Source organism: Patagioenas fasciata, chromosome 9 (genome assembly GCF_037038585.1).
Source record: "Patagioenas fasciata isolate bPatFas1 chromosome 9, bPatFas1.hap1, whole genome shotgun sequence".
Taxonomy (NCBI): domain Eukaryota; kingdom Metazoa; phylum Chordata; class Aves; order Columbiformes; family Columbidae; genus Patagioenas; species Patagioenas fasciata.
The window spans coordinates 16267628-16555985 of NC_092528.1; the positions used below are offsets into that span (position 1 = coordinate 16267628).

Sequence of the window (288358 nt, forward strand, 5' to 3'; positions counted from 1 at the left end):
AGGCAGAATGGTGTGGAGAGTATTCACTAGACTGTTGTTGATAAACAGAATTTCAGACCCTAGAGCTCTCCATTTATCACATTGTACAAGCGTGAGAAAGTTGAACATAGACATAATAAATCAGTAAAAACCCCATAGAGTATGCTGCAGGATGCATTTCAGAGTACAATCTAAGAGCAGAACTGTTGAAGAGCTTGTCATTTCCAGTTCATGTAGCAGTTATGAAAAACAGCTTTGCATCTTCATAATACTGCAGCAGTTTATTGATTTGCACTATAATCTAAGGACTGGGATCTGGAAGCCTGGTGAAATACACGCTGTCTGAAGACTGATATCAAAACTCTGGCTACTGCAATCAGGCCTGTGTTAGCGCCCATCCATGACAAAACCTTTTCACTGTGGTGCCACATTCACCTCACTGCAGTGTTTCTACCATCTTACCCTGCCTCTGCTGCCTCCCACTGTGTGCTGTAGGGTGCACAGTACTGAGCCAGAAAACCTGACCCCATCTATTCTCCATCCCTTCTTGCAACCTACTGCACATCTTTAACCACCTCATGCAGCTAAACAAGGCAAAGCGGGGAGCTGGAAATTCATTAGTTCTTCTCAGAAATTATTGTATCCAAATATTGTTTGTTTTAAACCATGTGAGGATTAAGATCACTTGAAGTTCTTTGATTGGCATTCAGAGGAAAATGAAATGCTAGTTTAAGTTTCTGATCTTTTGTAACAGTATATAGAACTCCAGTGTTCAATTTTATGCTTATAACAGCTGTTCTAGTCACATTTAACCAGAAATCAATTATCCTGGAAAAGAATAACAAAAACTTGATTATATTTAAGTTTGTATTTCAGCTTCCATCTGTGGTGAAATCAAGACCTATTCAGCTTTAGATTATTCATGGAGATGGCTTGATTTTTTTTTTTTTTTTTAATTCTTGTAGATTTCAAATTTCTTGCTTGCTCGTTGTCTTTGTATATTAAGAACGACCTTATTTAAAAATCCTTATGGTTTAACTTTCTTAGTAGGAACATTATCATGCAGTTAGTTTAAACATCTGTGATGAGAAAAGGCATGTGCTGTTAACAAAAAGCCTAACAATGAAATTCCTCTGTTTGCACTACTTAGCTGATATATGCGAAAGCTTGATAATAGTATATGTCAGGGAGCTGTAAATATGGTTGACCAGTTGTTTATCCAGTTACTAGATTTATGCAGACACAATAGATACTACTCTTCTCTGTTTTTTTGTGTGTGTTGTGTGTTTTCTTAAAACATCTAACCACCACTGTCCTCAGAACTAGAATGCTATTGAGTGCCCAGCATAAATAGCAATGGACAAATTTTTTCCTTGGAGCAGCAGTCTTAAGATATAGCTGTTTTGCAGAAATATTTGATTAGAAACAGCTCGCTTCCCTTGAAGGATAAAAAAATGAAACAGTTGACTTCTTAAATCAAGGTGTACATGTAGATGATCTTGTAAAACAACAAAACTTTCCCTGGCATGTAAGCTCTGTGTGCCATGAAACTGTGATGACAAATGCCTTGTGGAATAACTGCTGTGTAAATAGTGGTCATGCCCACTCAGTGCAGCAATAACGGGAGCTGTTGTTGTTTTCATAAACTTCAAAGTCTCCTACTATCCATGGTCAGTTTGGCAGCCTGGTGCAGCCCTATATGGACTAGGTTATAAGGTGCATTTAGAAAGTAAATGCTGGGCTGCTTGTTAGCAAGAGTCTATACTGTAAGCATGAAGGAGGCTGATCTACCAAAACTGAAGTGCTGCAATGCATGTTTTAAGTATTTTTAGATCACACTGGTTGGACAAAGTCTTCTGCTTCATCCTTATAAATCTGGTTGCTACTGGAGTAGCAGATACCTGTGGATCTGCTCAGGACCAGCTGTATAAAAAGTGCTGTTATCATGTGAGCACAACTGTGTTAGGAGCTGTTTCTCTCCACTCCAGCTGACTAAAGGCTACCAGCAACATTCAAAGGCCTGTGTCTGTGTGTGGGGCACAGTACAGTTAGGTGCTGTGAGACAACACATGACTGTCAGGGACTTACAGTGGGCTGGTAGTGCCCTATGCCTTTTTATTAAAAATGGAAAACCTGCATATTGTTGAAGGTGTATGGATGATGGTAAGCTCTTTTATGGGGGGTGCAGGCATTTAGTTGGTAAAATCTAAGTTTTCTTTGATTTCTAGCCTCTTGTTCACATACTAGTATATTTTATTTCTTTGTTTAAATCTTATTTCTTGTGATTAACATTACACTGTTCATGCCAAAGAATTAATCTGGGGTTGACCTGCAGGCTGTTCAAGCTGCAGTTTGTAGCCTCCTAATCCCAGATCTCCTTCATGAATATCTTCCTTGCCTGTAGCCTGGATGGAGCCTGTTCTGTCCGGTGCTGGCACTGGTATGTGAGCAGACAAGTCATAGTTTTCAGTCAATTCGTCGTTATTTATGATATGATCTGTGTCATCACCCTTCAGTTTATCCTGTATTCAAACAAATAAAAAGTTCAGTGACAGGAAGAAACTTAAGGAGAATTTTCATTAAAGCTTTGAGGAACAAGTCTGATGCAATTCCACTTTCATTTTCATTTAATTCTTCGTTTATTTTCTCAGGTCTTAATTTAGTATCTCGATGTTGATTAAAGCAAATAGCTTCCTACCACATTCTGCTCTTGAGCAGTGTTGAGAAACATAACCTACCCTTCAGATCTTTAAGATAATTTCAATGCTCAAGTATCACTGATGGAGAGCCAATACTTTCAGCATGTGGCTGAACTATTTAGCATATGTCAGTCATTTGAAGCTCGCAGTACTGGTGGCCGTTCTCAGAAATGTAGCACTGCAACTTCTAAGATCTTTTATCCACAACTGTGGATAAATTGTATAACCTTTACCCTTAAAAGTAATAATCTTTGGGAAAGTGACTTTCCCAAAGCGCTTCATTGAGTATGTCAGGTTTTGGATTATACCTTAAATACAATTAACCAAGATAGATACTTACGCCATATGCACAGGGGCTGGTCAGGAGCCTGGCAACGGGATTGCACCATTCAGGTAATGTTGTTGTGAGAGGTGGACCAGCATGTGTTAAGATAGGTTTTAGGTATCTGTGAAGTTTGTTAAAGAATATTTCCCATACAGTTATTGATACTAACATGCTTCTCTATTACACAAAGAAATTTCATTGTAAAGCATAAGGGAGTCATCTAACTGAATGGAAATATAGAAAATACCATCTCTTTACCCACCCATTGCTGCATACATTCACCTGTCATCAGTTTTGTCTAATGATTTTCAGTAGCAAAAAATCCCCTTCAAACTAAAACCCAACCCTTCATTCCTCCCCCCCTCCCCACCCCCTGCGTCAAACCCAAACACCACCAACCAAACAAAAAACTCCAAGTCACTTGATGCCCCAAATATGTCTTGCAGGGTACCAGAATGGCTGAAGGGATGTGTTGTAGGATACATAAATGCAGTAGGAGCTGGAAGAGAGGAAATGTGAGCTAGATTATCCTCTTTACTGCTCCAATCTACAGTTTGCTGTGTGATCTCTTATGTCATTTTAACAGGAAACAATTTAAGATGCAACTGTACCACCTACTTTCTGTAAGAACAGTAGTAAACATTGGCTTAAAAACATATTCAGCTTTTTGTGAAATCAGTGCATTTCTTCAGCAGGCAAAATATGCTTCATCAAATATGAAGTTTCTTTATCACTAGGAGTGCACGAGTTGTTCTCTGTAATACTTTATTTTCAGCATCCAATGCATTTGTTTTATACTTCATATGTCAATGATCCTTTGTATAAAATTATGTAAGTTAGGAACAAGTTTTGTGCTAGTGTCTTGCACCTGTCTTTCCAGTCTTTTCATCCAAAAGTGCTTTATTGAGATAAAAACCTATTCATCTTGAGCAATTATATCATCCTCAAATCTGTCAATAACAGTTTTCCCGTGAGTCCCTCAAGCTGACTTCTCTGCTACTTTTACTTGCAAAGTAATTTTCAGTGTTCTTTGGGAAGCAGGTCTGTCAGCTATTTTTACTGCTAGGGAAAACTTGATTTATTGATTGCCATTCCTCTTTCTCCCCCCTGCTCATTTCTATTGCTGCCTTGCTCATGTTCTCACACCTTCTCTCTGCCTCCCTAAAAAAAAGAAATGAACAAATGTAAAACTGAGTAGCGATTTGAGCTCTGCAACAATATTGTAGAAAATACTGAGTAAGTAACAGTGGGTCTTAAGCCTAACGGCTACAGATTGGAAGGCTGCGTAACTTGCTTTGTCCTCTACATTACAGCCGTGGAAGTTGTTCTAGAGTATCTGGGGTTTGTATGTGTGTTCATGTTTTTTAAAAATTAAATTGCATCTGTTTGAAGATTGTGTGATTCCTTAATCCATGGTCATATACTGAGTTAGTGTGGAAAAATTGAATCTACTTCAAAAAATATTAAGATTTTAATATAACTTCATATCAGAACTATGATCAAGGTGGGAATCTCATGAGATCAAATTGTTTAGGGAAAACTTAGATCCACTTGCCTCTGTAAAAGTCAAATAACACCAAACAGTCCTTTACTCATCTACTCCCGATCTTATGTGTAACCTCTAAAGCACCAAAGAGTTAAGAGCTATTGCTTATTAAAAAGCAATGTATGAAAGCCATCAATTAGAGTTGTTTTGTTCTCAGCACTTCAGGAAAACCTAATTAAAAGGCCAAAAATGGGAGTAGGAGCCTAACTCTAGGTTTTTAGTCTTCGGAAATATTGGCTTTGTTAGTAAAAACAACTTGAATTGTTTGAACTGAGCTGTCAGACGTAGCATGAAAAATACAGGCTTTTAATGGAAGTTGCAGTTGATTAAACTGAGCTTTGTCTGCTCTGTTCTTTTCTTTCAGAATAAGTAACTGAAGACTAGTATTACTCTATTTCCTCCCTAATCTGATGATCTCTGCGCTAGGCTTTACTTCTAAGCAACCTTATAATTTCTGAGCTTTTATACCTCACATGAAAAATGGTTCCTGTTTTCCTCCCATGCTTGCATGAAGCCCACAGCACATCAGGGATAGGGCATACATGCTGAAACAGGCTACCACTACCACTTTTATAATGAAACTTTTGTGTCTGGTGTGTTTAGCTGGTTGCTATGTACATACAGTGATATTTTCGAGTGATAGCTTCTCTTTGGGCTGCAACAGGTCCTCTAGGTCCCTTTCCTATTACATTTGCTCCAGTGTGTTCATTGTGCGTTGGCAATGTTTCTGCTTTGAAGCCTCTTGAGATACAATTTAAAGTGAAGACAATTTTCTTATGCTTGTTGTATTGTTTGATTCTGTAATAAATTATTTATATCTTCTTTCTTTAACTAGTTGTTATTCGGCACCTTAAAGGAACTGAAATTGCACTGGCCTACTTTTCATTGTTTTAATAACCTATGCCATAAATGTTTCCTCTTTACTGACACAGTTGCTTTATAGTATTACAGACATAATCACATGGTTCAGTGCAGCATGAAAGAGCAATTCTGATCCATGTGCAGTGCTGGCATTTCAGAAGTATATCAGAAGTTGGTCTACAGCCTTTTAAGGCTGGCAAGAAATCTTCTCACACTCCAGCTGCTCTGGTTGCATCCGCAGGGAAAAATGATTTAAATAGTGTAATAAAAAAAGGTACTTTTTGCACTAAGGTTGCTTTAAAAATTGGAAGAAACTAAGTGTAAACCTCTTAACATAACTCAGAAATTACTGCCAAACCAAATTCATGCCTTCCTAATTCAGAAATAGGAAAAAGATAGTAGGAAAACATTGTATCCATAAGTCTGCTTCTAGATTTGCACTTCAGCCCCCCATGGGCAGAACAGCCCATCTGCATGTCTCAGGTTCTACACCATACAGCGTACTGTGTTAAAGGACATGATTAATTTTGTAAAGGTGGTAACATCTAAGCTGGGAAACTGAATTCAGCATGCCTGTATATGCACTTGTATAGAATTTTAATCTGTGTACAATGCTGGCACATTAGCATGCCTTAATTTGACATTCAAATACCAATTTTTCTATCAATTCCTTACATCTCCAGGCTTCCATTCTCTGTTCATCTGTCCAGGAATGTTTACCCTGGGACCCTTCATTGCTGTTGGACCATCCTTTCTCCCAGTCAGTCCCAGACTCTCCTCACCACTCAGCAGGCACAGCTACCCTCCCTTCCTGTCTCACTGACACCAAACTCAGTGTCTAAGTCTGTTTACCCCTTCCTTGTTCAGCTTCTGTCTCTTCTGAGTTTGACTAGTATGATGTCTTTTGTACTGCCCAGCAATAAGCAGCGAAGGCAAGGCCGCTGCAGACAAGATAGTTGGCAAATGTCTGAACAAGGCAACCTAGAGCTGAACCATGGGAGGGGTTGTTTGCTGGGGCTGGTGAGGCTGAGCAGCTCAAACACAGCCTATGCACAGGGTACAGCATAGCAATAGCAACAGACCTTCAGAATTTAGCTCTTGAAGTTGAAGAGGGGTGGTGTTTTCTTTTTATTTATTTTTTCCCTAAAAAAAGTATTAGCTATGTGATAGCCTAAAGAGCAAACATTTCCATTGTGTTTGAGTAGGAGCAGGCAAACCATGAAACTTTGATTATCTGAATAAGTTCTGCACGTGGCTGGCTACTGCTAACAGCTGACTGAGATTATTTGGTTATTTTACACAATAGCTTGTGTGCATGGCTGAGCTGGTGAAGCACAGAGACATCTCCAGGTCTTAAGTGCATGCACTACAGATTAGAACCACCCAAGGGAGAGGTTTTTTAGAGGGGTCTCTCCTCCTGATTCTTGCAAGAGAGGATGATGTTTTCTCATGTACAACAGAATATTCTTCAGAGGATAGGGAGTTACCAGTGTAGACTAGTTGCAAAGTGCAGGGCATGCTTATGTTAGATCTAATTGTTATTCTAACAGGTCGTGAGATCTACAGTAATTTAACATGTAAGGACAACCTCATCTGCACGGTGTGAGAAAGCTGAGAAGGATCCACTAAATCTCGTATAAATTATACTTTCACTTAGTTGTTACTAGCGAATGCTGCTCTAGTTATTTGTTACTTTTAAATCTTTTAATGGAATGGTTAAAAAAGGAAAAAACTCAAACAAAACATTCCCTCCCCCCCACCCCCAAACAAAAAACTGCTAGTGTATTAATTCAAAATACTAAACAACTGAGAATAAATGAAATCATACAATAGTCCTACAAAGTCAAATCATGAGGTCTCTATTTTTTAAAGATTCATTCTCTGTCTTTGTCATTCTCATGTCTGAGAGCAGGGAGAGTGGATGAAAATTGGTGGTAATAAAAACTAAATGTTCCAAGAATGTCCTGGTTTGGGAGGGACCCACTAGTGCATTGTTACAGTAAGAATCTCTGTCAGATTCTAGAGCAAAATGTAGTGTCAGACCCAAGGAACCACCTCTGGCTTTTATGCAGAATATGGCTAAGAATTTGCTGCTTTCAACCTTGAAACTGGAAGCATTGCAGAGATGTGAGCAAAACAGAGGGAGTTAATAGATTTGATCTTAATCAAGTCTTTTTGTACATAAGTAGGTGCAGACTGAGAAGTGGCTTGTTCTCTAGTATGCACTGTGTGACATGTCTGGGGTTTTTGCAGACTATAGCTTCTAGTTTGAGCTCACTGAAGCAGGAAGGAAAATTGAGACATCTTAAGTTATTTGAAGCCGATTATACCCCAAATATAACACCTCTGTGCAAAGAAAAAATCTGAGACATGGCGACTTGCTTATATAACTGATGCATGGGTAATGCAGCTACTCTTGAAAATAGAAGGAAGGGGCAGGTGAAAGGATAGAAGACCACTCGCATTCAAAAAGAATATATGCATAGACACTAATGTCAAACAAATTAACATTAGAAAAATCTTTGGAAGATGCAGACTATATGAGGCAGTAAAAGAGAAGAAGAAAAAACCTCCCTGATATTAGCTTTATAATAATAAAGAAACAACCCTCCATCTAACAAAAAACCCAACCAAAATACAACCAGCTAAAAAAAAAGTGCACTGTCAGAGATAGGAGTCAGCTACACACAGTGAAAAGACTGCACTAGTGAAATCAGCATTGACATGCATGTGACTCTTCAGAGAAATGTGTGTGGTTCAAAGTTGCTATCATTGGTAGGATTCATCTCTCCTATCTTCAGTCACCTTATAGTAGCGTAACTGAAAGAAATGTAATCTACCAGTCTTACTCTTTCATCAATGAAGAGAAGTGGCCAAATCCCGAGGCAGTTAGTCTCATCCTGTGGTGCTGGAGTTAATTGGAATGAATTGAAACTAGGATGAGTTTCTTCTTCTCTATTGACTATAAGAATCTGAACAATTAGATTAGGCTTAGATTGATAATAAGTAAGTATCTAAAGTTTGGTGAAATTCATCTCATATAAGGGCATAAGAAAATAGAACACCTGAGGCAAAAATATAAGAAACCAAACACACTAGCATCATCCATACCAAGGAAACCAGCAGGTTATGAAAGGCATCCATTTTCATAATTAGGAAATACTATGATAAATGTATTTAGGAGAAAAAAAAGAGAGAAAAATAAACTTTTGTGTAACAAATGTGGTATCAAAGTCAGCAGCAGAAACAAATTTTAAAACCATGAAGCTTGTGAAAACCTGAATGACCATGGAATTAATCTAAAAACTTCACCTTGATAAAATTCAAAAAGGTTTTCTGACATGTTCGAAGGCACAGAAAACTTTTCAGGACATTGCAAAACTGGTATTCTTGCAACTTGGCAATAGGGTTGCTTTTCCTGCAGAAAATGAACTTCTGCATATGGTATGTCCTCAGCATGATTACAAAACTGGAGATAGTATTGGCCATGAGTAAGTGAAATGATCGCATTAGAAAGGATGAACACTGGTGTGACCTGCTTCTGCGTAGACCCTTAAGGCCTTAAAAAGCATCTGATGCCAGCTGCCTCCGATGAGATCACTTCCAAGCTCTTAATATGAAATGCATTCATTGTATGAAATGCTTCATCTCTGGTACCGGCAGAGGGAATGAACGTGGAGGAGTGAGCAAGTTAGCAGGGATTTCTGTGTTCTGTGTGAAAGATGAGGTTCTATGAGAATGTTCTTGGCATCACTGTCTGTCTGAGAAGTATTCCAGAAAACAGATGTGTGAAGAATGGGGACTGGCAGCAGTTACACACCTTCCTAATGCCAATCTAGCACCAGCGGCACCACAAATCTAATCATTTGTGAGCTGCAGGGAGAATAAACTTTAAAGATTAAATGCAGTAAAGTACAAGTAGAAATTGCTTTTGATCAAATGAATTACTTCAGTTGCATCATAGAGGAAGAGAGAAAAAGTCTGATCCAAATAAAGTAAAAGCTATAAAGCTTTTAAAAGCCTCAAAACCTCTAATCAATTATATTTGGTACAATTAACTTGCATCTACGAAGACAGATGCTGAGGACAGGAATGGTTGTAGTGCCTCTGCGCTGGGAGAACTGAGGACCAGGATGGTGGTGGAAGAAGCAGGTAGCAAGGGAGTGATGTGAACAACACTTCCCAAACAAGATGGGCATCATCCTGCTTGAACTAAAATATTATCATGAAAGCAAGGCAAAAAAAAAAAAAAGGCTGCTAGAAGTTTGTAAACATGGGCTGGATTAATATTCTTGCTATGACCCTCTGGTGACATGGGTTGAGGGCTGAAGCCAGTGCACCAAAACCGTATTCAAATAGGAAAACAATTATTTGGCATTTTTCTCAGGAAGTCAGGTCAGATATTTCATCATTACATAGATACAGCTGCACAATAACTGTTAAAATACTTCACAGATCTGTGGAGACTGAATCTTGGCAACGCAGAAGCTGGAGATTTGTCAAAAACCAGAGGATGCTCTCACAGTTATAAAGTGAGAACTCGAAAGGGAAATATGATCCCCTATGAGAAAATCCTGTAAAGAACTTCTTGCATAATTTTGTTGAAGGATGAATGAGCTATGAACACAGAGGAAGGCTTAGAGGAATAACATGTCATATTGTGGTGTTTGTAAAGATGCTAACAACAACAGACACAAAAGTTATAATTCACTGTATCTTTTAGAAGAAAAAAATAGTATGTTTTTAATAAAATAATAGAATATCTCTTCCTTTATCAGAAGACTGTGGAATAAAGAGTAAATAAGGAGATGGGTGCCATGTCAGTAGGGAAGAGACAAGTAGCTCCAAAGAAAATGAGAAGTCTTAAAGTTTCTTGAGGACTGGTTGGTACAGCAGTGAAGACAGACCAGAGAGCTATTCTTTCAGCCCAGCACTATGAGTGTGGAGCCAAAACTGTGATCAGGGATGTGTGGATCCCCTGCAGAACATGAAACCAGTGCACCAAGGTGACCTGTGTTGGGTGAAGCCCATGGCAAAGCTGACAGCAACAGGATAATGTGCCATGTGTTATTGAAATTATATTATTGTTTATTTGTGCAGGTGTGAGAAACCATGCTCATTCCAGAGATGGAAGTAGATTCAAAACATGTCTGACAAGATCAGGACATGGTTTAGCGCTTTTGTGGAAGAGTATTTTACTCAGTAATGTGTTGTGCTTCTGTCCAGTTAGATGATGAGTAAGAGGTGCTGGCAGTGACCTAAAATAATCCCATTTTTTAGATCTCTCTATGCTGAACTGGTGAGAGCAGGACAGCCTTTGTAAAGTCCTGTTAATAGAAAGCTGGTTTAGTATAATATATCCTCTGAGAACCTCTAGTTCTGTGAACAGACTGGTCTAAAGGTTGACTTCAGATTCTCCAACAGCTTTTCCCAATGTATAACCCGTGTTACACACACACAGCTAGATAGCTGGGTGAGGTTGGAAGTCTCTAGCAGGTTTGTGAAGAACATTAAGAAGTGGAGGGCTCAGTGTTGAGGATGGGAAGACACATTGCACAGGAATAGGTTCTGTTGCAATCCAAGGAAAGCACCCTGCTGGCAAGCTAGATCTTTGTTTTGTATAGGTATTTTAAAATGGAGGAAGGGAACATTATACCACGAGAGGTTTTTTAACTGGTCTAAGAGGTATGCAAAGAACAATTGAGGATAATCAACTATGGTAGATATCTTAGCAAAAAAACCCCAAAATACCCAAAGTAACCAACCAACAAACAAACAAAATGAACAAAAATAACATCAGGTTTTATACTACTAGGAATGAAAGAAATGTGAGGTATTCTAATACTATAATTTAAGATTTTAAATGTGTAAACCAGGGTATTTTGTTTGGGAATAGTGGCAGATTAAAATAACAGTATAGAGGATACATAGTAAAAGAGATCAAAACTATCTTTTGATCAGTAGAGAAGTTTACCAAAAATAAAACAGAAATAGGAAAAAAACTAGTAATAGATTTCCGGTTGGATAGTTCATCTTACTGCTCATATCATCACACAAGTCTGGAGCAGGATAACCAAACTCTTTGCATCTCTGTGCAAAAGGTTTCCTGTGAGTGCTGGAGAAAAGTATGTTGGGTGAGGACAGTGTGCTGTGGTGGAGAGAGCTTGAGAGAGATGGGGCAATGGGTGGGTGGGGGTGACAAGTGACTTTTGTTGTTTGGTTAGAAATAGAGTTGGGGAAAGGTGGAAAAATAAGATTATTTTTGGTAAAGTGAAGATTTGAAGGGGATATAGTTTTTCCAAGCTATGATGCTCCAGATGAGAAGCTGTAATGAGACTTTCTAAGCCTTTTTTCTCTTTCACTGTCTTTCTGAAGGAATGTGGGAACTTAATGAAAATGTAGAGCACTCACTTCCAGGCACACAGAAAGATGTATGATTTTAAAACAGGTATTCAAGGTGCAGGAGTCATTGCCTGAAGAACTCATGGAGCCTGTGATAAAGGAAAGTGTGATCTGATAGTGTAATGCAATTCCAGCCGCTCAAGCCATGGTGCTTGAGGGTGCCAGGCCTCTGGGAGGGAATTCCCCCACTTTTTTCTGTATGACCCACAAGATGCATTTAGAGGGTTTTATTTCTTCTATCAGCATGATAGTAAATAATGGATCTGCCACAGCATGAGGAAATCTGCACCCTTGTATTGTTGTTATTGCCACGTTTGGCTGAAGTATGAAATGCTTTTGTAATTCTTTTTAATGGATTATTTTCACGTGTTATTAGACGTGTTGCAGGTACTACTCAGGCATCAATTTCAGAGAGATTAAGCCAGTCTCTTAAAACTTGCCTGCCGGTTCTTTGTTTCCAGTGAAAGATTCTGGAAACAGATTATGAAAGATATTTTTGTTTCAATTTGGCATAGTTTCCTTCTGTTTATTGGCACAATACACTGCCTACATGTACCAGTGCTGGCACTGACCCAAATACAGACAATAATAGAGGTGAGGAACAGTACAGTGCAGCGTGAATGAGCATGAGGTTTTCTCATTCTCAGTGTTTCATTACAGATGGAGAGGTCACCTATTGGGGTTTCAGTCAGGAGTTGCTCATAATACAAAACCAGCTGTACAGTGCACAAGCAAGTGTAGCTGTTCCATGAATGTGATTTGGTTGAGAAACACATTCATTGAGATCGCTGCTTTTCGTTTCCTTTCCATCTCTGACAACTCCTGCATTCAACTCCTAATCTAGATCTGATTTCAAAACAGTTTGCTACTCAGATTTCACTTTAATGGCTTGTTTCCAAATACCTTCACACTTTGATTTAGACCTAGATTTGTATTCAAAAGGCTAGCTCTGTGTGAATTTATGCTCAGTTTATTTCTTTTTTTCACAGCTATTTTTTCCCCATATAAAACTGATGTAGTCACTTGTTTTGTGTGGTCTGTTCTCTAATAGATTTTGATTTAAAATTCATGATGGTACCTTAAACCCAAACCAAACAAAAAGCCTCCCAAAAACTTGTAAGTGTGGAAACCTAAAATATTTAAAACATATTGCTAAGCTCACTGGATATCTTAGCAGTAGCATTCATGTTTTTGAGTATTTCATGAATTTTATGTAACACTGCAGTACAGAAATGGCTGGCATCAGTGTACTCTCTTAAAAGGTACAGAGCTTGCAGAGCTGTCGGAGGAAATGAGCTGCCCAAAAGAATCAAGTCAAATTCTTCGAGAAAAAAAAAAAAAAAAAGAAAAAGAAATAGGGAGGAGAAAAACATCAAAGAAATGTTTTGGGTTTGCCAAAATTTGAAATAATTACTATCTTGCACTAGACATTATTTAAATTTTCAATTAATTATTTTAAGCTAGACTACATTTAGCTTCACCCTACTCATTGTGGAATCTGGGGACTATCAAAAAGGCTTAATATTGTGAATTGTCAAAAATTATTAAAAAAAACCCCCACAGCCCAGCACTAGTGAATCAGTTTAAAATCACATAACATAAATTTTAAAAATAAACTTTTATGTTCTGGTGTTTGGTATTGGAAAGCTTTTCCAGCCTCTGCAATGTAGTCCTTGGAGATGGACCATTTTAGGCTCTATGTGGAACTTTTGTCCTGTGGCTTTCAAGGGAGAACAGAACTATCACACAGTGGCAATAACATCTATTTATCCTACATATAGGGCTGTTGAAAATGTTTCTGTACAAATTGGATCTTGTCAGACATATCTGATTTTACCCATTAGATGTGATTACAAGTGTGATAAAAAAGACCTGCATTTAATGTGCTTTAAGGCATTTTTGAATGTTGTTATGATAAAAAATTTGTTTGCTATATTATTGACAAGACATGCATTAAATTGATTAAGAATTGGCTAGTTGATAGACCTGAAATAGTGATTGCCAGTGGAGAACTGCCGTGAATTGGTGAATATTTCAATGGAGGTTTGAGAGGGGTCAACAGAAAACTTGATATTCAATAGTTTTACCACTATGAAGTCACTAATGATAAAACATGTGGATGATGCAGACTAAATCATGGGAAGGACAGAGCAGTCATATAGACATATTTTGGTTGCCTTGTGAGCTCATCTCATTCAAATATATCTCCTCTAATTGCATTCCTGAAAACAAATAAGCAAGAAGGGCCAAACTTCCTTGCAGTGCCTGTGGGGTGTAATGCCAAGGCTTTTCTTGAGCTTTGAGGAGAGCTTTGTGCAAACAGTGAGTAGAGAATAGAGCGTGTGTGCCAGGGCTTCTGTATTAGACACTAGTGAGCCTGCGGCTGCAATACCATGTCCAGTGTGGTGGTCCATCTTTTAAAGTGGTTTTCAAAAAGTTGAGAAAGGTATAAGAAAGACCACTCTCCCTCCCCCCCGCCCCAAGCTGTCCCCCAAAATACCAAAAAAAAAAAAAAAAAAAAAGAGGTAAAATAGTGACTCAATGAACTCCTTAAGTACTTTTTCATGAAAAAATGATACTGGAGTGTGGTGTGTCTTTTTTTTTTTTTTTTTTTTAAATTAATGCAGGCAATAATCTAATTCTGTGCTAAAAGACACAAACCAGATGTTCTAGCAGTGACTAACCAGTGCAAAATATTCCTAAGGGAAGTAATGAACTTTCCATTGCTGATATTTTCTGATGAGGAACAGATACCTTTCTAATACCTGGTGTCCTTTAGCTGCCACAAGTTTCTGAAATCAATACAGGATGAAATTTAAGAGTCTGCAATGTCCGGGAGTTCAGACTTGATAATGTGGAAGGCCCTGTGTACGCCAAAAGCTCTAAGAATTTAATTAGTTAACGCCTTAGAAGCCCTTTGACACTAGAAAAGTCATAGAAGTGCTCACTCAAGTTAATTCCCCTGGAAAGATAGTTGGCTTAGTATCTGAGAAATATTTCATCTTTAAGCTTTTTTTTTTAAAAAACTTCTTATGTGCCCAGTTGTTCCAGGTTATGTCTGATGTGACTACATTTGCTAAACCCTCTCTTTCTAGTTACTTGCCTCTGCTTCATTTAGCTTGCTAACATTCTGTGGAAGCACATAAACTAAGCTCTTATCTGTTCTCTACCACTGGAATAAGTATTTCATTTTCTTTGTGCCAACCTGTAGTTCTTGAATGAGTTTTACAGTACTGTATTGGCTTTGTACTCAATTATAATAATTAGCTTCAAGTTTGTCAACAACAGACTGCAGAGGATACTTAACTAATTTAGCATTCTTAGAAAATTGCTGTGTGCAAGTTATTTAAAGTATTTTTTTTTAAACTCCTGTCTCCAACATAGATGAATACAATTACAGAGATTGACCATTTTCTCTTACTCTGGAAAAAACATCCCCAAATCACACTGAGGATCTCATGGAAATCGATACTGGTTCGAAGATTTTTTTCTGTCTCTGCAGAAGTGTTGTTGTAAGCTGTAGCAAGAGATCTGATGGTGCATGGGGAAAGCACTATCCCAGCCAGGATATGATTGGTGATGGACGGCTTTCAGAGGGTTAAATGCTTATTTTGCTGCAGGTGTCACACACAATACATGTCCCAGGCAATAAAATATGTTCAGTGCTGTCACAGAAGCTGACTTAAAGGTGTGTTAACTAGACTGTCTTCACAAACATCATGATGATATGTCAATGACTGGTGAGCAGTAGTAAAATTACAAGGCTGTGGTGCTATCTATAATGCAAGTTTAATGCATGGCCCTATATCACCTCAGATAGCTGGGATCATCACCTCTCCATGCTGTGTCTTCCCCTCCCCCCACTCCTGTGCTACCCAGTTCCCATGCTAGCACTTCACACAGCTGCTGCTTCTCCCAGAGAAGGGCTGCTTGTCCCTGCATGGTCCTGCTTGTTCAGCTCTCCAAAGAGCCAGAGGAAGCTTTTGTGTGTCGGGGGATCAGTGGGGGATTTCTGGACCACAAAAACAGCAGTAGAGGAGGGAACTGTGGTGGGGCAGGGTGTTCCCATTGCCTCCGTGATAATTTCTCTCCCAGGGACAGATGCTCATCTGCTGGGGAGTTAGTAAGATGCAAGAGTGATACTAGGTACGGTCTCCAGAAACCCAATTAGCTCCTGATCCACAAGGCTCAGTAGTGTGGCAGTAGTTGGTCGCTAGTGTGTGGTGAGTTGTGGGTATCAGTCTCATGCAAGACTTAAATAAGGTTGCCTCTCCTTAGCTTCATTTCAGCAGCCCAAAGGAACCCTCTGGACAATTTCCTTTCACCCATTTGTATCATTGACATTGCCATTACCTGGATGAGGGATTATGACAACTTTACTAAAAATATATTTTTTTTGCCTCTAATATTTTTTTTCCAGACCACAATTGGAGCAGGTCCCTCTGCTATTTTTTGGCATATATGTTTCTAGACTGCACACAACAGCTCTGTCTGCCCCTTCCTAAATTAATTTTCTGTATCTGAGCATGATTGTGTGTGTTATTCTGGATTCTGTCACGGTAATTCTTGACTATTGCATACCCAGGAAAGCTTTTTTTTTTTTTAAATCAGAGTGAGGGACTCAAACTGCAATTCCTGTGACATGCCAAATTAACATTTATAATAGAAATATCTTTGATTTCTCAGATGAAAATGCTTCTAGGTTTAGATGCCTGACATTTCAATGAAAAGTCAGAATTTTCCAAGGGCATTTTCATTTTCTTGAAAATGGTTTTGAGCGAAAATATTTGACCAGCCCAGCTAAGGCAAACTACATATACAAATACAGCTTTGTCTGACCTACGGTAGCAGTCAAGGACAGAGGATTATAAGTATTTTGTGCTGAGGATCATTATGTAAGTCTGACCTCAGTACTAAGTGAAATCTTTGAACACCTTTTGAAGGAAAAGGGTAATCCAAGGACATGAAGTTACATGGAAAATCAGATAAAATGCAGTATGTTTTTAGCAAAAGCTGATTGTATAAGACTACACCAGTATTTTTGATAAGATAACTGATTTGCTAGACAAGGTTGGAGTAACAGATCAAATACACTGTATGTTTAAGTAAAGCATATGAGGTACATTACCTCATGTGAAAATATTAGAGAGACAAAGGGAATAGTATGCTTTAGAAGATAAATAAGAAATTTACATCCAATTTAACCAGCTTGATTCATCTTACAAAGGGTGTTTAAGAAGGGCCAGAGGCCATATGAGCTGTGCCTCAGGCCCCAGTCTCGGGAACATGCCTGTTATACAAGTGAGGGTGATGTATGAGACAGTGTCCAGAGGCACATTTCAGAAACGGGTGCAAAACAAAACCAGGATGGTGTCAGCAATACTGAGGAGGATTTGGCTACTCTACTTGAGCAGAGAGATAATCTTGAGGACAGTAATAACAGAAAAGGAAGAAATTTAATAGTATAAAATCCAGTCAAGCACCTTGTGGCTAATAAAATGAGAACACAGTGCAAAACATTCTTGTCCAATACATTTTCCTCCTTAACTGGCAAGTCCTTGTTTTTACATAACCAATAACATCATCTTATTAGGCAAGAGGAACTTAGTAGTTGCAGTGCAAAAGTAGCATGGCTTTGAGTGTCAGTAAACAGATGCAATTTGCTCAAGAATTGCTTAGATAAATTATTTAGGCACAAGGAGATTTGTCATATCAAGAACAGCTTTTCAGGATGTTTCTTGTGACTTATAGATTCGGTTATGTGAAGATGATGCTTGAATAACATGGACTGGCAATGCTGTGGATGTGTGTGCAAACATATTCACAAAGTATCTTTAGAAGGGGCCATCAAACCCTAGAGTGGAGAAATAGAATTAACTAATCCATTAAGCCTGGGACACATTTTTAAAAGCAAAAGCATGTAAAAAATCTTTGTTATCAAATGCTTTTAAACAAACTGTTTTTCTATGTTTCAAGTTTGATTTTAAATGTTTGGTTTTAATCTTACTTTATTCTGACAAATTTGCTAAGTGTTTTACTTATCACTGCTGTCTGCACACTCTTCACTAGAAACTATACTTGTAAGGTATAATACTTTCCATGTCTGTCAGACACCATATTTCAGTGCTTCACAAATACTACTTGAAATTTACAAAATCACATCCTCTTCTGAGCTCGGGAGATGGGAATCCTTGCTCAGCCAGTGACTTGCCTTGTAAATACACTTTTCAGTTTGTCGTTCCATAAAATGCGATTACTAATCTGATATTTGACCTACTTGACAGGTATGTTGTAATCTGTTATTTTTGAGAATTTATTAACTCAGCTCTTGGTTTCTGAGTTAAAGTATCTTTAAAATATCTTGAAAAAGATGCACCATTTGTAAAGTAGAGGCTTTTGTATCCATAGTTCAAACTATACTTAATTAGACAACAGTTCTGAGTACTGTGGTCTGTAATGTTACTATTTTTAATCCACTCTGTGATTGTCCAAGAAATGAGATAATTTAAGTGGCTTTGTTTTAAAACCTTGGTATTAGTTATTTTTGAGACTGAAAGACTTGAAACCGGGAGAAATTAAGATCAAAAGGAATTAAAATAGGGTGAATTTTTTTTTTTTTAAAAAAAAACAAATCCAAAATATTCTATTGTTGGAGTGACTTATTTCCAGTTCAAATGCCAGGCTTTTAATATCACCATCAGTTACGCTGATTTACAAAGTAGACAGAGGTAAAATAAAGCAGGTAGTATAACATTTTGGCAGTCTTAATCCGAGACAGCATTTGAAAGGAAAATGTGTCTAGATGACAGATTCATATGTGGAGTAAAATGATTTGTCTTTATCTGCAGTAATGCCATCAACCTAAATAAATTTGAAATTTACTCTTACTCATCTCACTTCACTCATCTCTTTAAATTCACTTTACTCATCTGACTTTTTGTAATCATGGTCTCAAACAGCTTAATCCTAAACCAATCTATTGAGAAGATAAGAGGCACACCTCTAAAAAATGTTATTGGCATAAGTGTTATCAGATTAGATCCTTTTCATGAAGTTGACTCTGGCTGCATGTCATAAGATTGTTGTCTTTTAAGAAAGAAAATCACCCCTCCTTTTGAACTGTGTGGTCTTGTGTATTTGTGTGATGGTATGAAAGAAATGGAACAATACCTGAGGTTGGAAAGTAGCAGTGGTAGATAGGTATCTCATGGTAAAGGAATCATACTGCAATTTGAACTTCAGTTTGTCATAATTTACTTCAGCCTCTTTATTGTAAGAGTTCATCCATCATAGTGTTTGAGCCTGTTTGTTCTTAAGTGATATAAGTGGTACTTGAACACCTACACTGCTATTTTAATACTTTCTCTATTGTTGGTAACAGGTTGTGTGTACACACTGAAGAATGGTATTTGATATATAATCTGTTTTGGAATTAAGAAACAATCTGAGCCTTCAGTAAAAGGTTGACCTGTTTAGCTTTAAATCCTTTGGCCTGTTTGCGAATGTATGTATTGTATTTCGTTTCCTAGTATTTGTGTTCATGTGCTTCTGCCGTGGACAGAAAGTAGTATCTTTCATGCGCTTCACAGCAAGAAAAATTAGAGCAGCTAGCCAGACATCCAACAGCCAACATAGCATTAAGGATACTCTGGAAGTTATCTTTCTGAGCTCTTTTGCTGGGTTGGATTGCTGTTCTCTTCTGTAAGAAAGTGGATCCATTTTTTATGGATCACAGAAAAGATTCATTGATCTTAGTTCATGTGGCTTTATGTACGTATCACCTAGGCTTTATGCACCAATTTTCTTCTAAATGTCTGAACTTTTCTAATCAATACTCTTTGTTTGGGTTGTGCATGAGATACTTCTTTTGACCTACAAGAAATTCTGAGACTTTTCACCTTTTGTTTCTTTGTCCGCTAAGGAACAAACTCCTGAGTTGCTATAAAATACTTGATTTGATTCTTCATCTTCTTTAGTTGCTGACTCCTGAATTAATACATGCAAGTTTGTTTAGATTAATGGTATTATTGTGGATGAGTAGACACAAATCATTAAACACAGCATATGAATCTGTCATCTAAACACTTTTCTTTCAAATGCTGTCTCAGATTAAGACTGCTAAAGTGCTATACTATCTGCCTTATTTTACCTTCCTCTACTTTGCAAATATTTTTACAGAGTGCTCAAACAGAGATTTACCAGCTATGTGTTATATATTTTATGTATTGCAAATGATTTCTCTTTTCCTACCAGGACAAAGACGAAAAAGGGAGAATGAATCATTGATCAGCAATTGTACATGACAAATTCCAGGAAAGTGTGTTTTAAAAGGAACTGAAAATGAAAGGGCTGACCCTTAAAATTCAAACTTCCTCCAGCCAAGTAACTGTTCCGTGATGCTGTCTATCAAGAGGAAAAACAGATTTTCTGAAAATCTGTAGACTATGCTCAGTAATAGATTGGGTGGTTTTCACCATTTTTGTAAGGCAATAAAAAGAATGATGGAATGATACTAGAAACTATGGTATGTGTTAAACTGTTGGAGGCAATTATTTGAGTCATGTGTCTCTGTGCTAATTCTATGAAAGATGATATTTTGGTGTCCTGTGGTAAGCAGTTTGGTGACCTTGCATGATTTCCAAGATGTCAGGTCTGCCACAATAAAAAGAGAACTCAATCTGAATTTATATGGTTCATAAGGCAGTGAAGCATGTGGGAAACGGTATGACGCAAAGTAAAAAGTCTATGTTCTTCCTCATCGTCTTCTGACATGGTTTCTGATATTTGATATGCCATTTAATTTCACATATCTTTCTGTCTTTTGTCTCCGGTATTCGTGGTAAAGACATTAATCGAACACTTTGAGATCTACAGCTTAAAAATTTGCCACATGATCCATAGATATCCTTTTTTGCAAGGTATTTGTGGAGGAGCTCAAGGGCTGAACAGGTGGTCGAGGGAATTGAGCCACTCTTGCTGCCAAACACTCTTATTCTAAGTCAGAGCTAAGTGTAGGAAGGTGAAGGTGGTGTCTGTGGTGATGTAGGGCTAACCTTTCCTGTGTTAGTGAAGAGCAGTTACACAGATTGTTGTCTATTATTTGTATAGTATGATTCCCTCCTTATTTTTATTTCTAGTTATTTTTCTCATAGTATCAGGCTGATTGCCACCTATAGTAAAGCACTCTGACTATGTGAGAAAGGTGCCTGAGAAGTGCAGGTTTCCACTCCTGTCACTCTGGGACGCTGGGGGATGCTCCTGTGAACCTTGTCAGGTGAGCAAACTGAAAGGAGCCTGTGACACGTGAAGTGGAAGGAATTTAATGCACAGAAAGGTTTAATAGCAGAGCATTCCTTTGACCTCACAGTTTTGACAAAGAAACTCCTTACAACATGATCTTCAGAGGCAAGCACGCCTTTTTTTTTTTTTCTTTTGTTTTCTTGTGTAAGAAAAGGCATCAGCAGATTTTGTCTGCAGCAACATTGTCTGAATGGGTTTATTTGGCTCCTGTGTTTATTTAAGCATGAGACAGAACTTTGAACAGACCTAGCATCGTTTTGGAGATGCTGTGTGTCAGGTAGTCTTATTTGCCTGCATCGCAGTTCCATCACTGAGGAACTGAGACATCTCAGTCTTTAGTCATACCCTGCTGAGCTGCATCAAGTTCTGTCTCCAGAATCAGCAATGGACAGAAAACACTCTTCAATTTCCTTGAGGAATTGAGACTGACAGGTCCCAACTCCTGGGTAGTATTTGTGGCCCTGCTGCATGAAGTCATTCTGTTTTACTTTGTATTGCATGGTCTTTACCTGCGGAGTTGGACTTTCTGTTAAGGTCTAGCAGTATGTCCCCGCACGTGTGTATGTGGGATAGCGTTATGGGATGGCTTAAGAAAAGGCAGAAAATGCAAATACACAATCTTAGTACTAATATTATTTTGATTTTCTTATTGAAAGGGTAGTACTGTCTAAAGCACCTCACTCAGACTGGACAGTGTGCAGTAATCTAAATAGTATGTGTTATAAAACACTTCATGATCAAACAACATTATTTCAAGGAAAAATGAGCTCTGTAGCACTCATCGCAAGTGTTAGTAAGTTTTACTTCATGATCCTGCCTCTGATAACAGGAAAGTAGTTATTTGAACTCATATAAACGTTTGCCTTTTGAACATTTTTTAATAACCAAGGAATGCTTGTTTTAGGAAAGATTTGTGATTTACTTTCCTTTCTCCTCCAGTTCTGGACCTGCCTTAATGATATTTGTCTCTTGGATGTCAAGATAAAACTATTGTACATGTGCATTTAGGCTTGCGCTATAAAAATGTCAATTTGGGGGGACTGGGAGTTAGTAATAAGGGATGATGAATAGTGTAATTGGATGAATTTTGCATTTGGGTGTCTGTCAGGCAGGCTGGATGGAGGGGGTTGGGGAGGAGGCTCACCAGCTTAGTTGTCATCTTATACTCACTCTTGATGTTTGGATGGAGAATCAGGAGTTGAGCAAAGTCCTGCGACGGGAAGGTGGATGGCGAAAGGACCAGTGTGTGCATGGGTCACTGAAACATGAACAAAAGAGGTTTGAGAAAAAAAGAGTTTGTGGAAAAACATTAGTTTGTATCATAGTGCACACTGCATACACAAAGGGCTGCATGACAATAATAGAGATATTTTATAACATTGGAGACTGTAAGACTGCAGCTTTGAAAGAAGAGCAAAGTGTTTTGCTATGCTCCTGTTATTAAGAGTGAGATCCTGCTTGTAAGGGTTTGACTTATGCACTAGATTTCAGACTTGGTGCTGATTAGTCATGCTAAATCCCAGGGGTGTTTATGTACATTGTCCTCCTTTTCTCTGTTCTTTTTGGACTCCTTCCATTTTCCCAGATTTCCTGATTGAGAATGTCCATGGACTTGCCCCATCCCATCATCCATCTCTCACTCAGGATGAAGAGTTTTCTGCCTCAATTTGTCAGCATCCTAGCTTGCATTATCCACCTATTAATTTTTCCCGAAAGCATGATCTTTATTTTGTGTTGTCCCTCACACTTCCATTGAGTTATCTTAGAAAAATATTGAAGAACAACTCTAACTGTTTAAAGTTCCTTAAAATATTTTCTTAAAACTATGCTGCTGTTATGTCACAGATACCTATCTCTACCACACTCTGCCCTAAATCAAACAAATCCTACCCCTAAATGCCCAAATAACACTCAATGATTGTTAATTATCAGTGTTTCAATACCTAAATCTATTCTCCTGTCATATACTGTCTGATAATTTTCTTTTATCTCTTTTCCTGTCTGTACCTCCACATGCTATAATATCTTGCAGGTTGTTGTCCTGTAGGGTGGGGGGAGCTTTCTCTTTGGTTTCTGTGTGGTGTTGAGCACAGTGCAGCCTCCAGTTTGTTTCTGAAGGTTCTGAGAGCAAATAATTTAGAAATAACAATGAAAATATACATATGTGATTTTGCATTTATATTGTGCAGGAGTTTTCTATCACAATTTTTATACATGCACTTCTTCACACCCCACCCCCAAATTTTAGGCATAGAATGAGGTTTAAATTTAAAATGCTGCTCACTCGTGATTTTTTAATTGTTCAGTTAAAACTAGAAAATATATTAAAAAAACAAACCCTAAGAAATAATAAAGAAACAATGTGTGTTTATTGTTTTTCATTTGGTCATCTTTCAGCTTGCTCATATTCAGTACCACTTTTGCCAATGCAGGACTGATTTCTTCAAAATGAGATTCCCTTTGGCTTTTAGGCACTAATGCACTGATTTTTCTTTCTACTGCCAAGTATTATCCAATTCTGAAACAGGCTACAATGAATTACAGAACGTTTCTGTCAATCACTGCTGCTCATCTGAGTTTTACTGGGGCTAAAATTGGAAATTCCTTAACAGCGTTGTGTTGGAGCTTGGGTATTTTCTCACAAGGGCCAAGTCCTGTTGCTTTCTTCCTTGTTCCCTGCCTGCGTTGCACCTGTGACCAGCTGCAGTGGTTATAACCTTAGGTGAAGTCAATCTGTTTCACCTTGTGTGATGTGAGGGCTGCAGTGGTAGGGAGGAGGTGTTAGCTGAGACTGAGTGTTCATATCAGCTGTTGGTAAGTACTGCACCAACACTCCTGGTGCAGCAGTTGTTGAACAGTGAAGCTGTTGCTGCTGAGTAACTCATGAAGGAAGACTGACCCAATGCACACAGCCACTTTTCTGAGGTTGTGCAGAATACTGCTTGCTTTCTTTTTACCTGCCCAGCTTGCAGAAAATGTCAGAATAACATTATGTTCACATATCTGCCCCTGTACTAACAACTGCTATTAATAATTCATAACTTTGTTAGCAAAGGTTAAGTTTACAAGGGCACTATAACTGTAAATAATGAGCAAGATTAAATGAAAACTGTACTGGGAAAGAACTACAGAAAGCATAAAGGTTTTATGAAGTTATGGCAAGAAATTAATTTGTAGAAAATAAACTAAAACAAAATACAATTGTGAAGTATGGAGAGAGAACACAATACACTATACCTGCCATTTTCCTTATAATCTGTATGACTGAGCTGAGTAAAGGCAGTATTCATTTTTAGTTAATCTCTGTGCTTGCGCATAGCATAATATTAAGTGTAATTTTTGTCCAACTAAAGTACTGATCTCTGCTTCTTCAAAGAACTCATAAAACAAAGATAAAACATCCTTTTTGCAAGTTGTTTCATGCACTTTCTGTTGCGTGTTTGATATAAATAGGTTGTGTCATACGCTTTGTGGGAAATTCGGTTTAAATTAATGAAATGTAGCATAAGCCAAGGCAGTTATGCGAGTTCTAGTGCTGCACAGTCTTGGTATTCAGGAAATCTTGGCGTTAGCAAGAAGGCAGGATTCGAAAAATCGTAACTGGGGGAAATAGTCTGCCTTGGGTGGATTTTCTGACTACCCTGTTTGTGTTTCTGAGAAAATAAGTAAGCAAAGAACTTGTGTTAATGAAAGTGTGATAACACATTAGCACAGCTGAGTGTGGTAGCTTCTTGTGAGACTTTAGGTGGGTGCTGGGTGCACTCAAGAGATTTTGGCAATGGTGTGTCATGGTCCGAAGACAGAAGATATTGATAAACACCTCTCTAACAGCCTCTGCACAGGGAGAATACTTTAGTGTTACAGGCAGAGTTCACTCAATCCTTTGGAGCACTGACACTTATGGTTTTTAAATATATATATATTTTTTTAAGTGGAGTAAACTCCTGCCTTATTTGCAACCAACATGACCAAATGTCACCTAGTCTCAAAAGCCTTTAAAAACATTCTCCATATGGGTAATTAAACTTCATTGATATGATTAAGGGATTAATGAAGTAGCTTTGCTTACAGACATGGAAAGATTGCAAAAATGTTACTGCAAACACAGTAATATTCTCAGATTTTTATTCTAAGGACATAATCACTACGGCTATTCATATGGAACAGTTTGCAAAACAGGTGTAAGTTGTCCAGCTTGTTTCAGAAAGGAACTTTTGGACTCCTGTTCACATTAGAGTTTTTGATGAAGGCATAGCATGCTGATGGGTATTTGAATACACAGAATCTCCATTAGCATACTCGCATGTGTGTGCAGATCAATCTAATCACACCAGGAGTCAGTGCAACACAGATGTTACCTTTGAAAAACTGATTTGTTTGTAAAAAATGTATTTGGTTGGTCTTATTAATTTTTGGCATCTCTTCAAAGAACTACTAGAATGCTCAGATTTTTTGCTGTGTTTTGCTGCTTAATTTGTTAGCTTAGGGCACATTTATATTCAGAGCTGTACCACTGAAACTTAAATCAGGTAATTCAATCATAAATTAGGTATCTTGTGCGTCTGGTGCACGAAAAGTGTATACTCAAGGTTTTCCATGACTTTAAGTCAGTTTTAAAATATCACCATTGAGCCAGCATGACTTTGAATAAAGGTCAGGGGATATAAGTTTAACTGGGTAATACTGAGAACAGAGGAAAGAGTTGGTTTTGGTTTTTTTTCGTAGTAACACTAGCAGACCAGCAGTCACATAAAACAAACTGCCAGCTGAAAATAGTTAGTAAGCTTACGCAACACAGTCCTCCAAAGATGGATTGCTTCCCTCTTCTCTCATCCTGTCTAGCCAGTGTGACTGGGCAAGATTTTCTGTGCTGAAGCAGGAATACCCTGTGCCACTGCCTGGGCTGGAAACAACTCTTTTGAGAACAGAAAAGGAAGTAACTCATTTTTGTAATCAGCTGTAAACCAAGTGTGGTGGTAATTAATAATAATTGTTAAAATGTTAATGAAGATTTACATATAGTTATATCATCTTGTTATAATTATAGGTCAAGAGATTCAGTTCTATAGCCCTTGCTGATAATCCATTTTCTCACCAAATTCTGTGACACTGGTCATTTGTGTAGGTGCACAGGAGTTACAGAACTGCATCGGCTGAGGTACTATACAGTCCTTATCAAAACTGACTCTGAAACTGGTTCTTTGGGGTACCAGGGTGTTCTAACACTCATCACTGCACCACCTAACACCAGGGTACTGAAGTGCCTGCTGGAATCAAAAGCTTTAGGCTCGGTTTTAACAAGATTTAGGCATAAAGAGGCTTTAGAAACCAGATGAGTGAGAGTCCACTGAAGATGCGGAGGAATGAGATGCTGAGGGAGGGTGGGAAGCACAAGTACCTCTCCCTGTTCTGCTCTCTGATCTGGCAGACACTCCCATCAGGAGATCTGTCTCCTCTTGGGATCTTGAACTGGAATCTGGGGTTAGACATCCTCTGTGAAAATAAAGCCTCTTTCCCATAACTGCAGACACCTGATAGGCTGGGGGCTGGAGCACATTCAGAAGGCTTGGTTCAGATTTACTGTGTTTGATCCAGGGCTGCAAGTTGAACCACAGCCAGGAGTTCATGGCATTGTGTCTGTGTGTCCCACCTAGGATTTATTAGTATTAGTCCATTAGACATGGTCTTGAGACTCAGTTTTCCTTACAGGAGACACAGATATGCTTTAGAGACCATTTTTCACATTTGGTTAGTTAGACAAGATAAAGTGGTTGTAATGGGAGAAACTGAGAGTGATCTGCACCTGAAGGGATTTCTAGAATTTTTTCAAAAATGAGATTCAGTCTCTGATGCAAACATGTGGCGCTCTGCACCTTACATAGCTGGTGAGTTCTGCTGGGCTGGGGAAAAGCTGTACTTAGGCGGCCTTGTCATCTTCTGGGTATGCCTGAACAATAGGAACAGGCTGGGAACACAAGCAGAGGATGCCGGTTTGCGAGTCACGCTCTAGGATGGCAGCAGCAGTTATGGTTGTGTCCCATGCTTTGCTCACTGCTGGATTTCTGCCCAATCTGGGGCAGAAATTTAGCTACCACAAAACATAGATGCTTCTGGGGATACCTCACAAGGGAAGAGTATCATTTCTGCCATTTAGGTTGATAAACAACAGCATATGTGAAAAGCTCAGGATCTTCTAACCTGTTTTGGGCAATTTTCTGGGAATTATAGGACTCTCTATGTTGCTTCTCATGCCCTTGTACATTTAGTTGAGTATACTGAAAGTGTGTCCTTGAACTCAATGTTTTGGTTTTTTTTCCTTTGGGTTTATCCTATAAATTATGCTACACCTATAAAAAACAAGATTAGAGCCCTAAATATACCAGAAGCCTAATACATTTTATTTCAGCTCAGCACTGCAACCATTTGAGAAAATTATTTACACAGCGAAACACAATAATAGAAGTTGTAACTCACATGAAAAATCTATGCAAATGAAGTCAATATACTAAAAAGCAACAAGTAATTGATATCCTTGGGTGACAGACTAAAGAGGAAATAGAAAAGTGAGAAATATTTTTTAAAATCTAAAAATTATGTTAGAATTAGTCTGTTTGGGGCATCTTCCTGCAAAGTGGAAGAAAAATTTATGGATTTTCATTTACACTAGTTAGTCAAGAAGACTATTTACTGTGGAAAATACCACTTTGGGCTGGTCCTTTCTGCTTCCAAATGCAGCACAGTCCAGTGCTGCGAGAGGCAGTACTTTCTGCAGGCTTAGGGTTATCCAGAAGATGATTGTCTAGTCACACTAAGGATTTCCTGTACTGAAAAAGCCAGATGTGTGTGACATAGTATTTTCTAATAAAGTTAGGCATTTTCAAGGTTATAACTGATTTTATTTTAGTATCCAGATAGACACAACCTCTGTGTGTTTGAAGCTGGACACTAAAAAAAAGAGACCGGTGGTCAGTAAAAAAGGTGTTTATAGCGAATAGATAATCATTTAGCGATGTTTTTTTTCTGTATTTTGGAAAAAAAAATAGCCTAACAACTAGGCTTTACCCATATTAGGCACTTCTGCTGTTAGAACTATTTTTGTTCAGTCTTAATGTAACTTTAAAACATTAGGCAAAATAATCATGCCTTACTTGGTATCTCATTAAAGAGGTGGAATAGTGCTTTGCCACTTAATACAAAAAATATCAGATACCTGTCCTCCCAAAATGTTTGTTCTTAAGTTTTCTTGCACCATTCCTTTGCTACTAAATGTTGTGTGCTTCCTCTGCTCGGGACCCTGCTCCCCGGTAGCCAGAGCCGTGGAAAGACAATCACCCAAAGTGGATGGAGCCACAAAGAAGAGCAGGAAAGGACACAGCTGGTGGTGTGGGAGACTTCAGTGGTCTCCACTAGTGTTTTGCCTTTTATAGCTTCTGTTCCAGGTTTCTTTCTCCTCCCCATGACTCCATTTTTAATAGACAAGTAATATCTGATTTCTTTTTTTCTTTCACATTGAGAATTAAAATGGAAACGTCTGCATTTAATATTCTACGTTGTAACTTGGCATCAGTAACAGCCATCTTAAATTTTTTTCTTTGTATCTAAATCTGTAAATACTTTAAAAATAACTACAACATTTGGCCTTTATGATTACTAACCCTGAACTTCGATTTTTGATGTTTTTGCTGTATGCTTTTTTACGTCAACTGAACACTATGATTGAATTAGGTTTGTGGATTACAATGCAAATTTCTTGTATACTACTGAATATAGGTTGGTTTTGTGGATTAGTTATAATTTACTCTAGCTTTTAGAAAAGAACTGATGGCCTTACTTTGATATCTGTCCAAAGAACATTCCAGTTTCTGCTCTTGAAACTAAACATACTCTTTAGTTGTGACATGAGACATGTTTAGTAATCTACTGCTCTGTGGAAAGCACACTCTCGATGAAGGAAAAAATTTCAGTGTTGTTTGACAGTTACTACAGTGATTAAAGTATGAGGATCTATTTTATCATTCATTCTAGCTTGTATTAAGCATTAGATTTAATATTAGGGACTATATAATTTATGCATTAGCCAGTATAAAATTTTGATCTAGTATTATGCATTTATCATGGAATTCGATGGTATTTGAGACAAATTCTGGTTCTCCTATGAGGAACATTTAAATCTACTCGGTAGAGACATTAAATTACTACAGTGCTTTATCTACATCTTCATAAAAAATTGAGTTTTTAAGTTGAAAAATGATTGCTTGATTCTACATGTGGAATGATACTGCTTCATCATCCTCTGTTCTGAAGTTCATGACATGGGTGTCTCTCACATCTGTCAAAGTAACAGAAGCTCATTTCTCTGTATATGAGAGATATTACTGCAGCTACGGACGTGGCCTCACGGTGTGGCATAAGGACACTGTGTCCTTAAGAAACTTAAAAGAAATACAACTTGTCTTCAAGAAAGTCTTCTTGATCTGCTTGGTAAATGTTACTACATGAACATTGCTGATGGTAGTTTGTTTTAGATTGGCAGACAGTATTATCTGCTTCACAGAAATATGACAAATAAAAGGGCAGATGAGGACGACATCACTCAATCTGAGATTCTCATTATGATCTTTGTTGAAAATCAGAGCTACACCAGAAACTTCAAGATAAGAGAACTAAATTTAGCCTGTGATAAAGATACCTGAATGTCACCCTTTATAGATATATCACCCTACTGGTAAACATACAGTTTTTGTGACAAGACTGAGAGATAACAAAACACAAAGCAGAGAAAATTTTATAAAATGCAGATTAAAAGAAGCAAAATATAGGGCTGTGCCACACTCTTTAGAACTTCTTCGAACTCTAGGGATGCCAGTTAAGAACAGGGCTTAGATCTAGCCAGCTAATCTATGAAGCCTCTCTGTGGTAGCCCGATATGTGGGATAAACAGATTCTCAAGAGCAGTATTCTATTCTGCACAATCTTTAATTTGTTAAAAAAGTTGTCAGCTGGTAAAGACAAAACATAGTTAATATTTTTAGTCACTTCAACAATGCAAGAAGGTGCATTTTAGTCTCATTTTTATCACCTCAAGGTACTTTAGAACTATGTTCTCCAAATCAGATTACTGCAAAGGTAAAGAATACCACCTGATAAGAGCTGAAGTGAAAGAAATGCACAGAGCCTCTCAAGTAACCATATGTGCTCCTCTGGGTTTTCCAAGAATAGCCAAGGCTGGTACTCCAGCTGCAGAAACCAGTGAATCATTCCCCTCAGAAAACATATACATCTGTGTTGTGTTTTATTTTTTTTTCCTCCATTACAGGGAAAGAAGGCCGAGAGGAAAAATGTAATAATCTATGGAAAGGAAAAAAGTCCACGATGAGTTTTTAAACAGTAAATCAGCTGGTTATGTCAATTTTGGAGAATCTATAGATTTTTAGTCATAGTAAGGTGTTTCTCTGCATAACATTAAAATGTATTTTGTATTTGCGGTGGATAGGAAAATAAGAATATAGATCTTTGTGTGTTCTGGAAAGGACAGATGCTATTAGCTTTCTTCCTAGTAGGAAATCTTCTGAAACCATCAGGCTTCTGCATATAAGTAGGTCAAGGAAGACCTCTTCCCAAACTTATACTTTTTAGCTGCAAATAGGAAACTATTCCTCATTTTCATGTCCAAAAGGCTACATTAAACCTGACCTTGAGCTTATGTACAGTTTCACTTGACCTTTATTTAGAATCCCCTTTGCTAGAGAATTGCCTTTTATTGTCACTTAAAATATATTTCACTGCCAATGTTAGTCAGTGTTCAAAGAGAAGACCTTTCAATCCAGTACAGATGTACAGCAGAATCCTGATTTTACTGATGTTGGTGGAAAGATTTCCACTTATTCTGATGGCACGAAGATCATCTTCTACCTGCTTCACTATACTGATTGCTTTCTTTATTTTTTCCTCTCTATTTTTCCTTTGGATTACAAAAAAAAGCTTGCTTTTGACTGAGCAGAACCTGTGTTTGTATATATATAAGTATGCAGTTCTGCATTTATGCAATGACAGTTACATTTGTGTAACTGTGGCATTTTTATGTTTTCATCATTTTCATCTTTATGAAATAAATGTGTGGGGTTTTTTTGCTCGTCTTCGATTGCATAACATCTACACAAAAGCAGGATTCTCAAGCATGCTTCTTGTTCTGTTATTGCTTCTAAATATCAACCTACTTTTTTGATAGCAAGAACAGCTACCCTGCCTGCAGACAGCACACTGAATAGCGTAAGAAATGCTCAGTAGCCGCTTTTGTGGCTTGCTTCTCTCATGACACCAAATCTGATAAAGTTTTGATAAGAGCTGGAACAACAGCAGAATAGGGATCTATCAAGTTACTGGTTTCTTTCTTTCCACCACTTTTACACAATCTAGTCTTTTCTCTCCAGGCTGTCTACCATAACACAAGCATTTTTCCATCTCTTGGCAAGTACTGTTGTATCCACAACATCTGAAAAGAAAAAGATCCTCATCCTCATAAAAAGGGTGAATCATCTTTAAAGGCAAAGTTACAGGTGCAATTTATTGTTACTGCATCTGTGGAAAATGGTCGTCGGGGTCAACAACTGGTACCTTAACTACTGTGTGCTGTGGTTTATTCAGCTGCAAAAAGGGAACAATCTTTATATCACAGGACATTTTGAAAGAATAAATATTGTAAGGTGCTTTGAGACCTGTGCTGACAGACTCTACTGATACACGCATTACAGACCTTCGGTTTGAAAATTGGGTCAAAAAAGTAGGCAAATCTGCATGTATTACATTAAAATGGATGGAGAAGCTTCCCTTGACTTCAGTGGGGCTGATCATGGCCCATGCAACTTCTGTGAAGTTACACAGTGAAAAGTGTTGTGAACCTGGGAACAGGAGCATAAGATCTTTTAACTTGCACATGTGTATTGTATGCTTAAATAGGTGGTAAAGTAGTGGCTTCCTTAATATTCTTCTTAAAACTTCAAGGTATTTGTAATTCAGCAGTTCTTGAGTATTTTACATGTTTTGTGAAATTTATCTCTTAAAATTAGAGACATTTTTAAGAGGGAAAAAAGTTGTGTGATATCCTTGGTTTTCATGTCTGTGCAGTATTAACAAGATTAAGACATGCAGCAGCAGCATGAAAACAAACTTGCATACTGTTTTGACATGTGCATCTCATGGAAGGATTGTTAATTGGTGAAAATGCCAATCATTACAGAAATGATTCATTCTCAGGAGTGGATGATATCTACCAATACCACATGGCATAGGATGGGTAGTGTGGGAACCAGTCATGACCAATATTTAGGAGAGATTTCAGTCTTCCAAATAGGTCTCCCACAGAAAGAGCGGCACTTTTACCCTGTTGTAAGCAGGGCAAAAGAAAGACAGAAAGAGTTGCTTTTAGAGGGACATTAGAGCAAGAAAACAACAAATAAGGAATTGCTAAAGGATCTATATTATTAATTTTGGTGAAAAGGAAAAATGGTGCCTTTCATCCACTAGATCCTCCCATTAGGGGCAGTGGAGAACAAACAGTGACCGTTATCACAGGAGTGATCTGGTCTGAGCCCTGTAAGTGCTCAGCTGTTTCCTGACAGCTGCAGGAGGTGGGTTTTCCTACAGCCCTGCACTGGGGACCAGGTGGTGCTGCCTCTGGAACGCGCAGCCCCAGGGCAGAGCTGCTGGAGTTCACTGGCGGTGTGTGCTGGGCTGAGAGAGGGTGAGCACTGCCTCTGTTCTGCCCCTTTTCTCCTAGATACTGCCCCAAATGTCCCTCTGTGCCCTCAGCACTGAAAGATCTTCCTACATGTTTTACAAAAATCACTTAAGTCTTCTGTCTGTTCTTGCCTTCCAAGACTGGAGCCATACTTCAGTATCTGAAAAACCGTCAGCTCTGAGCAAGGACATTGTTTCTGAAATGCCGAAGTTCATGCTGTGTTGTTGTGTGTGGTGGTTTGTTTTTGGTTTTTGTGGGTTTTTTGTCACTTATCCTCCAGATTCAATGACACGCTTAGTCTTGCTGTCAGAGGTGTGACTGCAGCTTCTGCAGGCTGCTCCTGCAGCTGTGATGCTCTTGAGCTGGGGCTCTGGTGCCAATGAAACAGCAGGAGCAGCACAGCCTGATGGGGGCCAATTGCCAGGGAATTTACTCTGTTTTCAGGGCAGGCGTCGCACTGCTAGAAGCAAACAGACAAGAGTTGTCCTAGTCATTAAATCAGATTTAATGAGATACAGAACATGCTCTCGTCTGTCACGAATAAAGAGCAAGTTAAGTTGCATTAACAGGACATTACCAAATGCTTGTGACAAGCAGAAAACAGGCTTCCATTGACACAAGGCTATCAATATTGCCTTCTCCAGCATTAGTCACAGCTTGTTGGTATTATGATTTACAACATTCTAAGCAGTGGCTGTGCTGGTAGTATAGATGAGTGAAGAATGAGTAGCCTGGAGATTCTTGCACTTGAATTGTGAAGAACAACATCTTTTAAAAGTCTAAACAAAATATAAGCTATTAAATGTGTGCAGCAATGAGTTGCTGATTTGTAAATGGAGGTCAACTCAGTGCTTTTGCCAGAGTTTAAAAAAAAAAAAAAAAAGCAAGGATTTCAGCTACTTTGGGGTTTCACAGAAGACCAAGAAGCAATTTTGTTAATGGAGCAGTGGGCAGCGCTTCTCCTTTTCTTGCCATATCAGAACTACCACTGCAGACAAAGGCACTTCATTCTGTGCCACAGATTCCTCCAGGTACTGGAGAAAATGCCACAGCAGGCTTCTCTGAATCACAAATTTGCTGGCTTGCAATTTTCATGCTCAAGGTGGACAGCTACATTTAAATATGTGATCCTGTATTTCTCCCCTTATGGATCAGTTTAAAACACAGTAATTGGTCCTTGTGGGGAAAAACAGGGCTAATTACAGTGGTGCTAGAGTCTGTGTGTAATTATGGAAGTCACCTTAGCACAGTAAGTAGAGGTTTTAAATCTCAGTTTGGAGTTTTATTATATTGTATATGGCTTGACTAATATTTATGAAAATGGCTGTGCTTGATTTTGCATTTATCTAATGTCATTTAGGACACAAAAATATATGAAGCTTAAAAATTAAGGCTGCACTGTGTGCATGTATGGTAAAACCTGCATATAGCGCTTGAAACCAGTCTTGAGGCATCTTTAAAGTCTGAAAATGCCATACTTGTGGTTTGACTGAGCAAATACATGATTTCAATTAAAAAAGTTAATCTACTGAAATAATACTTGATGATTCATAAAGATTTTCTAACTTAAAATGGGAGGTAATAAAAAAACTGTTTCTTCCATGCAGGTGGTGTTATTAAATAATGGTTGACATGCAACAATTTAGACCAATCAAAAAAACTCTGTAAGGTGGTGAAAAGGAAAAGATCTCACAAATATTTTATAACCATTATACTAAAGAAGCATGACTTATGATGTTTATGAAGGTTTCAACTCTTCAGGTTTTATTAGATTCCTTTCAGACTTTTCAGAGAAAAAAATATTGCACATAGACAATGGCTGAAAGAGTTTTATGGAGACTGAGAACATTAGGTATTATACCAAGGAGTTGTATTGCAATCTCAGTCAGTCTTAGCAGCAATTTATTAATTAACCTATGGCCAGATACTCTAGGCCTGAAGGATTCTGAAAAGATGATGGGTTTTGTAAGTATGCTCCTAGAGGATTAGTATTTATTGGAAGCCTACTACAACTATAGAATATTAGATAAGTGCTTGTGCATGGTAGAATGACGGCTCAAACCCACCGACTTACAAAGCAGCTTTTTTTTTTTTTTTTGGTTGTCTATAGATATAGGGGGATATAAAGGACCCAGAAGTTTGTGCCCTCTTGACTTTTCTGATTTTTGGTATGTGCCATGATTATTTTTTCATTTTCTCATCTCTTCCCAATGAAGCCTCATTTCAGTTTCCAAATTCTGTTACAGTTATCATGATTGACCAGAGTTTCATGATACGGAGAGCATGTACCTTCTTTCACAGATTTACTGCAGCTTCCCCTTGTTCTGTTGTGTATGTCAAAAGTACATCTTGTCAAATAATGAGATGTATTCTGATTTTTCAGCCTCTATACTACTTCTTATGATACCACTAATAAAAGTTATTTCAGGATGCCACTGGCATTCTGTAAAATAGAGGGTGTGCTCATTCTCACTACGGTGTGCACAAAACCCTAGGTCTTACGAGATAGCAAAACAAATTATCAACTTTTTGTTTATGCTACTATTTTTTTTTTTTTTTTGCTGCATTTAGCTAAACAGGTGACCTGTCCCAAATGCAATAGTATATTTAGCAGAATGTCTTACCAGTAATGATAGTCTTTGTTTTGAAAAAAACCCAACCAACCAATCCAAACCAACCCACCCAACACCTAAAAATAAGATTTAGTGGGGATGGAAAAATCAAAAAGGAATAAGGAAAACTAATAGTTGTAACATGAAAACATCAGGATCTATTGGAAATTCCAGCTTGAGCTGAGCTACAGATTTAAGGGCCTTTCAGAATCAGATGAAAGACAGAAAAACATAGGGAAACTAATCACAACTGAACTGACATAAGTGGAGCAAGAACTGGAGAAGTGAAGGGATACAATGCTTTACTGAGGATGAAAGAGCTTGAAAGGAAAACCTAAATACTAACTCTCACAACTCCTGTGCAGAGTAACACTAAAGAATTTCAACAAAAATATAGTGCTGGTAGTAACATATGGTGATAAGAGTTGAAGATTTATTTAAATATATTCCTTAGCAGGAGAGCAAACCAGTCCCCTCAGCACCGGAGAGAACTGGAAGAGGTTAACTTCCATTCTGTAAATGCCAGCATGGGAAGGATAAAAAAGTGAAATGATGGTTAATGATTTTGCAGAGCTTGATCCGTGATTCATAGCTTTTATGCAGATCTACAAATCACAATCAGCTGTTTACTTCCAAATGACAAATGTCCTCTTCATTTGGAAGCAGCAATAGGAAGGCTCTAGAATTAACTTCCTGCTGAAAGGTGGGTGTTCTTATTTCACTTTTAATGTATCACCTTGTCTTTGTATTGCTGCATTGGTTGGTCTTGGCTTGTAATTTGCAGGTTAAGTTTGAAGCCATACATGTCCTCAGCTTTCCAATTGCTGTAAATTAGCATGGTCTGGCATTTCAGAAAGAGAGAGTTGGGTCATTATTTTAAAATGCCATCATATCTGTGACTAGAGCAAATATAAATGAACAAATACAGCTTTAATTGTAGGCTGCATATTTTTTTCCCTAATATATCAGTAATAATTTGCCTTAGATTTTATTGTGATATATTATTAATAATGTAGTGGTCTTAATGGAATACTGAAGCTGGGTGTAGTTTTTACTTGCATTCTTATTGATTACATATGTTTTATATACTATTTGATGAAATGCCTCTCTCCTTAATATCTGCTTAGTCCCCTTGTCTTGCCTGCTCTCTATTCTGCTTGTCTCTACAGCTCATCAAGAGTGTATATATTAGGTTAAAAACTTGACATATACTTAAGAGACCATCTTACATTATGTAGCCGTTTACTTGGGTTACAGATCTTGAAGATGGTCCTTGCACTGTGAAAAGACACACATGAAGATTGTGCCCCTACTCTGGCTCTGTAGGGAAGGACAGCAGTGCACAATGGCTGTGCTGGTCCTTTCAGGTTCCCTGTGCTCAGCTTGGGTTTTACTCCGGCTTTCACAGCAGACAGCTGAAAAGCATCTCAGCCTTCAGCAGGAATGGACTGCAAACACCATTCGCAGTTATTTTAGTTCCAGAAGAGCTCATTTAAACTTAATTTCTCTGATTTCTATTGTGTCCTGGGGCAAAAGGGATTTGGAGTGTATTTTTCAACATCTGCATGTGAAGAAGGAGCAAGATCTTGCACACTGGCCAGCTCAGGTACCCATCCCGCAATTGTCAGTGCACAGGGTACATGGAACCTTGGCTAGTGTTCGCACTTAGAGGTGGTTACTGAGAAACACTGAAGGGTATGCTGCCCAAGCACCCTTCAAGACTGGCTCTTCTTGCCTGGTACCACCATTACAGCAGTTTGCACAATGCAGTGAAACAACAGGAAAGAGTCATCAAGGAAAGTTCTTCCTTCAGTTACAGGGGTGTTAATGCTGAAGAACTTATTCCACCTGTGCTGGATTTAGTACTTGGAGCAAGAGCTAAGTTATGTCAGGAGTCATATCAATTCCATTTATTCCAAGGGGCTTATTTTGGATTTACTTTTTCATTGGGTTTGTTGTTTCATTGACACTAATACAAGGCAGCAGTGAATGTGTGCGCTATTTTTGCATGTAATACATCTATATACTTTTCCTGTATGCTGTTTTCACAACAATTTGTATAACTGTAGTTTTAAAATAAAACATAAAAGAGACGGCATAACCACAAAATATAAGTCACCTGTATGCTCAAATAACACAGCTTGATGCACAGTCTAAGGGACCAGCTGAAATTCTGCACAGAATCATTATACCCCTGATATTCCAAGTTCTTTTATTTACTGTGGAATTTGTTGCTAGATGATTTTTCTCTCCTCCTTTGCTTTCATTTCCCTGAAAAGTGTGTATTCTAGCAGCAGTCATCAAAAATGCAGGTATTAAGATACAGAGTACAGAAACATAAGAATCCAATAATCTCCTGACTGTATGTGATAACTCTTTAGAATTAGTCTTGAGCATTGTTTGATAGTTGCAGTTTTGCATACAGTAGCTCTAACAAATGTTCATTGCTGAGGAGCCCACACCCACCTCTGTAAGCAACTAGAATCCAAATTAATGGTGATGAGAATGGTTCATACATCAGAAGGAGAAAATAATGCAAGAAAAGTCATTTGTCTCCTGAAGCAGGCTGTCTCCTTGACTCTGTCAGAGGAAGGAAGGCATATCTTAGGAAATCAGTCTTGTCTTGTTAATTCCAGCTGAAATGTCTCAAAAATGTTTCTTGCAAGTGTTTTGACAGAAAGTACAGAGAAGGATAAGAGGCCTATTCCTCTGGTACTTCAGCTGGAACTGACATAGGAAGGCTTTTAAAACAGAATATAGCGAGGGGGCTCCATGGTCAAAAAGCGAGCTTATGCATTAATATTCAAGTTAAGCTGCTATATGTGAAAAACTGAAAGCAAAGCAATAAAAAGCAGGAAAACCTTGCTGAAAAACAGAAGCCTCTTAATAGATCAAAAATCTTTAACAAATGGAAATAAGGACTTAGTCTGCTTCTTCAGTGTCCAAAAGTAAAAGGGCTTACAAAGGCTGCTGCTGACTGCATGTAATCTAATGAGAGGAAGTCAGGAACAGCCCCATGCACATCAAATGCAAAGCAAATAAGCATTTTAATTCAATCTGTCAAAATTAATTAGAAACAAGATTAAAACCCCCCTCACAATCAGATGAAGCATTAGCTTGTTAATGTTAATTCTTGTTCTGTTATTGTTTGTGATAAACTGAGTCATAGCTATTTGCTTTGCAGTTGATGAACTGCTCTGTAGAGTCTGAATTTTCTTTTTATTTACCTCAGATATTTTCCACTCACATTTTCAGTCTGTAGTGAAAGCTCACAGCACATTCCCTAGCTGTAGGGAGGGAGGGTTTTTGGGCAAGGTCTTGCTGAGGCTTCTACTGCAGGAACTCCCCTCCCCACCCTGGGGAAGGAGCTCCACACCTTTCAGGGACAGGCTATGGGAGCAGGTCCCAGATGCATCTTATGAGGAACTCCCAAGAAAGTGTTTGTGATGCATTTGCCCTGAGCCTCCAGCCTGATCTGATCCACAGCTATCTGCTACAGCTTCCTAGCTGTATTTCGTAGCACACCTACTTGGCCTTTTCCTACCACGTGCACCCAGGAGATAGCAGCTCCAGCTTGGCACTGTTCTCAGAGGTAGCGCAGCTTTTGGATTGCAATTACCTTGCACATGGAGGCAAAGCAAGCATATGACTGCTTGCCAGCACATGTATAACAATTTTTGCTCATTTGCTTTGACTGGACCTACCACTCCGTGCACGAAATCACACCCCAAACTTTCTTTCTGCCTTGTGTCAGGTTTGGTCTGATCAAATCAGTAGGTACTCCTATTGTTAATCTCACTGTGTGAAGTGGTATTGTGCACTCTCAGAAGAACTGCTGTGTGTCTGGACTAGAGGGACAAAGGCTTTGCCCAGGAGGTCTTTATTTGTATCAGACATACTAATGTTAGGACAACACTGTGTATCATTATTGGAGTAGGTAATAGGTTATTGTTCTGTTCTCTGCAAGGGGTGGGTATGTAGACAGAAGACTGAGAAAGCAGTCCAAGACCATAATGCTAATTTTATAGTTGTACTCATAATGTAAGAATCCATGTATTTAAGCTTAACAAAATAGGATCTAGCTCTTCTATGTGCAAAAGTAAAAACACCAAGATAAATGGCTGTCTTGTTGAATGGGTAGCAACAGACCCTAAAGCCAAAACATAGAGATGTAGATGTATCTATTACTATATAGGAAGTTAAAATAAAAATGTAATTTTTAGCTATCCTTTATGTTGTTGGAAATATTGCTGAAGATGCATAGTCCGATAAAATGAACAGAGTTGGCATTCCAAACTATTAAGAATAAACCACAACTCACCTGCAATATTATCCACAAATCTCCTTAGGTTTATAATCATATCCCTATGTATGCTAAGAAACAACCTGAGCTGGGAAGGGAGGCTTCAAAGAGGTAGATACTGTAATTTGGAGAGGGCTGTGGAAATATTTCATTTCTGCCTTATTTCTTAGAGTGACATGATAAGTTAGGTGTCCTTGTACCATCCCTGACTCATTGAGACAGTAGTGAACTCAACCAGAAAATTTCAGCTACCAGGTGAGTTACTGGCCATTTTTTACATAATAGCCTAGGTGTTAAACCACTGATCTGGGAAGTGAAATACCAGGATTTTTGGTTCCTGTCAGCCCAAGAGGGTTTGAATCAACTGCATATGTTTGCTGAATGAGTATCCTTGCAGGCAAGACTCAGAGCAGCCTGTGCTGAGGCAATGCTTTCCCTAGAGAATCCCGCTGCTGGGGCTGCACTGCTGTGTAAGTGAGAATGAAAGTGAGGGAAATGACAGCTGAAAAATATTATTACATTCTGTATGGACTACATATGTATGTATACATGTATTTTTTCATATTTTTGTTCTTAATTTTTAGATTCAAGGTATCATTGAATTGAGTATCACAGATAATGAAACATAAATGTATCTTTATGTTGTCTCTTTAAATTTGTGTAGCAACCTGTGGAACAATCAGATCCACAGTTGCTTTATCTGCATTTTCATGGATCATTAACAAATAGCATTTTCTGCATAGCACAAAGTATACATCTCTGGTTTAGCTAGAAGCACCAAGCCCTAAAGACCAATCTTGATTCACTCCAGTTCCCACTGATACTGGCCATGATATGGAGTATCATCAGCAGTTTAACTATGTATTAACAGACTACATATGTATTTTTACATCTGAGTTTTAAATAAATGTTCATGAACCTGGCATGCAGTCTTTTGTGCAGCAAGGGTAATCGTGTTTTATGCATTTGAAACTTTTGGATGCCTGCAGTACATGAAAAGCACTTTATGGGTACTTGCATTATTGCATATTTCATTATAATGTAATTCTATATTAGATATTCCATTTATGCAGAATCCAAAAATAGTTTGTGCTGTGTAGCAATGCAAATTTCAGTGAATAATCCACAAAGAATTTCAAAGCCTTAACCATTTGTGACATGCACTATTCTGTATCTTTAATGAGGACTCAACCTTTGAATAAATCATACTGGATTTTTTATGAGTAAAAACAGATTCTGTGCTTCCCTGTTAGAGAAGGGTCTATCATTTCTTATCTTAATCACACTGAAAATATTAGGGTTTATCCTAATATTTATCCTTTACTCAAAATTTCTCAAACTGGTTTTAGGTGTTCTGCCAACAGTTAAAGTGTAAATCAGGTTTCTGTGCTTCCCCTTCCCAGCTGACGCTGATCACTGGAGAATGAGGAAGCAGAAGCGGTTTCATGACTGAGGCTGTGCAGGGTAGTGCAATGGCTGAGGAAAAATCCACTTTCTCCATATTTTCTTCTCAAGGAATCCAAATTAAATCGCTGTAGAATAGAGGGAATTTCTTTCCCAGTACTTTGGGGAAACAGTGGACATGAAAAGGGATGCTTTGTTTTACTTAGTGCAACTGAGGCTCTAAAGACACTGAAGGCAAAGATGTGTAGTGGAAAGCCTGAAGGCTGGATGCAGTGACAGCCTCTCTTGTACTGGTGTAAACTAAGACTAATGGACTACACTTAAATTAATGGTATTACACTGATGTAACAATTGCAGTTCAAGTCATCTCTGAATTTAGACCCCAGGTCCTTAACAGCGCACTGAACACAAAATGAAACAAGGAAGGAACTTCTTGAACTATTTATAGATGTTGTGAAGCTGGAGCTGTCTGTTCTTTAAAATAGACAGTACTCAGCAGGTTTGGCTAACAAGGATATAATGAATAACAATTTGCTGCTTAAAATGTAAAGATTATGGTTGATGCCAGTGGGTTATTTTAAGAAATTCCATATTGCAAAAGGTGTAGATAAATGTTTCATTTTTCAATTGGCTTTCCCTACTTCTGCATCCAAAATTAAATGCTTAAAGTATCATAACACGGTAAAGAATCAGTTCAGAAAAACACCGGGTTGCTTTTAGCAGATTGTATAAAACAACCCCTATAAATTTCTAATGAACAGACAGCAAAACACTCAAAGTCCATCAGCGCTGGCTAGGAACTTTATAGAATCTCAGTGAGGTTTTACCATTCATAGCACGAAAGTATGTTCTTAGTATGTATGTACATGGAAGGTAAAAACAAAAAAAAAGTCTGCATGAATAATACAACTTTTGCAATGATTTTTAAATAAACACTTAACAATTTTTTTCATCAGGAGTAATAGGACAAGCTAAAAAAAAAAAAAAAAAGACCATGATCCCATGATCATAAGACCAAAATAGTTATCCCATCTATTAATGTAATTAAGTATGCATTTCCTAACCTTTCATGACAGTATTTCTTGCTTTTTGGAATAGCAGCTCCACAACACTGAACCCACAAAATTTTGATGTTACTTTCATGATTTTTTAGGTAAACTATATACACTTTGTTGAAATTATTATTTTACAGTCTATTACTCTCCATCTGTGCACCCATATGACCAGTTGTGAACAAGCCACAGAGGAAGTGCCCAACAATGTTTGTGTTGCCACCTGTTCCTCTGCTATTCTAAATTAAGAAGCTTTGTTTCTGTAGGCACTATGAACTGACTTCCATTGGAGCTTGTAGTAGAGTTTAAGATGAAAGGCAGCATTTGTCTCTCCTGCTCAGGACTTTTGGATCCTCTAACAATTATTAAAGTGAGTTCATAAGATGTGATGATGTGCTCTAATACTTCATGCAGATGTGAATTCAGCCCTAAATCAGTATTTTCATCCTTCTGATTTATCCTCTCCCCTTTCACTTAGCATCCCCTTCAGAAAAAGCACTGCATTTAGAACTGATACTGAGACTGGTTGATTCACAACGTATTTGTGTGTGATGATGCATACATTCTAGTGAAGCAGACACCTATTTCAATGTCAGAAAACAAAAACCAGTTCTTGAGTTTCTCTTCTGCCAAGAATTGCATTATATAGAATCACTGATTGCCAAAGTGTTCTTAAAATTAGAGACAGACAATTTTTTCCTTTGCACATTTCCTTCAGGCTTATTGGTGGTTCTGTGTTAGTGTGTTGAAGTAGTTGAACTCAACTCAAAACTATCACAGCCAGCACAAACTAAGGATACCAACAGTGCTTTTTCCAGAGCAACCACCTAAAATGGGAAGAATGCCAAAATACAGACTAAGCTTCTAAATAGGACCTCTATTGAGAGCCTCATCCACACCCACTGAAAGTACTGGAACATGTCAATGACTTTAAGGGTTTTGCATCCAGATATTAGCTTTCTGTAAAAGAGTTCAATTCAAGAATACTTTCTAATAGAAAATCATTAATGTGCCCTTTGGCGTTTCTGGTAATAACCTTAATCATCCTGAATTCCTTTAGTCTCACAGCTTTTACAGGAATACCACTGTAATTTAGCATTAATAATAGACCCTTACTAGGAAGTATTACCATTTTCTTGCTTAGCTGATGTTATAATTGGAAATATCTTGCTGTGACAATTGCTGCTGTAAAAGTGCCATTTATAGATGCTATTATATATGCAGCATGTGCTGCATGCACGTCTAAGCATTCTAATATGTGCTAAATGACTGGAAAGGTAACAATGAAAGATATACATGCAGAAGAACATTTAAAACCACTTTAGATGTAATTCAAAGTAACTTTTTGCACATACAGGGACATAAGTGACTTGAAAGAAGGTTTTAAGTTATGCTTGATTAAATCTGCCTTATAAGCTTCCTGTACTCTTATATCATAGTTGGGTCTCCTGGGTGCTGTTAAATATTGTGAGCCAACAAACTGTAATTTCATGCTTGAGTGGACTAAAACAAGCCTTGGCTTCTGCTTCTTTGTACATTTAGACTACAATACACTATAATAATAAAGTGAGAAGGGGAGGAAAAAAATAAAAGAAAATAAAAAATTGTCACATGGAATAATGATTAATACTTATCAGTAAAATCAGATACTACAGCGGCTTGGCCTATAATTTGTTGAAATCAATAAACTGTGAGTCCATTTACTTCACTAGGCTTTAGATCAACCCCTTCAAGTTCTGTATTTTGATTTGACAGGTACTGTAACAGCCAGCCATACAGGTAGAAGAAAGCTGCAGAACTGGATGGTGTCTTTTTAAAAGTAGCAGTTTTTTTGAGTTGTCCGTGCTGGAATATTTGGTTCTTGGTCAACAGCTATTAATATAGCAACTCTGTATAAAATATGCCTATGAGAGGAATCTTCTGTACTTGGTTCTGACTGGTGTATGCGCTGAATTTCTCCTATGCCAAAGTGTAAATCTTGATGCTGTCCAATATGCTAGTGCTGTATATGGTGGCTTCCTACAGCTGGAAAGCAACTTGGAGAAAAACCAAAACCAGTTCTGTAAACTGGATTGTCTGACCGAGGCCTTGTTTGTACGAAGTGCTACGTGCATTGGGTGGGACTTGTGAGCATCTGCTGGTTTGCTCAGTAGTGTGAGAAGCCACCCTTGGTGATCTGGGAGGAATGGCTCAGGTACTTCAGCTCTGGGGTGTCATGCCAAGGGTCCCCAGGCCAGGGGGATTGGCTGCTCACCCTCAGGCAGGGATGGAGCATGGAGTGGTGCTGTGCACAGAACTGAGATTCTTTAATGCCAGCCACTTACGCATACTGAAGGAATGAATCATAGGCAGTGTGTTGTCTCTGTGTCTAAAGTGCAGGTTTGCTGAATCTAAAAAAAAGGCAGCTTCAGCAGCGTTATAGATGGAAGCTTTACCTGTTCCCTGCCCCTTTTCCCTTATTTCCCCTAGCTCTGGCAAACCATGTGGAAGGCACAATAACAGCCTCTGCTGAGAGCCCTGCAAAAGTCAGATTTATTAGGGCTCCAGTTCCACTTCTCTACTCTTCTGTCAGCTTTCTGACCTACTTAGTGGGCTGCCAGGCTCCTATGCAGTTGATGAGCATCAGAAACATTTATGAAAGTTTTCATTTTTAAAATAAGCTTTGGAGTTGTTTTGCACTGGAAAGATTAAAATGTTATATTTGTTATGAGCAATTTTACTTCTAGATTTTAGAACTCCTTTTGGGATAAGGATTGATGTTTCTATCTGTTGCAGATTTTAACACATTTTAATATATTTTTGCATGAAAGAAAATGACATAGTTGCATAAAGCCCCATGCATTTACACTGGGGCCACTGTAGTCTGCGAAACAGTCTTTATACTCAGTTGTGGTCCTTGTTGTCAGAAATTGAGAGAACCCCTTGAACAGCACAAGCAAAAGGTATGCTGCATCAAATGAGCCATGTTGTTAAATGGTGATTCTACACTGAGCCAGGTTCTGCCTTAGATACCATGCCAAACTCTTAAAAAAAATAAAAATCAATGACCATTCAATGCAAAGAATGGAAAATAGAACCTGGCCCAGCATGTCTTTGGTGGATGAGAACAAAGATTTGACAATAGCTTACATATTGCTTTAAAAAAATCACATAGGTTTCCCCTATGTATTTCTTTCTTTAAAGGTAAAAGCATTGCATACTTCTGGGAAGGTTTTAAAGAAATCAAGGAATTTGATAGAATGGCTTTGCTACCAGCGAAGTAAAACCTTGGCAAAAAAAAGTCATTTTCCAGAATGACTTAATTTGTGACATAAGATATAAAATTAGACAATGAGAAAGAACCTTATCTTTCTCTTATCTTCCCCTCCCCTTGTCAGTGTGTGTTTTTTTTTTTTTTGGGGGGCAAAGTACTCAATTAGTGTCAGGATATAAAACCTGAATAGTAAAAATTTCACGCTATATTTCCTTTTGATTATATTTTGTGCAATCAAAATTGCTGCAGCTCCCTGCTTTCTTCAGGATGATGATGGGGAAAGGGTGGGTTCAAATGTTTATATTTTGCAATAAAAATATCAAGAAACTATCACAATTAATCTCTATATATGTCTCTATGTAATGGAAGGGTGAAAAGGATCATATGTCATATTGTAAAAGAACTAGAGATGATTTTTTTTTTCATGTGAAACTTTTATATTTATTTTCACATTCACACTTGGTTTTTTAACTCATGTTTAGTAATTGTTTTTCTTGTAAAAAATACCTGGACATGAATGAGATTTTTCAAAGAATTGACATGAGAGAAATTTATAGATGAGAATGATTTACATATTTAGTGTGGAATTGTGTAAGAATTATTTACCCAGGTTTCTTTCTGTGGATGGAGGACAAACTGAGGTCACTTGTTATCCTGGTTAATCGTTAGCCATGTTCCTTCATCAGGTTAATTTGCAGAGTTTCAACAATCTTGTGTCCTTGGAAAGGGTTGGGAAATAGCACCAAATCAGACATACTGATTATCTGTGCTGTAAAAAGAACAATGAGTTTACTAGATCATGTGCTTGAAAATGTGTTGTTGAGTTGAATGAGTTTTGAGCCAAGTTCAGGCAATTGTTTCCATAATAAAATACCTTCTGGGGACCTTCTACTGTTCAAGGTTTGCGGTGTTTGAGGAAGCCTTATGATATAGTCAGCTGCTCTTGTGTCATGTTCATGTTCATCTACTATAATTCATTTACTAAGATTTGTGTTTCCTCTCAGCTTTTATTATGATCTATTTGTAACAGCTGCAAAACTGACCCTTGTGCTCTATTGGCATGTCCGTGCTATGACATCTACCTTTCTTGCTGGCCAGTTCTACTGTTTGTGGCACCTGAATTTGCTCACATTGCATTATCTGATGCTTCTTTGATTCATGGTTAGACTGAAGTCTCTCTGAGATAAGATTGTCTTTTTTTTTCTGTTTGAAAACTTCCTGGCAAAATGAGGTTCTGGTCCAAAACTAGGACACTAGGTGCTATTTTGCTGTTGGCACTGAAGTGGTGAAGAATACCAAATCAGAATATTAGTAATTAAGAAAACTTTCATTCTCCAGCAGGTAAAAAAACCAAACCAACCCCAAAAACCAGTGGTGCGCACACACATGCTTCTAGCCTTTTGCCTTTTCTTTCCAAAGATGTCTGTCTCTGAGTAGCAAGTCATTCCATAAGAAAAATTCACCTGAAGACCACAAAATGCTGAATTTTCCCTTGATTGTCCGTTCACTCTGCAGCACTCTTCTGCTTTTAGTAGCTTTTCCACTTTCTCACAGGCACAGAATAGTACTTACTTTACTCAATAGGCAGCCATTATGTCTGTTTTATCCGCATACAAAGAACAGGAGAAATGAAATGATAGTTACCCTGATAAGTTAAGGAGGATAAACTTTTGGAGTCTGCAAATAGTGCAATTCTTTTTGGCTGATTGACTTCAGGTAAGTGCAAGGCACAAAAACAACCTTTTTTTTTTTTTTTTTTTTAAACTGAAAGGAATGCATCTGAATGATGGATAACTGCAGTTCAAGTAGAAACACTTTCAGAAGTTGCTTTATGGAGAATTGGCTCACTCTGTCCCAGCCTCCTGCTTCTGTTCAGTGCACCTGAATATTAGTTCCTCAGATTGAAAAAGAAATCTGTAAAGAAGGATAAAGCTCTTTTTCTACTCTATTCATGGCAGTGTGCAAGTGAGCCACTTGAAAAGCAAAGCTCTGTGCAGGTTAGTAAGCTTCGTTGCTATTTGGTAGCTTGGAGCAGCACCAAGGTGCGGAAGCCCTGTCATTGCAATACTCGTGATACCCACGCTGGCCAGCTAAGAACAATTGCTGTATCTCTTGTGCTTCCTCTCACCCCTCACCCTGCCAGAGATGGGCAGCATTAGTACTCCTGGAGGACCACATCACACTCTCATCCTCACCCCGTTGCCAGGGAAAAGAAATGATTAGACTTGGCTGCAGGTGGGCCCAAGGCCTCTGTCTTGCAATTTAATACTTATCAAGTACTTAAGAAACTTACCATGCATTTGAAGCCTTGGACCCTCTTCCTTCCCTTCTTGCTCTCTTCTGTTGTCATCTTGCACACGTCCTCCTCTTATGCAGTAACTATTTCTTCTCAATGCAAGTTTGTGTGTGCTATTATAGTACATATCCTGCAACATAATGTAGGCTTCTCTTTATGAACACGGTGAACATTTATGGATGGAAATATCTTAGCATGTACATCATGGTCTTTTTATCTTCATTTTCAGTTATTTTTGCACTTTTGTGTTTTAGTGAAGCAATCCCAAATCCTTCCTTCTCCTCTCGGTGTATGGTGTGAGAAGCTGGGAGAACAGCGTAGTCATCTTCCTGATGGATGCTACAGAGCAGCCAGTGAGGGGAAAAATACCCCCGCAGGAGAAAGAATTATATGGATACAGAGAGAAAAGCCTTAGTGTAAGAGTAAAGCCTTGTATAAAATCAAGTTAAACCAGAAATGATTGCAGGAACTTTGTCTAAAGTAGCTGGAAAAACAGGTGAAGATTGTTTGAAAGACACTTTTATCATCCTAATTTTATCTTCATTTTATTGCGGCAGACCGTAACTGGGAATACAAGCCTATGTCGAGGAGGAATTCTAACTCTAGTTAGACATTGTGTAAATGTCTTGGGACTAGGCAGGGAAAACCCAGTGATATTTGCTGGAGTAAGCAATTAAAGAGGTTTGGGACTGAGAAGAGTTAAAAGCAAATTGCTGGTAGCCCACAAAGTTATAATTTTGTTGTCAGATGTTCTGGAATGGGACAACTTTGAGATGAAAAGCCAAGAGGACACCTCTAAAAACTTAAATGATCTGTTCTTAATTTTTATTATTCCTCTATTAACATTTCTTAGTCTAGATTTTGAAGTATGGAATGTTCTTCTTAGGTGTCAATACCTGATGCAAAGACACTTGCTTAAACAAGCATTCTCAAACCCAGTGGGCTCTGGATCAGCCTCCTACTGTTTCTTTCAGAATAAAAATCAAGTTTGATTCTCAAATAGAATTTCAAGCTCTTTTTTGTTTAGTTCTACCCTAGCGTGGCACGTTGCCATTGCCTATGACTGCTGAACTAAGTGGAAATCATTCATAAGGTCAGCAAGGAACAGTATAACTTTTTCATTTCCTCAGTGATATTTCCTCCCTCTTTCTTTTCCCTTGTGAAATAAATAGGCAAAGAGATGGTATTGCCAGAAGAGTGGGTAGATTTGTGGTAATGTCGAAGAGAAAATGTCAAACTATAGATTTGTCGCAGTTTTTTATGCTTTCAAAATATATAACCGGGTTATTTTGCTGTATTTTTTCTTTGATAGCTTTATAATAATCTTGTATGCAATCTTTTATTGGGCATAAATACTGTGCTGCATGACAATTTCTTTCAAAGTTTAGCAGTGCAGATTTGTAACATTAGGCAGGGGAAAGCAAAAGAAAGTTTGGGTGGATAATTTCTCTCCCTGAAAAGAATGTATTTCAGAAATAGTCACACCAAAGAAATGCTCAGAGCTGTGAGTCACAGCATTACTGGGTTGAACCATTGTTCTGTGCAGGTATATGGGTATATATTTCCAGGATTAGTAAAATGTAGAAGCATTATTTGTAATAAAAATGTATTTTAGGATAATGGCAGGGACATAATCTCTGAAAATCTAAATTCTAAAGGAAGATTATGATTTGGCTGAAAGAGAGATTGACACTTAACTTTTTTTTCTTTTTAAGAATGTTTTAAAAAAAATCACTTAATATTTTATTGAAATGCAGAAGGCACAGAAAACAGGCTTTCTAGCATAAAGCATCAGACACTCATATTTCAAGATTTCTACCATAAAGAATAACCTGAGAGGTGGCACTTCTGGTGCATTCTACAGTCCTTTCATTTTGCATGTACTCTTGTCTGTCTTCTCCATATTGACTTCTCTCTCTCTCCCTTCTGCCTCTGTCCCTTGTTTTCTTGCTTGACTCTTGTTGTCTCTTTCATGTATCTTTTCTCTTTTTTTTTTTTTTTCAACTTGTGTTTGTCCTGTTCTTTCCTTCCACATTTCTTTTTCCTGTTCTTTTCAGAGTGAAACTTTTTCCTTGTTAATCTGTTTCTTCTGACTCAGAGTTTCTAAGATACCACAAGCACAGGCTATTCCTTTTGAAAAAGAAGTGGGGCTGAGTGGTAGTTAAAGCCAGTTATGGTGGTACTCAGCATTAACATGTAAACACATTACCTATTTATATATAGTATTCACCTACTATTTCAAAGCATTCTTGAGGAATCGTCATAGGGAAATATTTTAATACTAAGTGCTTTTTGGCCCTTAAAACTGGTCTGATAGATAATTAGGGCAATACATCCATTCTTAACCAAAAAAAAATGTGTTTTCTATCAAAAGTCTCTGAAGGATAACTTCACTTGAATTCTCTAAGGAAGCTGTGTTCCCAAAGAGTTATGACTTTATCAGCCAGAATATTTCATCCTAGTTTGCTGCAGGTGGTATCAGAAAAACATACATGTAGCCTGAGCATTAATCTCTACTCAGTAGTGCAGGGTAATGGCCCAAGAGATGTGCTATTGAATAATGGAGCCTACTGGTAGAGCTTTGTCTGTTTAGCTCCTGAGCCACTATGCATGGAAATCAGCAGATGGGCTTCTCTTATGTTTATTGTATATCTTTGTTAAAGCCTTAGGGCATGATTGTTATTGTGGGATCTCACTGAGGGCTAAGCAAAGCCTTTGCAGAGTCAGTTTAAAATGGCAATAAATTAGAATGGTAGTTTTACCATCTTTGCACAGGCATTAGTGACAGCATGGATGTCAAAGGGTGCATGTACTACCTTGGTTTTGGGAGGATGCTCTTTTTAAGGATATTAAAAAAAAAAATTTAAAATACTTTATTGAAATGGAAAAGATGTGTAAACCAGACTTTCTAGAATAAAGCATTAGACACCCATGTTCAAGATCTCTACCACATGTGCCTCAGTAAGAATGAGAATAAAAGCACAAAGGCTCAAGAATCTGTGGAAGAGGAAGTATGAGCTCCAGGGGAGTCCTGGGAGCTACATCTTCACAATGGGTGCATCTTTCTCTGTTGTAAGAAGCGCGGGGAAACCAGGGCTGACTTATTTTTACTTTCTCTTGGGTAGTTACCAATTTCTGAACATGCGGGCAGGCAGCAGCCATTGGGCTGCTTCCGCGTCCAAGTTCCTGGTTTCCCAAACTCTTGATTAATAATGGATTAGTTTTATCCTGGAATTTAAAAAGGTTACTTTATTGAAAGCTATTGTCTATATACTACTGTAGGGTGGAGCTGCTTAGCTTGCTCTTATTCCCCATAGCCTCAATCAGGAATGTACATATCACTGCATGGCCAAGCTTCTCTAGACTTTCTGTTTCTTTGAACTTCCAATATTTCTTCTCCTTACTAAACACATTGAATGATGCTTTTGTTTTTAAAAGTATAATATTTATTCTTTTCTGGTTCTTAACTATTTTAAAGGTTCTAGTTGTAATACAACTATCATCTATGGTAGGAGTGTCAAACTCCTGAATAAATATAACTATCCCTACATTTATACAGTCCTAAAATTACCTTTGGCCCTTTGAAGGCAACTGCGAGGCTGATGTAGTCCCTGGTGAAAATGAGTTGGACAGCCCTGATCTATGGCTTAACAGAAAAGGATACTTGTGGTCAAAACCGTACCATATTCTGAACAGCCATGCACTCTCATCTTTGGTTGTATTTTTATCCAAGTTAGATGCACTCTGCAAAATAAACAAATGAATAAAGTGAAAAGCATTTTTATAACATAAAACATAGAGTTCCAATATTAAAAATACATGTCAAGCCAAGTGAAAATTAACTGCACTTTAAATTTTTTTTTTGAATTTAAAAAGCTGCTTTGGCACACAAATGTCATCTCTGAATCAGTTTTGGAGCAAATTGGCTCATATAGCACATTTCTCATTGCTATAATACTCATTTGAAGAGCACAGCATTTACTTTTATTAATGATTCCAATTTTATTAAGCAGCTGAGAAGCACTATATTCTGAGATCAATAAAATGATATTTTGATTTAATTGCCATTGTGGGATTACTTCAGTTTACTCCTACAAGATCAGATGCTATTTGTGTACATCTAACAAAATGTCATTCCCAAAGGGATCATGATATTCTAATAATTATGACGCTACTTTTCTTTCTGTGCTTCTTTCCAGGGGGGAGGAACATGATTTGAGTAAGCAAGACTCAAAGTGCTGCTTTCCATTCTGCAAGCTAATTCAGGGGTGTGCTGCAAAGGTAGATAGATGGACTGTCCTTTTACTTAGGGTCATAGTTTGAAACCATAGAATCATAGACTAGTTTGGGTTGGCATGGGACTTTTAAAGATTGTCCATTCTAACTCCTGTGCAATGAGCAGGGACATCTTCCACCACACCAGGTTGCTCAGAGCCCTGTCCTGTTTGACCTTGAACATTTCCAGGGATGGGGCATCTACTACCTCTCTGGGCAATCTGTTGCAATGCCTCACCACCCACATGTTGAAGAATTTCTTCTTTATATCTAGTCTAAATCTACCCTCTTTTAGTTTATAACCATTACCCTTTGTTCTATCACAACATTTTATGTCTGCAGTCTTTGAGATACTCTCTGCATGCTACTTGGCTGTGGCCCCTTGCTACTTCAGGTGTTTTGAACAATAAGAGCATCCAAAGCCATTACTGGGTTTACTACTAGTGATCTGGAAAAGTGTCCTGAATAGCCAGAGTGGGCACCACCACAGGTGGTGCAGAATTCTGAGGTCCAGGGAGCAGTAATGATAATTAGCTACTAGGGGTTTCTATAGGCCAGCAGTGATTGTCACTCAGGTCTGCAGCTCTTCTGATGGGTATTAATACCACCTGTGGAAGGACAAGCCCTGTTTACTCAAGGCTGTGACTGTGTTCTTGAAGTTTATGGTTAGTGCAATTTTTGCCTTGGCTAAAATGGAGTCTCACGTATCCCAGAGTTTCCTCAGTGACAGTGAACTTCCTGGGCACAGCGTAGTGGTCTATGCCAGCGGTGTCTGTTTGCGGTGAGTTATCTTTTACTGCTCCTCTTTTTGGAAGCACTGGTTGCCACCTGAGGCCTGCGGAGAACTATTTGTATTGCTGTTCCTTAAGAAGGCAAACTCTGCTTCTCACTGTATTGGTTTCTTTGGTGCTTGGAGGGCTTATGATTAGTATGATCTGGGATTTTGATTACTCTCTGATGCCCAAAAGCACTAGTACTCTGCTGCGCATATCTGCTATAAGGATTTTAAGCTATTTATGGTGCAGTACTCCAAATGTCTATGTGAGAATTCTGAAAGACTGTGTCTCTTGTGAGAGTTAATTTATGTAATACATGTGGTGTCCATGATTAATGCTGTTCCTGATTCCTAGCTTGTATTGAGCTCTTGAGCATTTTGGTCCTTTGGAGGACTGAATAGTAAGCTGGATTCAAAGGCGCAGCTGGATTCTTGGCGTAGCTACATTGTCTCTGAATGTCTGCTACTCTGTCTTTTTAGAATAAACTCTGTAAGAACCACTGTGGGCACTGCTTGTGCCACCTTGCATGCAGGTACTCACAGAAAGGAGTTTGATCTTAGGGACTCTACAAGCTTGGGGAAGAGTGGCTGGAAAGTTTCCTGGTGGAAAAGGTGTTGGTCAACAGCTGGCTGAACATGAGCCAGCAGTGTGCCCAGGCGGCCAACAGCACTTGTATCAGCACTAGTGTGGCCAGCAGGACTAGGGCACTGATTGTCCCCCTGTACTTGGTGCTGGTGATGCCCCACCTTGGACACTGTTCAATTTTCCGCTGGCCTAGAGCAAAGGAGGCTGAGGGGAGATCTTATCGCTGTCTACAACTATCTGAAAGGAGGTTGTAGCATGGAGGGTGTTGGTCTCTTTTCTCAAGTAACAAGAAATAGGATGAGAGGAAACAGCCTCAAGATGCACCAGGAGTTTAGATTGGAAATTAGGGAAAACATCCAATGTGAATGCTTTTGGGCTACTGTAGATTTTTGGATCCTATGATCTTAAAAAGTAACTTTCAACTCTCTCTGCACTTCAGAGATGCAGAAGTAGGGAAGGCAGCCCACCACATCTTCTGGATGATTTTTCTCTCTAGGAAGAGAGAGAATGCCAACGTTTCTCATTTCTTACTTGGGAATTACCCATATGGGGATGACTCTCATTAGTCACTTGCAATAAATTCACCAACCAGCTGGTAGATGAAACTGATGGGGAAAGTATAGATTTCCTTATTATACTAATAAATATATACGGATGGTTAAATAAACTGTGAATATTAGTTTGGCAGAGATGATAATGCTACATGTTTTGCAGGCTATTTAGTTTTCTCCCAAGATCAATACTATATCCAGAAATTCTTGTAGAGAATATATTCTTTCACTGTCTCAATAGAGATTAATGCAGCAGAATTTCTAAGATAACATTAACCACCTGAATAAAATATGCTATTGACTAACTTTGCTTATAGGAAATGTGTTAAAAAGCTCACTGCTTTAAAAGCTTTTGCCTTTTTTTAACAGATCATCTTTGTAGTTCTACTTAGCAATTATGTATCCTGCATTCTGCTTGAGTTAGCTTTTGGTGTTTAAACTCTGAATTTATGTGATAGGCAGCAAACTGGGCCAAACAGGGCCATGCAACCGTAGAGTTGCTATTGCCTCTGACATAGTACTCATGAGGTGGAAGGTGTTTAAGGCTTTTTCTGCCCCTAAAAAATCCAGGTGTGGTTACAGATATGGATTGAGAGGTTCCTGCAGCATGATACCCCATGTCCTGGTAGTTAGAGTGGTCACAGAGGAGACAGATGCAAATCTCCACAGCTGACCTTGCAGCTTCCCCGTTCTGGCTGAGTACTCTGGCTGGGAAGGGAATAGCCTGGAGGCTTTTTTCTCGCTAATTTTGCTGTCTTATAAACATCTTATTCTTGAAGATACTCAATTCTCATTTCTGGTACAATCCCCCTGAAGCTCCAATTAACAGCACTAAGAGTTGGGATGTGGTTTAGAGCTTATCTGAGCACGAGCTTTAACTGGTAGTGGGAGATGGTGGCACTTGACATGTTATTTGTCCAGGGATATATGCAAGAAAAACAGCTGCTTTCACTGTGAAGACACACTAACACAGGAAGAAAATGAAAGGTGGGTAAACTAAATAAAAACATTGTATTAGAAATAAAGAAAAAAGACAACAAAGGGGAAGAAGGGGAATGAGAGATCAGAGAAAATTATAAGAGAGAACCTGACATAAATTGAATAACTGTGATAGGTACTGAGTTAAAACAAAGAGGGCTATAGAGAATGCAAGAGAGTTCTCAAATAGTAAAAGATTGAGATGTCAAAAACAAAAGTTCAGACAAATGAAAATAGAATATGATGGGGTGAAAGAATAATCAGAACATCAAAATTATCTTCCAAGGTAAAGTTTACTGCTATAAGGAATGCTGACTTGGACATGATAGGGCGTGAAAGTTGTTACATTTATTTACACCTCCTGTGTTGTAATCCTGAGTTTTGTCAACAGTGAAAGGTGTTAAATCACAGGGCACAGTCAGGACACTGGATGTGTTATTGTTATTTATGAATATTATTATTCTTGTTTTTAATAAAATGAGAAAATGAGATAGTTATTGACTTCTGAAGAAAACAGGTTTGGGCAAAACACACGTTCAGTCAATTTTATACTGCAATCAATGTTCTCTGATCTTTGATAATTCATGAGTACTGCAAAGTAGAAAATTTCTGAAATGATATATCCTTAAATTCCGGTCAAGGGTAGATGAAGGCTCTGTGTTCTGGCCTTGCTCAGAATTTGGGCAGAAGCATTGCAAGAGTTCCTACCAAGATGCTCAGGAGGGTCATATTAGTGATTAGTCCCCTCAGACTCAGAATAAATCAGCATCTTGGCAAGGTACAGTGGAATGTTATGCTCAACCTTTTAATAGAGACTGAGTTGTAAAACTAAGATATGAATAATATTATTTTTCCTTTTTTTCAAAGAAACATTAGGACAGTTAGGCACCTGAATACCATTCAGTTTCAATGAAAGCTGAGATCCTAAATGCCTTTGGATATGTGCAAATATGTAAACGTTAAGAATACTCAGTATGTAAGATACATTAAAATTCTGCCTAACGATATCTTTAATATATTTTCAAGTGAATGGAGTATCTTATTCATGTCTTTTCCTAACTCATTTTCTACATTGATATCACTGTTGTGTGATTTCTAGCTCAGTCCCAGTTGTGCAGTCTGACAGTGCCTAGGCTGGTGCTACCTGGAAACAGAAATGTGCAGATTTCTTGTGTTGCTGCAGGCAATGCTGCAACTGAAACAATGCTGTACATGCATGACAAGAAAGGGAGGGTGACAGATGAACTGCTGCAGCTTGTTAAATAGCCTCCTTTAGTTTAAAGTTTTCATGTTTGCAATGTACTTAAGTTTCCATGTGAAAAATAACTAAGAAATATTTTTAGAACCCTGACCTACTAGAATTAAATGTTACACATTCTCCTTTTTTATTGCAGTGTATTAAACACTGTTCTGAGATGTCTCATTTCCATAAATGAAGCATTTGGAAGGTCATAAATATTTGGATTTATCAAGGTGATATTTCTATTATTTTGTTTATTAGACCTGTAATGATATCTTCACATTTATTTATAATTTTCTTCTCTAACATTTTAGTTACAAAATTTTCATGAGTGCATGCACATTGAAAAATATATAGCCTTTCTTTGTACCTTTTACAATAAAGATACTCTGCAGCTACTTTTTATTTTGAATGTGCCTGTTTTAAACATTTTCAGCTATAACACTATTTTGACAAATGTGATCTGCCAACAACTGAACAATTTTTAATTATGTATGTCTAAAATCCTGACATACCTGGGTTTCAGCTACTGCTTTCAGATCTTCATCTGGATCTACGCCAACGCTGTTAAAAAAAAAAAAAACACACAATCCAACAAACAAACAAAACAGACAGATGATAATGGTCTGATGTATATGAGAAAGCCTTGAGGGTAGCAGTGTTTCTCTTGTGCCACTCATTTCCTGCTAGGTGAAAAATGCAAAGAAGAGCTGGCAAAACATTAAGATCACTTCTTTAATCAAGGGAGTTCTTAATAAGTTTTAGGGAAACTTGAAATTCTTTTCAACTGCCACTCATAACACCTGAGATTAGATCTTTATCTTGGCTCTGATCCACATCTGGGGAGAGACAATCAAGTCATTAACCCGTGCTATGAAATCCTTAATTACTGGCAGAAGTGAGGTGTTGAGGAGGAACTGGAGGTAGAGAGGTGGTGTGGAGGGCAGGACTGCAGGACTCTGGTGTTTCTTGACTGTACTGCGTTATGGATTGACTGTAGCATTTGGAAAGGGCTTTACTTGGCGCGCAAGGTTTGGGGAAGCAAATCAGAGGGGAGAGGAGCTTGCAGTGGGTGATGTGCAAGATGAGGAGAACCTGTGTGGCTTTTTCCTAATACGGACAGGAAAAAAGTAAAATTGGCTGTTCAAAGTGACGTGGTGGGAGGACTGACATATTTTGAATGTGACTGATACTCAAAACTGAGGAGAAATGCAACTGAGAAATGAGTTGAATGACAGAGGCTTGTGCTGATGTTCACAACAAGGAAGGAAGGAGAGCAGTGAAGGATGATGAATAGCAAATGTTCTTATCACTGGAGGCTGAAGTCCATGGCTGGAGTGACCAACAGCCCCCACATGCCTCACGAAGTCCCACATAGTATCAGGTCCACCAAGCTGGTACAGAATTTACTGATGCAAATAAAATGTACTCTTTCACTAGGCATTAATATAAGGCCACTTTACTGTTTTTCTGACATTCATCCTTCTTGAGTGTACTTTTGCTTTTGGTAATAACACATCAAAATAGATTTTAAGATAATGTTTTATATTAACAATTGCATCCCTCAGCATTCTTTCCTGTAAATACTATGCATATGCTCTTATTCAGTTAGAGACAATGACAGGAACTATATGCAAAGTAGATGCTTTTTATATGTAAATACTGAATGGAAGAGGAAAAAAAAGGCGTTTATTTCTGTCATAGCTCTTGAGCTTCAACAGATCTTAGTCCTTCAGGCATAAATGTATCTATCTTCTTATTAAAAATAAGGATCCTGATGCTGACTCAACAAGGAGACAGAATGAATAACTGTTTCTTTCTCTTGTTTAGTCCTGTTCTTTAAATGTCTAGAAAAAACTTCTGATGGCACTAACCTAGTCATTAGTTTGGAGTACAGCAAGTTAGGTATTTTCCATTTCATTAAAATTGAAATAGTACATAGATTTAACTGCCTGACTTATATTGGATTTGCTGTTGTCATGTACAGGACAGGGGGGTCCAGGGCCTTACCTGTTGTGCTCGGCATTGCGCGACCAAGCGTTGTATGACAGCCCAGCACCACAGGGTGTGCAGTGGGACATGGGGGCTGAAACCATGGCAGGAATGGAACTGCCATGGGCCCAAACTCACAGAACAGGTCAGAATCACAAAGAGACTCCTGTTCTCCTAAAGGCAGTTAAATGTTTTTCAAACTATGCTTATTTGCTAGATGTGTTCACCAACAGCACTACTTGGCCAATTCACCAGCAGTACAATAGTTAAGGATTTGCACATTTTTGGAAATAAAAATATTCAAAGCATTTATGCATGGTAGGTGCAGCTGAAAGGCTACAGCACTACTTCCGCGCACTCTTCTCCTTAATGAGCTTGACTTGACCTCAAAGAATCAGTCTTCTGGGACAAAAGTAATTTCGCCTTCATGCAGTTCTGAACTTACTGGAGTTGAGAAACTGCCAGTTCTGACTGATTGTGTGTCTTGGAGTTGTGATCCATTTATTACAGAATGAGCTAAGGCAACAGAAAACATTTCACCCAGGACTAAAAGGGCTGTAATAGCAAATGGGAAAAGGGTAGGCAATGAACAGATCCAATAGGAACCAGAGTTTTTGGCTGTGATATCGTTTCAGTAATGGCGATATAACTACTAACTAATAATTGACAACAGGAGTCCCCTGGCATAGAAAAAAAATCTGGATTTTGAGTTCTTGCAGCATTTGTGGTATGCTTAAGCTTTTCTACATGTATAATTTTTAATCCTTATAGTGTAAGAGATAGCTAGCTGGTTTGCCTTGTTTGTTCTGTAGACAATAGATTATTATAAAATGGCACATATGAAGATACGTGAGATCTGAACAGGAATACTACATTTAAAGTCAGAAAGAATTGGCAATAAATATCTAATGAAATGACACTTCTTTTTACACATGAAAAAGAAAAGGAGGCTTCTGTGCCACATGAAAGCCATGGAGCCACAGCTGATGTTTTCCTTTGATCTGGTCTCTACTATCATTTAAAACACAGGACCAGATGCTATTGCTGTTTTTCCCATGGAATGGTATCTCACTGCTGGAAATTAGTGTGGTAATACAATCTTACCTATTGATTTAAAGTCCTTTGGGAAAAGGACCAGAGCATTCTTTGCATTCTATGGGAGAGTTTTTTATGCATTAAAATAGCAATATATATTTTTGTAATAATTTGAAGCTTAGCAATTTTATTAAGTTTGCACTGGGCAGACTCAGTTCAGTCAATTCTGAAATTGAGGCTATAATTATTTAATATGCAAACATAGGCTTGGGAGCCTAACATCAGGCACCCAGCATTGACAATCATGGTCTGCTATAATTAACTCTTATACACTTGACATGAACCAGAATGCTATTTTTAGACTGCAAATGCTGAAAAAACAAAGCATAACAAATTATATGAGACAGTCAAGACAACTGAAATTACAAACAGATAGGCACTTCAAATTTACATCCTTGACTTCCTCAAAAGACCTGCTATATCTAATGCTGTTGTCACTAGAATTTGCAAACTTAAAATTCATATAAATTATTATGAAGACCTTTAAGAAATACTTTTGGTAATAGTTGTGTAAGCACCTTTCCCCCTTTAACCTTTCTTGTTTTCCATTTCTCTGAGAAGATTTAATAGATGGTCAGAAAAGTATTTCCTTAGTATTTTTTCTCCTTTCTCGCTGTCAATTTTGTCTCTTTTCTCCTGCTATTTTGTTTTACTTCTTGCAGTCTCCCTTTTCCATCCTCCTGTCCCACTTTCCTGGTTGCTTTCTATTCCTTGTTAATTTCTTCTTGGCTCTTCTAAATATTGTGAGCTTCTATTGCTGTCTATTTTTGCATCTTTTTATACGTTAAACACTTAGGATGACTTCTCTACTATAAAAACAAATACAATGATGTGTTAATCAGCTCTATATTGCAGTGGAGTTTAACTACTCTGTGTATTTAAGTAGGTTTTAGTAATGTCTTGGATTCAAATGCCTTAGATATGGAGGAATTCAAAATCCTAAAAGCTACTCTGTGTTCTTTTTTTCTCTGGGTATTTTTTTTGGGGGGGGGGGGGGGGTGGGGGGGTGGGGCAGGGCAAGGGGGGGTGGGGAGGGAGGTGTTGTGGGGTTTGTGTGGTTTTTTGTTTTTAAGTAATGGAGAGATTGTTCAGAATTGCTATATTCAAAATCTGGAAGTGAAGCTTGTGGCTTCAGCCAGACACAAGCAATTAGGCCTAAGCATCACTAGGAACTGTGCATTAGTCTGCAGAAGCGCCCTTTACAGTTGGCGGTATTTAAATCCCCATGTGTTATCAAGTGCATCACTTTTTTTTTAGTCACAGTCAGAATGCATTCGGTAATAAGAGGAGGAATTTGTCTCTGAATACAAAGCAGTCAATAACATCTTTTCTTATGTGGTTTGAAATGAAAATGGATGGAAAGATAAATCCCAAATTGTCAGGGGAACTAGTAGTAAAAAATACAAAACCAATCCATAGGAATACTGAGTAGTAAATCACTATTCAGGCATTGCAAACTTTTAATTTCTTCACTTCAAATCATCACAAAGTCAACACAGTTGGATACAAATCTTTGCTTTCTACGTTGAAGCTGGAGAAATATGTATAGACCACTGTTTTCATGAGGATCTAGGCATGTAGAGCAGAAGTCTGGGTGTCTATACTTACAAGTGTGATTCACAGCCCTCCCTCACTTTAGGTGCCAGGGAATCTGTAAATTGAGACATTTCTCTGAAATCTGAATTCTAATTACTGAAATTCTGCTTCTGGGTCTATATAGGCTTTCTGTATTTGCAGAAGGAGCTTGGTTCATGCAAGCTGAATCTTTCTTGCAGTCCCACCTAGTCTGCTTTACTGTCAGATTTAGCCATGGCTCCTCTGCTCCCTTTCCAAACCAGTGGGGAACTAAGGGCAATTCAAGAAGTGAAAAGTCTGGCATCTCTTTGTTTGAGGCCTCATACTAGACAATGGGGATAATAATACTTTCTCCACTCCATTGCTCATCTGTTTTGTGTATTCAGCTTGCAAATAGACATCCTTCAATATGTTTGTATAAAATCTAGCTTAAAGCTATGATTTTGTTTAGAGCCCTAGGAGTGCTGCTGCGTAAAATAATTAATAACAATATTGGCTTCTTTGCTTGTCAAAGGTTTTACTGGAAGAACTCTCCTCTGTGCAATTGCCTCAGCCTTCCACCGGTCATCTCATTGTAACTAAAAGAATCTTTAAGCCTCAGCTTATATCTCAAAAAACTGCACATACCAGGAAGGGTTTTTTGAATGAGTGATTTATAATCCAATTTTCAAAGATGGCCATTAAACAGCATTTGTAACAGGAGTCTTGAATATTTTTGCATGAATAAATCTGAAGCTTTTGGCTATCTATCATCAGTATATTACATTCAGCACAGAATTATTAACTGTGAAGGCTAGAAACATGAGCAAAATCCAAAAAAGATTGTTTCACCATCTCTAATAAATCATTAAAATTGAAATTAAAAAACCCTTCAGGATGAATAATGCTTGCTCAGACCATTTTTCTTGTCTGTGTGGCAGTAAGTGTGATGTGTATTCCTAACAGACTGACACCTAAAATCTGCTTTTGCTTCTAGATTGCTATATTGCTACTACATATTGCTATTGCTATGGACTGGTGCTGTCAAAAACATCTGCTTTTATAGTACAATATTTTGATTGACATGAACCCTATAGAGGCTTGTGGCATGAGTATAGATCTTTAAAGTTCATCTCAAGCTGATTTTGTTAATAAATGAAAACACTTTAGGTTTTAGGCAAGAATAATCAATTGTGTCTCAGCAGAAACAACAAATCAGTTTTATTTCATGCTGGGAAGGATTAAAATAAATTATCAGGTAAATGATGCTTCCTAAATGGTTATGACAGCTGTTTGTCATATGGCTAATGCTTTCTATCTTATTAATGCAGCATACTGAAATAAAACACAGAGTATGATTTTAAACCTGCAGAATCATGTGAGAAAAGGGAGGCGTAGTTTGGCTTTTGAACTTGTAATTTCATAAAACTGGTGAGATTTTTTTGGAAATGCTTCTGCAAGACATTAGTCCTATGGTCAAGGTCTGTGGACTATTTTTGGTGGACATATGGAGAACTACTTAGTTGTAGAGTGTGCAATCACATTAATACAATAACTGTATAAATGCTTTCCAAGTAAAGAAGGGTTGTGATGCATGAAGATAATGTGTGAATGTAAACAGATGAAGTTGAAGAAGGAACTGTAGTACTCTACAAGAGATCCACAAGTTATAGTCTCTAGATGTGACCTTAAGTATCAAAAAGATTGTAAAATTGTGGATAATGTCATCGCATAAAATTTTACCAGTTGCTTCCCTACAGCTGTGCAGCTGTGTGAAGTATAAAGCTAAAATTTAAAAATAGATGATGGCTTTCATTTACATTTACATCATGCACTTATGCAGATAGCAACTAGAACAAAGAAATGGATCTTTAGTTTTCTGGTATCTGATTATCTATCCTGTTAATCTTATCATGACATAGGGGGGACGGGATAAAATAGTTTGGTCACTTTGAAGTCTGTATAGCAGAATGTAATATCAGACAGCTTTCAACCATGACAGCATGGCAGTCCAGCTCGGGAGTCTGGAGCAGCAGTGATTTATGTCTCTATAGTGCTTCTGACACACGCAGTAGAATGTCATTGTGCTATGGGAATATACCTGTAGTGAGGAATCAGGCCTCTTGCTTAAAAATGTAACCCGAAGTTGACTAAAATGAGCATCACTTAAATTCTGTGAAATTTTTGGAAATGATAATTTGTCATACTATGAGTGCATACAAATAGAATTGGAATAAAATCAGCATGAAGGTTGGCAGCAACCAAAATAATGTGAACTTTGTGTGGTGACAATGTAAGGACTGGGACTTGTTTCAGATTTATGGAAAGATCATTGTAGTAGATTCTCAGTTGATTCTGAAAAATGTCAGGTGAGGCTATTTTATATTCTTGTGCATATATGTACACATGGTGCAGTCTTTTGGTTTTCAAACTCACATTTGCTTCCTGACTCTGTGCTTTCTCTAGAACTGTTTTCTTGGACTTCACAAGAGTTGTCCTACTAAATATGTTCAACATGTGGCTCAGAGGCAGGCAGAGAAACCCACGGACCCTTGGCAGCCGTGTGAGCCAGCCAGTCAGGACATCAACTGATCAGCACTATTTTGCTTCTTTTCTGTACTGATGTCTCTTCTGTGAAACTCTCCCTTGCTTTATGACTTTTTTTTTTCTCTTTCTTTTTGTTTTTCCCTCTATTTTTTTTTCCTACTTATATACAATTATAGTCTGAGATTTATAAAACTGCTTGCTTTTCAAGCATTCCATAAGCAAGTCCTACAAGCTCCTTCTTACTTTGAAGAGCAAGAAGAGCAAAGAGAAAGTCCAGAACCGTGTCAAAAGGCTACACGGCCATAGTCAGTTAATAGTCACAGCCCTTCTCAGTTACACTCTCCAATTATTGAACAGTTATGTGATTGCTTGTAAGCAACCAGACATAGATTTATGAGAAAAGGATGAGAAAGCTTGAAAGGACAGTAATCCTCCTAAGTTTTTTTTTTAACACCAAATCCTCAGCAAATCTAAAATTTGGGGTGACTGCATTGCTACCGGCAGCCTTCTAAAATGAAACACACTAATAGTAGAATCTTTAATATTAAAATGTTATGAAATTATTAAAAGCTGCATTTGTTCTAAATCAAAAAAAAACCTTTTCAGACTCAGTTGAGGTGCAAACATGTCTGGAGAAAAATGTGGTTACAAGGTCACATCACTTGGGAATTCTACATTGTGATTAGAGGCACTGAAAAATAACATATGGTAAAGAATGTAACTTGAATACTTTTCTAAAACTGCAAGGGAAGTTTAAACGTGAGGAATATGCATGATAGTAGCTGCGATATACAGTGCTTTTATTATTTAGTTTTCACCTGAGTTTTATGTCTCGGATGAGAGGTAGGACCCCTAGAATAAGAGGATCCCTTGATATCATATAATAGCATTGCTGCAGCATTGACTTAGAAAAGGGATGGGATTTGGGACCTATTTTGGTAGTGATGAGGTTATTTCTTTTGAGTGCCAACCCAGTAAATCCCAAGAAAGCTGAGCTTTTGAAATAGTACTGGATCACTGCAGAGTGGCAAGTCTGTCATGGGGTGACACTGATCCCTTCCATCCAAACTCTTTACCCTGTAACTGTTGGGGGTAAGGGGATTTAAAAAAAAAGTAATATGTTTTGCTTTCCCTTACTTTAAGCCAAATGATCTTGATCAGCACCTATTAGGACTGCTACCAGCCTACATGTTTTAAGGACAAGTGACTCACGCAGAGAGGAGGAGATACTGGTGATGGCAGGTGCTTTTTTGCTGCAATGTAGATGTTGCAAAATGGAGAGGTATAGGCACACAAATGCCTCTGTTTGATCCTTTCAATATGAGGCAGTACACAAAACACAATATTGATCAGCCTCCACATGCTTTAAGAAATTCAGTATTATTACCATATCTCTTCCCATGCTGTGAGGAAGTCTATGCATCAAATGCTCTGAATGCAGTTCTGAAACTGTATTAATAAAAAAAGCTCTGGAACATTATTAAAAATGTATTTTCAGTTAACACAAAAATACAAAAACACCACTACATTACATGAAGTACCATTTCTGTACGTAGCAAATGTTCTAATTGCTACTTTTATGAACACTATGGAGATGAATACAGCTTTCAAAAAAAAAAAAAGTAGTCAGGAATTAGGCCATTTTGTTGGCATCTTACTTAGACTACTAATGAGCTTTGCCAGCCAGGAAAAATAAGAACTGATTTTACAAAAGATCTGTATGAGGAAAAGGAACTGTGTTCAGATGTATTCTGACAATTTCCTACAGATGAGGCTAGTTAATTCTTGGCTCAGAAATAACAGTGCCCTCCAGTGAATTATGCCAGTGATTTTTAGAGCAGTAAAGTGTTTGTTTCTGAATCACTTTAGGTGTCTGTTCCTTTATTTTCCTTGAACTTAAACAGTACAGCTTTGGAAAGAAGCCCAGGCCATTGCAGATGCATTACATTATTGTTAATGTTATTAACCCAAAGGAAACCATTAAATGCTCCTGAGGCATTAGACTAACTAATGAGATGACCAACTCCAAGTTCCCTGGGCTCACAGCATGGGGGGGAAACATCATCACACTTCATCTTTCACATTAACATCTGAAATCTATCATGTAAAGCTGGTACTGGGAACAGGTCTGTGCGTAGCCATTGGAAGTGATGAGTAACACTGGTCAAGCCAAATTTGTGCTGCAACCAAAACACACTGAATAAAGGCGACTGGTGTGGCTGCTGAGGACTGTGAGAAGGTACCTTGCATGAAAGCTGTCACTCATCTTTCCATTTAGGCTGTTCTATTCACAAGCGGTTTGTAAAACAGCTGAAATATGTTCACTGAATTTCTATCTGAAATGTTCAGAATAGCAGGAAATGATACTAAGGACTTGTATGGATTGATTGACCCAAGGCTGTATAAAAGAGATGCATGGTATATTGGAGAATATACCTTTAAAGATACCCTTTGATAAAACAATTGTACAGGATATGTCAAACTGGCATTTCTGAATTCTTGAAATTGTCTTAACCATGCAGCACAATGGTCTTTAGAGCTGAGGTCACTATGTTTGCTAGCAGATACATTGCAACTGGTAATCTAAGTATTGATAGGATTTTCTCATGTTTTCTCACCCAGAAGTAAATACTGTAGAACAGAGAGTGCTCAGTTAACTGCAACATAGTCATATAAACATAGAAAAAATACTATGAAATTTAAAACGTTATTGTTTTTATTCTAGTTATCTATTTCCAGATCAGATGCGTAATTGTTAAATTTTGCCAACTCCTGGCATTCACCTTCTTTTTACATTTGAAATTACAAATCAAGCTTTATAAAGAAACAGCCTAGGGGAAAGTCTCAGGCCGAGTAAAATATTATAGAAGAATTTGCCTAAATTTTAATTGTTTGTATGCAGTGTCAACAATTATTACCCTTTGAGCTTTAATGGCCAAGAAGCACCTCCCCACATCCATACCTAAACACTCTTTAAAGCCATTTTACATACAGTGGGATAAACAGTAGTGTCATTTGTGAAGACAATGTTCTAAAACACTACTTAATGGAAAATTTAACTTTCTATTTCTTTTGCAATGCTTTGCTTCTCAACAACAAAGAGTTAAAAAATTACTCAGACAGCTATTTTATTCAATTTTGTTATTCTACCATTTAAAAAAAATCTACATACATTATATGTGCCTGATATAATAAGTATCAGTCAAAGTGTAATAGTCTTTTTGATAGAGAGCGGCTAAATGGAAGTGCTGGAAAAGTATGCTTCCCTTCATCATCTAGTGTTTCTCATTCTCTATTGTTTTTTAATTAATGAGTTGTTTTATTTCACTGTAATCTTGGTCTGCTAATTGTACTGTTTAGTTTAGACAGTGTGGGTTTCATTTGACTTTTAAATTTACTTTTGCAATATAATCCTTCCTTCAGAATCTTGACCATCTTTATCAGTTTCAGACAATACCTTTAGATTTCACATGGCTGTTTCAAATAATGTTTAGGCTGTTAATATAAAAACTTATTGTCTCCAAAATAGATACTGATCTATAGTCACACTGTTTGTAATGGTAGGCAATACAAAAACTATTATTAATGTATAAGTGTATGTGTGCATTCTCATAGACAGACTTTCCAGCTCTGTACTACAGAGGTTCCAGAAGGAAAGAAAGCTTCTAGTACGGTTGGCAAACCTGGAGCAGATACCATCCCTGATAGTGTAAGTTGGGCTAGTCACGCTGCTTATGGAGCACTACATAGCTTTGGTAGAATGCTGTTGATGTTTTGTGTATGTTTGCTTTTCCATTTTGCAGCAAGGTTCACTTGTACAGCAGTAACAAAGATATACACTTTTACCTTAGTGCTGTATTTATCCAGAACTACAGGAGCTGTCCCTTATAGCATAGTATATTAAGTCCCTATTTGGAGTTCAGAAAGTACACTAAAGACAAATGTTGAGGTTGTTTTTTTTTTACTCTTGAATACAGTAGTCTCCCATTTTAAAATATGCATGATTTGGTAATAAACTAATTTTTTTTGGCGGGGTAATGAACTCAATTGGCATTCTTGGCTGGTTTATTGGGGGCCTTCTCCTAAACATGTACTCTTTTGAGATTTTTTTTTTGGTGCTGCCTCTGCCTGTCCTTGCAAGCCTTTCACAAGCAGCCAGAAGCAGAGTTAGTTGCTCCCTTGTTGAGTAGCGCTAACTGTGACGCTGTAGTTAAGGTTGATAACACACTTTCATTTTAATTAATTAAAGCATTTATCTTTCTTACAAAAGCTTTTGGAGACACTCTTCAAAGCTTCTGGAGTAGTGCTTTGGTTTGTCCCCCTCTCCCCCTCACTTATAACCCTATACACAGCTTGAGCATAAAGCCTGAAGTTCCAGTTGAGGCTGCCTGCCATTTGAAATGGGTGCAGTGGAAAAGGAGCCCTGGGAGGATGAGATAGGGAGTGTGCTAGAAAGATTCATAGTTTTACTTTTGCTTCTTGTGCTGCTTTGCAGTTTGTTGAATGTGTTTGCTGCACGATGATTAAGAAAGTGACTCCACTTCATTCCTGTTGTGATTTTGCCTTCTTGTAAAAATAAGAATAAGCTAATGCATGTAGCAACTATGAGCCAACATCTGAATTCAAACAATGATGACAATGGAAGCTATAGCTCACATGAGATAATGAAAAGGCAAAGTGAAGAAAGTAAAGAGTGAGAAATTGCCTCAATCAGGGATCCCCAGTGCATGTTATGCTTCTGCCTTCAGGTCAAGAAAATAAATGGCTGTTATTATGACAGCCTGCACCAGCTGAGGATCTGTCCCAACTTAGCCACTGCCACTCAGCTTCCCCGGGGCTTCAAGTAAGTCCCTGTGGGTAGTGACTGCAGGCATGTGTGATAGTTCTGTTTCTGTATTCATAAATATGCGATACTTGGACATTGGCCTCAGGTTTCCTACCTTACTGAACAGAGTGAGAAAACTTGATATCTGAAAAGCAAGTCTAATGATCAAAATTCCACATACCCTGCACAATAATGAATCAGTAAATACTGTGAGACAGGACTTCTAGAATGTAAAGGAATTTCCTTCTGTTCATGGTTTAACATTGGGATCCAGAGAGAGCGTGTATATATACAAGAGTTGATTTGTAAACCACAAAAGCCGTTTTAATTTTTTAAAAGCCCTATAAAATATAACCTTTCCTCTTGTTGAGAGACAACACTTATTGATAAAATCATCAATAAATAAGGCATTTTAAAAAGGATTTTGTTTAGTTCTTTGTTAGTATGGTGTTTGACAGTTTGTTTAGCTTGGTACAACTCAGTGTGGCACCCCAGGGAGCTTTTTATCTAAAATACAAAACTGCGAAGGCAGGAGACACTGAAACTCGGAAAAGATAAATTAATTATACATTAGAGAAAGAAGATGCATATCCCAGAAAGGAGCAATACATTTAAAATGTAAGAGTAGTGTAAATTGAGGCATATGTAATAAATGGGATTGAAAGCTGTGACACTTGCTTAATCTAAGTTGAAGCACTTGTCCCTTGTTTATAATTCAGATTTTCAATGTAAGAGATAGCAAAATAGCTCACAGTCATTATGAATTAGATTTCATAGTGATAGGGCAATGTAAATAAATTATCTGAAGTCCAATGCAATGTTTGTTTTTCCAGTACTGCATTGAGCATAAACAAGAAAGGCTGTGGGCTGTCTTTTGGAATTAGGTTGGGTGAATGGATAATTGTTTTACTTATCAACGTTGGAAGTATTAAAATAGTATTTTTGAAGATGTGGAAGAAGGAAATGCTGCTTAATTGGTAAACTAAGACATGGCCGTTCAACCAGCTTTGGCAACTCATTTTACGGGCTGAGAAGTTTTCTTAGTACTTTCAGAGTCAGCGAAATGTAAAACCATGTTCAGTTACTAGTTTAGAAAGGAAGATAAGTACTGAGGACCCCAAATGGCGCCCACATAAAATGGGAGTTGGTTGCCCACAGCCTGAGACATTCAGATCAATAAAGGACAGTGAGATTGATGGGAGATAATGTAGTCCCACTGATCTCAAGGGAAAAAAAAAATGATCTTTGGTATTTTTTTTAAAACTTGATCTTCAGTAAATTCAAAGATGTGTATATGTAAGGGTTATTAGGTCAGAAAGCATGTGAGAAATCATTCTGTATACTTCTGAATAGGGTTCTGATCTTTACTATACAGAAGATTACTGTATTTTAGTTGATGACTCATTTTACATAAAACAGAAACACTCATTTGGACAGGAATTAAAAACCTCTCCAGTGAACACATTAACCAGTGGTCTACAAAATAATTTTATCTCATTTTCTGGTTCAGTAAATACAAATAATTTTCTGTCCTTTCTGCTTGGCTCATCTCATGGATATACATCCATACATGTGCAGAACTGGTGATGTTTGGGCTAGAATTCCTCCAGAAAGGTGGAAGAAATAAGTGCGAATCCAAGGAAGCAGAGAAGCCCAGAGCTGCTGAGATGCAGCAGGCAAGGCAGAGCTGGGCCACTGCTGCTGGGGCTGAAATGGACACAGAGCTGCCACAGCATCTGTAGGAATCCCTTTGGGTGGATTAGAAAAACTCAGGGAGACTCAGGCAGATGGCCCCAACCTTCCCTAGATGCCTGACCAGCCTTAGTGTCCATGGGTGAGGGAATAGCAAAGGACACTGGGAAGTTTCAAGGTCACAACACCTTGTCTGCTTGCAAGATGGGTTCAGCAAAGCATGGGTTTTTAGGATATTTTATAGGGTATATTTATATTTTCTTTTTAGGGTATTTCACATAAACAGCTCTTTATATATAAGCCTTTATATAAACAGCTGTTATATACATTTATTTACATAGAAAATATCTTGGCTTTATAAAAACAGAATTTTATGTACAGTTTTAAAATTCCCTTATATATTATTTGTTATCTAGAAACTGATAATATGCTGTAAGTGCATTGAAATCAATTACTTCTTGCTGAGATAAGAGGTAATTTTCTCATTTAAATCTCATAGATGTACTGACTAGCAGATCACCGTTGGGCTGTTTCTGCACTGATAATTCACTACAAAAAGCCTGTGTTATAGTGTAATTTGCTGTTTACTAAATGCTAGAAAGCCCACACTGCTATATGGAGCCTGGGTTATTTAATATCTGCTTTAATTAACCTTTCATATTCAACTAATTCTGGAACAATTTGATAGGTTTGTTATCAAGGGTGCCAGAGCTTTTATTCCACTCTACATTTTTAAACAGAACAGAAAGTTTAGAATTTCCAGAGAGAAGTTTCAGGAGACATGAAAGCTGATGTCACACAGGTCTCTTCTGTCACTAAGGTCCTCTGCAAACCCAGATACACCCACTTATACCAAAGTCTGCTTCCTGTTTGTTTAGATTTACAAGATTTCTATCACCCTATATGCTGTATAAGCGCATTAAGGCCTAATTCTCTTCCCAGTTAGCATCTTTCTTCTTGGTAGAAGACAAAAGATTTTACTTATTTTTCTCCTATACTTTATGTGTAGTTTAAAAATGGAATTAAATATTCTTGCACTCCATAAAATACTTGATAACAGAAAGAGGAAAAACACAGGAAAGCTTAAAAACCTGAGAAAGACTGAGATTTTTTTTTTTTTCAGACTGAAACAATATTTCAAGTTGAAATGAAAACTTTCATCCCTTTAAAATGAAACACTCATTTCATATTTTCTTAGTGAAGGAGTTCTAATATTCTTTGTCAAGTAAAATGAGTGAAGCATTACTATACACACTTTGGAAGTTAAGCAAACTAACAACTGTGAAGAACACATTAATTTCATACCCTCCTATTTTTGAGGCCAGCTGACAGTGTTACACAGTTCTTAAAATGTGAAAGCTCAGTGGGTTTTCACAGCAATTACTTTGCAAAAAGCAACAATATCTGATCAATAATAGTGTTAAGAGGTATCTTGATCAACACCTGCAAAGCAGGAATGTAAGATTCATCTCAGCAAATGTGGTGATTGTTTTTTCTACAGCCAGGATTTTGTACCACATATTTATCTTAAACTTTTAAGGGCTCAAATTATTTTTCTTTACCTTCTGCTTACTCTCAAGCAACACCGTTTTGGTACATGCTTGAAGTCAACTGGGTTTATGATTGCACCAATTTAATTTTGGTGGACTAGTTAGAGATAAGGGTCCAAAGTAATTGGGCATGTCTTGGTAGAAAGTAATAAATCATCAGTTTTGTTCTGAAGTCCCAGGTAATTAAGACGTTCTCTAGCAGTATTTCCAGATAAGTTTGTTTGATTACTTATTTGTAGCTTTAACAAATTCATCATGTTGACTGTTGCATAGCAGCTACCTTTTATATGAGAGACATTTTAATGGAAGAAATAAAAGATTGCATGAAATGGAAGAAAACTCTATTTTTGAGTACTCAGACATCTCAAAGCAATGGTATTTTAAAAGATAACAAAAGAAATATTTTAATTGACACCCACGCTGCTGGAAGCTATGGGTTTATTTATAGTTTTCTAGAAATATCTGAACTATCCTGGGTTTTTGGCATGTGGAAAATTCATCTTATAATTTATTTCTGGTAAACTGAAAGGCATGAATCTTTTGTTTTACTCTGCAGTTTTCAATTTCTTCTGTGCTGAATATTCTAGCAATAAAAGTGTATCTTTCACTGTGTCCTTCCTTTCCTGTTTTCAATTGTTATGTAGAGCTAGAAATACAAGGTACGTGAGGTGGGATTTGTTTGCCATGTTAATAGACTGTGCCCAAAATTAGACCCCTCTGGCCAACAAGGACCAACAGAGTTGGCAGCAGGAGTCGGGTGTGTGTCATGCACAAGTCACAGTTGCCATCCCAAATCTCCCATTCAGCCACTGCCCAGGGCTGCCTTTCACAGTTGGAGTGAGAAAACCCAAGTCCTCTACATTTTGGTCTTTTTATTTTGTTTTCAAGGACTATTGCAACACAAATGTTTATAAACCTCATTGAGTATCATCCAGGCAACATGCTATGGTAAATAACTCTGGAAGATCAAATGCACACCTTATCTTAGCAGAAAAGTAACTTGCAAATAAATGATAGGCATTTCAGAAGATTACTGAGATTCATTACCTGGATGATTTCTCATTTTCAGATAGAAATGAAAGGAATTATCCAATTTCTCTTTTTATAATAACATCCAATACATCTAATGTCCAATTTTATACTGCTTCTTGATTTATAGCATTTCTCAGGCTAATTGTGTTCTAGCTACTATTATAAAGCAGATATTACATTAACCCTTTCAGCGTGGGTGTACCCCAAGAAGAGTTTTCTCTGCTCACAGATAATTGTGTGAAGCAGAATATATTTCCCTAATACATCTTTAGTCAGGAACACCAGATTTTTCCTATTTCCTATAGATACTACATACACGCTAGGGGTCTACATTCCCATAAATCCAGGACTGGTGGCAAAGACCACCAGGCAAAGGGAAAGTATTACATCTAGCAATATGTTTGTATAACAAAGATCTTTAACTAGTATCTAAACCAATGTTTTAGTCTGTGCTACCACAGCAGATCAAAGGGAATGAAGTGATAAGCCAGAATCTGATCTTATGCTCTCTGTGCCCTGTGTCACAAGTAATCAATAGATTACTGTGCAAATTACCTAAATGATTAATCACAATGATCTCTAATGGACTTGACCAAACTTGAAGCTGCTGATACAGTGGCTAAAAGTCTTACAGCTGAAACTTTGCCTTTTCCTCTTTCTCCTTGGATCTCTTGTCACTGATCTACTGCTGGATAGAGGGACTGACTGCCAGTTCCCTAGCTAAGTCAGCCCTAAATGACTATTTTTCAGGCACACCTGGAGTACTGTGTGGGAGCAAGGAGAGGGCTCAGCAGCAAAGATGGGTGTTGTGACATAACTCTCCTTTGGTAACCATGGAACACTGTCTGTTTTAGTTTTATTTTTAAATGATTTTCATAGTGTTCTTTGTGATTGTGAGACTTAACTTTTAAATAGTAATGTAGATTTTGTGCCCTAAGAGTCTGCATGTAAATCAGTAGTATCCTGATGCTGAGGAGAGCCTAGGGAGTCAGCAACAGGGTTTCTCATGTGTATGCAATTAGTGTTTGTTGGTGAAGGGAAAGTCAAAGTATCATCAGTGTAAAAGATGCTTGGCAAAATGCTGTCCTTGAGATGTTCACAGGTGCAGAAAGTTGTGCAATTAAGTACAGTAGTAATTTAAAAATTGCAGCATTAGTGGTTAGACTTGCTACATAAAGGTGTTTCTGGATTTGAGAGGGTTTTGTTGGGATTTAAAAGAATTTCCAGGCAAAGACAGTGTGATCTCTGTTGAAAAAGTGTCTGCATTAAAAGGAACTCAGTGGGCTGAAGTGGCTTGGCTGAAATTGGACTCTCAACAGGAATATTTATTGCAGCCTGATTTAAAATAGTTACTGTACTATGGCTAAGGAGGAATATGACTCTGGAAACAAAGAAAGGACTTTGTTTATTGGAGCTATTTCTGTCACAGAGAGGGAATACCAGCTAGACTGATCGTGAGTATTCTAAAAACAAAACAATAAACAGTACAAAGTGCACAGAAATATAATAGCACTTGAAAATGTACTGCCTTTAATTGAACTGTTCATCTCTGTGTTGTGGTGACTTGCAAATTACAGTTAAAGATAGGCTGACATTCCGTTTTCAATACTAAGTCAACGGATCCTTCGCTTTCACTAAATTGTTTTCAAGAACTCTAGAGGAAATATGACCCAAAGGAATACAGTTATAGAACATGCCGAGGCCAGGAAAAAAAACCGTTTAATTAAACCTCTTTTTCTAAACTGACCTTCCTTTCTCTTGGCAAACGATAATAGGAAAATGCCTTCAAATGAATACAAGCAAAACAATTAAGAAAGTTCACAAATGCCCAAGAGACAGGTGCTGTCTGTTCTTTAGCCATGCACAGGCTACTGCGGGTTGTGTCCATCCTCAGTATCTGAAAGGCTCTTCTGCATTATCAGGTAAAGATGAAGAACCCCAACTCAGGGATGGAAGAAGCCTTACATGAGAGGAATTTTCTGTCAAGTTAAAGGTGAAAATGAGCAGATGCTGGTAAGAGTTTGATCATTCAGTACGATCTTGAGTAATACACAGTTCTACACGTGTTCCCACAGCAGATGTTGCAAATAGAAGCTGACATGAAAATAATGAATTTTAATATTGCTTACATCCTGTTTAGATAACTTTTAAGACAGTTTGTTGCTGTCCAAAGACTTCCATTTAGCATACATTATGGGTTTAAGCTAGGTGATATAGGAGTTGAGTTAAATCACCACCTTTCCCATAGATCCCATTCATACACATTTCTACAGATGTGCTCTTGAAAAAGCTATTTTTCTGTTATAACTGACAAAGGAGAGTGAATAAAGCTGTGGTACAGATGCTACAACCCTATGATGGCAAAATGGAACTTAATTCTGGCAGAACTCAGATTTTTTTTTTTTTTTTTAATAAGAAAGACTCTATATCATTATAAAAAAAAAAAGGAAGAAAGTACAAATATTTCTGTATAACTGGTAAATACAGTAATGCAGGCAGCACCATCTACCTTGTCTAAAACAATCTGTTAATCCTTTGATCTCAAGTGCATCCTTCCTTGGTTCCTGCTCAGAACCTCCCTTCTGGAGCCCTGAGGCTCAGTCACATTTTTACCACCACTTTGACCCTTGAGATTTCTTATTACAGCTGTTGCCTTGCTAGGTAACTAGGTAAGGCAGGACTCTTGCCCAAGTCCACAATATTGTCTTTTTTTTTTTTTTTTTAATTTGAAGGGACTCTTCTGGGAAGCAGAAAGAACAACTTTGGAAGCTTAAAGTACAGACCAAATCTGATCAAAGCTTCCCACTTGGCAGCGACAAGTGCTACCACTGTGGCATTGTAAGCTGTCTTTCTGCAGCATCTCTTTGAACACAGCCGAACACAGAGTTTGGGAATAATGAAAAGAATATTTTTGTTACTGAAACTGTAGTGCTGCAATACTGGTCAAGGTCATGTTGTAACTCCAGTTGCTCTATCATAAAGTTCTGTGTTTCAGCAGTCTATAATCAGTCAATAAAGACATGGGATAAGTACATAATCTTACTTTACCAACCAATTTTTTTGGTAGACAGCCATGGTCACAAGCAGTCAAGTCACAGCATTTAGCCAGCCTGCCCACTTGCATCCCTAATAGGACATTCTGGTGAACATACACACAACCTCAGCCTCTGGCACTGGAGTGATGGATTAAAGTGTTGGATACTGAAAAAGACCCACAAAATCTTGACTTCTTGAAAGATTAGCTTATCCCTGAGACATTGTCATTGTAAAGGGATATATTAACATTCCCAATGGGATTAAACTCTGCTGGCTCATGACTTCTGGGTGCTTATGTCTGCTGAATGCTGATTTCCTACTGTAGTCAATAGGTTTGCAATATGATAATGGGTGGGAGTTTAGAAGGTAGCAGTGTTTTGATCTTCCAACTTACACACAATAATACTGAATAATGTTATCATTTTATGTTTCAGATGTGACAGAGTCAGTTAGGTGACATTATTTCAAAAGCATAAATAGCTAAGCCAGATTCTCAAAATGTTTTGGAGACAGTCCTATAATGTTTGTTCATTTTTCATTCAGAGAACTGTGCTGTAGCCATACCACAAGGAAACCTCCACAAAAGAATCTGGTCTGTTAATGTCTTACAGCAGAACTTTCTAAAAGTGGAACAACAAGAACTCAGAATAAAACTTGAAAAACTTTATTTTAAAAAATGTACTTTACTAAAATAGCAATATATTAGTTGGTAAGAAGTCCTCCAATTAGGTCTTTCTGTAACTTTTCATCTGAATTCTTATGTTCTGTCAGTGTTATTCAGTGCAGGTTTGCTATCAAAATATGCATGGGTAAACAGCAGGAGGAGTATGTATTTGGGCTGGTTGAATGATTTGTTCTATGAAGGATAAATAGACCCTCAAGACAATTCTTTTGACTTTGGTGGCTTCATATCAGTGATAGAGAAATATGTCTATATGTAATCTGTAAATTATTTTTGCTTTCCTCTGTGGTTGTAGATCTGGTTGGGGGGTTACCGCATGCTTGACCCTTGCAAATGGCAGATTTCCTTTTCGTGCTGATAACAGTATTGCTCCCAGTTTACCTGTGCTTGATTCTCAGCCTGTCAGCATTGTGTTCCATACAAAACAGAAACAAGTCCCTACAGCAATGATATTCCCTTGGCTTATGTACTAATTTCAAACAGTTTTGAGCACTCTTAATTTATAGAGTGTGAGTCACCTCATCTTATTCTTGTTATATGCATTAGGTTGTTTTTTCAGTTTTACTTTTTACACTTGACGTGTTTCTATGTTTTGTGTTCTCAGCGACCACTGACTCTGTTAAAGTATGTGCTGTATTTATGGCAGTGCAGTGTGAATGAATGACCAGCTGCTGTTCACCATCAGAGACCTTCTGGCTCCAGTATTGCAAAGAAAGCTTTGGAGGTGCATAACCTCGACAGTTTTGGGTTTAGTTTTGCCTAGATGGGCAAAGAGAAACAGCTATTGGTAGTTATACAGCTGTAATCTGAATAGTGCATAGAATAAGCATAGCTCTAGGAAACTTCTGGAAGTGAATCTGAAAGTTTGGGTCAGTTAGGGAAGCCTATAGCTGAAGATTAGAACAGTTTGTTTAGATCAATTTCATTTTCCGGGTTGGTGCTTTCTCACAGAATAGTGCAATGAAGAGTTGCTCCTGCTGAGAATGTGAGTTTGGACAGCCTCGGTCATCCCCCTAAAATGTGCTATGCCAGGATTCTAGCACTAGTATTTGGAGAAAGTTGGAGGTTTAGAACTGCAGCTTTAGGTGAACTAGAGAGGGCATATTTTAAGGGCAGCCAGGCACATGGACACTGCCAGATTCTAAAATACACACCAAAGGTGATGGCCAGATAGGCACAGCATTAAAAGTTACCGTTCAATGCTGCTGAGCATTTCTTTAGGATATGGAATAAAAATCTCTTTATTCACTGAAGAACTGCTGCAAAGAGATATACAAAGAGTCTGGAAATCCCTTGACAAACATTTATACAGGAGGTGATGATAAACAAACAGGACCTAATACCTACCACAATGCTTTTATAGGACATGTTTTATTAACAGCTTTGTATTTTTGCTCTGCTGTCAGGAGAATCCTTTATCCCCAAACCTCTCATTGCAGGCTTACTGTAAAATGTAGCTCTCTATTTTTAATCAGAGTACAGGGAATGAAGTGAGACATATATCCAAAAGCTTTAGCAGGTAATACTCAGCATCTCCAAAGGCACATTTATTGAATACTTCAATTTGACTGTGAGCTCATGCTTAAATGACTGTCTTTGTTTTGCTGTTGATGTATCATGATATTATTCTCATACACTGATGCAGGTTTATTCATTGTCTGCCAAGAGCAGTATTTTGTAGCCCTTTCACACAGGGAGGAAAGGCTTTTTTTTTTCTAGTTATACCTTTCAGATAAGCCAAAAGATAATGTATTATTTAGGAACATGGTGCAACCGATTCTGCTCTCAGAATACCAGCTGATAACACTGTTACTGACGGTGCATATGCCTCTGTGCTCACAAATGTCTTGTTACCGCACCAGACAACTGGGAATGTTTAAATAGGGTCTGATTTTCAGATAGGGAACACTCAATGCTTTCTGAAACTCAGGGTTTAATGTATCTGAAAAAGGAGACAGCTAAAATAAGAGACATTTCTGAAAGCACATCTCATTCTTTTAAAAAATATTCAGACTTCGCCAAAAATTTTAAGACTCATTTTGAAGGCTGCTCTGCCTGGGTAAATATGCTAGTAAGATAATGAGAATGATTGGTATGCATTTCTTTTCAAACTATAGTTTGGCTTATGGAGACATGTAGACATAAAACTTATCACAAGCAGGTCAGGTTTCCGAGGCTTTAAGAACCTTTCTTAGGTTAAAGCTATAGTTTAAATAGGAGCATATGCTTCAATATCATTTGTTTGTTAAATGAAGAAACCTAGAAATGTGAACCTTAAACTTGGGTTAACTCCTCGGATCCATTTAAGCTTATTTTTGCAAAAAACTGTCAACACAGCTGGCCTCTGCAACCTTGTGAGATAGTTGAGTGATATTGACGCCTTAAATGGGAGACGGAAATGGAGCCTTTTTCAGGAGCACATGGTTAGTTTTGATAATATCTTACTATATGTTTTGGCAACAGTTTCCAAGTGTTGCATAAGCCACACATATTCCTGGAATAGATCAGCTGGTAGTTATCTCTGAGGACACGTCTTCATCTTTTCTCAAAAAGCGTGACAGATTACATTTACATGAAGTTGAATTTTAACTTGAAAAAAGAAAAGCAGAGCAGATGCTATTGCTGCGAGGAGAGGTGGAAGCTTATGGAAATTCCAGTTATTATGGAAACAAAGATTGATTTTTCAGAAGACTATTGCTACTACTGTTTAAAAAATGCCATAGTTCTATTCCCTGATACTCTGTTGATACACGAGGAGTCTTGGTCACCATTATAAGAACTTCACAATGCAAATTACAGAGTGTCCGATAAAACATTGAAACATAGTATACTATGTAGAGAACAATTTAAAATAAGAGGGCTGTTACAGATCTTGAATACTGTCTTTCACCTTGACTAATGCTGTAATGCATTATGGTAGAGTAAATGGTAAATATATTAGTGTCAGTTATTTGTAATTTATGTTATTTTTACATATTTTCAACTTAATGGATGAAAGGTTTATTCATGTTTTAAGATAAAAACCTGGATCAGTTTTTCCGTAACATATAAACTTAATCACTTCTATGTAGGATAAGCCTACTGATAGGAATTGTAGCCTATTCTATACAGCTAGATTGCACACAAATTGAAATGTACATGAATAAGATTCAATTCATCCAAATAGTTTCAGAAATTGTGTTCCTTTTTATTACCCTCTGAATGCCTTCTGTTCAGTGAAATACATTACCTGCTGGATAATAATTTTATGATTAAGTGGTTGATTGGCAAAAAAAGAGCAGCACACTCAGATTTTGAGTGTTATTCACTTGAACTCAGGAGACAGGAATAATCAAGAATACTGTGGAGATTTACTTTTACAGGAACTCATAAGATATGTAGGGAAATCCAGTGTGGTCACTGACCTTAAAACAGCCATTCATGTATTTTTCATTTCCTGTAAGTACTTAATTTTGATAATGTGAATGACTAGGGTTGTTTAGATTAAGTGACTGAGTGTTATGCTTTGGATTTGAACAACAGTGGTAAAGCTGGTTCCCTAAAGCATTGGGAAGTCATACAGAAGTGGTTTACACTGTAAATCTGCATCAACTGAACACTTAAGGGCTAGCGTGGTACCTCTCTGCCTCTTCCTACATGGTTGCAGCATTTCACTGGCTTCATCCCTCTTCTTCTGTAACTGATGACATAGCAACCTGTTCCAATGAGTTTCTTTACAGACAATCATGTAATCTCTGTACTCATAATACAGTTTCCCCAGGCTTTTTGAACCCTCCAAACTAGCATGAAAAATACAATCTCTCTCTCCTAATGTTATATAAAAAAATGTGGAGGTAGATGCAGTGCAGAATTGCTGATCAGGCACCATTGCAAGCATATTGGGGGACTGTGCCCCAAGCAAGGGGGTGGAATTTAGAGTAGCCCCATAGCTCTCTCAGCAAACCTAGGTCTGCTAGAATCCATACAGGTATCAACTGGCATGAATTACCACCACCTTTAAACACAATTACTTAGTAAATTTACTTAAGGCTAAAATGACAAATGCTGATAGCTAAGCAGAAATTCCACACTGAGGTGCATTGAATTATAAAGACAGTTAAATATACTTGCTGGAAAGAGAAATCAGAGCCTCAAGATACATTTGTAATTACAGATGTTGATTTAAAGTTTTATCTCATTTTGACCACACACTCGTAATTTATGAAGCTGTGTGTTCTGATGTCAGGAAAGCGAGTGAATTGTGAACCTAATAGCTTTATATTAATAGTAAGAAAATCTATATACCTGTTACAAAACCAAATTATTTGATTAGTAAATCTGCCTGGCAGATCTGCTGGGATTCAGAGGAGATTCCTGAAGAGAGAAACATTTCAGACCAATAGTGACTGTCTACTTTCAGTATCTTTGGTAAAGCCAGCTTTGCATGTGGGTAATGAAAGAAGCACACGCTTGCGTTTAAGGGTATAAATAGTTAATATGAGTCACCTCCTCACCTGTGGTCTCGTAGGCCTTCCTGCCTCTGAGTAGTACTAAGTAGCAGAAGTGCCACTGTATCCGATTAAATTGCTTGCGTTAGTGAAAGCACTTGTCAACGTTCATTGTAAAAATCACCTAGAAAGCTATACCAGGACAGGCATCCAGTGACAGAAGTCCTTAGACTGGACACACAACTACTGGCCCACCTCCTTTTTCCCACACAATATTATTGAAATTATTCCTTAATGTCCTGTGACAATAATTCAAAGCGATTTAGTCCACAAGATCCGGTGATGCAGCAAATCTCAGAGAGATGACTGATAGTGGCAGAATATATCCAAACTGTAATGAACTTGGTTGACATTATGGGGCATAAGAGAGATGTCATGAAAAAGAACCAATATGTCACAGAAATGGGAATATGCCCCATTGCAGACAGCTGGTTGCATTTTACGTTTACACAGTACACTTGTGTGCTAGTCCTTACTTTGTCTGCAAGCTTTTATCTATGCTGTTCGTTAAACTCCACTTTAGTTATCTTCAGCTGATATTTTATAGCAACCATCTGACACTAAGGGTTCTTAATCAGACATCATTCTGTAAACAAAGCAAGCATATGCTATGCATAGAAAAGATAAAGAATTCTGATAATCTTTATTCTAGCTTCCTATTTACCCTCCTTTTTTTTTTTCTTTTAAAAATCTCCCATATGATTCATTGCTGCCTGTGAATACAAGTGACTATGACATAATTTAAAAAATAATGTAGTGAAGGAGCATATATAAAACATGAGTAATAAATCAATGGCTGAATGACGCACCAATGCAGCTAGATTTTCTAGTATATTCACATTATAATCAGAAATACATTATTTATGATACGTTTGTGTAATGAATACACATTTTGGATGAGGGCAATATCTGCCTTTATAGGTCCTTCTTCAACAGTGAGGAGGACACTACTAACATTTATTCAGAGTCTTTAAAAGGAACAGTAGTGAAAAACTTTGAGGAAATAAGGATGGATCTACCTATAGGTCCAAACCCACAACAATATTTGGAAGAACCTGGTCCTTGTAGTTTGGAACCGCTACCTCTCTTTGGTAGCCAAATACTTCCTTTGTGGTTGCACAACTCTATTAAGAAGCATATAAGTAAGCCTTAGAAAGCTGTAGGAACTCAGTGTTAGATCCATAGTGATTGCATTCTATTTTGATGGTTGATATTGTAAAGAGAGTACTAACCTGATCTGAAGCCAAGTGAGCATTGGTGTTGTGCCTCCACCAAACACCCAGACTGTGAAAAACACAACAAGCAGCGCTGTGGTAAACATCATTTGTTTGGGTTGCGATTCTGTGTCTCGAATAGCCAATGCAAATGCTATTGCACCACGTAAACCTGAAAAAACAGACAAGAATGATGAACTTAGTGTGATGGAGAAACAGAATTTTACTCTTTTCAGCCCAAAGCCAATTTCAAGGGCAATGGAAATCTTCAGACCACGATCATACTTATAAAATGCTGAATCGGGCTAATTGAAAGGATGGTTTTTAATAGAAGTATAAGCAACCTTGCAAAAGGGGACAATGAAACTACTCTCATATCCACACATTTGTTTTGCATCCACTGAATCCTTTGTCCTGAATAATTGTGAATTAATTAGTAATCTGGACTTTATGCATGTTAAGAAAGAAATCTATTCCCTGTGGTGTTTTACTGACTTCAGTGGGACTACTCCTGAAATTAGGTGCATGGGAGAAAGAGGGTTAGCATTAAAATCTGTACCCAAGTATGCTATCTGTATCTTGCTTGAAACAATAGAAAAATTATTTTAAAAGTATTTAAAATCTTTCAATGTGCTAAAAGCAGTCATAACAATTATGACTTAAAACAATGAATAGTTTTTAGAAGATAACTTGAAGTATCTAAAAAGGCGATGCAGAATGAATGTACATTTTTAGCATTATAATAGTTGTAAAATTATACACCTACAGAGACTGAGTAAACAAAAACTTTAAAATGTGGAGAAGACAGCTAAAAGTGAGTTTGAAAAAAAAGCCCCAGGGTAGTAATACGCTAACTAAATAGGTCCTCACACAGTGACACATATTAAAAAAGAGGGAGGGAAAAAGCCAGCCCTCCAGCCCTCAGGATGTATAATACAAGTAATACTCTATATTTTCAAATGTTTTTTATCTGTTTTAATTTACTTTATTGTTTTCTTCAAAAAAATCCCCAAAATATCTGTAGAGAGTAAGGCCATTACATGTATACAGTGCACACTGAATCCAAAAAGTACTTTGCAAGCATTGAGAGATAAAATCTAATAATTAAACCTCTTGTAAGGCATTGATGGTATATGCAGAATCATTTAATCAACTGCTAAAAACCAGCTATTTTTGGAGTAGAACTCTAAAGCTCTCTAACACTACATAGCTAGACTGTGAATTGTTTGGTATAGAAGACAGTTTATCCAGAGAACAAGACAAAGCTATTTCTGCCAGACTATAGTTACAGGTCAAGGGGCAGCAGGTTTAAAATCTCCACTTTTATGAAAATAACACTGCAGTCAACAAGTGGGCTTGTCCTTGACTTTGCTTTTATGTAGAAGACATCTCTAAGGATGCGCATGCTTTCCTGTTTTCTTACGGGAAAAAATACCTGCTAATTTTGAACATATATCTGAGGAGGGAATGAACTACTATTGAAAATGTCTTTTTCCAGTGGTTATAGTGGTAATTCTAGATGACTAACCCAGATTAAATGCTTAAATTATTGGTGACTACATTTTGGCGGAAAACAATGCTGCTTTCCGCAGCTGGATCACAGTGGTATGTGCAATATTAAATCTCAAACATCTCTTTAAGCAAGAAGGAATGCTAAACAAAAAGTTGTTAATTAATACATCATTAAGACTCTACTTCTTGAGTACTGGACTGTGCATTTTTCCTGTTCAGAGAAATAGTGAGTACCTTCACTGCATTTTTCACTCATAAAAGGCTCAGTGTTGGTCTATAAGAGCTAATTCAGTTTCAACTAAAAGCTTGTCGAAAGTAAAATAAATAAAGAATTTACTTCCAACTAAAGCAATGGGAAGCAGATGAATATAACCTAAAATGTAAAGACTTGATGAGAGCAAGGAACTTTATGTACTTTCCAGGAACACATTCCAGATAACAACACAAATGAAGAAAGGAATTTTTAACAATCTCAGAAGATGGTAAGATACTGAACTAAACTGAAGATAAGGAAGGTCAGGGTTTCTGTCACACCTCAGGGAAAAATACCAACAAAGCACAATGGAACAGCTGGGTCCAGTGAACATTGGTATCTCAACTACACCTGCAAAAAGTGGAAGAAAAAGGCTCTGATGAACCATTAGCAGAGATTGTCTCCCCTCATCTTTCAGAGGTGCAGCACTGACAGCAGCTTCACATCTGTGCTGTGATCCATCGATCCTTTGGGCTCTGTCACAGATTTCCTACTAGATTTTCCTGCTAGCTGTGCCTGCCTTTAGGGATCATCTTTTCAAGAGATATTCTTTCATGTGTCAGGGCCTTCAAAGAAAAGGATTCCAAGGGTTACGCTTAAGTGACCCACAGGATGGAAAAAGTGTTTCCTATCCTCTGCTTACACTCCACAAACACACCACTCTGAACCCATCCTTCTGAAGAGCCTTGGAGGGCAGTGTTTGTGGGTAGTGTGGAGAGAATCTGCCAGGAAAGGAGACTTTCTGTATGCAGACCTGGTGGTTTGGTTTCAACCATAGTTCTCTGATCTTTTCTTCCTTGCTTTCTTTCCTGTTTAGCTGTTCTCATATGTATCTTTTGGGAAAGTTCACTTTGACATTTCCCTCCACTGTGTATATATGACTGTGCAGATGTAAATGCCTGTACACAGGCATTCTTTTTTTGTTGTTCTTCTGCATTTGTGTTCCACCCTTTCAGACTCCACTGCTGCTGTAATGTCTTATATTAAGAGCAGCCACCCCTGTAGCACCATGTCCCACAAGCCTCTCGCTGGTTTATATGCTGTAGAGAAGAGGAAAACACAGTAAAAAGGAAACAGAGATGCTGGAAGAAGTGTGGAAGGTGCAGCACTGTACCTGTTAAAAAGTACCCTCCTGGTTATGTAGCAGTGGTGCCCAAATATCAGACATGTTATTCCCATTAATAAGACCACCTGGATCTATTTAGTTTCCTTCCCTTTTAATTTTATTTCCAGCTAAAGGCATCGTAGTGGAGTCTGAACTGACATGAGCCATTTTTCATGCAGCATAGACAGCTAGTGTGTAGTGATAGCTTCCTTTCAATCTGAGACATCAGAATATTTCTTTTTCACATGATCAGAGACTGCTGGCCTACCCATTTTGGCTGATGTTGAATTTAATTTGAGAAGCTTGGACTTCTACAAAGACTAATCCAGTTCTAATTTACAATGGAATATTATCAAGAATCATGATTAAACATAGTTGTAAAAGTGAATCCACCCTCTGTAATGTGTTGTTAGAGGAGTGGCAGAAGCAGATGAATGTAATAAATCAAAATGCTACATAATCCACTTAAAAACCTAACTCTTCCATGTTTTCTCAAATGTATTAATACTCCTCAAAAAGCAGAATTTAATTACTTTGGTAGAATTCTTTGCAGAGTAAGGTATACTCAAATGCTAATTGACAATGTACTTGCCCGGCCTTAATTGCCTTTTTCAGATTTCGATGTTCATGGTGATTAAGGCAGCAAAACTCAGCAAATAAAGCAGTAAATATTCAGTGTATATGGCAGTGATAAAATGGAAAACAAAAGTAATCCCAAATTTGTTGTTTTCTGCATCTTAGCGTGTGGTGCTGTGGAGAGGAAATCCCAGTTTTCCCCGTGTTTGATTAGAACCGTATGTTGTACCAGAATATTGCTGCAGATCTCGTGTAGGCAATAAGTGTTTTCCTCCAAACTCAAAATTTAATGACTTGTTTACTCATATCAGAAATGTCTTTCTTCTGGCAGTCGCTGTCTTCTCTGTTTATCACTATACACAGGATGATCAGTTTATAGTAAATAAGAGTGTTATTGGTAACTGAGCACAAATCTTAGTGCAAATTAAAAAGTACAATTCCACAGAAGATTCACAAATCCAATGTGTTCTGGGAAGCATGAAGCTGCGGGCAGCGTGAGGTGCAGTCAGTCTTTATTGCTCTACTTGCAGATGATGCTGTTGACTTTCTTATGTTGCAAAGACATTTTTCTCTGCAAAAGACAGTGTTCCTTTGAAAAGAGTTAAACACTATTTTTCTGAGTATCTTAACATTCACATTTTAGAAACTTTCAATACTACTACTTTCAATTCTCAGCTACCAGATTGTACTGGAAAGCTAATGTGTGAGGGTGAGTTCTCAAGTTCACTTGTTGGCTGCAGGCTACTTTCTGCTCCTAGTTCTCTGGAGAATAAAAATTGACTGGAGAAAATAAAGACAGAGAAGTTGAAGAATAAGGTATAGTTTTAGAAAAATTTTAACTGTATACTTCATCTGATGAAAAATAAAAACAAAATTGAGGCCCAGAAATTAGGTAACTAATGATATGAAGCTATTTTTCGTGCTGTTTTCTAGTTGGCCACCTACTAACTCTACTGGTCATCTATGTATATGTCTTACCCAGGTAACAATTGTAGGTGAGCAGGCAGTCTGAAAGCCAGTTCCTAATGCATGTATGTCATCATCTCCCACTATGGTCCAGCTGGTATTAACTGACAATTTCAGTGGCTGCTTTCACCAGACGGATTTGAATGGATATAGAAATGAACAACTGTGTTCTCTAGAGAGATGGAATTATATAGGCATAAATGAGGCACCCTGATGTGGAGAACTCCTGATGAGAAAGCCTGAAATGTGGCGCATTGTATTTCACTTGTTATCTGTCTAAATAGATCAGTGTACACCATGGCTGTCAATCTAACTTTCATCTATAAAGAATTGTAATAGGTTTTTGTATAAAAAGCAAGAAAAGGAAGAAAAAAGTGCTGACTTTCTGATTTTAGAAAATCATTTTATCAATGGCTCTTGGGGGATCTGAGTTTCTGTCTTTTACTGAACAAATATTCTTAGCATATGGGTGAGTTTTTCAAAACTAGCATTAGAAAGACAAGTGGAGGTATTTCTAGCTTGTGGAAGTCCAAAAATATAGAATCTAGCCAAGGGATGATGTACAAATCAGAATAGAACTTGGCTCCCTCTTCAGGCTGGAGTACATACGAAAAGGTCTGTGGAATTAGTCTCCTGGTCTCAGATTTCAAGGTAAAACTGTTCCTGAAGTTAGAACAATTGCCAAAGACTGTGTCTGATTTGAGTATCAAGACTAATATCTTCAAGCTGGTATGTAAGCATCCTGTCAGGTGTACTACAGGTGCCCCTAAAACAACACAACATAAAACCATAGCATTCCCAAACTGTTCTGGATGTTGGACAATGAGTTGAAAGACTGGCTTCCTGGGTGGTAGGTTTCCAAAACAAGTTAATTAAAATAGGTCCAGAGCACAATAAAATTGTTGAGGATACACGCATTTGCTTCAGTAGCTTTGAAAATACTATCTTGAGTTTTAAGATGACTCCATGATAGATGACTTTATCAGTTGTCAAATGTGGAGAGCAAAAACACTAAAATAGCACTCACCTGAAAACATCATCATATGCTGAAAGTTCCTGGGAATCTTTTGTTTTCGACCCAAATTCAAAACGAAAGAAAGTGGATATATGTTGCAAGCTCTTGCTGCAAAAACTGCCACCTAAAATGTAAGTAGTTGAGGAAAATGGTGGAGGAAATACTGAAAAAAGAGAGAGTTAACTTAAACCCAATATTTCTCCAAAGTTTTAAAAGTGTAATTGAAATGAATATGAGATTATCTTCCTTCATATTTTGCATGTCAGATTCTTCTTGTTCCAATTTCATTATGCAATGCAGTGGCAGAGATTGTCTTCCCCAGACATCCTGGTTTTATATTCATCATCATATATCCCACTTCAATCACTCTGCTTTTACTCATCACATTTGTATCACATGTGCCTTCATCTTCAGTCCTTCAGTAAAATGCCTGTCATCAGTTGCAGAGATGTTATAATCTTGAGCAGCAATTTGCAAAGAATAAGTGTGCTTTTGGACTTGATTACTTTCTTATTTCCTGACAATTCATATTGTCTATATCCAACATTCTTTGCTTTTTTCCTCCCTTTTTCTTTGGAGATTTTGCAAAAGGAGTTCTTCGTTACTTCTCTGTGAAACGATCACAAAAGTTACCTGAATTAGAAACATGGGGCTATTTCAGATTTAAAAGGACAATCAGAGCTCCTTCTACATGCATTTAGCAGGTTCCGTCCTCCCCTTGTCTTTGTGGCCCTTGGGGCTCAGTTGTGGCACTCTGAGTCTGAGCCACACTGTGGCCTGTAGAACACAATGATGTACTCGAGTGGCAATGCCTGGATGTATTGTATCTGCTGGCCCAAGAGATGCTCGAAGCTCCTGTGTGCTTGGGAGAACACACCTGAGCTGTGGTTGCCCTGTGCTCAGGCACCATGCAGCCCTGTGGCCTTCTGCCAGCTTGTAGAGAGAGCTGGGGCAGAGCTGAGACCCCTGGGAGCCAGGGCTGCTCTGCCCTGCACCACCCTTCCCAGGGTGGGGATGCAGGGGACACTGCTGCACTCGCCTTGTGGTGAGGGGTGCAATGGGCTTTTGGGGCTTCTCTGTCACCTAACCCAACCTTGTAGCCAGGGGATATGTGATGCAGTTCTTCTTATTCATTTGGAAATAACAAATAAAAATTACTACAAGTAAACAGTATGATCCCAACTTTCAAAGCTATTACAGATCATCAAAAAGTGATAAGCAAAGGGCTGCTGCTCTGAGCCGAAAAAGTCATTGTGTGAATTGTCGGCATGAAAAGAATCAATATCACTGTACAAGTAAGCAACAGATTTGTTGAGAAACCACGGTAGAATTAAAGATACAGACTTTCTTACCAGTGTCTTAGGCACATGATGATGTAAATAATTCCATGTACACTAGAGATATCAAATACAAAAAAGGAAAGATTTGAGCAATGCAGAACTATGTGCTTTTTAAGGACTTTATATCATTTAAGTAGCTTTGGGGAAGTTCTGGTTATGGCACATATTTTTCTGGAGGCAGATTCACAGTTGGTAGACCTGCCCGGGTTTTGGACAGGCAAAAAGATTTTTTTTTTTTTTGTGCCTCCAGCTGCCCCCACAGGTATGTCCCAACGCACCCCCCCATTTCCCACCCCACTTGTGAACCAGTGGCCAAAGGTCCCCAGTAGGTTTAAACCTATTTGCCTTGTGGCAGATCTGCAAAACAGCAACTGTCACAAGACCATGTGCTCACCTGCATTGAGCCAGTTTTTGGGATATACATAATAAACATGATTGGCTTTGGACTTGACAAAAACTTAAGTTTTAGTATTTAAAGAACTGATTTGTTTGTTTGTTGTCTTTTTTCAAGTAGAGCACACACTATTTTTATATACATAAAATATGTATATGCATGTACATAGAGATATACTTCTTTAAAGGAAAGGATACAAATGCACCAAATATAAAAAGAGGATTGAAGATATGATTTTGAAACGTGAATAGCGCCAGTCCCATGTAACAGAAGATGACATTCTCAGCCAAAAAATTCATGAACTCGAACAACTTCAATGAGAGAGAAACAACATAATTATGACTCGTGTCTATAATTGACTGCTGTTTGTCAAAAGATTCCCTTGGAATACAGAACTGTTTAGAGGGAAGAAACAGAAATCACACCTATTTTAAGGGCGGATTTTAAAACCATTCAATTTGCTATATGGTACGCGTGGTGTCTTTTAGCTTTAAAGAAATCATAGTTGCGTGTTTGTGTGATTTGTGTATGGAAACTTGACATTGACAACTGATAAAATATATAAACAGCAAGTAAGTTAAAGAAGCTTCAATGCAAACTGTAAGGAAGCTGAGGGAATTTAACTTCCCTCGTGTTTACACAGGTGAACCTGGGAAGTGGCTCAGATCCTGATTACACACGTGGTTATGCATAACACAGAGCTGGGTATGGGCACACTAATTCCGAGAGAGAAAAAAAAACCTAAATGGACTTCTGAGAATCTGTGCCTTCAAAATATAACATGATCTTTTTTATTACCGTGAATATTATCCTGCAGATTAAAACTTATTGCACTGTATGGACATCACTATCAATTACTCATTTCAAACTAAACTATTTAAGATATCATTTAAACATATTATAAAATAACCCTAATATATATGATTATGGTAGGATTTCTTCTGTGAAAAAAAGCGAAGCCAAAATACTCGTTTGCCTTGAGGGGATGGTCTTGATTGCATTTGCAGCTGATTATATAAAAACTAATAAAATAAATTTTCATATTTATCCACATCTGGAAAAAATTAATCATTGCTGCTGAGTAACTACAGAGGAGACAAAAAGAGGTCTTTTTACTTCTGAAATCACTTCTGAGCTCAGGAGACTACACTAACAAACCCTGATACAGAATTAGGGCTGAAGTTTGTCAGTCTGTCTACAACCAGTCATACGTCACTATCTGGAATGTTACTATGGAGACATTTTATTCATCCTCAATGGGCTTATGTATTTTTTTAATATGTTTGTGCTTCTAAAAATAAATATCCAGTAACAGTCACTAGCATCTAACAAAGGAAAAATGAGAGCTGTCAGAACCATTATTTAAAACAAATTTCAGAGGCAAGATAGCATAAACCCCAGTAGTATTTGGGAAGATATTTCAGATCTCATGTCAGCCCTGTCAGTTATCCCAAGCACACATTCCATAGCCCCCATTTCATGCTGCAATGCTGAACAATGTGAAAATAAAACACAAGAAATATTTGCAAGTTAGTAGGCTTAAATTATTTAAATTAATTTTAAATGAGAGAAACTAGTGGCCAGAAAACCTCAAAGTATTGGAATCTTGTGACCCATACAAATTATTATGGTAAATCTTCACAATTCTATTTTGGGACTTACATTTATACGAAAAAAATACATATATATATATATACGTATTTGTGTGTATGTAAAAAAACTTTTGGGGAAGGGTACTGCTATGAGGAGCCATAACTGCAGGCTTCTGTTGTTGGGATAAGATAGAGATGCTCCAAAGGTTTTAAACCTGAATGATATTTCACTCTTCATTTACAAAATCTTATTCAAGGCTTAAAGAAATGTAAAGTAGATCTACTACTGATGTGCTTTGGAAATACAGTTTCCAAAACTAAAGTTTCTGTCTTGTATTTTCCAAACTTTTTGTTGACATACATTTTTTCAATGAAAACATGTTTTGCTATATTGTTGCTTTAACTGTATACTGTTTCTCAATAACATCCAATAGTACATTTAAGCTTTTACTCTTGCCTGAAGTGCTTTCCTGAAATTACTGCTCACTCCTTGTCTCCCAGCAATCTGGTCAAGATGCAGTCTTTATGGATTTCTTGTAAATTCAGTTTAGTGCATCTTTTACATTTCCCTGTAACTTTACCTCATTTTCTGGCTACATGCACCCTGTTGCTTCCTACTTTACTGCAGCTTCAAACCTCCAGAATAATTTCAGTAAGTGATTCTTACAAAGAAAAATCTGTAATTTTGACTGTGTGCTTCCAAACAACAGAAATAATATATCTTTCCTTTGCTCACTGGGCCAATGTTTCCTGTGCCACCAACACAGGCCTATTAGTTGTTTTAGTCTATATTTACAGTGACTTTAACGCTTTTTAGCCAGATACATGCAACACTCTAATCTATTGCAGTTCATGAATCATATTGCTGGACATGAACTGGTTTGTTTGTAGGAGCAGAGCACTGCTTACTTGATAGGAGATTAAATCCAGACTAGTTTCCTTTCTTTGTATAGTAAAAATCCAGGTGCTATTTCAATAGCTAATTTAGAGCAGGTTCATTTCTATTGCAGGCATTGCCATGATAGGGGCTCTTATGAAAGATTCAGTTCCTTGGAGTGGTAAAAGTAGCTTGTTAGCTTCATTCAGAGACTTCTCTATTCACTATATAGTTTGTTCCCTCTTTTTAAAAATATATCCCACATATGACGCATTCGTTAATGGAATGCAATTGATCCAATTACTCACCTTGAGTTAACAACAACTTTAAAAATATTGACTGCTTCAGAACTAGTTATTGTCACAAATAAAGTGATATCTGAATGCCTTTTCCTGGAACACAATGCTTGTAGATATAATGTGAAACTTATCCACCATCCTCCAGACTTCACTTTTATTCCTGTGTTTAGCAGAGTGTTTCATTTAGTGTTTCTTCAGCTTCTGTATTTTGTTGAACATCAATACAGAGCCCGTGGAGATGCTCCATTAAGCACTTCACTGTCAGTACCATGCAGTATAAATCCCATCAGAACACCACAATTTATTCTAAAGAGAACTTTTGAAAACCATGTTAAGAAACATCTTCCATAGAAGCATTTTCCCAAGCTGTCATGACTTACACACAAATGCTTCTCAATATTTCAAAGATGAGATATCCAGACCTTTTGATAAGAAGCAGAAGAACACGAGGAATAGGTTTTCATCTGGAATTTAGAATTTCCTGAGAGAGCCATGGAGTTGCTAGAAGAGTAGCACCATGCACATTAGCCTCTGATAAAACATTCTGTTTTGTCTGAGTGGCCATAAGCCAGGTTCATGGTCTGCTTAAATGCCACTCAAAAATTTCTCTTGTTTTGAATATGTGTGGTTGCAAGTGGGATTACTTGTATTAAAAAAAAAAAAAAAAAAAAAAAAAGTTAGGATTAGAATTTTATGTATTGAGTACTTGGAAGTATTTTGTCAATAACCATACATTTCCTTTCCTTACCTCCCACACAGACAATTCACCTCTTTCTATTCTAAATGAAATTGGCACTAAACTGCTCATCTGCTGCCATTAGTTTCCCCAAGGCTACCAGAAAATTATACTAGAAACCATTTTAATATACTCATAGTAATAAGACATTTTTTCTATATAAAAACCTCATTTGTAATGTGCTGTTTCTGTCTCTCCATGAAGTCTATAAATCTGCTTGTAGGTTTAAAGTACGAGTTGTAATAAATCACCAGTGTCAACACATTGCAGAGTAGAATATTAATTACAAAAAACACCAGTTCAGAATGAATCCAGGTACTTGGTTTAGGTGTTTAGATCAGTTAGCTACTGAAACTGGTATTTGCTTTGCTTTGGTTATTTTCTCTGTAAAAAAGGATAGTACAAAAGTTTTATCTTAAAAAAATGCCTACTAAAATTGACATAATTTGGGACACTCTTCTGCAAAGTACTGTTTGCAGTTCAGTTCTCACTGGCAGAGGAAGGAATTAGCCCAGCTTTATCTACACCTTAAGTCTTGCTGTAACCACTAAGTTTATCTTATACTGATGTTTTAACTCAAGTCAAAAATTGTATATAATATAAAAACTGTACTAGTTTATCTTTTGAATGAGATAAAGGAAGTACCTTCTCTTTTCTTCTTCTTCCTCCCCTCCATCCTCATAGTTAAGTTCAAGCCAATTAGAGAAAGAAGCTAGGCCAAAATGAGTTTTGCAACTTGACCCATTTTATAGATCTATTTAAATTTTCACTGAATATTAAAGAGATTATCTAGGTAGGTGATTAGTGCACCTGGAAGATGGGACATGCTAAGTTCCAATTTCAACTGCAATAAAAATAGAGTTCTTTAAAGGAGCCTCAAAAGGAGAAAATGAACGTGTTCTGTGACACTATCCCCTTGTGGTTAGGGAGATGGAAAATAAGATCTCACAAATCCTACTGTTTTAAACAGTATTTCTCATCTCAAGGGAATAAAGATAGTATGAAGGTATTGGGTAGGGGCTGAAGTACACCCACAACTGATTTCCAGGAAAATCTGGTTAATTCTATTCACTGATGGCAATAGTACATTCTGTCACTTGATTTAAGGCCTGTGATGGAATGTCACCTGCCTCTTGCAGGTACCTGGAAGCCTTCTCTAGTTACTTTGATTTTACTGGTAACATGGAGGAATGCCATCTGTCTAGGGGTGACATCTTACAGTGATATATACTTGCATGACATCAAAAGAGAGGGAGATTTTCAATAGTCTAACAGCAGCTAGGATGTAAAATTGATTATACTTTTTAAGAGAGATTTGAAGGTGACAGAGAGCTATTAAAATCCCAAGCAGTCAATTTTAAGTGATGGTTATAAAATTTATTATGTTTGAATAATGCTATTTAATGAGAATACAACTATCAAAAATGTTCCGTGAAGTCAAGATATTGATAAATCAATTGATTTGATTTGATTGAAATTGCTTTTCCTAACTATTTTGAATTAAAATGCAGTGAAAATTCAGACTACCATAATTTTTTTTCTGAGATTATAGAAGCCTTTATTATAGCCTAATTACTTTATTTAGTCTTCCTATTTTGATTAGAGGTTTCAAAATCAGAAAAAGGTTTGAATTTCAATCCCTTGCCTGAAATACTTTATACAGCTACAATGAATCTTCACAGCATAGTGATCACAATGCTCATTTCTCGAATAACATACTTAGAGGAAAGAATCAAATTAATGATAGAACATAAACCTGTTTATGGTGCTAATTTTGATATTCAAACATATTTCACTGTGAACTTACAAACACACTAGCAGAGAGAGATTCTTACAAGACCTTTGAGGTCCTGGGGCAAAATCCTGACCTTTTTTTGTCAGTAGGCTTTGCTACTGAATTCAATGAGTCTCACCCAAATGGATTTCTGGAAGGCAAACAATAACTTTCTATTTCCCTGTAGAACTGGGAGGTTTAAAACATTTGTAAGGCCTGAGGAAGAACGGGGAAAGTAAAAGAAATGAAGAAAACTACATCACCAAGGGAGAGGCCAGAAATATTTTGCATTTACACAGAATGGATTATTCTTTCTGGTGTAATCTATGCACCACCACCAAAGTTCAGCTTGGAAGAGCTGGATAAATTACTGGCACAGAACACGCTTCTGACCAGCAACAGTAAAGAAAAAGCGTTGGCCTCGGACATCAAGGCAACTTGTAGAAACCTTGGAGTGAACTTGTGGCAGCACAGCTGGACTCAGAGCTCCATGAGAATTTACATGTCGCCTTCAATAGACTTTGGATCTAGCTGTCGAAAAATTAATTATTCTATCATTAGTCCTGCTAAGTTGCCTAGGAAAGGGGGTTTCTGCAGACTTTGTTGTTCTTTTCAAACATGGATTGGTTCGTAAGAGAGGGAACCTTTTTAGACAAGTATCTCCCTTTCCTGCAGCGCAAACAACTTTTGCTATTTCGCATCAGGGATTAAGTTGTACCTAAAAATAACCCAAGAATGACACCTTAATGGAAAGTATCACCAAAACAGAGAGGATAGTGTTGTTGCTCCTACAGCTTGTCATTTAACTTATTTGGCTCATAACTAGAAACAACCGTTTTCAAAGTGCTTATTTATCTTAAATTCCTGAACAGAGATGCCGCAGGCACAGAGGAAGGAGGAACCACCTGTGCTCGGTTGTATCAACACCAAGTGCTCGGGAAACAGCTCTCTACGTTCAGTGGTGCTCTATTGTTTGTGAGTAGGAAGGAAGGGTCCTGTTCAAGATGGGGCATAACAGATTAGAGCTGGAAAATTGTTCGGAAGTATATAAGTACTTTTGACTGGTCAGTAATTAATGGTGGTACTAGAATCATTGTGTTTAGGGATGAATTTAGAAATTTTTGGAAACGCCGATGGCTGTTCTATTTGATGATAGAGGGATAATTACAGTAATGGAAAATAAGGAGGCTGTGAACTGCCTGTGCTGTCAAGGATTAGGTCAGTATTCTTACAAAGCTGGAATCAGAGAATAAACTATGTGTAGAAAAAAAGAATAAAAATGCTGCAAAATATTAATAACATCAATAAAAATGAAGCTGAAGTGTATGACCTATAAGTTGAAAGATACTTTCTTGGAAGGCACCTTTCTGGGGCAGTATATCACCGATCAGGTGGAAGCAGGGACATTATGCACTCACAGTGAAGAGCTATAGGGAACAGTGGTTAAAACATAAGTGAAGCAAAGGAACAACTTACAGCTTTGCCAAAGCCAATTCTAGCTAAGAAAGGAGACTTAGATGCTTTATAACATGATTGTTCTCCTTCTGGTCAAAGAAAAATAGTAAAGTTATCAATGTAATCTGGTTGTTTCTGCATTTATGTTCGAATTAGAGGAACTGCTGCTGATTTTTCAAAAGTTAAAACACAAAATCACAAAATAAGTCTTATCTTCCTCTTTTTTTTTTTCTTTCTGTGACTTGCCATCACAGTCCTAACCTCAAGGGATCAATTCAATTTCTAAGGAGGACAAATGCAATTTATTCCATTTCAATTTGCTGTGAGGAAAGATTCTCTAATATTAATTCTTGAAGTGAGTTCATAAAAACAATTTCCTTCCTTGCCAAGTTTTGTGTGTTGGAAAGAAATGCAGTTAACCTTTGACATATTAGGAACTAGTAACCACTATGAGTGAGGGTCTTTAACCTATTAGGAATTTAAAAAAAAAAAAAAAAAGAATTCTTCTGCAGATTGTGGTGCCTTCATGTTTTCCAGAAAGAATCAAGAGTGCAAAAAAATGATCTGGTGCTCATAAGATTTCCATTTCACTGCAAATCCAACATTCTACAGAACAAATACTTGCTCTCTTTGCATCTGTTCTATAGAAATTATATTGCAGCTTCTATCTATCCACGTTGATGCTTCCCTTTATAATCTGTAAAATACTTCTTTGAAAAATCCTGTAGAACTGTAAATTAAGAAAGATTCTATCTTAATCCAGAAAACATTAGCAACAGTTGCATGTGTTTTTCTGACGACATGCAGTTTTGTTTTTATTCAGTGCCTAATCTAAGATAAAAGAATGTTTATTAAATAAGTTCTCTACTTCCTGTGCCACAGTTATTTGTTCAGGATTTTTCATATGTATAGACTGTATTTGTTGTAAGTCTGTTGAGACAGGCTGGAGGGGAGTGGACCCCAGACCTTACCTCTTTCTAACCCAGGGAGAGGGCCCTCCCTCTAAGAACTGTTCTTGCTCTAACTGGTGTTGAATAGCATCAGGTCCTGATGATATTAAGCTCTATTTATTATTTTAAAAGACCTATTACTGATTAGCCAACTTTTAACTACATTACCTTGGCAGAATGCTACTCTATAGTTCTATTCAGCAGTATTATTTGCAATCACTCTGCAGTTTTTAGTACCAGTTTCTGAAGCAGCCTACTGGATTAGTAGGTACACTGATCTGCTCCTGTAGGGGAGGAATTTGGGGAATACTTTTTTTTTCTTACAATCATCTTTAGACATCTTCCCTGCCTCTTGATGTAGGCTACTATTCAAGAATTTATGATTCATTTGGACAAAAAAACAAGAAATGTGAATAGCAACTATGATTTTTGTATGTCACTTTTTTCTTTACTATTAGAGTACGTTACTTTTCTTATCTAACAGTACTCTACACTTAAAGATATAATCTACAGTGCAGACTGTACTTAGATGAGACAAATGAGACAGAACGTGAGAGGGATTTGCTTGAACATTAGATGTTTTTTAAATACAGAAAATGTCAGATGCTGGCTGGTGTGCTTTTTGCAAACAGTACAAAAGACCATCTTGTGAATAAAGCACAAGCAAGCTGTCATCAAATACAGTCAGCTTCCAAGTGCCTGCAGCTTCTAGTGTGAGTAAATAACTCTCTGTGGTGAAGGGCAGTAACACCCTGCACTTATGTCTCTGAAATACACCGAAAATTGCAGACAAATGATAATTGCAGAAAATGAACTTAGAGGTAATTATCAGGGCTGTTTATATGTGACTTTTACATAGCATGGAGTGTATGTGTGTGCATGTGTCTGCATACACTAATAGAGTGTATAAAGGCCAATGGTGATGAATATGTAGTATTATATAACGCACAAACAGGACAAAGATTAATCATGTCAAAAATACAAAAGGTACAGCAGTTGGATGAAGTTAGGGTGCAAAACCTGAAAAGTGAAAACTTGCTTTCAAAGTAAGTGTACACGAGCCCAAAGTGAGCCCATGGCTCTTTGAATTTATTTGAATTTAAATGATAGTTTCATAATTAATTTCAATGGGGCAGGTTTGCATCTGGCTGTAATGCAACTCAGCTAAAACCAACAGAAGTTGTTGGGGAAAATATTGTACAGATTTCCAGTGTTTTCAGGTCTACTAAATTACTAGTGTTCTCCTCGGTGATGTTTTAGTAATCCCACAACTGATATCAGCCCTGACCCCCCTGTTTCCCCCCCAAAAAAAAGGCACCCAGTAAAACAATCAGAAATCAAAAATCCTAAAATAAGACACACCTTCAACTGTACTTAAATCTGAGAGCTCACGACCTACTCCATTTTACATAAAATTAAGTATTTGTAGTGAAAAGATACAACCAGTCATTCTTTAATTCACCTTAAAAATAACTCCTGATAAGAATCTGTAGGAAAGCAGAAGGTGGGTGGATTAGGGAAATATCATCTGGCACCTCATACAGAGAAACATTTTTTCCAGAGAAGTATTAGTCACTACACGAATGTGTGCTGCTGAGGATGCTCAGTGTCCAGTAGGAATTCTCACTCAGAACTCTCAAGCTTACTGGCAGCAAAGCGTGGTCAACACCCCCTAACTTAGTATGACTGAAGCAGAATTAAAAGTCAAAAGCTTGAAACAAATGCGCAAACTTGCATGCCATCTTCATTGTTTTAGGTAGGTACCAAACCATGTGGAAGGACAGGGCACTTATTAGCATCCTAGTAATGATTTAGATGTTTCATCTGAAGGATTTTGACAAAGGGCACTTTAGCCCTTACTCATTTCCACAGACGGCACCAGGAGAAAGAGAAGAGCTATAGTCAGCTGTTCAGTATTTCTTGCACTATTCTACCATGTTGTACGAATATCACCTTTGAAGGGAGAAAAAACATTAATTGTGTAATGGAAACACATCTGTGTGGTCACTAAAATGATGGGATGCTGGCAAGTGCTGTAGACTATTATAGTACCTTATTTACATATATATATATTTTTCTTGCAAGCTATTGTGTGTGAATTTTAGTATTAGCTACATATTTTGAGGTGTTTTGACCAAAGATTTGTGCAGTTTTTTAGCTAATATGGAATTTTGCAGATGGTATCCCTAGAAAAAGAACCATAAGGGATCAGCACTGATCCAGGAATCATGTAAGTTAAAAAGGAGAGAGGTATAGAAAACATATTCCACATTGCAAGAATGGATCTTTGTCAGTGGCAGTTTGGTAATGTCAGAAATCCCACAACAGCTCAGATTCCTTAAGGCTTCCCATTGCTCCAGGGTTCTCTGGGCTGTGCAAAAGTGTCGCGGTTTGCAGGGGAACCAGAGGCCTCACAATATCGGCAGAGCTGCCAGCTCCCAAACCACGCGGGCTTCCATCTGTGACGAAAAGCTTGATGTTCTGTAAAGATCACAATGTCACCTATCTACCCATGCTAGGAATTGCTATCTTAATTTCTTTATCAAATTCAATGACCCCACAGTGAGAAAATTATGACCACGTTGACACAGGCTTATGTAAGTGTGAGGCAACACAGAGTTATAACAAAGGAGCCTATTAATAATACCCTCAACATTAAAACTATGTAAACCTGTGTGCTTAATAATTTTACTGCATTCCAGTTTAGCAGTGTAATGTACCTATGTATAGAAATAAAAAACCAGATGTTTTTTGCAGGTTGGTTGCATAAGAAGATAATTTGTTGATAAATTCTATATTAAAATCAGTTAAGACAATAAAGTCAAGTGTTAGTGTTTCAGACAAAGGTTAGAGAAAACTATTACCATTATGACGTAACTATATTTTAAGAAAGAATCTGAGTGGTTTTACTTAGATTATCATTTTAATTTGAACCTCTTCATTTACAGTGTAAGTAAAATCTCACTAAAGACAAAGGGCTTTGGTTCATGACATAAACCTCTATTAAATTAGTTTACCTGTATGAAAAATGAAGAAAGGCTTAAATAAAGAATCCTACCACAAATTCTTAGATGAGAGAGTTGTGACCAACTACATTTAAGGGCACGTTGTAATTGTCAACTTCTAGAAAACATGAAATTGAATAAGATATAATTTAAGCTAGAGGTAACCTTATGTACTGTAAGTATGTGATGTTGAACTGAACTCTGCTCTGTTTCAGCCCTACATGCTGATGATACAACAATACATTCTTAGCCCAGGATTAGATTGATTTTGGATTGTTTTTTCTGCCTCTGTATTCCACAGCTACAGTGATGAGGAGGGTGGCAATAATTAGGAAGGGACCTGATTTGACAGCCCATACACTTAGAGGAAATTCTCTTCACAAAACTAGATGTGCTCGATGGAGGTGCGGTACAGGGCTGCATGTTTGCATGGATGCAGACTCGAAAACCAGGGATAAGTGCTGGCTACCCACAGTAAGGAGAAACGTTTCAGAGGTCACTCTTCAAATCTCTCATGAGAAGATCGAGAGAGAGACAATAACAGACGTGAGCAAAGTAAAATTACATGATCTGCACGGTTACATAAACCAGTTTTTGATTTGGCAGTAGCTTACATAGCGCCATGCAGTTTGACTCCACAGATGAAGTCATATGAAAGTCTCATTTGTGATTCAGGGCACCTTTCGAAGAAACTACAGCATGTGTCTCAGTTTGGAATTCCATTATATATTTCTCCATATGCCAAGGAGATTTTGGCCTATAGGTTTTAATTCCATGTGGTATATGTTCGCTAACTGCTGGCATCTGCTACTGTGCTCTAAAGAGTAAACTATAGCCTTAACAATCAAATAACTTTATTAATATTTAAAGAAAATGTTTAATGTTTAAACAGATTACAAAAACTTTAATGAAGTAATTTGGAAACTAGTTTGCATATGGTATTATGTTCCTTAGCCTACCAACATCAAAAATGACATCATTTTTCAACAAGATCCGCTTCTCTGTAGAACTACTGATTTCACTACAGCTCTGGGTTTCTTCAGGCTATGAAGTACATTTGGGCATGTCTATTTTCCAGTTCCTGTGCTTAACCAAAATGAAGGAAAGTTGTTTTCTTTGTTTTACAGAAGACAATCTCTTCTCCATAGATGCAAAATACTATTTTTATTCAGCAGGATGTGTGCATGTAAGATACAAGACTATGTGTTCTTTACAAAATGCTGATGACAAAGGGACATGTCTGATGGGAAGCAATGAGGCCAGAGTAAATCTGGACATTCTCAGTTAAGGAATAACTAAAGCATGTATGCAAAAACAGAGCAAAAATGGAGATTAAGGAATTAAGTACAGAACTGAATATTCTATATGAGATTTCTGTATGTGGATGCCCAATATTTTCAGTATTATGGATAAGATAGTAGCTATTTTATGATGTAAATCATAAATTCTGCAGCTACTTACAGGTATACCATAGTTATAAGATAATAAGTATATTATCAGTTTACTTGTAGCGATGTTTCCCAGCTGTTTACCAAGAAAGAAACAACTACAGCATTTCCACATAAACTTAAGAGAAGCCACATGTAAAGAGACCGCAGATTAACATTCTTTTAGCCTGGTTAAGTAATCAGGAACATCAGTAAGATGATGAGGGATTTTGTTAAGAAATTCAGATTGAAATACATGATAGTATAATTCCTTTTGCAAAAATCAAGATTTTGTTGTGTTTTTATGATTCCTCTTGTTAAACCCATACAGTAAGCAGCTTTAGCTTTCTTTATAGCATTATACTATTCTACGGGGTTCCATAAGATCTCATGGTACATCTGGTCAAACAATGCATCTGGCGCATTTCCAGTCTTCAGCTTTTTTCTGCTAAACATAGAAAATAGCTGTGTAGAGAACTGGAATTCATTGTACACTTCCTGTCAATTGCAATCCATTCTAAAGGTAATAATTATTACAAGCACTATGCATGTGGTGCATATCCAATTAGAGATAAGAAGGCAATTTATAAACGAGGGTAGCCTGTTTGTAAGAGCCCCAATGGCTCTGCAGGGATGCAGGAGTCAGCAGGCCGTGCGGTCCAGCTCGGGAGCACGGGGCTCAGCCAGCGCTGCAGCTGGAGCCGCTGCTGCCTCGGGGGGAAGTTGGATGGGAAAGTGCTGGACAAGAATGAAGGGATGCTTCTCTTCAGGGTCCTTAGGCTAGACCTGTAATGATAGCTGGTATCCAGAGCTTTCGGATTTCTAGAAGGGTCTACACTGTGACTCAGGTGGTTTTCAATAAGTTAGATGCCTCAAGGTTAGCAGAAATGTCTACCTACAATTTCTACTTACCAACAACTCTTAGCAGCCATGTGCTAAATGCAACACAAGTCATTCTTCTTCTTTTGACTCCATGATTATAACTTTTTAATGTCTGTATCGGTTTATTCTCTCAGAAAGAAAAAGAATGTGGGAATTTCTATGTCCTCCCTGCTTGTTTTGAACAGCTGCAAAATGAAGGCTTTGCTATAGGCCTTCTCTAAAAAAAATCTGGTTAAAATATAGGATACTATGAGCAAGGCTTTTCCCTAATGTAACTAATTTCCAGAGTGTTTACTTTAAGCAAATCTGGCTAAAACAAGAGCAAAACTATACTGATACTATTCCAATACAAGTAAATCTTCCCAAATGTTATATCATTTTCTTGTTATCAAAAGTACTAACAGCTACTTCTTCAGGCCTTTCTACTGACCACCTGGACTCTTTCGTGAGCAGCGCTGCCTGAAGCCCCAGTCTCTCACTTTTGAGTCTGAACTTGCAGGGGTTCCAGGAGGTTGGAAATTAGGTTTTTTTGTTGAGCTACAGAAAGGGAACTATGAGAAAGAGGCAGTGCCCATCAGGGATAACGTTTATGCTTAGGTTCCGCTTAAATGGAAGAAAGTACCTCATGCATGCAGCCTGTTTAATTCTAACTAGGAATTTGGACTCTATTGGATCCTTTAGGCAAGAACCTCTTGTATACTTTTTGAAGAGTGCCAGACCTCAGTGCCATGTATTAGTTAAAACGGATTTCCAGTTTACCCTCAGACAGAGTATTAGCCACCACATATGTTATCTTACATCAGTCAGCCAATGGTGCTGTATACCTTGGAAGATAATGAAAAAATATTCTAGCATGAAATTTTCCTGCAGGCACCATGATTGTAACGTGCTGGGAGAACAGATTCCTCCTGCACAGCACATATGTGAGACTGATTAGATTCTGGTACTGGTTGGCATCTTGTTTGAAAGATAACTTTCTTTTCTCTCAGTCTTTTTCTCTGCCAACCATTCCTGTGGAAACACCTGACCTCTCGTAGTGCCTTAAAGGTCATTTTTTCCTAGGTAGACTTCCTGAGGGAATCACAACAACAGCTGCTAATTAGGCTGCTCATTTCAAAAGGATGAGAATTGTATTTTGTGGTGGTTGCTGTGTTGCTAATTATCAAGGATATTTTGCTGTAAGTAGGGTTTTGTTCAGTCTAGAAATACTTTTGAATTTTTTAGCGGTCAAGACACTGAATTGTGAGAGCCATTATAACCTGCTGTTTTGTGTCCTTTTCTTCCTAAAAGTGTAAACTAATTATCTATAAACAATCCAATGTCTGATGACAGAAAATAGTAGGCATTAACCATAAATAAATCATATAGGCTGTGTGCTTTAGATTAAGCACAGCTCTAATTGTTTGATCTGTTAAACACTCATACAAATAGCAGGACCAAAGCCACAGGGCACACACATGTCCTGTGTGACCGTGGAGGGTTTAAGATAGAGGCACTAAGCCCATTTCTGTTTGTGCTCTTGCTGTCTCTGATTTCAGAGGGCTGCTTCTCCCAAACACAATCTGGATGCTATGTATCTGGAGCGGGACCCCTGGCGAGCAGCAGATGGATGCAGTTTGGGCAGCAGTCGCACACAGCCATCTACTGAGCTGCTCCCCTTCTCTCACAGAAAGATACAAACAGTAGCTGCGGTTCCTGGAACCTGTTCAGGAAAGACTCCTTTGAGTGAAGTGTGGTGTTGTGTGGTGGTTTTGTGTGGTTTTTTTTTTTCTCCTTTTTCTTTCCTTTCTTTCAGTAGATTTGGACATCTCCATTGCCATACTTTACTTTTGAAGTTATACTTTCCTGCTCCGATTTCCTTCAGCAGTGAGTCTATAATTAAGGATGAAAGAACATCAAGTCTAAAGTCCATATTGAGACTGTATGATGACATATCAGGATGAAGATACTACAATGATTTGATTTACAGTTCTTGAGGACTTAAAAAAATAGTATTTCATTACTTTTGTCAGCAGGTTTCAATTAATATGATTAATTAGCATTAAATTAATATGCTTATTAACATGATCTTTTTACACAACTCAGTTTATGATCCAGCAGTCAGCTGATCAATCCCTAGCCTGTTACCTTGTTGGAAAATGTATATCATAAATAAGCTAAGCAAGTTTAGAAAACTTAATGTATTTTTGAGGGATTTCTAAGAGATATTAGCTACTCCTCTGCAAAGTGATGACTTTTAATGATCATGCTTTATAGCGTGGAGATGAAAATTTGAAGCAATCTGTCCTGTGTCAATTAATGAGCAAAACCCAAAGATCAGTCTGAACTTTGAGTCCTTCACTGTAAATTAATTTGCTCAAGCAGTATTAGTAACACTACATGCTTTTGTAAAGTTACTCAGAACTTACGCAGCACTGAGTTCTCTTGTTTTACCTTTACCCCATTCTCAAGCTTGCGTAAAACCTTGCAGGTGAAGTGCCGCTGAAATCTTAATGCGGCATCTTGTGCTCACTGCATGCCCTGTGCAGCTGAACTGTCAGGCCAGAAGCTTTTTCCTGTAAGGCAGATGTTCCCTCATGAGTTTGCCATCAGGATCAGCGAAAAATGTAACTGTTTGACTGGTAATGTGGTTAGAAACGCTCTTACACCTAATTTGAGAAAGCAACATTCAGGAATTAGACACTACTATTTCAGAGAAGACTATATAAACAAGGGTTAGACAGGTGGAATGAATGGGAACAGGCAGGGCAGTATGTGACATACTGACTTGCTGGCTGGACAGGCTTCCCTGTGCCTTTCAATAATTCCCTGGCTCTGCTTCCATAGGAGGTACATTTCAGAATTCCCCTTCTGGAATGTATAACTTGCTGGTACTGTGTTTTGTCTGAAAGCAGAATTCTCTATACCCTTACACACTTAACCTATGAGACTTATTGCCCTGTTTCCTGGTCTCTTTGTTGTGGCTGTTCCCTGGAGTTAAAGGAACTTAATCAGAAAAGGATTTAACTTGTAAATATGATGTATAACATTTACAGCCATTAGAGAAAGCGAGAAGCTTCTTTTAATACCCCACCACTAGGAAACTGTGCCTGTCTCAGCTTGGTGTTTGAGTGAAACTGATAGAGGACAGAGAAAAAAAACAGCAAAGACTGTCTTCCCTTCCTGTAGAAAACACAGTATTGTCCCTTCTCCCCTTCCCAGAGCTGGCCTGTAGGGATTTACAGTCTGCTATCAACTAACCAGAACTTCCCATTTATCTAGCAAAACCCTGCCCAGCCACCAAATTACTTGTAGATGAGCAAATCAACCCAGCCCAACTGTACATCTGAAGAACCCAATGTAAAATCTGAACTATAATGTCTCAAGATATAGAAGCAACTATTGTTTGCCTGCAGCATAATGTGAGGTTATACTGGCAGCTGTAAATAATTCTAGAGAAAGCTGCACAGAATCAAAGAGCTTTCGACTGGGTCCTAGCGGTTTCATCTTCTCCTTCACTGGAGATATATTGGATAAATTAAACATTAACTGTGTGAAATGCAGGAGTGCTCTGTTTGACCTTACCTTGTTGCCACAATGTCAATTTTAAAGTTAAAATCACCACGACCATAGTCAGATCAATGATGATGACTTAAAAATACTGCCAAAACCCATCTTTCATGTTAAAAACAAACAATAAAAACACAAATAGAGAAGGTTTCTAAATACTTTGTGAGAATTGGAATAATTGAATTGAATGAAAACTCTCTAAAGCCTGCATTTTCCCTAAATCTTTGTTATCTTACTTTTCTTATGGCAGTGTGAAAACAATCCATTGTTTGTGACAAGATTTGAGTTACTTTATACTTTCAGATCCTGTAAGTTTCAGGTGCTTGAAATCTAATTCTTCTCTTTCATGGGATGTTAAACAGTGATTGACTGGATAATAAAGGATACGTGGGAACTAATAATTACATGGCATCTTTTAACAGGCATTCTTAATAGAGATTCTTCAATTCTCATTTAAAAACTGTAGATAAGTTTTCTTTTTATATCCGTATCTGAAGAAAATCATACCAGTCTTTTCATTTTCATTTTTTTTCTTATGTATTCTTTTAGAGCAAATGATGAAGTATTATGAGAAATGCAGAACTCAGCATCATGGCCAGACATACCACCTCTATCATTATATACTAAATTTTACCATTCCGCTATGAAATTTTAACAGCTAGTAAAAAATGTAGAGAAAAGCATTTGTTTAAAAACAGCTAACACAATTTCACAATCCGATTTACAGTTTCAATCTAATTTCCATGGTTTTTGTCAGCCTTAGCTTCAGCCTTAGCTCCCTATTTTGTCAGTGTACATTACAGTTCACCAGTCCTTACTGAACGATCTGTCATACTGTAACAAAAGAGAGAGACCGCCTTTGAATAATTCTATAAATGAACAGAAATCTCCTTGATTTTGGCCAGTAATGATTAATAAAAATGGCTTAGATTGGGAGCGAAGCCATCTGTCTGAGCAACAATATTCATTTAAAATGCACTGAAGTCATACTTGATTATGAGAATGCCAAGTGTGTGGCTTAGTAAATTTGCTTGAAGAGAATTCTTGGGGGGAGAGAAAGAGGCAGTGCAGGTCTCGCTGAAACAGCTGCATATGAAAGGGTAATATTTGGTTTGGAAAATAAATTAGAAGAATTCAAAGGAATTTAACAACAATTTTTGAACCATATCGTAAGGGAGGCTGAGGATTAAAAGCTTATAGGGGAAGAGAACAACAGAATAGAAGGGGTGCATAAAACTCGTAGCTCCATAGAAAAACACATAATCTCTTTCCTGTCTGTCCAAGAGTAGACTCAGTTTATTTTCAATATTTTCTTTTGCATTGTTGAATGGGAGGGAATGAAAGCATAAAAATGAACCAAACCAGTAAGCATTTAAACCAAATGTTAGTTAATTCTGTAGTGGAAAAGGTTCATATGTAATTAAAAATGCTATGGCCTTTCTTTTTTCTCTTTCTCTGACACTCAGCATCATTAAATTGTGCAGATGAATCCCTGAAAAAGCTTGTATTAAAATTGTGAAAGTTATACACCAGGGTAGTAATGACATATGCACAGTATTTCTGCAAAATAGAAATAATTCTATAGTAGATATAAATGTTATTCCCTTAGGATACAGCGATCAGAGAAGGGTTCTCTGCTGGAATACCTTTTGAAAGCATTCAGCCGTATTCCAGTACCTCTGACCTCTGTCTATTCCTTACACCCACTGAAGACACAAAGTTGGTTATTTCCATGCCCTACCTGTTTAGTTCTCATTTTGGAATCTGGTGATAGATTGTTGAAGGTATAATGGGCCTGTGTGACTCCGCAGAAAAGGACTGCAACAATACCTGAAATTCAAAGAAAAAACGGAGTTAACAGGTGTTATTTTCTTACTCAGTTTCGTCAAAGGGCTACATTAAAAAAGCTAATTAGACCATTAACAGCATTTTATAACAAGAGAACTTTATAAGAGCATCTTGCAATCAAACTAGGATTTTTTCCTTTGCTAAAAATTATGAAATTTTCTACTTGGTCCATCAGGCATTCACAGCATTTCCACTGTTGTGTATTTGGCCCAGCAAATTTGTTTGAATTAATGCATGGTTAATATCTGACCATAATTTGACCGACAGGCAAGACTAACATAATTGTAATATGAAGGACTTCAGACTATTTGAAAATTTTGGTATAGACTGGGTAGGAAAGTAAAAGCTAATTTTATTACATTTAAATGCTTTGAAAGCACTTGGTACGGAATGACTGCAACAGGGGAACGTCGTTTCTATTGGTGCCTGACTGTGACCCTTATGGTAAGCAGTGAGTAACAATGTGCAGGGTAGACGACAACATATCGCTTAAAAATTATGCTCTGGCAGGTGCAAGCCGCACTGCCCACGATGACTACGCGAATGACTGTGGCCATGTGGCAGTAATTATACTCCCCAGCTTGTGGAAGGTCTTCAGGAGCAGGGCAGCAGTTTTGTCAGGAATAATAATAAATTTGAATTATATTTCTTAGTTGTGAATACTTCCTCCCTGCCCCTGGTTCTACCTCACTAGAAATATTGAATAACTTTACTGTAGTGTGGTACAATAATTAAAGTAGCTGAAAAGATTGTAACTGTGATTTCTTGTCAGCTCTGGACACAGATAAGGCAGAAGGAACCCACATAGGGAGAAAATGGAACAGCAAAAATAAGTGTCCACCAGTAACCATATGCAAATGCCCATGGAGGAAGAAAGCTCTGTGCTTTTTTTTTTCAAACTTGGGGCATGTCTACATAGATAATTATGTACACAACATCTCAGGGCTTGCTCATGTCCATTCCAATCATTGTTCCCTGACAACGTCCACACACATTTCCTGAAGCACGAGGAGCATGCGAGTCCCGCTGTATTTCCAGGAGCAGCATTGGTGTGCACAGAGCCAGCCCGCACAGCACCACATGCCTACGCTCGCTGGGGCTCACACACACGGGCAGTTTCCACCATCCCCCCACAGCGCTTTAGTTCTTGTGCCTTTCAGCCCTAATACTCACAGTCTCCTAAGATCTAAATTGTGCCCTAATTAGCATTTTAGTTCTGCTTTCTCATGGGTTGCTCTCCAAATTTTTAGGTAATTTTTAGCTCATAGGCTGCTGACATGTACTGAAATAAGACTGATGAATCCAAGGAAACACATTGAGGCAACAAAGCAACCAAAAGTTACCTGTGCAGGTTTAGGTAATACTCATTCTTGCAACGTGACTGTGCAGCAGATTTCTAGGCATTTATTGAGTTAAACTAGCACTGAAACATAGAAACAGTTCAACTGGAAGCAAAGAGGATGCAGTAGAGTTGTGAAAATAATCCCAGTCTGTTCTCCATCCTGGACTTGAAACTGGATAAGGGTTCCTCCAGCTTCTCCAGGATGGTGACATCCTGAATTTACAAAGGCCAGCAAGAGGAGGCTCAGTAAGGGGGTTAGAATCTACAGTGCTGCAGTCTTTGACATGGGAAACCCAGTATAAACAATCTGCTACTTCAAAAGGATTAGTACGAGCAGGCCAGGCTTCAGGCAGTCACAGGAAAAACGGATGGTAATGTACTGAGCAAGTGTCAGGTGAAAGTTCTGGTGCCTTGATAGGTTCTTTACTAGGCTTATCCAAGCCTCTAAAGGCTTGAATTTCAGCAGCAAGAGGACCCTGGAGGTAGGTGAAATCTCCTCCTCCCCTAAAGCATGGTATAGTTAAGGAAACATGGCAGATAAAAATTTAGACAATGTTAAAACTGTTTCATGTGGGGGAGTGTGTGCATGTGGGAACAGCACATTGCCACATACCAGTTAAACTAATTATTACTTTACCAAACTTTCTCAAATTTCTGACTCTCTTTGGATTGCTAACCATGAAAATATTGCTCAACAAAATCCAACCTACTTTACTTGCAAGGCTTTCTTGTTTCTGGGAAGAAGTGAGGCCTGGAATTAATATGCCTTTGATAGAAGAAAAAAGTATGGAATAAAAATTTCTGAGATGAATTTGGCACAAGGGATAACTGCCATCAGAAAGAAAATGAGAAAGCAAATATATATATATATATATATATATATATTTTTTTTTTTTTTTTTTCCCCCCCACAAACCACTGTGGACATTTCCTTTGCTTCTGGGTTGTCTTGATGTTGTAAATTTACCTGTATCACTTCTGCAGAACACAATACCTGCATCCAAGAGAAATTCCACTGAGCTTTAACTGCTGTGTCTCTGTTTTTTAGTGTTTATTTTCTTATGTCTGGTTTTCTTTTTTTCTAACTACACTGAGACTTTCTAGTAAATAATGTGGGGAGTAGTGAGATTGTTACTGCTAAATATGTTTCAGGAAGTTCATGTTTTTGTGAGGTTTGATTGTTCTCTTAAATGTGTCTAAGTATTTTTTCTCAGTAAGTGTATTTGACTGTGAAAAACTGATCTGGGGAGTTTAAAAATTCTCAAGGCATTAATAATATGCAATGGGATGCTCAAACAGTGAAATTCCAGTTAAAAAATAGAGCTAATCAGTAACGTTGCTAAGTATCATTAGCTCCAGGCTCAGTAACAGAAATGGAGATAAGAGTTTCTGATTCACTTTCTTCAACATGAATCATCATCATGCCAAGCCTTGCATTTTTAAAATTGACTATTAAATTCAGCTATGATTATAAAATGGTTTTTTTGACTGCTAAGAAACTGCTAATTATGGGTAGTGAGAGAACTGAGAGAGTGACATGAGGAATAAAATCGCCTAAATCTGATTTTACAATAGGAATAAATGATCTGAACCATGCAATTATGCAAGTGTAGAAACCAGATACCCTGTTTCCAGGGAAGACTGGGGGAATGCAATGGAATATTTCAATTGCTACAATTGAAGGCTTAATATGTACCAGCCATCCGTCTTGCAATGAATGCTTCATTAAAAGGCTTGGAGAAAATTGTTTGTAATGCATTTCCATGAAAATGATTACTTAAGAGTAATGACCAATTACATGTTAATGTAACTACAAGGGAAAGACAAGTACCTAAAGAAAGAGGCAAACACAGAACTTTTCAGCTAGAAGGAAAAAGCAATCTGGATCTCTTTGTAAAAACTATTAAAGCTGGTTTTTGAAGTTAGCTGGGTAGCAACATACAGTATGAACTGTGTCTGGCACATAAATTAGGTTGTTACATTTTTGCAAGCTTTCTTTCACAGATAAACAGATAAGACCAAATATGACAATCCTGGAATTCTAAACAGAAAGTATCTATTAGATGCAGGGAGGCAGCTAAAGTGAGATGGTCCTTTTACCACCTTTAGTGCTCTGAGCTTTAATTTCAGGGTGTTGGACTCTCAGCTCACCTTTTCAGTGCTGTCATATTGTTTCATTTTTAAGTGGCAAATTTAGCAATTACAGAGATATGTAGTACTACAACTGCTGAACAAAATGCTAACCTAAAGTAAACAGGGAATGTTTTGAGTTGAAATGCGTATTTGAGTCATGAAGTGCAATACAGCCACTTGTGTCTATAAAATTACTGAAATTTTTCACTCAATATAAGATTGAGAAACCTCACAGTAAAATATTGAAAGTCACTAGTAAAGATTCAGCTACAGCTCAACCTCTTTGAAGAGGTCTTATTAGAAATAAAAGCCTACACTTTTATTTGATGTATTTGCTCCTTATATAATAGAGAAATAGTGCTGGCTTGTTACCTGCTTATACAATTAGAGAACTTATTCTTACATTAGTTTTGCCAAATACTTGTAGTTGAAATCTATGCTAGGACAAAAGCTGGTAATATTAAAATATAGTATAGGATAAAGCAGTAACTTATATCTTTAAAAGTATTTTTCTGACAGTGTGAACTTTAACATGATCATGTGAGCATTAGTTTATAAGTGTTAATCTAAAAGTAATTCCTATATTTTTTTGATCCTTTAATAAATGGGCAAAAGGAAGTGTACCCTTGCTTTTGAATATCTAGTGCTAAGAAAAAAACTGGCAAAAAGTCTGTCTTTTGTCAGAGAAGGGCAGCATGCACAGTGTGCTTTTAGTGCATACGTGCAAGGGACTCGCCACAATCTAAGCCTCAGAACTTGCTAATTTAAGACAATAACACTGAGATTATGTCTGCAGGTGTCAGGTCTTTTAGTGGTTGAAAAAAAGGAATTTGGAAAAATAAAAAGCCAAAGCCAAACCTCTACCTCCTGGGGAAACAAGGGAATGGGTAAAATGTATAATTTCATTTGAAAAGATCTGAAGGTAAACTGACCAGTTTTCATCCCAAATTGGAAGCACTCCAGGGCTTCAGGGATGTCTTTCTGATGATGCACAAGCAACAGGAACTGGTTTTTCATCAAATGTAGTGAAATGTGGGGAAAAGAGAACAATGAGGACTGGGTAATAGAGAAATCATTTAAATCAGATAACATTTGCCTTGGAGTCATACTTATGTCAGAATATCTCCACAGCACCTACTGGGCACATCCCAGTGCAGCCTGAATGCGTGAGTGGCAGGAAACGAGGCACCGTATTCTGCATCAAATTGTTGCAGTAATGAGGCTATGAAACCAGTAGCGGCAATATCCTTATTCAGTCTGTTTTCACTGAGTCTATGAAGTGTGACTAATATTTTTTTTATACTGAAGCAAAGATTCAAGGCTTCTTTCACCACACCTGCACTAATGCGGAACTGAAGCTGGTGCTTTTTTCATGAAGCTTTCATCTCTGGATTTGTCTGAAGTTGATTTTATGTTGAAGTGACAGAAAGAAACAAAAAACTGAGCTGAGGGAATTTTTAAACCCTCTTCTGAGGAATGATCATTGGTTTTGACCTGGCTGCTTCAAGTGAGACCTGCACTTCAGTGTTGTACTTTTGTAACTCCAAATGAATTGTTGCATTTGATTTAGATTGGAACTCCTACAGTAAGACACACCAGGTTTTATTCTAGACATGCTGAGAGTGCTTACCTGTTTGTCTCGAACCTGTTCACTAGCAATATGACTCCACTATCCTCATTTTATGCAACTGATCATTGATCTCAGCCTAATGCCATGCTAGAATATGTACTTTTCTCTAAAAACAACCACCTTTCTTTTCTTCCCTTACTGTCTTAAAACGCTGTACCTCCAACAGGACCTAAGTTAGCCAGACCCAACCATTGACTCAAGTGTGTTCATGGTCTGGTCAAGTGATGCTGTTGAAAGGGCAAATGGGATAAGTGAAACTGCACAGAGTATTGTATATAGCTTATATGTCAGCAAAATATGTCTAGAACTTCCCCTAAAGTAGAGGATCCACCTGATATTCCCATTTTACAATAGCACATACCATCCAGAGCCATCTCTGAAGTCCTACAGGCAAGCAGTGGGTTAGTAACTTGTGGCACACTTGCCCAGTTGTCACCTGTGTCTGCAGAGCACTGCAAATGCCGTCTTATTAGCTGTGAAGAGCCTGCTTTCCTAATTAGACCCAAATTTAATCCTTTCTTCCTGGGAGTGACAGAACTACAGCTTGAGAGTTGAGATCTGTCTCCTTTTTGACCTAGAAGCCAATCTGTCCCTTCTCCCTTCTTCCTGGGAGGAGTCTGCCTTCCTCTCTGTGTGACACAACATGGCACAGTACTTATGAATAAAGGAAAGAAAACCATAAAGTTGAGAATTTAAAGCTCAGAATAACTTTCTTTTTTTTGGAGTAATGCCAGCACAATGAACTAAAGCCAATGAGGTACCAACCTGCATTGTGCTCGCAGCGTTCAGAACTGCAGGCAGAAATGTTTTGATAGAACCCTTCTGAGAGTGATACAAGAAGAGTTGGTCACAACATTTAAAGAAAACAAGGAGATAGATGGTGGATCCAAGACAAATTACAGCAAACAGATCAGAACAGCAAACAGCCACGAGAATAAATGCACTTTGTCAGCAGCAGTAAAGGAAATGGAAGTTGGTGACATTTGTACTTGCTATGTCCTAAATACAAATGTAGCACAAAACTATCCCAGTGAGAAACCAGATCATAATAAGCTGCTTATTTATTTTTAGAGGAAAAGTGTTCTCACTAAGTGGACTGTGCTCTCCTGCGGGCTCCTGAACAAGAAGGCAGGTGTCAGATATATCATGAAACGTTCAGACGAGAATTGCTGTGGGTGAGGAAGCAGCAGTAATTTATTATCACAAGCTATTTCCTTTATAATGATCAGAAAATAATAATTTTGGACTGGGTTTTGAAAATCAGTAAAGGAACGAAGATGATCCCCCCCCAACAATTTTTCCTTCATGATCCACTCTCTTTCTTAGCTTCATAACACAGGTCTTTGGTGCGTAGAAATCAGAGGTGTTTGGGCCATAATTTTGATGCTTTTACACTAATAAATTCTATATGACTTTGAAGTATGCATTAATTGAATGCATAACTGCAAATAAATTCACATACATATATTTGAGTGCATTTTTGCAGGTATATTAATCTGTTTTTATTTGAATATTTACCTAGTTCAAACAGCTGTATATAGAGGTGAACATTAAATACCCATGTACACCGTGGAATCTTTCACAGCCTAATGACTGAGTGATCAGTTAAAAAAATAACAAATTTTGTTAATTATAAAACAAGAAAACAAGCAGTTAATAGGCATAAGATGTACTTCCTTCATTTATTTTGACAAGTGTTTAATTTAAATTACTTACGATTTTTTTTTTGGTAGCCTACTAGTAAATACTCTGTAATGAAGTTTGAAAATGAAAGCAACTATATTAACACTGACCTTACTATAGTGCGCTGTTACTACAGCTTTGCTCAGCAGTCAGGAATGATATACTTTGGAGCAAATGAGAAAGTGCACAAATTAGATTCTACTGTATAAAAATAAATTTCTAATACATATGTCACAGCTTGATGATACAGCTATAAGATTAATAACCATAACATTAATTTATAATTTACAGTTATCAGTATAACAATAATTGTGTAGTCATCTCAGATTTTTACTTTGAATTGCTGGTTTGATCACATCCGTTTTTCAACCAGGGTCAGGCCCATGTATTGTAAGTTATATATCACAGAGCATCTTGAGGTAGAAGAATGAAATATTTAATAAAATATTGACCTTTATTACTCTTTATTCACATTTATTTAAAAAATCTGCAAGCTAAACAAGGGAGCTCTACCACTTACTATACCTACCCAAAAACCAGTTTAGCCTGTTATTTATAAATTTTGACATACTTCAATATTAAGACATCGAAAGGCTCATAGTCATTGAAGAACTAGTGTGGAAAGCATTATAAGAATAAAATTATTTTGCAATTACATTACTTACTAGCTACAGGGAAATACTGATGCTTAGTGTTAATCCTTTGAAGTTCGTTTAGAAGGAATGAACAGAGGAAATGTGATATCCAAGGAAAATGAAGATGAATATAGGCATAAATGTAGAATGGATCAAGTTAATTTTTGAAGCAAGCCTACTGAAGTCAAAGACTTCAAACTAGGACTTTAGCTGATGGAATGGAGTGGTCCCGCAGGGTCATTGCACAGTTATGATGCTCTCTTAATTGTAATAATTGCTCTTGAGGATAGACACACTTGACTGTAAAACAGATGATGTATGTATTAAGTAAGACAAGGGGCAAAGCAAGTAAGCTAAAAAAGACTAGAAATGGTAGAATCCGAATTAAAAGCTGAGTGTGTTCTGAAGGATGAGTGGCTTTCCCTGGGCTCCCTGCATCTTCTGCAACAGGTGCTTTGTGGAGCGCATTCCCGTGTGGGAGACTGCACTGCACATATAACCACATCTTACATGGATTGCCTGAGCACGGGTGTGAGAAATCAGCCACCTCTGAAATCTATGCTCCCAGCAGAACCTAAGTCAGTTGAAAATTTCTTAACCAATACAGTGATTCTCCTTCTGAAGTGGAAGTTTAAAATCATATTATGAAAGATGCAGTTACTTCAGACCAGACTGAGAGAAGATGAAAGCAACATCAAAACTGGTTAAACCAGACAACTATAAATTTCCACTCTAAGGTGTAACGTTAGTGCAGTACTAATGAAGTCAAAGCATTTACAAAATACAGCTTTGAATTTCTGAAGCTGTCCTCCTTTACTTTCATTTTCAGGTAGTGATCACGCACATCTCTGGGAGCTGTTAAACATCAAGACACAAAATGGACACAGTGCAGCTGGTATCTGATTTTCTCTGTATGTTGGAATACCAACCTTTTGTTCTATTCATGTGCTCCTCTTTTTACTCATTGTCCTGGAGATTCTGGCAGTAAGTAGCATGAAAATTTGTGTATTTAATAAGGCAAAGATGCCAGAAGATGTAGATGTTAATACCCTTCTGGAAACAGTTTCATTGTGTGGCTAATATTAAAAAAGTAACACACTGGCTCCATAGAAATCAGTAAAAGTATAACTGTTGACTTCAAAAGGCTTTGAACTATTTTGCAAACAAACCAGCATGGGCTGCATTAACACTCTATTAAGCAGTTTTCTTTCCCTGACAGTAACTGGAGCACTAGATTTCAGAGGTGACAGCATCAAAAACATCAAAATGATCAAGCTCTAACAAACTGTTCTTTCAAATCCCACTATATCACAGCTTTCTCTCGAGGTAAACTATATTCATTACAATTTTTGCCTAAACTTCTGTGGACTCTTTATGTTGTAAAAAGCAGTCCCTGAGTATGCACTTGGCTGCCATTGCACGATTTCTTTGTCAGTATTGACAAAAATCAAATCATACTTCTTTCTGTCACTGGGATATGACTGTACCTCTCCTGTTGCAAAAGGTGTTTTAGACATGCACTGAACAAGATGAACATTTATTTTGAAATTCCAGAGGTGGGTACAACTCCCGGGCAATGCTGAGGATGACTCTGTTCAGTTGCTGATGGTTGGGAAAAAGGCGGAGGGAGTGGGACATGTGGCATGCGCAGAGGGGCACAGTCTCCGGCAGCCACAGTGCTCTGTATATTTACTTCCTCAGACTTACCCTCAGCTCTGGTCCTATAGCTGGGCAGAACAGACCGGGATTAATGGTGGAACTCATAGGGACAGGACAATGTAAGAAAGGAGAGGAAGAAAACCTAGGGCTTTAGCCTGATCTAATAAGTCTTTGTCTGGAAAAACTACTCAATGTCTCTACAGATTTATTCTTGAAGGTGAAACCATATCCAATATAGCAACTGGCTTTGGGAAGCTTTATGCATGATGTCATGCCTAAAATAAACAGGACATTTTCCCACACTACAGGCATATTTTTAAACTGCCTTTACTCAATAAAATGAATTGCTTACCTGTAAGACCAGCAGCTTCTGCTGATAAGAAGGCACTCCAGGACAGGAGGAAAAACAGTCCTGTCTCCAACATTGGGAACTCACACAGTTTGGTAAATTTTGTCAGGTGCTGAAAGGTTATTGAGGAAAAATAAAAAAAGCAGCTGTTTTGTGAGCTAAAATTGCCCCCAACCTGATAAAGGGTGAAAGCAAGCAAGCTCCCCCACCATACTCCTCTATGCAAGTTGAGTGCAGGAAAAACCGTACAGCTCCTGAATTCTCTCAAACAAAGAGGAAAATCCAGCACAGGTATTAAACAGGTGAATTCTACAAGTTGGCTATTTGAAGTGCTTTTGTGGTTTTTGAACTAATGCCTAATTGGTTGCATTTTGCGTATTCTTTTCCCAGAAAAAGGGGAAAGAAAGTAATTTTGTCCAGTTTTGTTAACAAAATGGCTTTTGTTTACATTTGTGTCAATGCAAGGCAGACAAAACTTGTGTAGTGGTTTTGTTAAAAAACAAGTTTCTCTTTTAGTGAATTTTGCCTGTCAGCTAAAGCCTTCATATTAGCTGCATTTTCCTGGAGAACCAGACACATGTTTTGGTAAACCTAGAAATGGAATGCAAACTTATTGATAGCACAGATGGACATCTCGCGAGAGGGGCAATGAGAAACTGGTGACCGAGAGACTGACCAACGGTGTATAACATTCCATTCACGTGAATTTATACTTCATATAAAAGTGGGAGATCACGAGGATCTCGTCCCTTTTTTCCGTTTGCCTTCCCTTTTTCCCCATGGCTGACATTAGGAGAGGACCTTGCTGGTTGGCCCTGCGAACCTAGTGAGAGACTGAATCCAGCTCCGGTTGGCTACAGAGTCTAATCCAGGACTTTGGGTGCTGACTCTGCAGTTGCTGAGACTTTCAAGACTGGTTTTGTATATTTTGTATTATTTTCTCTATTCTTATTAGTAGCATTAGTAAAACATCTTTAACTTTTCCAACTCTCTTCTCTCTGTCCTTCTTTCCCTCCCGATCACCTGTCCTGAGTGGGAAGGGGGGAGAGGGAGGGGCAAAAGGGGGAAGTGGAGGGGAGAGGAGGTTAACAATACATCTGCCAGGGTTTGATTGTCATCCCGCAATCTTAACCCTCGACAACTTGCTGTCCTTTTGATGATAGTATTTTACAGGAAGAACTGTAAAACACAAGAAAAAATGCAGGACAACAGATATGCCTTTTATTTCTAGTTTAGGTAAACTGACTGACCTGATTCATAGTCTAGTGTTTGCCTTTTTTTGTATAATTGCTGCTGGTTTGTAGCTCATAAATAAGTTGCTGTAGTTCATAAATTCATGTTTTAACCTCAGAATATCTCAAAACACTTTTGTAAAAATGTAATTACTTACAAATAGTAAATTAAAGACTGGAGTCTTGCATAATGTCAGAAAGAAACTTTTATAGTTCTTTGTGGATTCTGACAAGTCAAGTTTCCTGTCAATTATGATTTGACTGTTTGCTTGCAAGGTCTTGAATCATGGTTTGGGCTCAAACTAAAGATGATCAGTCTCAGATATCACACGATTTTTCCAACATACATTGATACTTTCATTTGAAAACAAACTGTAAAGGATATTAAAGCTGTGACAACAGCATAAGAGGATCCCATGGCAAATGATCCAGCGAAGATCCCCAGGAAATTTCCCACAGACTGGAAGAAAGCAGCAGCATCAAATGCATTAGGATTCTCCTTAGGACTGTAAATGGATATAGAGCTGAAAAGAAACAAAGGGATGGGGAAGAGAAACAGAAAAAGGAATAATGAATTCAATCACATTGTTACTGGAATCAGTAATTGAAAATGGATATTTTTAGGGACTCAAAATGCAAAATGAGGCTTTTCTGGGCTGATAGCAAATAGAAGAACAAAGCAGATGGAGGCTGAGGGGCAGAATGGTTTATTTTCAAGGTATCACACTGGAAATCAATAGTCTGCTGCCAGTCAGTAAACATTTTTATACTAGAAGTGCCATAAAGAATATTGTTTCCAGGCCAACTAAACATTAAAAGGTGGTAGGTGTATAACAAAACTGCAGAGAAGATAGATAACTTTGAATTATTTATTGGCCATATGTCTTCGGAGCAGTTATATATTCAGAAATATTGTTGATAAAAAGCGCAGCTTTATGGCTGAGGCTCAAATGGGCGACACAAATCACAGCAGGCACCAAATCTGCAGCAGCAATCTTGTCATAAACCAGCCAGTAGCTCCCTTCTTGGTGTAACCCTTCATAAATAGAGCTGAAAGCACATCAAGAGCTCAACATGGAAAACCTTGTGGGTAGAATGAATGTTGCCCCCCAGAAAGAAATTGCTGCAGTTGTCAAAGGTCATGTCCTGTATCCCACCCCTGGGTACCGTCACCAGGAGGACTTTTGAACGGAAAATGGTGCCATCCAAGGGAAGACCACGCACTAAAGTGTTTTGGAGTTTCAGGGTTATTTGCCACTAGTCAGTTACTGCACAGGACACTAGTAACACCAACTATGCATGCCTTTTTTCTTGTTGAAATGTTAATTTTAACAGCTACGAAATAGCTCTAAGGCTACCAAACTAATTAAGCAACCTTTTAGATCTTGTGGTTCCATTGATTTCAGTACTGTAGGTCTTTTATGTTCATTGTCAAAGAAAATGTACTGAGCTTGGCATTGGATTCCAGAAAGCAGCTTGGATTGCTGGAAAATTACTGGTGTTTTAAGCATTAAAAATGCAGATTTTTTTAAAATGTCTTGAATATTTTAAGCTTTTGTATATTAAGAACGTGATCCCTACAGTCTGATGTCTTCCATCTGGAAATGAGGCTTCGAGATAAAACTCCATGTGGAGGATTTTCTAAACAGTTGCATTCATTTAGGAATCTCCAACTAACATGAAGACATGAAAACAGACCTCATGCTTTTAGTCTGTAAAAAAGGCACAAGGATTCTAAAGGCACATGGTGGAGCACCACTAAATATGAGGGGCGAATACTTACCGAATCCAACAGAAGTTACTAGGCACCAAAATCTGGTATCTTCAGTTACGCTGATTAGCACCACCACAAAACTAGTGAGATGATTTGTAGTGGAAAGTGCTATTAATAGAGGAAATGCTAATCAACAACATGTTGCTATCTACATTTTTAGTCCACTTTCAACTGTGACTCTCTTAGACCAGGGGTCAGTCTTTGCTTCTCTTGCCTTCAGATGATTCTTGCAATGTTCCTTGTCTCTGGCCTACTCAAAATGTTTTGTTTTAGATCCCACATGAAATAAAAACTATATTAAGCCATAGAAACATTCTCTAAACTGATGGAAGAGCTCTATGAAAGGAAATCCCATCAGCTGTGATACTGTATATTTATAGTCTAATTTGCTAAGTTTGTTTTGCATACTTAGGTAGGGTTCGGTTAGTTATTTAATGTTGAAACTATTTGGTTGTGTAACCAGAACTGTTAGATCTAAAACTTTTAGGCATGTTTTGACACAAAGCAGCCACTTGGTTCTCTGATATTTGCCCCAAATAAGTATAAAGAGACTGCAGCTGCTGTTCTGTATTGCTTAGTGAACTATGGATCAAGAATTGATCTTTTGTGCCACTGATGCTGTCGCAAGCATAGAGTGGTGAATTCAGAGAGGTCATTTTATTACACTATAAAATCAAGGAAAATTGTTCTATTATGGGCTCTGCCCATGGAAGGTATGCTCAGTAATCAAAAGTAGAACCAAAAAATCTTGACATGGAGTGAAAATTTAGTAGTCAAAAGTAAACTATTGCTATTAACTGACTTTTTATTAAGTATGTTAACCTTAAGGCAAGGAAAGGTGACTTTGTCAAGACCTGTTAGAGCTCCAGTTTGCCCTCCAATTTACCATTAGCTTTCAGGTATGGAGAAAACTAGAAGAAAACATCCTATTCTTAAGGCAATTATTTAGGAACAAATATAGAGTGAGTCATTCTCACTGGGCATTTTTTCTACTCAATATGTCCCCAAACTCCATGATTTTTTAAAAGCACCATAAGACAACATATGCTCATTATGCTAACCATGGTTTCTGAACTAAATCTTTCCACAACTCAGGTTTCCCTGCAGCTCAGAGAGTATTTAGTTCTGTTTTTCATTTTGTATTATTCTGTACTAGAGGTATTATTATTTTTTTTCTGAATATTTTTCTTCTTTAACACTAACTTTTAACCCTTTCAAGCATCTAAAATACATGCTAATCGAGCTGATAATTTTTCTATATAAACTATATTTCAACAGAACATAATTTTATCCTGTTTATTCTAGTGCTTCCTGAGAAGCCAGTTATTTGACCTAAAAACAAAATTGCAATGTTTAACACTGGAGAGAACCGTAATTAAACTCACAGTGCCTCTACTCTTCTTCCTTTTCCTCAGAACAATTCAAGAAACACACTGGCATGACTTGCTACTTCTGCTCTCTGGTCTCTCTGACTGATACAAAAGGGGTTGATAGCAGTTCACTAACAAGCAGTGTGAGAGTTTGACACTAAATTTGAAACTGTTTAGTTTTTAAATATTAGAGGTTTTCTAACTGTCGAACTAGTATGATAAAAAATGGGTTTATTTCTGTAAATTTGTATTAGAGGTGGATTAAGCAAGTTCTGAAAATAAATGCAGTAGAAAACTTTTCAGAGATTGATAAACGAACAGGACTAATGGTAAAGATATGCTTTACCTACCACCTGTAATGAGATAGAGTGGAGGGACAGGAATAACAGATTTTTGTTGAGTCCTCAGTGAATGCTTGATAGACGTATCTTATGAACACCTGCCTCACTCTCTACTGCCTATCTATATGCAAGTTTGGTTATCTCTGCATCTCCTTCAGGTTGGAGTAAAGAATAATAATTAGCTTCTTCACTGGTTCTTGCAGGGATTAGCTGATACTTTCTCTATTAGAAAGCTATTTAACAGATCTCATTTTCTTTCCAGTTGTTATGTGCTTCTTTGACCAAATAACAATGGACAGGTTCAAGTGCTTTCAGAGCTTTCAAAAAGGAAATACAGGCAATATTTATTTATACAATAAATTGCAAGTTAGGATGGTAGCTTTTGCTTGAAACAGAAAGAAGAATTAACCAGTTGAACCATGCTGATCATTCCGCTTCTTTCCTCCTCTCATCTGCTAAATCATCTTAGGATGAAAGCTCAGCATGATGAAGAATGTTTTTTTCTATGGACTTCTAAGGGGATATAATACTAAAGGTCTCCATTGCCAAGCAAGAAGTGCTTTTGCAACAGAAAGCGTACACTCACATTTCCAGTCACATCTTAATCAATTACTTTTACATCTTCAGTTAGTCTCAAGGAAAATCTCTTTTATTCATAAGATCCTTTTCTTCCTGTAAGTTTTCCCAGCCTGTGAACATAGCAGATCGTGTTTCCCTTTTTAAAAAAAAAAAAAAAATTGAAAGAATTTAGGATTAGAGCAAAGATTTTTCAGTAAGTCATGGAAGTTTTTTGAGGAAAAATTGCTAGGTGAGACTAAATCTCGTGTCCTACCTTTTGTTCCTGTCAAGGTGTGACATGCCTGGGGCTAGTGTGGCAGCATCAAATAGAAATGTAACTAGCAGAATAGCACTAAGATCCTTGGTGATGCAACGCACGGATCAGACAAATTTTAGGAAAAGGCAATAGGCTGAAGAAAATATACCACAGCACCAGAAGGAAAATGTGTATAAACAGCAGAAAATTTCTAATTGTATAATGTGGAATCAATTATTAGAAATAACCAGTAAACAAACTGGTTTATTCCTTTTTTCTTTCTTCTGTCTGTTTGATCAACATGAGAACAAACAGCTTATTATCTTTGTATTATCTTTGGAGAAGATTTCTTTCTACTTGCTAAATCAAAAGGCTTCCTCTTGCCCAGTGGCCTCCTTCCCATTTGCTGCACTATCATGTGCCACATTAATACTGCACAGAAGAGAATCAGGAACAGCCTTAAAAATAAAAAAACTCCATACCTGAAAATACAGAAAGGTCAGATATTCCTTAAAATACCTTCACTGAATGAAGTGGGATCTCCCTCAGGTGATAAATAATTATAGAATTACATTGTGATTTCATCAGCTACTAATTAAGAAAAATAAAAGAGGCCAGGAAAAAAAAAAAAGAGTTCAAGGTTGTTTTAAGAGGGAAAGAAGGTTTTTTCCTGACATTACACAGGAAAAGGTAGGTCACTATACTGTGTTAGAAAAGTCAGAGCTTTCAGAGAAGTGGATTGAACTGAACAGTTTGTTCCCACACAACATTTTAACTATAAAATTTTCCTAAAAGTGTTGGAAGAAAGCTGAAAAGACAGAACTGTCATTTCCCCACAATGTAACTGTTGAACTAGAAGCTGGATGGGAAAGTACATGGACAGCACCAGATACCTACACCTTCTCTTGGCAAGGTTTGTGTTGGTAAAGTCTTCCAGGCCTCCTCATAAAATAACCCCTCACACAGTAATAGTAAGTAGACGAACTATAAAAATGAAAACATTTGAGGTAAGATTGCAATGTGAGTATGCAAAGCCATTAAAAGCACATGTGAAGTAGAGAAGGTTCGCAGACCATTGAAGCGGGGCAAAGGAGAGACACACCAGTGCAGGAAGGTGTTGGGAGTAGCAAAAGCAGCTTGAGGCAAATATCTAGAGATCTTCTAGATGAAAATTTCCAACAACAAACAAGCTTACTGTATTTTTCAGATGTGTTTAAAACAGTGATCAGTAAGCAAGAGAATGCACTGAAGTTTCATTAAAAGAACATAGATGAGTATTCAGTACATCCTTCTGTATAAAAAAATCTGTCTCCCTGGAATTTATTCCTCACAATATTTGCAAATGTTTAGAGCATTAAGGCTCCAGAAACATGGATTTCACAGAAATACACATATTAAGCTTTCTATTTATACAGGTATAAGAACCGAAAAAAACCCAAAACAACAACAACAACAAACCTGCTGGCTGAGTTACTGCTCAAGTGGCTGGCTTTTGAGAGCATTAGAGCCTTCGTTTTCCTGGATATCCAAAACTTTATGCTCCTTGGCATCACATCACGGTTTATTTTCCACTCACAACCTGGTTTCAGCACATTCCTAGTAGTGCTATTGGTTTTAGCTCTAGAAAAAATGTCTAGCAGTTATTTTATAAACTATCTTCTAGCTGGGATTACACTGTTCCCTTTTCTCTGTCTCACGGCATATTTGCTTCCTCTCTTTTCTTGTCCTAACTTTTGTTCCTTTCTAGGCTTTTCCAAACTTTATGAACTATTACAGAACATTTTGTTTTGATTATTTTAAATCAAACTAACACTTAGCTGTTGTCATACATAAGGCTTTTAGTATTTATGGAAACCTTTCTCAAATTGGATTTGTTATCGGTTCCAAAGTGGACAGCTGATGGCAGACGTCAAAGCACCAGCAGTACTGGAAAACTAAAGCTGTTACAGACTTTACAGAAAATGTGTGTTCCTATTTATAAAGTGAAGCAACATCTGCATGAAAATATAATACAAATCCACACGCTCTGCTAGATTTTTGCTTAGCATAAAATATCATAGGCTAGTTCTACTGATAAGCTTCTTTTTAAGTGTCACAAAGCACCCTCAGACCTGATGTACCTGGAGGGTTTACTACGTTTTTCAGTGGTATCACAAAGCAGCTGCAGCTGTCTCTTAACCTGGGCAGTCAAAAATCAGCTTAGCTCATCAGGAGTCATTTTTGGAAGCTAATAATGAATATTTTCTACACTGGTATCTACTTCAGTTTTCTTCTGTGTTCAGGCCTGAGGTGACACAAGGCAGCAGCCTGTACTACAGCCAGAGAAGATAATGAGTTGTTTGTGTTGTTCCAGGTAGACTTCCCCTAATGCAGATCTTAGTTCTCATCTATCCTCAGGGATAGCAGAAAATCTGTCATTCTCCCTCCTTCTCCTCTGCCTCCCCAGCCGTTGCCCTTAGGATGCCCGCTCTACCTCTTCAGGGAGCCTTGGAAACCATCTTTTAATCACAGTGATCCCATTCTTGCCCTGAAAATTTCACCACCTTTGCCTTAAAAGGTTCTGGTAGCTCACCCACCTCGATGGGGTTGAGCCCAATATTCTGGTGCCCAGGAAAAACCTCTGCAAGCCCATCCTGACAGAAGTGCTGGCAAGAGCCCCTCCCTCTGATCCCAATCAGAACTCAGTCACTACAGACATGTCAAAAGGAGATGTGACATGACAATTTTGACAATGAGTAATGACCTAAAGGGGCCTGCAGGCTGAACTATTTCAAGTCTAAAGTCACATCTGATCTGGTGAGGAGCTTCTCTATCCCTTTGCATCTGAGAAATGGTATGTGCTGTCGTAACGTATCTGTACAAGTATCTTAACTTTTCATTATCTTGTTCTAGGAAAATACTACCCTGTTTTTATCTTTGACAGAAAGAAATTCTGATAATCAGCAACCTGAACTTAAAAGTCTTTGTAAAAGAAAACTAAGGCTTATCAAGGAAAATATGCTAGCATTTATCTGAGGCTTGGTATAAGAAAGTTTCATTCTTAAATGGCTGCTATTGCTTCTAAATGCCTAATTTTCAAAAATCTATTTGAAAATATCACAGTCATTTTCCAGTGAAAACTCTTTTCTGAGAAGCCTGTCCCATATCTTTGAGAGGAATGATGCCCATCAGCAGAAGACAGATGGCTGATGGTGGGTCGGCTGTGGCAGCACGTGCTGCATTCTGTGTTACGCTGTTACCAGTGTCTGATTGTCCTTCCTCATGAGCTGGTTGTATCAAAAGGCACATAACTTATAGATTTCTGTGCCTGCAACTATGATCCTTTCTCATTTGGATGTCATTTGGATATCAAAACTGTAATCCAACTCAGTGTTTAATTTCCATTCTTTTTAAACATCACATAAAGAGAAATGCCCTGTGTATCTAGAGCAGCTTGAAGTCTGTTCTCCCTGTGAGGGAGATCTTCGGGGCTTCATCAACTGTGAAGGTGCATATAGTGTGAAGAAAGTAGAGACAAAGAATCAAACACCAAGGAACAGACATATATGAGTAAATTATTATTGTATTAATATGAAGAGCTGGATTTTTCCCCTGCCTTGCACCTTTCTGTAAACACTTATGCCTACACAAAATAGAACCTATAAATTAGAACAGTACTGTAAAAAGTATGTAGTTTTTCTGCATAGAAAACGTGACTGTAGAAGTTACAAAGCAGTGATATTTCAAACCACCAGTTCTCTGAGTTAACAAGAAACAATGAACAAGGAAAAAAATTATCCAGTCAGTATCTGGAGGAAAAAAATAAATAAATTCCTATATGTTATTTGAAGTAAATCTGCTGCTCCTGCTAATTACACTACCTAGGGAGAGCATATCCATTGAATAATAGTACCTCATGCTTTGTGAAGGCATCTTCAGGGACCCCAGAAGTGCAACAGTCCCCAAGATGCACATCAGCTAAAGCTGTTCCTGAACAGGAAGAAAATGGCAAAAACCAAAAAGAAAACCTAACATTTAAATTTTTATATTGTGCCATTAAGGGAATTAGATGTGTTGCATGTGTTAACGCTATTACTAACATGCATCTGTGAGCCTGAACTACCTTTTTTCCTCCCTACTCCTGCTCCTGAGTGAAGGAAACTACCACCCACTCCCAGCTCTCTCAATACTAGACCCAACCATCTGAGCTTGTAAAATTATCCTAATGATTTGTATCTCTCTAATAATAAAATAGTGTGTAGTACTTACTTTCTTCATATATGGCTAGACCTTTATCTCCTATCACCTTTACATTATTGTTCTTCATTACACCATTCTTCACCTTTGTATTATCCTTCAATTTCTTGTCAATAGCCTTCAAAGTTACTCAGAACAAAGCTGATAAATATTTATCAAAAACATTTGTACAACCTTCCATTTATAAGAGAGTTCTCACCACCAATCCAGGTGATGAGACCCCGAAATAAGGATTTTCAGTGAAAATTATCTCTCTTGAAAGACAAAAATTGAATGAATGTGTAATTGCGAGTGTTCAATGAGCACTTGGAAAAAGAGTTTAATGTGCTTTTGGAGGCCTAATTCCATCTGCAGGTCAGGTTTATTTGTACAGAAGTGGCAAACCATGATAGTATGGGACTTAATTTGCTCTACACACAGAGAGTGCAAAGAATAAAACATCAGGGCAAACAAATAAGATGCTGGCTGGTGTGGCTGTAAAGAGGAGGGAAGGTGATTACTGGGAGGATAGGTGGTCTTAATTAAACCCTCCTTTTGTACTTTTTTGTTGGGATAACTCCAAGATGAGATAATGAAGCCTTTCAACTACCCTCATCTTTTACAGTTACTGCAGTCTTGCAAATAGATGTGACATTTATCCATGTCAATTGAATTCTACCCCCTGTTGATAAAATGATGTAGCCTGATGGCTGCCTGCACTGAGAGGCGCAGGTGAGAAGGCTGCAGCAGGTACCAACAAATGACTGTGATTTACTGTCATTCTGCTTGAGAGCTCTAGATGAGAAACTGCCTAAAACTACTGCTACAATGATGAGTATCTGAAGTAACTCCACTGATTCAGTGCAGTGGTTCCAGATTTACACTGATGTCACAAAAAAAAAAAAAAAAAAAAAAAAAAAAAAAAAAAGTAGAATATGACCCAAACACTTTAAGAAACCTCTCAAGGAGCTTGGATAGCCATGAAAAATCCTTTGCTCTTATGGGCAACTAGTAAAGATTAAGCGGAAACAGTCCGCACTGAACCTTTACTAAATTGTTATTTTCTTAGAATCACACAGCCAGGGATTTGGTCAGGAGAAGCTTAAGACTGAAATAACAGAAAATTATGTATATTTTATGCCAGACAGTGCTCCATTTATGTTTTGACTCATCTTGTAACATTGTAGCAGAACTCACTACACTGGTCTGCAGAGTGAGGTGTTGAGGGGTGAATAGCAGCCTTCCCTTTGTAATAGTAGCTACTCCTTATCCTTTGCAAATACGTAGTTTTGCTTGCATCAACTTCCTTTGGGGTTTGAATCAACTTCTCCCTGAGAGTTAGATGGTTAACCAGAACTACAGCACACTGTAATCTTCTCTGAAATCCCCTTAAACGAATCTGAATGAAGGGGTGGAGGGGCAATATCCAATTGCTTAGCTGATCAATGAAAGAACATATACAGCAGGTTCTTATTTAATATTCCAAGACCTTTTCCCTCCTGTGGCCTCTGCTTATGATGATCATGGGACTGATACGTTCAAGGGTGATGTGTCCAATTTCTGTGCACAGACAGCACTCCAAACTGACAGGAGACAGAAACAGTGTGAGGAATCTCCAAGTGCTCAGTCCCCCTCATCTGAGAAAAACAAACAGCCTGTTCTTTTGTGATTCTCTCCTCTTTGTCAGCGAAACAGGACAGAGCCCCACTCTCACCACTGGTCTGCCAAGCCCAACTATTCCATGTAACTACTCTGTTTTAACAGAGATGTAAGGCTTACTCATGAATGCTGAAGGACGGAATTGGTAACATGCTACTGGTGTTGCGCTACAAAGAATACAAAGAATTTAGTGAGGGAGTAGAATAAACTGAAAGGGAACTGCATCTTTGTGATTTCTACCAGATCTCTGTCTCTTAAAAATATAATGTATGAACAATGTGCTTTCGTAGATTTTTCTGAGGCATGACAGTAGTAGTTTTGGGATTTATTTTGTTTTTCCTCTGTTACCTCTATGAAATAAACTGTCCATGACACAAAAGTAAATTAATGAAGCTGGACTAAACAATAACATTTTTTCAGAAGAAACCCAGAGTTTAATAGGTAGTCAATTAAGTATGGGTACTCTTAGTCTGTTAAGAGATCTATAAACTCCTGGTTGTGTTTAAATGATTATATCCCAGGCAGAGCTGAGGTTGCTGTTGGCACTGCCAAACGTCCAGTCTCCCAACAGCCTCGGGCTTCTTCACTTCCAGAATGTTTGCTGTAGCAGATTAAGAATGGAGCCCCAGTCTCCCTTCCCACAACTTCAGCATCCTTATGAACTTGTGAACGGAGTAGTACACTGAGGGGCCTGATGCTGAATGCAATTGATGAAGATAAACTACATTATGTCCCATAGAAATTAGAGTGAAAGGAGTCTGAACGTTTCTCCAAAGTTGTTTTTTTTCTGTTCAGTGTTCTCCCTCACTCCTGCCTAATATGTAACAAATAGGAAGAAATGTGATCCTTGGCATGTGTCCACAGCATGGTATGTAGTCTCTGTACAGTTTGTACTTGCAAAACACATTTTATCATTGTCAGAAGAGGCTTAAATAGGAAAACAGTTTTACATTTCATGTATATTTTCAACATCTGGAGTACAGTTTGTCAATCTACACAGATTCTTGTGGAGATTTTTTTTTTTTTTTTAAGTTTAATGCTCTGAGAAACATTGGAAACATATGCAAACAAAATAGGCCATGTGATTTCTGACATACGTGGACCATACACTGGGTGAGACTACCTCAACTCTGACTTGAACCAACGTAACCTCGAGCTCAGTGCAAGACTTCCCTCTTCAGTCATGTTTTAATAGGGAAAATACTTCACTATTATCTCGGGTACCATAGTATGTTGCAAGCAATATGAAGCAAAATCTTAAGGGAAGGATAGTTCATTTTCCACTATTTTGTGTTAGCATTGCAAAGTGCCTTACAAATTTTTCCTTTGCATTAGACATCAGCACTTTTTAAGGATGGGTCACATCTTTGCTCCCGCCAGGGAAGACACACCCAGTGTACTCAGTTTGCGGTCTCTGTGCTGCAGTTGAGAACATCGCTAGCATGGGAATGAGATTTTCAGATCTCAGTACCCCTAACAATTTTTTCATGTGCCTACCAAACAGATGATCATTTTTGCCTCTTGCTAATCTAGATTTGAGATGAGGCAGTAGTCTAAAGAAGAAAATCTTTTTAATCTCCTGAGCAGTTCAATCCCACCTACATTTCTTTATTCAAAATATTTTCTATATTTTTCCTTTAAAAAATAGAATGGCTAGGAAAAAATGATTCTGGCATTGTCTGAATGAAATACTATCCTGATAACAGAGCTTCTCTCACAAATATTAGTTCCACTTCTGTTGCTTTATAATAAATGGTTGCAGCTGTTGCTATGGCAATTTTCATTTTTAAAAAAGTACCCAAGTGAAGACAAGAAATGCAGCTGTTATCATGAGAAAGTCTAAAATAAATCCAGATGTGAATTGTATGCTCTAGTGTTGGCAGTATTAATGTCAGAAACAAAACATCTTACATGTTTTGTCTTCTTGATATGCTGAAGCTGAGGATGGGGACTTAAGGATATTCTGATCCTGATCCAAATATAGCAAATGAACAGACTGAAGTTTCACCTTAGGGAAAGGCACTTGCTAGAAAAGCTGGTCAGTCTTGCATAGAGAATAGCAGAAATATTCCTGTAGCAACAAGGTAGGCCTGGAGCTCTCCTCATTTACTTTTCTGATAATATGTTAGCATTTTGGTTTTTACAGCTTATAAAAAGAAAAATCTAAGCCATGCTTGTTGACTTACCTCTTTGTAGCCTGAAGCTCTTTAAAAGTACTGCTATACCTTTAATATTAGAGAACATTAAAACAAAATTACTGGGCAGTGCTCTTCAAGGAAAGTGTAATTCAACTAGTCCCAACACATGTACCAATAGTTATCTGCTGGAAAAATGCACTGTGTTGGGAAGGTATAATCCATTTAAGACACTCTAAAGAAAAAACTATTTAAAGAGAGAATTTCTGAGAAGGTGGTAGCTCTGGACTTTTTTTCAAAGCCAAAACCAAGAGTTTGAAGTTATAGCTCTAGCAAATGCTGTCTGAAAAGCAGTTGCCCAAAGCATGAACAAGAGAGGTGCTTAGAGACAGACTGTGTAGTCTGACAGTGTGGGACTTTGGCAGGATGGCAGATGGGTTGAAAGGTGTCTTTGCATCTGGTTTGTACCTTTTCTCCTTGCCCGGGAGCTGCAGAAGATGCTCTGGCTGAAGCCATCCTGAACTGCAGCTGGCTCAGTGGTTCATTCCAGCAGCTCAGGGCTGCTGAGAACAACAGACAAGTAGCTGCTGAACCTTGTGGAAATTATCTTGCTCAAGCATGAAGTCAGTTGTGATTATGACACCTGCAAATACCCTTTGGAGGATTACTCAACTTCACTCATGGTAAAATAAAACAAAGAGGAGGAATCACTGCTTAGGCAGTGAAACTGACATGGATAGAATTTGAGTCCCAAACTCTAAAGCAATCAGAATGGCAAAAATACTTTTTATCCTTAAAAATTATAGCACGAAGAGAAATACTAGAACACACACATTTCATATTTCTGAGTTCTGTCTTCAGGGATGTTTTTCTCAAAACTCTTGGTACAGTCTTTATTTCTCTATCCTTGCTACAGGAGTTTCAAATGATAAACTAACTTAAAGCAGTGCTACATAAACACATACTGCTCTTGAAGAACAATCTGAAAGCTAATTGAAATCTTGAAAATAATCTGGATAACAAAATCCTAAGAAAACTCCACAGTTTCCTAAATATACTGCTTAATCAAAGAGATCTTTACCAAATATATTGGATGGGAGTTCTTGCTTTGATGAGAATATGTTATTCATAAGTACATATGCTAAGGTTTTTGGACATATAACTGGCAACTGGTCATGAACTATTTCTCAATAGTAAGATTAAAGGAGTTAAGTAAGATCTCCCTTTCTTTAAAATTAAGGTATCTGCTGTTACCTGTGGCCTCGATCCAATGCACTGTGGAAAATCTCATAGAAATGAGAGGCAGATAGACAATTTTTGCTTATGTAGGACTCTGTTGATTTATGGATAAACATTTAGTATAACTCAGTAATTTCTACCACTTAGTTTTAAAATAGATACTTTCCCCAGACAGGCAGTTCCATGAGGTTTAAACACAGCTATTAATAAAATTAAAATAATTCTGACTAGCTTCATTGCACTCATAATTACTCGAATGAAGGAGTCTTGCCTCACAAACTTGTGCATTCACCTCACTCTAACGTTAAACATGCAATGAAAACACTCTTCTAATTATGGGATAAGTCCTGCTAATTCTAGAAATAGAATGCAAAACTGCGAAGAACCTAAAATGATGCTTTAGAAACACCTTTACATTACTCTGTAGGAATAAAAATACTGTGTAGTAAAGAAGATGTACATTGTTAAATGGTCGAGGAGGCTGAAATATTTTCTTGAGGGATACTTTAATTTACTATAACCCTTTCTAGTGTGTCTGAGGCACAGAACAGCAGTCTGCTAGGCACTCTATTGTTCTCATTTCTCTCGCTATCATTTCTGGCTGTGCTTGCGACAGATCAGTACAACAATGTAGAAAGGAAGAACTGTTTGATTTCTTTTAAGTCAATATAAATGTGCAAGGAGTGTGGATACAAAATTAAAAGGCTTTATATCTAAAAATGATTTCACTTTTGTGAGATTTTGTAATGGAGAAATTACTAAGGGAAAATTGCGAATATCAGTTTATTCAGTGTATTGTTGGGATGCTATTTTGTTCAAAGTTTTAATCATATCTGAACATTCATTTTCAAAATGTAAATTCTAATGTCACTATGTCTCCCCAGAAATGTACTGAAATTTCATGGTGAATTCAAATAACATAAACGTATGCATATACATTCGGAATATGGAGATCATTATAACTGGCAATTAGGTTTGGCAACATCAAAGTACCAGACACATTAGGAGCTAACTGGTAACAAAGCTAGATTTTTTCTTTGATACATGGTCTTAAGAGCAAATGTTCCCGAGCCCTATTTTCCTAAACACTGTAGAAATGAACAGGCTTTGTCGCCCCATCCACTTTCAGGGCCACTCGCACAACTGAGTGTCCCCAGTCTCTCAGTTTAGCTCATACCTGTTTCATGCCAGGTAATGCCCTCCTTTTATTTAGGTGTTATTTTTTCATCATTTGTGACTTTACCAAAATGGCACCATTTTAGACTACGTTTCCCTACTGTATTTGCCCTTTTCCTGAAGACTTTTTTCTGTTTGCAGGACCTGTACAGAGAGAATACACGTGTACTTATCTTGGACAGAAACTGTACAACCATATAATTACAAAGCTTTTTCACTGTACCACTTTGAAATTCAAACTTGTCACTTCTAAAGGGAGGAAAGAGGAAATTACTCATCTGTTACTCATGTTACTTTTGCCTGTGAAAATGTGCCAAAACTAAGCAATTTTTTAAGGTTTCTGAAATGTTTAGTTGACAAATCTCAGCAGAGATCTGATAAACTTCATCAGCTAAAAATCTTCTAACATCTCATTTGTATTAGGTATGTGCCATCTAAAATGTAAATATTTTTTTTTCTTGCAATTGCTGCTCCCCAGACTCTGCCATCTATTGTTTCACCAGCCTGTAGAACTGACCAGCAGCATCCCTCTCCCTTGTCCTCCTTAGCTTCTCTGTTTGTCACAACTTAATAAGGAGGATAACAGAGGTGCAAGTATCAGAAACAAAGACAGGGTATCTCTTGGCTTTAGAGAATGAAGGAGATTGGGTTGAGAGTTTACAGTCTTAGCTTATATTTAGAAATAATTTCTTTCCATCTCAGATGGGCGGCAAAAGGACTGGTGACTGCAGCAGAAATGGTGGAGTAGATCATGCAATTCAGGGGAATGGGCAGAGCGAAAGTGAGATGGTGATACTTGTCTGTTGAAAATACAAAGGAGAGAGAAAGAATAAGATGGAGACCAAAACAAAAGAAGGAGGAAAAAAGAGAGTGGGGACTTATAACCATTGGAATAAATTCTAAGAATATAAATTTGCTGAGTCTCAGAGTTTAAGTGGCTCTGAAATGCAGTAGCTTGAGGTATACAGTCTCTCCTCCTGCTGTGCCTGGCACTCAAGGAAGGCAGCAGCACGCTACTGTCATCAATTATTCTCTTTGCTCAAGAGACTAAAGTATATTCTGAAAACATTAAAGTTCTGAATCTAAAAGGTGAAACATGCACAATGAAATAATGTCTTGGGTATGGAGAGAGGGAGGTTTCTGCGTATGAAAAAATAAACCTAAAAATTACATTTGATTGAAATGTTTACAGAAGGTGCCTCTCAACTCCCCTTCTGTAAGACAAGAAAATATATTTAGGACATTATGTAACTTTAAAGCACTTGATAAGCTTTGCACTAGTTAGATGTGCTTTGTGGATGCTTCAGTGTGCACACATAAGTATACATGTGCTCATGTGCACATACAAAAGAATTTCATGTAGAGCTATGGCAATTCACTTTAACAAACTCAGTAGCTTAAGGATTTGAGTCTTAAAAGATCAAGGCTTGTAGCTGGAACCAGTTTACCTGATGTTGCTGTTAGTAAAAAATTTTTTAAAATAAAGAAATAAAAGGCCTTAGAACAGGTTAGAATGACGAAGTCCAAATTAAACTGTATAAAACTGTGTATTGAGCACATAGGTTCTGGAGGGGTTCCCAGAGGGATCAGCAGAGACCTTAGCGTTTCTCAGTGCTCCTGGGTAGCCACTGGAAATATGCAGTCCATTCTCCCACAGTGTGAATGGGTTTTTCTTTCATGTCATCATAACCTGATCTCCAAAGAATAAAATAATTTTTATAGGAGTTTATCCTGTTGTAACAAAACCTCTCTTTGAGACAGCTGTACTCTTCAATAGTGTATTTCTGGAAAGCATTTGAACAATGAAGAAGTATTGGTGGGTACCCAGTAAATGAAATGTCAAGCTCTCCCTCACCTTTCCCATACATAATCCTCTTCTGTCTTCCCTGCCAAGAAGACTTGAAAAATATGCTCATCTACTGCAAGTACCAAACAGACTCTTATGTACAGTATCTCATCCAGAGAGGATGAAATGAGTTTTCTTCTGGAAAACTTCAAGGGAAATAGTATCAATACATTCATTTGAAACTAAAAGGGAGTTGTCTCTGTAAGTAGAATTAGACTCTGTGTGTAATTATCTTGCTCTCAGAAAATCTGTCTTATTCACTAGAGAAAGGTTATTTGGATAAGAAAAAACATCTGGAAGAGCTCAAAAAACAAGCTGACTCGTACCAGGGTGTACTTCACTTCTGAAGAGTTCCCAATAGGAATCTTTGAAATGAAGAAGCTTTGATGCCAGTTTGGTCATTTGTACAGAAAATGTAGCTAAATAATTGCCTCTTAGATGTGATTTGCAAGCACTGCAAGCAGCATTCTTAATTCTGAGCTTGCATCTCATATTTTTAAATGTTATTAGTTTGTTTGTGTGTAAGTGAACAGAAATACCTGCAGCTACTCTGATCTGATTGGATATGACAAGTACAGATGTTCCCAGCTGATTTGAGCTAAGCTACATTTTCATACATCCCTGTGGGCAACCTCCATAACAGAACTCTGAAATCTATTATAGCTTAGCAGACTGCAACTGAAGGCTGTCTATTCAAATAAATTGCATAAACAAAACAAAGCCAATCAGATAACTTGTAGCTAGAAAGACCTTTAGCATGTATTAACGAGGAGCTGATATTGGAAAAAGGAAGATGAAATATTAAAAAGTGAAAAACCCCCATAGTGATGGAGACTGCCTCCTGAAAACATTCTGTTCCAAGTCTCCATTTTCATACCAAAATTCTAGCTATAATAAACATTACAGAAATTCCAGAGCATTTTCCCCCTTGACTATAAGCACAACACTGGCCTGTACAGTAAGGCTCATGGAGAAAAAAGAAAGCAAGTTTTACTAAGCCAGGATGCTATCCGTTTATGTGGGATTTCATCTATTCTGGGAAAGAAGCTCTTTCAAAGTTCCTGCTAATAGCAAGTTTGGTTAGTGTCCCAGCGCCCACGTCTCCTGTTCCAGATGGTCAGTGACGTGAAACTCTAATTATCATCAACAAAATAAGCTGGGACTTAAACCCTTCCTCAAAGGTAAAAAGAGCAGATGGACAACCATAATTTCATTATTATAGAAATAATAGATGGAAAGGATTCCTCATCCACTTTTATAAATCACTCACATTTTGCACAATTAACTCCTTGTTGTATGAATTCATAAGTTACTCTGTTATTTGACTGGTTGAATGCTGCTTGGTACGTAAGCCTTTCTAACAATACTGAGAATAGTGGCCAAATCCATCTCGTCTGTGGGTAACCAGTAAGTGTTTGAGCTGAGCTTCAGTCCAGTATTTTGCTTTCCTACAGGTTTTCAGGTAATTCTATTTTATTCCCCTCCACGGTGTTACTGTCATCCCTTCTCAGGAATTTTCATTGGAATAACATCACAAGCAGTATTTATCTGGAATGAGGCTATGGCTGACTCCAGAGGTCCAGTTAGTCGTTTGTCCAGAACTGTAGCTCACAGACATTGAAATCCCTGAATCTTCGTCGAGGATTCAAGGTCATGCAAGTCAGTACCATTGACTCTTCCTCTTGCTGCTGTGCTCCAGTGCTGGTCTCACTTTGATCTGTGAGTTCTAGGCCAGGTTTTGCAAAGGCAACCACCCATCTAAGCCTGCCACTGCTCAAGTTGAGCGCATAGAAGCCTCAGTTCGTTCAGTTCCACCAAATTACTTTACATAAAGGTGGCTACAAAGAACGGGTCGGGGAAAACTCCCTTTGTTTCTGGCAGAATCTCATTCTTTTTCTGAATTCAGATTGATACCTGATTGCAGCGCACCACTCTTCAGAATGGCTGACAATTCCTGTACTTTTCAGAGTTTCTTCACAGTTCAGGAGCACATTTTGATGTACTACTTAAGGACTTCAGACAGATGTTCCTAACAAAACAACATAAAACTGAAAAATTGTACTAGAGAAAAACAATCAGATTTTCCTCTGCATCCCTATGACTAAACAAGTTTTCCTTCCCTTTGGAGAGTCCTAGCTACGGGTGTGTGTAACACTGTGAGGATCTCTATTTACACAGTATGCCATATCTTGGTTTTCCACCACCTTTTCTCACTCTTGCTTCTTTTTTCCTTGCCATGACTTCATAATCTCAATTTATTGCTTTCCTCAGTTCGACATTTTACTTCATCTTTCACCTTCTCTTCCCACCCTTTGAAATCTATATGCCACCTGTTTTCTTTCAGTAAGAAAATGTTGCGCGTGTTAATCCTTTTTACCTTTTTGTCATGCCTGATGGCCCAAGTGTTTGTATTTCCCTCTTTCTTCCTTGGCTGGAAGCCTGTCTCTGTGAAAACTTTCTGCAATAGTTGGCAAGGAATGAGGCTTATATACTTTTCAAAAATAAGTAACCTGGCTGAACAGTTTTCAGTGTAGGTACACTAAAGCTATTAAATGTGTGTGCATAAGGGCCCACTTATGAATACAAGTTTTTATTTACACTGTTAACTTACATACTGATGAGTCTAGGATGTATGAATAACATTTTGTTTGCACTCAGACACATGTTGGAAATATAAATAAATTTCAATTAATTTCCTTTTCACTCTGGTGGCTGAAATAGTATAGTAAAAGACACTAAGAAATTGCATGAATACGTGGTTAAAAATGCCTAAAAATACAAAGGCAACAGAGAAACAAACATTCTTTTTTCATGTGATGATTCAGTACTGAAACAATAATATTTTTTATTTTTTGCTAAGAGTGCCTAATAAATCCCAGCAGGAGGTGTGGGATACAAGCTGACACATCCTTAGACTGAATGAACTCCCAGTTACCTGCAGATAAGGAGGAAACTGAAACAAAGAGGAAGTACTGACTGATAGAAAAATCTTTGTTTCTTAATTAACAACACATGATACAAAAGATTTTGAGACAGTAGATATGGAAGCCCATGATGTCACTTTTAAAGGCCACTTTCTGACTATAAATGCAGTTTAAGGGAAAAATACGATATGAGAACATTCCGCTGTCTTTCCTTTGCAAAATTTATTATTCAGTGGGTTCAGGGATCAAAGTGTGGCAAAATCTATACAGAATAATTTTTCAAAAATTGAATGGCAAAGGATCCAAATTAGAGACAGTTCATGACAAAAGAAGAAAGCTTAAATAATTGTAAAGGGAGTCTCACATCTACTGAGATATGTGTGAAGGAGACACCCATCACCGTTTTCAAAGCCGATACTATTTCCCACAAATCCCAGCTCTCAACCTCGTTATTCAGCAGCATAGTTACAATATCTTTTTGTGTCCTTTGTAGAACTGCTGATTTTAATATATAATAAACAAGGAATCACAATTAGAAGTTGTGAAAAGTAGGAAGGCAACACTTGCAGACAATGGATAGCTACCTCACCAAGCCAATAACCGACTTAACTGAAGCATAAACTGAATATTTGTACCTATATTTGGTGTTTGTCAAACGTCTGTTTCTTTAGTCTCTGATTACATTTTACTCCCATGTAAACTACCTTCAAGTTCAATGACCTAATAAGAGAATTAAAACCATGGAAGAAATAAAAATACAGGTAAACATCTAAAACCAGAAATGTTTAAAGGTTCTTATTGGTTTTCTATTTGAGACCCATTTGATCAAAAGAGTTTCTTGTATTTTGAAGAGATCTGAATTGAACTAAAATTAGTAACATCACGAGTGTACCTATCACTAAGAATCACCAGTGTGACAGGAGGAATTCTCTCGACTTTCTAAGGCAATTCTAGGGATCAGTGTCTGAGAAATGTCAACCTTTGAGGGTGCTCAGCACAAAATGAATTGAACTCTGGCTTCTGAGTTATTTCCCCTGGAAATGGATACTGTTTTTTGATAAATTTGTCTCAGTTAACATTGCTGTATTATTTTAGAAAGCCCCATACAAGATTTCAGGAGAAATTCTGCCAAGAAATTATTAACTTGTATAAGGTATTTCTAGACTAGAAGGAGACTATTTTTGAGCAGAGAGCTAAGCCATGACATGTATTGATTCAAGTCCATCCTGGAAATGTGTAAGAGGATCCAGGAAACTACTTTTACTAGGGGTTTCCTCACTGGCGATGGCTAAGCTGATCATCACCTTTATCGATTTGCTCTGCCCCTTTTCCCCTCAATACTACACCCTGGTATCACGAACACATTGAATAATTAGAGTTCCTCCTTTATCCTGCTGTAGCAGATAAGCTCTGTTTATACCAAAGAGGGAAAGACAAAAGCAAGATGAAATGGGTAATCTACAAACTATTTTTAATAAATTTCAAACCTTTAAAACTATTAAAAAGTGGTCTGGATTCTATAGACAGTTAATTTATCAAGCACAGATATGGTGTCATATGTTGTAGCTAGATCACGAAAAATGGACTTAAAATACATCTATTGTTAGAGAAAAATTATATTCAAAGAACTCTGGAAAAAGAAATTTCTTCATCATGGTAAACTGCTTGGTAAGTCTTTGAACCAATCCACAGAAGCTTATTTATGTAGAAGAGGGTTGCAGTACCTTTCTACAAGCACAGTGGGTTTTTTGGGGGGGAAGATAGGGAGGGAGAGGTAACAATAAGGGGTGGGGAAGGAGAAAAAAAAAAAAAAGGAAAAAAGAAAGAAAAAAATAATGTTACCAATTTATTCCAGACCATCTTATTTTGCCAATAGAGCCTCACTGAATTCCTGGAACAATATTGCATCTATGAGCATCAGTAGAAATATGAATCTCACCAACCTACAGTTTTATCAGCAAGGGGTCACACAATAACAGGATCCATTCCATTTCCAGTTCTTACCTCATTCTAAGAATTTAGGCTTTTGGAGCTGGTCCTAGACTTTTGTGAAGGGAGCCTTACAGCCTGACTGTGTCAAAATCTGGGCCTTCTATTGCCTAATTTTTGCTAATAGGAATAAATGAACTTTGTGGAATCTGTATAACCAATAGTTTACAAAAGAGGCAGGATATCCACTTGAAAACAATCCAGCCTTTTTTGTTTACTTTGTTCTTCACCTTCTGAACCGTCAAGGTTATTGTCTCTTCCTTTACATACCATTTGAGGTACTTTACTTAAAAATGGCAAGCCAACCTTCACAAGAAAACTATGCTCACAGTATTACTTTCCTTGCTGCCCAGAAGTATCTATACTTCTAAGCCTTCTAGGGCAATTAGTATTTTGATGTGGGAGGTCTTAATTACATTTGTAACCCAGTGTCTGTGTTCTCTGGCTTCATTGCAGAGTTTTTATCTCTAGGATTTCCACTTGATGCATGTATCAAACTGCTCTTGGTTGCTTATAACAGAGCTAGTAAATCCATTCCTTGCCACCTGTCACAATGTCACATGTTCCCTGGCGGCCATTCACTTGTTTGGATTACTTGTGAAAGACACTGCTATCTGCTGATGTCCCTGCTGCCCGTGCGGCCGCCGCACCATCGCCTCTCCTAGGAAGGGCATGAAATTCCTCAGGCCCACTGAGCAATGGTCGGAAGCCAGCAGAGAAACGAAGTCATGTCTTTTGCATAACGATGATACAAATGCTTCTGACATTAACTACAATGGAAACATCTCTCATGTAATGTTCTCTTAGATAATTTGTTAGCAGGGAACATGTATCAGTATTCATTACTGCCTTTCACATCCTGCACTTACTGAGCAATCAGCTTGAGAAAGATTAAATAGCTCTGCTAAATATACTGTCTCAATGCAAATGACCTGTTCAGCTACTTTTCAGTCATATCTCAAGCTATTCAATGCTTTTTGTACAACTCCTTCCACACTTTCTTCATCACATTTCTCTGTAAAAGTGTGAAAACTATGCCAAGTCCAAACCTACAGCATGTTCACTCAAAATATATGTGGATGTTTTCTTCAATAAGTGGTACACAGTATGTAGACAGAACAACAAAAAAGGAAAGAGGTTATTCTTTATGATTTGGTCAAAAATATCTGTAAATTTTTAATTTTCAGCCAGATTCTACAGTCTTCAGTGCACACAACTCCAACTGAAGTTACTGGGATGTTTCTCAATTTTGATCTTTAAATTGTGGTCCACAGCTAACAAGTGACCAAGCACACAGACAGTTCATTGGGTTTGTCTGTAAAGTACTATCTACAAAGCTAAGCAATGATAAACATTCCTGGGTCTGAAATCTGCAGATGAAATAGGTCACCTTGACTGTTGCATCCTATAATATGAATGCTTCTGCAGATCCAAAGCTGAACAAACTGCTGCTTTGTGATGTTCAGGGAACTGGATGGCAGAAGGTTAAATGGATAGCCAAGAGAACAGCTTTATGTGTGCTGGAACATTTGCAAGTTAAATTTTGTTGTTAATATTTTTGAAAAAAAGCTGAAGAAGTTAAAAACCCAAGGGTTAGAAGATAAACAGCGGTAAAAAAAAGCTATTTGGAATCTTTGTGAAAATGTGCACTACATCATAGACCAACCCCCAAGAAAGCAAAAGAAGTCACTCCATACAATAGATATTATGATCCAGTGGTACAAGAAACAACCTTAAACTATATTCTTTCTGGAAGTTATAGTATAAACTCAGGTAAACTATTCGTGATGAAATACAATGTATCTGAAGAACTGAGAATGATTCTTAAATCTTGTAATAGAATATGACTGAAAGTTATTTTCATAAAAGGTTGCTATAATCTTTTGTCTAAAACTAAATTCCCGATAGTGAAAAATTCTCTAACCATAAAGACTATAAGCATATTTAAACACACTCATGAGCAGCTCAAATGTCTTTTCCTACATATGTTTTATTTGTTTGTTTTAATGTTAGCATATATAAAATGCTTCTACAGATAAAGCTTAAGCTGTAAATAGACATAGGAAGTGGACACAAGTGCTGGGTCCATTTCCTGGAAAACGAAGTGTGCAGGAAACATTTGTTGCATAATTAGTCATATAGGTTTTTCTGGGTAAAAGTAGACACATTTAGTCATCTAATAGGTATTGTCTTGTAGGGCTCTGTTATTATTTTTCTTAAATATCTGGAATCCTTATTTAAAACAGCCTCAAAAATTGCTCATTTTGAATATTTAAATCCTCATTTTGTTCCAAAATGTTTATTTTCTGCGAGAATTCTCACAGACTTTTTATTAAAAGGAGACCTTTGTCCTAGTAATGAAAAGTTGTAAGCAGCTCTGCAAGTTATTTCTATAGAAGAAAATCCTTGTTACATGTCCAGTCCCCTTGCCTGCAGAGGCCCTTGTGTGCATGAGCTCTCCCAGATGCACAACAGCTTGTCAGCCTTTCTGCAGCCGCTGCTGTCAGCTTGAGTCACAGTGATCCCTCCTGCATGGATTAGCTTAAAATAGCACAATAGAAATGAAATCTTGCAATTATCACAAACACCCAGGTGTTAGGGATAGCAAGATGGCCTGTAGGAGAGCTGCTAATTTGGCCTGGAGGACTTGTGTGCTTGGTCAGTGTGTTCAGAGGACGGTTGGCCGCAGTGTCTGTACATACTGTCGCAGCAACACCCAGCTAAGGTGACTCACTAAATCCATAGGCAAAATGTGGGGAAGCTTCTCCTGCTGTGTCCTTAAACTAAATGATTAAGAGCAGACGAAAAATCGACATTGGAGGGAAAAGCTGAAGGAAAAGAGGGAGATCAACAGAAAGCCTTGTTGGCAGACAGCCCCATGGCCTTCACCTTGCCAGCCTGCCACAGCCACCCGCAGGGGCCTTCCCGCTTGTCTCTGCCTCCCTTCCCTGCAGGGACTCACTCCTGCAGACATTAACTTGGTTGTTCTCTTAGCTGATGAAAGACACTGTGTATTCTCTCATTCTCTTTTCTGTTTACCGTTATGTAACACAGAAAATTGCATATTATTGCTTTTCCAGATTTGTAAACATTATTCTCACACCTTTTTAAATAGTCCCTTATTGCTGTAATTATGAACACGTTGTGTTTGCAGCATCCTGAAAAGTGGTATCTGTTACAGAGAAAAAAAAATAGCTGTTCTTTTGTAGTGACAGAAAAATAATGTTCTTAATTTAAACTCAGCTTGGTTCAGTGGGGTGTTACTGCACTGAAGCTGACATTAACAGCATAACTTTACTTAAAAGGCTACAGGAATGAAGATCAGGTTAGGTTGCAGAAACATTGTATTTGTGTAGAAGCTGATCACTTAAGCTAGATGAAATACGAAATTGATGATGCTGTATATTTTCTTCAGCCATTACAAATGCCTAAATATGTTAGAGAAATTAAGGTATCAGTCACCCCAAATATAGAGAAAAATACTCTAGTTTTCCAGTGACAAGATATTCTGTAGTAGAAAAGAGTTGTAATCTTCCATGTACAAAAAAGAAAACATGAGAAAGAGACACCCAGCATTTACATCAGGCATCTTTCCTATAGATTTCTGTATCCATTGCAGGCCAGGTCATAGCCCAGACTTGAGTACTGGGCAGAGTAGAGGTTAGAAACCCAGGAATCGGGTACTGCCAGACAGTATTTTTCTGTGTAGATTTGCTTTGCAGTTGAGTTGCACCTTTAAAGAGATCCGTGTGCTTTGACATCACAGTGACTGAAAACTACAGACACTCAAAATATTCTGGGTTTCCTAGAGCTGCTTGTAGCTTGGCTGTTCCACCATCTATAGGAACCTTGCACCAACAGATGAAGTGTAAATGAGCTAAAAACGTCTAGGCCTTATTAAACAAAGCCAGTGAGAGAAAAAAAATCTCAGATTTTCTGTCACCTACATGCTTCTTTCCCATTCTGACAGCTGCTTTAATGCTTTTCTGTTTTCTCTACCAAGGTTTCTGTTCTTTGCTTAGGTTCCCTTTTGTGCATTTTATTCGCTGATATACAAGATGCTCTGCTAAGTGACACGTTCCAGCCACAGTCACTGCATGCGACAGCCATGCTGTGTCTCATCATGAAATGCCCTGCTCAGACACTTGACAGCATTTGAAAATACTACTCTTGCTCTAAAAACAATTAAGAGTTTAATGTAAGTGAATGTAACTAGACTGGTAGTTCTCTGAGAATGATAAATTAAATAGGAAAACCATATTTCTTTTATTTTGAAACAATTTTGGGGCTTCTTTGCAATCCAACTTTTATAAGTTTCTCCACGCGGTTTCAGACAAAATATGAAGCTCATTTTTAACTACTATAAACTCCGTAAAAGTCTGGTTTTCTGAAGGATAGGATTAATCCTAGTTCAAGGAACTGTATTTTAAGGAGAAAAGTGGCACTGAACTGGAGCTTACTGTGAAGCATCTTCAGGCATCCTGAAAAACTGGATTTGATTTGGCAGAGGGTTGTTGCTTTTAAGATTATCTGAGAGGATTATTTGTATTTCTAGCAAAGCTCCAGGAAGCATATAATACATGCAGAGCGGAGTTAACTTGAGATCTGTTAATCATGTACTTAGCATCTATGTTTTTAGGACAGCACATACTTGTGTGATTTTGGCCCATCATTTGTGATCTGTTTGAGCCTTCCTGAGAATAAAAAGGCTAGATATAAATTTAAGATAATGAGACCAGCTGAAGCTGTCTTAGATTCAGTAGGCAGAAGTAGATAAACTGAGCTACTGTGCACCACTTTGTGGTTTTAATCTTGGAAAGTAATAGATTGCAAAAAAAAAAAAAGAGAACCCGTCTCCAATTTTATAGTTGCCCTATGTCCTAGGTGCTCATTCAACATAATTTTTTCAAGGTATCTTGTTTATATGAGAAACAAAATTAAATTTACACATTTTACAGAATATACTGCTTTCTAAGCTGAAGAAAATGAACTAAAATCACATTCTGGATACATTAACAATATTTGAATTTTGGTGTTTAACACATGAACAACTCCAGAACTACATCTCTGTAATGAAACCTTTGAATGTTATATCTATACTTGTACAAAAGGTATCAGTGAGAATTATCAGCAATTAAAACTTGTAATTATCTCACCAAGTAAAGAATGGAGGTGGGTGTACTTACTATGTTAGCACGATAGCCACAGCATCATTTAGGACACTCTCTCCAAACAGGAGTGTGTACAGATCTGTATCCACATGCAGCTCGTGGAAAATAGCAAGCACTGTCACTGCATGGAGACAAAGCAAAGCAAATTTGTTATTTTCACATTTCCTCTGGCAGTTCAAGAGATGAAGAAATGTTAGAATACGGGTTTTGAGAAGTCCCATCCTATTTATTACCTAAGTGGATAGCAATAAGTTAAAACGGATCAACTGAAGTATATAAATTCCTGAAATCCAGCAAGTCTATGAGTCTTGGTGCTTCAGCCAAGTTAGGAAGAAACTTTCCTTCTCACACAGAGAGTCATGCATAAATGAAAATGTCACAGCATATTTTACTGTGCATAAAATACTTTGATCTTGTGACCAAGGAGAAATAAGGGTGTTGAAAAGATTTGGGTTTTGCCATAGACTTTGTGTGTGGTGAGTGTAGCACTTTACCTATTTTAAGAAGAATCTAATAACACTCTTCTGTCTGTTCTGTATGTTTGCTGAGGAACATGCGAAATAACCTTATACCCTGTCCCACCAGCAGCAGAATTACTTTTACCTCAAGTGTAGCATATTGGTAGTCATGAGGCCCTTTCATCCAAATACAGATATCTGATACTTGTAACCCATTTTAAGGTTCTTTTAGCATATCGTTAATTTAAATCGCTTCTCCCTGAGTTATCTGCTGTATTTGATTTTTAGTTTACCAGTGCAATAGAAAAAAGTAGAGTATGTTGAAATTAAATTGAAGTTCAGCAAATCGTTTCAACACACATCCTCAAGGGCATTTAGACACCTGGCTTATATTCAGGTAATTAAGTCCTATAGTTATTAAAAACCACCTTAGATGGTTTATGCCTCATTTTCCTTACCTGTAAAGAGAGAATCACAGTCCTTCTCAAGATCTACCCAGCACTTAATAATCTCCAAATTAAGAAGGCTATCTACATTCTGTGTTGATATTATTTTCTCTTTGCGTGGATGAAGCAGATCTTTCTCTTTTCAAACAGAACTTAACGTAAAAGCCTCCGATTATTGGTGTGGTAGCTCACTGTTTCACTGGTGCTCATTCTAGTACATAACTGTGCAACTGACTCTGTCCTCATAGCCCAGGAATCCCAAAGATCAGGAGTGACTCTGGGATGCCATATTAACATCTAACATTTCAAAAATGAAAACTATTTATTTTTACATTGAGATGACTGCTGATAATTCACACAAAAACATGAACAGGTGATTATGGGTTGTGTTAACATTTCTCAGAACCTTGAAATCATTACTGATAATATTTTCTAAATGGCACTTAAATATCTGTGTAATCTAAAAATTAGTTTATCAACCCCAAACAGATTCTCAGTTGTTCTGTGAGATTTTTTTTGTCAAAGTGATTGCTGTTCATGTGTTATGTTTGAAGAACTTTGGAAGTGTTATTCTACAGAAGACTATTTAGGAGATGTGTGTAGCTGAACATTTGCTGCTATAGCTATATTTAAATTAGCTAGTTATATTTAACCATCCTGGTAACCTCATCCATCTATTCCCAGTGCAGTTATAATTTAAACTAGTAAAAGAGTTCTTTCCCCAGAACAGCTCAAAGGTGTAGGAAGGAGTTTTTTGGCAAAAGATATTTTCTTGGTTCTCCAATATCTATATTCAGGTTTTTGCTTGAATAGCAATGCTGCCGTAATGTGCTACGTGTGGACCCAATTTAGTCTCCCATTCTTTGATGTCATTGGCACAACAACAGACTTGTTTTCTAAAACTGTTTGCCACTTCCAGCTTTTGCTTATTAACTAATTAGTTTGGGCTCATATTAATAGTCCCTGTGAAAATGATAGATGGAAAATAGCAATCAGTCCAACACACTGGTGATGTGTCTGTGCAGCAGGCCAAGCCAATTAGGCAGATGCTTTCACATTCCTCCCTCTTGCCTCTTCAGAAATCAACAGCTTTCTCGCCTTCTCTCCCCCCTCTACTCCAGAAATCTGACTTAAAGTCTCTTTGCATGAAAGCGAAATGATAAAGAAAGCAACACAGTAATGCATCAGTTGCTTCTCTTGGGAGAGACTCCCTAGTTCTCGCAAAACATCTTTCATTGCAAATGTTTCTCCCATTCCAAATGGAGGTTAATGGATCTTCCCTACAGCATTGCTGGCTCCTGACTGAAGAATTCTGGTCTCTGCTCTGTCCCTGTGTTTGTCTGGCCCAGGACACAACATGTTTCAGCCACGCCACTGCTGACAGATATTTATCTGACCTGTTTTTAAAGAACTGAAGTGATGCTTGTTCCACAAATCCCAAGGGTGATTAACTCGCTCTTCAGTATCCACACCATTTATAAATGCAGTTATTCCTGAACGTCTAGCCTAAATCTCCCCTCCTGCTCTCCAGGTCTCTAATTTCCATTCCTAGCCTAATGAGACATGAATAATTTGTCACGTTTATTCCCCTTTTCTTTCCAGCAATATTTTGCCTATGCAAAGACTTATTTCAGACATCTCCTCCCTAAACTGATTCACTTTTTTCAATCTCCTCCTTTCAGTAATGTTTTCCAGCCCTCTAATCACTTCTAATCAGTCCATCTCTTTCCTGAAATACAGTGCCCCAAATCAGATCTAAGTACTGTAGTTGATGCTGTCAAGAAACTGAGTGAAAAGATACTGTAGAACATGTGTTAATAAATCCTGTTTTCCTTTTTTTGCTATGTATTGGTACTGATGACTCATTTTCAGGTTGTAAACTTGAAACCCTTTTCAGCAGTGGATGCTCATTTCTTATCTTATATGAACCTCATTATCTCTAAACGTAGCATTTATCGTTCTTGATTTTAAATCATTGCAAGAATCATATTGAGTTCTAATCATGTCCTTCAAAGCGTTTACAGTCTCCTCTCAGCATAGTATCACATGTTAAAGAAGCATCCTCTATTGCACTAGCTAACTCATTAAGGAAACTGTTTAATAGTATCTGCATAAGAACAGAGTACTGTATAGTCTTTAGCACACCCACCCCATTTAAGAGTTCAATAAGACATTTTGCCACCCATCCTCTAGTCATTTCCTCAAGATCACATTTGCCTTCATTAATTATGGGAATCTGTGGATATAGTTCAGAATGGGCATATTAAAAGGGACATGATACTCTGCTACAGAAGGAAGTTCATTTAAATTAGACTCTGGATAGAATAATACTCTGTGAATAGTCATCATTGTCCAAAGTAGTCACATCATGTTTTGTCTGATGGATGATTAATTTAAAAATTCAGTATTTGCCCTCCTATACCACAGTAACATATCTAATCTGGGAGAACTTTCATATCTAAGCAAAGATCGTGGATACTACATTGCAGTAAGTCTGGCCTCTCTGCCTTTCTGAAGGCATTTTTGAGGAACAGTAAGTAGGGCTTGTTTTTGTGTGGTAACTACTCAAAGACTTGCATAATTCATTAGATACAATATGTATTATAAAAATACCGAACACTTTTCATTAATGTACACAGCGTATCTTCATCTCTTATTTCAATCTAATCATATGAGGGCAGAGATAGAGATCGGTAAAGAAATATTATATATGGCTAGAAGGCCAGGAAATTGGGGCCCAGCAAACAAACATCTTTTGTGGCAGTAGAAAACTGACACAAATAGAAAAGACATGTATGTATCAGCTCCTGACTTAGAAAGGGTTGTGAACTTCATTAAAAAATGAGTGACGGGAAGCCTGAAAAACGAAGCATCTAAGGTTTTCTCAGTAGTTGTGCCAAGAGAAATCCGATTCACTTCTTCCTTGACTTTATGGACTGAGATAACACCTGTTAGGTGCTAAGCCCAGCAAGACTCTGGTTGTACCCAATTCAGAGCAACATCTGTGGGGCTGGTTTGTGGTAGGTATCTTTTGACATGCGTAGAAACAAATTGGCTTCTTATTAATTCCTGGAAAAGGTACGTGTAACTGAAATATCAGCAAACTACAACAATCCCGAAGCTAACTGTGTCCAATATTTATTTGCTGTTACATTTGAAAAAAATGAGGAAGCTCAGAAAACAAATGAGACCATTATATAAAGTACTGGTACTATAGTATCTCAACCTTCTGACTAGCAGTACTAATATATTTCATAGCTCATCAGCCTAAATTATTTTAGGAGGACAATATCAAATAAGAAGAAAATGAGAGAAATCTCACTTATATTTCTTAACCATTTTTCTCTAAAAATAACAATTTCAATTTTAATTATAGTCTCCTTTCCCTACTAATCAGTCACGCCCCTCACAGATTAGTTCAGTGGGGAATAAGAAGAATGCATAAACATATTTTAATCAAAACCAGATTTATAAACACTCTTATATAACCACTGTATAACGTGTATAACCTTGCTATATTTATAAATTATGCTTCTTAATGCAAAATGCTTTGATTTTATAAGAAACAGAAACGGGTCTTTCTGATAAATATCCAATTTTATCAATAACAACAGCAGTGGAACTCACATCTTCAGTTCAGCTGTAACCATAGTAACTTCAAATAGAGAAAAGCCTTGTGATTATCAATAGGACCAAAGGTAAGAGAGTTCATGTAGCTCAGAAATAGCTGTGCTTCAGCAAACCCTCTGAAGGTAAATCTGTTTTCTATGCTTGAAATGTCAAAAGATTTTTTAAAAAATACCAGAGATACATTAAATATCTTTGGACTAGAAGGTCATTGCACAGAATGTGTTAATAGCAATAGCTGAGACAAACTGTCAAAGTTGTACTTTCCAGTTATTTTTGGTGGCTAAGGCAGAGGTGAAAACCCTCACCCACGCTCACTTGTGAGGCAGTTTGGTTTTGCAGGTCTCCGGTGCTCAGGGACGAAGTACTGATACTTAATAATAATAATAACAACAATAATAATAAAAATAAAAGCCCCACTGGTCCGATGCTTTAAATCAAACACTAATGAAGGGAGAATTTGAGAAACTTAAAATTCTATTTCTTAGAAATTACACTTCTCACCTGAAGTCTTGAAATGAGAAACTTTTTCTGCTGAAAATGGTAAATTATTGGAAGGAGGAATTTCATGTAAAATGAAGGATTCACTTGAAAGCAACCTTGCTTAGTCCCTAAAGTTTCAACCTTTACTTTCTAGAGACACGAGAGATTGTTTAGGCACTCCTAAACATCACAGATATTTAGAGATCACAGTCTATGAGGCAAAACACAGCCCCAAGTATATCCAGTCATAAATTCATGTCTTAATCTTGGTTCAAGTGCTAGTTTTCTGTTTAAGGGAACTCACAGCATATAAGAGCAATTCTTCTGAACAAATTTTATGCAAAAATCTCTATAGTAAAGATTTTCAAATACCCTTAAAACCAAAACCTACAAAGTGCTATATGACATTATTTCTTTCTTCCTAACAATATTGACAACCTTTAGCTGGCATACATTTGTTTACTTCCCTGGTAGCAAAATTATTCATTTAACAGGTAAATATCTACCAGTTGTCTTTACTATTACAAATAAGGAACTCAATCAAAACAACTTCTGCCAAGTCAACAGATCAGTTTTTAACATCTTTTGAGACTTAATTGCTTTACACAGCCAAGGGAAATTAAATCTCTTTTTGAAAGAAGCTTATAATCCTACACAGTGAAGAATTAAATGAAAAATCAGGTAGTAAATCTGACAGGAATTTATTATTTCATTTTAGGGCCATAATTTATTACTTTTTTAAGCTAGATATCACATATAGAATCATGAGACTGATTATTTTGTGCCCTAGCATGTATCAGTCCTCCAGGGGACCATATTTTGACCGACTATGGAATTCAAATGATCTCTTTACATGGCTTGAGATTATAACTCATCAGCAAATCCTACAACACAACGAAATATTTTCAGCAATGGCTACCATTTAATTAAGCAAAAATTTCACTGAAAATTCTCTAAGTCCTTGAGGAACTAAAATTTATGGATAAGGTTAGCAAAGCCACGAAACATCTTAGACTTTTTTTAATAGACAACAGAGGGAACAACATTAAAAAAACTCTTGTACATGCACAGACATTCTGTATAAGCAGAATAATAATTACAAACAGTATTAATCAATGATTGTCGCACTAAAAGTAGTTATCTCAACTGCAGTGTTAGCTCATCAAGCCTATGTAAAAATCTGGGGAAAGTAATCCTTATTACTTCTCACTCCTTCCAGTGCAAGACAAGCTTCTGTCTCTTCCCATCACCCCCATGATTATTCCAGATTACTCAGTGGTGATTTAATGCTATTCTAATAAAAATCAGTGAGTTTGTCTTATATATTTCTCTTTGTAAGTCAACACGTTCATTTGTGAAACTAAATAGTATAGTATGGGAAAATGGGAAAAGAAACTAAGCCAACTACAAAGCTCTATTCATAGCACAATGTACTTGGAAACTGCAAGCAACCCTATATTCCACAAGCAATTTATTTTCCTAGATTTTCTATGTGCTTTCAGTTTCTGTGTTTTTTCTATTGCTCTGAAGACAGTTTTCAATCGTGCTGAATCTTATTAATGTAGCTGGGGAATTTTACAAGTGGCAGCATAGTGAATGCTTGGATTAATTTAAGAATAACAATTCGATGCAGCTTTTACAGCAATCTTGGCAACAACCAGTTTTGTGGAAATAAATTGGTTTACACCATATTTTTAAGCCATCAGAATGGTACATCGCAAGCTCAAAGTATTTTGTTAAATATTGAGTGTCTGTTTAAAGAACGGAACGAATCTGTAGAACAATGTTACTTTTTGTAATTTCTTTTAATAGCCATGAATTTGGAAGATTTATTCATAAGTTTCTCAGAAAAGCTTCTCAAGGGTAGTCAACACTAATGCAGCGTGTCATGTGCATCACAAAATGCTTTCTGTTCTACTTTCTGTAACAGCTCAACTGAAAATCAAGCAAAAATCCAATGTAGCCTTGTCTCTTTGTAGATAACTTATCAAAAATTCCTTTTTTATTGCCTTTTAATATCACAGTACTCTTATTAATGTGTTCAACATAACAAAATCTAGAAAAATCTATCAAACCTAGGCTAACATTGAGGTTACCCCTGTTTTGATTAGGAAGTTGGACTCAAAGACCTCCAGACATCCTTTCAAATCTAAATGATTTTGTAATTCCGTGTTTCCAAAATTCACATTTGTTTCCCAGGCTTGGCTGTTTACTGTAACTTCAGGCTTTAAATCCCACATCTGCAAATTCAAGTCAACCTGTTGGTGTGTGTCTTTTTAGATTCGTATTTATCATGAAACACTGCATTTAAATTGTAAACTGATACCTTATAAACAGTATTTATGTGGCTAAATCTGAAAGCTAGGTTCCCCGTATCTTTAAACTCAAACAAAAGGTCTAAATTATTAACCATGAGGCTCCAGCATTACAGCAGTTCTCACATCAGCAATGAATAGATACATGTCCTGAAGATTGGAGAACATCATTTTTCTAATCTCCTCAGCAACTTCATTGATAAAGTTTGTGAGCTAAACATAGGTAAACCGGTTACCAAAACAAACACAAGGGATCTCTGGAGCCAATTTGACTTATGATTATCAGAATATCAGACATTGAACAGCTATGGAAATTAAAAAAAAAAAATCAAAACAGAGACTTTGAACATTTCTATGGCATGTAGAGTTGTTACGTTCTTATTTACTCTTCTGACTTTTGAAAAAGTAATGTATTTTAAGTGGTTACCTGGATCTGTTGCAGACATCAGTGATCCAAAAAATAAACAGTCAGTGAAGTGGAATTCCCATCCTTTTAACTGGCCAATGTGTACCATGGCCTTCACAAAACCATACATTATCAACCTGTCAGGGGAAAGATAAGACAGGCATTCAGACAGAGTATATAACACGCTTAATTTACAGTATGAAGCAGGTTCTTATTCTCTCCAGCTTCTTTTAAATAAATGCATCGTGTGAATAATGAACATAAACTACTATCATATAAAAATTCTATTTCTTATTCAACTGTTCAAGTAGTGCATTGAAACGTCTGAGATAACTCCAAAGCAAAGACTTTTCTGAATAATTGTCATCTGCTGGTAGCAGAGGACAATGCTTTTAGCTGTTTATTTTTCAAAAGGAAAGATAAGGTAAGCTTACGAAGGCATTATTAAGACTAATTTGTAGAACATTTAAACAAAGGCAGTTCTACTATCAGCTCTGTGGCCTGCTCTAATGTTTCTAAATGAATTGTTTTATTCTATCAGCTTTTAAATGTTAGCCGTATTCAAAGTTCCAGATAAGGTCTCCAAATGAGACAGATATTTAACAACTCAGAATGAAAGTAAGGCAGCAAAGTCACACTTGAAAACGCACTGCTAAATCCTCCCTAGTTTCACAGGAAATATTATCATTGGTTTATATAACTAGATAAATCTGTCTGAGGTGTGTAATAAGAATCTCAAAACACCTTGAAAAAAGGAATTCATTTGTTGTTAGAACTGGTAGTAGAATTTTAAATTTTTGTACATTTTCAACCTAGTTAATAAAAAGCCCCATTGCATTCAATAGCTTTTCCAAAAACACAACACATCAATTGACAGCTGTGCTTTTCTAATGACAAACTTTTAAAAAAAATAATTTAAACAGAGCTACATGCATTCATACAATTAGCCACATTTTGACCTCAGCTTTGTTCCTAAGATACTCCTGAAGTCGCATACGTATGGAAGATCCGAGTGACAGATGAAGTGCTACTAAACAAACAGACTGAGAGTTAATTACAACTTGTTTTCAGGTACTTTACCAAGCCGTACATTTTCTGACATACAGTAACCTTGTTAAACTGAGAGGGAAGCAGACAGGTCGGTGCAGGATTCCCCAGTGGCCCCAGGTATGCGTGTTGTGTTTACATGAGCTGCCTGGCAAACTGTTGGCCACCAGTTCTCAAAGAATTTCTCCAGCTGTGGGTCTCCTTGACTGATGAGCTCACTTTCCCTCCATTCCCAAAAGATAACTATTCAAGACCCTGCAGTGACATTTTTATCCCCAGCACAAATAGGTTTGCTTTAAGGAATTTTTTCTTCAAAAAGTGATTGTAGTGCTGCTATCCTGATTTGCAATTGTCTCAAAAGTCAACAGGAATGGAGCATATGCGTGCCTTTTAGAAATAACTGCCCAAACCTGCTTGCAGTTTTAACCAGACACTCTTCTGACTTAGCTAAAAATATTCTTAAATCATAAATAAAAAATAAGTTTTGGCTATCTGGCAAATTTAGTCATGATAACTCTTTCAATACCCAGTGTAGACATCATCCTGTTCTTTAGTATAGTTTCTTATATATCACTATATCAGTATGTCTCTGCTTGCTGTCTGTACAAAGTTGCAGATGAACTGGACAAAATTGGATTTGTGAGTCTTTCATTGATGTGGGAGGTCTAAGTTTCCCATAAAGTTTAGTACAGTAGGTTTACAGAACTTGGTCTTAGTTCACATACCATTCAAATCTTGGCTGTACTGAAAAGGGAAATAAAACTGTAGATTGGACTAAACAATGGTGCTGATTTAATCACTGAGATGTTAACTCTCATCCAGCAGAGAAAAGAGAACAGCAAAGTCAGAATATTATTCCTCTTTAAAAAAATAAATTCATGAACTACTTAATACACTTCGGCAATGCTGAGATGGTACAGGTCCAATTTTTCAAACACAAACCCAACTAAGTATGTTTGGATTATGTGAGAAACTGCCAGTTTAAATAAACCACAAGAATATGTGCTTCTACCTCGCCCTCTAAAATGTATGAAAACATGCACAGAAATAATTTCCTTTTGAAAATACACTAGTTTATCTTCTCTTTAAAAGCTGTATCATTCTAATGAAAATAATACATGAAAGTGATAATAATAATTTATTGGTGACTTCTTACTAAACAGCCATACCAAATGCAACCCCCCTTCACTCTAAATAACTTCACAATAACTTTAAATAATGTTAAACCAGAAATGATTTATTTAATTTTCAATTATAATTTTCTAATCACCCCCAAAATTGGTTCCTTGTTATCTTCTTCAAACTACAGAAAAATTTCATCTAAAGGTTATTTTGAAAACTAGAAATCAAGGGGATGTTCTGAACTGGAACAAGTTATCTGACATTTGTAAGATTAACAGAATTATGGCTGTTCATAACAGCAGAGAATTTGCTCTCTGGAAAACAATAAATTCATTGTAATACAGAATATACTTACACATCCACTGAAAAAGTGGGAATTTACCTTATTGTATCTCTCCAGACATATCACAATCTGAGTATGTCATGTATTTAGTATTTTTTAAACTTATACTTTAAATACGATTGCTTCTGTTATCCCACACATGACATCAGATCCTGTTCTCAGTTTTACAGATTAGAACTAAGAGAATTTCCAATTTTAAATCAAAGGAGCTACTCTGCATTTTAGACTGGTAAAACTCAGATCGGACTCTAACCCTGTGTATTCCAGCTTGCAATTTTCTATTATGCAAAAATGTTACTCTGGCTCTACCATTGTCTTCAGTGACAGAGATTATTCAGGTGACACAGTCTAATATATATGCAAATTTAAACCATAAAGCAATTTATCTATGAGAAATGTTAATACCAACTCTTTTTAGAGTACTAGTTGATGATGTAGTGCAACTTTTCCACTACATACTGAAAAGTTTGGTCTCAGCTGGATACTTGAGCTCCCAATGATAGTGACATTAAATGTCATCCAGTATCATACAACGTAACTAACTGGTCTTAATGGAAATCCAGTGACGAAAGGCATAGCCCAGTGACAGCAGGGCATTAATCCCACAGAAACATCCTGCACTGGTGTCTCTATTGCTATTATAAACTAGAATTGAAATTATTCTTGATTTTGAAGGCTGCTGTCATTTCATTTGATACATCTAGGCTATTTTTAGCAAATTTACACCTATCAAGTTTCAGCAAATCTGTTTGCTCTATTTATCTTCAATAATTCGCTTAATATAAATGTTCAAAAAATAATTAAAATATCTGTTAAATAGTTGTAAGTAAGTCAGCATCAGTGACTCTGAATTTCCTTCAGAATGGTCCTGTCTCTACAACACATTCCCAACCCAGCGTTTGCTGTTGACAGACTAGGTTATTGACACAAATCAAGTTAGCAATATTAGAAGCTCTGAATCTGTTTAGTAGGATGGTACTTCCATATTTCTGATTCCTGTCTGTGAAACAATCTTTATTTTTAAACTTCTTACTAATCTAGAATGCTAAATTTTTTTTTTTAATTCTTTTAGAATATCAGAACTGAGATCTTCAAAGCTACATAAAGAACATAGAAGTTGAGTTGCAAATCAATATAATCCTAATTTCTAATGTGACCTTGAAAACCTTAACTTTGAAATACACTTGCAAAGTAGTTTTATTTCATACACTTTAAAAAATCTTGCTTTTAATCTATATTGTAAATTCTTTGGGGAGGTGGTTGCCCCTTAAACTGTGGGACCTTTATCTCTGTGTTCTACAGGATAGTTCTCTGATAATAAACAGCATAAAGTAAGTGCTATTTACTGTATGTGTCTGGATTTTGCATTTACACTGCAAAGTGTGCATCATTGAGAATACTGTATTAGCTCCTTGAGATAGTGTTTTTTTTTCCCAAAATGAAGGTCGATTAGTGTCCTGTGGAATAAAGAAAATGAGGTACAAATCTATGAAAGGACGTAGATAGGAGACTTCTACTTATATTGAAAACCTGAATCCTCCGAGCTGCTGCCTTAGTGCCCTGCTACACTTAATTTTCATCCATAAAGACTGTTAACTCACGACAGGCCTTTTCTGGGGGGCTTGTCCAGCACTATGTAATGCATGTACTGGTGGTCCAAAGATCCTTTGGGATTCACAAACCAGCAACTGACCTGTCTTGTCATTGAGGTCTGTTAGAGCGATGCTGAGACCTGGCCATTCTAATACCCAAAGTGGAATGAAAAAGAGGTGGTTCCACTTCACAATCCCTTTTCACTCAGATCTAATAGAGCAAGGCCTGTGAGCTTCAGGTTCAAAATCCTGCTTCACTTCATTCATCTTCATTTTTCCTACATACTAAGAACATGCCTAAGAGAGACTACAGGTTCCCCGTGCCTGGAAGCTGGTCTTCCCTGCCTGTCATTAGTCATTAAACTAAACAGCTAGAAAGTGCATGAATGTGAAAGTGTGATATGTGGTGCCAGGTGATTTGGGTCCTCATCCTGGCTGATGGGAATCTGAGCTTGAGCCTACACTTTGAAGTCTATTTTTTTTTTTTCCTACTGTGTCTCTCCAGTTTTGCACAGGGAACTTGAATCTGTTAATTCTGCTAGGTGACAAAATGTCTCAGACCATGTCTTTTCTGCATCTAGGAATATATGAGTGTTCAGGGAGCTACATACAATCAATACAGAGCAGGGAGTTGATTTGGCGTTGCCCCACATCCTTATCAACTTGTAGTCATGAATAAATATGCAAAATCAGCAATTGATTTGTGTGATCGGAAACTAGATGATTACAAACATTATACTTTAGAAAGAAACGGCAAGTAGATTGATCAGTAATACACAGTCGCTTAATATTTCGCAGCTGGACTCAGTGATGGTTTAGCACTGCAAGTAATATTTGTGAATAACTGGTTTGGTCATGGCCTAGGGCAGTGATCATCCCCCTGCACTCACTCACTGGTGAGGCCCCACCTTGAATCCTGTGTTCAGTTTTGGGCCCCTCACTGCAGGAAAAACCTTGAGGTGCTGGAGAGAGTGCAGAGAAGGGCAACGGAGCTGGTGAAGGGTCTGGAGCACAAGTCTGATGAGGAGCGGCTGAGGGAACTGCGACTGTTTAGCCTGGAGAAAAGGAGGCTGAGGGGAGACCTCATCTCTGTGTACAACTCCCTGAAAGGAGGCTGTAGCATGGAGGGTGTTGGTCTCTTCTCCCAAGTAGCAAGTTATAGGATGAGAGGAAATGGCTTCAAGTTGTACCAGGGAAGGTTTAGATTGGAGATTAGGAAAAACTTCTTCATGGAAAGGGCTGTCAGGCATTGGAACAGGCTGCCCAAGGGAGTGGTGGAGTCACCATCCCTGGAGGGGTTTAGATGACGGGTAGATGACATTCTCTGGGGACATGGTTAGTGGTGGACTTGGCAGTTTTAGGTTAACAGTTGGACTCAACTTTTTTTTTTCCCAACCTAAATGATTCTATGATTTAGAGTATTAATAAAGTAACAAAATAGAAGAATAAAACTTAGATTAGCTTTGCTGCAGGACAACTGACATTTTCTACACCCAAACATTTCTTTTTTTTTTTTTTTTTTAAATCTGGGGAGGAGCCCATCAAGCTAGAGCAAGTATTTTGCTACTTTGACAGGAAAAGAATAAAACAGTAATATAATGAAACACAGGAGAATTCAGAATTTTCCAGATTATGCAAGTCTGGCCCTTACAAAGTGCGTCCTCTCTAAAAAATGCTACATACAATGCTGTCATTACAGAGTAGAGGAGATGCCATTTAAATATTTGAATTGCTGAAGTAAGAGTCATCTTCTGGGAAACTGAGCTTTAACTACCATAATTTCCAGTATGAATTGACAAGTAGACCACAACGCAAAATAAACTTTAGACTGACAAAGATATCAAAGTAAATGACAAGAACAAAAATTCTGCAAGGCTTTAATGATTCTGAGCACTGGGCTGTCCTTCTATTTTTGAAGCTGGACTAAATTAAAGCTTGCCTGTGTGAAAATCAAGAATCTCCAAATGTAAAAGGCCCAGGATTTTTACTACCACAGTTCTGCTGCTAACAACGTTCTACTGCTAGGCGTTGAGGAAAGGAGTTTGGAGAGCACATTAACTGTCTGGGTACTGTTGGATGTTTCTAGTGAATTTCTTTATAAAGATGCTCGTTAGGAATGCTACTCTGGGACTGGGACATTCTTGAACTAGCTGTTGTTTAAATGCAGAGAAAAAAAAAAGAGCCCTCTCCTAAGGACTTCTCAGAGAAATTACTACACAAGAAACTACCTAAATGCTCAGATGCAACTCAACAGAAGCCTATTTTTTTGCAAGAGTTCCCTTTAGCAACAGCCAGTTTTAAGAAGGGATCTAAAAAGAGACAGTGAAATTGCTTTGGGGGTTTTGGGGAAGCTCTTGTCAGAAAGTTCTAAATAGTAAAAGTTCTATCCAGCATACTGCTAGTAGAAGAGAGATAATTTGTAATTTTAAAGTAGAGGCAAGTAGGGTATGTCTGATACAGAACAGAATAAGGAGACTGGAGGAAAGATGCAAAGAAAGAAGCTCTCAAGAGGCTGTGAGGATGATATTAACAGCAGCCTTGTGAAGAGCCACAAATGGGGTCAGACCACATTTGTGAAGGAAAAGGATCCTGGAGTCATCAAGAGAGGCAGGATGAAAGCCTGGCAACAGTCTTAGCCATATGGGTGGATGGGAAAGACCATATAAGAGACATGTCAGTAAGCAGCATGCTTGACATTTAAACACATAACAAAAGGCTGTAGAGTACCTAAATGCAGCTGGTAAAAAAAAACCAACAACCCAAGTTACCAGCATTTCTGGGAATGGAAGGCAACACAATGTCCAAAAGAACTGTTGAGAGAGGCTCTATATGCATGAACAATGAACAAAGTGGGACAAGATGACAATGACAGGCAGGCCACCTTTGCATAATGCACTTAGGTACATGTGAGGTAAGACAAATACAAGTTGAAATAAATCCTACCAATCTCTCACAGTAAAAACATGCCAGGATGGGATGGTGTGGTCAGGTGAGAAGTCTTGTGCTGAGATTTCCTTCCAAAAAAAACCCTGGCCACATCCTCAGATTGCATAAACTGGCATCCCAGCACCTATTCCCTGCATTAGAGCATACTGGAAAAGTATGGTAAGAAACACAAATTGGCAGGTTGGTTTATAGGATGCTGCTTCTTTGATAAGTAACTGCATCCTTACATGCAAGTTAAAAGGAAAACCTATCGGTTCGAAAAGGATCTAGTCTTAATTTAAATCCATAAGGGACATAATTAGCATGTGACAGAACCTGCTAAGTGAAGGTGTACAATATAAACACCATATCTTCAGTACAGACAGCCACATCTGCTTGATGATTTTACCAGCAGTTGTATTTTCTTCGGTTTTGTTATTCACTGCAACATCACTGCTAAATCTCACTGCTAAGGGTCTTTTTGGTGTTAAGAGTTTCAAAAACATAATTCCAGACTTAAAGTGTCTGTGCAGTTCTGCTATGTAGCATGAATGAGACTTGTAATTTAAATCTTTCTTGCCAAATATGTTTTCTAATCTGCGGAGAATTTTTCATCTCATATTTTAACTCCCTAAAGGATTTTACTCTATCTAGACATGATTATCTCGTAGCCTGAAGCCAGCTGAACATAGCTACAGATTGTAATCATGCAAGAAAAAGATGAAAAAACCTGAGTTGCAGTTCTTTCTTGTCACGACAAATAGCAATATTAATAAGCCAACAGTAGGAAAAGTAGATGATTTTATTCTTGCTCATGTATGAAGTAACATAGTGATTGATCAGTATCACTACAGTAATAAAAAGTCACTAGTAAGAATTTAAAATGTATGCTGAAAAACGTAAGTAGTAGAGATGAAAATGAAACACTCATTCATCTATTCCAATCTTTCTATTTCTACCATACCAATATATTTCTACATCTTTTTCTGTACATTGCAAGGCTTCACATCAAATATTTTGGCTACAGTGATTCATTATTTTGAAGTGGACTCTGTGCTAGTATATTGTTTCTCTCGTCATATTTTAAATCAGTTTTGTCACTAGAAAGGGTATTATCATGGGATTTTTCTTCAATAAATCATTTGCTAACTAATCCAAGCAAGAGAAAACCTCGGCAAAGTGTCTCAGGTAACAATAAACTAATAATAAATTCACCATAAGCTATACTGTATAAATCACAGGAGAAGAAATCCCTTTTGGCTACAGAAATAACTGATAGAACAGAAAGGAAACTGGCTTTACAAATCGGCTGCATACCTAGTTACCTGAGGCACAATGACTGTTCAGCAGTCGAGTATTAGAACTATATGCACAGCTTTAGCATCTATAGATCTGACAAATCATTCAAGTGAGCACAACTGTGCTCCTGGCAGGGCATTTGGTGGTGTAAGAAGAGCTTTTGCTTAGCATTTCTCAATGAGCAATGGAAAAGAGCTACCACCAAGGCTTTTTTTAGCAGCCACAAGTTATCTTCTGTTTGCTTCTTCAATCAGAAGTTTTGATGAACAGAAACACACTTTACGCCCTAGAGTTATTGTGTGTGTGGGTGTGAGTAAGAAAGGCTGCATTTCAGTAACCATGGTACTATTGGTAGCTTATCTTGTTAGATATTCCTATGATATCGGACTGTTGGGAAAGTGATGGCTGTTCAGAGTTATTCAAACAATCAAGCAGCAGATACTGAATGTGGATGAAAAAAATCCAGCCCAGGTTTCTGTATCAGTCAATTTGGGGGCCACTTGTAACAGAAAAAGTTAAGAAATCTGACGCATACTTCAAAATATTTATCTTGGGTTTGACAACCCACCTTAATTGGTACAGGACCAAAGTGAGAGACTGTCCTGGGAGAGATGAACTGAAGCACAGGCAAAGCTATCCAGTCCTGGGCTGCAGCAGGTGTGTGTGTGCAGGGGCTGCAGAGGCCCTGAAGCAAGGCCAGAGGTGGCTGTGCTTGCCGTGTCTGCACCTCCTGCTCTACCTCTGCCCAACTGCAAGGGTCTCATGCTCCTTTGGCTTTAGGAAAGACCAACAATATTTGTGTTTGATGCTTTAGGACTGGCTGGTACAAGACTCTGTAGAATGCCCAAGTGAATCAGAAAGCCTGAATGTCTGAGCCTTTGCTTACTTAAAAACAACCTTCTATGGAGTCATGCTTGAGAAAGTAAAGAATTGCTAGATGTCGGTATGAATTTTATTTTGGGTAGTCTTCTGTAGTACATTTAACCATATTGAGATATAGGGATGTTTTCCTTTAAAATGGAAAAACGAACACATTTTGTCCAGGTTCAGAATTTCAAGATGCAATTGTAGATTTTTCTAAATAATGCTAACAGTGTCGCAAAAGTCAGTGAGGAGTGAAAAAAAGGGGGTAAGGTGTGGACCTATATGACCTGAAAAGTTAGTGGAGGTCACCAAACACAGTTGGAAACTGTCAATAAATGGTGTTTCACTTTTTGTTTCGTTTTTTTTAAACCTTCTTTTTTCAGACTGAATTTCAATCAGCCCTCACTGTACATCTTGCATCAAAGGCATTCAAACCAATTCACCACAGCTCACAAATGCAGGACACTATTTAATTCATTTTAATATTCCTCTAATGAGTATAAGACAGCTGCAGGATCCCTGTGTTCCTGAGCTCCATTTTAAATCAGAGCCGTTATGCATTATATACATAAAAACCTGAATCTCTTTGCAATGAAAAGCTGCACTTGATTTTTGACTGATGACTAAAATCTCATCATTACTTGGGCAAATGAGCCATGAAATGCTGTCAACTGTACTGTGTCCAAATCACAGTGCCACTGCATATTTTATTGCACTACAAAGGTTTAAACATTATACCAAGATCTACTTTAGTCAGTAATGTTAATTGAGAGATTCCCTAATAGATACTGAATAATAGACAATGTTACACTCAGATTTTGAGACCGACATTGTCATGACAGTAAAAATAAAATGTAAAAAAGTCAGACATAAGTATAGGGTTTTCCAGCTACAATAATGGTGGATTATTTTAGAAATTACCATTGTAGGGAAGGTGGTAGAATTCTAAGAAAAATATTAGTGACACTAAGAGACTTCCACATGAAAAGAGAAGGATTGAAAATACCTGTTTACAGAGGGAAAATAAGACAGTGATGTACAGGAGTTAAAAACATAGTAATTAAATGTTAACAGTTCTGAATTCTCAGATTACACAACTCTTGTGACATACTGAACTAAAACATAAAGTCCGTCAGGGTGTCACATAAATCGAATTCATTAAATTGGCTAATTAATTGAGTAAGCAATGAATTCAGTTCACCAATTTGATCATTATTATAGCAACCATAACATGCAACGCTCGTTCTTTACCTATGAGATGTCAACATCCTGAAGAAATTAGTCTGGTCAAAACATTCAAGAGTTTTCTAAGTTCAAGAAAACCTGTTGCAGCCCATTCTAAAATTGCTTTCTGTAAGAGAAGTTTCTTTCTAGTTCTCAGCTCTGCGGGTGCTTTGTATTCTGAAATGTGAAGACCCTTAATCCCATCTCATTATCAATATAAATGTCTGACTTTAATAAAGACTCTGCTAAATCCGTGGCTTTAACAACATCTGATAGCTTTAAGTATCACAGATTAGCTACAGACCAAGAACAAAAGTTTGTATCTGTTTTCTTCATCTTTGAAGCTTCAGATGTGCTAACTTTTAATATCACTGAGGAGCACCTCATTATTATATTGACAGAGGGATATAGGAGGATCATTTTGACTTTTCAACCTCAAGAACATTCCCAGTGTCAAAAAGACTTTTACGTGAGCTTTCTTCAGAACTCCATCTAACAGTCAAATCCTACTTTCAGAAATAAGTTTCAGGACAGTTGAGAATGTCAGTGTAAAAGACCTGAATGATTAAAAGGAAAAAAAAAAAAGTCTGATTCAGCAGAAATTCAGAAGAGAAATATTTTGAGTCAAGAAAGTGACAACCAATAGTGTTTTGAAATCCCTCTCCAAGTACAGAAACATTGCCAGATGCTAACCTGCTATCAATCTGTGTGGAAGACAGACTCAGGCTTCTGGTTATTATTTACACTGAACTGATTAATTAATAATTCAGCTGTTCTATAAATTTCCAAATTGAACCCCCCTAAAGATTCTGAAACAGCAATATTTTTGCCACACATTTAAAAATACAGTGTAAAATTGAATTTTACACATAAAATATGAAAATATTTTTATGTAATGTTTCCTATCGAAATACATAAACTCCATGATCAGATGTGCAAGGACCTGTTATGGTAGGTTTTCACTGGAGCACCTGATGTTCCCTTCAAATGAGCTTGTATTACCATTAAAAGATAATTACGAGCAGTTTGTGATTTCAGAATAATATGAATTAGATTAGAGAATAACCTGCTGTAAAATAGGGCATGAAATGAACTACCAAGAAACATGTTTGAAACCGTTTTAGCATTTTTATTGGATTAGGTCAGTCAAATTGTGATACACATGCTGAAGAACAAAGAAAAGAGGAATTTGTAGCCATACCATAAGTGGAAGTGTCAGGTACCCTAAATGGACATTTAATTTATAGTGCAGTTTTGAAACGTAATAATATGTTGTTTGATGAAACAGCTGGATGTTTTTAGGACAGACAGAGACCTTCCTGAGGCTTGAGAGTTTTCATCTCCCGTAGAAATAAGGGACACTTAAGAATATCAACCCCGACTTTCAAGTTCCTAAGTGAGGGTGTGGTTACCTCTTGGGATATTGTTCATTCTTGTGCCCGATTATCTTCCTTAGTCATTGAAATCCAAAAATTAGACCTCTGAAAGTCTGAGAATCTCTGTAAGCATATAGACAGGAAAAGAAATCCATCCAACCTATAACAAACATACTCAGTTTGAGTTTTTTTTTCAAACAGTATCCTTGCTATAGCAAACAAGGATGGAGGAGAATGACAAGGTTTCTCGTGCCCAGGCTAGCGTTCTGTTTCTAGGGATATAATGTGCAGTGATGTTCATTGGTCAAGTGAAAAGCTCGATTTTTCTTTTTAATTGGAAAAAAAAATTAAGATCAATTGAATGACAGGCATACAGACAGGTCAAATGTGTCACAAGACTAGTGCGATAAACTTTCAGAAACAAGAACCTTCTAGGCCAGCAAATAACTTCTCAGGGTGAAAATATTTGTCCAGATGTGATTCAGAATGAGTCAGCAGGACACAAGCTTCAGAACACTTAACTTCTGGAAAACATGTTATCTCCTGTTTATACTGCTGTACTTAATTGATGTGCTGGGTATAAACGTTTTTTTTTTAATACATTAGATATAGTAATAGAGTCCCAAAGAAGCCTGCTATTTTGCTACTGTATTTTTTTTAAACATTCTTATTTAATAGGTTTGTGAAGTTGTGATAATTAAAAAATTGATAAGTATCAGTGTCCTATAAAGAAGCTGAGTCTGCAGCTATAAGTCTGCAGTATTACAAGAGTTGTATCTTCCCCAACCTGCTTGTATTCCTGAATCATACACATTACATTGGTCAGTAGGTACACACGTATTTCCTTCACACAGTGTTGTTGGTTCTGTTCCATATAACATAGTTCTTTCTTCATTGTAGTTTTGTTATTTTTATTTCAAATAGGTCAAATGTGCATCTGTTAAAACAGTTCTTCAATTATGGCTAATTATGATAATGACAGTGTTGTGCTGAAGATTGGACTTTGCTTTTTTCTGATGCCACAAAACATTTCTGGCAAAGACAGCTCAGTGAGTTACCGTACCTGAGGAGCACAGGCAGTGGGAGAAGTGGGAATACTGGGAAACTAGGCGGGAATAAGATGATTTGTGTTTCCGCATTCACTGTCCATTTCAGGCTCTGCTCCTCAGGCAGCCTCAGGGAGGGGTTTATGCCAGCGGCTGGCACGAAAGAGGGTCCCATAAACTTCTGCCAGATTCATTGCCAAAAATATCTACCTTCAGCCTCAAGAAGACTAAACTAACTTGTTCCAGCCTTATCACAGAAAATCCATCAGACCAAAGACTACCAATAACCAAACACATGGCACATTTGGCAGCTGCTCTTTGGGGAGTGTGAGGGCTGAGAACAGAGAAGCCATTTCCCAATCCTCGGCTGTTGAGCATGTTTAAAAGCAACTGACAAGTTCAAGGTAATGGATGACAGTGCAAATGAGAACCTATTGTCCACACTACAAAGAATATACTAGATAGTCAGAGTGCATGCTACTTTTTGTCAGATCTGGGCTCTCCTAGATTGATTCATAAACTTCTGCCATATCAGTATTAACCTTGTAAAAAGCCCTATGTAGAAATTATTCTATTTTTCTTCTTTTAGTGGAAATCACGTTGTATGAACCCCAACCACACAGCAGTACATTTTGTGGCTCTGTCCTATACCCACACTTCTCACTGACAACAACCAAGCACAGGTTCTGTTTAAGCTTAGGAAGTGCCAGGAAATTTGGTTAGTTGTTGCTAGAAGAAGGCAGTAGGTGGAAGTTATTGCTTACTCCTTTTAGTTTGTAGGACATAAACCTATAGGATTCTGTAGGATTAAACCTCTAGCATAAATCTACAGAAGCATCAAGATCTATTCCACTCCCCATCCAGTTTTTCATTTCCTTTCCTCTGAAGGCAGGACAGCCTTCTAAAGAATCGTATTCTGTTTTACTGGTACTAGGATCCAATTAAGAAGACTTACATAGGGACAAGTCAGACATATAAAAGAGTTTTACCGCAGCATTTCTGAACAGTTTGTGGAATTAACATCTTTAGGACAGGTAGACTCAGCGCATCTCATGAAAGGCACTTTTCTAAACTCCAAGGCTTGCACATCTCCAGCTACAGGATGTGCTATTCCTATTAGAGGGTCTTCATAATGCTTATGTGTCTTGTTTAACAAATCAAATTTTCCATTCTACAAGATGAGGCTCGACAGTTTTTAAAATCTAAAGCTACTACTGTGGCTTTTAGCTGAAATGATTAAGTGGAAAATTGCCTTAAATGTTTCCTGGGTGAGGCAAATGAATGATAATTAAATTGACTAAATGGAAATGCAGTTGTGAGGTATTGGCTGCTTTCACAAGGAAAATTTACTTTGTAAATACACAAAGAACAAATGTTTTGATGAGAAAAGATTGAGATATTTGTATAAAAGATTCTGACTTCAGAACACCTCTAACATAGTGACAGTGGATGACAAGAGATACAATTCTTGAATGTTTATACTAAAACATCAAACCAGGGGACAAATATTTTTTGTCTAAACATGTGAATTCCATATCAAATCAAATACAAACATGAATAACATAAGCATACATGATTTGGTTAGCTGAAAATAACACTGAAAAACTTTTGTGTCTTTTATTTTTCACTTGCCCAGATTGAATATCACTCCTAGACACTGGTTCCTGTCAATAGGGTGTAAGCGCAGAGTAACTGCATGAATAACTTTGGACATACGTCACTATTCACTGGGCATGACTGTTAGTCCCTGACACCACCCTGAACACGTTTTGTATATTTTACTGATATTTGAGTGCTAAAGAGCTTGGAGAAAGAGTCCCCTTTGCATTTCCAGGCATGGAGAATTCTGTTAGATGAATCATATAAACACTTATGTATCAGTAAACCACATCCATGTGATACAATGCTTTACAAGCCACAGTGTTTACTAACATAAATTAACTGATAATAAAAAGCAGGAAGGTAAACTCAATTTTCGCTGTAAGAACAAGCCGTTACAGTGTACATTAGGGGTCTTTCAGCTGAATCAAGGGTTATCGAAGAGCAAGCAGAGCTGGAACTTAGGAGTAAGGAATGACCTGTCCCCACCTCCAGCATGTCCATGGCTCACATGAGCAGCCCGGCAGTGCCAGTTCTGTGCTGTTCCAGCTGCCTCCTTCTCCTGCTGGGATTTGTGACCTGGCCAGGTTACAGCTGCATCAGACCTGAGAGCTGTGTCCTGGGCTTAAACTGACCTTAAGTTCCCAGGTTTGTGAAGGCAGAACAACACTACTGATTGGTAGAAAAGAAGGTGCAACTTACTCAGAGTCAGGGTAACTTTATTTATAAATCAGTGTCACATTGTGCAGTTAACGTTTTCATCAGAATGTAGCAGTTGCTCTAGTGCTTATCACTCTGATAAAACACGTAGAATCGGGAGGGAGAAATACAGCCTACAGTCAAAACTGCAGGGGAAGTCTGGGTGAGAAAAATGCAAGATAATTATTATGGCTAGTAAGGATATCACGGCAAATGTCACTATTCCTGCAAAAGTGTGCCATGGGATCTTTATACATGCATTATTCAGAGTTTTACAGTTCTTCCAGAAGCACAGTTACCCTTGCGGGTTGTGCTGGGCAGCATGCTATTAGAGGTGAAAGGAGTAGTTGCTGAACCATTGACACTGCTATATTTATGTTTCATACATGCCAGCATTGGCTTCCAAAATTCTCACCACAGCCTTTTACTAACGTGGGCCAGGACATGGCTGGAGTGAAGTGGCTCTGTAGTAATGCACTGCAATCAGACATGGATTTAACAAGAGCCTGGAAAATATTTTTCCACCAATAGGACTGATTAGACATTCACAGCTAGAGCTGAAGCACTGTAGAAATGCAAATAGTTTTGTTCTCTGTAATGGCAGCAATTACTGCTTTACTTCATCCTATAGCTGGATCAAAGCATAGAGAAAAGGACTGATATTTCTGAAGACTAGAATTGCTCCCTTGTTATTTCCATGCTCCCAGGTTTTTATGGATACTGGACAAGGTACCCAAGAATGCACTGCAGTCACCTTTTAGGGATGGAATGGCCTAATAGCTCTTTTCTTGCTCTAATTTCTGTGCCTCCATGATCTCCTTCTTTTCATGACTTCAAAGATCAGAGAAAGATTATGTTCCTAAATGAGCAAGACTGAAGAACATTCCCTTCTTGGGAGGACACTGATACAAACTAACTGATATTACATCGCTGACTATTGCCTACGAAGTGTGTTAACTTTTGGTTGTGATAGTCTATAGCAGCTGTAGTCAAATTTGTTTAACACACAAACACGGTTGTACACAGTATATATTTAGGCTTTACTGTAAGCTGTAAATTACAGATTTTTTTTTTTGCTCTTTAATCTCATATGGACAATTGGTTACTCAAGACGCTTGCCAGTAGCAGTTCGTACCATAGGATGAACCACAGTTCATTAGATACTGCTCATGCCACATTAGAGAAGTCTTTCTTAAATCAGGCTGGGCCTCTGCAGATGAGAAGCATTTTCAAGACTACTCACAAAAGTAAAAAGTGCTTCGGAAATGAGTAAATATTAATTGGTTTAGCCTGTCTGTTGTTATAGCTCCAAGTAATTAAGTTAGTAAGTGTTTCAGGAATTTCTTGACAAAACTTTAAAAATTGGCCTTAAGATCTCTACTTCCTTCAGTTTGGAGTTCTTGCTATGTTAGCTTATATGTGATACGTTTTATATTACAGTACAGTTTTTTATATGTGTGCATACATGCAGCTTTCTATTTTTCATACAGATTTCTCCTGTACAATAGTCACTGATGTATGTTTTGGAGCACTGAAAGAGTTAGAGACATTACAGAATTACTCACACTTGTCAAACACCTAGTGAAGTCAGTAGACATTTGGGCCGCACAAGGAAATAATGATGACAATGTTTTTTCTAGTAACTGAATGTACAGTAAAATCCAAACAGAACATGAAAGACGAGGCAGAAGAGTATAGCAGAGCTGTCTGCAGTTAAGCAACAGCACTAGCAACAAGGGAGCATGGAATAAATCTTGTTCCCCATGATAGATGAGGAAGCCTCGAGACTGGAAATGAATGTTAAATACCCGTTCAGTCGCACGAAGCCGCTCGGGCTGCTGGGGGGGATCACCAGCTCCCACCAGCACCCCCAGTCTGCCTGTGAACCGTGCTCTGCCACCCTCTGCTGCCCCCACCTCGCCAAGCAGCAGCCAGTCCTACCCACAAAAACCTTCTTTGAAGCAACTCGTGTTTTCTGGGGGTGGGTATTGTTGTCTTTCAGTAGCCTTTTACTCTGCAAAATGTCACCTGAGCTTTGTTCTGGGGTGTTCTCGGCAACCAGTACAGACCCACATAGGGAGCTCTAGACACAAATTTGGTAGATTTTGTTTGCCACATCTTTCTAAAACAGTTCAGCTGGCTGCAGTTGGGACGTAACACAGCATCAGAAGGACAGGCAGGATTCTGCAACAAAGCTTCTGGCCCTGAAGCCAACTTATTGCTACCACATAGCACAGGATTTTGAGCCAGCCTAAGGTGTCCCTTAGGATGGATTGTTCCCAGTTTTCCTGTTCTTCCCCATCCTGTTGCAGCTTAGGCCTGAAGAATACCTGAGCCTTGATTGATCGTTTGAAAGACTGTTTGTACCTGCTTTTGCTGATTGAAAATAATTTCCATCTCAAATTATTTTTAGTGAGTGTTAGAACTTCTAAAGGATAAAAAAACAGACCCAGGAGCTCCATTTACATTCAGTGAAGCTTGAATCTGTACAGTGACATAGAAAGCAGAACCGCCTGCAACACCTTGCCAGAAGAAAAAGCACAGATGAAAGGAGGAATCACAGTGCTAAGGATTTTACATTTCCGTTGCACTTTGATGTTCAGCTCTCTCTCCTCTCCCTCCCCGAAGCAAGTGAACAACATGGTGTGGGACTACGTGCTTCTAAATGGTTGAATCTGCCTCCAGGCACTCTCCTCCTAGTCCTCCTTGCTCCATATGAAAGATCATCTGCCTCTCCAGCATCTGTTCATGAGTGATGATGATCAATGCTACAGGAAGAGAAAGGGCATCCCAGTGGCAATTTTATCAATTGGAAATCATACATGAGGCTTTCAAAATGGCCTAGCAAGAGGAAATTAAGGATAGGCTAGACTAGAACGATCAAGCAGATCAAAGAAGTGAGAAAGAGAGGGGAAAGTAACTCAGACATTTTTTTAGAGGCAGAAAGCCCTGCAGAAATGGAAGCATGAAGGTACAAATATCTCAGCACAGCATCTTGGCACTGCACTGTTACACATCCCCTGGAGAATAAGGGCTTATATGGTATCACTGTGGGAAGAAGAGAGCATTCAATTGGCTGAATAACACGGCAGTGTTTCCATTCCCAAAATGTTAAAAAAAACATAAAAAGATAAATAGTAAGTCCTCAAACAAGATTTTTATTAAATGACATAATTAATATTCTTTGGATTGTTCAGATTATAGTTTGCACTTGGATTGTGTTTTCCAGTTTTTCTTCATAATGAGGCATTACAAATAATGAAATATGAGTCATCTGAACACCAAAAAATATCCTCAAGTGTGGCACTTTAATGAAAATATGAAAGATAATGAGGTTTGCCAATAAAACCAGGTTTGATAACACAGGAGTGTGGCACACCTCTGAAATGTGTTGCCTGGTTCAGCCATCTGTCCTGACTGTTACCAGAGGTTTTTGTCCTTGTAACACAATGGGGTTAGTTGTTGTTGAAAAGAGAGACGTAGGCAGGGTTTGAATAACTAATGCTTTCAAAGCAGAAGCCACCCAGAGGCCAGTACCTAATGAACAGGGGAAGAACACAGAGGAGAACGAGTTCTGAACTGTGTGGCTACAGGCGCCTTGTTCACAGCCCACGACAAGTTAACCTCATGGTGTGGATTTTTTTCTCCTCAGCAGAGAAGCCCTTCTGAGACTCTTTAATCAGGGTGAATATTATCTGAGAAGCTTTGTGGAACTGTTTGTCTTTCATAAAACAGTTGTGCGCAGTTATTGGGAAATGTGCCAAAACTGGTCCCAGGGTGCTCTACTGGTGTGGACGTGGCCTGCCTGGGTGCTCCACAGCTCTTCCAGGTCAGCCTAAGGAAAGAACTGCCTGGTTTAAAGAATCTATGAGAAAATATGGATTTTGTCCTTACATTATATTGAACATCTTTGCCTTCAGAACCCAGTGGCTGTTTGTCTCTGCATTGAAAGTCTATGAGCTGACAATTCAGCCAGAGAATGAGGGTGAATACTATGAAGGAATGAAGACTCGTGAACGCTGGGTGCCCCATTGCCATCTGTCCTATTAGGCAGTGTTTTCTCCTGGCCAGACCTGACCGCTCATGGACATATATTTGAGTCCTACACATTTCACTAACAGGCACCTGTTCCCAGGGCAAACACTGAAAAAAAGTACCCTTCCCTCAAAATGCACTTTGACCACCAGCTGATGATACCCCCCTTCCTACTGTAATAGCACATCGGTTTGTTATCCTGGCTTTGTTACTAGTTTCTCTGTTTTTCTCTTACTCAATTGCTCTACTAGCAGGAGAAAGGTCTTGCTACATTCTTAGCTCCCAGGCACAGTTACGAGATAATAAGGCTCCTTTAATACATGCATCACAAATGCTTTCAGCCAGACTGTGGTGTGAGGGACACGAGGGAGTGCTTGTGGACACCTGTGGCAGACCTATTCCTAATTATACAGATTTCTTGTATCAGCGGAGCTTGCGAACAGGATCACCTACTGCCTGTCCGATAACAGCTGATATTGCCCTACAGTAATGTTAATGCATTGCAGGTCAATATGTCATTAATCTCTTCTTTCATATATATACATAATCCTTGTCATATATAAGAATTGTATAGAACACAACATCGTTGCAGAGACAGTCTTGCAGAGAGAGAGAGAAGTTACTTTATGTTACTTTATGTGTCTTGGCTCACTGGGAAAATATGACAAAATTTATGTCCGTGTAACTGTCATTAGATCTTAGTTTTTGGCAGGTTTAACTACTACCTTCTCTTCCCATTTATTTTTAAGTGAGTTGTGTGTTTGTCAGTGCACCAGTTTGATAGCCCCAAAGACAGAGAGCATCTGTTTGCCTATCAAGGAAATATATTTACAACATTCATTTCCTCAAACTGCTCCCGAAAGAGCGCTTCACTCACACACTTGAGGGGCTAACAAGAGGATCAGCAATGTAAAACCCCCGTCATCTTGCCAAGATTTCTAATGAGGCTGCAATTTGCCAAGCAGAGGCTGCAACTGCTAATGGGTTTTGCAATCTATTCCTTTTACTAGGAGCGTGTTGTAACAACTAGTTCAGGCTTCTGAGTCACGTCCAATCCTGCAAGTGTTCCCATAACTAATGTCATTTTGCTAGTGATGTCCTTAAATCATTGTGTTATGATTCCAGTAACTCTGTCCATACTTAGAAAACTAAGTGAAAACATTTGAAAATCAGGCTGATTATTAACATCCTGACATTTAGGCATACTGGACAACAATTTTAGCTAAAAGACTGTGACCATGACACCCCTAGTTTTCTAATAATAGTTATCAGAATTGCTTAATTTACTGTGGTGTTCAGAATACTTGGGCAGACCAGTGTTCAAAGAGTGAGTGATGTGTAAAGGGTTGGGTAACTCCTAGGATACCCTTACAACCAGTGCTGGAAGTTGGAGGAAAGAGGAGTGTCCTGGCTCCCGCAGACTTTGGAAGCTGTTCCCATCGCACAGTGAACAAGATTGCTGGCACTGGTCCACCCAGTTTGGAACAGAAACATTGCCTCACTCCAGCTATCCCGAATGTGGATGCCCCCAAACTTGGCGCACCATGTGGATGGGTGCCCCCAGCACTGACCTAGAGAAGAAGTCTAAGTAGAAAGCAGGCATTTGAAAAAAAGTTGAGATGAAATGTTGCTTTTCATCATCAATCTTTTTATTTAATAATCTAAAAACTAACACAAAATCTGCCTTTGGATCAGCTTGACTGCCGACTCTCCCCGCTGAGCCACGCACACGCAGGGCACAGGCAGTGCCCAGGAAACCCCGGCTCTGAACTTGAGCTCAGTCTCGCTGTTCCCCGCCAGCCTGACCCCGGGGGCCGCCGTGCCGCACTGCGCCTGGGGTGCTCACTGGGCTCTGAGCCAGCGCTTCGCCGTCTTCCCCCGCCACACAGACACGACACCCGGGGCCGGGCCGGGTGGAGCGCAGGGTGGGCTGCCGTGGGGCTGCGGTTAAGCCGCGCCCAGCTGAGCAGCGTCTTAAACCGGCCCCGGCCCGGCCCGGGGGACACGGCGCGGGCAGAGCGCGGGCGCCACCTGCTGGCTGCCGCCGGCGCTGGAGTGCGGAGCGGGCGGGAGCTGGAGCGGAACCGAGGACCCCCGAGCAGCTGGACCGTGCGCCCAATGTGCGCTGTTATAATCCTTTCCTCACTGCAGTACGGGATGCTGTCGAGAAATACTTCAATTTGCGGCTTCTCTCCTTGTCTATTTGTATTTTAAAAGTAGTTAAGATGCGTTTTTTCTCTTCGGGTGGGCTGTGCCTGGAGCAGAGCAAGGGCTCGCAAGCAGCACAGCCACACGTGATGCATGGTAAACATACGGTAAAGTTCAACTGTAAAATAGGACCATTCAGAGTCTTCATAAAACCATGAGCAAGGCTCTTGCACTGACTGTCTGACTCAGGATGAAACACAAATGTTCCTTTTGGCCACAGCTGAGGGCTGTTTTGGAAAGATGTCAAAACGGGATTGTGATTTGGGCAGGAAAGCAGATTCTAAATAACCCAGCTACATCTGCCAGCCCGCTGGCTCTGGCTGTGCCCTTTGATGCTGGCCTCACCGAGGCCACACTCTCTTACATAGTATGTGAATTTTTGAGGTACCTGAATGATGATGGCAAAAAAGTGCTTTTCAGACCCTCCTAGCTGTACAGCATGTGGCGTATCACAGCCCGGGGACCAGGGCAGGGCATGGGGCTTCGGAGTTGCCTCCCAACTCTGCTACAGGCACTGTTGGAACAGTCCCATCCCTTCACCTGTAAGCAAGTGCATTTTTACAAATCTAAAGTGAGAGCAATATTCTGTTTTCTAGAAGTCTACCCAAACTTTAAAAGTATTTTAACGCCTCTGAATGAGAAAGTCTGCGTAGTAGGCAGGTTAGACAGTAATGCTATGCTATAGGATAGATGGGGGATTTCTGTATGGACCAGATGAGATAGCATTAATAGGAAGATCAGTGAAAGCTGGTTAAATCAAGTCACTCACTATGGAAGGACTTGTGGGTGGAAAACCACCCTCCTGCTGGGCTCAAAAACTAATGAACATCGGTTTGAAATCCAGCTAGCACTTGGTTCCTAATGATGTTCCTCAGAGATGGATACTGAGGTGCATTCAAAACTTGACCAGACAAGGCTCAGAGTAACCTGCTCTGACTTTTGACATTAGCCTTGTTTTCATCAGGATATGGGACCCGAGGTCAATTCCACCCTAAATTATTTGATGACTGTGACAAAAGAGTGGTGAAGGGCAGTCTCACTCAGAACGTTGGTTAAAGGGAGAGAAACTGAAATCAGCTGTATCCATATCCCTATGAACGATAGAGGGCAACTGCATAAACCGGATAACGTGATTTGCAAGAGGACTGAACAACATCAGATAGGCTCCTCTGCTTTCTGAATTTCATTTTATGATACTCAGGTTCCACAGAGATTACATAAACACACACGCTTTCCTCTCCCAAAATTAAATAAATGAAGATCACTCTCAGGGAACACACCTGATGTCTTCATGTGCAGTCTCACTTGAATTAAATCAATTAGGCTGACAGAACTCTGAAAATAATCCCTATTCCTCAGCAAAATGAGTCTTTCCTTATGTTCACCACTGAGGGGGCTGTAAGGATGGGTGAAAGGAAGGTGAACAATTTAGAAAATATTTTGTTTTTCTTTTTCAGTCTGGGTAACAGCAGTAGTACAACATAAGGAGGCTACAAAAAGCATCAGGGGTGCAGTATCTAGGTCAGCCAGCGTGTCTGTGTATGACCTCACATTCTTGTTGCAGTTTCATTATTAGTCATTGTCTTTTTAGAGATCAAGTTTGTGGTGTGTTTTTTTATTTTTTAATTTTTTTTTCTTAAACCAGTGACATCGTCTTGCTCAAAATTTGCAGCGTGCACGTAAATACCACATAACAGATAAAAGCAATCAAAAACCACTCATGCTCCCAGGAAGGGAAAGGTCAAAAAGGAGTGGAGGTTGTGGTCTTTTAACATGAAATGTTACTTTTGGTTACTTCTAAGCTTCAGAGGGAGGGTGGTTTGCTGGGAGAGGTGATGGTGCAAAGAGCAAGGAAATGTTCAATCAGCACATTACAGAAATGAAAGTGACTTTTGCTTAAGGCAGGAGCAGGCTATGAACAGAGGCTCATTAGCATTTTAAGAGCCATCTTCATGCATAAAGTCCTTGTTGCAGCAGGAACTGAAATAATCCCAGTAATTTTTCTTCAGTAAGCTTTTTTATTGCAAACTCTATACTTCAACAAAAAGGTGATGAGAAAGGAAAACTGCCTGGGAAATGAATTGTTTGGTATGGGATGATGGGGACTAAGGTAATTGAATCAAAAGAAAAAATGGTAGAAATATTGAAAGTACAAAATGTCTAAAAGGAATGGACTAGGGGCAGAGTATGTTCTGCTGTAATGTATGTTGTTTATAGCATCACAGAACTGTAGACTAACTTAGGTTGGAAGGGACCACAGGACATCTCTAGTCCAAACCCCTGCTCAAAGCAGAGTCAGCTATGAGATCAAACCAGAGTGCTCAGGGCTTTAGCCACGTAGGTCTTGAAAACCTCCAAGGATGGGGATTGCACAGCGTCTCTGGACAAGCTGTTCCAACGCTTGACTGTCCTCATGGTGAAAAAATTTTTGCTTATATCAAGTCAGACCTTTTTTAAATTACAATTGATGTCTATCGATTTGTCCAGCACTGTCAAATGTATCATATGGAGTCAAATGTAATGGAGGTCTTCTCAGGCAGAAAGTATTAAGAGGACAGTAAGGCTAGTGAAAAATCTTAGATGGTTCATTGTCATCTTAACAACCAGGAACTGGAGAAAAGCTCTGTATACTATTTAAATGTCAGTGGAGAATCTGACTATCTGATCAGGCCAGCTTTTGTAGGTTTTGTCTCCACTGAGTGTAGCATCTATCCCAGAGCCATCATGAAAGCAGGCGCGTTTACAAAACATTTCAGCCTAATAGCAGTTGTGCTCCATAAAAGATTTATCAGACGCAAAGGTACTTTCATTAACTGGCTCAGAAGAGGGATTTGTAAAACGGTGGTGGGTGGGTGAACAGAGCATCTTCTGAGTTGGCTTATTATGAATTTTTCAAGGTAACAGGCAGGAGATCTGTGTCACCCTCTCACTTTCTGCTCGAAGTCAAGCACACCAATGAGCTACTGCCTGTACCCTTCCAAATGCTGGTCAGCATTTTACCTGTCTATCAGTAACCCGTCAGTTTGAAGAGACTAAAGGTTGCAGGTCAATCCATGCTACTGAAGTAGAACAGGGTTTTCCTCCTCTGTTTTAAATTTCTGTTACACCTTTCACCCTGAAGCAGTGCCAAGCACTTTACAAACAATTCACCAATTCCTCTTTTTTTTCTTTTTTTTTTTCTTTTTTTTTTTTTTTTTCCTGGATTCCTGGAGAACATATTGGTATCAAATACCAAATTAATCATCATTTTGGGTGAGCCTCCTAGTATTCCAGGTCCTGTTTGTCTCTGCAGTCCCACACCTTTAGTGTTTGCCATAATACAATTCCTTCAATATCCTTAGTATGCTGAGGGGTTCTTCTGGAAGATACAAATAATTATACCCTGCTGTTCACCACATCTGTTTATGAGAAGAAAAATTGTGTTTCCTGCATGATCAACTCTGCTGCAGTAAACAATGTCAGATGTTCATTGTGAAATAGCTACAAATTCTGACTGAACTCACAGCAACACACATACTTGAATGCATCTTGGAAGAACTTCCAGCTCTGTGTGGGTGTTAGTGGCCTGGGAAACACTATTTTATATCAGTGTCTTGATTTAACACAGCTTATTATACATAAGTTGACAAGTCATGCAAATCAGAGGCTTTTTTTCACTACTTTATAACTTTTAGGACTGCCAGAACTCTCTAAGAATTGCTTAAGAGAAAGCCTCTTATTATTTTTTTTTACTTTCTTTGCAAAATTCCTGCCCCCCAGATATCACAGCAAGAGTATACTTGCACGCTTCTCTAAACTCATCCTTTACTAACCCATTTCAGATTCACCAAACATCTTTAAACAAAAGCAATAAGTGGGAACTACCCCTTGCAACTGCAGCTGTGAGTTGCAGCTTGCAACTCCACAGACAGCAAGAGAATTCTTGTCAATGTGGACTGACCACAGAATCAAAGCGACCATACTGGGGCACCAAGCTGTGAGTGCCTGTTGAATTTCCTCAAGTCAATGCAAAAATGGCAGAACACTGCCTCATGACAAATAAAACACCCACATTCACACCAAAATGGAATAGGAAGGCAGCCAAAAAATCCAAAAAGAGTACCAACACAGGTACTATATGCTTACAAAAGTTATACTATATTCAAATGAATGTCTGCTTACTAGTTTTGTTTTTATTTCCAGTCATAGGCTGAATATCTGCCTTCAAAAGATAGACAGAAATCATTAAAGCCACACATCTGATTTCAGGGGGCTTTACCACTGAGGAGGGCAAATGGCCTATGTATAACTTTTCCCTTTTTCTCCCTCAGATAATCTCTACAGCATCAAGACACTTTAACACTCCCCCTCACCAGTTTCTGTTTGTACCAAAAATAAAGCTTTTATGTTTTCTTGTGGGGAGGTGAAACATTAGCTATTTACAGATTGCCTGTGTAGGAAAGATGGCTCTGGAGTTTTTTGCGTCATTTGGTGGGAACAAGCAGTAGAAAAAAATATTTTAATTAGAAAAAAAATACTACTTGTACGAGAACTAATTGTGAATTAATACAAACGTGATCGTCTGGGAAGGAAAAGTGTAGCTGGTGTAGCAGCAGATAATCCTTGTAAAGACATTTGCCTAGTTTATGCAGGGCTCAGTAACAAGGATATTTTTTCCTGTTACCCTTAACCTGGCCCCATTTTTCCTTGCAGAAACAGTTTCCAAAATCCGTAAGAATCCCATAGCACTGTACAGCAGATTCAAGCCAAACATTTGGTTTTGCTCCACTGCAACACGTAGCTACAAGTGTTTATTCTCCAAGTTGGAAAGTTTATCCGTAGCCCTCAACTGACAAAGAATAGTTAGATTATAAACTCTATACCACTTCACATCAGCAGACACCATTTGTATGTTCCATCAAGCTTCAGTCAGGAAGTGATATAGAACATGCCAATAGCCAAACTAAACTTCGATCTAGCATTTGCCAAACTACTGAAATATCTAAGAAAAAAGAAGTCCCCAGAATCACACAGTGTTCAGTAAACATAACTATTGCATCATGAACCTCTCAGGCAAGTGCTGCCATGTGCTCAACGAGAGAGCGAACCTGTGTCTGCCGGGACGTTGTCAATATATCAGTATATCAATGTATCAATATCAATAGTCCTATCTCTTGTTTCTACAAGGCCAGAGAAAGCTACTTATACTTGAGATGAAGGCTGTAAAATAACTAACTTTTCAGGAGGAAATGAATACATACACACACACACATAGAGTAACTTCTTTGGTTTTTTTGAAAGGCTGTTTTCTGCACCAACACTGGTTAATTGTAAATAGTCTAAGTTGTAAGCCAGTGGAAGGAATTTGTTTCCTAATCTTTAGAAGTATGTTTGGATAGGTGAACTGATGAGAGAACTAAATCTTTGACTGCATAGTTATGTCAAGATGCACCATGCCCATGTAGTTGAACGTTTCTTGCTACTTCTGTTTTTTAGCAACGCTGTTATTTATTCGGCCCATTGCTTCCTCCTTTAGGAGGCACAAAGCGGGGCTGTTAAAAGTGCATAGGTAAGAGTAAAGAAAAAACATTTTCACAAGGTGATGGAATATCGATACCAGAGACATTTGAAAGGAAAATGTCTACTTTCATAGAAAGGTTAGGATGGAAACCTCAATTTTTATGCCTTTTTTTTTCTTCAAAAATATCTGGAGTAGTATTTCATATTTCTTGATGTTTCTTTCCTTATCTGTTACAAATTTGTATTCATTTATGTGCATGTCTATCTTTGAAAAAAAAAATCTGGTTTTAAAAAGCATTTAAGATTCAGTTTTTGAAAGAAAGAATTTAGAAAATTCTATTCTATTTTGAACTTTTAGTGATCATATGAAACACGCATTTGAATATTCATTTGTAGAATGGCGAGGAATGGCAAGGGAAAGAATTCTTGACTGCCTGTGAGAATCAAGTATGATGACTTATCCCTTACACTTTCATTTAAATGTCAGATGATACTTCTTTGTCCAAACTGTTAGTCATTGCAGTTAAACACAGATGCACAAAAAGAATGTTTTGATTCTATGTGGGGTTTTTTGTTTGTTTTGTTTTTTTAATTAGAAGTGCACTTTTAAGCACTGTTTACCACAAAACAATCTGTTATGCTTATTCTCAAGCAAGCATCCATGCACTCACAGGCACGTACTGGAATTCATCAGACCAAACAAAGCAACTTTGGCTCTAATTGGAATATGGGGAAGTACCACCTCTTCAGCCAGAGAAGGCTATGCAAACTGAGTAGCTTATATAAACACCTACATCTATTCGCTTGAAACAATGATCATCTTGGAATGACTCTTCCTAACAGCAGTATTATCAGCTGTTTGTATTTCATAACTTCACTGTCTCAAAACTACAATTACTCTCTTTTTTTCTGATCGAAATTCTACTTTTCTCTCAGCTTTATTCAAGTAAAATTCTCACTGCAGCCACACAGACTGATCAAACTTGTCTGCAAATAAGTTCGCTATTTGAGTTGCATACTCACAGAGCTTTAAATTTCAGAAAAATCAGGCCTTGCCAAATGTAGAAGGCAGGCTGGAAAAATATGAATGACAGCAAACATGCTGCATTCTGAGTATCTAAAATGTGGTTTTGGCATAGCATTTCAAGAGAATGCAAGCGAAACTGAATAAAAAATCACAGATAAGGACAACTTAAGTCATTGCTCTTTTGCACAGGTATCTTGGCCTTGGATGGCACCGAGAATGCTGATCTAAGAAGTCAGGATGATTTCAGGTGGGCAAAAAATGCAAATCTTTCTACTCCCCCTGCCACTCAGCACCTCACATGTTGCTCTGACAGGTTGTTACTATAGTATCAGGATTTTTGGACATGCTTAAGCACTCTTCCACTGTCAAATTGAAAATATCTATCACAGGCATGAATTCTAGAAGATGCAACCCATCAGATAGCACAGTTTATTAAAAGTAAAATCAAAGGGAAGAGAGCACTGTTCCTTGCAAAAGCTGAAGTCTGGCTCTTCTCCCTGCTCCTTCCTAAAAGGTAAAAAAAAACAGGCAGAGGTGGAAGTTCATTTAATTTTTCAGCAGCCCAGTTTCCATAGGCTCACTGGGTAGCATCAGCTCAGCGCTGCTTCAACTCACAGTCAGTCATCAGGACACATCTAATATCCAGACACATGTTGCAAAGATGGAATAAATCCATGCAACAGTCACATGGGTGCGTGACTGGCCAGAGACCAATGTGCAGAACACCCCTGGAGTCCTGGAAGATACAAGCTGGGTCAGAAGTGAACTTCATAATTGCAGCTATGGAGGACAACTGCAAACCGTGTTGTGTTCATGGGAGCAAGTAAAGAGAAGCGATTAGGCTCTTCTTTATGTCACCTGTGAGGTGGCATCTGGAATAATGTGTCCAGTCTTGGACCCCATGGACAAGACTGATAGGAGACAGTCCAGCAGAGAACTATCAAGATAATTAGGGGGCTGATAGGCCTGATGTCTGAGAAGAGATAAAGGGCAAAGTTATTCCAGCCTGTAGAAAAGCAGCTCAGCTTTCTCTTGTAACTAGGAGGTGTGGTAACTGCCGTCTTCAGCTAACAGGTGGTTATAGAGAATACAAAGCCACCTTCTGAGGGATGCATAGTGAAAGGATGGTTACAGGGCAATGGTTACAAGGTGAAGCAAGGGAAATCCTGGTTAGATATACAGAAAAACAACCTTTGTAGTGAGGGTGGTTAAACACTGGAACAGGTTTCCCAGAGAACCAGTAGAATCTGCATTCTTTGAGAAACTCAAAACTCAGCTGGACAGGGCCTTGAGGAACTGGATTTAAATTTGAAGCCAGTTATGCACTGAGCAGGAGGTTGGACTGCAGGCATCCAGACATTGCTTCCAACCTAAATTATTCGCTGAGTCTGTGGAACTCAAGTAGTCTGTTACAGCAAGGGACTGCCCACCCTGTGTCAGGGAAAGCCTCAGAGAGACTTAAACTGTATGATTTTTCTCAGGAATGACAGTATTTGGAATTTAGACTAGATTCAAGATATAATGTTTGTTTTAACAAGCTTATCGAAGCTGCTCTGGCATTTTCCACTTACTAAAGGCAATGACACATGTCAGAGCTCCTAAACCAAATGCATGTTTAAGAGCATCACCGGGACGGACAGCCCTACTGCTTTTCTGCAGTCTCACAGAGCTATTACCAACTGCTTTGCAGGAGAGAAATGGTCAATGGCTAAAACAAGTGAGAAGAAGCAGAGGAAGAGTCCTAATGAGATCCAGAACCACTGTTACCTCAGCAATGTGCTAGTATTCAGCTCAAATTGTTATTGGAATGTAGATTTTTTTTACTGAATTTATAATTCTAACCTTTGGGGTGCTATTTGCATATGGGTATGAAAAGAATCAGCTCCAAGACCTAGGGTCATACAGAGGTGTAAAAAACAACAGGGGAAAAAATGAGTGGTGTAGCTGTCCAAGCTGTGAATGTCATGGATCTTTGAGCAGGTATCCACCCCCAAGTGACCGTGCTGGGATACCGATGTTTCTCTTTCACGCGGATAAGTGCTTTTGGAGCTCTGTCACAAGCTGTAGAGCCTCACAAAGAAATGAATAGGGAGGTCTAAATGTGAGGACACCAAGTAACCAGGCAGGAAATTGTTCTGATTGTTTAATTATGTCATTTTGTGAAATTCTGTATATTCTGGGTTTTTAAAACTCCACATCTATTCCCCATTAGAAAAGAAGGATCCCCAAGATCCAGGGTTTTCTGCCTCACATTCTTTTCCAGAGGAGAACAAGCAATAGGAGAGGTGAGAGGATGAGGTGCCATTTCTCAAGGAAAGCAAAATTTCAGAAAGAAAAGCAAGATTAAGCTTTCCCACTCTAACAAGTGAGACACATGGCGCATTGTCCACTGGAATTACAGATTTTATCTGAAATCTAAGGTATCCTTTGTCCTTAGCCCACAGATATTCAGCAGTTTTTTTCGCACGGAGGGGAGACAGCCACATACGGAGCTTGCACTCCTTGGTATTTCAGCACAGAAGCTGATCGTACTTTGAATGTTGCTTTTCATTGTGGAGTTTAAAATTTCCTGACATTTGGAGTGACCATAACTTCCAAAACATTTAATAGCCACAGCGCCTCAGGTACATTATGCTTACTGAGCTACCTGTTTATTAGGAATCTAGGGTGTCAAGACAGATATGATGATATACCTATAAAAGAACAGTTTTAAAATCATTGAACTCTAGTTCAACATAGTGCCAGACTGAGGCTTTTTGCATGATCTTCCACGAAAAAGTTTCATATAGTCTTTGAAATTACTTCAGTTACTTAACATATCTGCCACTAGGTATTTCTTCCTCCCCTTTTCGAGATTTAAAGTCCTTTTGTGTTAAAGATCTGCTCTCCCCTAGAAGGAATTCTGGTTAGAGGCATGGAATTTCATTTGAGAGAATGGTTCTGTTTCTCAGAACAGATGGCTAAAGCTGCAGGGTTGTAGAAAGCAGTTCATGCTTGCATCAGTCATCGATCAGAAAGGAAGGACACATTTTCCTGAATGTCTTGGGCAGTTTGTACTATCCAAGAGTTTTGCTTTTTCCATCCCAGCATTCCCTGATAAAGAATTAGTTGATCTGTTCCATAAGTTGTGAAGTATATTGAAAATGCAGGGTCCACAATTCCTTTTACATTTCAGTTTTTAACTGAAAAAAACACCGAGCACTAATAATGACTTCAGCAATAATAGCAGCATGCATGTACTTACCCTATGACAATGCAGGAGATGGCAGTTCCCAAAAAGGCATAGGTTAAAATCGATCCTAAGTTACGAAAAAAATGTCTCTGGGGAGGAAAGTTTGGAAAAAAGTCCTTTGTAATACAGTAAATACAAGAACATTCAGACCTAGCTGAAACACTGCATCTTAGAAGTGCCATTTGCTACAACCCATATCTAAAATATAAGATGAAATAAAAGATTAATATAAGATGGTCTCCTCTGAAAACAGGAATGACCGAGTGTTATAAACCTCACAATCAAATCTTTGTACAGATGCAGAAAGGGAGCAGAATGAGGTCCGTGCATCTTTCATATTCATCCATTCCTGTTAAATTCCTCCCATGTAATCTAATTGTTAACTGACTCTTTCTACTGTCACTGGCCTATTGGATTTATGAAGTAGTAACCATACTCAGTCACTTTTGCAATGTAAGAAAGAGACACATACCTTCTTTAAACTATATCCAGCATGAAATATAATGGGTGGCAGCAAAATATTGAAGAAGATGGAAGGATCAAATGTCATCTACCAGAAAGGACAAAAGAGAGAGTAAGGACACATAAAATAGCATTTAATTTGACAGGTTTTAATTGTAACTTCTTATCAGGATTAATCTCAGGATCAGCTTCAATGTCTGTGCCAGAATGTTATTCTGAGTTGTTTTCTTAAAAATATCAATGTATAGTTCCTTACTCCTCATATATGCAGAATACTACTTGAAAAGCTTTTCTTAAAGAAGGATATCAGTCATGTACCACTTTATGGGGAACACACAGAAGCAGTGTTACCTGTGGTAACATCTGCACTACCAGACATCCAGCTTAGTCCCATGGCTTAATTCCTGGTTCAGACCTGGAATTCCTGTTCAATTTCAGGGAAGACACATCGCTGGTGTTGTGCCTCAATTCCCCACATACAGAATGATGATAAAAGAAAAGGCTTACCCTACCAAAACCAGGGTAATGTTTCCTTTGAAGCATACCTATTTAGGCACAGACAGAGCTTGCTAATGTTGCTTAATGAACCACTGGCTGTCAGCTAATATGAGCTTTCTTGAACTACTGCACATGAAAACTGTGCATACTTTGACTATCTTCGTTACTTCACTTGAGTTAACCTAAAAGTGATAAAAAAATTATTTAATGTCACATTTTCAGCAGGCAAGCAACATTCATGGGGCTAGGTAATGTAGCTCAGATGCAATATAACTCATTAAACTATAACTGTATGATCATTTCTGCTAACCTGCCAGCACAGATTTCTCTTGTCCTAAAGTTTCTCAGTACATCTGCTGACTGCTTCTCTAGCATAATTTCCATTGTAACACATCTTGTAAAGTATAATCAGTCCAATCCAGTCAATCAGTTTTTGCCTGACTGCAACAAAATAAGCTCTAGACTCTCTGCAGTAACTAGCTATTTCTACTTCTTAACAAAATGTAAGTTTAGCAAAGCCAAATTGTCCTTTTTAACAAAAGGATTGCCTACACAGGTATGAAATTCACAAATGGCATAAAGTCTTTTCTTCCAGATTTTGATTTGATGGTGTTATGATGGCCTTAATTATTAGCAGCTCAACTAATTTACTAGTAACATCCTCAGTTCCTTGCTGTCTTTTTTATTTCTATATGTGCTCACATCATAAGTCATATTGTCATGGCAATGAAACTGTAATTTGCTTCTGGTGACAGTTATCAATCTCTGTGTTCCTGAAGACGCAACATATCCCTGTGTTATGAAATCTAAGAGGCACTGATGCTGTCCTATTGCCTACATATTTTGTATCTGTTTTATAGGCAAAGGGCTTTCCTTATATCTTCAGTAAGATAAGGGCTAGATTTTCTTATATCCTCAATTATGTAAGGACTAGGTTCAGCCATTCTGCAAAGACTAACTGGATTTTCTGCAAAGACACAGCTAAGGTTCTGTTTGCCTTCAGAACCGCAGGTGCACTCCTGGGTTAGTCTCTTCGCAGTTCCCGTTCCAGGGCGCTGGCTGCCACAGCAGCCAGCACCACTTCATCCTCTGTTATGTGGATTGTTACACTCAAATGCCTGTGTAATGTAATACATTTTTGTTTCCTCAACAGCCAGAAACAGTTTATAAAATACCCATTAAAATTTTAAAAGTCATGCTAGAATGAGGATGATGTTAGGCAAGGCAAAAAGTCCTTACTCCAGCTGTTGTTGGTACACTGTTCATAATTACCTTCAACTTCAGGCACAGAGAGGGACCAAGGACAGTGTTAAGTACCTGCAATTCATTACAAGTAGCTTTCAATAAAATAGAGTTCTGTTTAAAACTACAGCATTGGTGGAGAAAAAAGTATTTTAATTCGCCTGTGTACTGCTTACTATTCTGTCATTGGTCTGGAACCAGGCCTCGGATCGCAGGACAGTGCTTTTAAAAGAGACAGAATATAATAATACAAAGGCTTGCAGGTCCTTTGTCCAGAAAAAGTGCTATTTTAAGGCTATAGTAATCTAGATGAACTATTTAGCTTCAAAAGAGTAAGATCTGCCTACAGACTTACTTCTCTCTTACTGATAGCTTGAGTTGATAAACAGGAAGTGAGAGCTCAGCCTGTTTTCCATTCTGCTTACTCTGAATTATAAAGCTGACAAATAATGTGGCAGCAACTTTAGCTATGCTGAAGTTGAAAACATGAAAGGAAAACATGAAAACATTGAAAACATGGTAGGAAAAGAAGTTTCTTCACTTATAAACTAACAGCCCCCCATGTTAATTTTGGAATTAATACAGCGAATACGTTGAAGTATTTTTTCCATAGGCACCAGAAATCCTGACTGCAAATTTTATTACCCAAAACCATGTTCTAAGGAATACATGTTTGTAAGTCATGGCACAGTCTCTTCTTTCTGATAAACACACTTAGTAAACTCTTAGATGAAAAGGGAATTACAATTGTACAAAAGCAGTGCATGATGTGATCATATTTTCTGTTTTTTACGTTAGTGCTTCTGCCAGTCAGGAAGGTTGCCATGCATTGGTATTCTCTCCGAAATACTGCTGAATTCCTCTCTCTTTCCTTTTTTAATTATTTCTTTAAGAAGGCATTTGCCAGATGATTTTAAAGGAAAAAGGAGTGAAAATCCAGGCAGGCTGAGGCCTCTTCAGTAATATAGAGAAACCCACAATTCACAGTTGCCACTTTTAAGAATTTTCCAGCAAAGTGAGACCGTGGAAAGAAGACTGGGCCATGCCCCGTAAAGGCAACCAAAACTTCAGTGGGAGTTGGTGCTCCTCCTTGCTTGTAACACGAGTCAGCTTCAATGTAATGGGTTTGATGAAGATGTGTGAATGTAATGGATTAGTAAATATACCTTGGAAACTAAACACACCCTTTGACTACAACAAACCTTGCAACCAACTAGCAGGAAAGGAGATGAAGATTCAGCAAAATCTGCCTAGCCTGACTGCCCCAGTGTTTTCCTGTCTCCACCCACCACAGCTGTAACAGCCCTTGACACTCTGGGTCCTTCTGAGAATGGCAGAGTCCGGTGCTGCATCAGCAAGGAATTTGAGCAGATGGTCAAATCCTAATTCTGCTGAGTTCCCCAGTGTACATTCTAAGCATAACTTTAAAGTTTTTATAATGATAACCACTATAATACACAGGAACGTGTATTACTGTGCTAGATCAACTTGGAAAATAATATATTGCAATATTGTAAAAAAAACCCACTGCTAAGGGCTTAGAAGCTTCATGTGAGTATCTGATGTCTTTGAGCATAAAATCCAGCTTTTAAAAAGTCCCTCTGCACTCATGAGTTCCTTAAATTGCTGTAATTTTTTTAAGAAAGTGAATGTTACAGGAAGTAAATATTGCAAGGGTGGGGAGAGAATATACTAACAAAGTAAAACATTTTAATTGTTATATATTGGAACACAGAAAAGGCCATGGCATTGTAAAAGACTGTAAACTTTCTCCCATAACTCCCTTTCTGCATCCAGCCTGAATTCCCACAACGTTGTCTCCCCAAGCTTGGGGGCAGCCAGTGAAACCCCGGCTGAGCACCACTGCAGCAGTGAGTGGATGTTTGGGAATGTTGTCATGCATTTCTGCATTACAAAACCCCCCACTTATCTATGGAGGTTTACATATTTACAGGTTTATATTTTGTAAAATGTCCATAGTTTGTAGTCACCTTTGTTGTATACAGGAGGTAAACCTCCCTTGCATTAAGCTGCCAGAACAGACAGAGGACACAAAGATATCAGTGGGGTTTATAAAGTTCTGGTGGCAATGAATCCAGGGCAACAGTTGTGTGTGCAAGTGAACACTGTGTCTGCAGGAGGTGGGACTGTCACCTAAAAGAGGTCAGGCAGCTGTTCTGCCAGCATACAGACAGCTGTATGCGAAACGGTGCTCAGGTTTTTACCGCATCTTATTTCCTTTCCTGTTCTCTTTCCTCACCCTTCTCACGCTAAATTCAGCATAGTCTTTCTGTGTCACATTTTAGCTTGAAACTTGTTTTCCTCTCTCAATGGTGTAAATAAAAGAAATTCTTAGACAGTTTAAAACAAAAATAAGGTTTTACCTTTTGAAGCATTGCATTGCCCTGGTGACCATTGACGTTGTGGTGGCTGATCTCTCTTTTGTATTGATATTCATAGACCTGATTAGTTATATTAATAAGTAGAGTGGATGGCCCAGATTTCAGCTTTTCACATTCATAAACAGTCCCACTTTCAACATCTGATGCTTTTGTTGCGTATCGTATAATTAATCCCATTACAAGCCCTGGAGAGTAAAAAAAAAGAAACATAAAACACAAAACCAAAGACACTCAGGTACTTTAAAGTATCTGATGGCACACAATTATTAATTTGGAGCTAGGACACCTCCTTCTCAGTGTTTCCATCTCCACAGAGGTACACCTCACTCAACATTTCATGGACAACCATAAAATATTCTTCCAAAAGGGTCAATTCATTAGGATACAGATGTTGGTTTGATGCATGCTCAGTTGTACTCCTATTTTTGTGATCCAGTTGCTGGAATCATTCTGATATAGTTATAAGCTGAGTTGCTCAGTCACCGCATTTTCAATAGATATGCAGAAAGGGGAGATGCCTCCATAACTAATGTGCTGTACTGAGCGCAAAATAATCAGCTGTACTTTTGGTGATTTTACACACTTCATTCGTGGGGGCAAAACTCTGACACAGTATCCTCAGGTACATTCTGCTTTCTGTAGAAGACTGCATGTATTTTTGAGACTGTATAAACATGGGAAAATAAAAGCAGAAAGAAGGAAAGGAATATTAAGACTGGGATTATTTGATTTGATTATCTACCATTTAGGACTTTTCTGTAAGACAGACATTTTAGCTCCCTTTACTGCTAACAGAGAGGAAAATGTACTTCTGTAATTGTCCTCTGTACGCTGCTTTCTGTCCACTCTAGTGGGAGCGTGCATGATTACCTCAGGAGAGGTGACCAATATTTAGCTAGACAACATTACTGAGATTATTTCCACCCCCAGAGACTTGGATTTGGTTTCAAATTTAATTTCCATCCTTCTTTTATGTTCTATGTGTTTCAAGTCCCATGTATTACACCTTCAGCTGTAGTCTCTAGCTGCTTCTGTAGGAATTTTCTGGAATGGAAACAAATGCAAAGATTGTAGATCCTAGTCCTGCAAGACAGCTCTGAGTATAAATAAGTTAATTTGCTACTGATCACAGTAGCTGTAGAGAAATAAAGATCAACACTGACTGAGATTTAAAACTGCATTTCAAGTTAGCCTTTTGGGTTTTCTTCTACCGCCTTTAGATCTTATTGTCTGATGGAGTCCAGATCCTGACAATGCACAGCGCCACACAAATAATGAAAGGATAATGAAAGAACAAGGAAATTATGAGAATATCCAAAAGCATACAAGTATTGGAGAAATTACATTAGAGAAGATTCTAACAATTGATATTCTCAGGGCATCAATGGGTCTTTGAGGTCCTTGTAGCTCTGAAGGAAATTCTATAATGTGTTAAATTTGAACAAAATGTGGACAGGATCCATAATGATGGGTTGATTCAGAATATTCTCAAATGGTCTATGGACGGTTCAGACAAATTGCTCTCACTACACTATATTGTAAGAGTCAATATAAGTTATGAGAATGTATAATATTTTTCCTCCAGTAATAATAAATATGCCAAAGACCCTGTATAAACCCCCCCAGTGAATTAAAAATCTGGGAAGAATGTATTTAATATTTTATTAGGTGTATCATTTATGAAATGCACTTTCTGCCTTAAATCATTATATAACTTTTGTTTCATTATAGAATTCAGAAGCCCAGATTATATTCCAATAGAAACAATTAATTTTTAAATAATGCACTCTCATTTCCATTACTCCCCTTTCCAAACTGAAATCATGCTTTTGTAATGAATACTTAGAAACATTCTTCATAGTTCATGCAAAAAACCCAGAGTGGTGGACCTCAGTCCCCTAAAAAATCAGGAAGCATCTCTAACCACACCACCATGAAGCCATTTCTTGTGAGTGCTACAATGATCATGTTTTGCTATTCAGCCTTTCTAGGTTTTCCTTCTAGTCTCATCAACTAGTCCCACAGAGCGCAACTTTGAAGGCAGGTACATCCTCAGTCAGCCTCCCCTCCACCCTGGTGGGTACCACACATTCCCTAGGGGTGACAACCATGCCAGCTGAGAACAATTTTAACCAAAGTTGCTAATTAACCTGGCAGATAAAAGGCACAGAATTCATTGGTGGGTATTGGTAGTAGGTGTTTTTTTTTTTGGTCTGTTGGTTTGGGTGCCTACTTGCGGCAGTGATTTAGTCTCTTAATCAGAGGTAACTGGTGGCACCCTGAGGATGAGAAAATCAGACACTCATGCTTAGTTTTATATTGTGCTAGCTCTGCGCTATTCCCCCACTAACATGGGGGGCCATGACTTCGGTATTAGGTGGGGAATGGGCACCTACCATTTCATGATGGAGGCAGCTAAAGATATCAGGCCCTGCAGGAGCTGGCTAATAGGCACCTAAGTCTTTCATTTGGTCTAGTGCTAAGAGGCCATCTTCTGGGGTCTGGTGCCAAGAGAGAGGCCCCTGAGAGAAGCAACATTCAGGTTTTTGTTACTGCTTCTGTAGACTATGCTGTTGTACAGAAAATTGTGCTGAGAATGTATATAAAGGATGCTCTTCCCTTTTAGGGTGGCACAAAGTTACTCTTTCATGTCTACCTGCCTCTTTGATAAACAGAAATCAGGAAGCTGAGTTTACTGTGTGGGGTCTGTTTGTCAAACCAGCTACAGTGTGCAGAGAAACTTATTCTCTGAGATACAGGAAAATGAAGGGATGAATGAATAAACAGGTAAGTCTTTGTTTTTGGTCATTTTTTGTGAGTGATTTTTTCATTTTGGTGCCAAAACAATTTGACTATATAAATAGTTTCAAGCTGAATGCCCTGAAATGTGTATATATATACATATATATATATGTGTATACCTTTTTTTTTTGTGTGTGAAATAATGTTGAATTCCTGTTGAATTAGTTCTTTTGACTTAAATCTGGGTTATGATAAATGCTTTGCTTTTTAATTTGCAAGTGCAGAAAGATTTTTAATTTAAATATATCTGTATTTAGTGTTGAAACATAGATTAAAAAGTCTGTTTTTTAAGTTTCTAAATGGAGCGTTTTCCATTATGGGCTTTTATTTAAGCTGGAACTATTCAGCCTAAAACTGCATTTTCCTACAAAGCTCTTGCAAAAACAAAACAAAACAAAAACCAAAAAACCCACAACCCTTTTATTTGTTCTATACTTTAAATAGAAGTTTCTGTCAGGCTGTTCCTAGTGTTCGATTTGTGGCTGTTCAGCACTTTGTAGAAACTGTAAAATGCCTTCCTGTTTTTGTGTTTCTGTGGGTTTTTCTTTTCCTCTGGTCTTCCTCATATTTCACTTTCTTCATCCTTTCCACTGCTATTCCCCTGATGGCACACTTGATAAGGAATACAGACCCATCTGTCCTCCTGTGGGACACAGTCTGCAAATAAGTGGCCATATTGTTCTGTCGAAATGATTGGTTTCTTGTGCTGCTATTCAGATATCTAGCAAATAGTTCAATGGGCTGGAGTAAAGCAAACTGTAGCACAGAGACTTTAGGTTTGTGCAAAGCAGGTATAAAACAGAATTGTTCTCACGATGAAGGCAAAAAAATAAGCAAGGGCAAAATTTGGGTCACTGTCAGTGCTTGGTGTCATGAAGATCCTCTCCTGAAGTAGCTGCCTGTTGATCTGACACCTCTCTCATGACCTCTGACACTCCACTTTATTTCCAGTATTGCTATTCCACAATGCTAAAGATACTCATATCCAAAATTTCTAAGGACAAAAAGGACATCAGCAGCTTTTTGGATCTTACGAATAAGCTTTTTTCCCTTTTTGAAGGTTGTCATAAATAATGCAAGACTAAACAGATAGCTTATTTACAACCATCGGAAATGTTTCCTTTGTTCATGAATGTTTTAATAATTCAAAAGCTCTGTCCTGCTGCAGCACTAATTTCTTAAGTGATCAAAAGAATATCATGAGCTGGCTCTCCTCATGATGTCCAGATTATGTTCTGGGCAGGCAATGAAATATAACCAAAAGGTAGATACAACTCTCACTAAATACTGATTGGTTTGTGATGTTGTAATCCCACATATTTAATTTCAATTTTGATATGCTTTTGTCTAAATCCTCAACAAATGTTGTCAGCCTCACATGGGAAACAATACAACAGTGTACAGGAAGCTGCTATAGAAGAGTCAGCCACGTAATTTGAAAAACATCACTGTAATTTACAAGTTGATCATAATGAATGTATTTGACAGTGTTCCATGGCTTTCCTTTTGACAGATGTTAAAAGAAATGCAACAACCAAATGTATTCTCAGTGCTGCTGTGTAGCTTGTAACCCATAAAACTGTTAAACAACAATCTAGGTGATGTTTGACAATGCAAACGATTGCATTTAACTAAGTATCATGTGACACGTATTTCATTCTCTACTGATTCAGTTGAAGTATGTTTTCTGTGTGCAACAGATTAGAAAAAGGGCATACTATCAAATATGGATTTTTTTTTCCACAGCTTTAAAATAAACACAAGGCAGATGAGAATCAAGAGATCCCACAGGCTGCCTCACGCAGGTGTCACGGGCTCAGTGACTGGCTTAATACGAGTCTCTTTACTTGCTTTCCTTCAAAGTAGCAAGTCACTTGTGAAGACAGTGAGCCAAGAGGGTGAAACAGCCCGTGTTCTTGAAATTTCTTACAGTTACCTAGTGAAATAGTTTGAAAGGGATACAAGGAAGACTGATCTTAAGCTGTAGTCCTCCTATAGAACTGAGATCATCTTAAAAAATGCTGGATATAGAAAGAGCAAATGAAATCCAGGGGTCAATTGCCTTTTCTATTGCGGGCTTGCAGTTGAACCTCCATAAAGTTTTTGAGATGAGGTGTACCATGATAAACGAATATTCTTCAAAATATGCAATCTTAACAAAGCCATCTTTGGGTATTACACTGTATGTATGTGATGCACACAGAATGAGCCTGAGTCAAAATAGGCTGGCATTTCCATACGTAATAACTGAGCTGTTGATTGATATCTTCCGTTTTGACAGTTACTCGCCTATATGTGTTTTATGGTAACAAAAATGGCAGTCACACACTTTTCTCAAAGTGAAACAACAGTAAAAGAGAATGACAAGATAAATCGTTATACATGTAAGTATATGCTATTAAACTACCGAGTACTTTTTATCAGTGGACAATGCAGGAAATTCTACATAAGTGATACACAATATTGCAAAATTTAATAAAAGAAGATTCGTACTAGATAGGTAAACTGAAATTACAGTACAATACAGTATTTAGAGAAGACTTGAAAGAGACACTCTTCATAGTTCGTTTTTCAAAGGCACAGAGAAAAACCAAAAGAAAGATCTCAAGATCATTTAAACTTTATTAGACAACGTGGCTGTATCCATGTAGCTCCTTAGTGTAACACTTTTGAATGCTACACAAACCAAGCATGGAAAATAAGCAAATTAAATAATCTCTCTCAATGTGAGCATTTAATTATTTTCAAAACAATAAACTGCCTAGCTCCTGATGTAGTGGCTGTTTGCCTGTAGAGGAACATAATGTGCACATTGGGAGAAGAACCAGATCATGAGTGTCGCTCCCTTACCAAGTCAGCCTCCCACTACTTCATGGGAGATGCTGTGACGTTATTATTATTTGACTGTACAGTCATGGAGCTGATGACATTTCATTCAGCACACTTTCCGAGCTTCGTCAGCACTTGATCTCAAGTGCCTGATCATAAATACGCAACTAGTGCCAACTCAAGCTGGCACTTGAGTTTATACTCACCATAAAGCATAGCTCCTCCAGTTTCATGCAGAAAGCGGAACCGATGGTTTTTGAACAACCAAATTGTTAATATTGTAAGAATGAGCAGGAAGTTAAAGACTAGCAGCTCCACAGCTCCCTGATGATAAAACTGATCTTCATCTTTCACTGACACGTATTTCTTCAACTTCTCCATTTCATTCACTTCATGGAAAATATGTGCAAAATAAAAGAAAAAAAAATCACAGGAAGTCAAGTTTGGTATCACCTTTGGTACAAAATAGTCCAGATACTACAGAAATTCACAGACAGCACATCTGTTTCATTTGCAGCCTCAGGGTAAAGTGCCTCAGCTCAGAATTCAGCTGGATTCTGGTTACAGCTTCCTGCTTCTCTCTTAAAGCCGCCCTGCCTCATTTTTAGTGTCGTGGTTGTGTCGCTGGACTGCGCTTGCTCCAGCTGCAGAGGCACGAGTTGCTTCCAAGTCTCAGAGTCTGTCACATTCTAAAATTTATTGTAAAACTTAGTCGGTGTTTATAATGCTTGTTCCTATAGTTTACAGCATAATCTCTAGCCTAAAAATACTATTTTGTCTTGATAGTTTAAGATGGAAAAAATGATGTTAAAAGAATGGCATAGCAACCTTCATTACATTTTGGAAGCTTAAAAATCTTTCCTCTTTCCTACTTTAAAAAAACCCAAACTAATAACATTTTGGGACAAACTAATCTGTACAGCATCCATTCCAAGTCAGGTATTTATCAAACGTCACTAAAATAGAAATAGATACCTAGGTATCCATACTCTCAGTAATTTCAGGGCCGTAGCTCATATTAGTATGAGTGTTCTGTTGATTTAATTTACAGTGTTTTAAAATAATTTTTGCTTGGCAAATAATCAGTTTTGTTCTTCGTGTAAACTAATTTCATCACGTTTTACAAGTTTTCATTTTTTTCATTCACTTTGTATCAAAAGCAGTTTCCTTCTATTTCTTTTATAATTAATGTTTGTTCTTTGCTTAACAGATTTTTTTTTCAATCTCTATCACTGGTTTTACTCTATTTTCTCCACTGTTTCACTCTCTTCTCTCTTTTGTGTTTCATTCTTTTTCTTTTTGTGATTTTTACCTGATAATTTGCAAGTATAGTCTGGATTATTTAACTCAAAACTGTATTTCTGAACTGATTACCAATGGAGTCTCTGTGAGATGAAAAGTTGGCTGATACTTCCCAAATTACTGAACCATGCAACTCAATTTCAAGTAAGGATAAAACTTTGATGTTAACTAGTATTTTTTGAGAATTATTCACTACTGTAGTTGGAATGACAAAATAACATGTAAGGGAATTAGATGTAGCAATTTTTCTACAACTGATGCAACTCTTTTAAAAACGTTAGTCACATAGCCAAAGCTTATAACTTCTATAAAGGAGAAAAATAAAAAATAAGACTTGATTTCTGAAGCATCTTTCTTATGAGACTGAGAGAGCTGGGTCTGTTCAGCCTGGAGAACAGAAGGCTCAGAGGGATCTCATAAATGTTTATGAATATCTCAAGGGTGGGTGTCAAGAAGATGGGACCGGACTCCTTTCAGCGGTGCCCAACGACAGGATGAGGGGCAACGGGCACTGAGTGAAACACAGGGGGTTCCGTCTGAACATAAGGAAAAACTTTACTTTGAGGTGCCAGAGCCGTGGCACAGGCTGCCCACAGAGGTTGTGGAGTTTCCTGCTCTGGAGACACTCAAACCCACCTGGACACATTCCTGTGCGATCTGCTCTGGTGAACCTGCTTTAGCAGGTGGGTTGGACTAAATGATCTCCAGAGGTCCCTTCCAGCCCCAGCCATTCTGTGATTCTGTGTGATTTGGATATCGTATTCACAGTTTAGAAATGACAGTCACCTTAACGTTGTTAAATTGATCATCCATCTCCAATGCATAAGTATCAAAAGCAAAACAAAAATCGTTTGAAAATAATCACATTCAGTATTTATCACAAGGAAAACCAAAATTTTATTTATGATGAAAACAAGAGTTCTTTGCTGCTCCTGTCAAATAGATAATTTGCAGGTGCTTATAATAAAATTAATGGAAAAGAAGCATGAAACAGTAAAAGGACATCATTTTATACTAAGAATCTCAGTGATTAGACTATTTCCTTCATCTGGGAGACCAGGTTCAACTCCTTTTTCTATTTGAATTTATCTGAACCCTATTTTTCGCCAGATGATAATGAATTACTCAGTCTTGCTGCTGGAGCAGTTGCAGTATGAAATATTTGATAGGTGTAAGTGTTAATTTCCCAAAGCTGAATTTCCTCTTCTGAAAAATAGGGTTATAATTCTGCCGTACATCACAAGATAGTCTGATGCATGTTTGTGGAACAACCACCCGCTATAGCAATTTGCAGCACACCAGAGCTTAAATGGAAACAAATAATTTTAGATTTAGTATCAGATTTGGAGAACAAACATATTTTAATTTATTGACCCATAACAGAAGGTGAAAATGATAGGAATTCCTGAGTTTTCTTCTCTGTGTCCTCCCCATCTGCGTACGGGTCACATGAGTTACATTAAAAAATAAAACATCCAACAACAACAACAAATCCCAAAACAACAACAAAAAAAAACCCCAAACCAACCACAGTATTTGATCATATATAAAAAAAATGCTTAGGAGCAAAGGATAAAGAATTAAATTGCATAAACAACTTGAAATCTTTATTTCTCAGTCTTTCGCACTCTCTCTTTTAATGTGAAGTATTTTAGAAGGTATTGAACATCCTGAGGAAAATATATTAAGAAGAATAGGGTGACTATCACATATACAGTACAAATAGGCAATATATTAGCGGGAAAAAGTAGTACAGTTTCTCTGGCTTTCATTCCCCAGTAACGCATTTGACATAGAGCTTCTAAGTGTGGTTTGCTTATTGTGTGATGTTTTTGGTTTGCTGTGTGGGTTTTTTTTATTTGTTTGTTTTAAATTTATTTGCTTGTATTGAAAAGTATAATTCAGGGGGAAATCTAACTCACATGGCTGCTAGATAACCACAGATTGGGCTTTATTCAGGAGGAATTTTCTGAAAAATGAGCACACTGTGAGAATAATTTGTGTAGTGGTTGATCAGTCATGTTTCTGTGTGTGGGACTGTTTAGAAAGAACTATAAGGTCACCAGAGAGAATGGTGGTTTGGTATTTTTTTAGGGAAGTGCTGAAGGCATTTTCAGACTTCTTTTATGTAAGAAAAGACATCTGTGTCAGGAAAAGATTTACTCAAAAAACATCATTGTCCTCAGGAATGAGAATTTGGACACTAGCAGTCTTGCTTCAGCCATCACAAAAACTTGCCCTTGTTGGAAAATGTTGGGGTTTTTGTGTTTGTTTAACTGGTTTTATTTGTTATCTTATATCTACTGAACTAAGGATGACAGGCTGTTCCAACGTTTACTTTTTTGTAGGTTATCAGTTTCAGATGTTTGAATTTTAACAACATAAGGGTTTCAAAAAAGACTGTATCTGAAAAGAAAGAGCAAGTGTCTCAATTCTGTGAACTTCTCAGCATGTGCTGAACTTAAGTCAGTTAAGTCACTGATTAAAACCTCACTTACTGAAGAGGTTTTGGACTTAGGTTAATCTAGACACACACCAAGCTTTCATGTTTACTGATAAAGGGGTATGTTTGCTTAATGTTGGCATAATAAAAAGATGCTTATACTTCAAGAGCTTATTGCTGTAATGGTTGAAGGATAAATCAAGTATTTTATCACTTTAACTGCTTCCACATTCTGGGTTGCGTAGAAATGAATTATTTTAGCAGAAAAACCCCACAGCTCTACAGAAAATAGCTAAATATTTCAAGTCGGACGTTGAGGTTATATAACCATAGTTTTGGCTCCTCAGACGAAACCTCTCTCCTCTTTAAACTATTGGAATATCCATGATAGCCACAAAAAGGTTGGGAGAAATGATGTTGCTACATACACTGAGTTTGGCAAATGATTTTTTTTAATGCTTTCCTTAATGCACAGAACCACAACACTAGACACTGAGGAAATGTTCTAATCAGTGTTTTCTATTAGCTGGATGAAAGTTTTATGCTTGCAGATGTTGGATTTGGGGCTAAAATACTGCCAAAGACTCAGCACAGCTCCTTATAAAATTTGGGGGAAATCTGGTTCTAAAGAGCATTCATCATGCTACAGGACTGTGCTTTCATGTATTGCTTGCCTCTCAGAGATGGAAGACAATTTTAAATCAGCTTTCCAGACATAACACACCATTGCAGCTTATGAGGAATCCAGAAATGACATCCAAAACTGTTCTTCATGTTCTCAGACTTCCTATTAATCCTTTACAGAGCCATGTGTACTTGTCTCTTGGCTAATCCTGTAATTGTATCCTTGTCTGCAACTGGCACTAACAGAACTTTCAGCTTCTGTGGCCATTATGCCAAACAGTAGTTTTCTATTAGTGACTAAAGATAAATTTTATTTAAAACCATCATCTCCATCATTTTTGGTAATAAGACCGAATAACCTGTTTGATTCTGTGCTCAGACTTTTCCACATTCTTACATGTACCTGCATTTTCAGTGGTATCCAGCCCCCTCATCAATTTCCTCTCCTAACTGGAATAACTTCTCTCCAAGTTTTGGTTGGTTTGCAGGTCAGATAGAACAATGTTCTGCACAGCTGCATCATATTTGCAATATTGATAACACAAAAAATCAAGAAGGAAGGGATCTGGATAAAATAAAGCTAGATTTTGTTTTCAGAACAGGCTATCAGGTAAATGAAGAAAGTTTTCACAGGAAATATCTTTTGAATATTACTTAACTGGCCAAAGAAAGAGCCAAAATATGTTAAAGTTTCTGTTGCAAGGTAGAATGTAAAGTAATTCTCATAATACCATGCTGTTACTACAAATACTTGCTTCATCTCCCTTGGCATGTAATTTTTACAAACAAAGAGGTAGTAGTCTTGCTTATTTTCTGTATTCACTTTATCAGCTCTATGAATTTCACTGAACATTAATCTGTTCCTCCCTTAGCTTGGCAGATGTCAAAGTTGACTCTTACAGAAACTATCAAGATTGAACAGAAAGCGAGAGTAGTCTTGTAAATTAGTAGAGAGATTATCATCTTGGAAAACATAAAGTCAGAAAAGAAGCACAATTTAAAAATTGTAATGAATTACGGTAATTATAGCTAGTGGGAATTCCAAGCAAAGAGACAATGATTTTAGCAACACTGGCAATTATACAAGCATAGGAAAAGTACAGCCAAAAGTAAAAACAAACATTGAAAACAAATGCATCTATGTGTGTAAATAAAAAACCAAGCAAAACAAACTCTGAAACTGAGAAATCAATCACATTGCCAGTGCCCAGATAACAAATGTTCTGTCACAGCTCGCTTGCCTAAAATCCCCAGACAGGCTGGAACAGGATTAGTGGGATCACAAGAGTTATCCTTCTCTAATCCATTCCAGCCAGGAAGATCTGCCTTGCTACCTCCTCCGGTACACAACTGCCTCGGAAACAGTGGGCAAAGGCCACTTAAGGCCACTAAGCCCAGTATGGTGGGCTGTCAGTTTATAATTGCCAGGCCTTGAGGTATTTTGAAATCTGTTCTACTGCTTAGAAGAGTCTTTCCATGAAATCAGGCTATTTGCTGGTTGCTATTGATTGTCTCCTCTCTTTATTCTGAGATCAGACTCTGGTTTTATTATGGCTTATTTGGTATTTGTGGCATTCTATCTACATGGGTCACAGAGTTTCCAGTGACAGAAATAAGTCTACATAATCTATACATCTAGCATGTCACAGCTATTACTCTTAGCCAAAAAATAGCTTTAAAAATAATTTTGCTTACTGGACTACACTTTTCTATCCAGAAGGCAAAGTCTACTTTTTTTTTCCTCTCCTTGGTTGGAAGCCTGTTTTACTGCGTAATCAAAATACAATGCTAATTTTGATAAATATACATTGAGTTGAGTGGAATTGGACTTTTAATCTCCCAAGAGAGCTGTGATATTTCTGCTTATATGTCACTGTCTCCAGGCATTGTGTCAACACAGAAAAATCTTTCCTCCATTTTGAGTACCAAGGAATTCAATGCACCCTGGGGTTTAACAACCAGCTCGACACATGGGAATGATCATGCTGGAACCAGCCTTTACAGACCAATTTCAATTAGGAGACAGCTGAAATTCTCATGTGCTTTTTTCCCTCTGAGAAGACGGAAATGCCAGACCTGGAGAAATTAAAGCTCTGAAAGAAAGAACAGTTTGCTTTTCTGAGTTATCAAAGTACAGTCGATCTCTGTTTTAGACAGTTTTAGCCAACAGGTTCAGAACTAAGACTAATTCTTATGAAATTCTGAGAAACTTTCTGTGTGTTGGGAGGTTCTTGTGCTTGAGGAAGCTCTCTCTGAAGATCCATCTGCTCTGCTGGGCTGCTGACATCAATAATACCCCACCCTTCCATATGAACAGTGATACCACATCACCGATTCGGTTGTGTTGGATATATGGCAACTACACACTGCCACGCAGCAGCAAACATCCTGACTGTGGCTGACATTTAAATCTTAACAAAATCCCAAACAAACTAACACCACGAACAAAAAAACAACAAAAAAACCCAACCAACCAACTGAAAAACCAACAAAATCTGCCTGACAAAGTATATTACACACAGAATCACAGAATATTGCTACAGTGTTTTTTGTTTTTCTCAGGTAGATTGTTCAATACTATGTCATTTGGTGACTTCTGTTTCAAATACAAAATATCTTACATTGTATTGTGTAGTACTAAGGAAAGTGGGAAAAATACGTGATTAAACTGGCTGTTACATGACTATCCTTTTTCATGAGACACATCTGCAAGCGTATTCCACTAGAGGGCTGTCTTTACACGTGAAAAGAAAATCTGACTTTAGCAGTACTGGATCTTCTATCAATTCTTCAGGTTAACGACAGGTTTGGTTTATGTACGAAACACACTGTAGTGCATTACTATACTGGATAGGACCCCGTTTGGAATATATAGTTATTTTTGTGCCTTCATTTTCAGAGGAAGCATGCTGGTACAACTGAATTATTTTTACTCTGTGAACACGAACATTTTGGATAACTCCTAATTAAATTAAACATCTCACCCAAATTCATATCTTCCCAAGGTCAGTAGGAATCTGATTAGGCCAAAATTTTTATGAGTTCTGACAATAACATGAAGTATTTTTTGGTGGAGGCTTATATCTACATAGGCTGGCTTTTTATGTGAAAATAACTCTGCTATCTTCCTGCCTGAGAGTCTAAAAACATATTTTCCTAAAATAGGCCTAAGATGACCAATGCTGTTTTCATCCGTATCCAAACAGCAGCTGTTCCTTTTTTCACTTGAACACTGTTTAAAAACTTGTAAATAAGAAACATTAAGAACAGTTAACCATTGTTTCTCTGTAACTGCACCATTCTATCAGCAGCAGTATTTCAAGAACACAGGTTCCATTCTTCCATACTGTAGAGAAATAGGCTATGTTTGTAAAGAAATGTAGGCACAAGAAGTGCAGGCAGGTGCTTTTGAAAATCCCAGTGCATTTAAATTCTTTCCTGTAGTAACCAGTCTTTCTTTAAGAGAATTATCTCCAAGACATAACTAATTTAGATCTGGGAATATCTGCCTGGAGTGCCATATTGCTTCCCGTACCCCAGGGGAAGTCTGAAGCGCTCCCTCTCATCTCCAGTCCAGCCCTCGGCCTGCGCTTTCGGTTCCTTTGCCATTGTCTGCGAAGGTTCTGGACAATCATTTCTCTTCATTCTGAGCCATGTTTTACCCTTATGTTGCTTTTAGTTCCAACCTCCTTATTCACAGACCTCTTTTCTTCCAACTGACAGTTTTCAAATATTTTCCTCTTGTACTCTGGAAACTCTAGTTGCTATAGAGACACCTGATGATTACAAAGACAGTGACTACCTTTGTTAGAACCTCAGTTGCTATAGTAATGACTGTTGGCTATGGGTTCAATGAAATCTGCTACATGGTTCATGCCCTTTTACACAGCAATACAGCTTGTAAAAGCTTCTTTTAATTGTTCTGCTCAGTAATGAGACTGTGAGCCAAATTCTGTTCTAATTGAAGTCAGTGGGAGTTTTACCATTAACTTCAGTGCGACCATGGTATGGTCCTAAACTCCCATGTGCATGAATAACAAAAGGAATCTACTTTCAGCACAGCGGCAAATAGGTTATGAGGGTATGGTTTCATACCTGCTATAAACCCAGTAACAAAACTTCGATGTCTGTTACTGACTGTATTTTAGTAAAGATTGTCTTAAATGATAATTATCTCTTTTGGCTTATTACAGAAATAGTAAATTCTCAGTTCAAAAACATCATGGTCCTTGGGGGGTATATGTATTCTTTTAAAGAGAGGAATTGCAAAATAAAAATGTTGTCTTTAAAATTCTTACATCAATTGATTTTCTTCAAGGAGAAACGTTTCCCTATTGTTGCTTTGTAGAAATAGTGACAAGAGAGTAAACACTTTCAAGGAAATATCTTCACAACACAGAGCGGGTGTCCCTACTGAAAAGGCACATGTAATGCTGTTTTTCCAAGGGCCATTATTACTTGGCAGTCTCCCTGAATTTTTTTTTTGACACTATGGGGATGACCTCTGAAGAATGTCTTAAAGCCAACTTTATGTTTGAGCTATTTCTGTTCTATTTAAGGTATCCTGGAGATAGTTTTAAAGTTGTGGGAGTCCAATTCAAATACAAGTTGAGTTTAGAAAGCACTATATTTGATGTGTCCTTTCACTTATGTTTTGTCATGCTATAATGAAATTATCATACATTATGATTGTTTTAGTCACTTGTTTCTACGTCTAGCAGCCTTTTTAGGAACTCATTACTGTTCTCCTGTTTACCCACTGTGTTCGTGAAGCTATGCAGAAATCTGCTGTGAGTTTGTGTCAGCAGAACAGAGGTTCTTCCCCTTGATCCCCTCCATAAGGTCTAAGTTACTGGCAAGATTACAAAATGTCTCATTTTCAGCATGCTCAGAATAAAAACCCTGACATGCCCACTTCAACAGCTGTTGCAAAATTAGAAAACACTCGAAACTCCTCTTACAGACTTCTGCCATGCACATTTTGTATGAAAATCTGCTCATTTTAAGCAGTCAGGAACAGATGAAAGAAAATAATGAAAGTACCTGAAATAACTACCATTGAACCCTTTCCAAGGATCTGGACCAAAATCATCACAGTGGAGTTTTTCATTTGTAAAGTGTAGAATAAAGAAACGTTGCCATTACAAAAGAAAAACTGAAGTCTTTAGTAAATCACACCTTGTATCAGCACATAGTTTGTACAGATTTCTAGTGGAGTCACTCCCCAGGTACTGTGAGATACATGCACAGCACTAGAAGTCCATACGTACTGCCAGGCTTTCGGTGTGCTTGCTGCTCTGCAGCATTTCCTTGGGCCCAGGCCAAGACTCTGAGGGAATCCAGACTCACTTCTCTTTCCCTTCATATAATTTCCTCAAAATCTGGCATTTCTTCTTGCTGCAGCAGTCATTTCTGTTACTCTTCTGCTCTCAAAGAGAAGCTGTGAAAGACTCCTAAAATAAATAATTTTTTAAAATCCTTTCTTATGAATTCTGCTCTCCTCTGGTAATCAGTCTCACCTAATCTGGACTTTGATAATCAGATGTTTCTTTCTTTTGGTACTTGCCTGTTGGGCAAACTCATTCTTGCTATTTATGCATGCTAGGTTTTCTGTGAATAGAGGCTCATGAATTGTTAACAACTGTCTATTATGAAACCTAGGCAATTATCTTTTGGAATTTCTGATTGATATAGCATCATAACATTAGAATGAAAGAATAATTCAGGTTTGAAGGGACTCTGAGGGGTCCTCTGGTCCAAGGTCTGAGCCAGCGTAGATCAGGCTCCAAATTGCTCAGTGCTTTGCTGTTTCATTTACTGGGTCTTTAACTCACAGGTAGAGAAGAGAGGAAGCAAACAAGTATTGCATTCAAATTAAGTTGGCAGTTTGAAGAAGTTATATAGAGGAAAATAATTTATAAAGTAGACCTGAAATTATAAAGATATACATAAATTCCATAGTATTCAAAGCATTGTATGATGACTCCTGCATTTTCATTCCTTTATCAATCAGTCAGGTCACGGAATAACATTAGAACTCTTATTTTTGTTGCTGAAGTTTCGCCTTCTTAGGCATTACATTAATATTTTCAATCATTCTGTTATGGGGAGGCACAGGAGACAAAAAATACTGAAAATTCTTGGAGACCACTAATTTTGGTGAGATTTTCCCTAACTCACCTTTGCAAGGAAGGTCTTTATGAGTTATGTCCTGACTAATCTGCTCTATTTCTGAGACACGTGAGGAATTCCATCCTGTCTTCTAACATGCGTACACAATGTATTTTTTGGATTATTCACATAGTCTGCCTGGATGCCTAGTGCATTCTTATATGATTTATGGACAAACTATATTCTGGTATTTGAAAGAGATATTATTTTTCATATCCTTCTAGTAAGAATACACAATCCGAAATGAACAACAAACTTAAAGCTGTGTCTATTGCTATGTGAGGGAGAACAGACACTAATTTCCTGCTTGAGGATGTTCTTTCCATCCATGCTCCATGTTAAAATGTACAGCCGTTGTCTGGCACTGGTAGCGAGAGGAACTACAGGGGCTCACCATCCCAGTTTACTAAAGGCTTGGAATAAAGCTGGATTTGTGAGTCTTCAAATCAAACACGCTGTTCTGGCCAGTGCTCTGTAAGTGCTTAACTGATTAACCAGTGCACTTCCAGGACACTGAGACTTCTGTGGATTTTCATGTCTGTCACAGGTTAGGTGCTTCTTAGGAAAAAGAGAGTATCTTCTCAACATCCTTAAAAGGAAATAATTTTAGAAGAAATCAGCTAATTATCCCAGATAGGAAATGCTGGCAAGTTATTCAAGATGAGCCAGCACTTGTAGTATTGCTGCTTTGTTCTCAGACTTGCAGTTAACGGTCTTCTTTATTCACCTTGTTGTCTCCTCTCTTGCCAGTCTTCTTCCATCTCCATTGTATGCAGGCCAGGAGAACCAGTTGTGCCTTGTAAGGCAGCTTTAGCAAAAAGAAAGAAAAAGGGTGTTGAACTTCAATTTAGATATTGTTGTTGCTTGATGTTTCTCCTCTGGTGCACAGCTTGAAGTCTTCCATTAAGAAATCCATGTCTGACAACCCAAACCTTGCAAGACTCTCATTAATGTTTATAAATACGTAAAGGGTGAGTGTCATGAGGATGGAGCCAGGCTCTTCTCCATGACAACCAATGACAGGACAAGGGGCAATAGGTTTAAACTGGAGCACGGGAAGTTCCACTTGAATTTGAGAAGAAACTTCTTCACGGTTAGGGTGACAGACACTGGACCAGGCTGCCCAGGGGGGCTGTGGAGTCTCCTTCTCTGGAGACATTCAAACCTCCCTGTGTAACCTCATCTAGGTGTTCCTGCTCTGGCAGGGGGATTGGATTGGATGATCCTTCGAGGTCCCTTCTAATCCCTGACATTCTGTGATTCTGTGAAGACTCCACGTGCTGAGTACAGCCCTCCAGCTGTACAGAGGATGGAAAGATAGGTCCTCACCTACCAGCATCAAGATTCTCTAAAATGAGAAGATCCATCAATAAGGAATTATTAGATCAATGTCTCACAGCAGTCCTTTTTTTTGTTTGTTTTTGTGGCAGCAAAACCCAGAAATTGCGTACATCCACATATTCTGTCTCTCTGAAGTGGAATGAATTGAACTGGTCTTGGGAAAGAGGAAAAGTTGCAGCTTCCTGATGAGCTGAATTTTAGTGGATTTGGAGACACAGCAGTCACAAAGATTCAGCACTCCTCTTGTTGTTGTTTCCATCTTCTTCCCACCTTGTTAATGTCAAGAAAAACAGTCTTGAGTGTAGATCTTCCTATATGCCACAACATTTCACTTGCGAAAGAAAAAAAAAAAAGGTCTTTGGGAGTGTTAAATGGGATATATTACACCATGAAACATGCTTGCCAGGTTGAGTTAATGTGCAGGCTTAAAGGTTCTTTTTGTGACTCTGGAAGACTCTGCCAGCAAAGCACACGAGGTATTTTGTTTGAGTGGTTGTTAAGTCTGGTTTTGAATATGGCCTTTTGTTGAAAGACACATTGGGGTAAGCAAAAGGTGTCAGTTATTGGCTCTGACAGAAAGTAATTTCTTGTATTACATTTGCATCTTGCACGCTAATTAATTTTTAGTGGTTTTAAAAGAAGTCAAACTGAAAAAGCATTACCTGGCTTCATGAGTTGTTCCTTTATCTAGGAATTATGCATCTCAAAAAATAACATTAAATATTTGGAATTTGGATATTTTAATGTTTTATAATGATAGGTATTTTCCATGTCTTAAGATGGTAGAAGAAAAGCGAGAGTATGTTAGTATTCTGATAATACAATGGGTTGCGTTTTCCCAAAGAGAATTCAGATTTCAAAGTCTCCTCCTAAAACCCCCACAGAAATCAGTTCCATGGAACTGAATAATTCACATCTCACAGAAGAGCTAGACTTTTTATGAAAAAGTCACTAAAAATGTTTTAATATATTATTTAAAGTTACTGACTAATAAATGTCATTCAGCATAATGCCAGAATGGAATATTGTACGCTAAGAAATACCTTCTATTGCACTGCTCTGTTATAGAAAGAAGTAGGTCACGTAACTTTTCATGTGATATTTCAAAAGATATATGGCATTTTAAAAGATATGATAAGAGCACACCTTAAACTGAATTGCAGTCATAGTAAGCAAATAGGGGAATATTTGCATACCAAATGGGAACTGGCAAATGTATATGTCCTCCCTTAACATTTTAAAAATTTCTATTAAAATTATAATTTTGTAAAGGAAAATAGTGCAACTTTTGATATCAAAAGAACTTTTTCAAGACAATCCTCAAATTTATCACTCATTTGAATCAGATGGGAGGGACCGTAAGGATAGCCAGCCAGATAAACAATGTACAGGGTGTTTCAAAAAGATGGACCCAATTTGAAGTCACTACTGCTTTGAAATTGGGTCCATCTTCTTGAAACACCCTGTATTTTAAACTGAATAAAATCTAGAATTAGCCTAATTAGTCATATGCTCAGGCATAAATTATTGTTATTCTGCTTGTGGTTGGCTGTTTTTTTCTGTGCAATCTAAATCTAATGCAGTCATACTTGTTTTGTTTTGCAGTTCATAAAGGTGATATTGCTGTAAAAACAAGCGATTCACTGTTTGTTACTTATGTTCTGCCATTCTACCTGGTTTCATTAGAAAAATAAATCCCATTTCAGATTTTTACATAAGAATTTAGACACTTGAGCCCTGTATTTCTGAAAATACTCGCTAAATGATTAAATAGAGTATATGCTTTGTCCTACGGAAGAATTGCAATTACGTTAAATTGTCCAAACATCTTCATGTGAGATAACATTTTCAAAAGTACTGTAAATAATGGATTTTGTTTCCAGGATTCATATCAGTAAGGAAAAGCTACTAGGAATACCATTATTTGAGTGTCTGTTGCAAAGCAAATAGAAGTCAATACAGTGTTATTTAATGGGGAAAAGGAGATTTATTTCTTAGATAATACTAAAAAATGTTGGGTTTTGTAAGCAGGGTTCCTTTTTTTTTCCCTCACACTTTTCACATGATCTGCTCAGGGCAAGCAAAAAATGGGGTTTTTCTTTAAAAAAAAAAAAAACCAACCAAACAAAAAACAACACAAACAACTAAAAACCAGCCAGTGATTCAGAAATCTTGAAGGAAAATGTAAAATTGCTGCTGAAATGAAACTACTTTGGAACAAGTCACCACGCATTTTTCTGTCTTCTTGAGACATTGGACAATTGTTACAGCTCATGGCAGTACATCTACAAAGAAACCGGGAATAGGCCTCATCCGTCTTTCATGAAAAGGTAGAAACTGTTTCCTCCAGGACAGTCATTTGGTCTTGTAAGAAAACTCAAATAGGAAGGGCAGGCAAATTCAGTTAATATGTAGAATCAAGGAAAAATTCAAAGCCCTCAATACTGAAACTAGCGCTTTGTGAGAAGGCAGCATCATTCAAATGTATGGATCCTGTAAACTGAGGGTAAATACTGCCCCAAAGCACAATGATTTTAGGAATCCACTTCTCAAAACCTCCTCTGAGGTTTCTGTTTCCTCTTTGAACCTAGCATGACCATCTCAGGACTATGATGCCCTCTTTTTCAGAAATGGATCTTTTCAGTGTGACAAACTCAACGTCAAAATCGCTAACTAAAAAGTGTAGAATTGATGAAGTCTACTTCTTCTAAAGCCCAGATCTGAGAGATGGGACATGTGAATTCCCTGCCTTACTTTGCCATGCACTTCCTGTAAAGATGTTGCCATTTATGTGTTGTGAGATTTACTTTACTCATGTTTCTGAATGATTTTGGGATCCCTGAATAGTTACTATACAGGTGTTTGGTGTTATTATGAATCACCAAGTAATTCAGGCATTTTCCTAAAGGAAGACATCCAGCTACACAGAGGCTTAATATTTTGATGTCACCACACACAATCTTTTATTCGGATATGCTGTTGAAGAAAAGCTGCCAATAGCTATACAGCAGACACATCTTTTCTTTCAACTCTGCCCTCCATTTCAATCCCCTTTACAGAAGACTATTGTCTTTATTGTCTTTCCTCTGCACTAAAGTATGGAGTGAAACTTATGCGCCTCCATTTTTAAGTTATTTCCCTCAGTGGATAGAGGTTTCCATGGACAACAGCATTGATAAAACTGCAGAATAACAGAAAGCTGGAATCTTGCCAGTCATGCAGCCTAAATAGTAAAGGATTACAGTGGCATACCAAAAAATCTCTCTTCAGATATGGTACTTGTCACTTCTGCAAAACTATGACATATGTTTTGAATCTTCTGGGAAACTAGAAAATCCCATGCTATAATCAATGCTTTGGGTGATGTTCTCATTTGTCCCGTAAATCTCTGGTAACAGTTTCCTTTGCTTCAGTTTAAGACAGAGTAGATAACTCAGAAACACATGTAATAGCTTTCTCTAATTTTTCAGAAGTGTTTTGTACTGCTACAGTTGAACTGTAGGAGTCCAAAATTATGGTTGTAAAATGTGTAAAATGTGAGTGTACACATTTTTTGTGTACCTCTACAGTGTGAAATGTATATTGACTCCACTGAGCAATATTATATCATAAGTAGGATAAAAGAGAGCTTTCTTTTAACTTGAACACTGAATAGTGTACTGAGGAAGATGAAATCAACACCATTTAGTGCCAATGTGGAAAAATATGATGGAAACTTTGTGTTAAAAGGTATTTTTCAGAACCAAAGACCTGGCTATTCAGCATATCTGAATACATGATGCTCTTAATGTAAACTCTGCAGCCTTTTTTTTCCCTTGTAGCATTAATGTCTAGGAAACAACATTTTCATCAGTAACCGTGGCATTTAACCAGACCTTTAAAAATTTCATTGAAAGAAAAGAACGCTCACAGTGAGTTGGTTTACTGTCCTGTCCCTGCTGGAGACTTACAGTTGAATTCTGAGTTGGGTCACAAATGAAAGAGTAATTTGATGCCAGTCACCATCTGTGCAGCATCGCAACCTTAGCACGCATTCTAGTATCATTCAGAATGCTGTGAAAGCAAAGTTACAAAGACACGCATCCTTGCCTCAGTAGTGAGATGTACCGATAGTGCTGCTTGGGAATACTTAAGCAGCGCTACTGCATGATGGTTCATCCTATTACTGCTTAATTTATTAAAAGCAGATTCTCATCTCTTGCATCTGAGGAAATGAGATCACCATTTGGCCCCATAACAGTGAAATAACTCATTTGCAACCTAATATGCTTTTCCATTAAGCACCAACATACCAACCAGTGACACATATAATTCCCTACTTCTTGTTTTAATCCTGGTACACTTTCAAATGTACTTCTAATGTTGGAGATTTTTTCTGTATGGAAATATAATTATATCTTTAAGTTGGGACCATGAAACATTTGCATCTGGTGACAGTGATTTTGATACCTACAGATAGATTGTATTAAGCTAACTTTCCTACTGAAAACTGACAGGGCTTACAATTATGCCATCACTCGCTCTGCAAAAGCAGAGCAGGGAAGCAGGCTTTGTAAGACTGCTTTGTGCCAGATGGCACACCATGTCGGGAAAAGCTATTTGAGCCCTTGTGTTCTTGCATTATAACCAGCAGATTGTCAGCTGGAGTAAAGCACAGAAAGTATGTAATTTAAGTGACTTTGTAGGAATTGATTCAGAATCAGAGGATGAAACTACTGATGTTTTGACTTGGGCCGTTTTCTTTCTTCTCTCTCTCATATATCAGTGACTGATAAGGACTACTGCAAAACTTGCTCTGAAATGTGAATAATTTGTGAACTTGAAAGACATGCCATTTTAATAAAATATCACTCTCTAATACTGCTTCTCAATCCTATGACCTCAGACACCTACAAGTTTCTTTGGATTGCAAATTACAAAATACAGCTCTATTCTTTTACATGGTTACATGCTAGAAACCACATATTTTCAGATTGCATCTTGAATTTAAACTTCAGACACAAAATCAGTCTTCAGAGCATGTTGTCTCCTAACAGAGTGTGGCCAGGGAGCACCAACCTTTCAGTTACCTTCAGGTTCTGTCATTAACGTACAAAACACCAGGTAGTGCACTCACAGGTGAGCTGCTTGAGAACCCTCGTGGCAGGGTATGCGCACTTGGGTGCATGTTCTTTATCACTTTATCTCTTAACAGGGAAAGACGCTCACACTGTCCATTACTATCATGGTAGAGTTCTGAGAGTGCCCTACCTTGGATTCAGCAAAACTTTGTTGAACCCAAGATAGTTATAATTAAAGACTTCAGAATCTATGAACAAACGTTTTCTAGCTATGTAACCAGCAACAAACTATGGTCTTTTAGGGAACCCAGTTAAAAAAATGCAGGCCGCCTGTCAAACCAGTCATCAATATTTGTCCCTGTAAACTACTCATTTATCAATGAAAACCAGTGAAAATCAAATTTGAAATAAATGAAAATTAAATAAAAAGTTCTACCTTAATTGTATCCCCTCATTTCTTCCAGTGCTTTAATTTTAAACAATCAGCCAGACCGTGGCTTTCTAAGCAATGTGGAGCACCTCGTTAACTTTTTTCGCACTGTTTGTAACTAGAGTACCACAACGAGCATCTTTAAGCTGCCTTTGAACCTGGCAAATGTTCAAGGCTAATACAATGTATGAAATCAAACTGGAAATCTAGCTGTTTCCTGAAGAGGAGGCAGGTAAATAGAAAATGTTTGGCCTTAAACTTAGATCTTTTTGAGTGCTTTAAAGTGCAAACAAAACAAGTATTTATTACGACAAAACCTTCAAAATATATATTACTGGCAATGCTGTCTTCATTGTTGCCCAAATGTTTCACCTTGTAGAGCAATTTTCCTTTCCTTTTTATTTTAGTAAGCAGTTAAACAATAAGTGAATAATGGCTTTTTTAAAGGCATTTGTTTGTCTTAGATCTCTAGACCTTTTCCAGTTAATGAAAGTCTAGATCATGCAGTGAATTAATAGGCAGAAAAAAAGAAACCAACCTCTACCTCTGCACACTGTTATCCTGCAGGCAAAGCCAGACTGAAGTATATTCACTTCCACTAGCTTGGGGTTAAGTTTATACTTTCTAGTTGTACTATTTAAAGTGTAGTAAGTAAAATTATTTTAATGCGAGTTCTGATTATGGTGCACTTGCATGCCAAGCCCGTATTTGAACACAGGTGAACACATCTTGCTCATTGCCATAGGACTAAGGTGACGAATAGGTAAGTCAAAATTCTGTGTATCATTTTGCTATGCCTTTTTTTACTATTGTCTAACTTATGTTCCTGAATTCGTATTTTAAAAGTCAATAACTTTTCTGCCTGTTATATTCCTAATCCTTTAGTTCCCATTTACTATAAGTTAATTAAAATATTTTTTTGTCTTTCTATCTGTGGCTATTTTTTTTCTTCAGTTCTCATTTCTCTTGTTCTTCTGACTATGATAGGTCTATAATTTGATCCATATGACAGTTTTTCCACTTACAGACTACTGTTTCTATTTATGTAAGAGTACATCTTAACACTCTTGCTTATTTTGAATATACTACTGTATACATGTTATCCAAAAATGAACTATGCTCATGTAACACTTTTGAGATCCATTTAAAAAATATTTCCAGTTATACAAGCCAAAACTGAATATTGCTTCTGTAGACAAATACATGTTGAAAGTCATAAATGTGCTGTGGGCCACAATAATAAGACTTCCAGAAAGAAAAGAAAATTTCTAATATCACTGAATTTAAATCTTGGCTGAAATCCTGCATTGGGATTCTACATATACTTTCAAGATATTAATCTCCCAAGGTTTTCCTGACCATTCCAGCTCCAACAATGGCTGTGGTTTTGCTCCCTGTTTTTAAAGATACAAATTCAATACATTCCCCCTTTTTGGTATCTTTGCCTACTAACTTTCTGAGACTAGAGGATTTTAATTAGCTGTCTGTTAACAAATAAATGAGTGGACTTTAATTACCAAGTGGTTAAACCCATTTCTCTCTTAATGTATTTTTATATTATTTTTCATGGTTTTTTTTTTTCCTCTCAATTTTTTTACGAGTGTTTGGGTTTTGTTGTTGTTGGTGATTTTTTAAAATTTTTTTTCTTTTAATTATCTTCTTCCTTTTCATTCATTTTTGTCTTTCTTAGGTTTGTAGCCACCTTACTAAGCACAGCAGCAATACTTTTTTACTTAGGTGGGCTTCTTACAATAAAAGAAACATATCCTTCCGGATTACTTAAGCTGAATTTGCTGTGGCTGTGATCTATATAAACCACAGTAGTGCACACAAAACAGACTTTACTGAAAGTCTGCAGTCCAATTAACCATGACGCTCCTTATTCTAGCCATCTTAATTCTGAGGTCTGCAAACATGTAGGCCTTGTTACAGTGTTCATCTGCAAAGCAGGGTAAGCACTGTATGGTTTTCTATACGGAAGACTGTTGGCTGAAGCAAAAACTGGTTAGAACTGGCTTTTAAATGATGCCAACTAGACTGTAATTTGTTATTTATTTCTGCACAAAGCTTCAAGTTCCCAGACTTTTCAATGTGGTAGACTCCAAAGGAAGGTCTTTGTGGTGTTGTGACTGTATTCACAAAGGGCACCACTACTGGGGATCATTCATATTGCTTTTCAGCTCTTGACCCTCAAAAGTGGAATCCAAAATCTTTTGTTAGACCCTATACAATGCAAAGATGGGATAGCAGCTATGTAGCTTTGACTGACTGATGTGATACATCTGGTAGATGTGTCCTTCATCCTGTTGAATGAAGCCACTCTGGTGACACTGGCAAAGGATTGCTTACTGTTGTTTTCAGTTCTGAAGGGACTAAAGCTTGAAAGAGATGCTCAGCCCTTCTGAACACAGCAGACCTTCAAGCACATATGTATTTTTGCTAGCAAAATATGTGTCCATTGTTAGATGGCATGGCAACTTTTGAAGATTTTGAGATGCTAAGGCCTGAACTTAACTACCAACTCCTACCTGTGCTCTACCATTTTCTATATCTAAACTTAATTTTTAAACATGCTCATTGCCATACCATACGTTCTGTCATTATTCTTCGTATTTTAGTCTTCTTACGTAAGCTTAATTCCTGTCATCATAGTTTAGAATTTAGTTCTGTATTTCTCATTACTACCATTCTCATTAGTTGTCATTAACAGTTCTAGCACATCCTTTGTATGACAGTAAAATTTATTTCATTCCTTTTTTTCCTTTTGAAGAGTTACTCATCTGCCCAGTGATGCTTTAAGATTTTTTTTTCAAGTATAGCATATTCAAAATATTTAATTTCCTCCAAGATTTTTGCATTGGGTTTATGTAGCAAGGTTTTGGTAGCTGGCGGAGGCTGCAGGGCTGGTATGAACACACCTTAAGCTGTATTCATGAAGGAACAGAAAAAATACCAAGCTATTAAAAAAGTAGTGTCCCTTGTGGCAGCGATTTCTAAGTTGTAAATTTCATTACTATGGTAAGTACTTTCAGTGTCAACAACTGTTTCTTTGTTTCTTCCAGTATGACCTAATTTTAATGAGCCAGTGATTTCATATTATGTTCCCTACTCTTGAAAGTTAACAAATGCAGTTAGGAGAACTACATCCTTTAGAAGATTCAACCCAGTGGGAGGAAACTCAATTAGGTTTTTAAAAAATATGTCAATAAATGGACATGAAAGCAAGTGTTTAAGCCCTTCAGTTTACACTGAAGATCAATCGTTTAAAAGTGCAATGTTTTACAAACAGAATAATAATGGACCTACTGTCAAACACTTCATCTGACAACAACTTTCAAATATTTGCATTTTTTTCATGTCAAAACCAAATATAGCAAGACTAAACACCTTACTGTTGTTTTATATTTTGAAAGCCAATGCTGTTCACAGGCTATGGACATTTAAGGACAAGCCTACTGGGCCAAACCAAATACCCATGTAGACCAACATCCTGCCATTAACTATTAATATCTCCATGAAGTAGGTGCCTAGGAAGCAGCAGGAATAGCACGGGCATGTAATTTTGCCTAATGTTTTTGCAGACTTTTTGTACCTGAGCAATCCTTTTCTAATCAGGGACTTCAAAGGTCAAATACAGTTTCCATGTACTGAGCCTCAATGTGCTTCTCTTTTGTGAACCTGCCTGGTCTTCCTTAGAACCAACATAAACTTTGAGTATTTGCAGTTGCTTTTGCTGATTGCACTTCTCCTTTTATTGCTCTGAAAAAGAATCCAAATAGCTTAATTTGTGGTTTTTTTAATTGGTACTTGTAGTTCTTGCAGTAGAAAAGATGAACATCTGAGGCATACGCAGCCTTTCCATTACACTCACCATCTCGTACTTCTATCATATCCCTCTATGATATCTTTTTCTCAAACCTAATAGTCCTAGTTTACTAAGTCGCTCCTAGTAAGGAAGTTATTCTTTTTATCACCCGTTGGCTCTTCTCTGAACCTTTTCCAGCCTTAGTTTATATTTTTGACATAGCAGATATAGCATGGTGAACTGTAACACAAGATTCCAATTCTTTTGACCCTTCTCTGTGCCAAGTAATATTTTACTTCCATAAGTAATACTTGAGATTTCAACCAGACTTGTAACCTTTCTGTGTTATATTTTCCTCATCTTTAAAGCAGGGATAACATAAAATACTTCTCTCACAAGATTGTTCATAAGATTAATGTGATTATTTTACTGTTACTGACATAAGAACACACTTTGTTCTTCCTCTGTCTGCTGGACCAAGAGACAGGCTGTTTAGAAAGTACCTAAATAGCACAGCAGAATGGCATGACTTAGGTCCAAAGACATCTCTGAAAATGTAAAACAGAGTAGTACAGCATAGAACCAGAGGACAACTGACTAGATTTTAGTCCTTAGAGTATGGGGCATTGAAAAAAAAATAAAACAAAAAAAGGGCTGGAACAGAAGCCCTAATTATATATTCCTCCTGCAAAGGCTGGCAAGGGAGGAAAACTTCACAACTGTTGACTGTGATTACTATAAAAATTGATAAGTATTGATAATGAAGACATTTTCTGAAACTAATTATTGGAAATTCTTCTCATCTTTTGAATTTGACAAAACAGTATGGAAGGGATTTTGTTGCGTTACCCTTTGTGTAATAACTTCTCATGGCACAAAATCACATTAAAGCTCAGGCTTTAGATGATCTTCAACAACTCTAAGACTGAAACTGAAAGACGAAATATACTTAACTCATAGATCGGCTTCATTTGACATCAGATGTGTAGCTTTTGAAATGTTGATGTCTTCTTTTTTTCAGGTTAAACACATTAAAATTGAAATAAGAGACATCGTAATCTTTAATGTATATATGCAACAGCAAGGAAAAGCAAGCAGCTGCTGTTGTGGATCACAGTTACCATAGCAATGCATTCCCATAATCACTTAGAGATTCATTTATAACAGCGACTCTAGTTAAGAAGAATGTGAAAGTTGCCAATAGCATTCATGGGGTTTCCTGTATTACACATTTTAACTGTTTACAATAAGATAACTTTATTAACAGATGGCTGGTCACCACTGAATGAGCATGATGAAATAAATTAGAGGGTTGGTTTTCAGTTCCTTTCTTCCAACCTGAATAATTACTTGTAAATAATCCTTGGAAATCAGTAATGTCAACTCATTAGAAGTCCAAGCCAATGTGCAATCAATGATCTCTTATCAAATTTGGTGCAGTCTTATCAGGCTCATACTTATATAAAATAATACAAAAAGAAGAATAACTTTCAGTGGCCCACAATTTCCATGCCATGAAAATTCTAATTACTATAAAATAAAACTTGCCAGCTGATCATTGAGTGGTATACAGGAAGAAAGAAAAAACAAACAAAATCCTCACAGCAGACAAACCTGAAAATCCACATTAAGCAATTAAACAATAAACAGATATATGAAATGCTATATAATACCCACATAGAATTAATTGAACAAAATCGAGTTACACATTAAAGTAGCAAAATTTTGTGGTGAAAGAAAAGATCTTACGTATTTATGGTAAAACTATTAAGTAAAGTTTGACAATGAAAACAAATCATTGTTTTAGTTGAGAAATTTCATGAGAAACAAATTAAACAGACTTCACACAATAACATAAGCATCGTGACCTTATTGGTACACCAATATAAAGAACATACTGCCTGAAATCAGAACAAAAATAGATGTTAAAGGACAAAAATAATGACCATCCTTAATCTATACTTAAAGATGGAAGGAAAGAGAAAAAACAACTTAAAAATACTTTTGCTGCTTTTGATATTCAAGTTCAGTGCTATAATCAGCCAATGTGTATATCATGATGATAAAGCACATTTGCTAGGATGTTGATTCAGCAAAATAACTTGTAACATTATTCAGCTGTTCAAAGCATGTAATACTTAAGACAGCAATCAAAAAGAAGAGTAAATTGAGTAAAAATGCCAAATTACTCAAGGCAAAAATTCTATAGAGCAAATATTTCTGTATTATGCTGCAATATGTACAGTGTGTTATGTGCATGAAATTCAACTCAAAAATTTGATGATTATTTATAAAAATGTAACCTTGCTTTTTTTTTTTCATTTTGCTAGCATTCTAAGTGGGAACTAGTATTGTATACAGACAATTAAATCATCTACTTGCTGCAATTGTTTATTGGTTAAAGAAGGACAGTCCCTCCAACTTCTCATATGATATACTAACCTAAACCACCTCTTAGGTGCTCTTCCAGAACCACAATACTAATTCCATTTTGCCATGCAGTAAATGGTACAACACAGTAAAATAGATTTTAAATCTGCAGAAGGTGGAATACGGAATAGAGGTTGTGCTACATGTCCTCAGACAACAGCAAACAGTGTCCCCCCATCTTGGTCTCCAAGACAACTAGGATAAATGGTTGCCTGGACAGACAGTTTACACAGCCCGGCCATAGATATCCAGGTTTCTTGAATATGTTATCTTTTCCGCCAAAAGATCAAATGTGAACGTTGTCTGAGGATACTGAATGTTTGCCCCAATCTGGGGATACCCTCTGACATAAAAAGGCAAAATATTCAGTAATCTCAGGTATGCCCACTGCAGCCATTCCTGTGAGCTCCTGAGCTGTGCATATGCACTCACTCTGATGCATGTGAATAGAAATGTGAACAGAAACTATTGATTATAAAGGTGCGGAACTTAGAATTGTTCTTCCCGGCACATCTTTCAGACTTACCTGGTTAAAGTGACAAGGATCCCTATTTTGAAAGTGGCAAGGTGATTCTGTGAATGTAATGTGGGAATGAGTCTCTAAACAATTTAAAAAAAGGATACTCCAGACTAATTTTCAGTATCTGCAAGGACTTTGAGATAGCTGTCATTTTGGACAGCTGATCATTCTGCAGTTTGAAATAGAAGAGCTCAGAGTCAAGTGTCCTAGTAAGCCAGAGTCTGTTATCGAACGCTTACACAGAGCTGCTGGATTACCTTTTCATTCTAAATTGTTTAAACTCTGGGTGGTTGCTTGCTTTCTCGTTATGGAGAGAAAAGGCTGGATCTAGTCCAGTCTTCTTTCAAATCAGTATACTACATAACTTAAGGTTGTGTAAGACATCTCTGTAGCCATACAGTCTGTGATTTCCATGAACCTTCTTGATGTCTCTGAAAACACTGGGAATATATTATGCCCAATGATATTAAAGGCCTATGTCTAACTCAAACAACATTGTTATGGGAGATTTAAAAAAATCCATATATGGAGCCAGCAACAATAGGTAACAGTTAGAATGACACTTCATTACAGCAAACTGAGACCCTACTGCTAAGCTACTGCAGAGCAGCCCTCTGCAACTGAACTAACCTGCTGTATGTCAGAGAACTCCACGCACTTGCACTCCACTGATGCTCTGTGTTTTCATTCCAGTCACTGGAATCTTTATGAATGACACTGTCATACATAATGAAGTCTTCACAGGAAAACTAGTTTATTCTGAAACTTAGAAGAGCACAACTCTAGAAAAACAGGAAATGTAGTGCAATAATTGTAGAGCAGCTTCTATTTTATTTTGCCTTTCCCTGCACCTGCTTTGCTTTTACTTATGAACTCTTCCAAGATTTTTTTTTCACTTTCAGTCTTCCAAATTTGAGTCAGTTGCATCTTCCTTTCAGTCTTTGTTTCTTTTAGTAAAATTTGTAAATCTGTGAAACCAAATTACAGCCACGTTGTATAAAAAGGCAGTTCCACCCTCCTCTATCCCTCAGAAACCCCCAAAGTCTCCAATGAATGCCAATGAAACCAGAAATAATAGCAACTTTTATGTAACTCAGAACAAGCTTACTGATCTGCTTAGAAACAGCAGATTTATTTATTTGTTTATGGATTTGCAATGTCAAATGCCTTAAGAACACGCCAGTGTTGTTGGAAAAGCATATTAGTTAAACTATTAAAAAGATTCTTTGTACTTTAAAATGATGGTTTTATCTAGTAAAGATTAAAATATTCTGTTCATATTCGGAAGGATCAAGCTGTTTCCCTATAACTGAACAAATGAGAAAGCTTGAGAAATACGCAATATAGAAAATAATAATTCAATATATTCATCTATATTTAGATTTGTTAGTGACTTAATAATTTACAAATTAAATATTGTTAGATGAAAAAAAAGAGTACCAACGTAAGACCAAACTTGTTTGGCTTGTGAGTTTGAAGTTTATATCCAGAAAATAAATCTGTTCATCTATCAGCATCTATTATTATTATTTCAAATGTGGCACCAAGCAGTGTGTCCACAAATTAAGACTTGAGTTAAGAAAGGTTACACACACTTATTTGTTATGTATAAGTATTTATCTTTTAATAAAACCAGTGTTTTGCAGACTAGAAGTTGCTGATTGGATGTTTTGATTCTACCAACAAGGTACGTTGAATGAGATCTGGTCAGGCCTGATAAACACCAAGAGGTGTGAGTTCAGTGTACACATTCAACAGTAACAAATTCTCAGTATGATGAATTCTTTAAGCTGTTTTTTATACATATGAATGTGAAAACACAGTACACAGGGAGATAAGTACATGCTAATGTAAAAAAGACATGTACTTCCAATATGCTAGATACCAAGTACTTAAATTTATCTATCATGCAAATAACTGGAAATTATCCAGTCTGCTACATTTCTTCCCCCAACAATCCTATCTGTGCTGCACTTTTGAGACAGAACAGGCAATATGAAGGTTGTCTAAGTAGGGAGAGGCCAGGCTCACTTTTAGAAAGGCGATGTTAGAAAGAATTGAGACTTCCACTTATGTGTGGTGGTTTCTTTTTTTCGAGTGTTGTTTTGGTTTTGTTTTGTTTTGTTTATTGTTTTTGTTGTTGTTTTTAATTCTTAATCTCTTTCTTTCTCTTTTCTGTGTTAGTTTTACAGAACGGTTCTTAAGCTGTGGCCAGCTAACGTGGATGGAAAGACAGCGCAGGCTGCCGAGCGCGGTTGAGCGGAGCGGGCGCTGTAGGCGGCGCGTTGCTCCCTCCACACTCCGGCGGGACGAACGCGTCTCTGAACACATCTGTCGCGGTCCCACGATAAAACCAAGACATCGGCAAACACTCTAACTGCCCGTACCGGCTGGAACCTGAGACTGCTAAACCCGCCCCGCGGCCCCGGCAAACCGAACCGGTTTATGCAGCCGGGTGACTGTAAGGCTTGTTTCTAAACTGCAGAGTTGTACTGGGTGTTTCGCACGGACTTCAGTTGTGTGCCTCTTTCCTGATGGGAAGCACGGTGAGCAGGGCGCGGCGGGCAGGGCTCCAGCCAGCCTCTCCCGCGGGCGGCAGGCCGGATCCTGGGCGTCCCGCGCACCCGCGGTGCGTGTCCCCCGGCAGCCGCTGCGCGGCAGGTCTGAGCCGCGCGGGGCCGGTCCCGCCGCGCCATCACAGCCACAGCGGCCGCACCGCCGCGGACACCCCTGAGCGCGGCTCGCGATCCCCGCGCTGTGCGAAGCTGCCTGCGGCGGGCGCTGAGAGGCGGGTAGGGCCGCGCGGGGTGATGGAAGCCGCACTGCCAGCAGTCCCGCCGGTCGCGCAGCACCGCTGGCCCGGGCCGGCCTTAGGCAGCCGCCGCCCGCTGGCAGCCAGAGAGCGCCCCTGCCCGGGGGCACGGCGCGGGAGCGGCCAACATGGCGGCGACAGCTGCTGACCCTCCACCCCGACCCGGGCGGTGCGAAAGTCCGGCGCGGCTGGGGTCGAGGAGGCGGGAAGGACGCGACGCCCCGCCCCGCCCCGCCCGCGTGTCCGCCTCTCGCCCCGCCCCTTTTTCAGCGCGCGCACACGGACCTCCCCGAGCCCCGCCCTCCTCTCTTCCACCCCGCGCGCGTGACGGCCCCTCCCTCCGCCTCCGAGGGGGGCCGGGCCGCACGCGACCACGCCGCATCACGTGCAGCCAACCGCCGCGGCAGCCGGCGCTCGCGCGAGGCCCCGCCCCGGGTGGGCGGGGACAGCGGCGGGAGGAGGAGGTGCCTCCGGGGGGCGCGGGCGGCTCGCGCCCACCTCCGCGGCGGCGGGAGCGGCGGCGGCGGCGCCCGAGCTCCTCCCCCGGGGGCGGGGCCGGCCGGGCCGGCGGGCTGCTGGCGCCTCCCCGCCTCCCCTCGCCTCCCCCTCCCCGCCGTCCCCTCAGTAACTTGGCCGCCTTTTAGCGGGCGAGCGGCGAGGCGGAGAGTTTATTGGTGCTGGAGCCGCGGCGCGGCCGGGGCGGGGAGCGAGCGCGGCGGAGGGCGGGGGGGCCCGGCCCGGGCCCGTCCGGGACGATGCTGCGGCTGGTGTCGCTGAAGTTGGGGCGGCTGTACCGCTACGTGAAGCTGGCGGTGCTGGGCAGCCTGGCGGCGGCGCTGGTGCTGAACACGCACTCGCTGCTGGCCTCGCTGCAGCGCAACGAGCTGTCGGAGCGGCGCTTCCTGCAGCTCAATAAGTGCCCGGCCTGCTGGGGCACCAGCTGGTGCCGCAAGTTCCTGAACGGGCAGCTGCGGCTGGAGAGCTGGGGCCGCCTGCGCCTCTTCGACTTCTTCAACGTCAAGAACGTCTACTTCGCGCGCTACGGCGAGCCCCGCGAGGGCAGCCGCCGCGTCGTGCTCAAGCGCCTGGGCTCCGCGCAGGAGCTCGCCGACATCGACACCAAGATCTGCCGCCGCGCCACCGGCAGGGGCCGCTGCGACCTCCTGCAGGCCCTACACGCCACCGAGTTCGCCAGCCTCAACGGCGACGTGCGGCTCCTCACCCCCGACGCCGTGGAGGGCTGGTCGGACCTGGTGCACTGCCCCTCGCAACGCCTGCTCGACCGTCTGGTCCGCCGCTACGCCGAGACCAAGGACTCGGGCAGCTTCCTGCTGCGCAACCTGAAGGACTCGGAGCGCATGCAGCTGCTCATCACCCTCGCCTTCAACCCCGAGCCGCTGGTCCTGCAGGTGAGCGCGCCCGGGTGGGCGCCCGCCCCGCCTGCTCTCCGTGGTGCTGGGCGGGAGCCGGCGGCGCCCGCGCTCCACGCCCGGTCACGGCCGAGCGCCCACCCTGGCCCCTCCGCCCCTTCCCCCGCCGCGGCCGGGGTCTCCTTGGCCGCCGCGCCGGGCGAGCAGCGCTGCTGTGGGCTGGCCTCAAACCGGCGAGACGCCGGGGTCCTCCTCTCGGGCTTTGCTCTAACAGTGACCCGCGTGAAGGTACCGGCTGGGCGAGCTGGGAAGAGGGCCTCTGATGCCCACTCTGGGCAGGAGTCATCTCTGTATCACTCGGTCTCATAGTTTTTTCTCTTAAAGACTTCGAGTGTTTTCACGATTTGGCTTCCTCGTCGGCGTTGCCGCACCTGAGGGCTTTGACTCGTGGTCCATCCTTCCTGCCTTTCTTCTGGGTATGGAGGGGCGCGAGCAGGCAGCTGTGGTGCAGGAGGCACACAGGGTGGCACGCTGTAAGGCGGATGCTTTCTGGTGGATTATGCCTTTCTTACAGTTAAGTGTTAGGCTTTAATCCCATGGCATCTGCCATAATACATATATTCCTAAGGCAGCTATGGGAATCTCTGATTAGTTTCTTAGGGTCTGGTTGAATAGTTAGCGCGTAGAGTCTTTACTGTAATGTTGTTGTGCTTTCCTCTTCAAAAACCGACTTCATGCCAAGTCGTCCTATTTTGTGACCTATATAAAATCTTTGTTTTTCTTTTGGTAACAATTAGAAATAGGTATTCCATAGCCTGAAAATGGTGCAACAAATAAATGAACAGTGTAGTCTTTTAAGCAGTTACATATTTTAACTTTAATTAGGAGGACTGGTTATACATGCAGAACAGAAATTTGTGCTTTAACATGTAATGTAAATTTTTAGGTGAAAAAATTGTAGCAAACTGTTTTATTGTGTAGCACCACTCAGTTGCCTCTATTGCATATCTATTTAGATTGTATCCTTGCATTTAAGCTCGTTACTCTACTGAGGGAGGGAACTCCATGAATGCCTTTAGTGTATAAGTTTGGACCCAGAATTGTTTTGTCTAAGTACTGGTCCGTCCTTGCCTTTATCCAGTGTATGATAAAAAGAATACTTGCAAATATGTTTGAAAGCATCACTGTATGATTACCATTGTAAATATCTGCTGTTTCTCTAGTAAGAAACCAAGAAATATCTAATGCTCAAAGAGCAGTGCTGCAGGCTTTACCCTCTAGCAAATTCACCTACTGATTAATTTATAGAGAACGCATTTATGAACACTACTTAATTAAAAATACGTTTTGGGGTAATATGCCTTCTGCCCTTCAGTCTTTAGATGTAAATACAGCTCTTGGGTTTTGTTTTCAAAGTTTCCAGTTTGATTCCCAGTGGACTTAGGGTACAGTGTGTCTCTTCCATTTTACTGTAAAGTTACTCCTGAGCACAGTGAGAAAGGAAAGTCCACTTCAGTAAGAAAATCAAAACTGTTTTGCTGAATATAGTTGGAAATGCTTTGAGAATCAATTTGTTTTGGCTGCATTTCATACAACTTAGAGTTTTGAGTTTGAACACTGGTTCCGGCATACCGAGCCTAGACCTAAATGGCCAGAAAGCAGATTTGTATTACAGTTTCTTCATAATTTGCAGGGCTGATAAATGCTTTACAGACAAAGGGTGTGACACAGTTGTGTGTACTATTGTGGGATGGATCAAAGGCAGTGGGCAGCACTGGTTGAGGTAAGAGCCTTGATCCCTGTCAGCTTCTTGGTAAGCTGTGGATGAGCCCTGAGGCTGTCAAGCAAATCTGTTGAAGAGATGAAAATCTTTGAACGTGAACTTAAGCACTTTGCTCGTCATTTATCTTGTCAAAGGTGCTGCTGAGAGCAGAGCAGGTCAAATTGGTGGGAAGTGCAGCAGCCTTTACCAGTGCAGAGAGTGGTAAAGTTGTCTGTCCTCTCTTACCAGATCAAGTGTTTTGCAGGGTCTTTTAAATTTTGATGAATAGGTATATACTGGAAAATATTTCTGGGGAACTTCAGGCCAGTTTTTTGTGTTGAAACAATCTTCATGTAGTTTCCAGAAGAGTATTCCTCAACTTTGGTAATGAGTACTGAAGGCTTGAATACCTTCCCTCAGTCTAGCACAAAATATCTTATATATATAATCTGAATGAGCTTTTCTCATGTGCATAATGTGTTGCATACCTTTCTGTTCTCAACCTGAGAAACATGTAAGGAACAGATAATCCTGTGTTGTGTGGCTATTGCAACAGTAAGATGCAAGACACTCTTTAATAGAGGTGAAGTTACTTTCCAGAAGTGGTAGCCAACTACTGAGAAGTTTGCTTGTATTTATAGGTAAGATGTGTAAGACAGACAGATAAGATGTATAAAACATCTCATGGTATAGTTTCTGCAGTATTGATGAGGGCAGATATTAGCACAGGAATGAGACTCGTAGGCTTGTTCTGAAAATCAGGGATTTCCAAGAAAGGAAACCTGCGTGAGGTCATGTGAAGATTCAGATGTTAATTTTAAATAAATAAATAAAACTGATGCATTTAACTGATGCTGTCACTGGAAGGTACAAGGAAAAGTATTGCTAGCTTTTGCTTTGAGCTTTTCATGAAACACTCATGTGACTGTTTAAACACTGTGATGAGTAACATTTTTGGTTTAGAAGCAGAGGTAACTTATACATTCTCGGTGTTTCACGCATTGAAGTTCTGTGGTTTTAAGTTATAGGAGCAGTCAAATGCGAATAGGCACTGAATTTAAAGCTTGATCTTTGCTTTATAATAGAAAATTCACTGTAATAATCTACTAGAGCTAGTAATTTCTGGACTGTAAGACTTTTTATCAGAGATCAGGATTTTAGCTTGAAGCCTATTTGGAGTATGGATTATTCCTAAAGTGGCATTGCTTACAAGCTGCATATTGTCACAACTGACTGACAGCCTTTGCTGCAGGAAGTTTTCAGATGGGGCTCTAGCCCATAGCATGATAGGCTTTTGTTACAAGTCTTCGAACAGTAGTATACCAGCACAGTTTTATTTAGATTACTTATTGTAATGCTAATTCAATATCTATCTTTTTTCATAGCTTCTTTATCCACATTTGTTAAACAGTCGCGTAGGTGTACTCAGTGAAGAATTCAGCCCCTTTTGCCACTTCATGAAGCAAACAGAAGGATATCTGCATTATTATTTGTCACAATTTACATATTTTCTGGGTATTAAAATATTATTTTTACTTTTGTAGAATCTCACTAATCAGTAATTAAATCGTCTCACGTTTTTATCTGAATTCACATTTGAATGAAACAACTTGTACGTGAGGGTTGAGGAAAGGATTTTTTAACTTGAAATGTAAATGTTTAAGATTGAACTTCTGATAGGTTTGGGGTTTTTCCTTCGTCTTTCTAGCACTTCCTTGCAATAAAGGTAAATACTTTTTAGTAAAATGAGTTGCGATCGGTATTCAAAATTTGCTACATCTAAACCAATATTTTATATAAACACAAACAGCTTATTTGGACAAAAGCAACAAAAACCTTGCTGCTGTTCTCTTCAACTCATTTAATGGATAACAGATTTTTTTAAATAGGAATTACCTGGAGGACAGGATCTCTGCATGGTGTCTGATTCATAATTGAATGTAATGACTATGTGCGTCAAACACTTGCAAAGATAGGTCAGCCAAAGTTGCCTTGTGAAAAAATAGCAAAATTTTAAAAATAAATTGGGTTACAGACTGAGTACAGTGTGAATATTGACTTCTTGCAGAATTCAGAGAACCAGCGTGGATGTAAGTAGATTTATTCTCGCCCCATGACTTTTTATAAACCACCCACCTTGTAGTTTTTATTTTAAAAATAACTCTACTGGAGAAACTTTCTTCATTTTTTTTTAACCATGGCGTGTGCTTAAATAACGAATGTTATTTAACTTTATGAAGTAACATGAGTAATTTTTATCTTCATTAGCAAATAGAAACATAAACTTGCTGTCATAGAACAAAAAATGTCTGCTGCCTGTGGTTAATTTCCATACAGGCTAAGGTTGTTGTTCCATCTTTGACTCTTCTTTCATTCCCCAATTCCTAACCAGATTTTTTTCAAAACCAAGACAGTTGAACAGAAAGGTTTGGGGAATAGTTAAGCTTTCTCTAGACATAGCTCTTATTTTCCATAGAGCTCCTGCACTGGTCTCTGTCAGACTCCAGATTTCCTATTTGGAGCCATTGTGGTTGTCTTAGTTTTCCAGCTGCTGCGGTTGTGCCATCGTGGCTGCCGTGCTGGGAGCCACGGTCTGTGGCCGCTTGTTGTCTAACACATGAAGGCCCGTGGGCTGAGTTTCAAGTTATGTACTCAAACATGAAAAAACGCCCAAACCCAACAATGGCCTGAGAAACAGGGTGAAGGGGAGAACTCCTTGTTCTGGGAGTTGAGGAAACTACAATATAGCTCACTTCTGCTGAAGTAAGAAATTGCTTCTAGATAAGAAAACTGTGTTTTTTTTCAGCAAAGTGGTTGTATTTCTCCTAAGATGCTATGTTTGGCTGAAAAGACAATTTACATCTGTCCCGTCAAAACTGAAACATAGGTTTTCTTAATGGTAGTAGCAAAAGTGCATCTAGAGCTGGTCTTGCAATACTCAGTGCTGGATGTTGCACTGGTGCACAGTATTGCCAGATGCGCTATTCAAATGACAGCACATTTGCTTTGTTTTCAAAGCAAACTTGAAGTTGGCACACAAACTTTGCTATTAAAATTGAAGTAAATAAAATGCTTGCAAGTAATGTGCTTTTTTTTTTTTTTCCCCCAAACTGTACAAGGTGTCTGTGAATTATATCCAGGGTGCATTAATGCAACTTTGTCTTGACCTGTAGTTTTTAATGACCTGTCTAGAATGGAGATTCTTCAAAGAATGATGGTGAACATTTGTATCTTCTATGTAAATTATGAGTCTGAAAGACTTTAGTTCGTCTAATTCTAAGAAAAAATCCAATACCTATATGGAAAACAGCAGTATTTCTGCATTTTTAGTAATTGTGTAAATCATTGCCTTTTCTCAGATACATATTTAGCTTCCTAAATACTTAGGCTTAATGGCTTTATTTTTCTTGCAACTTCTAATCATTGTTATTCCTAGTGGGAAAAAAATTAATAAACAAAACTAAAGAAAAAAAACCAGACCAAAACAAACAAAACCCCAACCAAACAAATAAACCCAAACCAAAACCAACTGTTGTATCTGTATTCCTGGTATAATTACTGTGCATGAGCAGTCTGTTGCCACAGAACCTAAAATTCTTCTGGTTTCTGTTCATATCATCACTGAGGTTTCTGTTTGGTTTTGTTACGGGAAGAACAATAACTGACATCTGCTAAACATACATTGAAACATTAACTGTGATCTCTTTGAAACAATTTCTTATGCTGAATTCACTCAAAGTAGCAATCTAGCCAAATGTTTTACAGAATAATTTTGCTGATCCATGCATAACTTGGTGAGAAGTAAATGGGTAACTTTTCTTGCTTGCGATTTCTCTCTGCTTTAAAAAAAACAAAAGAAATCATGCATGTTGTTCTAGTCATAGGCTATTTTCTGTAGTTTCGATCTAAATACATTGGGAGAATGCTGTCTAGTTTTAATACTTGGTGCCTTTTAAGCTTGCTTGCTTTCTGAATTTGGCATTTCTGATGTATAATTCCTATGCTATATATCAAGTAGTGGATTTAAGGTGGTTATCTGCACTACCTCATATGTCCTCTAGTGGACTTGTATAATACTATTCAAGTCCTGGCTCATACAAATACTGGTATTTTGACAGACTGAGTAGTATTTAGTATGTAGGATTTTAAAATGTTGACTATTTACCTCTGATTTATGAAAAAGTTAAAACTTAGTTTGAGATCACTTGTTACTAGTCATGTTATCTCCAGTTGCTTTGAGGCTTTTAGATTATCTGCAATTTCATACATTATTTCATTTTAAAGATTCACTGCAGTCTGCTGCAGATGATTGAAATAATGACTCCCCATGTAGTTGGAGTATTTGTTTGAAAGCTATTTTCTCTGTTTGCAGTAAACATGAGCTAGGCTTAAGGAATGTCTCTACAAATGTTACTTTATGGTAAATTGATTTTTTTTTTTCTTTTGATGTCTTAACTCTTATTAATTTTTTTTTTTTTCACAAGCCAGTCAGCTGACACCTGTAGAAAAGATAATTCAGAAAACAAAGGATTTAAATTTTAGATGTTAAAGTCAGGCTTTAGTTTTTCTTGATTCCCGTTCTACATACTTCTAGCATTGTGGAGAAAGGAGATGAATTTGTTGTCTCTCCCAGAATTTCCATTGTGCATGCTTTTAAAAAGAAACAAAAAAGTCATTGTTTTGTTGGAATAAAATCGAGTAGCCTCATGTTACAAGAATATTTCCCTGATTTGACTGAAACTGAACAAAAGTCAAATAAAGGAAATGTAATTTCATTTGGAATACTAATATTTAGAATATTCAATGAAATCTACTCTTCACTCTGTGTGTGTAGGCTATATATTTACATGCTTAACTTTTGTGGGAGTTTTAGTTGAATGTCAAGTAATTTGGCATATAATTGAGAATGAAATTTTCTTCATTATACTCACTAGCATTTGCAAATACATTTGAATATGTATCTTCTAGAATGCAGATCGGAAGAGGGCAACTGCTTTTAGGCTGTGCTTTTAACCTTCTTTGATCTGAAAAGTTTCATTGTAAAATCTGATCTCCACGCCTGCGTGGCTCCAGAGCTTCACTTATTTGCCTTGGTGACTAATGCAAGTGCTACTTCTGTTTACACTGCAGAATCAACAGTACTCTGTGAGAGAGAGCTATTTTTTTCCTTTTGAGGAAAAGCCCATTATTTAAATTCTACTTGCTATGCCAGTTTGTGCCTGGGCAGAGTTTAGTAGGATGATTTTAGTCAAGGCATCACAAAGAGTGTAATTTTGCCATCAAGGTCTTCAGGATCATAAGGAATAGGAAGAGAAGTCCCCACTCTGTTTTGCATATGTTTTTTATTTCCATTATATTTAAGGCGAACTCTTTGTTTCTTTGTTTTGGGTTTTTTTTGGGGTGGAATTCACCTCATACAAAAATTGGTAGTGACGTAGCACCTTTCAGGGTAGTTTTGAAAATGAAAAGCATTTTTTTAAATGGTACCGTGGAACAGCAGCTCACAGATGTCAGCTGTTACTTAAACTTTTGGCCTTTTTTGACTTGATTATTAGGATGAATTATGTACTTGGTTATGATAAACTAATATTCTTTTAAGTGTTTAAATCAAAGAGGGTTTGTGTTATTGCAGACTACAATAGACCTTATCTCCTTCAAGCTGCTGAGTCTTTACTGCATCATCTGCATCACAGCTCTGAACATTCAAAAGCAGTGGCAGATTTGTGTATCTTCTCGTGTTTAGACAGATGGAAGTGAGGAAGACAAATGCACTGATAGCGTGTTTCATGCTTCAGTGAAATGATAAATTCACCCTACTAATTCTCAATATTTATTCTGAGACTACAGTGTATTCTTTTTAAAGACATAAATGCAGTATCATTCTTGCAGGAACAAAGTGACCTTTGTCCCTTTGACAGGGTGGGCTTAGGTTTTTAAGCCTTACATAGAGAGATATCTTGTAACTATGCTAGTTAAGGGAAGTAATTGTTTTTTTTTTGATGTATGTGTCACTGGGAATAGAGGTAGCAGACGTTTTTGTCATATTTACTGTTTTCTGTCTTGCTGTTAGAAGATTATACCTATTTCTGTGTGAATAGAAAAAGGTAACAATTTTAATGAGGAAAAACTTCCTAAACTACCTGTTTGTAGTTTTTCATATGCATTACTATATTTTAAAACACTTTTAAAAGCTTAATTGTTAGTGGTTTCCATGGCATTTCTGTGTATATTCACAGATAAAATGTCAGTGGGTGCATCAGAATTGCAGATGCTTTTGTCAGATAGCAGTTTGTGGTTTTGAACAAGAGCTTAGTTTTTATCTTAATTGTCAAATGCACATTTTTAAGTCTTCAAGTGGCATATGTAGGTACAAAATTATCTAATAAAATATTTATACTACTAATAATTTGAGAATTAAAAACTATATTATGTGTTACTCTACAGAAATCTGAGGATTTTGACATATGTAAATTTTTTTTATTTCTAAATGCAAGCTGATCATGTAAAACATGTTTAATGACTGTAGAAGTGTGTATTCATGTCTTACTGGCTTCCAAAATTTTAATAGAGGAAGAAAAACAAAATCCTCCTGTTCAGTTAGCTGCAATTTCATGTAGAAAAACGCTTTCAAAATAGAGTAGTACACAAAGTTACAAATCCATCCTTGCAAAGACAACAGATCTGCACTTCAATTAATATTCATATCATATTCACTGAGTGAATATGAAACTGCTGAATGAGGCACTTGTACATATTTTTATCCCCTTCTTCGGCTCCTGACTTGGGTAATGAAGTGTAGATGTGGCTGTTACATGCCAGTTGGAAGGGAGCCAAAACAGAGATGTTGTTTGTACATGTACAGATGTTGGCAGGATTCCCTGCACTCCTGTTGTCAAAAGATCCTTTTATTGCCATAGAGTTATAAATATATTTGTGTTACAGTATGGCATGCAGATATTTTACCAGTAATGTTAAGGATATTCACTTCTTAATGAACCAAACTGCTCCTAGAATTTCTCGTGTGAAATGAAATTCAGTGCACACAATGCAGGAAACAGAATAGATGTGTTTTGAAGATCAGTGTACCATTGTGATGGATTCTGTACGTTCAAAATGAGTTTAATCCATTACATAAGTCCCTGCTACTGCTAGAAAGCAATGTCCTCTCAGCTGCTTTCCTCTCTTCTGCACCTGCCTGTTCAGGACTTCTCCCTTTCTTTTGTCCGTACCAGCATGATGCAGCGATGTGATGAGCTGGATCAGGCTGCTGATCCAACAACACCAGCCCAGCAAGTACCAGATGCATTGATTTCGTCGTGACGTGGAGGAGGGGATTGAAGTGAGTGTGCTTGGTGTGCTAGGAGAGATGGATACCTTCGCTTCCACGATAGCATGGCCTTTGCCAGGTTCAACTGTTTGTGGTTGAATTTGTATTTGTAAAGGGAGGCAAAGTTATAAGCAGAGCAGGACTGGAAAGGAGAAGAGCAAAAAATAAAAGGAGTGGTGTGGTCCAAAGTCATCCTTAAATAAAAATATTTAGGTATCATTACTGTAGCAATTGAATTGAATATGTTGCATTGAGTGCTAATAAAATGCAGCAATATGAAAATGTTATGCACAATTGGTGAAATCAGTTAAACTTCTGTTTCACAGAAAATGCAATCAGAGTAAATTTTCTCAATTTTAAGATATAAATTTGTTTTTATAAGATACGGATAAAGTAGACTTGCATGGGTACAGGTATGCACATTTGGACTTCCCTAATACTAAGCTGTATGTCTTTTTCCTGGTAGATGCTGGTAGGTAGTACTTTGAATTTTCCAATATGCCACTTGATCCCTCTCACTGGCATGAAAAATTTTTGCTTACCCATAGTTCTCTGGAGGTTATGCATTAGCACCAACTCCTGTTTGATTCTTTTTGAGTGAAATGACATGTTCCTTTGTAAATAGCTAATTTCATTTGATGGACAACAGCTTTTTGGCTATTGGTTTGTTTTGATCCAGGACGGAATACAGAAATTATAAATGTGCATGGAATCTCATTTTGGTGGCATTCATTGATGCCACAGGCATGAGATTTCATTCTATTGGTCTGTTTGTAGAATAAGTTATGAACACAGAATTAGAACACACGTCATTTGTTGAAAGGTTATTTTGCTAACCACAGAACAAGCTAAAAAACCAAGTTCTTAACTGCGGAATATATCACTTGACTTGCCTCAAAATAGTGGATGTTTGTCCATATTTACCACCTTCATAGATTGCCCTGAAGCCTACAGATAAAAAACATGAGGACTGTACAATGTCATCCTAGTTGCATAGTGGATTCAGTTAGAGACATTTAGTTTTGCTCAATTACATGGTGTCACAGCTTGAAAATATCATGCTGGTCTCAAAATCATCGAATGACTTCTGTATCATCCTCAGGATTTTTCATGACCAGATTCACCTATGTAGGTAGATCAGGTGATCAAAATAGGGTGGAAATACAGATGCTTAGGTACCCCAAAATCTTTGAACCTATTCTGTTATTAATATGGGTCTGACGTCCTTTGGATCAACCAAGAAAGGTTTTTCTTTGCAATGGTAAACATAGATATTTCCCCTAAAATTGTCTTCTGCGCTTGCCATGTCAGAGGCTAGCTTAATGGCTTTTGCCATAAAGATGACAAACTATGTCAACAATATAAATAAAACATTATTTTGATTTCTTCACATGTACCATGCAGGCAAGATTGGCTATGTAGAAACTTCGAAGAGTCCTTGAAATTCCATAGAGGACATATTGAGCCAGAATAGTCTGAGATGGATGCTCAGCTTCAATAGGATCTAATAATCAAATAGTGCTAACACTTAAACAAATAGGTATTTTTACTGTCTCAAAATTATATTTAAAAGATTAAATAATTTTAAAACTGTAGATGAACAAATTGCAATATTCTTAAGTATTCCAAGGAAGGACTGCTGGAAGCTGGGTACAAGTTAACCTGGTACTTAGCCTTCATTTTAGATATGGGCTCAGTTAGGGTCTCCATAACATTTAATAAAATGCTTTAATTAAACAAATTTTATTAAACGCCCTTTTGACAAAAACCACTTAAAAGCAAAAGTGGGCATCTTTCACTTGTGGGAGGCAGAAAGCTCATCTTCCTGATGAGAGTAGCTAATAGATAACTAAGCAGCATGTCCTGACATAATAAGGCTTGTATTCAGAACAGAAAAGTTAAAGTGGTAATCCTGTCTGCTCTGATGCTTACCTGCTGTTTAAATATTTTATGGTTTTGGTAATAATATTTGCCTTAAGCTTTATGTTCTTAACTTTATCAAAATGAAAATTTAGTAAAGGTTGGAGGATTATGCTGGAGGATTAAGCACTTCAGGTTCTCGCTGGCTGTGTGATCAGAAGTACATCAATTCCTTCTTATTTGACAGGTATATATATCTGGCAAAAGATACATAAACATTCCTCACCTGGCGTAATCAAAACAAGGAAGGGCTGTGGGTCAGCTGGCACAGAAGAGGTCAGCAAGGAGCATGCTTCCAGAGCAGAAACTTCGATCTTGAATCTGTTCTCTGTCTGAAAGGCCTGTAGAAGAAGGATGGAAATGGCCATGCTGTAGTTAGGGGAATGGGTTTGCTCAGCTGCAGACTCTACAGTTCTGCACTGGAGATTCAAAGTGAGATCCATGTGAAGTGTTAGAGTGACGTTCTCTGGTATCAGCATAGAATGGAGTAGTCTCCAAAGTAGATGGAGACAACCTCTCCACAGACTTTTGTTTTTTCCCTCTGGAAATCTGCAGCTGTTATAAAATACTGAAAAACTGATATAACCAAGAGAAACTATTGTTGCAGTGCTGAGCAAGTGTTCTTGTTTCACTTGTTCTTTCTGTGTGTTTACCAGCAGTGTCTTTTAAAAAAGCTAGAGAAGACAACTGTACGAATTTTCCTCTTGGATATTACTAAAGTATTCATTCATCCAATGACCTTTTGGGTCGAGACCGGTTAGTAGTTTTTTGAATGAAACTTAGTTCCTGCTATGGGAGTGTGCTCATGCAGAAAACCACTAGTGAAATATTTGACTTCTGTGAGTAAAGATTGGACGGTGTATTTGTCATTTATATTATTGTATTATTACGATCTAAGCAAACACGTTTGGTTTTTGTTTTTTGGTTTTTTTTTCAGGGCTTTTTTAATACTAAATTTGGAGCCTTAGTGCGTGAACTGAATATAGCCTTAACTTTGCTGTTTGCATTTCAATAACAAGTATCAATTCTTGGGAGTAGATGTGGCTTGCAGTTCCTTACGTATGACAGAGGTGCTAGTGTTTCTGACCAACAGTATTCTAACCTTGGCTTAGTGTCAGCTGATGCCTAGTGCTTAAGATAAAATGGTCAAAACTTTGTTATCGAAGGAACCACAGACATAGGTAAAATTAAGGATTGTTGTGAAGGAGGTATGGGTTCTAAAGCTGTGGTGATTTGGTATGTAAGCACTCTTCTCTAAACTTTTTTTAAGTGGGATATTTACACAGATGGGTGAGTGCTGGGCACCTCTTCCCTGACTGGTCTTGTAGTTCAGCTCTGTGATGTGTTTCTTTCCTGTGTATCTTTTCTTGATTTACCATAAATGTTTTCTGCTATTGTGAATTCTAGGAGGTATAAAGCTTCCATTCAGACTCAAACCCACAACGCTGTTCAACACAGGTGTGGTAAAACCTGTGCTACATGATCATTGCAGAATTGATTGTGTTGCTTCTGGTGACACCATAGCAAAGTGGTGCACAATAAAGGAGCGTGTCCACGTAGATCTCCCAATTTTTAAAACTGGTGTACATTCTAATGTTAGAGAGTGCTAACTTCTACTCATTTGGAGATTCTTAATTTAAAATTTTGTGGTTTCTTCCTGATACATAGTATGGAGGATACTTTTAAAATGCTTGTCTGTTCATATTGAGGTCTTAGGGCACGTTCAGTACAACTGACGTAGGAAAAATATGCTGGTGTGGTTGAGTTTTGTTTGTTTGGGTTTTTTATTGCTTGTAGGATGTTATTACTGTTCAGTCTCTTATGTTAACTTCCAAGAAAGCTACGATTGGAGACAGATTTTTACTTTTGGTAAAAATGTTATGTGGCTGTGTGTAATAAACACACGGAGTATGTATGTAGCAATTAAGGAATACCAGAGTCATAAGAAACCCTGAGCTTTTTTAATGTCTTAATCTGTTCTGTAATCCTTCCTGTGAGAGTTCTTCAAGTGAGAGGATCCTCAAAGGCACCCAGTCAGATGGGGAAAATGGAAAGGGGGGTGTGGTCGTGGGGAGAAGGAGGTGTCACTTTTTAAAGCTTTTTCCTTTATGTTATTAAAAAAGTTGGTTTTAATATATCAGATGCAAAATTATCTTGATGGGAAGTATATTTGCATTAGTACAACAGCCGTGTATGAAACACTATTAGAAAAAGATGGCTGGTGGAATTATGTATGTGAATATATAAACGTATATATAGCACATAGAAAGCTAGATATGGATTGTATATTATTTCAGGTCCTCCAACTCTTTCCCTTTATTAGTTGAGCAGGGCCTCATGCTCACATAAATGTATTTTGTGCTGTTTATTCTTTCCCTTCAAAACTTGGAAGTATATGGAAATGTCATGTATTTGCAGGTGTCTCTCCTAAATTTTATTGAACAGCCTTTTAAAATCTAAGTCGTTACGTATTAGTGAAAATTTTAAAAAATCTTTTTATTTACAGAGTTTTCCGTCTGATGAGGGTTGGCCGTTTGCAAAGTACTTAGGAGCATGCGGAAGAATGGTGGCTGTCAATTACGTCGGAGAAGAGTTGTGGAGTTACTTTAATGCACCATGGGAGAAACGAGTGGATCTGGCCTGGCAATTAATGGAAATAGCTGAACAGCTGACAAATAATGACTTTGAATTTGCCCTCTACCTCCTTGATGTCAGCTTTGACAACTTTGCAGTTGGACCGAGAGATGGGAAAGTTATCATTGTAGATGCAGAAAATGTTCTGGTAGCAGACAAAAGGTTCATCAGACAGAGTAAGTCTCTTCTTTCTCTCTCCTCACCCCATGTCTCTTGCTTTCTGTGCAAGCACAGTATTTAAAGTATGTGTAGTGGCTAAATACCCATTTTGTTGGCTTTATAGCTAGACAGTTAATTAACAAGCTAATTAGTTTTCTTCTGCAATTAGACTACTAATTAACTTGACCAATTTGTCAATTTTTATAAAGTGTTGAGTTTACCTGAATGTGACTTACGTATACCTTTAATCTTTGTAATCCTGCTTAAATGGAGAGGTGAGGGTGGGAGGAAAGGGTCTGGATGTCGGACAGGTTTGTACAGATGGATGGACAGCTAGATGGGCTGGCTGGCTGACTGGCCTGCCCTAGCAACAATAGAGAGGTTCCTTTCATCTTTTCCAGGCGTCGAAGTCTTGGCATTCTATTTTCTGTGAATGGCAAGACATTCCTACCGCCCACTTTGCCTTAGTTACATAGCCTGCCTCTGGCTTGGTTGTAACAATGGAACTGAAGGAATGGATAATTTTAGTGCTGTCTCCAAATGGGAATGGTGAAAATTCGTTAATCTTTCTGTCATCGGTAAAAGCTCAAAGCAGTGGCAGCAGGAGAGATGTTTAACAAAGTGGCATTACGTGGATTTATACTCCTTTTAAGCTTATAAGGAAAACTTTACAGACCTAAGGGCTGGAGACACTGAACATGAAACCCTGGATTCTGCAGAAGTGCCAGCAGGCCAAGTGACTCCAGTTTGAGTGAATGAGGTTTTTTTTAAGCTTTGCAAATAGACTTCATATGCTGTGCTGCTGAATTGACTTTAAGACTATGTTTTCTATCCACATATTTTTGTACAAGGAAGTATGGTGTTTGGTTGTTTGGTTTGTTTTTTGTTTTTCTCTCTCCTCTCTCTCTCTTCTCTCCCTTTTTTTTTTTCCCTCTTTTTTTTTTTTTTTGGTGGGGGTTTGGCCAGTGTTTTCATTTTGTGTTGTTGTTGTTGTTGTTTTGTTTGTTTTATTTTTTTAATTATTTTTTGTATTAAATTTATTATATGTTCTCAGGGACCCTAGATTAAAATTGAACTGAATGCTGAAAGTGTCATGCTTAAATCTGTTGTCTAGTTCCCAGAGTAATTTGGATCTAACTAGGATTTTGCAGCATGATTTGTAATCTGACAATTAATCAAAACCACAAAACAAATGAGGACACAAGAAAGGTTTTAGTCTTTCTATAAACTTGACATTTAATACTGATTTCATTAATCCTCTGGAAAGTTTGTTTGAACAGCCTTTGTCTAGAGTGATTAATAGGCCTATTTAGATATTTGAATATGTACATTCTGTCCAATTGCACTGTACAGTAATATCTAACTGTACTCTATGTGGGATATCATATTTCAGTTTGCTGAAGTACTTTTTTCCCATTCTCCTTTGTTGCTGTCTTTTTTTTTCCTTTCGAGTTTGCTATTCATTGTACAAATTTTACTTCACATTTTATAGTTTTGGCAGTCATCCTTCAGTCTGCTTTTTTTTTTTCTACACTGGCTTGCAGTGCGCTGTAAATGAATAGACCAACAGTCAGCTCAGACACTACCAAATACAGATAATTTTTTTCTTTGTATATCATAGTGCTAAAGCTATGAGTCTCCATGATAAAGACATCTTCTCAAAGCTGGCAGTAATCTAGAAACTTAAGATGAAAGTTCTCTAACAAAACGTAGTGATAACTCAGGAGATCTCATATTTAATAACCTTTTATGTATTATTACTGTGTAAGGTGTTTTCTGTAAATGAGCTGCGACAAGGTCACTCTAGTTACACCTTTGAATTTTGATAACTTTTTAATATATATAAAGAAGAGTTTATACATGGACGTAAATGCTATTTGCTCTTTTGGATTTTTTTTTTAGTACCATGTAAGAGGTTGGAAGATAATGTTTCAGAAGTTTGTGGCAGTTACTTTGCAGTGTTATTTTTGTTCTTTGGTATACCACTTGCCAGTGTTAGTTCCCAGGGCAACTGGAGAAACCAAATCATGTTGCTAAAATAAATCATGTTGCTTGTTTGTTTTTCTCTCAACTTCAGCTGTGGATCATTCTCTTGTACTTGTTTGTGCTACGTTTTTTCCTCTGGGTATGTGTGTGCATGTAGATTTAATGTGTTCAGTGTGCTGGTTTTTCTGCTTCCCCTTCTTCGCTATTTTACCCTCTTTCTTTCTTTCCCTTATTTTTCTGTATTGCCAGGGCCATTTCAGCAGAATGGTATATTAAACTGTCTGATGCAATCTTAGACTAGAACATTTAAAAGTTTACCTAAACAAAGTTGGTTTATAGTTGCTGTGTATTGAGTTTCTGATTATACTCAGATGCGCATGTTCTTTCCTCTTCACTCTCACTTAATTATTGTTTTTTTACTATCTCCTTATATATCACAGATAAACCTGAAAACTGGGATGTATGGTATGAAAGCAAATTCGATGACTGTGACAAAGAAGCTTGTCTGTCCTTCTCGAAAGAGATTCTTTGTGCTCGTGTCACTGTGGACCACAATTATTATGCTATTTGTCAGAACCTTTTATCAAGACATGCCACATGGCGTGGCACTTCTGGAGGACTACTTCATGACCCCCCAGCTGAAATTGCCAAAGACGGCCGACTTGAGGCCTTGCTGGATGAGTGTGCCAACCCAAAGAAGCGATACGGTAGATTCCAAGCTGCAAAAGAACTGCGTGAATACCTTGCACAATTGAGTAACAATGTGAGGTAGTCCACAGTGAAGATTATTTGCAACACTGGCTAAAACACTGTTGCAGAGACACATAGAAAATGAAGTTTTAAACTTGTGCATTAAAACCAGAAAATTAAAAAAAATAAACCAACTAGTTTTATCAGTTTTATAGATACCATAAAAATATAATTTTATGGTGTTATAATGTTCCTTTGCAAACAGACAAGGTACTTACTGAATCAAAACTTGAGCTACTATTGACTCTCCTCCCTAACTGTTTAAAAGGGAGCAGGTCAAAAAAGACTGTGATAGCTTCATTGACAGCTTGTGTGTCAAAGGGTACTTTACATAAAACTGCATTTGCGTCACAGTTTTGTGAAGCTGATGTTCTTACTTGGAAAGTCAAGTTAGACTGATGGCCTGTTTTAAAGGCCTTTTTTCTGACATCATTGTCTCATTTTTGTGTTTGTTTAAACACCTTGAAGTGGCATTTACATCCAGGTAAATCTAGCTGTCTGCATTGCTTCAAATTTAACAGGCTTTCATGTTAATGCTGTGCAGTACATTCCTACTGTGAGTGCAGGATTCCCACATTTACTGTCTAATCTTAGGGGGTTTCACACTGTTTTACTATGCTTAGACATTGTGTGGTTTTTTTCAAGATCATCGTAAACTAAAATGTCATTTGAACTACCATTCATTTGATGTCTTTTGTAGTTCTGCCATTGGAAATATCACTTAATGTAATTACTGTACAAAACTTTTACCCTTCATGCCAGTATATACACATAACTGTTTAGCGGGAAATCATGGTATGAGCAAACTCTTATTTTTAACAGAGATAATTTTAGAATTGGAGAGAGACTACAATAAAAAGATCTGTATGAATTTAAATTGGGGATAGAATATTGACTAAAATTAAAAAAAACCCCACTAGTCCAGTGTAGTTGAGCATAAACCAAAGAAAATGGTTTTGTTTATTAGTTTCTAAACAAATAGTAAAGAAAAAATCCCATACTGTAGCAAAGCTAATAATTCCCAAAATTTCAGTAGTCCTTGGTTACTCTCAAGAACTTCTAAAACTATGTGCTTATGCTAGAAGAAAACACTAATTTGAATAATAGTGTCTAGAAAGTTAGCAGTTTGTTTTACATCAGTACTATTTCTGTGGAATTCAAGTGTAATGGAGTTTAGTGAATATTCATCTTTTGGTTTACCAGCTGAATTGATTAAGGTGTATTCACTCCAGACGCCTTTACATGAACCAAGTTTGGCTATTCCCAGTGCAGTTAAGATTGACTTGTTGAGGTTTGTGTAAATCTGGAGCTGTTCTTGTAAACTACAGTTTTTATAAAAGCCTCAGTTACTGCTATAAGAACTCACTTCAAAGCTTTCAAAGCTTGCTTCTTGCCCCCTGCCCCAACTACTCTAATGCGTCACTTTCCTGATGTCTCATTCATAAAAAGATACATTTAGGAAATGTATGCATGTTCTTGTAACAGTAATGAAGGAAATTAATATTTCCTATATGTGTGTTTGATACACTATTTCACGCAAGCTAAAAAGATTTCTGAACAAGGCAGTACGTGCTGCCTTCAAGAGCAGAGTTCGTATGGCTCATACTGTGTCAAAAGACTGATGGGAACTGCAGCTTTACCAAATTGCTGCAAGTGCAAGATGAGGGAGATGGCAAACTCACTGGCTGGACCTTCTTTCTCAAAGCTCAAAAAGTGGAGCCATATACAGATGCAGAGTGCTTTTTGATTTCTTACACAGCTCTATTAGGAATATTTTAGAATACAAAATTCTGACTTTAAGTCCTCTTTTCCTATGTAGTCTTAATTTGCTCTCAATCCCTTGTCTCCTTTTCTGAAGGTAGAATGCCCAATGCAGCTTTCAATTTTCATTTCTCTCCTCCCGTCATTTGAAACCCATTTTACATGCTTTCTCTGGCACAAGCTGTCAGAAAAGGTTTGTGTTATTTTTCATCATAAAACCCACCTATTTGAAGAAAATAGACTGACTCTCAGACTAGTTAATACTACCCTACCATAAAAGCCTTGACTTATCACTAAAGTTGACTTTTAAACATCTACCATATTTCCCAATGAGTGAGTGAAGTGTGATTGTTGAAGTTGTAGAAGAAACAAACACTGCCAGTTCTGGTTACAACCCAAGGCAGTTCTGTAACTGTCAGAATGTCCTATCAGATTTGGTTTGGGGTTTAATTCCCTGAGAAATAAGTTACTAAAGCTGGTTATAAAAGGAATTTGGAACTTTAAAAACAAAACAAACTACTACAGGGAAAAACACTGTGGAGAGCAATAAATCTTGTTCCGTTTGCACCTATCAGATATTTATTGTACAATAACAATTTATATTTTTAATCATTGCCCATTATTATTGATGAACATGGTGAAATATTTTTGAATGAGATGTTTGGGGTTTGTATGTGCATTACAATTGTCCTTTTGTACTGTAAGTTACTGTTTGATTGGAATATTTTATCAAAACTGTCTCCCTGTGCCTTTATATTACAAGAAAGTTGTTTCTGCAACTTTTAATGATATTAATAAAGAATACTTTAAGAACCTCATCTCAGATACTCATTTGCAGATCAGTAAGTCTTTAAAGATTCACTTAGTTTAGGATGCATTACAATATACATAGAACTAGTTTTTGTAGTGTTGCAGAGTTCACCATCATCCAAAGTGACAGGAACTTCTTTTCCTCTTTCTAGTAGCCTGCTTTGATCCACACTAGGAGTGATCTATCAGGAATATTTTTGTTTTGCAGATTATCATAAGTAACAGTATTTTTTTAAAAACAACTTGATCAAGCCATATTTTTCTGTTAACTTGAAAATATTTTCAAATTAAACAAGTTGATATCTTCTCTACTGTTTGAGAAACTTATTTTTCCCTGTATGTGGTCATCTATATTGCTAGTACCACTGTGTCTTCAGTACAATATTCTAAATATTCTAGAAGTTAATATAATATAAATGCATAATGACTTCTTTAATCTGGATTTTTCAGTGAGTGTTTGCATTTGAAACTAAATCCGGAAGTTTTACTAGAATATATGTTACCTTCTAACTTTCTGAGCCTGTGTAAAGAACAGGAACAACTTGCCTTGAAAACACTTGAATTTTTTTTTTTTTTTTTTTTTTTAAACTTGCGTTCCTGGTGCCGCAGTTTACACCTCCAGGAAGAGCTCCAAACATGTAGACTGAAACTTGTAAGCCCACCAGTGTGCCTCAGATGTCAAGATTGTTATGATCTGAAGAAGAAACCACCATGAATAACTGCTGCATCTTTCAACAGTTTCCAGAGTGTAGCATAGTCTGATTCTGGTTGCCTTGAACTTCAAGACGTGGTGTATCTGGTGCTTTCTTACCAGGTACTTTTTCAATGTGAGATATTCTCTATGAGACACTTCAAATACGTTAAACTTTGTGTGCTACTCTGATTTACCAGAAAGACTAGGTTAAATGTGATTTTTCTTTAGAGTGGAGAACTTGGTTATCTTTAAAAGGCACCAAAATGTTTTGGTTCTCTGGTTCTCTGCAGTCACGCTAATGTTTTTGTAGAAACCAGCAATGGTGCTTCATGGATTCCTGTTTGGTTTTTTTGTTGGTTTTTTTTTTTTTTTCCCATAGGACATGTCTAAATTGAGTACTAACTTCTAAGCTTATTTGTTAGTTATCTGTCTTGTTTGAAGCCTGTGATTTGGAGTTTAGGATAGACTGAACTGTGAAACCTCTGTAAAATGTGTGTGTCTAGTGAGTATCAGAGGAATGTTCCGGTAGGGAAGTGTATTTCTCAGTTTGAAGGTTTGACGTGCTGTCTGCTTAAATTGCTTTTGAAGTTCCTCATGGTTTCTATCTCGGTGTCTTCCCATGCCATTCAAAATCCAGTCCATCAAATGGAAACTTCATTAGTGTTCATTTCACACACTTTTTTTTTGCTGAAATTGCAATATACAGACCTGCTAATTTATTTGATAGTCCTCACCTGACTAGTTCACTCATTATTAGCATCGCTGTTATTTCTGCTTTGAATGTTTGCCAGGTTTTGTTGTCTGTTTCCTCACTTCCAGATCATCTTCAAAGATGTACAACTAGTTTAAATAGACCTTTATCTCCTTCATTTTGGAGTGGTGTAAATAATTTTTTTCTATACTGATTTGTCATTTTTTAATGTGTTGGTTTGCCTGAGGCACTTCTAAGCATCAAATTATTTTTGTTTTTTATACTGAATTTTCTGAACACGTCTCACTGTTCTTCCAGGCAGAAGTCTTTGGTAGTCTGCCGTGTACAGTGCGTGACACTAATGAGCTTTTCTAGATGGAGAAAGGCCCTGTGGCTGCTGGGCGTCTTTGCAGAGTGTGCCTGTGATGTTGGGACAATAAAGTCTGTTGTCTTGGCAGCACATGAGTCTGTTGTTGCCACATTGGAAGTATGAGAACATGACAAATTTAAGGAGCATTACTAATGAACATTTGCCACGAATACCAACCTGTGTGTTCAGATCAGAGCAGGAAAGTTCTGACTTGAAAAAAAAAAATATCTAGGACTGTTTTTTATATTGGGTGGGTTGACTCAGTCTTCTGAGAACAGAAATGCGAAAGCAGAATATACTTCAAAGCAAAATAGACTGCTTAATATACAGCTTGTATTCAGATAGAAAAAAGAGCATTATTTTTTAGGTCAGAGATTCAAATAGCTTTTCTATTAGTCAAATAACTTAAATACACTTTCTATTCTGAACATGGTGCTTTTGTAAATGCTTCACTTTTACTGCAGATTCCAGCTTTTGATATTATTAATGGAGGCTTAGTGCATCTATTTAATGTGCCCTTGGTATAACTACAGATTCCCAAATAGATGGACTGTATCTTTTTAAAGAAATAAGGTTTTCAAAATGTAGTGCATTTTTATTTTGTGCTTTTTTTCCCATCCAACAATACCTCTGAAACTCCTCATTAGTTGAGCAGCTGATTTCATTACTGCCAACCATTAATGCAGTTTAATTCTGATTTGAAAGTTCTCATCTTCTTGGGTATTCAGGCAGGGGTAGGAACATCTGGACCTTAGTAGATACTTTGCCTTGCAAGAAAACTTAGAGTTTTCTTATTTCATTGAGATTTTTGTCAGTTTTGTATATTAAATAGTTAGTGTTGCAAATTAACTTGCAGTTTCAGTGTGGGAAGAAGGGCTGATCTCAATGTTCTATAAATGCTATACATGTGAACACCAGACTTTTTCAAAAGTCTGGCAGCTGTCCCTTTGTTTGTTTTAGAGGAAGATGAGATGGGACTAAGGATGGAAAAACATGTTTGTTTCTCAGGCTACAGCCTTACATTGGTTGACTTACATGCTCTTGGTTGTGTTTGTTTTTGTTGGTGGTGATGTTTTGTTTAAAAACTTCCTAGTTCACAAAGGAGGAGAACTTGACAGGAAAATAACAACAGTGTAACAGCTGTCCCTCTGTCCCTTCAGCTGTTCACCTTCCAGTCCTCAGCTCTACATACTGCTACGATTCTCTCTGGTCTTTTTTTACAGATACTGTCAGCTATTCCATTACAATATTTTTTCTAAATTATTTTTCTAATAACTTGGAATACCGTATTTTCTGTTTGGATGCTTGGTTGTTTTGTTTTTTCCAAAGGCATTATACAAAACAATATTAGAGCTTTTCTTAACATCTTTGTTAGAAGAGGTGGTATTTTGTTTTTGCCGAATAGTAAAATGATGTATACATGTTATATTAAATGATATTTCTCTTTATTATTTTTAGATTTTGTTTATTTTCAGCGTAATCATTAAGTGCAGTCCTAGTGCAAATAGATTGGATTTGCATTCTCCTAACATGATATTTTCTCTTTAATAATGAATTGGAAATTGGAGCAAAGGCTTAGGGTTGTGTCATTCTCTGTTCTTTTGGAGAAACGAGAGCTGGGTAAAAAGGAACTGTTTAATGGAAGCATGGTGGTGTTCACTGTTTAAGATGTGAAAAATTGCATTGTACTACAGAAGTATGGACAGCATATACTTGCTCTGATGTACGCCCGCCCCATCACCAGGTGCAAACATTGTCAGAAAACTTTTTTACTTTCTGGATGCAGCTGTCTGAATTTATACATGTTTGTCGTGTATATGACTGCACTATGCAGACACTTCAGCAGCACGTACAGTTGGAAGAAACCAAAAGCTTTGAGAGGCCCTTGTCCCTGGAGCCGTTCTTCCCCTGGCCCTGCCTGCCCCGTCTCTGCGGATGGGGGTTTGCTCTCCCCCACCAGCCACGCCCGAGGAGCTGCTCGGCCAAAGCCTCTGCATCTTCGCTGTGTGCACGTCTGAGGTTTTGCTTCAACCTGAATTAAGGTTTGGCTCCTCGACTGAACACCTTCATATCTTTGTGCTCAATTAGCAGTTTGAACTTGAATGTATCTGCTAGGGCTTGGAAGACATTTGCACATGGATAAGAACTTCTGGCTTTGTTTTCTCTGCAAGAAACATGTTTGACTTGCATCAACACTGCTCTGCAATCGGACCAACACCTGGAAGTGGGAAGATGGTAAAGAGATTCACTTCAAATCTGCCTTACTTCTCCAAAATGTTTGTGTAAACCCAGACGCTAATAGCTAAACTTGTTCTTTACTAGGCAGAGTGAGGACCTGCATGAACTGACCTTCTTCTGAGTTCTTAAGTTCATACATCATTTATCTTACATTTTACAGATGTCATATTCAAATTTTATCTCTATATACGAGTGTATACGCATGTATAAATACATATACACTAATTTACATATAAATATATAAAAATTAAATCTATCTACACACATGTATATCTATGTATAATATATTTAGCATAAGCTGCTATTGCAAAACTCTAATTGGACTCCCAAGTTCTCAGCTAAGAATGATGTTTTATTTAATGGAAGTGTTTTCTTGTGAAAAGTCTGATAACCTCATTTCCCAACTTTGTTGCCTTTATCTAAGTCACTTTCATCAGCAGGTCTGATGTCTTAAGGACCTACAAACTGATCTGATGCTGCTGTTAATCTATAACCAGCTATTGTTTGGAACAGACTAATGATCTTCCTATTCTTATTTTAGGTAATTCTGAAGTAAGTTTTTTGTTTTCTGATGCAATAACTGAGATTACGTGCCACTGTGGTATGATAAGGAACTGTGATTATTGATTGTTTTTGTAATTTTGAAGGTGTTCATGTTGTCTCGATTTGGAATACTAGTCTTACAGACTTCTAAATGTTTTGTCAGTAATGTGAGAAGGATTGTGACTGAGTTTTAGATACCCAGTGGTCCTCAACAGAGCTGACCATAGGAATTCTGAAATGCACTCACAAGGGCCCCATCTCTTGTCAATCACTGCATGCGGACTTGGAGCAGACTGTTTCTTTTAATGCCTGGATGTTAAAGTCATGAGAATATTCCTGTGTGTTGGAGCAACTGTAACCCCCATAAGGTTAAAACCTCATGAAAAGGAGAAAATGTATTCTTATAGATGATTTTTAAAAACTTTTTTTCCCTGTTATGTCTTCTTTTGTTCTGCGTTATTCCATACTTGTCTGGAGTTTGTGATGACACTTCATGAGATGTGTCTAGTTATGCTGCCTTTATAATGTTAAAATCTTGCAAAAGTGACTTTTTAGAAATCTGTAGTTGTTACTTTTTTAAGTAGAACTTTATAACTTTAATGTGATGTATTTCTATAAATGAGAAGTAATCGCAAACACTTTTGCCAAGTGTAACCATATTTTCATATTATGATTGTTCTTAGACACTTTTTTCCATATTTGGACTAGTGGTCTATTTTGTATGTTGAACTTTGGCTGCTCTACCAAAAACATCCCTAGTGTCAGACTTGAATTTACCCAGGAGGCACGCTTGCTCTCCTGTTATCACTGAAAGTCATGTATGGTGTGGACTCTATTGTAGTTGTGCTTATCCCCTCCTGGCTGGAGACCTGTCCTTGTTCTCTATCACTGCTCTTTACTAGTGGGTTATCAGAGCTGCTCTGTTATGCAGACAAAAATGAGTTCTGTTGCTTCAGTACCGTTACATTAGCCACGATATGAAGTACTAGTGCATCTGGGAACCTAAATTCAGTTGTCCACAGCATGAAGTATATTTGTGTGAATTAAAAGTACCTGGGACTGCAAGCATGCACTAGTTTGTAGCATTTCACAATAATTTTGAACACAGATTTAGGATTTAAAATGTGCTTTTGGTCTCACTTGGACATCATGTGATTTGATGTGTTAGGAGAGAACATTTGGTTTTGAAGAGAAACAAAGGCAAGGGTGTCTCTCCTATGTAATATTGTTAAGGAAGGCCTCTGCTGACAATATGTAAAAGACACAGGATCTCATTAGCAATATAATTTTTAGTCTCTTTTTTTTTTTTTTCAAAGAATATATCAAAATCCTTCCTAATACCTGGCAATGCAGGAGATAAGGGTTTAAAGGGGAACTGCAGATGAGTATGAATACTGGCACAAGCACAGTGGGGATGCCCATAGCAGCTCTGATCAGGACTGTGACAGTTACTGTCTCTGAGTGCCTAAAGTCTAAGGCCTTGCATACTTTTAAAATTTGCTGTATTACAAATTTAAATCAGACTTCCCCAAGTTGCTCACAGGATAAAGGTGCCTCTGCAGAAGCGCTTTGCCTTGCTAATGGCGTCCTTTTCAAAGGGCAGGGAGAAGAGCATCCGAAGCCAGTTTGCATCTGATGACATTTGCTCTTCTTAGACATTTGGAATTTATATTTTCTGTCATCATTTCCTATCTTCCCCTTCAGAGAAGGAGAAACCTTCAAAATATTTGCATAATTAGTTTAAGGCTATTTCTTAACCTTGCGTTGTGTTTGGAAAGGTAAGGAAGGTAACCTGTGTTACTGTTTAGGTACCGGATTGGTCACGGAGTGGGCAGAAAATCTTGGGCTGCGCCAAACCCCGCAATTAAATTAATTATGTACGACAATGTCTTCATCATCTTCCTGATAATTCAGAAATATTCATAATTCATAGTCCTCCAAGTTGAGAGGTTATTCCTATTATGTAAATGTTATTAAAAATCAGTATTAAAATTTAATATTCTTTGGCCAATTCTAACTTGTAGGATGAAATGTCAAGGCATGTGGGAAACTACACTATGGGAATAGTAAGTAACTGGAATATGTGTGGAAATAGAGAGCTTGACTGTCTGCTGAAGACATCTAGGAGATTTACATATCTACAAAAGACCTTTAGGTAATTTGTAATCACCATGTTATGGCGAGATTAAGAATCTTTTGATGTAACACAGGAGTGTGTTACATTAAGTATCTGTTAAAAAGCTCACTCCTACTGTAGTTTAATATTGAAAACATTTCTCATGTCCTTTATCTTAAAGGTCTTTTCCAACCAAAGCAATTCTATGATTCTGTGAATTCTGTCCTTTTACAGCTTTGTGGTGGATTCCATATGGACACTGTGCATGGGGGAAAAGGTGCTGCACAGTCCAAATGTGGTGCCTTCTTAAATCCACCCATTTCTGTGATGTGTTCTGTCTCTAAAAATGCTGGGGATAAGTAGAAAATTGTATTAGTAGTACATCATCTGAGTGATAAATGGTTTCTAAGTGCATTTGGTGATTTAGGAAGTATTGCAATAAGCTGAACCTAATTTCTTAGATTAGAGAAAGTGGGCTAATTGAAAATACACCATAGCAGTGGGGTTGTAAGTCAAACTTCTCTTATTTCGCATGCATTGTAGGGAGAGTGAACCATGTCTGAGAAAACTCACACACTGAAAGTCATCCAGAGAGAAGAGGTTATGTTTACAAGAGCTTTTGTTCCCAGTGAGGTACACATGGTAATTGCATCTGGTATGCAATGATGTCAGCTTACAGAATCGCAGGAAGAGCAGGTACCGGGGGGATCGGGATCTGTTTTTAAGATTTATTAGTGCTCAATATTTAGCAAGAAGAATAGAGATATAATTAGAAGACCATGAACCAAGGTAAGGGGTGTTTCTTCCAAAGAAAGAACAATGAGGGGAGGATGTGGGCTGAAATAGCCCCTCGATTCAGGCAACCAAGAGATGTCCACGGAAGGAAATCTGTTCAGCAGCCTATAATCGCCCTGAGTTCCAGGTAGATGTTGATCTTTTGTTCTACCAATTTCCTTTTGGTAACTGTTTTCTGTTTTACAATCAAGAGCCAGAATAAATTTGACCTGTGTTTTTACTTATCTAGTGACAAAGAAGTGTATGGCCAAGTGTTGGTAGACAGTGGTAGCTCTTCAGGGAACAAAAAGTGTTATAGAAGCAGCACACAGGTAGAGGCAGAATTCTTCACCTCCACAGTGTCTCAGGTTTCAAAGGACTTCAGATACATTATTTTCTAGTTCAGTTTGATGCAAAGTAGTAGCTTGTGAAAGGAAGCCTACAGTGACAGGTATTAGTCACTGTGCTTTTGCCAGGGTCTGTTAAAAATGAGATTTTGATGCCACCTGGGTTTTCAGTGGTACAAAACAATGCCTGGAGAAACTAAAAAGGAAAAAGGAAAAATAATCTGAGACCTTCTCAACTACCCACCCTCTTGGACAGTTAGAAAGGTGCAGAGCACTTAAGGTTTTTGCCCTGTTTTGCCCTGAATCAAGTCGAACATTGATGTGGCCATGAATCCCTGAAAACCCCTGGAGGCATCTCTTAGAATAAGTATTGAATTATCTCGCTTCCTGACCTGTTATTCCATCCTGTCCCAGAGAAGTCCTTCCTCCAAAAGCCCTTGGAAGACAATGCTGTATTTAGAAGACAGTCCAGCAAAGCAGGGGAAGGGTTCTGTGAACCCGAAACGTAGTAAACATATCTGGTTCCTGTCTCCTTTCCCCCAGTCAGTGCTTCCTTTGGCTGCTGCCGTGTATGCACTGATGTGCAGGGCAGGTCACCATGGCTTAGCCAGGGACAGACCAGTCTGTGACACATCTGTGCCCACTGAAAAGACATGTACAGCTGGGTTTTTATGAAATAGTGTTTGAGCACTAGAACAACACAGTGAACTGTGTCAAGGTTTGTGCAAAGTTTAAAAATCAGAGGGTTGAATTTCCCTTACTGTTGTGCTACCAGTCGCTGCTGTGTGTTACCAGAGACTTTATCAGTTTTGAAGACTCTTATTTATAGAGAGCTGTTTCAGAAAGGGAAATATTGATTGCTACTGCACTGAGATCATAAATAGGGAATGTGCATGATATTTAAGTGCTAAGGTTGTATTTTAGTATTGTTATTCGAGAATGGGCTCACATACATCAAAGCAAAGCCTGGACTTGTTTATGGTGCTGTTAAAAATATTTGTATGACACATGTAGTAACATTAATAATGATATAATTATTAGTAGAAGCAATTTATATTATGGTAATGTCTAGGCACTGTGAGGACTGAGTGTCTTCATGAGAGACCTGTGGGAAACAGAGAAGTAAGGACATGATCTGGACCCGGAGAATAACAATTTAGGCATTTGTGTACATGTGGATGGATCAGCAGAAGGTGTGGAAGCAGGTAACAGTAAAACAAATCTGGTCAGCACTGCAAGCTTCTCTCGCAGTTCCCCAGCCCAACTGCCACCATTGTTTGCTGTCCATAGGCAGAGCAGGGGACTAGGGAATCTCTCCCCATTTATAGTTCAGCACAGAAAGGATGAGGTTCTGTCAGTGAGGGACACAGAAGAAATCACTGCAGTTGGTGTACAACATACATGGATTTTAAGTAGGCTGTTCTGGGCCAAGTCTATCCCTGAAGGGAACTCTTGTTGGAACTGTTTAAGCCTGCTAGGCAATCCTGTTGGGTAAGTAAAGTGCTGTATTCGGGGCTGAGCTGTGAAAATCTCTCTCACAAAGGAGTGAATGTTCAAGGTTCAAACTACAACATGGGTAGATTTATTTATTTGTAAAGCATGAAACAGGAAATATTTCCAAGTCTGGAAGGAGAGGCATAATAATGGTCAAGCCTGTTTCTCTGGCATATCACGGAAGGAAAATTCAGGTGCATGGGCTCAGAGGAGTGTAGGAGTCCCCTGAGAAGTGGGTTTGAAAATACCGTGCAGTCCATTGCAGCACATAAGTTGAAGTACAAAAGAGAGGCTGAGAGGTGGCAGGGAACTGGTTAATCCTGAAGTGTGAAATACTTGAAAAATCTAGGCTACAGTTCTGATCTTCAGGAAATATGTATTACTGGGTCAGATTCTCTAGGATTTTATACATTGAAAAGTTTTACTGCTTTCCCACCTGTCTGTCCAGTTACACATAGAAATTCTTCTTGGTTTTTCTTCAGCTTTTAGATCTAGGCTCACGATACTGTGAAGTAAATGTATTTATATGCCATACCATAGTATGATAATATTTGTCTATATGGAGTTTCATAATGCAGACCTCTGTGGAAAAAGATAACTCAGGAGTTGCAGCAGTAACTTTTCCTTGTTCTGTCTTGGAAAGAAGAGAAAGATTTCTTTGTGCTCTTGATTCTGTTTACTCCAGAGCTTTCCTGTCAGCTTGAAAGGATCAGAATGAGCCTGTCCTAATAAAAACTGGTTTTGAAAGATTAACATTTAAACACTGCAATCTTGGATTCAGCAAAACACTTAAACACACACTTTAAATTGAAATTTAAGTGTAGTTGCACAGAATCAAGTTTATATTTGTGTTACTTTAAAATGCGTTTGAGGACCATTAAGCGCATGTATCCTTTCAGGAAACCTTTATTAGACACCAGAGGAAATGAATTATGTCAAGATTTTATGTAACCTTAATATGCACTGGGATTGCTGTCCATTAGTTTTCATTTTATTGATGGGAATAGAAAATTAAAAACAAATGAAATATTTAGGAAACTATTATGACTACATCAAGCTGGTCATGCAACTGAAAGGTTTTTATAATTGTGAAAAGAATATGTTCTGTAAATTTTAGAGATATAAGTCTGTATATGTTTCATTTCCAGCTGTTGAATAACAAGTGTGGAAGCTGATAGCTCCATTTGATTTTACTTCTCTGCTAACAGAAGTCTTGAAACAGAACAACATTTCTAAAAAGTCGATCTCTTAAACTTACTCCTACAGTTGGAATAATATTTGACTGAAGGAGGGCAGTAAATTGAGCAGACTGGTTTAATAAAAGACATAATCCTTTTCACATATCTCTAGTACTTTTCCAGATGGGAAAGCGCTAATGTATTTATTAAGTACACTTGCAAAGGAGAAGAGCAGCTCTGTAGTAGATGGTGTAGCGCTGTTTTTCCTTGGTTTACAAAGTTACTCAGTTTTGCTGCTTTGAATTTTTGAAACTGTCTTTTCAGTAGTTATTTTAAAATTTTAAACTTATTGAAACTAAAACTTGTTTTAACTTGGCATGATAACAGAGGAAGTTTTTTAAAAAGTATTGGCTTCATTGACAGAGTCTGACTATCACCTCTTCAGTGCCTAAGTTCTCATACTCTGGTCCTTCTATAATTAATGGAGAGAAATTTGAATTTTATAATATTACCTAAACAAAAAAGAAAGAAAATAAAAAAAATACAATATTCAGGAAATTCTGCTAAAGAAATAGACAAAGCAAATGCTGCTGCATGGATATCAAATTTATCGGCATGGATTTTCTGAAACAAGCTGAACATATGAACGTGGGACTCTCATTAAATATTTCCCAAATGAGATTAAAAAGGTAAAAATTAAGAGTGATTGTTCTAATAGTGTGTGCATAGGAGTGCTGGTTATAATTGTAAAAGGTTCTTCTTCAGAACTTTGAACTTCAAAGATGAATGTTTCCTGAAATGTCACACTTCCAACACATATAGCTCATAACCTTTAAATGCGGTTACAGTAAAACAAAACGTATTTCAGATTCAACACATTAATCCTCCATGAGAGATGTACAGGGCTGTTGTTTTCAGCAAGCATTCATATATGGTCACTTGGGTTTTCCACGGGTCTGTTCCACAGGGACACTTTGCCTTTCAGCAAGTAAACACGGATTTCATATTGTTCCTAGCAAAACTGAGAAAAATCTGTCCTCGAAGAAAAGCAGCTCTATATAATCCCTAGTACCGCCCTATATTTTTCTGTAAAACCTTCAAGAGCTAACTCCATTTTCACAATGCTGAGTAACACTCTGCTTAAATTTGCCTTTTCTTTTTTTTTTAACATCTCTAGTGAAACATTGTCAGTGAAGCTGCACATCAGCACCCGAGTGCCATCTGGAACAATCAGTCTTTAAACCCGACTATTTAAAAATGAGGTGATTAAGCCAATAATGTTGGATAATATATGGTTCCTATATTTTCTATTTTGGTTTGCAAATTCATTCACAATATGTGCTTGCCTGCATACCCCAAACAGTATTTAGTATTTTGGAAGAGTGGCTTTTTCTGATTAGTTTATTATTTATTTACCAAACATTATACGTGCAATGGGTCATTAAGTAACATGGCTCTGAAGTGGTATTGGTGTTTGGGGATAGCAACGTTTCCAGAAATATTTTTAAAAGAGCAAAGGTAAATTGTTCAGAGGCAAAAAGTCTATGGCAGTTGGATCCCTCTGCCCCTATGACTTTTATTCCATAAATTATGACAGAGAGTCATTTCTGAGGGAGGAAGGAAGGAAGTTGAATGCGGAACCATTTGTGCTGAGTCTCTGGTATCTCTGCTGCCTGAGCAGTGAAGGCTCATGACATCAAGTGTGTCCAGGCTGGGGACTGGTGAGTTGGGGGAGAGAAGAGGAAGAGCAAAATCAAGAACACTGGGTTGACATGAAGACATTTTACTGAACAAAGGGAAAAACCCTGAGTGATGCAAACACAACCCCTCACCTCCTCCCACCAGCCAAGCAGGGCCCGGCCAGTCTCTGACCAACAGCCACCTTGGCAAGACCACCCTCGTCTTCACTCCCTTCTGCCAGCATTACTGCTGAGCATGGGGCTTGGTGCTATGCAGGGTCCCCTGGGCAGTCCTGGCCGTGTCCCCTGTCAACCCCTTGCCCACCCCAGCCTGCTCTGGGGAGGACAGAATAGGACACAGCAAAGGCCTTGACAGGGTGCCAGTGGTGCTCAGCAATAGCCGGAACACTGGCGCCTAGTCAAGCTGGGTTTAGCCACAAAGCCAAACCTGGACACTGTACGGGCTGCTGTGAACAGTTAACCCAGTCCTGGGCAGAGCATGATCCAGGTGAAACTGCGAAAGAAAGACTCACAAAGGTGACTATTACAAGGAAAGATGTTTAAGGACAGTATTTTGTTTCAACTATTTATTTCAACAATGTATAGACTCGTAGAATACCAGGTTGGAAAGGACCACAAGGATCATCTGGTCCGGCCTCATAGAATACCAGAATTTAGTTTAAGTCTCTTGGATTTTGGGGGTAATATTGTCTTGTTAGGAGAGATGATCAGCTGCTCTCAAATGACTAGTGGTTTATTGAACATGACCTAATTATAATGAGGTGAATGGGAAATACTTTCTGACAGGCTGAGAAAAGCTCTGTGGGAAAGAGCTACGCAAGGTTGTCTTAACTGGGGCAGGAGGGGATGAATGGAAGTTAACTTTGTCGAGACTGCTCCAGGCACTTAGATAATTGGATGATGGGAGCTATACCGGAACCCAGATAGAATAACTCAGACTTGTTTGAAGTCATTAAAAGGACTAACTCCACTTCAGAGCAGCAGCGTGATTTTGAGCATGGTTTCTTTGGAGAGCCCTGCAGTGAGTGAGCTTGTGTCTCTCAAAGACAGATATCTAAATTAGTGCCCACTCTACTTTTGTCAAAGGAATTTGAGTTTGTAACAGTTAAAATTCTCCCCATAGGCACTAATGATTACCTGTTACCTCAGCAACACCTCTGGACTATGCTATTGTTTTGAACATGAGGCTCCATGGGCTGTGCAGTGTAACATTTCTTTCAAAATGACTGAAATACGCCAGTAAACAGTTATGGAGAAAGTAATCTTGTACATCAAGTCCCAGAGATGACATACATTTCCTACCAGTTGCATGATAATAAAAATAATGGCAAATGGCCCCAAAGACCTGGAAGCTGGACCAAGAGAAGCGTGGAAGCAGCGGCTGCGCTGTGCTGGGTTTGGTGCTGGGTCTCTGTTGCTTTGAGACACGACACAGCAGAGGAGCTGCAGCAACGGGGCATAAGTGAGTTTCAGTAAAACTGTGGCTTGATTTTTCTGGCCTCTATTGTTCATCAGCTAAAGCTGAAAAACCTATCATCACCCAAAGGAACTACAGTCTTAGTCTTAAGCTCTTGAGATCTTCCATTTTACAAGCTTTCCATTTGATTTCAAGAGTACGCCCTGGGAGAAATAATATAATGCATAAGAGACAGCATCATTTTGGAGTCCTTTGGGGGAGAGAATATAGAGTAGTTGGTTGTAAATGCCCCTCTCCGCCTTTACTTTAAAGAATACAGATTTCATAATACCTAGACTTTTAAGCTGTAAAATTGCTATTACCATAAACATAACTAACAGGGCAAACAAATTATTTTTTCTTTTTGTGTTCTGATTTTATAATAAATATGTAGACAGAAAAATAGAAGCCAATTGCACAGAATAACTGCAGATTCTGGAAAGAATTTTGATTATTGTTAATATTTTGAAAAACAAAAACTCGGGTCACTGGAAAAAAATGAATATGCACTGTAAACTCTCACAAAGGTGCATTGAATTTATCCTTACGGACGATTCAAAGAACCTATATACCTATATTTGAATGCACTTATGGAACCTATTGTATTCCTCTTATCATTATTTTAATTGTATTGTAATGGTTTCATTTCAGTGACACAAAACTTTGGTTTCAATTATTACACATGTAAAGTCATATTAAGTCAAATGGTGATTTAAAAATTGGTTCTGATAATTTCAAATATGGATACAGAAAAAGTAAGGCTGGGTGAAATGCTAAATACAGAATTTTGAAAGCATTCTTATTGTGACTCACATTTTCTCTTGTTCAAATGTATTTTTTTTTTTTTATGGTATTCACAGACTGGAAAATATATGTTATTTTCTTTAGCTAAGAGAAACAGGTTGTTTCTTAAGGTATTAAGAGAATTAAACTTGTTTGCTGTAGACTTTGGCGTACCACAAGCCCCGGAAGCAGTTCGTTTCAGGCTAAGGAGGGCAGTGCTGCAGGTGGAGAGCAGCGGGCTGGCCGGTCTGATGGCTGCTGACAAGCAAAAATCTTTAATGGTTGAATTCTGCTAATCTCTCCTCTCGGGATGTACTAAGTTGGGTCTCTCTTCTCTGCAAACACAAGCTGACAAGAAACCTTGAGGATTACAATTAAGTTTGAAGCCACAACTCCTTTTTCAGAGTTGTCTGAAATCAACAAAAGGATTAAAACCTGACTTGACAGGCAGTGTGGCTGTGTAAGCATCGCCTTTGTAGGAAAACAGTGAACCCTCGCCCCTCTGCAGGTCTCCTTCCTGAACCACCCACTGTCAGCCAAAACCTGTTCCCTCTGGGATTTTTTTTTTAACTATTTTTTCCCTCATACACAAATCTTTAAGTCCTTGTCAGGTCTGAAACTATGGTTTGAGTTTTAGATGTTTTATGGCATTTAGGGAACAAAGTGTGATCTTATGTTATTTCAGGGAACTGACTTAAAATGTATCATTTTATCCTCTGGAAGAGATATAAAGCTCAGTGTATTCTATCAACTGGACATTATTCAAACTGAATGGAAGCTCTAATATTTTAGTTAGCATTCAGAACAATGTTTTTGTCTTTTCTTGCTTTCCTTTGATTTCTTTTTTTCTCACCATAGATCTGTAAATATTTTTTTTCTCTGAAGAGGAAAGTTGTTTCTGGTAATGTGTTAGAATATGTTTGTTTCCCCTAGTGTCTAAAATCAGTTCTTCCTTATTCTCTATTATAAGTATTACAACCTCTCCTCTGCAAAAAGCACATTCTGTGAGAAGTTAATAACAGTAGAAAATTAAGCTAAGAAGCAGGTGCCAAATAACCTGACTGTACTTTTCCCAATTCTGAGTGATCTGCACTTCTCTTTCCTAACGCCATTACTCAAAAGGCTTCTTTAGTGTGTGTGCCTCAAACTGTAATATAGTGCTTCATTTCTCTCATAATTTCTGAACCTGGGAGCTGAAATAATGTTTTTTTGTGCCTTAGCACATTGCTTGATCTTGCAAAGTCTATTTCATGGTCTGCTAGATCCTAATGGAGATTGTTGGTAATGAGATAACATTTATTTATATAAAAGTAAATTTACTGCCAACTGCCTAAAACTTCCAAGCAATTGAAGTAACAGGTTATTTTTAGTTTTTAGTTTATTTTATCAGCATGTAAGAAAATACACAATTTCAACACCCTAAAAAAAGCCCCAAATACTCTGTGTTTATGTGTCACGGTATCAAGACATGATGTCTTCGCAAACTTTGAAATGAGGCTGTATGTGAGAGATGGATTTATGTTTGGAGCTTCTGCTTCTGAAGCCATTAAAATCATTTGGCAATAAATGTTACACCTCATTCTGTAAAATCAGATCTTATGTGCATCTGTTGATGTAGTCAACCTTAAAGCTCAACCATATGCAAAAAGATGGGGAACTTCTATGGATACTCTTGACAGGCTTTGAGAATGACCTTGGTATTAGCTGTGTTAATAGCATTTCTGAGAATCTGCAGTCGGCTTTTTGCCTAGAACCTCATTGTAAATTATTGCTGCATTGCAGATTACAGTTTAATTGTTCAAGGGAAGTAGGGGAAAAATTACCATTCTAAATTCCCAAGTGGGATCTATAGTGCATCAGCGAAGGCCAAACTGGAAAGTCCGGTACGACAATATAGATGCTGCACAAACCAAGGAGAATCCAAAGATTGCTCTTCCCCCAAAGAGCTCATTGTGCAGCGCACACTGTCTGCACTTTAACTTACAGGATACATCCTTTTAGTGTGCACATAGTTTATTTTCAATTAGTGTTGATGTAGATGCGCCACTTCAGATGTTTTCAGGATGTTTTGTTTAGATCTCGCCAGTTTTCAGGTGGTCATTTGTTTCTAATCCAGGAGATTTCTGATTTAGGATCACTTTCCTTTTGCAAGCATGAAACAAGTTATAAACAACTAGACATCCAAAAATCTTTATATTAACTCATGTATGCATTTACATTAGAGGGGAAAAGAATACTGGGTAAGATCTATCTGTTGTTCACAAGTTTATTAATTGGATTCTATATTGATTTTAAAATCAATTCTGTATCTATAGAACAGACTGATAATGTAATGAGTTCAAGGGTTTCATGCGTTGAAGTTTGAAATAGTGAAGCCATGGCTTAATTTTGTAGGTCATATCAATTCTGTGCCAATAATTTTTTAGATGATGGCAGATTATGAGTGCACCTACTAATTTTAAAGGGGTAGAAATACTTAAAATGTCTATTAGCTTTGTTTTATTAAAAATATCTTATGCAGAGTGCTGGAGACATCGATGATTAAGAAATAAAGCTAGTGGCCTCAGGCAAAAGGGGACATTGCACCTAACTTTCAGAAACCTTTCCAAGTTATTTAAAATAATACCTTCTTCACCTTTTATATTTTTTTAAAGATTCAGGAACTTAGTGTTTCCGAGGCTATGAAGGTGGCAGTCTTTACTGCATAGGAAAGTTTATTGAGAGATATTAGTTTTACAATCAAAGCATATTAGAAGTTGTAAAAGATGTGCGTTACCTTTTCATGTGAATTTAGACACTGCACAAGCGATGTGGAACATAGTGGGTTTAAAAGGTTGCAAGAGGAAGTTTATAACAGTAAGGTGATGGAGCAGAAAAAGGCCAGCCTTGCCAGTGTTATGGGAGGGGAGATTTTAGGTTTTGCAGTGGTATGCTTTATCTTGTTCTTTGAAAATGGTGTTAGGCTGAAATAATACAATTTTTGTTTTGTTTTATTAGTTGTTGGTTTATGTTTTAGGAAAAGATTTAAAATACGGGTTCAGAAGATACATTTAAGGGAAAAAATCCCCTTTGATCTGCACATATGCTACTGGTGGTGATACCTGTTGCTCTTTCCCTGCCTTTGTAGCCAACCTAACACTTGATGGAAGTTTCCAGAGAGCAGCTGAGGATGCAGGTTCAGCTGTTCACTGCTGCACCCTCAGCTCTGTGTTCCTGCTACCATCCTCATTTAGCTACTGGGAAACATGATTGTTGGGTTAGCCAGTTCATGCAGCTGAATTGAAAACTTGTGAGAAAAAAGCAGCTTTTCAGCTCTGGGATTTCTGAATCAGCTCCATGAAGCAGTTTGCTTGGCATTCTTGTTCTCTCTTCATTGCTGCGGAAAAAGCTGGAAGGGTTTGGGTGGGACTGGGGTGTGACAAAGGTCCTGCACTCCCACAGCCAGCCTGAGAGGGCACAGATGGTTAGCTAGCAGTTGTAATGAGGTCTGTTCTGGTCAGTTAGTTTAATGTTCTCTGTGGTTGAGGAGACGCTAGTCCTTCCTAAAACAAGTAGCAGTGTGTGCCTTGGTGCCCAGAATGGCTGCCTGCCTGTCCTGGGGTGGCAGGTGGGTCTTGGAACAACACGGGGTTCGCACTCTGCCTCTTCCCCAGAATGGCTTCTTCCACTGGGGATGGGATTTTACCCAGGCATCAGGAAAAGTACAATTAAAGCTGCAAATCAGCTAAGTAGTTCACTTTTCTTGAATGTAGGTTAATTCCAGAGCAGATTTATTTTGTGTTATTTTGTGTTTTTCTTCTGAATTTATTAAAGGATTAGAACTATCTGTTCTCCAGGCACTTCAATCAACCAAATTAAAGCACAGAAAACTGACGAATAAACACTATAATCAGTGTAGAAAGAAAACAACTAGTAATTACCAAATACCTAATTCAGTAAGTATGCAGAGCCAATAATTAATAATAACACCACCACACCTGTGGCATAATTGCCCTTCAGCGCTTTTAAAACACAGTGCTAAACAGCCTTGCAGCACCTCCAGGGCTCAGACAACTGGCTATTCCAACTCAGTAAAGGAGGAGCATAGTTAAGGTACCAAAGCAGTTTCCTATTTTTTGAGCATAGGGCTGGCCTTAGGGCATCAGCTGATTTCAGGTGCCATGTTGCATTTGGGGGGCAGGGCCAGATTCTCAGCTGTGCTGGCAGCAGATCTGACAGGGCTTAGGTCAAAAATTGCACCTTGGAAAACTGCAGGTCACTCCTATGTGCTATGAAACACCCATTTAATGTATTCACAGTCACTTGCTCTACTTAGACTTTACATAAGTTGCTGTCTTGTCCTGTTTCATTCTTAAGATGAATATACGTCCTGTCTTGAGGCTGGTAGCAACCTGACCAAACACTGAGTGAAGAAGATAATGTGGACAGAAGTTAAGAAGTGATATGAAGAAGAGTTGTCACTGTGCTTACCAAAAACATGCAAGACAGACTAGGCATATGTGATCGTCATTAGAGGCAATACCATATGTACTGTTGAAGAGGTATAGCAGTATCACAGATATCATGAATCATTTAGGCTGTATCATTTGGAGTGGGTACAGAGGAGGCCACAAAAAATGATCAGAGGACTGGAACACCTCTCCTGTGAGGACAGGCTGAGAGAGTTGGGGTTGTTCAGCCTGGAGAAGAGAAGGCTCCGGGGAGACCTTATAGTGGCCTTTCAGTACTTAAAAGGGGCCTATAAGAAAGGTGGGGACAGACTTTTTAGCAGGACCTATTGTGATAGTACAAGGGGTGATGGTTTTAAACTACAGGAGGGGAGATTCAGGCTGGACATGAGGAAGAAATGTTTTTGCAGTGAGGGTGATGACACGCTGGCCCAAGTTGCCCGGAGATGTGGTTGATGCCCCATCCCTGGAAACATTTAACACCAGGCTGAACGAGGCTCTGAGAAACCTGATCCAGTTGGAGCTGTCCCTGCACATGACAGGGCCTTGATGGTCCCGTCCAGCCCAAACCATCCTATGATTCTATGATTTCCTGGGTTGAAACCCAGCTTAGCATTTTAACAGCCAAGGCTCTCATCCATGCTTCTGTTTTATGGAACAATGAATGACATTTCAGATTTTGGGTTTGTTTTTCAGCCATCATCACTGTGATAGCTTCAAATGCAGCACAAATCTCTCAGTATCTGTAGAGACTGTACAGACACAATTTTGTATGTGTAGAGGTGAGTGCTACCCAGACACTCGTGGTGAGCTGCTCTCACCTGCGGTGTCCGCCAGTGCCCCAGTGTGGATCTAGGGTACTACACTGACATTAAATTATTGAATTGCCAATGTCAGCTGGATAAATTACTCTTTACTTTTTCTGGGAGGTTGCTATCTATTATTAAATGTATTCGACATCTGAAGCACTGCTTTGCAGAAGTACTGCTTTACAGTAACAGGCAAACTAAGTCCTATACAATCTATAAAACTATTCTTAACTCTCCTGGGTGAAAAGTATTACAAAAATAAAAATGATTAATAATTTCTCAACACATATCTAGATTTGTTTGTATTTTAAGCAAGTGGCTTAAATATTTAGAGTCTAAAATTAACATCAAATCATACTGAAATGTTAGACTAAATTCTAGAAACAAAGAAGTTGCTGCATTGTTTAAAATGTTAAGTGTATCTTTTATATCTGAAATAGGTATTTTTCAAAGTAACATAAGTTCATATTCTTTTTAAAATGGGAAAAAATAACTTTATCTGAAAAGATTATGTTCTAGGAACTGCAGTACTTTACTCTGACTATTATACCTTTTACTAAAATACCGCATAATTCAAGATTCTTTAAAAAATCATGGAATTTTTGTAATAGTTTGATCATTTTAGCTTGATTTTTGAGCTCAGAAAAACACATCAGTGCTGAGAGCCAGATGGAATTACAGAGCTGTATTGGAATAGAGCTAGTATGGTAAAATATTAATAAGAATGATTTTAATCTACTCTACATTGCCAAGAACCGTTAGCTTGAGAGAAAGCTGTCAAAAAGATGTGATGTAGTACAAGTCGTAGCTGGAATTGAGAATGCTAAACAAAATTATATGCAAAGCAGAACTGAAATGACATTTCTACAATGGTATCTATGTGTGTGAAACCTAAATTGAAGGTTATGGATGAAATTCAAAACAACAGTGCTGGCAGTGGTGTAATTATTGTGCTGAGCTATTATTGTAAACTCCTCATTCAGCTGAGCCTTCCAGGGTACCACATGTAATGAAGTTTAGATGCTCTTACTTAATTTAAAGCTGCATGTGCATAAGGGTCGATTCCTGTTGGCAACGCTGCCAAGTGGTGTTGAATCTTAAAAGGGAGCAGTAGTCGTGGTGTCAGAAGTGAGTCACTTCAGTGGATCCTCTTGGATTTAGAGCTGATTTTAAAGTGTAGAAGGAAGTTAAGAGTGATGCCGTCTCTCACGGTTCATGGGGGTGTGAGAAGATGAGGTATGGATGACCCTCAGCTGTGTAGAGACATCTGAGAACTGCACCTGCCCAAGATTCAGCTGGGCAAGATGTCCCTCCATGGCCACTCGGATTCAGTACTTCACTGAATCCCCTAAGGTACCTAGCATGGACTTTGAAGCATTTGATAAACTAGTTATATTTGAGCCTTTTATGATATTTGTACTATTAAACCTTGACAGACACTGGGTTAAACTCTATTCCGTTCCATTCCACTGTCTCCACTACCACCTTATACACCTGCTTTATGATAATTCCTAGATTTGTCAACTGATTTTGAGGTCTTCCCACACACGAGGCTGCACTTCTGTCCAGATACTCTGTAGCTTGCAGAATTGGGCTGTGTTTTAATGACATAATAAATTCCAATTTGGTACTCTTAGTTCTGAAAAATTGCTATGGGCACATGGCAAAAATGCTGACCCTGTGTAAAACTCTTTGTAGCTTCTGATAAGTTTTAAAATTATTGACAAGTTAAATTCATCCCAGTCCATTTGTACTGAACAGGTATTATTTATCTTTTGTAGCCAGAGTAATGTTCTGTAAAAGTGTAACCCAGCCTGCATTTCAGGATTTCTGCACTGGCTAACTTGAAAAATGCAACTGTGTGAATCTGGGTTCTGATCCACACACTTGGGTGCAATGACAATGACTACAGGTGAAAAATTCCAGCACTCTGTATGGCAAGGACTGTAAACAATGCTGCAAACAACAGCATTTCAGCAATGCTGAAACCTTGTGAGGTGAAATTGCTACCTCATAACTTTATGTCAATTATTTCGACATAAAATTATGACATAATTTATAAGCAACTGTTGCTTGCCCTTCAAATAATATGGGAAATGACAGAATAAAACTTAAAGTACTTTGAGGCAAAACCACTGAAATAGTGATGGAGGATTGAAAAGAATGTTTAGGAATGGTTGGAAAAGCACTTTGCAAAGGTCATCAGTACATTTTGGTTTAAAAGTAACTTGCTCTTTTTGAACACAAGGAGGAGTGGAGATGTGAATAGTGTTGGAGTTTAGTTTGCCTTTGAAAATTGCATAGATGCAGCTGGTTGGGAATTGGCTCACTTTGTGTGCCCATGTGTTTTCAAATGACAGATAGGCAAACAATTTGGACTGTTCATTTTTAAGCTACTGTGAAATACTGATGCTTATGGCAGACAATAATTTCCTTCAGCACTAGTTGGCTTATCCTATAAAACTCACACCTTAAAAAACTGGTCCTGTTCTAGTTGCCTTGCCACATTTTCTTCCCTGGTATAACTTATCTGTGTAGCCTACCTGCAGTAGTAGGGCTGCATTTTATTTTAATTTTTTTTTTTTCTATTTCAAGAACTATGAATGTCCTGCAAAATGGGACTAAGTGGGACTCCCATGCAGAAAAGACAAGAGGCCTGTTTACATTCATTGCTTTGGAGGAACAAGCAGTCTTGGCAAATAAAATAAGTCTTCCTAAAGTAAGATATTGGAAAACAAGATGCAGCGAGCTGTTAGACCTCATGTTTGGCTACTGTAATGTAAGAGAGCTCCACCGGGCAGAGGAAGTCCAGATATTGCTGCCTTCTAATTGCCGAATTCCCTTATGTTCATCAGAATTCACTAGTAGTGAGAGGTTGCCAGTTTTGATGGAAATAACCAGAAACCTGAAGTGAAGGGTGAGAAGACGGGAACATGGAGTTGTTGTAATGACTGATGAAATCAGAATGAAGGGTGAATGACATTGATGCCTGTATGATAAACACTAGTGGGTCAAAATCTGAGCACTACTGTACCCCAGGAAATTGCAGTTATATTTAGGAGAAGAAGAAAAAAAAAGCCTGAAACTTGCCTGTCAAGTTGCATTTCTCTTACTTATGTTTACTCTTTCACTGATGTCTCCTCAGGTTTTCCTTTTCTATGTGTTTCCTTCTGAGCCTTGACAGGCTAGGCAATGTTGTTGAATTGACATATTAAGTTGGAATACAAAATTTAGAAAAGCATTATGTGAAAATGGTTGTCAGCACAACTTTTCTGGTGTTCTCCTGGACTTTTATTTAAAATATTATATACCGAAAGCTCCTTTTCTAGCTCTTACCTCATAATTTAATCTACCAGTTTATCCTCTGGACCACAGCACCAGTATTCTGTAGCTGTTGCTTTTCTTGTTTCCTATGACTTGTCTTTCACACTTAGACTCTTTCATGAAAGAAAAATCAGCAAGGTTCTTCTGCCCATGTTGTCCTGCATATGTCTGGCTTTGGTGACATATAAGTCTTTTTGTTGTGGCAGTCACTAGTGTTTCAGCAATTTGGTTCTAAATAAAATACTTAGAGAACATTGTTGGAAATAAAAATCAAAATGGTGATGCAACAGAAGATACAATATGGGGATTTGATAAAAGTTACTTCTTCATGCCACTGTCCGCTCATGTGCCCAGCTCAGTTTTAGGAAAAGCCATCTATTCACAGTCGTATTCAAGCACATATTCCAGTGCTTTACTGAGTCAGAGTTTCAGTGATCTGTTTTTTAAATTATACTAAATTATTTTAATTACTCACACATGGCTTTGGAGCATAAGTTGCCTTTTTGAGATGTTAGCCTTGTAAAATAAACAAGATTAAACCCCAGAGGGAAGAAAATCCACATTCCTTTCTACATTTTAGGCACAAAACTCTACTGCAGCAAAGCCTTCCTCTTCCAGTAAAAACCCCTGTGGCGAGTTCAAGTATATATATTTTTTGTTTTTCTCTAATATGATCTTGGTGATTTGAAGAATTTGGAATTCATGCTCCTCGGCCTATCAGAAAACTTTGATATATATTACTTACTTGTGGTGGAACTGCAGAAGCCTCCAGGCCAGGGGACCTGAACACATCTCTTTCACCTCTTGTAGAGGAAAGAAATGTGCTTTCACATCAGACTTTTTCTCTAGGATGGAAGTAGATTTGAAATCAAAATGGCATTCTTGAAGATTTCTTTCCTGGAAACAGGCCCTTGAGGCTATCTTTGCTTGTCTGAGTAATGAACCATGACTTACACCAGAGTCTTAAGCACAACTCAAAGTGTTTCACTGCAGAGGCTTGGGATTAATCACATGCTTGCAATCGAACAGGTGTTTACTTGCTTGCCAATCAAGGATCGACCCATTTCAGTAATTGTCTTTTATGCTAAAAAATGACTACAAAACAGTTCTACTTCTCTGACTCTTCTCAGTTAGCCAAAATGACTACTTTAAAATCCTTATCAACATAATGAATCTCATTCTCATATAATGCAGGCTTTTATTAGAAAACTGTAGTCATATGTCTCTCTCTTCTTACTCAAGGCTGGTGATTCTGCAAGTGTAGACAAGATGAATGTGCATCATTCTTTCTGGGATTCTGCACATTCCTTATTTCTCACAGCTCCTTTGCTTGTAGGATGGACATTTGTTTAATCAGAGCAGTCCTACCAGTCATACTTAGTCATTCTTGGAGACACAACCTTGGCTAGTAATTAGTTATGCTCTGAATTTGTTAATGAATTCAGGTTCAGGATATCTTAGAATATATTCCTCTCTTGTGTCATGTATTGTACCTATACCCTAGACAAACACAAGTGATTGTTTTTAGTAGGCTGAGATTCATGGCATGCTTGAAAAGATGGCTGATTTCTTTGAAGCTGTGATCCTGTAAGGTTAGGATCCCTATCAGCTCCTGGAATAATTGCAAATTGTGTCTGATAGAACTGCTCAGTAGCTGTTTTCTGTGCTTTTTTTATCATCAAATGCCTACATATAGCATAAGGTGAATATTCTCCTCATTTTTCAGAAGAGCAAACTGAAGAACAGCAGTGATGTCACTTGCAACAGAGCAGAGGGACCATAGTGGCACCTTTCTGGCTGCCTCAGTCCAGGATGTTGCACTTCAGTCCCTGTCCTCCTTGGTTTGGGGAAGGAATTTGCTGTACAGTGGTGCAGAAGGGGCAGCACTAAAACTGTTCCCATTTGCTGTTTGCCACCCGGTCAGGGAGCCAGCAGGCTGGCAGGAGCTGCTTCCATCTAACTGCATGCAGTCTGCAGCCTTTGCAGGAGAGTTAATGCCTTTCTATTCTTCCGTGGGAGTTCATTTCAGTTTCTAGCTTATGAATATAAACATTAGTTGGGAAAATGAAAGATTTTCTTATTGATAAGCCATGAAATTAAGTTCTCCTTTGATCTTTGCTGGAAACAATCACATACATTAGCTTCTCTGTTCAGGGAAAATGGAGGATTAGTTGCATTAAACATCTGGAAAATAAAACAAAAGCTGTGACCATTTTCCTAGGGAATAATGGTGTCGCATTATGCTTTATCGGTATAATTTATCTATGCATTCTGTAGAAAATAAATCCTTTTAAAAGGCTATTGTGAAGAATAATTAAATAAATGAAAAGTGCCACTATTAAAAGTAATCGGCTGAGTGTTTTGTCAGTTGTGGCCAGATCCAAAGATCCAAAACCTGTTGAAGCCAATAAAAAGCCTTACACTGATTTAAGCTGATTTTCATATAATTTCATATAATCGTGAGTATGCTGTATGAAGGCTGCTGTGTTGTTTTTCTCTACCATATCATAGTAAGTAAAATATTGAGAAGTTAGAGCAAGAATCAAAGAATCTTATAAATCCAGTCTCACTATAATTTCTGTCTTAAAGCCACATTTTGAATGCATTTAGATGCCTAAAGAACCTACTGGGCTTTTCAAAATAATGCAAGCGTTTTCCAGCATGATCAAAAGGCCTGCAGGTCTGTGCTGTGGAAGCTGGGGAGACTCTCAAAATCAGGCTCCTGGATAAGTGCCCATTTGATTGTATAAAGGATAATTAGTCATTAAGTCACTGAGATGCCTTTGCAAATTCTACCCAGAAAAACAACTCCTCATTCTAGAATATCTTGTAGATTTTCAGTAACTGCAATGTGCAAATTCAGTCAAAACAGGACCCTGTCCCAGCTGTGACTGGTCAGCAATGTTTCTGGAATATACGACTATAAAGCAATATGACGTATAAATTGTCTAAACCCGAAATTGTTTGGTCTGTTATTTTAAATACAATTATTATACTGAATGAATTATGTTTTAAGAAAACGATACAATATTCTAACAGGTCTTGGAAAAAGACTGCAAAAACATATTAACAAGAAAGATGTTAGTGTTGTGAAATAATAGAAAACTTTCTAGCTGAAACATGAAGCAGAATAAATTGTTTTTCCTCACAATAGTTTTGACTCAAGACACTGATTGTAATGGAACGTACCTACAAAGTCAGTGCAACTTAGAAGTTGTGTAATTCCCAATTTTAACTTGCCTTGGAAAATGTCCCCCAAAAAATCTCTCTCAACTTTAAGAAGCAAGCAAAAAAAGGTAATATTGCTTATAGATCTGGCGTGGCATTGGAGGTTTCTAGAACTGCTGTGTTTATTGAGAGCTGAAAATTTGGAATCTGAAAAGCCAGAATGTGTAATACAATGCTACCATTTGTGGAAACTCTGCTGTGTGTTATCAAATATTCCCAAAAGGCTCCTGGGTATAAAGTTGAAAATTAAATAGTGAGTCAATGTAAAAGCAATTTAATGTTTAAAACTGTGGATTGAGGAACAAAAGTTGTCAAATGGCCAATATGAATGCAGCTCCCTTTTGGTAGTTGTTTTTAGGCATATTCTAAGACTTCTGTGTACTGTGTTCAACCCATAATTTATGAGATGCATTTTAATTGTCTTTACCTTCCATCATGGACCTATGTAACTAAAAGATCTTTGCTTCCAGGGAGTGTGTGGAATTTACAGCAGTCAAATTAATGACTCAGGCAACCTTAAAGATTCTATAGCATTAAAACACTTTCTATATCAAGAACACTCTATTATTAGTCAGCACAGTTTGTATTTAAGCTTTCTGAAATTACTTTATTCTCAGGAGAAACTGTTTTACCATGGAAGCCTGATTTTTCAGTAACTAGGTGTACCTGTGTGTATCTAGTAAACCTAGCATAATTAATGCAATGTAGTTTACAGAGATGATGTATACACACAACATCAGGCGTATGGTGAAGGTATGAAATTATATACACTCATATAATTGTATTCAGAAATTTCTGAAATTACAGTCATTTACCACAAAATCTGATAAATGAAACGGAGTTTGTTTTGCTGCCATCTCAAATGTGTAATCTTAAAAATAAGCAAGCACTAGGAACAGCACTGCAACCCCCAGCTACCCACAAGTGGCAGCTTGTCTACTCCAAAGGCCGCTTAAAAGCCTTGAGTTCTGTACAGGGTCTGGATGTTACCTGTTAGCATTCATCAGCAATACCTGTGGATATACACGGAATAGTTACTAGGAGAGTGAATACCAATTGCCTCCACTAGAGAAGACTAGTCATTAGACCTCAGAGGTAAGGAACAGAAGTACTTTGATGCTGATTTCTCTTTTATCTTTTTTTTTTCTTTCCTTTGAGGAAGGGAAAATGGGAGAAGACCACATTGAGTAAATGTGGAACTAAATGTGCAGTGCCTGTTAGCAGCAAAAAAGCAACCAGCCCTAGTCCCATGCTGTCAAATGTCTATAGTATGTTTTACTGTTGTCAGTGTAAACAACTACCTGGTCAAGTTCATTAAAAATAGGTTTAAAGCCTCACATAAACTTTCTGTTTCTCAAATGCAGAATCTTAAATGAATCTTAAAGGATCTTGCTGGAGTCTTGATCATTTATGTCTTAGCAGCTGAACAGCTGTTGACCAATGGGTGCTGGAAACTTTGTGATGAATTGTAGATGGCTTGGATTGAGAACTGGCTAAAAAATTACAAGATATGTGGAAAAATAAACAGCCAGGTCTTTATTAACATCAAAGACAACAGTGCAGAGTGGCCAGAGATAGATGTGGAGGTTGCCGGAGTCCCACCAGTAACCTCTGTGGGCTTTTCCACTTGAGGGTTGGCAAAATGGTGAAAGTTACCCATAGTCTGAGAGCATTTTGGCTGGGAAAATCCCAAGGTTTTACTCCTACAGAATCTGAGCACCAGATCTGTAACTTTAGTCTGTAATTTAATCTGAGCTGTATCTGATTTTAATCCATAATCAAGCAAGAGAAATGCAAGTGCCGTTTGTCTTTTCTGTATCCACTACCCATAAGGAAACTGAGAAGGGCCAATCTTATGGAAAATTGTCTTGCAAACTGTGGAGATGGACTTGTAAATAAAACATGGTAATCTCCACAGTCTCTTATTTGGCCCAGGCCAAAGGATACAGTTCCTCTAATGAACTGCTTTCTGACCTAGGGCACAAGAACAAATACAATATGTAAGTTTAGCAGTGGCTGACAGGATTGATGTTTGTGACTGCACTGCAGTTATCTTTAGACTTTCTAGCAGAAATGACCTGCCTAATATTGCAGACATGCTTTCCTTGAGGGTAGGCTAGACCTCGATGTCTCTGAAATAAAATAATCACATGTATTATCTAATTCTGCGGGCAGCTGAGGGGAGTAAATTTGTACCTCCCAAACTGTTCTGTTCCATGTAGACTGAACTATGTTGACAGGAACCACTAAAAGCTACAATATGATGCAATTCTTGCTTAGCTGTGTGAACTAACATCACAAAATGCTTTAGTACAGCAATTGAAATACCTAGTTAAAATTTTAGAGGAAATGCTTACTTCAACTATAATGTACTTAGAGACTTAGCTAAACTTTGATTTTTCATTGCAAAAAAATGCCCTAAAATCTTTAATAACTTCAAAGGTTGTGGGCTTCAGTTTTACAGTACCAAAATGCTGACTGAGCTTTCCTCAGAATGAGTTCAAAAGCAAGAGCACCACTTGCTTTGATCAGAGACATATTCTTAATTATATTATGGTTCTAGTGAAGTCTGCATCGCCTTGATAACTGCAACTGGCAAATTTTACCCTTCCATTCCTCCATCATACTATATGGAATGATCATTTTCCACATATAACTCATGAGTTAATAAATTATCTCCTACACTGCATGGCCTTGCCTCTGATCTCTGATTAGATCAAGATTTTCAATATATGGCTGGAAAGCCTTCCATGCCTACACACTGGCAGAAAACAGGAAAGGAAAACAGCCCTTTCTAGGGATCATGTACCCAAGCCAACTGCTTAAAATTCCTGAAACTTGTATATTATAGAATGTATTTTTGTTTCATTTAATAACAAAGAACTATGCTCGAGTCTAGCAGGTCATGGCCATATTCACCAACAGACAATTAATTACGTCTACATGAGAAGGTAGGAACTGAAGCCTGCTGAGAACAAGAGAACAAGAGACTGCTATTATGCGATTTAATGCCCCTTACTGGGACTAAATATCTGCCAAGTAGCTGCCTGCTTTTATAATCCTTACAAAAACCACAAAGTACCTTTTATGATTGTGAGACAGGCAAAAGAAGATACTGCTGAACTATTGATACTTACTACAGGATGCTTACTACAGAGCTTCAGCAGGTGAGACTGAATGTGAAGAAAGGCTTTAGACAAATTGAGTTGCACCCAAATGCTGCCAACTGTGCCAGAGGAGACAGGATGAAAAGCATCGCAGATCCCCATGTAAATGATGAAGGTCCAATAATTTACATGTATTAGCACGTGTGTTTCTTGTATGTCTGTTCTCTTGACAATTGTCTGAACTGTCCACATGGGACCTTGTCACTACCTTCCCTGCCTCAGCCTGTTTCTTTCTGCCTACCCTGTCTTCAGTCCCTTCCCCACCTTGTTTTCATTCCTTCCCTTCTAAATTCTGTTCTATTTTTTTAAATTTTCTTGTTCAGTCTTTTGTACTATACTGTTTCTTTTTTTTTCCCCCGCTTCTCCCTGTCTCTGTCAAGTCTTTTAAACTTGCTGTCTTTCCTAATTCTTCCCAGCTCTTTTCTTCTGAATTACACAGCTCTCTCTTCAGCGCCAAAGCTACAGAAAACAGCAGTTTCTCCTGTTTCTCAAGCACGGTGTTAAATTACTCATGGCAGTTGTGCAATTACAGAAAAAAAAAAAGTTTCTTTAGTCCAGGCTAGAAGTTGCATATTCAAAACATTTTACTGTTGGGCTTTTCCAAAAACCTCAACTGTTCACGTGGGAACTGAAATTTCGCAGGCTTGTATCTTAACCAAGTTTGGGAGGATTTTCACACCATGACACTGCAGTGATACTTTCCTTCTGCCAAATTTCAATTTCTTACTCTGTAGCTGGAAGGTGTTAAGAATTTTAAATGACATTTTCTTATTTTTTTGAATGATAGATCTTTATTGACTTGCAACTTTCCTGAAATCAGCTCATCTGTTTAAGCTGATAGTTTCCAAAATCTTTCAGTGCAAGGCAACCACCCAGCAGCACAGGAAATTCCCAGGAATGGTCAACACTGGCGAAGTTATAAACAACTTAAAATAGGTCTTATTGTGGAAGGCTTTGAAAATGCTAACTGTATGCTGTACTCTCATCTCCACATGGAAGAGACAGAACAGAGAGCCTGGATTTCCTGAGAGGTACCTTGGCAAAAACCTGCCCATCTCCTGAGGCAGTTCACATGCACACAGTTTCTGGGCACATTTCCAAATAGAGAGTGGAGTAAATGCTATTCTGCAAGCCAGGACAGGATTGAAAAACTTGCTCTGTAGTCCCTGTGCTCTCCAATTCAATGAGCAAAAATGGTAGGGCGGGACTGTGGTTTATATCCTCTTTACAGATCCCAGAGATTACTGTCTCCAGCTGCTCATCACCACCTCTTCTGGAGTTCATAATCTCTGTTGATTTGCCAATGGCAGATGCAAGTGGTGGGTTAGATCGGTTGGCTCACTGATATATCAAATATTAAGGAAAAAAAGAATCAAAAAGCTGGGGAAAGTTAGGTGTGTGGTATTTTATTTTTTTTCTTAGAAGGACACTAGCATAGTTACTATGCTTTGGTGTAAAGGCTGATTTACTACTAGTTTGTCTTACAGAATTTATTCTCACAGAAATGTTAATGTTACACAGTTCATTTTCAAGTACTGATAGATTAAGCACTATAGCGTTCTTAACCTCAGCTCTCCAGCACCAGATCAATATGAGCCAATGGTTTTCTGATTAGCCCTATATTGATTTATCTTAATCTAAGTGTAATGTTTCTCCCTAGTAACAGTAATTCCTCAGGAATGCCATGGCTTCCTTGATGATAGGTGACATAATAATCTTCATCACCTTCTTTTTGTTGTGTTTTTTGGGTGACATGGCTGCAGTTCACAAGCAGTGTATGAGCTGTTTCTCCATGAAGAACATAAGCTCTATTTGACTTACTGCTATACTTTGGTCTTAGTGGCATGATCTTTAAGAAGATCAATTAATTAACTTTAAAAACTTTTTATTTAGATATCTGCAATTTTAACTTCAGTGGCATGAGCAGTTTTCTTTTTTCTCTTTTTTTATTTAATTCTTCATTATCTGAATAAAAATAGTTTCTAGAAAAGAGAGGAGTATGGTGTGCTATTATGGACAGGGGATGAGTGCATAGCAATATCGTTTTGCTTTCTAGAAGTAGGTCTCTTGAGGCTAATTGAAGCCTAGTTACGCTGTGTCTGTAAAGGAAGTGTCAATGGCTCGGTAACTTTTTGCCGTGGAGATGTATCATCTGGTGTGCTCAGTTATGTATGCTCAGTTTATGATCCCTATAAACAGCACCTACCATCTGAAATCCAAGGTGGTTAATTTCCTTTTCAACCCTGCTACTGTTAGTAAGAGCACCATAGGCTAAATTATGCCATCATTTACATTGTTTGCCCCGATTTATTTCTTTCTTAAAAGACATCTTTGGATAAACTTGTCCAAACCTATTAGTTTTCAGCAGGATTTGCACAGGTGTAACCAAGGACAGTCTGGCCTGCAGCAGTTTATGCAAGTGCAGGTGGCAGCACAGGAAAACAAACATCATCAACATGTGACCTGGACATCTCTATCTTTTACTGTTCTTTACTGAACAGAAGTTCATTTTCAGTATCACGAAATGATTTACTTGGCACTGCTTCAATGTAACTGAATCGGTGTAATACAAATGGAATAAACACTTGATCACTGGAAAAGGAATATTCTCTTCCTTTTCTAGATCAATTCCCTGCCAATAGAAGGTTGTTATATACTGACTTTGGTGTTTTGGGTAGTTCAGTTTTAAAATCTTCATGCAAACAAGGAATCCACTGTTACCATTTAAAGGCTATTTCATTTTAATAGCTTCTACTAGGGTGGATTTGCAGCTTCCGTATTTTTTATCTACATTAGCTAAACCTGTGCATGTCAGAGGAGGAAACAAGCTAAAGAAACTTTTCTCTTCTCAGCTCAAGTTATGGTTAAAGCACAGCGGTTTGTTGTCCCTGGGCGCTTACAGGAATCAAACTTCTTTAAGAGGTATGCAACACCTACAAACTGTATTTGGCTATGTTTTATTCTCTTTAATCCCATTTAGCATAGTAACTTAAAATACATCTTGCTGAGAAAACGACGTTTGATCCAAGACTGGCTTAGCAACTTTTGGGACTGCCTCATCAGGCAGCTTGAGACGTATTTTGAGTTAAACCCAAGTGATGAAATGTTGCTGTGGGTGCCTGAACTCATACTGGGAAATAATGACTATTTTAAATACAGTTAGCATTCAGGGACTGGTTTATGTCCTGCAGATTCTGATGGGAGAAGGTGGCAATTTGTGCTTACAGAATCAGCTGTGCTAGAGGAGGGGTTAACACCTTTGTGACTGTGGCAGCTGTGTAGCTGATTTCTGTGAGAGGTTTTTATTGGGAGGGGAGGTTTAAATTCCACCTGCCTGGTTGAGAAGCTTTTTTAAAACAGGCTGCCTGGAGGAAGGGTGCTCCTGTCCTGCTCTGGGTCTACTTCTCCTTAGTGTTTTAAGAATAATAAATTAGATAAATCAGGATATGGAGTTGCAGGTAAGACTGAGAATGATTTTGCCTTTTGTTATTGTGAGAGATGATATGTAAGTGCAAATATTTGATGTTTTGGGATGGAATCCCTGAAGGTATACCAAACTGGAAGAAAGCCCTGGCAACACACTGGCCTGGGGTTCACCAGCTGGTGTCTGCCTGGGCCCCTCTTCACTCATCTGAGCTTCTCCTGAGGGGTAGGAAAGTACATTTGTCACTGTCTCTTCTTAGTTTTACTTAGCTGAGCAATCCTGACAGCAGCTTAGAGATGTTGCCTAAATCTTGGCAGAGAGAGCTAATGGGGTTACCCAAGGGACTAACTGGTTTTGTCCGGCCTGTGTGCTGCTTTCAGCTTTTGCTGGCCGAGGTGCAGGGAATGCTGTGGGTGCGTTCTGCTGCGGCAGCTTTCTTGGTGTGTCCACGGTGAGGGTGAGCTAGAGCTTAACCCTGGGGTTGAGGTGAATCTTATTACTAAGGTCTACGTTAATCTCTCTGACAACTGTGCTCTTTACCTCAGTGCATTTCTACTGGATCCAAATGAATTGTTTTTCCTATGGACAGTAATCTGCTTTAAATATAGCAAGCACCTACACAGCATATGAGGAGACAAGCAGGAACTTATGCCAGCATGCTTCAGCTATATATTATTGGGATAGTTCTTACAAAGAAGCTAGCTCAGCGAATAGGAAAGTGATGTTTTGTCAATCCTATATGGGGTCTGTCTACTATTATCATACATATCAGGTTGCGTAAGTAATAAATCAGGGGCAAGTAAACTGTATGATGGCAGAAAGCCAGTCAGTCATTTCTAATCATCACATTATGCTTGGCTATATCTTTAGAAAGTGCATCTGTTAAGGTGGGGATGAAGGGAACCTTCCTAGCACAATGTCTACCAGCTGTTCTGTTTTCCGAGGTCTGAAAAGATGATACTAGGTTTTGAAGATAAAATCTGATTTATGTGTTGTGTTTTTTTTTTTTTTAAAAAAAAAAAAAGGAACAATTAAATCTGGTGAACATGGCAGTTGGCTAGAGAGTGATTTGGGAAAAATGCATGTGGTAGGAAACCATTTGTTAGGCTTCACAGAAAGAGATAATGAATTTGACTCCTGCAAGGGTGGTTGTTATCTCTGGGGTGCGTACTCGCTGCCCATGTCAGTCCATCGTTTCTGTGGCCTTTAGGTTAAAGATATTATCTTCTTTAATGAAATTTAGTTCATTTTCCCAAATGATCTCAATGTCAATTGCTATTTAAAATACACATTAAATGCAGTTCTGGTTTAGGTTAAAGAAGATTAATCACATTCCACTAGAGTAAAGGGGCTACCAGTGATCATATTTTATGGACTGTATAGGGAAACTAAGATCAGTAAATCCAAAAGGCCTGTGTTCCTTTTGCATTTCCTCTCCACTTCTCCCATCAGCTATTTTGTAGCAGTGACTGTCCCCTTGGAATAATACCCTTGTTGACATACTCCATGAAATAGTGAGATCAGTTGCAGGATTGGAGCCTGTATGACTTGAAGTCATATCTGATTCCTATCTGATTTTCCTTCCTGATGTCTGACCTCAGGTGGTTACTGTTCTGCCTGTGATGCTGGGGCCTTGCTTGTATGTTGGTTGTTCAGAAGGATTGACACATTTGGTATGGAACAGTTCAGAAGTTAAACTATGAAATATAAGGAAAACTCAGTCTGTATAGAGAGCTTTTTTTCCTCTATATTGCAGGGATTGTGTAACATTTCATGAGACGGAGGTCAGATTCTAGTGCTATATGAATGCAGAATTTTTAATATGAAAGGAGAAAGAAACAAATCCATTCTCACAATTTTACTTGAGTATTTGTTTACTATTAACTTGTGAAAAAGAGAGAACTACATTCTGCCTTGCTTCTGCCTATTGATCTTGCTGAAATTAGCTGTACACTTTCCTGTTAATACACCTCCCCTTCAAGAATATGCCTAATGAAGCTTACAAGGATCCCATGGGATGGCTTATTGGAGAACACAATACTCACATTTTGTTTCAGGCTTCAGGTCTGTCTTGAATCAGATACCAAGTTTCTGGCTTATTTTGGGTAAACACAGAATTGAAGTAGGAAATGAGGAAATATCCCTCCTGCATATTCAACTGATATGAAAAAATACTACAGGAGTAAATATGTATTTAAATATTTTGGTGATTATCCCTCTTTATAGTCTCACAGCTTAGTCTTAAAGCTAATTGTGCAATGACTTTACTAGTTTCTGCGTTGGCAAATTTACCCTGAAGACACATCACTTTTAAAATTTGCAGTAAGAGCTGAGTCAGCAGCTGCCCCGCTTGAAAGGCAGAGTGAACACTTCAGCATATTTTTATCAATGCAAACAAATGAGTGGAAGAAACATCGTGATTGTCTCAGAATTATTTATTTGTCCAAATCAATTAGCCCTTTTTGCCTTGCTCTTTCCTCTGTCAAGCCTCTTGGCATGGGTTAGCAGTTGTGGAGACAGGTGCTGCGTGCCAGCTCTGTTTGTGCTGCGCTGGTGTGGCTCCGTCCCAGCAAGGGATGCTCCTTGACATCCTTCCAATTAAAAAAAATGCTGGTAGTTATATAAACAGTCAGACCCTGCAGATTACTGGTGACTTTTCCAGTACTAATTTTCACTTCTCAGAATTTGATAACTCACTGGTTGAGAAAGAAAGACGAATATTGCAATAAACCCTTGGTTAATCATGGGTTTGTGTAAAGCTCTGTGGTTCGCAAATCCATTTGATTACCAGTTGCCTCTAGGAACACTTATTTTTAAAAGAAGATGGCTAACTGTTTGTACAGTTTTGTCTGTCTTCATCTTTTTGGCCTATCACTAAAGGATATCACTTGTTTTCCCCGCACCACTACTTGGACTATATTGTGGCCAACACTTACTAAAAGAGTGCTTCTAAAAACACAGCACAGGCATGCTTTTTTACTCTCTGTTAAAACCTTGCTTTTCACATCTTTCTCCTTCATTTATTTTTGTTTCTGGTTTTGCTGCTGTGTCTTCCTCCTTGGGCTCCTGTGGTGCCACCTTTCTCCTTGCCCTTCTAAATTAAGTCCTAAGCTGTGGCAGTGCCAAGTCTCTGCTCCCAGAAAAGTCTAGTTCCAGGCACAGATACAGAGCATTGCATGAAAACACAGAATACTCCTCAAACCTGTTTTCTAAGACAGTTGCTGACAAAGTGATCAGGAGTGTTGAGGGGCTTGCTTACACCCAGTGGTGGTGGGGCTGCCTCCAACCTGAGGTGAGTGTGAGGGAATTGCTGAGGGAAGGAACAGGGGTGGGGTGGCCTGGAGAAGGCAGGAGGGGAGACACGGAGGAAGTGTCCCTGCTGGGGTTTGGCAACCCTTTCACACTTGTCTGTCTCAGCCTGAGAGCTGTGCGCCCCAGGGATGGGGTCAGGTGCTGCCTTCCCCCATGCTGCTGTGTAAGATGGCCATTGCTGTGGAAATCACCTGCTAGCTTGTCAGTTATGTGCTGCTGAGACCGGCTGCCCGTGACATGTTTCAGAGCGAGCAGAGCATGATCTGTCAGCACAACTCCCCAGGGGACATGTGCTGCAAGTAGGTGTGAGGCCTGGAATGGAGGCTTCTCTCCTGGGCAGGGTCCTTGTCACCTTTGTGCCATGGCTGAGAGGAAAGCTGAGGGGAGGGCATGGGCTGAACTCCTTCAAGAGCGCTGGTGGGGGAAGCTGGCAGTATAAGTTTATCTTAGTGCTCCTTCTGGAGATGTCCTTTAGATAGCTGTTTGGTTTTGTTTTAAGTGTAGAGAATACACACATTGTGTATTCTCTAGCAGCACTGGAATCCATACCTCACTGTCCAGGTGTGGAGGGTCCTGGAGGCTTGGCACAAACCGCCTTAGTACCTCACTGACATGGCTGTTCTTTCCTTAAAAACTGTAAGCATTTTTTTCTTGATTTTTGCCTACTGTCTTGCTATGAAAAAAACCAATCCTAATAATACTGAAAGCCATGCAACAGTATATGGTGAAGTGATGCTTTAGTTTAAGCTCATAAGTGCTCCATCATCTGTGTAGTCAGTGTACAGCTCAGTTACTTAAGCAGCTGTCAGAAAACAAAAATACTCTGGAGAGCAATATATTCTTCAGGAATCATTTCAGATTATATAGGTAATTCAAACAACCCCTCAATACTTGAAGCTTCACTTTACACGTTGTTATAATGTTAATTTACCTTTATAAATGAAAACAAGATGCCTTTTATTGTCAATTTCAAGTAAGAGCAGTAGTTTCATTTGTTTTTATATCATGTCAAAATGTTAGTATATCTAACTGCTTTGTTCCTTGGTCATGTATACATGTAGTGTTTTTAGTCTGGATATTGTTTCCAAATTTGTCTTTGTAATTCTTCCTAATATGGAAGCATGTAGTATGTTGAATTAGGTTACACTAAATTACTGTTTGTACTGGATAAAACTGCTTGGGACACAGTTTAGGTGTCACTGCATGACCTGAAATTTAGGATTACTATTGAGTAAAACTGTGTGACTCTACCAGGTAAAATAAAAATAATAAAAGGTACTTAATTATTTTCTGCCTGAATGATACTGCTCTGATCACCAGAGAGATAATAAATCTTATTACTTCATGTTAACTCCAGCCACCTTGTGGTCTTTCTATTTTGATGATGGGTACTGGTTTGCAAACAAGACACCTTTTGTGCTTCATATCCTGTGCATGTTTTGTTAGTAATATATTCAGACTTCAGTTGTAGATTTTTGTTGCTTTTTCCTCAAGGAAATCTTGGACAGATATCCAAAGAATATTGACAATAACAACAAAACTCTCTCTCTCCTTCTGTTGAAAAATGTCATAGAATTCTGAGCAGCCGAAACACACCTGACAGTCTTCTCCATTGGAAATCTGTAAAACAGTGCTGGCATAATTGAAGCTCTTTATTGATAATCCTGACTATACATTTTAGGAGGAATCAGACTGCCTGAACTCATATATCATATGGGAAGATTTCACAGAGAGCTGCAGTGTCATGCCCACCAGCTAAAACAATTGCCTATCTCTAATCTTCAGGTTTTGATTTGAAGATATAGTGAGTGTTGGAAGCCCGCCACATATCTTGATAAGCTGTTACAAAGGTTAATTACACTATTTCACTTTCTTGAAAATCTGTTTCATTTTCTGGTCTGAAATTTCCAGCTACTGTGGCAAGGGAGCATACTCCTGTATGAAATGTGGTCCAGAGGGAACATTCATGGGGCCAGAGTTCATTAGATTAAGGCATTTGCTGAGGGGTTAAGTCAGGCAGGAGACCTGTGAGGGGCTTGTGGTAGGTAATGTGAATCTGATGAGAAAGGCCGTAAAAAGCTGAGAAACAAAAACCAGAAGTGAAGGGGGAGAGTAAGCAACAGGGAGTGCTATATTCAGTATGAGCCTTTTCTAGAATATTTCTCTTTTCTGATTTGGCTTGAATTTGTACTGTGTGCTTCTGCAGAAACCCACTTGATCAAGAAATCTAACACACAGTCTAAAACTGAACTCTGAACTCTGCCATTCAGGCTAGCAGTGCAGATCTGAACAGCTTGAATACTGTATGAGCTAGAATGTGTTTTGAATTGGCGGTGGTGATAATCTCTTAGCAACTTTATCCAGTGTGATAGGACATAACCTCCTCTGCCAAATGACACATTGTCCTGTTCATGAGTAGACTGGAAATGGAGTTCCTAGTGAACAGAAATAAGAAACTACAGCTGAACAATGAAACCTATTGTGTTCTGTCCAGTAACTTGGAAATTACTCCAAAACTGCAACCCTCATTTGTGAGGGGGGCAGAGTTATAGCAGCTGAGTGATGCTGCCCAGGTGCTTTGCCTGTGCAGGCCAGACACAGGCTGAATGTGTTGGGCACAACGCAGGGGTTTCATCACCTTCAACAGGCTGACCTGCAGTGTTCCTCTTCCTGCTGTGGCTGCTCTGCACAGAACTGTTGCTGCTTGCCGTGCAGGCCACTATCAGCTTGTCTGGGTCAGCTTTTCAGCTTAGTAGCCAGGGCCTGTCTTGTGCTGTAAAGGAGCCTGCTGTAGCCACCTGCTCATGGATTTGTCTGAAGAAATGCTTCTTTTTCCTAGAAGGCTAGTGTTGAAGAGGTTCCTTCTATTTCACTCCCCATCCTGTACCAATGCAACTGCAGTATATACGAGTTCTTCTGTATTTCCTGTACATTTTTACATAGGTGAGATGGTGAGCATAGTGGTGTATCAGTGTGAGTCTGGCAGTTATTCTGACAGTGATATGACTCTTCTGGTGAGAAAATTCTAAACAAATATTGAGTTGCAGACTTTCAAATGCAGACCAGAAGACCTGACCTAAACGTTGTACTTATAAAGGGGAGTAGATTTAAAGGCTCTGCTCAGATTAGATTCTGCTTAAATTCATTTGAAATAGCTTTATGATATGTTTTCCTTGCCCTACCCCCCTCCCCCCCCCCGCCACACACACACACACTGTTTTATTGTTTTCAACATTGAAATATGGATGTGTAATCCATGCTGTGTAAAAGAAAGCATGGATTTTGGAAATAGTTCATTTTCTGTAACGCACTATTCAGTTTGAAACTAACGTTATGTGGTCAAGAGTGTGAAGCTTTTCTGTGGGGACTGTAAGCTTGCTGAATTGTACTGCGTGGTTGATGAGCACCCAGGAATTATTTACTCAATAGCTAGAAAAAAAAAGTCACTCTTTTGGAAAAGATTTGCATTTAAGCAAACAATGCTGCTGCTTGAAGCATTCACCATGTCATTACTGCCCTACACCCTGTGAATCAGAGAACTGCTCTGCCTGTGTTAATGCAAGACAGTTCTCCCTCTAAAGGGGTAGTTACTTTGTAGTGGTTTAAAAGACTATGTAAAATGCAGTGCAATGGTTGTTAAGGCCTTGTGTATCCAAATTTAGAAGCATTTTGTGACACTGGGTTTCAAAGTCTACACTTATTTTTTGCTTTAAAAAGGAATCACTAAATCCTGTGAAAACAACCTACCAAGGCATGGAAAATTCAAGGCAAACTTTAAAATAGAAAGCAAAATGCCTTCTGGCATTTTATTATATAATAGCTTCTATTCAGCTTGCATGCAGTTGCAACTCTTGTTGACTCTAACAGGAGTTGTATTTATTTATATGTAAGGACTTCTGTAGTTCAATAGTTTCAAAGATATCAAAGCATATAAAACAATTGTATGTGTTTTGAACTTCTGCGTGATTTGAAAACTTATTTTCTTTATAGTACTGCATTTGCATCCAGAAGATTTAAACTTTCAAAAACAAAATTTACAGTCTAGAGATAAGCTTCTGCTTTCCTCCTATCTGTTTAAATAAATATTACTGTTCTTTCTCTTGTGAATACATGGTTTGGGTTTTTATAGGAGAAAAATGTCTAACCTCACTAGGTAAATACTGAGGTTGATAACATTTTGAATCTTGAGTTTGAAGAGCATTTAACTACAAGGTGCAGACACTTGTGCCATTGTATTTTTTGATGTGGAAGGTTTCTGAATCTTAAGGTCATATATAATAGTAAAATATTTTTGTGTTTCATTGGAAAACCCATTTCTTCCACATATCATAGAATGGTTTGGGTTGGAAGGGACCTTCAATGGTCAGCTAGTCCAACTTTCCTCTAATGACCAGGGGCATCTTCCACCAGTCCAGGTTGCTCAGGGCCCTGTCCAACCCAACCTTGAATGTTTCCAGGGATGCGACATCTGCCACCTCTCTGGGCAACCTGAGCCAGTATTTTATGACTCTCAAAATAATAAAAATTTCTTCCTTGCACTAGTCCAAATCTCGCCTCTCTTGGTTTAAAACCATTACCCCTTGTCCTATCACAACAGACCCTACTAAATCATGTCTTTTGCACAGCTTGACAGATATTGGGCCAGACACTTATCAGTGTAAGCAATGTTGTATTCTAAAATTTAGAAGAGCTGTTTTGATATTAACCCAGAAGGGAGTTGGTGTTTAGTTTCTGGAGGTTGCTCATTTGATTTTTTTTTTTTTGATTTTTTTCAAATCTTCAGGCAACGAAAGCAAAAACAAAACCCAGAAGCCTGCAGCTTCCTCCAGCTTTTCAGAGTACAAGTGAAATGACAGGATTTTCTTCCAGGAGTAAAGTTGAAAGTAAAGGTGTGTGCCTCATTTTGAATGTCCTTAAAGTCCTGTGCTTAACAAATGCACTGGGCAAAACTCTATAGACAGGCATTATGCAAGTGACTGTTTTGTGGAAACTAGTGTGGAGATGGAAGCAATCAATCTATAAAGTTAAATACAGAATGTATGCTACTTTTGAAACATCTGTTGTTAAGATATAGAGGCAATACTGGTCTCCTTCATTTTGAAGATTGGAATAAGGTAATGGTTGTAAAGAGTGCTGTTGTGCAGTGTACTTCAACCTGTGATCTCTAATCTGACTGAACTGCAAGTGATCACAGAGGTGTCAAAATATTGCCTGTGAAATGTTTGCCAAAAGCTGAAGTGCCAACAGGCTTAGCTGGAATCTGACTCCTGGTTATTGTTAGCATCTGCTGGCAACAACAGCTACAAATTGCTAGAAATTACCAGCAAGCAACAGTTCTGTTAACCAAACTTGTTATGTTTAGCTCAGTGATAAGTACCACAGTGATTATGTTTCCAGTGAAGAATGGGGACCACAGCCCTTTTAAGGCAAATCAAAGCAGCTGGACTTGTCCCTCCCTACCCTCATCTCCTCTTCTCCAAGTCTGAGGTTTCAACATAAGTGTTTTGAATAGAAAACTTACTACTTGTCCATACTATTTGAGAATGCCAATTCCTGTACCAGCAAGAGTACAAAACAAATGGGAAACTAAAAGAAATGGCAATTTTAAATGTACTCACGTGTTTTAATTGAGAGATCATGCTGCAACACTACCACCTTTTCAAACTAATAGGAAACTAGCAATGAATGAGGGGAAAAAGTTAGGAGTATGTATTAGATGAACTGACTTAGACACATACAGCTTCAGACATTACATTCTGTGTCAAGATATAGTCTCTTTCTGGTCAGAATCCGATATAAACATTAAAGCAAAATACAGTATTTTTTTACATGAATCTTCTTTACATTGATGAATTTTTCTCATTTATATAGCACTCTAGCTATTGCAGTTAATACAGCTCTTAAAGCGGTCCTTGTCTTTGTGTTCCTTTTTCACTCTTGATTGTTCTTGAATTCTGTAATTTTACAGATGGTTCTAGCTTCAGTGGCTGGTAGCTACTATAAGGTAGAAGTGCTTCTTCCTGTGTTCAGCACAGCTGTAACACAGGATACTTTTTCATCTGTGTGCAATTCCTTGATGCCCTAACTGCATTGTGCCTGGACTTTCAAGAATTTTGTGAAAGTACAGAACATGGAGTGTTTTTTTTTATGAAGTACATTTGTATATATCCACATTGAGCTTCCTCTTTGCCCCACTGGTTACCCATCCCCTGTCATAATTCTCTTTCCCAACTGCTTCTCCTGTTTCATTCACTGTTCCCCCTCTCACAAATCCTTATTGTAATAGCAGTGCCTCTGGCAATATTTCTCCTGTTGTCTTGCTTTAACAATACCACAGCTTCCCTGGAGTGCACTCTTGCAATGGTGACTTGCGTCTATCTCGGTGTATCAAGGTCACCCAGCCACCCTGCCTTTGTCCTTCCCTCTTTGGGGAGATGCAGCATTGTCAAGGACTGGAAATCTGCCACTTGCTCTGATTGTGATTTCTGACCCAAATAGACATGCTTTCAGATTAGTGCATTCTATATATCACTGACACTGATACATTTTGCAGGCATCATTTAGGACTCGCTCCCAAAATCCTATAGTACTCTTTAGAGGAAAGCAGATCCTGTCAGAGTGCTGAATGCTTTAGTAATTGGAATTGTCCTTTACTCTAAAAGTTCTTCACAGGTCATGAGAATCATCAATAATATAAATTTGCTTCATTGAAGCACTGCTTTATCAGCAATTTTAGGCCCACGTGGATTACTTTTGTAACAGGATTAAGAGTGCTAATTTTTCAGTAAGGAATTTGATTTCTGGAAGGGATACTGAAATTCTGTTACGTAATACTACCTCTTTTTGAAACGGTGATAAATGGACAAAGATGTGTAATGATAAAATGATGCTTGTGTGTTTACATGTGTGAAAGATTTTTATACTGTATGCTATTGCCTTCTTATCCAGAAACTGGTGCTGTAGCTTGATCCAGCAAGCATTTAAGCAATGTCTAATGTTGAAAATGTATAGGGCTAGATGAGATCAGCGAGGACTACCTCAAATTGAAACAGTTTTCTGAATTTGGTCCAGAGTGGCAGATTGTGGGAAGTATTTAACTCTTGATGTGTTCCTAAGAGGTAAAAATGCCTCACTTGCCCTGATGTAATTACATCCTCCCTCCCTTCAGCAGGCCTTCTTATCAGTAGGTGTGGGATATGGCACCATAATGACAGCAGCGTGCTCCTCATAATTCTTTAAATTTTGTGGACAGGAGGAGATTTTTAAAAATTGCTAAAGGATTTTCATTGCAGGCCTTCCATTGGAAGCCAGTTACTCAAAACTGCAGATACTGTTATGAAGTTGACAAAATCATTTGGCCGCACTGATGGTTAATTTATCAAGGGCTTAAAGGCATTAAACCAGTGACCTGGTAAAAAGCATTGTCAAATAAAGGGATGCCTACATTCCCAGAGCTGAGGCCTCTTGATAGCTTTTAGATGAAAAGTATCTGCTAAAAAAAAAATGGTAAAAATGACAGTGTTCAGAGAACAGGGTAGGCAAAGTCATTTTCAAAGTGAAATAGTGTGGTGGTTTTGCATACAGATTTTGCTTGTTGTGTATACTAATCTAGGGCTACAGCAGTAATGAGAGATGAAAGCTGGAGAAAAATAAGTTCCCAACCTATTTCTTAAAGAAAAATTAAAGTTGATTCTATATTATTAAATGCTTGGGCAATAGGAAACCCACCTCCTCTTGTAGTTTTGGATCCCTGCATTCAACTGAAGCCAGATTTAAGCTCTTTCTAGAGAAAGTGTCTGCCTGAGAACTGTACATTTGAGCAAAGGGGCCTCATTCAGGAATCTGTGTGTATTTCCTAAGACCATGTGGTGCTCTGATATTGCTGGTTATCTCCTGGCTTATATCTGTTCATAGCATATTTATGTAAAGAATTTCTATAAACTCTTCACCATTTAGTCTAGATAGTACTGATTCTTGATTAAGTAGAAACTGGGCTTTTGTATGTTAAATTCTGCAATTCAGAAGACATTATGGGAAGGCAAACTTTTTTGTCCATATAAGCTAATCGCTTGCTAAACAGTCCAAGAAACTCATAATTGTGAAACATGTCTGCTTCAATACATCAACATGACTTCTCAACTACTTTGGCATGCAATATTCTGAACTGCTTTTCTGAGGCAAGAGGGTAGTCACCTTCCATTTATTTACAGATTGACTGTACCGGATAGGGTCTGTCAGAGTTATTTGCTCACGGGCAGCACTATGTCAATGTGACAGTACGGATTCAAATGTCGAGGTGATATTATGAAGCTTTGCCGACCTGTGCATTGCAGGAAGAAACATCCCCAATTTTTCAGCACTACCTCTTCAGAATGATTTGCCTGGGATATTGCCCCTCTCCTGTGACCACATCTTGTAACTTTCTGTATAGTTTAAGACTGTAACTGTCATGACACTACTTCTTCCTTTATGTTTAAAATAGCTTGGGATAATGTAAGTTTCAAACAGTAATTACTACCATATTAGACATCTTGTCTGCTCCAAGGAAAGTTCACACCAATTAGATTTTAATGAATTTATGTAAAATTTAAACCACTAGTCTCCATCTAGAAAATACCCACTGTGATGAGTCCATCATTGCAAGCAGATAAGTGAAAGCAATTCACGTTTGTGGTGGTTAAATGACAACATCCTTTCCTTGAACTTTTGTCCAATTTCTACTATTCAACAATGCTGTAATAGAATATCAAGTCTTGGGCAACCCATGCGATAAATAGTAGAGACTATTGTGGTTAATGAACGACCTTGCTGACAGAAAAAAATCATTACAATTAAACATGGTGAGGTGGTTGTTCTGCTTGTTGTTTAAACTCTTTTCCTGTCAAAAAACAAAACAAAACACGCACAAGAAAACCTCAAACCCCTCTTTACTTTAAAGAAAGAAATAACCATCAGTTTGCAGTTGGGTTGTGAATGAAATAGCACAATTTTCAAACATCACCACTGGTTTGTGTTATTAGCAGACAATGTGCACCTGCTGATGTCTTCTCTACAGTATTTTTAGCTGGTACTTAACCAGCAAATCTGGAATTTATTTACTAACACAATCTTTCTTGGAACACTGGTGATGCAGGAGTTATTTCTCGGTGGTGGTATAGGGTTAGTTCTCTTCTTTCACTCGTGTCTTCTCAGTTCTTATTATCTTTTGAGCACACAGCTTGGTGAACTAGAGTGAAGAACTCATTTGAACTGAAAGCAGCCACTTATATTTCCTTACTGGGAGGGAGGTTGTGTTAGTCCAAAAGACTCTGTAATTAAAGAATACTTTTGCTTAAATATGTACATATTGCAGTAGGTAATTTGAGTTGTCTTTCTATGGATGAGAGACTGAGTCAGAAGTCCAGTGACATTGCCTAGATTGAAACCCAGCTTTTTTCATTCTTTCACTTATTTAAACCTTCCCATCCCAAAACACTGTAGAAGAGAGAAGCAGAACTGCAAAGAAATATTAATAGCAGGGAGTATAGAAAAAAAATTGACTAATTTTTTCAAATGTATTGCAGTGTTGTATTTAGTTCACTGTATCCAAGTTAAATAGAAAAGTAGCAGTATTGGGAATTTTTGAAAAACAGCTTTTAGCTTTTTTTCATTGTGCTAGAGTGAAACTGCGTTTTCTAAACTTTGAATTATATACTCTTGTACATATTGTGTACCTTTAATGTTTCAAAATTAATTTATTTAGAAAGGTAAATTTACAAAATCTCAAAGTTCGTATTGAATTAGGGATACTGCAGTTGACACACGAGAGGTTTTTTTGAGACAGGATTTGCCCATGAAATTTGGAAACTCACTTTCTGTCCTCATTCAAAATACGACTCTTTTTCTTATGCAGATCTACTTGCTGGTGAAGTGATTTTTGTTGTTGAGGCAGAGCAAAGTAAAAATGTAACCAGATGCAATAACTGATGAAAAGAGGGAAAATATTTTAAAATTACACTTTTATTATTAAAATAAAAGTTACTGACTTCTTTTTTTTTTTTTTTTTGTAAACCCAGCAGTCCTTTAATATAAAATCACAGTTTAAGGTCTCTCCAATATTATCCCGGTAAAAGATTGTCATGCTTATTCTGTGACAGACTCTCTTCACAAACTATAACCTACCATTGCTGTGTTGTCTCTACATGAGGTTTTGTGTAATATGTTCTTTCAGAGAACATTGCAATTGGAGCTTGGGTTACAGTTTACCATGGTAATCCTTCCTTCAGAGGAACCTACTGTTAAGAAGACATGTGGTTTATGTTTGTGGCTTTATTTTTTTTTAAAAAACTAACCTTGAATATTTTGAAATGTTCATGTTTGGCCCTACGCTGAACAAGCACTAATCTAGGTCTAGCTTTAGAGGGAAAACTTGTCATTCCATATTCTGTCTTAAATGTTAGAGTGAAAGTGAGAAAATTAATTAATTCAGAATCTCTTCCAAACACCTGGTTAAATTTGACTCTTTTATTTCCTTTTTTTTGTGTGTGTGTATGCGTGTGATTCAAGATGAGCTTTAAAAACTTCTGTCATTCTGCATCTAAAGTAGAATCTGAAGAGACAAGAAGCGGTCCCCACAGTATACTGGAGCCTTTGTGGGCCTTGAAAAAGAAGTAAACCAAAAGGGGAAGCAACCACAGGAGACAGTTGCGATTTCTATAAAAATTGCCGTGTAAACATTTTTCTAAGATCCTAAATTAGCAAACTAATGATTGTTCTTTAACACACTATGTAGTAAAATAACTTTGTTTTTTCCCTTGGACCATCTCTTTACATTGCTATAACAGTATATGTTGTATCTTTTGGAATGAGATGCATTAGCATTTATTAATAGTAGTTGTCACAGGAAAACTCTCACTGGGATATCACCTCTTGTCACAGAATAAATCTGGAACAGAATGTTGTAGAAAAGATTTTGTGTTATGTGGATCTGGTTTTGCTTGACTGCTCCC

The 288358-nt window shown here is 38.1% G+C and overlaps 2 protein-coding genes across 5 annotated transcripts; one reads left to right on the plus strand and one right to left on the minus strand.

Moving 5' to 3' along the window:
* Positions 1 to 857: 857 nt before the first annotated feature.
* On the minus strand, positions 858 to 194413 carry SLC9A9 (solute carrier family 9 member A9). 4 transcript variants are annotated; one of them, XR_011740503.1, is made up of 18 exons: positions 194064 to 194413; positions 188209 to 188411; positions 184095 to 184172; positions 183635 to 183711; positions 152507 to 152622; positions 144766 to 144871; positions 118483 to 118621; positions 116869 to 116974; positions 107329 to 107417; positions 89239 to 89352; positions 87320 to 87431; positions 81899 to 82052; positions 56690 to 56738; positions 51452 to 51513; positions 47767 to 48108; positions 46080 to 46242; positions 22283 to 22370; positions 3019 to 3124 (listed from the first exon to the last, which is right to left on the minus strand). XR_011740503.1 is itself a non-coding variant. In XM_065844627.2 (16 exons), the coding sequence occupies exons 1-16, from the start codon at positions 194236 to 194238 to the stop codon at positions 2280 to 2282; spliced, it is 1926 nt and encodes a 641-aa protein (XP_065700699.1). In that variant the 5' UTR covers positions 194239 to 194412; the 3' UTR covers positions 858 to 2279. The 4 variants fall into 4 exon arrangements, 2 of the variants coding, with proteins under 2 accessions (XP_065700699.1, XP_065700700.1); XR_011740502.1 differs by lacking the exon at positions 46080 to 46242; XM_065844627.2 differs by lacking the exons at positions 22283 to 22370; positions 46080 to 46242; positions 47767 to 48108 and adding an exon at positions 858 to 2501 and having other exon boundaries at positions 51434 to 51513; positions 194064 to 194412.
* Positions 194414 to 221369: 26956 nt separating this feature from the next.
* DIPK2A (divergent protein kinase domain 2A) lies at positions 221370 to 241277 on the plus strand. Its single transcript, XM_065844975.2, has 3 exons — positions 221370 to 222204; positions 235681 to 235984; positions 238394 to 241277. The coding sequence occupies exons 1-3, from the start codon at positions 221551 to 221553 to the stop codon at positions 238723 to 238725; spliced, it is 1290 nt and encodes a 429-aa protein (XP_065701047.1). The 5' UTR covers positions 221370 to 221550; the 3' UTR covers positions 238726 to 241277.
* Positions 241278 to 288358: the final 47081 nt, after the last annotated feature.

What these genes read in the sequence shown, in the direction of transcription:
- DIPK2A (XM_065844975.2), top strand. Translation starts at nt 221,551, where the DNA reads ATGCTGCGGCTGGTGTCGCTGAAGTTGGGGCGGCTGTACCGCTACGTG. An exon ending in CCGAGCCGCTGGTCCTGCAG is followed by an intron (nt 222,205 to 235,680) that starts GTGAGCGCGCCC and finishes TTTTATTTACAG; the next exon opens with AGTTTTCCGTCTGATGAGGG. An exon ending in CAAAAGGTTCATCAGACAGA is followed by an intron (nt 235,985 to 238,393) that starts GTAAGTCTCTTC and finishes TATATATCACAG; the next exon opens with ATAAACCTGAAAACTGGGAT.
- SLC9A9 (XM_065844627.2), bottom strand. Translation starts at nt 194,238, where the DNA reads ATGGAGAAGTTGAAGAAATACGTGTCAGTGAAAGATGAAGATCAGTTT. An exon ending in GATGTCTGCAACAGATCCAG is followed by an intron (nt 144,872 to 152,506) that starts GTAACCACTTAA and finishes GTCTCCATGCAG; the next exon opens with TGACAGTGCTTGCTATTTTC. An exon ending in AGAAGCTGCTGGTCTTACAG is followed by an intron (nt 107,418 to 116,868) that starts GTAAGCAATTCA and finishes TTTGAATTTCAG; the next exon opens with GTATTGTTGCAGTCCTTTTC.